Source organism: Sciurus carolinensis, chromosome 1 (genome assembly GCF_902686445.1).
Source record: "Sciurus carolinensis chromosome 1, mSciCar1.2, whole genome shotgun sequence".
NCBI classification, from domain to species: domain Eukaryota; kingdom Metazoa; phylum Chordata; class Mammalia; order Rodentia; family Sciuridae; genus Sciurus; species Sciurus carolinensis.
The window spans coordinates 167,124,989-167,358,310 of NC_062213.1; the positions used below are offsets into that span (position 1 = coordinate 167,124,989).

The 233,322-nt window shown below is 42.5% G+C and overlaps 4 protein-coding genes, 1 non-coding gene and 4 pseudogenes across 9 annotated transcripts; 5 read left to right on the forward strand and 4 right to left on the reverse strand.

Moving 5' to 3' along the window:
• Positions 1–11,472: 11,472 nt before the first annotated feature.
• On the forward strand, positions 11,473–52,351 carry Slc1a7 (solute carrier family 1 member 7). Its single transcript, XM_047551768.1, has 11 exons — positions 11,473–11,607; positions 17,928–18,007; positions 33,370–33,585; positions 41,893–41,935; positions 44,136–44,358; positions 47,231–47,330; positions 48,011–48,244; positions 49,554–49,748; positions 50,368–50,502; positions 50,987–51,089; positions 51,580–52,351. The coding sequence occupies exons 1-11, from the start codon at positions 11,473–11,475 to the stop codon at positions 51,796–51,798; spliced, it is 1,683 nt and encodes a 560-aa protein (XP_047407724.1). The 3' UTR covers positions 51,799–52,351.
• Positions 41,333–75,218, reverse strand: Podn (podocan). Of its 4 annotated transcripts, none has more exons than XM_047551739.1 (11): positions 75,061–75,218; positions 68,219–68,535; positions 66,821–66,914; positions 65,408–65,472; positions 64,096–64,205; positions 63,333–63,489; positions 62,872–62,987; positions 61,696–62,353; positions 58,428–58,576; positions 57,178–57,394; positions 41,333–41,911 (listed from the first exon to the last, which is right to left on the reverse strand). In XM_047551739.1, the coding sequence occupies exons 2-10, from the start codon at positions 68,528–68,530 to the stop codon at positions 57,205–57,207; spliced, it is 1,851 nt and encodes a 616-aa protein (XP_047407695.1). In that variant the 5' UTR covers positions 68,531–68,535; positions 75,061–75,218; the 3' UTR covers positions 41,333–41,911; positions 57,178–57,204. The 4 variants fall into 4 exon arrangements, with proteins under 4 accessions (XP_047407695.1, XP_047407687.1, XP_047407714.1 ...); XM_047551731.1 differs by lacking the exon at positions 41,333–41,911 and adding an exon at positions 54,175–55,043; XM_047551758.1 differs by lacking the exons at positions 41,333–41,911; positions 75,061–75,218 and adding exons at positions 54,175–55,043; positions 74,542–74,562.
• A 7,989-nt stretch (positions 75,219–83,207) lies between these two features.
• Positions 83,208–213,701, reverse strand: Scp2 (sterol carrier protein 2). Of its 2 annotated transcripts, XM_047539372.1 has the most exons (16): positions 213,520–213,701; positions 200,224–200,281; positions 196,837–196,908; positions 188,315–188,446; positions 185,700–185,764; positions 168,549–168,675; positions 152,369–152,432; positions 146,258–146,344; positions 144,952–145,102; positions 141,868–142,015; positions 137,632–137,739; positions 117,125–117,278; positions 106,394–106,496; positions 96,309–96,438; positions 87,202–87,281; positions 83,208–84,231 (listed from the first exon to the last, which is right to left on the reverse strand). In XM_047539372.1, exons 1-16 carry the CDS (start codon positions 213,586–213,588, stop codon positions 84,136–84,138), a joined length of 1,644 nt encoding a protein of 547 aa, XP_047395328.1. In that variant the 5' UTR covers positions 213,589–213,701; the 3' UTR covers positions 83,208–84,135. The 2 variants fall into 2 exon arrangements, with proteins under 2 accessions (XP_047395328.1, XP_047395329.1); XM_047539373.1 differs by lacking the exons at positions 83,208–84,231; positions 87,202–87,281; positions 96,309–96,438; positions 106,394–106,496; positions 117,125–117,278 and adding an exon at positions 122,868–123,038.
• LOC124976552 (elongation factor 1-alpha 1-like) lies at positions 121,611–122,997 on the reverse strand (annotated as a pseudogene).
• Positions 148,858–150,349, forward strand: LOC124976541 (cell division cycle protein 20 homolog; annotated as a pseudogene).
• Positions 158,747–159,784, forward strand: LOC124976586 (etoposide-induced protein 2.4 homolog; annotated as a pseudogene).
• Positions 160,772–162,548, reverse strand: LOC124976563 (aldo-keto reductase family 1 member B10-like). The gene has a single exon (XM_047539382.1). It carries the CDS (start codon positions 162,476–162,478, stop codon positions 161,423–161,425), a length of 1,056 nt encoding a protein of 351 aa, XP_047395338.1. The 5' UTR covers positions 162,479–162,548; the 3' UTR covers positions 160,772–161,422.
• On the forward strand, positions 187,690–187,795 carry LOC124968180 (U6 spliceosomal RNA). Its single transcript, XR_007105644.1, has one exon. It is a non-coding gene; the product is annotated as a U6 spliceosomal RNA (small nuclear RNA).
• On the forward strand, positions 210,460–211,415 carry LOC124976574 (60S ribosomal protein L5-like; annotated as a pseudogene).
• Positions 213,702–233,322: the final 19,621 nt, after the last annotated feature.

Here is a 233,322-nt window from a genome sequence, read left to right on the forward strand (position 1 = left end):
TTAAGTGTTCTCAGGACAATACCATCCTCTTGGAGTTGTTGTATAGATTGGATGTAATCAGGTACTTCAAGGAGCTGGTGGAGAATAGGTACTGAATGAGGAACTTTTCTCTTGGTGTGTTGGTGAGACCAAGGTCAACCTCCTCCTCTCTGGGGGAGGTTATTTCTCTCAGCGTGTGCTTGTCTCCTCTCCGAGCCCAAGAGTTACTCAACATCAACCAGGAAGGAGGGGAGGCAGTTCTCAGGAGGTGGGGGCGATGTCTGGACTGGGAGAAGGTCTCACCCCTTTTATACAATTCCATTTATGTAATATGATCAGAAAAGACAAGTCTACATATAGAGAAAGCACATTCGTGTTTGCTTGGGATCATAGGTGGAAATGGAATTGATTAAAAATGGGCATGAGATGTCTTTGGGGGATGATAGACATGTTCTAAAATTGGATTGTTGTGATGATCACACAATTCAGTGAACTTACTAAAAACTATTGAATTATGCACTTAAAATGAGTGAATTGTCTGGCATGAAAAAAGGGCCTCAATACAATGTTTTTTTAATTAAAAAGATAATTAGAAAACCCATGTTGGAAAGTTAAGAAACATACATGTCTACATATAATGTATAAAAGCAACAAAAAATATCATGGTCAAGTTTTGTTTATTCTAACTATGCAACATTGTTAAATGTTTGCAGCTATTTAATGTAACTTGCCAAATGAAAAGAGAAAAATAATTTGATAAAGTTCAACACGAAAAAAAGCAAAAATCACCAACCGTGGTGGTACATGCCTATAATCCCAGTGACTTAGGAGGCTGAGGCAGAAGGATTGCAAGTCAAAGCCAGTCTCAGAAACTTAGTGAGGCCCTGTCTCAAAATAAAATATAAAAAAGGGCTGGGGATGTGGCTCAGTGGTTAAGTGCCCCTGGATTCAATCCCTAGTACAAAAAAGAAAAAAAGAAAAAAAAATCCAAAAATCTTTCTGATGATCTAGGACTAAAAGAGAATTTCCTTAATCTGATAAAGGGTATCTACAAAAAAGAAGACCCGTAACAATAACAATGCTAATGGTAAAAGCTGAAGACATTTCTCTTAAGATCAGAACCAAGACATGAATGACAGGAGTCCTGATTATTTCATTCATCTTTGTACTGCAGGCTTTAGACAGGGCAGAAAAATCAATCGCTCAATAATAAATGAATATAAGTGAAAGAATTAAAGTGGGAGAAGCATAGTTATCATTATTTGATGGTGATAAATTCATCTACATAGAAAAGTCCAAAGTATAAGAGAATTTAGTAAGTCAACAGGATTCAAAATCAGGGTGCAAAAATCAATTTTATTCCTCTATACTAGCAATAACCAGAAACTACTATAAAACAGGATACTTATAATAACATAAACAAACAAGGTAGATAAGAATAGATCTTTTAAAAGACAGTCAATACTTTTATGGATAAAAATGAGAAACTATGTAAACAAGATCTAAATATGGAAAGATGTACCATATTTATGAATTGGAAGATTCAATTTTATAAAGATGTCTAACCTCTTAAACTGATCAATTTCATGAGATTACATATTACATAAAAATCACAATTTTTCTGAATCTTTACAAGTGTTTTTCTTAAAATTTTTTTTAGCTTTTATTGAAGACCAATATATTTCTGAAAAAAGATGGAGGGACTTGTCCTATGAAAGCTTTAACAATTACCATAAACTTATCCTAATCAAGACAGAATGACATCAGCAAAGGTAGAGACCAACCTGTGGTAACCTAGAAATAGATCTGAACATGTGCAGAACTTGATTTTATTTCAGAGGGGCCTTTGAGTTCAAGATGAAAGCATAGATTTTTCGAAATATGGTATTGGGACCTTAGTTCACCTTAAAGAAAACATAATATTAGACTCCTATGTTAATCTTTAACCAGGTTAGCCAAAGACCTATCTGAGAAAAGTAAAAGCAGACAATTCTTAGAAATTCACATAGAATAGTAACTTCATTCAGGTTGGGCAAGTGTTTTGGTTTTTGTTGCTTTGCTTTTTCCTTGCTGGGGATCAACCCAGGGCTTCTAGTAAGCTAGATAAGCAATCCAGCACTGTTCTACACCTCGGTACTGTTTTGTTTTGTTTTGTTTTGTTAGTTGTAGATGGACACAATAACTTTATTTTATTATTTACTTATTTTTATGTGGTGCTGAAGATGGAACCCAGGGCCGCACACATGCTAGACAAGCACTCTACCACTGAGCCACAACCCCAGCCCCCAGTACTGGTTTTTAAAACAAGACTCAGAGATAAATCATAAAGAAAAAGATTGATGCATTCACTTTACATTAAAAGTTATAACTTCTATTTATCTAAAGATATCATAAACTAACACATGAAAACACACAAGTGTAAATTATTGAGTTAATACTCAGATTACATAAAGAATATCTCCAAATTCCTAAGACAAACAACCAAATTAAAAACGAGCAAAGAAATGAATAGCAATTTCGTCAATGATGAGGCACAGATGGTTCACAAATATATTAAAATATATTCAATCTTAGTAATCAGGAAAATGTAAATTTAAACTGCAGTGGGATACCATTTCACATGTACCAGATTGACCAGAGTTAATAATTAATCCATACCAAATGTTGGTGAGTATGTGGAGCCATGGGATTTCATGCATTGTGAATGAATATATCAACTGGTAAAGCTAATTTGGAAAACAGCTGGATCTACCTAGTAAAGCTGAACATCTGCATAACCCATGACCTAGCAATTTAATTGCTATGTATATAACCTAGAGAGTCTTGCACATATACATAAGTATTCAAGAGTGTTTAGAGCAGCATTGTTCATTATAGTAAAAAATCATAAGAAAACAATTGTTTATCAGCAGATGATCAATAATATTCCGTTCATTTCATAAAAGGCTATGTAACGGAAAAAATATGGGATTAGGTAGAAACAGCTCCGTTACCCCTGAAACTTTATTTGAGCTTTATTCTGTGGTTTATGGAGTAAAAAAAAAGAGGATTATTATTTATTTTTCCAGAAATAAAATTATGATATTGAGTATTTATTTATTTATTTATTTGGTACTGGGGATAAAATCCATGGTGTTTTACCACTGAGCTATATCCCCAGTCCTTTTTATTTTTTATTTTGAGACAGGATCTTGCAAAGTTTGCTCAGCCTGGTATCGAACTTGAGAGTCCTCATGTCTCAGCTTCCCAAGTAGCTGGGACTACAGGCATGCCCTACAAGCCCAGTAAGTTGCTTTTTAAAGAAAAACCTCCTTCAAAGTTTCCACCCACGGGGATGGGGAGATAGCTCAGTTGGTAGAGTGCTTGCTGTGCAAGCACAACGCCCTGGAATCGATCCCCAGCACCGCCCCCCAAAAAAAAAAAAAAAAAAAAAAAGTTTCCATCAATGACCCTCAGGGGTTGTACTGATCCCCTCCCTCCCTATGCTGCGAATCCTTTCATTAGATGAACAGTCCGTGGTTGTGCTAATCTCTGGGCTGTGTGTCTGAGGAAGCCCAGGAGGGGAATTTCGGTTGTTGCTCCCAGGAGCCCTTTTCTTGCCCTGTGAAGGTTCAGGCATTACCTGGAGATTCTCCATGATCGCTGCCATCCCTTTTTAGCCAGGTTCTGACTCGGGTTCCACCAGCTAGCAGTCAGCACGTTGTTTTCGAAGGTCCAACCTTTGGGCTCTGTGAGGGGAAACCATCCAAACACAGGCACACATGCAGTGTGTGGAGGAACTTGTGCGTTGTGGCCTTTCCTGGTGGCGTGTCCTCTGCAGGATTTTCCTTGGCACTGCCCAGATGAGAGTTTTGTGGTCACTATTCTTCCCTGGACCTGGGAGTAAGTAGGCATGGTGAGAGGGGGTGTGTGGAAAAGGTCATGGAGGGCCTACCGCCCAGTGCTCTCCTCCCTTTGCCTTGTCCCAACAATTGTTTAACCCCTTCTGCTGTGTGCCCCCAAGATGTTGTGTGCCTTGTGTTTGTTCCCTGGAAACATCACCCACCAAGGTTCTGTTCTATTCTTAACCTTTTCTGACTATCATACTCCACATTATTGTAGCATTGGGCATTAGAAAGAGCAACATGGGGCTGGGTACAGTGGCACAGACCTATAATTCCAGCAACTCAGGAGGCTGAGGCAGGAGTTCAAGGCCAGCCGCAGCAACTTGGGGGGACCTGGTCTCAAAATAAATAAATAAATAAAAAGGTCAATCCCTAGTACTACAAAAATAAAATAAAATAAAGGGCTGGGGATGTAGCTCAGAGGTAGAGCACCCTTGAGTTGTAGCCCCAGTACTTCAAAAAAAAAAAGGGGGGGGGGAGGAATAGTGACATGAGACTAGGCATATGGCTCACAGGTACAGCATTTGCCTAGCCTGTGTAAGATCCTGGGTTTGATCCCAAGCAACACATAAAACAGAGAGAGTTGGTAGGAATGAGGAAAGGTGAAAGAACTTTCAATAAATTCGCCAAAGCTTTCTTGACTGGGGTCTCCCTGTTTCACAACCATTTATTAAGCAGTAGTACATGCCAAGCTCTGTATTATTTTTATGTAAGATTCTATTGAAACTTCCTTAAACCCTGTGAGTTGGGTATAGGTAATGTTCTCATTTCGGAGACAAGGTAAGTTAGACTCAGAGCAGTGAGGCATAAAGGTCACCCAGCTAGTTAACGGCAGGACTGGGGCTTCCATCCAGATCTGTCTGAGACCAGAGCCCATGCTCTTGACCACCACGCACCCTGAACTTGCAGTCTCACCAAAGCTTCATGAAGTAAGGAGTTGACTTTGAGCAGAGGTAGCTGAAGCTCAAGGAGGTCAAATGACATCCCGAAATTGTTCTGCAGTATCAAAATGAGACCCTTAATTTTTGTCTTCTCCTGATTGCCTCACCCTCTGCCCAGAGCCTTGGGTGCTCTGACCCATTCTCATCTTTACTTTTTCCAGAAATCTATGCTGAATCCATTACCTGTTCAATTCCTTAATATGATTCCTTAACATATGTGATCATATGTCTTTCACCAGTCACTGGCCACTGTGGCCCTGCAGATAGCTGTCCTGTGGCCCTCAGCCTACCTCTGTATTCAGCAACCACCAACCTCAGCACCTTCAAAGAAAATGAGCATCTGGCAACAGAGTAGGTGGCAAGGGCCTTGGCCCCGGCTGCACCGGGTTTGCCTGTTGACTGCCTTGCTAAGTGGGAGGGAGAGGCTTATTCCACACCATAAGGGAGCTCGGGGCTGCAGGAACGGTTCTTTCAGCCCTGCTCCCATGTTTGGCAGTACTGAACAGGGAGGGGAAGACCTTCTGTTCCTCTTCTGGCAGCTACTCCCCAGGTCCTTACCCTCTAGGGACCTCAGACAATGAACCGGAATGGCTCCAGGGTTCCCTGAGGGCTTCAGGCCTGGTTACTGAACCTGGCTCCCTAATCTGGTTGGTGGCTGTGTCTCCCAAACAAGTGAGAAGCAGTGGACTGAGAAGGGGTGAGAGATCACCTGGACCAAAATCTGCTTGGTGCCCACTGTGGTGGACCTCAGGTACCTGCCACCTCGAAGGGGAAGGCAGACATCAAGAAGACAGAGCAATAAGACACCTTCAGCTTTGGACCCCAAGTGATGGAGCAGGTTTACAGAGAAAGAGAAGAAAGTTAAGGTTTAATGAAACAGGACCCGAGTGACTAGGACAAGGCACTGGGCATCCTGCTGTCTTCCTGGTGCACCCACTTTCCTAATTGCTGCCACGCACATCCGCTTAGTGGAAGCAGCAATCTATAACAACGGAACCCGGCCCCCTGCCCTCCTGGCCACAGATCAACGGTCTAAGCTGAGCCAATCAGAACGATTCCCTGAGGATTGTGGAACTGTAGTGAAACAGCTGCTGGTGGCCACATTCTCTCCAGGTGGTCCCCAGCAGCAGTGGAAATGAATCCATTAGACAGAGAATAACTCGACTGTCATCATCAAAAGTAAGCTCTTTGAGAGCAGGGATTGTTGTCCATTTCTATTTATAGATGCCTCTTGATGAACTATTAACCTCCCCATAATTCCTTTTCCTTTTTTCTTTCTTTTTTTTTTTTTTGGTACTGGACCTATTTTGTTCTTTCCTTACTATCAGTAAGCCAACGATAGAAAGTACTGGTTACATTCTAATAAATCATCATAAGTTGAAAATATCAGAGGTTGGAAATGCACATAATATCTCACAGTGTGCAATGCCCCTCGGGTATAGAATTCTGGTCAGTTGGTGTTTTAGTTAGCTTGTCCATCATTGTGAACAAAATACCCAACAAGAACAACATAGAGGAGGGAAAGTTTATTTGGGGCTCCTGGTTTCAGAGGTCTCAGTCCTTGGACGGCTGACTCCATTGCTCTGGGCCCAAGGTGAAGCAGCACATCTTGGGACAAGGGCTCAGCAGAGGAAAACTGCTCAGCTCATGGCAGGATTGGAAAGCAGAGAGAGGGGGAGAGGGAGCAAGGAAGGGGCCACAAGGAAGATGAAGCCTTCCAGGGCATGCCCCAGTGACCTACCTCCACACCCCACCTGCCTACAGTTACCACCCCCGTCAGTCCATTCAAACCAGTATGGACTGATTAGGTTACAGCTCTCACAATCCAGTCATTTCACTTCTGAATATTCCTGCATTAACACGGGAGATTTTGTGGGACACCTTATATCTAAACTAGAACAGTTGGGAAGGCATGGGAGTTCAGCAAAACTCAAATCAGGTTCAAGGTAAGCATGTCAGTCTACGACCACGTAAGCAGAGGCCCTGACAGCTCTCCTCAAAACAGAACTTGCTTTGGACACAGAAAGGAGAAAATGGCATTCTAAGAAACACACCCCTAAACAAGGAAACTGTGTCCTTTCTTACATCACTTCCGTGCACAGCCAAGCACTTACACTGAAAACCATGGCATAGAAGGAAAGGGCAGATGATAGAATGTGTATGTATCAAGAAGTGAAATAAAAACAGTGGTTACTTTGCACAGCATTTCCACTATTCCAGTAAAAATAAAATAGTACATGTGTGTTAGCTCTTGGTCACTGTGATGAAAATACCTGATACAAACAACTTGGAGAAGGAAAGGTTTATCTTGGCTCATGGTTTCAGAGGCTTCAGTCCATGGTTGGCCGGCTCCATTGCTTTGGGCCTAAAGTAAGGCAGAACATCATGGCAGCAGGGTGTGGTGGAGGAAAGCTGCTAAGCTCATGGCAGCCAGGAGAGAGAGAGAGAGAGAGAGAGAGAGAGAGAGAGAGAGAGAGGCAGATAAATCCCTCCAGGGCAGACCTCCAATGACCTACTTCCTCCAACTAGGTTCCACTTCCCAGTAGACCATTCAAATTGTAAATCCATCAAATGGGTTGATCCATTGATGAAGTCAGAGTCCTCATGATCCAATCATTTCCTAAAAGCCCAACCTCTGTACATTGCTGCATTGGGAACCATGTTTTCAGCAGATGAGACTCTGGGGGACTTCCCAGGTGCAAACCATAACAACATGTATGAGCTACGAAATACAAAGTTGTGTAGTTTTGGTGATTTCACATATGAATCAAATGCTCTTATATTTGCAATTAAAACTGACATTGATAACATAAGAGATGAACAGCAAAATTCATGCTAATAATTTAAAATATTCATTTTGTTTACTTAAAAGTGACATTAAATAGCAAATTTTTTAATGGTTTTTTTTTTTTTTTTAGTTTTTGATGGGCCTTTTTAAAAAATTCATTTATTTATATGTGGTGCTCAGAATCGAACCCAGTGCCTCACACATGTGAGGCAAGTGCTCTACCTCTGAGTCACAACCCCAGCCCCTAAATAGCAAATTTTTTAAAACCATGATAAGTTAAGGAGCTACAGTAGAAAGGAAAAAAAGCTATATGTTTTAAGGTCTTTAATGCACTTTTTCCTGCTTTGTATACAAAGACACCCTGGGCTGTGCACATGTCCATTTGGTACTGGGGCCCACAAGTTATATAGTCAGCCCTGCTTATAAATTCCCTTTTTACCTATTCCAGCTTGGTTTAATTTCCTGTAACTTACTAACAAGAGTCCTAACTAATTTGAAAACTTAATTTGAACTTGCTGGGGGTTTCAAGTTTACACTTTGCTCCAACTAACATACTCAAGTGGGAGGAAGTATGACGTGATGTCAAGAATATGGGCTTTTATAGATGCAGGAAAAGGTTCAGAGAGGCTCACTAACTTGGGAAAAGTAACACAGCTTCCAGAAGGAGCTAAGATTTGAATTTAGCTCAGTGCCACTATAGAAAGTTCAGTAGAACTTTCTACAACCATAGAAATGTTCTGTAACTGCACTACATAGTATGGTGACCACTACTAGTTACAGTGTCGATCGAGCCCTTGAATTGTGACTAGTGCAACTGAGGAAGTGAATTTTAAACTTTCTAGACTTTTACTTAATTTAAATTGAGGTAGATCTCACAGATCTAGAACCTGTGCCCTGAGTCCTAGAACCCTGACACTGGACGGATCCGGTGAACGCTTGTGCAGCTGACTCCACGTGGTTCCCCTGGCTCGCCATGTGTGGGGGTGGAAGTGTTCCATGCTCAGACAGCCTGGCCTGTGGTGAGTGCTCAGCACACAGAAGCTGAGTGGTTCCTCGGGTGCTCGGGCCCGACTTCCATAAGCGACACATCTAGACTGGAGGGACTGGGAGGGGAAAGAGAAGGCAACTTGTGAGCCTGCCACGAAAGTCACTTTCTTCATCCTCTGAGGCCAACCTGGGAAAGGGCCAGCCCTCCGCAGGGTCAGATCAGCCCCGGGACAGTCAGGCTTGCAACAATCCATGCCCGGCTGGACTCACTGCCCTCGGAGCCTTCCCGGCAGGGCCCAGCCTCTTGTGAGCTGGGAGACGTGTTGTGGAGATGAAGGCGCCTCTGGTATGTCTCTGGAAAACAGCCAGCAAACCCTGAGCTGTCACCACCACAAACCCAGCTGGGAGCTCACACGGCTCAGCCTAAACACTGTGACGCACGGTGGCAGGGATGAGACCCCTGGGCCGGCTGGCCACTCCAGCCCCCTGGGCTCTGCTCTCACAGTCCGGCCAGGGCCCCTTCGTCTCATCAGCCTTTGACCAGCATCCCCTAACCTGCCGCAGGCTCACTGAGGTCTCCCACTAAATGACCCCTTTCTGGGAAGACTTTATGCACCCTCTTCCCCAGACAGAGGTGCCCTCCTCTACAGACCCTGGGGAATCATCAATCGTTAGTCATTAGCAGACCAGGCGCCCTGCACAGGGTGGCAGGCGGGGAGCCCCAGCTTCTTGCTGGGCAACTGCTTCTATGGTTTGTGACTGAGCCTTCCTTTTTTCATTTTTTGGGGGGGTCTCACTTTTGACAGCACTGCTTATCTTTTCTGTCCATACATTTACATGACCGTGGCTCAAGTATACTGCTGCCCATCAGTGCTGACTGCTCTGAAGGACAGCCCCTTGCTCCCGGGGGTGTCCCCAAACACCCAATTACCCATACACCCTCCAGCTCTGGGGATTCTCCACTGAGGGGTTTTCAAATGACATGGTGACAAACATAGGCTGATTTTATTCTCATTGATTATTATTCTGATGTCAGAGCTACTTAAAAAGGACCTGGGGCTAATCCCTGGATGGTGACTGTGGAAAGGCCTGCTAGTGGAGAGAAGAATGGGGTGTGGATTCAGGTAGTCAGGGAAGGCTTCAAGGAAGGGTGCGTCTGACCTGTGACTTTAGTGACAGTGAAGGGCATTCTAGGCAGAGGGAATAGCATGGGCAACGTGGGAAAGGAGGCGGCCTTGGAGGAACTTGCAGGAGATTGGGGTCTCTCTGACGTGAATCCACCCTCCCTGACTTCTCTCCCCAACTGCAAACAGCAGGGACTTCAGAAGGTTGGTCTACCAGACTGAAGCTCCTCAGGAGGCATGCGGCCATTTCCTGCATTCTCCAAAGGGCAAAACTGAGCCCAAAGAGGGCGAGGCCACAGGTAGATGGAGATGGGCAGAGTCCTAGTGTCTCCTTCCAGTCGGAGCTCTGCCTGTGGCTTGGGGGCCTATACCCCAGCCTCCTCTGTCCTTCCACCTGCAGTCTGAGTGCTGTGCACTGCATCCTCTGCCTCTACCTTGTCAGCAGGAGGCAGCCCCTGCTTACACCCCACACCCCAAGCCTGTCGCTTCCCCACCTCCACAGGCCGAACCCCAGCTGGCACCTGACCGCCCCTAATGGGATTGCAGATTCCTGATGAAATAGATCAGGGTTAATTCCTCTGGTTTTAAAGGACAAGACAGGCCACCAGCAACTGTACAAAGAAAACCTTTCTCCAGAGCGCTGTGTGATAATGATCCTAACAGCCCTGGCCCCTGTCCAGCATGCTGGAGTTCACCACTGCTTTCCCCAAAACTCTCTGGATAGAATTTTGTACCAGCCCTAAGGAAGTGGATGCTATTAGCACCTCTCTGAGTGAGATGAAATGCCTCATCCAGGGTTAATAGCTAGTAAGTAGCAGAACTGGGCCTTGAATACAGATCTCCTAGGCTCTGTCATCTTTAAAAATAACAGGCGTGGAGAGAGCCCACGGTGGGGGACAGCATTAGGCTTAAGGGCCCTGAGCAGGTGCATCCTCCTTTGGCTTTGCAGTGGGTGGTGGCCTGGCTCAGAGTTGAAGTCAGGTCCCTTGAACTCAAAGTTACATTACCCACAGTACTGAGTGCCTGTGATCCCATCTGCCTGTTCATGGGTGAAAACTGAATTCCATTCTGCCATGTGCTAGCTCGGTGATGGTGGCCAGGGAACTGTGGCTCCTGGAGTCCCATCTCCTTTTCAATGACATGAAGGTGGAGATCTGAGGGTAACTGGGATGAGTTCCCCTTAGTGTATGTAAAGCAACGAGAACAGGCCTGGTTCCTGGTGCTCCCTGGCTCCTCACCCACCTCTGGTTCTTCATGTGTAAAATGGTAGTTCTTTTTCCTTGGGGTTGGTGTCAGGATTAAATATGCTATTGTAAGTAGACTTCTAGAATGACACCTGGTGCCCAGTAGATATCTGATTAATGCTGGCGATTACTGGTATTGTATCACCTTGCTTTCGGTTCCTTCTGGGATGAAATGTGAGTAAAAATCAAACCAAACAAGCCGATGTTCCTCTTCTTCCTCCTCCCATCGCTTTGCTGTTCAGGAAGAGCTCTCAGCTTTGAGGCTGAACTCCCACACCACGTGACCTGCTCTAATTTCCCAGGCCCTAATCTGCTCCCTTGGTCCTAATGATGCAGCTGGTAATAGGATTGTGGCTTCCCTTTGGGGCGGCCACCCAGGCCATGGCCGTGGGGCCAGCAACTGGTGCTTAGCAACTCCGACCACCTGCGTGCTGAGGAGCCCGTGTGCAGCCCAGGCCCTGTGCCCCTGCCTGGTTCACATGCATGGAATGGTGCTGTGCCCTGTGCCAGAAGGACCAGCTCACCATGGTGCTGGGTGCCATCCTGGCACGAGGGAGAGACGTGTGCAGGAGGAACGGACTGCTCATCCTGTCTGTGCTGTCTGTCATCGTGGGCTGCCTCCTCGGCTTCTTCCTGAGGACCCAGCGCCTCTCACCACAGGTCAGCCACCCAGAGCACCTCAGGGTCCCCAGTAGGAGGGGTGTGCAGACCTGAGGGATCTGCGGCTCCCTGTGACATGATAGCCAGTGAGTCACTCTGCCTGTCTGCTCCCAGTGTTCTCTGTAACATGGCTGGGATAAATGCCTGGCAGGACCAGAGCAAGGCATGAATAAAATGTCTGAGGAGAGATAAGAAATGTGGCACAGCCAGGTGAGTAGGGGCAAGGACTCCCTGTTGGGGTGACTGGAAGGCTAAGTGCTTGGGTGGAGGACACAGCTCCTACAGGCAGCCCAGTGACTAGAGGCCCAAGAAGGATTTTGTAGGCAGCAGCAACAGTCAGAGCCAGGCACGGGCTGTGGAAGATTTCAGGTGGGTGGCTGCTGGAATGTAGAGGGGAGGCAGGGCTGGCGGACTCAAAGGCTCTGTCACTAGACCAGGACTCGGGCGAGCATGAGAAGCCCATGGACAGAAAAGTGGAGTGGTCAGACCTGAGTTTGGAGAGATCCCTGGGTCCCGTGTGGAGGACAGAGTGGTAGTGGGGCAGGCAGGGGCCATGGGGGTAACTAGGGGTGAGACCTGATATTCAGATGAAAGGGGCAGATATGAGAACTGTTCCCAACAGAGGATCTTCAGGGTGCGGTGACTGACTGGAGGTGGACTTGGGAAACAGAAGCAAGGCAGGCCAAGGATTGCCAACCTGGATAACTATCATGGCAAAGATGCCGTGCCTGGTCCCTTCCTCTCTCAGACCCTATCTCCTGTGGGAGACGGGAGGATACCCACACGGTGTTAGAGAAGAAATCACAGTGAGGTAGACTGAGTACTATTGTGACGTGTCAAGACTTCCTGAGGGGACAGATAGGACCCAACTCCAAATACAACAAAGACAGCTGGGGATTTATAGCCAACCAGTAAAGGGAGGGGCCTGGGATGGGAAATTGCTAAGAGGAGACATCAAAGGTGGGGGAGTCTACCTGAAGGCAGGCCAGGTGATCAGTACCCAGAATTGGGGGCAAAGAATTTTAAGGGTGAGGGATTCTTACTAAGCCGTCTTACCAGGATTTTTGTCAAAACTGTGCTATGCAAGTTGAAGAAAAGACCCATGGACAAGGCCTCAGTGAATAGAGGGTCCTGAGGGCGCTGTCTACGGTTTGGTCAAAGAGAGAGTATGGTCAAGGGTCTCCTGAAAGAGTTCTGATAAAATTCCTCTTCCTGCAACTCACTGATATCTAATGCTATCTCTACAACTGGGGAGCCAGGCATCAGATTTTATGCCCCCTTCTCCAGGGACTGGGTCATTGTCACTAGAACGACCCAGTCAACCTCAAGAAGTTACTTAAGGAAAGCCATGCAGTCTGGAGATAAAAGAACCTGAACTTTATCTCTGCTAATAAATACTTGGGCAAAGTCCTCTCCTCTCTGTCCTGATTCTCTATCTGTAAATGGAGTGGGGAGCCATCTGTGTCTTCTAGAATTGAATTATTGTGAGGAGTGAACAGGATTCACCAGCATCCAGCATATAATAAGGGCCCCTCTCTCCTCTACCCGTCAAAGTCCTGCCTACATCAGGAACCACCCCATATTCTGTATCTTCTAAAAAGTCTTCTAGACTGTCTCCAGCTGCAGTACAGTCTCATCCTGGGATCATACCTTGTAGCCTTGTCCTCTGCAGGACAGCTGCTGGTTGCCTGCTCAGAGCTGTGGGTGTCTATTTCCCCCTTCAGACTATAAATAACTACACAACTCATGGGTTCTCTTGAATCAAACTGTGAGCCATGAGCAGTGTTAGGCACAGGGAGTTGAGGTTTTCTCAGTGTTAAACCAGCGACGGCACAATCTGCAATCTGCTCTCCTTGATTTTTCCCAGCAACAAATACATATTTTCTGAAGGAAGATCGTTTGGTGAAAACAAATTGGAATGCCTATTACTAAAAGCCAAACCCATCTGGGGCCTCCTATGCCAGAGCTGCCTTCCCCATCTGTTTGGACATGCAAATGTGTTCCGGTCTGTATTAACCTGCCAGATAAACTGAAGGAAGGATGTGGAGTCTTAGAACAATTATTTGGCAGGAATTAGCTTTCTTAGCATCTTACTTTGAAATCCAGGATTTCTCTGTTTGATCTCTTTGCCTGTGACTCAGAAACTAAACCAGTCTAATTTTATAAGCTTATGCAACAGGCAAAAATCATAAACAATTTGGAACATGGTAGAATGTTCTACTTGTGAAAAGAAACTTACAAAATTATATGATCTTCTCTCTGGGTATGACTAGCTCATTAAAAATTACAGACCTTTTTTGAGACTTCCAGTTAAACCAGTTAATGAGAAATTATAATTACATCCATTTTCTTCTCCTTCCTGGAAATCCACTAAAATTATAATAATGGAATTTATAGGGGATATGAACCATCCAAAACAAAGGGGATATAAAAGGAGATAGCTGGGAAAGGAGGCAGAGAGACTGCATCAAATTAGGTGATGTGGGAAGAAGATGGAGTTGAAGGATCTCATTTAGTAAAGCACAGAAAGCTAACATCTTAATGTCTACAGAAGTGGAGACCCAGTAGCTGTCCCACAGAACACAAGTGCTCTGAATTTGGAAGTGCACGGTATGTTCTAGGCCCAGGTGAGGCATGGAGGTGAAAGTAGGGACATTGTCTGGGACTTTGTGAACAGAGTAGTGAGAGACCAAAGGCCCACCAGTTCATGGTGGTCAGAGGACTCCCCATCCTCTCGACTCTGGTTCCCTGTCAGTCTACGGAACCAGATAAACTTGATTTAGGGACATCAGACCCACCCACACGTGTGGGGGGAAAAAGGACAGTGGTGAGACACAGGCTTTAAACTAATTAGCAGACACCTGCACTCTGGTGTGGAGTCCCCAGCAAGGTTTCAAGATCTCTGTCCACAGTCTCCTTCCACAAAGGTAGGAAGAGAACTCACTGCAGCCTCAGGGCAAAGATCTCCAAATCCTGCTAGAAAAGTTTCCTCTACCATTCTATACCCACCCCAAGTAAAAAAGCCAGGTGGCACCCATTACCCTGTCCCTGGGGGGCTGATCAGTTGACCACACCCACTCACACACACCAGAGTTCAGTGTTTTACTGTTAATATGAGCAGAAAGCCAAAGTCACCAGAAACTTAAGAAATGCTCCAAATGTAAAAGAAATTAAACAAAGAAAAAAAAATTATCTTTTCTCAAAAGAGAAGCAAAGATAATGCAGGGAGTAGAAGACAACTTATGAAATCTTTTCTTAAGATCTTTTGTGACCTGAGAGAAGATATAGCTACCATAAAACAGAACAGAAGGTGGGGGCTGGGAGTGTGGCTCCACGGTAGAGTGTATCCTAGCACACAACACCCTGGGTTCAAACCCCTCACACCACAAAAACCAACAGGCAGAAAGCAGAACAGGATGCTAACAGGAAGGAACAATCCAGCAAAGGATAAGAAAGAACTTTTGGAAATCAAAAACAGAAGAACCAAGATAAAAATGTCAATAGTTGGGGCGCAGTTGTAGAAATCTCCCAGAAAGTAAAACAAAAAGATGAAAATAGAAAAAGAAAGTAGAAGAAAAGTGGAGTGCCCAACTATCTAATGTCAGTTTTAAAGAGAGTTAACAGAAAAAAAAAAAATTGGAGGAGAGAAAAAATTTGCAGAGAATACTGGAGAGTTTCTCAATGTCAAGTAAACATAGCAAAAGAAAGAAAAAGAAGAAAAAATTCCATCATATCCTATGGCACATCACCATGAAATTACTGAAAAGTGAAGATAAACAGATAGTCCTTAAGCAGTTCCAAGGGAATGAAAACAGGTCTCCTGTAAGGAACAGGATGTAAGAATGGCTTTGAACATCTTAAGCAACACTGGAAGTTAAAGACAAAGGAGAAATGCCCTCAAAATTGAGAGGGGAAATTGTTTTCAACTGAGAACCTTATCAATGACTAGACTGCTTGTAAGAACTCAGACACTTCCTCCCACACTTTCTCAAGAAGCTACCCAAGGAGATGTTCCATCAAAACAAGAAAAGAAAACAAGGGACCCAGGAGACAGGAATCCTATGCAGGACGAAGTCCCAGAATGGCGGGCAGAAGAGGCCTATGATAGTTGCTGGGTCTAGAAAGCAGGCTGTCCAAACTGGAACAGGAAGATGGAGAGCTGTCAGAGGGGAAGCGGAAACTGAGGCACCTGCATATGTAGAAAGTGCTATTAGACATTTTAATAGACAAGTTCAAACATCTGGAAGAAATTAATGAGTGGTTCATGGAAGACAAAGCAAATGAAAAATCAGTCAATTATGAACTTCAGGGGGAAAAAAAGGCGTCCAGAGGAGAAGGCCAGGCTGGAACACGTTACCTGACTCAGCTGTGAACCTATTTGATGATCAAAATTTTGTAAACCTCAACTACTGATTCACCCCAAAATTGACATACATATGTATAATGGTGAAATGTGAAGAGGAACAGGCAGGAAGGGGTGGAGTCCTCATCGATCATGGCAGGGAAGTTAATAGAAGACAAAGCTGGTAACATAAGAAATAGTATTGCAACCACATTATCTAGAAATAGTCATACTAGGGGAAACAGAGAAGTTAAAGGAATTCCTCCTGGGAAGTTGAGGGGTGGAGATAGGGGAGGAAGGGGCTACCTTTTAATCATTAGAACACTATTCAATTTACAGAAAAAAAATGTATATATGGATTACAATTAATTTAGAATATATAGATGTGACGAGTATACTTCTTTAAAAAGCCAATTTTTTGCTCGGCACAGTGGTGCACACCAGTAATCCCAGAGGCTCCAGGGGCTGCAGCAGGAGGATTGCAAGTTCAAAGCCAGCCTCAGCAACTTAGCAAGGCACCAAGCAACTCAGTGAGACCCTGTCTTTAAATAAAAATACAAAATAGGGCAGGGGATGTGGCTCAGTGGTTGAGTGCCCTTGAGTTCAATTCCCAGTACCCAAAAATAAAAATAAAATAAATAAAAATAAAATTTTTTTAGAAGCCAATTTTTCTGGTGTGTTGGAAATAGTAGAAGGAAACTAGGAAGCCTGACTCTCTGTCCTGTTCTGTCACTCCATGAATAAGTCACCTCCCTCTCTTGGTTCAGTTTTCTCTTCTACAGAATGAGTGGGCTGGATGAGATCTTTAAAGCCCCTCAGAGCAGCAAAATTCTATGATTTGGGACTTTTAAAAGCATCAGACCATTAACAGATCATTATGTTTGGCACTGATGTTTTAGAAATCGTTGCAAGCATAAAAATGTAGCTTGGATGGTGTTTGAAAGTCCAATTGTCTGCCTCACCCACAGCCTCACCCCCTGGAGAAAGGGGCCCCAAGCCAGGGTTGCCAGAAATAGCAAAAGTGAATTAAATTTAAACCTGAGAAATAGCACACCCAGCTATGTTAGATTTTTAGAGAAATAATAAATCATATTTTAGAACAAATAAAGAATGGATTATTATTATCTCAAAGTCAAATTTAACTGGGCTTGGTGGTCCCTTCTGCATCTGCTTTAAGGATCGGCTCCTGTGACTTGCCATCAGGAGCCACAGGGCAAGGATTTGGGATCCTGGAAAGATCTGAGGATAGGCAGCTGATGAAGGGGCAGATGTGAGAACTCTGCCCAGTGGGGACCTTTGATGCTGATTGGTGTCTCACCATCCAGTCAGGTCCTCTCTCAGCATATAGAAGGAAAGGCTCGAGAAAGGACCCAGGACAAGTGGAGAAACTTTCTCTCAAGAAGGCAGTGGTCTGCTTATAAGTCATCATTCTGGTAAACTAAGCTGGGGGCTTGGGAAGGAACCATTCCTAATTCATCTTAAGTCCCCAGCGTGATCCCCAACACAGTGTGAGTTGCAGGAACAATGCTGGCCCTTCCCTCTTGCCACCTACCTACCATCTGCTATTGGAGATGGATTCGACACCATGGTTCAGATAGGCAGGTGAATGGAGCTGATGGGGAGAGCTGTTATTTACTGGGAGTATCGAATACTTTCTCATCCAGGCTCTGCGCTAAGTGCTCATACACATTCTCTCATTTGAGCCTCCCAATAACCCTTTGAGATAGTATCATCCTCGTGTTACAGGGGGAAACTCAGGTATGGTCACTTGCTTAATGCCACACTGCTGGTTTGAAGGTTTTGGGGACTGGAACCCCAAATTGGTTGGTTCCAAAACCTGCTCTTTCTCCCTGGACTCCACAGCCCATGTGCCAGACAGGAGGGCGGAGATGTAATAGTGCTTTGCAGATGGCAAAGAACTGAGTGACTGAGGAATCTGTGCTACCTGCTATAACTCCAGCTCTTGCTGTGTTTTCAGGAAATTAGTTACTTCCAGTTCCCTGGAGAGCTTTTGATGAGGATGTTGAAGATGCTGATCCTACCACTGGTCGTCTCCAGGTGAGAAGCAGGTGGGGAGGGGGCGGAAGCCCTGTCACCTGAGGACAGCTCCTGGCTCCCCTACTGTTAGGAGGTGAGTCAGCTCCTTGGCCCTCTCCTTGTAAGGTGGAGATGATGCTCCCAAGCCAGCGGCTCCTCAGTGGTACCTTGTGCTCCCTACTGGGAGGCTCTTACAGACAGCATTCAGGTCTCTGAAATGCCTCCTTAAGGACTCCTCTGACTCCTCATCCTGCTCTGGTATTGTCTCCTCTTTATGCATCCTTGGAGTCATTCACAGAATTAGTGAATTTGTCAAGGTCTTCAGTGATCTCCATGTTGCTAAGTCCAAAGGACAGTTTCAGTTCCGGTTCTGCATGACCCCTCCACCAGTAGTTCATATTGTTGGCTGCTCTTACCCTCCTGGAATACTCTGCCAGTGGCCTTCCCCTCACCTGGCTTCTGCCCCTTCATTTCTCTCCCTTGGCTCAGTTTCTGCTTGTTGTAGCCGCTCAGGCCTTTCCTGCTCTAACCTGGGGCTTTAATACCCCTCCCATGACCCAGCGCTCTTAGGTGTAGGAAGGTGAGCTCCACACTTATTAACCAGCTACCCATTTGACATCTCCACGTGGATGTTTCACAAGCATTTTAAGTTTAGTGTCATCAACTTGAAAGATTTTGCCCATCAAACTGGTGCCTTCTGTTTTTTGTAAACAAAGCTCCCTGTGCCCAGGCCCTCGGCTCACCCCTTTCCTCACCCCACAATCAGGCAGCAGCACCTGGAGCACAGCTCATCCCTCCCCACGGGTCCAGGACTCTCTCTTCCTTGTCCTGACTCCACGGTAATCTCACGTCAGTTCCTGTCCACACCCCGCACCTGCCCCATCCGTTCTTCACCCCATGGCAGAATGAACATGTGGAAAGCAGGATGGGTTCTGCCGTTCATTTACCTCAGTAGCTTCCATGGCATTTAAAATAAACCCCCAAATCATTTACCTAGTCTAGGAAGCCCCCCACGGCCTGCCGCAGCCTACCCACCCCACTTTCATGTCACATTCACTCCAGTCCCGAGGGCCTTGGTCCCCTAGGCAGACCAGACCCTTCCCCGGATCAGAATCTCCATACCTACTGTCCCTTTTGCCTGGAACATGCTTTCCAGTGTCTTACACCTCTTCTGCCTCCTCTTTCTATAGATCTCAACTCACATGTCACCCCCTTAGAAAGGCCCTCCCTGCCCGTCCTCTGCCCACGGCCTTCTCTCCCTTGCTCTGCGCTGTTCTTCCTCCCCACGGCGCTTACTGTGTTGCCATTCTGTACATGTTTATTGTCTATTTTCCACTGGATGGTAAAGTTGGCATTCAGTTCTGGGTTGTCAGCCTGGGTATGTGCCTGGCACATAGTATGTACTCATTAATACCTGTCTAATGAACTAATGAATGGACAATCATTCACCGTGTTTCTCGCGTACCTGTCCCTGTGGTGGGTGCTGCGGATATAGAGATGACCAGGTACTTGTCTGACCTCAAGGAACTCGCGGGCTGTGGGGGAGACTGGTGAGGAAATGAAAGGAGGGAGCCCAGGACTCCCACCAGGCTGTGTTGCACCCCTTTGCTGTGGACAGTCTTGCTGCTTGGACATTTTGTCCTACTCAGAACAGACACCCCAAAGACAGAGCGTGGACTCTGGAGTCACACTGGATTTCCTGTCCCTTCTCTGCCTTTTGATAGCTGTGTGCCCTGGTGCAAGTCGCTTAGCTTAAGGGGGCAAAAGCCTGTTCAGTGATCTGGGGTGAAGCACCCACCCTGGGCTCCTGGGCTCCCCTGGACGAAGGGCGGGTCCAGCTCCCCCAAGCCCTGGCCCTCATGCCTGGTCCTACTCCGCCGGGCTGGAGTGCTTGCTCTTGGCTGGAGCAGGAACGTGGTATTAACTTGAGAAAAGCCAGTGTATTCATACATTTCATTTGTTTATTATACAGTTTGGGCTGGTGCAGAGCAACCGTGTCACTGAAAAATGGAAGTGCTCTAACATTTTCCAACCAAGGGAGAATTAGACCTTCGTGGGGGAAGAATGACGCATTTCTGGGCCCCAAACCTTCCATTCCTGAACCCTCCTTCCTTGGTTCTCAAATGGGTCTATAACCCATCATTCCTCCACTATTGTTTTCCTGAATCTTATTCCTGCTGGCCCAGGGCCGGGTGTCCCTGCTCTTAAGGAACACCCACTCTTGTGTGGCTGCCACTCAGGACATGACAAATCTTCAGAGCCCCTTTGACGAATTTGAGTCAGGCCTCAGTCCAGGCTTACTGCACCAGAAATGCTAAGGGGCCCAAGCAGGGATGTGTTTTTAAAGCCCCACAAGTATTATGATGGTTAAAAAAAAAAAAACAACAACAAAGAACAGATGGTCTTGGGGTCCGTCCTCTGGCTGGGTAGCTAGAGTCCAGCATAAAAGCTGCTTCTCTTCCACCCCAGGCTCTTCACACTGTGCCCCAAGAGTCAGGGGCTTTCTGGGTGTAATGGTCACAGGCAGCGCAAGTGTTCACATTCAGGCCATTTCCTTCTGGTTCCAATAAGCAGCACATGTGGGCTCAAAGCCTGGCACCCATGTCTGCTCCCATCTCATCTCAGAAGAGCCTCTGCCTCCTCCTGCACCAAGCCCTGGAGACAGATTGCCACCTCATCTGTTCCTAAGCTTTTGTGTCTGCACACCATCACTCATGCTGAGCCCCTGCCTCCAATGCCTCTCTTCTCTTTATTTAGTTCTAAGTCTCACTCTGTGTTTATGACCTACTTACTAGGTCAAGTTTCTGTCTGCAATCCTCCCACTCAGCTCCTCATTTGTTGGTAACCACTGATGACAGCCTGTGTCCACCTCTGACGATACTTGTACCCCTGGATGTGTCCAATGTTATTAGGTAAATGCATCTGTGGTCATAGTTGATGGACCTCATTATGGGGTACAGGCATCATTTTGGGGTAATGGCATCTATTTGAGTAAACAAATTAGCATTCCCACCTGGAGTCACCACTCTTCTTGCTGAACAAGGAGTGGCCCTGCTGAGGGCGAGGCCCAGTTGGCATGAACCCCCATAATAGGGTGGTGTGTGACGCTGGGGGGAGATCAGGTTCTCCCACCTTGGTCTCACACTGACCTTCTTTTGGTGGTCAACATGACCAGCAGATATAAAAAGATGACGAGATGTGAAGAGCAGTGGCAGTAACCATGAGGTTGATAGGAGGGATGGTTCTGCCTTGGAGGACCTCGCCACCTGGCAGGGAGACTTTCACAGAGACTCTTTGTTCCAGAGAAGGGAAGGGAGGTCCCCAGTGAGTGAGGCGGGGCCCACAGGGCTGGGCTGGACCTCAGCCCAGTCACTCTTCCTGTAATCCACCATCTTCTAACTCTTGGGCCTCTTTCTAGAATCCATTCCAACCCAGTCCCTAGCCTGAGCCCCTCGGGTATGCTACAATCCAGCAAGATGCCACCTATGCCTGGTCAGCCATGGCTGTGTAAGCCACAGTGAGGGAGGGGACCAGACAAGACAGGCAGGGCGCCAAGGACCTACAGGAGGTCCAGGACAAGAACAGGAGCTTTGTTTTTGTCGCTAGATGTGCCAACTTAACCAAGTCTCTGAGCACCTGAGCCTCAGTGTCGTCTGTAAAATAGGAGGGACACCTACCTCGCATATGAGAAGGCAACATACCTGAAGACCCAGCATAGCTCTGATGGTGTTATGATGCTACAGTTTTGTTTTCCTAATTCATTAAAGCTTCTCCAAGGCCCAGGTGATACATGAAACCCTGCACCTCTGTTTCTGCTCTCAGCAGGCAGCCCCCTTGGGTGACCCCTTTCTTCTTCGTGGGGTTTGGCACCTATAGCTTACCTGACACCTCCCCTGGGAAGTACCCTCAACTGAGCCCCACATGGTGCTCCCTCGACTCTAATGCAGACCTGCATGTAGCACCTGTGTCACATATACCATGTGCCGGGTGGCCTTTTGCAGAGGCATGGACTTCTCTGTCACCATGATGCACTCACCTGTTGCCCAGGCCACTCCCCCAAAGCCTCCTCCTCTTCCATGAACTCAGTGCTCACTGTATCTAGCTTTTTGCCCTCACACTCCTACAACCCAGCAGCTTCCCCTTTCCCCAGTCACGTGGACATTGCTCGCTCAGGTTCATGAAGTTAGTAACCTCCCTGGGGGTTGGAAGAGGGCACAGTTAGCATCACAGGCCATCAGCCTTCTCCCCGCTGCCTGCCCCCACCCCCCACAGTTATCTATGGCTACATAATATTACCGCAGATTTACTGATGTAAACGAACCTCGTTCATTATCTAGGGGGTTTTGTGGGTCGGAAGCCCACACCCCTCCTCAGTCTCTCACAGGGTCTCAGCCAGGGTGTCAGCTGGACTTTGCTCTCATCTGGAGGCCCTGCCATGGAAGAACCCACTTCCAAACTCCTTGAGGTTGCAGGCAGAGTCATTGCCATGTGGCTTCTTACTGGCTGCCAGTTGGAGGTCACTCTGAGTTCCCAGAGGCCACCTGCGGTTCCCTGACTGCTGGTTCCCTGCACAGGCGGCTCACAGCATGGTGCTGCACTTCCTCAGGCCAGGAGGCTCTCCCTCTGCAGTCTTCTTAGGCCGCGTCTTACATGATAAGATCATATGAGTGACATCCATCATAGCCTATTAGAAGCAAGTCACAGACCGGCCCACACTCGGGAAGAGGACTATACTGGGCATGAGCTCTTTGAGGTCTCCTTGTGGCCTATCTACCTCTTTCTCTCCCTTCACCTTCCTTCTCTCTAATTCTGCCCCAGACAAGCCAGAAATCCTGCCTTTGTCTTCCAAAGTCACTTCTCCTCATGCTCTGTCCCTGGGACATGAGTTTGGGTTGAGGGGAGGCTGCTGCTCTGCTTCTAGTCCAAGTGACTTATGGAGAAATTTCTGAACAGGCCCAGCTGCCTTACCATAGAAAGAACTTTGAAAACTACACTTTATCTCTTTCATCCGATTTCTCATTATCTAGCCTAGGGGTTAGGAGGTGTCTAATAAGTGTTTATTAAATGAATTAAGAGCAGTTGGAGCAGAGTTCAGGGACAGTTTCCTGTCCACATTTGAATCCATGTGAGATGGTTAGGAGTCATCTTTTAAAGATGGTTTTTGTACATTTAAAGATGTGTTTGTGCTTTAAAAAATTATACAAACAAATTACAAACATTTTGGATAACGGAGAAGAAAATCATCCTATCATTCCACAATGCAAATTCTGCTACTTGTATTATTATTATTATTATTATTATTATTATTAATTTAAAAGTTTCTTATTCTTAGAGGCGAATTCACAGATCCAGGGTGTCCTTTTAGTGCCCAGGAGCTAAGAGAAGTAAAGTGGCCGTACTGCCACCCTGCGGCTCTGGTTCCTTCTGCGCAGCGTCACTGTGGATCACAGATCCTACAGGGCTGTGGAGTCTGCACACAGCTCCTCTCAGATGCACCTCCCTGCTCAGACAACAGGGACGCCTGCTCTTCAGTCCTTGATCACACCCACGTGCTCCATCATTGCTTATCAAAGTAGGCCCAGACACGCCCTTTCCACCCTGTGGGTTCACTCTGAGGGCCTTTATGCCAACAGGCGGGTCTTGGGTGCTCTGGTGTACCGCAACACTCACTTCAAATCACCGGGAGCAGGGACTGGGCCTGAAATCTTTTCTCTCAGAGGGCCCCTGAGTCTCCTGTACATTGGTGCACCTTTCCATTGCTCTGCAGATCTCCCATCAAACCACACAATGGTCTCCCTTCTCCTAGACATTGTGTGCCTTCTCACCTTACATCTGCCATTCGAGATTCTTCTCAAAATGAAACCGGCTGCAAGAGAACTCGCTGTCTCTACCTCTGAGCATAGAAACCTTGGACAAAATTTAGAAAATTCTGCATCATATGACACTGCCTCAGAACAGTCTGCTGGATAGGACCTGTCACAGTGCCATGGGATCCTCTCCCGAGGGGGTGCTTAGATGGGTACCAAGTGGTTTTCCCCTCTGGTTTCTTTGCTGACTGACCCCGTGTTCACCACACCTTCTGCATCTAGAAAAGTCCAGCCTTTGGGACCGAGGAGCCTTCTTTTCCCAGTCTCTTCCAGTAAGGACACTTCCCACTGCCTAAATTCCTTTTGTTTTTAATTTATAGATTAATTTTCTTCCCAAATATCGATAATTTTCTGTTCCTTTAAGTTCTTGGAGAATAGCTTACTGTTAACTTCCACAAAAATAAATCTGCCTCCTGCTTTTTTTGGTTTTCATTCAACATGTCATAAGACTTTCCACACTGCACCCTTGCCTTAGGAATCCTATTTTGCTCTTCCACTCGGGGCTGGAGCAGAGTTTGCAAAGCCCCAAAGCACTTTTCCCCTCACTAGATACTTGGGGTGCTGCTGGAGAGACTGCTGAGGCATCACTGCACCCCAGGCCTCTGGAGTTACCTTAGGTTCTGTTATTTACAACACTTTCAGCTTCTACCATAAAACAAACATAATATCATCTGCAAATTTACAAGACAGGACTTAGCAGGTGGTGTGTGTGTGTGTGTGTGTGTGTGTGTGTGTGTGTTCGTTCCATTATGATCCCTCTGGGGCCGGAGACTGTGTCTAACCTTTAGAATTCAACTGAGCCTTGTTTTCACACGTCCCCAAACAAGAGTGACACAAGGAACCAGGGGCAGCTAAACCAGCATCTGGATCCAGCCAGCGCCTCCAATTCTCCACTTGCTTTTTGCCAAACCCTCCTCTCCCTCATTCTTCAATTTCTTAAACCAGCATCATTCAAGCAAAACTCAATCCATGTGTTTGTGATTCACCAAGGCTGAGCATGGCAGTGTTTTGTAAGCTCCACATCACAGCAAAGAAATCCAAGAGTGTATGTGTGGGTTTGTGTGGGGATCTGTGGTATGTGTCTGTACACGCTGCACACGTGTGTATGTGTGTTCCTGTGTGTATGCGTTGTTTTTCTTCCTCTTTCTTGTAGAATTTTAAAACCGATTTGTCTTAGAGTCAGGAAATCATGTTTGGCCAAAGAATCTCCCCACTCCCTTCTCCCCCTTGCTGAGGAACTCTAGTTTGGCAGAAAACTCCCAAACACCCACGTTCTGACTTCTTGGAGATGGTCCTGGGCCAAGCAGCCGCTGAAGTCTGGTCTGGAAGCCAGGGTACAGGGGCAGCTGCCCTGGGCTCCCCAGGACAGGCTGTGGGTGGGAGGGAAGCAGGAGGTGTGGGCAGCCAGGGGGCCAAATATGGTGTGGCCTGTGCTTCTGAACTCTGCCTTCAGTCATGAGCAGCCATTCCTAGCAGAGTTCTGTGGAGCCTTCCAATGGGAGCCCTAGGGAGCTGTCTTTGGCCCTCTTGCCCAGTCAGCTGAGAATCTTACTCATCAAAAGGGAAACATGGCCCAGCTGTGGGCTGTGGGTGGGTCAGACCTTTAGTCTGGTGACTCTGAAAATCTCCACCAGTTCCAGATGCCCGTGCCCTTTCCCCCTTCCAATTAGAGACCTTCTCTTCCTCCGAGGATCCATTCACAGTCACCTCTGGGAAGCCTGGCCCGGCTCCCAGGTGAGCAGCCCCTGCTCTGGTCTCAGTCACAGCTACCACCCAGGGTTTTGTATTGTCCTGCTACTGGTCTCACCAGCCAATGGATGGAACTCCCAAAGACCACAAACCCACCTCATTCATTTCTAGGATCCCAAGGCACCCAGAGCAAGAGCTCATCATGGCTGGGGTGGGAACATGTACCAGGGTCTGGGGAAATGGGTGGGATTTTGAAAAAGCTCCTGCTGCCCTCTGTGGAGAACCACTGCTTCCAGGAGAACCACATTCACGCAGGCCCTGCCTGAGCAGGTGGGGCAAACACCAGGTGCCCACTGGTGAAGGGAAGGGCAGAGACCTGTGTTCCCAGGTGCATGGGCCTGGCCTTCCCTTCCCTTCCCTTGGGAGTGGCTTCCCTAACCATGGCCTGGTGGTGACCAACCTGATAGGTAGGCCTCGGAAATTCCTACTCATGGAGGACAACAATGTGGTGGTCGTCCTTAGAGACACTGGCCCCTGCACCTGATGTTCTTTGCCACATGGGAGAGAAAGGGGTAGGAGGACAGCTCACACAGTGGGGAACTGGACCTGACCCTTCATGGCAGGAGATGGCTGAGAATGATGGTGATCAGACGTGAGCTGTGTGAGGGCTGCAGCTGTGGGCCCAGCTTATGATTAGCTACAAGTTGTCAGTAGCACAAGTCCCCCTGGAGCTCCCTCTGGGTGCCTGGGGGCCTGGGAAGAAGGGCGTTTCAGAGGGCAGCAAGGACGCCAGGGCAACAGTGCCCACTGCCCACTCTGAACCACCTTCCCTCCCTGGAATCACTAGTGGAGCCTGAGAAGAATGGGCTGTGTGGCTGCGGAGGGCTGGCGGGGCCCAGTGGGGCGCTCTCTTGGCTGGAGGTGATTTCATCTTGGCACCAGGAGGGACTTTTTAATAAACCTAACCAGCCCACAGTGGCAGCGCTGACTCTGGAGGTAGTGAGCCCTTTGTTCTCTGAGGTGCATATGCAGAGATGGTAGAGAAATTTCTGCCTTCTGGAGAGGTGTGCCAGGACCAAATTTTAGCAAGCTAGAGCCAGGGCATCCTGCCTCAGGTCTTCGAAGGATTTGGCTTGGGTGTGGGCTATGGCAGAACCATCTGGGAAGTGTAAGTCCGTGCTAACGTGGCACTTGCTGTCAGCCACTGGGCCTGTCATCTGCTCAAGGGAAAGAAGTAACCCAAGATGCTTGGAAGGGCTGAGGGGACCCTTCTTGTCCAGAAACACCCTTCCTCCGTCCCAGATGCTTCCTTGCCTTTTGGGTGGACTCTCTACAGCAGAGTGCCAGAGGCCAGTGTGGGGAAGCCTCTGTGACTAGGCCAGCTGAGGTCAGAACCCAGGGACTTGGTCCAGGGGCTCCTCCCTGTCCCTCAGGTCTCCCAGAGGCAAGATGTTGGGCCTGGATGTGCTGGCAGACCAGGGCACCTGTGTACTCACTGTGGCTTTAGCAAGTTGTTTGCGTTCCTCCAGTGACTGGGACTTCAGTCCTTCTCAAAGCGGCTCCTTCCAAGGCAGGACGACTCTGCTGGACAGTTATTCCTGGTGCTGAGCCAAGGTCTCCAAGGCTCCCCCACCATTCCCAGTGTCCCCAGTCTGCTGCGCTCTGGGTTCCATGGTGCTACTCCTAACAGGTCTCCTCTGTCATCTCCCATGTGTCCCAGCCACTCTCTGTGGGACATAGTACCCTCCCCTGTCTCTTTCCCAAAGGGTCTCAATCTCCGAGCAGGCCCATGGCATCCTCGATGGGTCCCCAGGCTTCTGGCCCCACAGGCTGAGAGCCTATCAACCCTTTGGTGGCTCCACATGCCAGGTGACTCACAGGCTGGCAGCAAACAAAACCCCGCCATCCCCTATTCGTGGCCGCTCTTGTGGCTCAGGCTCCACCTCCCCCTCCCGTTTGTGTTCTCCAGGCTGTTGAAGCCGAGTCCAGCCCAGCATGTCTGTGTTCAGTTGCATCGTGTCAGAATTGGCCTGTGGTCCCAGCCTGCTGGGGTCCCTCATCTGACACATGCACTACTCCTCCCAGCTTCCTGTGCTCTATAAATCTGATCCACATGCTGTCAGCAGCCTTGGACAAGCCATTGATAAAAATGACCAGAAAGACAAGTCTGAAAGTGGAGCCTTCCACTAGAGGCCATGTCAACTGCCTGCAATAGTCATTCACCTTCTATCCCTTTAACAACTCCCCATCTGTTTCTGGAAGTCCTGGTGCCAACTACCTCAATGTCACACAGACTCAGTGCCAGGGCATTGCCTAAACTTGACGAGGGGATCACACCTGGCTCAGATGACTAGTTCTCAGGGAACCTATGATGGATGCTCATAGTCACCAGAGTTCACAAGGCGTCCTCTTAACAGTTTGGTCCCAAATGTACCCTGGTTTAACATCACCCATATCAGCACACCTTCACCTAGGCTTATGCCAGGCCTGGGATTCTGAGGCCCTCAAACTAAACCAGACCCAGCCCTGCCTTGGAGTGCTCCCAGTCTATGGGCCAGACAGTCACAAAACAGTGACAACGCAGGGAACACAAACAATTGAAATATATTGTGTATTTGCTTATGTACCAAGCACTTCTAAACCAGGATTGGCTCTCATGAGAAATCATCATCATTCCATTAATCCTCCGCTGGAAAGGAGGCAGGCAGAGGCTCTGGAACTTGCCCAAGGGCTCTGGCTAGTAAGGCACGCCCAGGAGCTTCCCAGCCTAGGCCTTCAGAGGAAAGCGGTGCTGCAACCTGGGAGGTGAGCAACAGGAGAGGACGGGAAGGGAAGAGATTCCTGAGACAAACAGGAAGCACAGGGGGCCTGGAGAAGTGACCGAGATTGTGGCAGTCTGGGAAGGCCTCCCTGAGAAAGTGACGTCTAAACTGAACTTGGAAAAGGCCCTTGGAAATGTCTGGGCTGGGCAAATGGGGGCAGCACTCCTGTTACTAGCCCTTGTGCAGATGGCTAAGCTGCCCCGCGCTGCCAACCTGGGGGTTGGTGTGAGAACCAGGTGAGGTCAGCAAGCAGACCTTTGCTCCCTCCACCAGGAGCCCAGAAGCCACTGCCTCCCTTCCCCCAGCCCCTGCAAGTGAAACAGTTACCAGATTGAAAAGGGCTGGGCCCTGGGAGCCTTGCCAGCTCCCCGCTACTCAGCAAGTCAGTGTCTCTCATCACCACAATCTCTTGATCCCCAATCCCTGGGCTCTGAGCGATAGCCAGATGGCTTAGGAAGGAGTTGCAGGCCTCTAGGCTCCTGGAGCTTTTCTCTCGGGCCCTCATGGACCCCAGGGGCTCCCAGAAACTCCCAGCCAAGTTTGGAGAGGGATAAAAAAAAGGTTACCTATTGTCACCCCGATCCCTGCCTTACACACCATAAATCACAGAGCCAGGAGGAACATTTGAGGTCATCCTCATGGAACCTCCCACTCTGTCTGGGTCTAGCATACCAAGGTGGTCATCAAGGCTCCACTTGAACATTTCCCAAGATGGGGAGCTCCCCACCACAAATACTGGGGCTACAGCCGTGGGTAGGTCAAGAACTCTGATAATTGAACTATAAAGGCTGGATCGCATTAGAGTCATGTCAGTCCAAACCAGAACACCCTTTGGCCCGCTAGGGGATAAACCAGATCGGTACTACCAAGAAGTCCTATGGGAGAGAGGAAACCTCCCAGGGTTCTAAACCTGAAATCCCTGTTCCAGTTTTGACTCTAGAACTTACCAGCCTGCTCAATCTGCCTTCACCTCCTGGAGCTCTGTTTTCCTTATCTGTGACTCAGACCCGGGCATCCAGTATGACGGACATTAGGCAGAAGCAGCTATTGAGCAATTGCAATGCCGTGAGTGCACCTGAGGAACTGAATTCTATATTGTTTTAAATTAATTTTAATTAAAATATAAAACCTGAGCAATGTAAACTTTTTAAAATTTTGATTATACTTTGAAATGGGAATATTTGGGTTAAAGTGTTATTAAAATTAATTTTGCAAAAAAATGCATTTCACCTGTTCCTTTTTACTTTTTTCAACATGACTACTAGAACATTTTAAATGACAACTTTGGCTGGCATTATGACTCTATATGGCAGCACTGATTTAGCAAGTTATTTAAGGATTGAATGAGGTAGATGTTCAGGGTTTGGAGAACGGCAAATCTTGAGGCAAACTGTGGCTTATGCCTCTGCCAGCTGCTCATGTGTTCTGCAGCACATAAAAGATGCTCATTCTAGAGATTCTAGAAAACATGGGGAAAGATGAAAAATGAAAAACAAAATGTCGAGTACCTGTGAGCTCGCCCCGCAAAGAAAACTGCCACTAACTTTTCATTCTAGAGTTTGTGTGTGTGCGTGTGTGTGCGCAGGTGTGTGTGTGCACATACCTTGAACAGAAGGCCTAATGTGCCCCCAACCACCACTGTGTCCCAGCTTGTAGGTTCTTAGAAAAGTCACTCCAACAGATAGATGGCTCTAAAAAATCTTGGCCCTCGGGGAGCCTAGCTCTGGGAGAAACCTCCTAAAGGTCAAACTGCAGAACTTCCCCCCTCCTTTCTCTGTCACTGTGATTTCCAGGAGGGCACAGGGGATCCACATCCTCCTTGTACATCCCCCTGCTCTTGGCTGCTGCTGTTGCCTGCGGTCACCCTGGCACCCCCTGCACCTGCCTGGGGAGCAGCCTGCTGGGTCAGCTCTTGCCAGCATCCCACTCACTTGGTCCCATTTCTGCTCCCTCTCCCTTCAGCCAATAGGAAAGCCCTTCCCATTTGTGGGGAGAGGGAGGGTGGTCCCAGAGCAGACCTACTTAGACCCCAGGGAATGGAATTCCCTCTCCACCAGCCCTCTCTCTCCTTTCCAGAGGAACTGGTGACCCCCGAGGCTGGGGGTGGAGGTCCCGTTCCGCCTACAGCTGCACTTCCTCCCACATTTGCTTGTCTCTGTGTTGGCACCATCCCTGTGGTAGGCCTCGTTTTCCTCCGGGGCTTTTTATCCCCTTCTGAAGTCTGGTTTTCATCTGTACCCCTCTACTGCACAATCCCTCAAACATGTCTCTACATGTCTGCCCAGGCAGTAGGAGAGGGGTCACTTGCCTCGGGGGCTTCCTTCAGGGCTATAACTCAGTTGGTAAAGTGTTTTGCCACTTTGCATTAAATTAGGGACATCTTCTCAATGATACCATCCACTGTAAAGGCCGCTTAGATCCCTGGCACACAGACTTGCTGTACCTTTTTATCTAAGATACAAGGTCTTTACAGGGACCATTCCTGTGACCCTCCTGGTATACTTTCCTCTGATATTCTCAAATCTGAGTCTTTAGTTCTCCTCCTCAAACATCCAGCAAATTCTGCTGGCTGAATTATGCTGAAGTGCTGCCAGGCCCTTGCTCCCCGCGTGCACCACCTTAGTGGAGCTCAGTGCCCCTGGTCTGACATTCAAGGTCATCCACTCCTGTCCCATCACCATACTTCAAATATGACCTGAACTCTGACCACACTGAACAGCACAGTGGCCCCACACTTTCAGCATCTCTGTTGCCTTTGTTACCCCACAGCCCTGGCACGTCTGCCCCATCTCCAAATCGAACTCATCTTCTATGAACCAACTCAAATCCCGCCTCCTCCGAGAAGCCCTTTCTGACCACCTAGCTGGAGTTAACCCTCATCCCCTAGAGAGATAGATAACCCTTGTCTCTTTCCTTGCCATACTGATGTATCTACCTTGTGACCCAGATCCTTGTTTGTCTCCATCCCTACTCACTGCCAGAGTAGAAGCTCCTGAGGTCACAGACAGGTGCTGATTCCTCTCTGGGGGCACAGGGCAAGACACAGAATGAATGAGAGGACAGGTCTGGAGTTGGGGCCTGAGTTCTGGTCCAGCTGGGCTGGTCCTTCTCTCAAAGTCATGGCTTCCCTGAAGCCTGAGGTGGCTCACTTGACTGTGGAGTTCTGTTGGGAGAGAGGACTGCTTGGTTTGGGGTCAGTGTGCTGGCTCTGGCCGGGGGGAATCTCTTGGATAATGATTACAGCAGTCGGGCTCCTCCAGCTACACAATCCCATTACGAGCCCTTCAGGATTTACGTCTGAGCCCCACCCTAAGCCCATCACTAACATATGGCATCCTGGTAGGGGAAGACGACAGTAGTTCTGAACATTGACTCATTCATTCAATCACTCATTCATTCACTCCTTCATTCAGCAACAAGCTACTAGTCCAGGCTGGGGCTGGCTCTGTGGACCCGGCATTGAGTCAGAGCCCAGCCTGGCCTGGGAGGTGCTTCCAGAAAACAGTGAGTAACTTAGTGAGGTGGGGACTGTGGGAGCCCAGATAAGGGGTCCCATTCAGCAGGATGATCAGGAAAGGCTTCCTGGAAAAGGGACCCTTACCCTCTTTTTTTTTTTTTTCCTGAACTTTTTTCAGTTTATGCTTGTTTGAACATTTAAACAGTTTATTGACTACAAAGAATAGCCTAGAAAGATCTTATAATTAAGGAACCTAATAACTACTTTTTTTCCTCCACAGATTTCACTGGTGCATTATAGTTGCACGTAATGGTGGGATTTCTTGTTCCATATTAGTATGTGCACCCTCCCTGTGTCTTCATATGGCAGGCCAGCCGTGTGGCAGTGAGCAGGACAGCAGGGCTCAGGCCAGGGAATGGGCCTGCTGCCCTAGCTTGGCCTGGCACTGGATGCTGCTGTGTGTAGTCTGATAAGAAGAGCGTGGATGGATGGGAGGGATTATCTGCTCTTGTTTACATGATTAAAACCAGACAAATACTTCCTTTATCTGAGAGAATGAAAAGGCTTTGGGGAAAAATCCTTTTGGCAGCAAAACAAAGCACAAGCATTTCCTTAATTAATCTCTTGCCCTCCCCGGCCCCACCCGCTCTCCACACCCCTGTACCAGCCACAGTCTCTTTGGGTCTGACCTCTACTAGTGGACACAGGGGTTAGATGGGGGTGGCCAGTGATGGGGAAGATCTGAGAGGTGAGAGTTCTGCAAGGCCCCTCCGCACAGCCTCCCACGAGGGAGAGCAGGCCTAGGCACGAACCCACGGTGGCCCAGGCCAGCTCCTTTCTGGGAGAGGCACCGTTCTTGTTCCCATTTTGGAGATGGGACTCCTGAGGCTCCAGCACAGAAGCGTGACTTGATTCCCAGAGGTTATGTAACCAGTTGACAGAACTGTAGCTAGGCGCAGGTCACCAACTTCTTGCCAGTGCTGAAACTGGCTTCCTCACTCATTGATTCATTCAGCAAAGCTGCAGAAAGCACCCACTTAGACTTGGCCTGTGCTGGGCACTGGGGTCTCACAGAGTAATCAGACCTGTCCCTCTCATATCACTCAATCTAGAGACAGACAGAGACAGGTAAACAGGGTCATGACAGAGGAGGCTGGGGGTTAGGGGAGCCCCAAAATGGGCTCCTAACTGTGGTGAAGAGGCAGGTAGCTTAAAAAGACTTTGCTGAAGAGGTGACGCTGAGCCTGGACTTACTTGCTGGGTAGGAGTTAAGCCAGAGAAGCTTCTGGGAAGAAGGGAACCACCCAGAGGAAACGGCACTATCAAAGGTGTGAACTGCTGGGCTGGTGACCGTGGGTGTCGAGGGGAGAGCAGAGTGGAAAGAGGTTAACAGGAGCCACAGGACTGGATTACTGAGAGGAGGGTGCCCTGGAGCATGGTGGATGGGAGTGGAGTGCTGGGCACATCCAGGAGGGGGCTGGAGTGGCACACCCGTGTGCCTGCCAGAGGGTGTGTGCCCTCCAGACCTGACCCACCTCTTCTTCCCAGCTTGATGTCTGGCCTCGCCTCCTTGGATGCCAAGACCTCCAGCCGCCTGGGCATCCTCACCGTGGCATACTACCTCTGGACCACCTTCCTGGCCGTCGTCGTGGGCATCATCATGGTCTCCATCATCCACCCAGGTGGTGCAGCCCAGAAGGAGATGACAGAGCAGAGTGGAAAGCCGGTCATGAGCTCAGCGGATGCCTTGCTGGACCTCATCCGGTAACTTGCTACCGACGCCCTGCTTGGGAGGGCACCCCTAGCCAGGGGTGCCCCACATGGCCTCCAGAGGGCAGGACAGGGCAAAGGCTAGGGGCTGCTGGGAGCTGCTCTGATTACATGTGGTAACAAGAGGCAGGCATGGGGGTCCTACAGAGACCCTGAAGTCAATGAGGAGCATGCCCCTGTCTCCCAGCCCAGGGCTTCCATCGAGGCTCACGTGCTACCTGCCCCATCAGTCCAGAAGCAGAGGCAGGATGGGCCTGCTCCCATGCCTGCTCTTCCGCCAGAGCAGGGTCAGCGAGCACTTGCTGATTCCACCAGCAGTGTGGGCACCCAGCCTGTGAGGTTGAAGGCCTGCAGATATGGCTCTTCTTCTTTTCTAACAACAACAAAAAAGGTTCCCTTTTCACAGATGAAGACATGCAGCTCAAAGAGGTGATGTGACTTTTCCAGGGGTATCCAGCAGGTAGGCAGTAGGACCAGGATTTTACCCAGGCCTGTCTAACTCCCAAGATGGTGCTCTTGGCCACCTTTATGGTGCCATACATCTCTGCTGACCATGTTCCATGGACCTGAGCCCTTGTCCTCAGGAAAGCACTGCACGCTCAGCCATAGAACCACCAGGGACTCCACCCCCCAGACTCCCTGCAGGGAGCCCCTCTCCTGTCCCTCACTAGGACTGGCTCTGTGCTAGGCCTGGACAAGGACACTCAGCCTCTGCTCTGCCTTCTAGGGAAGACCCAGAAATACGCTGAGACTATATGGAGCATGAGTGCTGTAATGGGGTAGGAGCTAAGAAAAGTCTAAAGAAAGGGAAGGGGAGGTGGTGGAGGGTGGGGAGGTGCGCAGATCCCGAGCTGGAAGGGAGTGGTGTGGGAGGGAGCGCCCACAGCCATCCAGGCTGACTGCAGCATTGGCATGAAGAGGGATGCTGGGGAATTGGGTGGGGGTGACCTGAAGGTCCTCCTAAAGGCCACAGGAAACAGGATTTAAACAGAGGAGTGACATGATCCAATTCAGAAGGTTCTGGCTGAAAGAGTGGTTCTGGGTGGGAGAGGGGTAGGGTGGGAGAAGGCAGTTCTGGGACTGGCCAGGGAGGTGGCCGTGGGATGGGGACTGTGCCATAGCTCAGTGGGTAGCATCAGCAGGGGGAGGAGCAATGGAGGTGAGAGTGGAGGAGGTGGGTGGTGCTGAATGGAGGTTTCTGGCCTGATGATCCAAGTGGACAGCAGTGTGGTTACCAAGCCACAGGAAGGTGCCAGTGCAGGGACAGATCTCCCAGGGTGGATGTCAGTCAGTGGTTGCCCAGTGGATCTCAATCTTGTGGGAGAAAGTGAGCTCGAGATGGAGGTTTGGAAAGTAGCAGGGTAGAGGCAGTGGGTAGTCCTGATAGTGAGGTCTCTCCCAGGACAGTGTGAGTGTGGACAGAGGACTAGACAGCACCTGAAGAAGCACACACAACTGGGAATGGCCTGGTGGGCTTCACCTGCTACCTGTTAAGCTTGCTCTGTGAAGTTCTCCTAGTCCTTCTCACTTTCCAGTCAATTTCGAATATAAGGACTCCAGGCCTGTCTGATATTAAAACCCCAGGCTTATTCCATTTAAAACTAACCCTGTCCTAGCCTTGTGGATCTGATTCAAGCTTGGGAAGCTGCAGGGGAAGAGGGTGGTTGGTGTTTCTCTTCCTCTGCCTGCTCCTCTGCTGCCAGCACTGGGGTTGGAGCAGCAGGGAGAGAGGAGAGAGAGTGGGTCTTCACCGGGATGAGTGAGCTGTGCTGCGGCTCCCTGGTGGAGCTTCTTCAGGGGTATTTTTGTGGGTTCATTTGATCGCCAACCAGGGTGATGTTTCTTCCATCTGGCTGCTTAAAGCACCCTCCTCAGGCCAGATCTCTGGTTATCCTGTCTTCTGGGGTCACTTCACCCCTCTGAGTGATGCTCTTGGTCAGAGTCCCTTTTGTAAGAGTCATATCTGACCCATGGGAAAGAATATATATTCTTGTTAGAAGTGCAGGTCTTTCCCAGGGCCTTTGGATATGAGTCAGGCACCAGCCCCTACATTCCTCAAACCCTAGGGGACATGAGCCAAGGTCTCTGAGTAGTTCTCCTGGCTTAAGTTCAGGGAGAAGCATTCCTCTACTCCCCCATGGGAATAGATGCCTAGCACAGCATCTCTCCCTCTCTCTAAAAAAACTCTCACCATCTGTGTCAGTCAGTTACTGCTGTGTAACAAACCACCTAAGATTTTTGGGTTTTAAATGACCACCAGGAGTCTAGAGTCAGCTGGGAGGATCTGTTGATTCGAACTGAGTTCAGTCATGGTCTGCAGGAGGCCACTGGGCCCACTGTGGAATGGATGACCTTGGCAGAGATGGCTCAGCTGGGCTGTGTATGGCCTTTACTCTGGCAGGCCAGTCCGGCTTCATTCAGGGTGACAACAGGATTCCAGGAGATTGTCTGAGCATCTTTTCATGCTGAAGGTAGAGAAACAAGAGAGGAAATTGAAACTTGTGAGTGTTTTCAAGCTTCTGCCTTTGGCAAGTTCATTAACATCCTCTTGGCCCAAGAAAATCACATGGCCAAGCCCAGACTCAGAGTGGGAGAGGTGGCTCTCCCTTCCCTCCCCTCACTCTGGCCACACTGTTTTTCCATGTCAAGTGTTCCTCTGTCTTGGTACCATTGCTACCTCTCTGAATGGCCCTAACTGGGGAGAGCATGTGGCTCCTTCCCTCACTACTCCATTTATGCCTCTGCTCAGTGTCACCCTCAGAAGGTCCTCACAGGGTCTTGGTCTGTCTGTCTGTCTCTCTCTCTCTCTCTCTCTCTCTCTCTCCCCTCTTCTCTTTTACTTTGCTTTTTGACACAACCTTCATTACCTCAGACATTATCACATCCATGAATTTCTTTATTTCTTCTTCTGTGGCCCCCACTGGAATACATAGTTATGTGCCCCTTGTGGCCAGATCTTTACAAATCCATTCCCTGCTCTGTCCCTGAAGCCTGGAACAGCACATGGTACAGAGCAGGTACTCGGTGTCTGCTGAATGAATACGTGGGACACAGAGTCTTCAGTGGAGTTGGGGTCCAAAGCCCCAGGAGGAGCCGGAACTGCCTAGGAAAAGTACACTGTGTGCCAGGTGCAGAGGCCCAGGATGAGCCTGGGTGCACGTCACACTGGAGGTTGTGGAGAGAATGGAACAGAAGTGGGGGCAGGAGGTGATCAGGTGTTCTGGCAGCCAAGGCAAGAATTTTGAGAAGCCTCATTTCTGAGATCCATCATTTCTAGGATTTGGTGCCTATGACTCATCATTTCTTGGAGTCTGTGATTCCAAACAACTTTTCCACAGGGTAGAAGGAACGGTGGGTGCTGGAGGAGCCCTGCCCTCCCCTGCACAGCCTCCTCTGCTCAGGGGCTTCAGGGCTTTGGATCACACACACATGGCAAAGTCAAATGTTCCAGAGCTGCTTCTCATGTGGTGAAAACTGAGCCTTCTGCTTTGAGGCCTTTGCAAAACTGGGTGGTTGGGCATCACAGTTACCACTTCTTGGTCAGAGAGTGGGGCTTCAGGGAGGGGTCACATGCTTCCAGGGGTGGGGAACCTGAGAGACATGTGGTCATCGCAGCGTTGCCAGCAATAAGCCACTGTGTGACCATGACCAGGCCAGGCCCTCTCTCCACAGTTCAATTTCCCAGTGATTCTCAAGATGCTCTAGCTTTGTGATTCTACCACCAAGGCTCACGGGCCAGTGAAAAAGCTGCAGGGAATGAGTCGAAGCTTTTGGAAGCAGATTCTAGAAAAGCAGGGCAGCCTGGCCTCCTGGACCTTGCATGCTTCTAGCGGGGGTTGGACTTAGAAAGGGAAGCTAGGGCTGGAAGGCATGTCAGTGGTGAGAGCTTGCCTAGCATGCCTGAGGCCCTGGGTTTGATCCCCAGCACAGCAAAATAAATAGATAAAAAGGGAGGGAGGAGAAGCTACTGAGGTTGGGAAGGATGAGCTGGAGAAGGGTGGAGTGGACAGAATTTGGCGCAGGGATCCCCAGGGGACCAGTGTGATCACTTATACCAAAGCAGTCCACCTTTACTAAGAACCTGCTCTGAGCAAAGGAGCTGGGGGTGGGGCGGTAAGTACAAGGCCCTGCAACAGGACCGTCCCCCATCTACAGATGAGAAGGCTGTGAGGGATGCTGCTCTCATCCTCTGAGAGGATGTGAAGACAAGGGGGACGCTGGCAGTGAGGGGAACTGGGGTCTCCTTACCTTTGCTCTGGACCAGAGCAGGTGCCTGCAAATGTTGATGACTGAACAAGAAAATGTGTGACTGGGACAGGGAACTGGGATCTGGAGGCAGATATGACAAATGAAAAGCCAGAAAGAGGCAGGGGCTGACTACGCAGGGGAAAAGAAGCCACGCAGCTCACCTCCAGGGGTGCAAAGATTTGTGTCCATGTCTCAAGATGATTCCAGAGGAATGCAACAGGGCTGTGTCCCTGGATGACCCGCCAAGACATGAATTCATTTGCCAGGGCTCCAAGTGGGGGCTCCAGAAAACTGACGTCTGAGCCCAGTGCAGCCTCACAGAAAAAACCCACGCAGAGCGCTCATCAGAGCCGCCCCGTCTCCTTCTTTCTTTTTCTTTTTTTTCTTCCCCCTCCCCCCGCTTCTTCTTCTTCTTCTTCTTCTTCTTCTTTTTTCTTTTTTCCAATCTTATTAAAACACCACAGAGGTTGAGTAATGACTTGGCTCTATTGCTCCTAGTCACCATCTCAGGGACTGGATAAAGCTCTTGGAGCTGTTTGAAAAGAAATAATCCCCACCTTTGAGGCCTGAGTTAGAGACATGTGACAGGGGGCTAGTTTGGAACTGTCACAGTGAGAACTTAAATAGTAAGTGAGGAGGAAAGCCTAGAGATGGACCTTGGCCCTGCCCACAGAAATGCACAGGGAGTGTGTGGGTATTTGTAAGCATGGCTGTCGTCTCTGGGCACATTGTAGCTGCTGCCAGGAGCACAGGCCCCACAGGGCAATCAGGAAGGATTCCCACGGATGTTCAAAGTCAAAAGAAAATGTCCATTTTCCCAAATAATAATCCCAAACAAAACTGTTGATTAAATCTGCAGGGTAAGTTCACTAGTGTTGTATGAGCAAACATGTCAGTCAGGAGCTGCTCTGGCTGCTAGTTAAGAGAAACCTGCAACAGCGGAGGTTGGGTGATTGATTCCTAGGAGCGGGTGGGGCCTTGCATTTTCTCCTCAATGAGAGGTTCAGAGGTGCAACTCCCAGGCATCAGGACCTCACTCCTGGTCACCTGTGTGCACTGCCATGCTTAACACCTGGCTTTCATCATCAGTGCGTCTCATTCGACATTGTGCCAATGTTAAAGGAAGTCACAGATACTAGGTATCACGTATATACTAGGTACAAATTCCATCTGGTTTCTCCTGATCTTTCAAATGTTCTTTCGTTCCTGCTCAAGCTAAAGCAGACTTCCCTTCAAATTTCATTAGAAAACAACCTCTCATTAAGTCACTTGAAGCTCCTGGAACAGTACCTGGGAGAGATTTTCAAACTATTTAACAATCAGTACAAATGGACATTGGCTGGTCGCAGATGCCACGGCAGGTGGACCATGCACCCGACAGGCTGTACATGCGTGCTCCTGGCACTAATGCAGGCGCTGTGCTTCCTGTCTGCTTGATGGCAAAAGGTTTTGCAGATTGCTACCATTCTGGTGGCAGAGATCTGCTTATCACTCATGGGGAAAAAAAAAATACTCAAATCCAGCTCCTGGCCTTTACTTCTTCTCTCCCTTGTGACAAAGCTGCCATTCCTGGGGAGGGGTAAATGATGGTTGGGTCACAACATACCCGTGACCAGGCTTCTGCCTTGCTTGCTCCTTCTGACCCTCTTCCTCCTGCCGTGTGAACACTGAACCTGAGTCTTGGCAGCAGTGAAAAAATTAGTTTCTGCCTCCAGCCACAGCTGCTGGGGAGTAGGGTTAAGAAAGAGTGTGCACTCACGTCCACCTAACTCCATGCATGTGTGCTGAGTCTTGAAAGAGAAGAGACTTGCCAAGAGTGAGTGGGAGGGCGATCCAGGAGGAGAGCCGTGTGAGTGTGTTGCACCTGGCCTGTTCCAGCGTGTGCAAGCTGGAACAAGAATCCTAGTTAGTGCCTCTGATTTCAAATCGAATCCTGGAAGAGGATAAGGATATAAACTTCTTTTAAGACTCTGGACAAGAGTTGCTAAATTGCTTTGGGAAAAGCCATCACCAGATCCACCTGAGGGTGCCCATCTCCCCGGCGTGTGAACTTCATTTTAAAAAAGACTTGGTCACTTTCATGGGTGGAAATGACATTCATTCATCGATGAAGCCAAACAATTTTAAAAGTGTTTTTGCCCATGGGGCATCTCTTTTGGGAAGTGAATTGCCTGGGTCTATCTTCCAATCATTTGTCTGTTGAGATATTACTATTTTTGTGGTCCTTTTGTTTGTTTTTGCGGCAAATAGTTGCTGAGTGCCTGATTTGTGCCAGGCCTTCTTCCAGACCCTGGGGACACCAAAGGGATCAAAACAGAGGTCTCTGCCCTCCAGGGAGCTGGTATTCTGGTGAGAGGAGACAGATTGGGAACACGGAAACAGGGCAAGATTTGTGAACTTTTTATATGACGCTTGGTCATTTAGTCTTCCTAGTTTGTCATTTGCTTTATCATTTCATTTGTATTGTAATCTGTCTTATAAAGCTTCTTAATTTTTTAGCTTTCCATTTTGGCAAAAAAAGACTGTGAAAAGATCCCATACCCCCATCCCTGATGTTAGTTAGCATCTTACCTAAAAATGATCCTTTTATCAAAACTAAGAAATTAAATGAGTGCAACACCATTAACGAAATTACAGATCTCATTTGGATTTCACCAGCTTCCATTAATGTCACTTTTTTCTGTTCCAGGATGCAATCCAGGATGCCATAGTGCACTTAGGCATCCTTAGGAATTTCATGTTTTTAATGTAGTAACATTGATTTTTTTTCTTAATTGCTCATTTTGTTTTTAAGAGCCCTTCCATATACTAAGAGATGATAAAATATTAACCTTTGTTTCCTCTACCTATTTATTAGTACTGGGGATTGAACACAGCAGTGTCCTACCTCTGAGTGATAGCCCCAATCCTTTTTTATTTCATATTGAGATGAAGTCTCACTAAATTGCCCAGGCCAGCCTCGAACCTGAGATCCTCCTACCTCAGCCTCCCAAGTAGCTGGGATTATAGTGATGCACCACTGTACCTGGTTTATGGTTTTTTTTTTTTTCCAATTATGTATGTCTTGAAACCATCTGTAATTTATTTTGGTGGAAAGTTAAACAAGGATATAATGTTGATTTTCCCCAACTGTTGGCCAGCTATCCAGCAATCCATGATGAGTCCTCCCATTCCTCACTGACTTGTGATGTGAAATGTGAGAGGTCCTGGGTTCTATTTCTGGGTTGAGGTTCTGCTGTGTTGGTCCTTCCACTGGTGGCTGTCAGTGTCACAATGTTTTGACAGTTACTTCTTTACAGCATGTTTTATAGCTGGTAGGACAAGACCGCCTTCACTTTCAGCTTTATAATAAAACATTCATAAAAACACAGCCCGCTCTTTGTTTCTATGAGTTCCATATCCACGACTCAACTGACAGCAGGTCAAATATATTTGAGGGAAAACTGTATCCCCTTGTCACCATTCCCTAGACAACACAGCAACTATTTACACCACATTTACGTCATATTAAGTATTGTAGGTAATCTAGAGATGCTTTGCACAGGAGGATGGTGTAGGTTATATGCAAATACTACAAAGGAACTTGACCAATCCCTAACCCAGGCATGACTGTGATGATCCCACATAGGTGCCAAGTCCCATGTTGGGCCCTAAAGATAAGATGTGAACAATGAAGACTTGCCTTCAAGGAGAGGCAGACAGAGTTAGAGCAGAGGTGACCACCACACAGGAGGGCCATGCGTCTGCCTGGGCAGTCTGACAGGGCAGGGCAGAGGAAGTGGTGTGGTTGACTGGAGCAGGAGTTGGTCAGACAGAGAAGCAGGTAGGCCATTCCAGGGGGAGGGAACAGCATGACTGAAGTCCTGGAAAAGTGCACCTCAGGTTGCTGTGGGTGATGCAGGGGGGCCACGTGGGGAGGAGACTGTAGGGGAAGGGATGGCTGGTGGAGGGTCCAGCTGCCAAGGGAGGTTTGAGATGACTCCAAGGGTCTGACTCCCAAGGGCTCTCCTGTCCTGGGCTCTGGAATTCTTCAATTGCTGACTCTCTTCCCAGGAACATGTTTCCAGCCAACCTGGTGGAAGCCACATTCAAACAGGTAAGCAACTGGGTCCTTGGGTGATGGAGGGGAAGGGCCTGCCAGCCTCCTGGGCTCCTGAGGAGGTCAGATGCCAGAGGGGAGGTGGGAGACCTAGGTCCTCAGAGCCTCCATGTCCTCGTCCTGTGAAGAACAATTACCGGGTGGAGGGAAGCCATGGTTGAGTGCCTCCGAGGCCCTCAGCGCACATGGAGGCTCACACACCACCTCCTCATCCTCATAGGAACCCACACTGAGGTAAGCCCCATTTTCTGGGTGAGAAGACTGAGGCTGTGAAGGATTTGATGATTTGCCCAAGGTTATACCACCAGTAAATGAAAAGCTGATAGAAAAACTCAGGCCCAGCTGACTGCTAAGTCTGTCTTTTCTTTCTTTCTTTTAAAAAATTTTTAAAAAATAATCCTCTTCCCCCTAATAAGAATGTTCATAATGTTCACTATAGACAATTAGGAAAATATTAAAATATATAAAGTAAAAAATAAAAAGTCATCTCTGGTTGCAGCTGGTTGGTTGACTCACCCAGCAAGTGTGTCCTGGCAGTAGAGGTAGCAGACAGTGCGTTTCTAGTCTTTTAACATATATATATATATATATATATATTTTTTTTTTTAATAAAATAAGGATTGTAGTACATGCATGGTTTGTATCTTGCTCCCCGCACCCCCTTTCATCATATCTTGAGCCTTTTCTCTGGCTTTTAACTGCTTCTTAAAAGCACAAGTAGTGGGCAGGGGAGATATCTCAGTTGGTAGAATGCTTGCCTCGCAAGCACAAGGTCCTGAGTTCGATCCCCACTACTGCAAAGAAAAAAAAAAAAAAAAAAAGTGGTGATATAGGAGCCATGGTAAGGATTGTCATTTATTGACCAAGTCTCCTTTCTGTGGTCCTCTAAGGTTGTTTTCAAATTTTTGCCTCTTTTCAAAATTGTGCTAAACTTCTTTGCACCTCCATCTTTGTCTGCACTTTCAACAGTTCTTTTTTCCTTTTGAATGTCAGCTGGTTGGTCCATTCAACCCAGCAGGAGTGTCCTGAGCCCCTTCCTGGCACTGGGCCCTGTGTTGGGCTAGGGACCCAAAGGAGATGGCTGAGGGTTAGGAAGGGAGCTCCAAAATGAGGAGCCTGGATAAGTCACTCGTCCGGGCACCTCATCTTGGGTCTTTGTCTTCAAAATTAGCCAGATGGTGCAGGGCTTTGACTCCAGCTGTGATGGGAAATTATTGAAGGTAACAGAGAAAGAGAAATAGCATATCACTCTACCTTATACCTGCCTGGAATAATCTTTTTCTTTTAGCAAACTCCTACTCATCCTTCAAGACCTCAACCAAAAAATCCCTTCTTTGTAAAGCAGTCTGACTCCTCCAGGCAGAGCTAGTCACTCACTCTCCAATACTCTCAGAGCAGAAATTTTATTTGGTTCATTTTTGTATCTCTGGCACCCAGCTCAGAGTGTTCAGTCTTGGAATGCTGTTTTCGCTGCTGTTGAGGGTAGCAGTAATGCGTTCACAGGCCTTGCCATTGTGCCAGAACTGCTGTAGACACTGGATATATGTGCGTGTGTATAGTTGCATTTAATCCAGCAAGGTAGATACTATTATGATCCCATTTTATAGATGAGGAAAAATGAAGCTCAGAGACCTAGGACTCATGTATTTCCTGCCTGGTTCATTCCTGCCCCCCAGAAGGATTGCCTTATTGATACTGTGATGTTCAAGAGGGTGAGGGCTCCCCTGTTTGCTTCCCAGTTCCTGGAGCCTGAGGGGGAGAGGTCCAGGAATTCTCTAGGGCCAGAGGAGGACCAGAGGCAGGCTGTCTCAGAGGGAAGCCCCCACTTCTGCCAGATGGAAAGCAGGCTGACTGGTACATAGGTGGTTGGCTACGGTGGCTGGAAGGGGACAGGCAGGTGAGTGGAGACTTTTCCAGTAGATGACAGAGAGTTAGACAAGGAACCAGGTGGGATTCCGATGCAGATCAGAAGAGGCCTGCAGGCTGGAGGCTGGCACACTGGGTAGTGACTGAGTGAAGGAATCAGTTTTCTTCTGGATAAAGTATTGATAATAATCCCTGCCCTGCCCACCTCACAAGGCTACCGTCAACGGGATAGGATATGAGGGGATGCACAGGTGCTTTTGGCATGTTCTTGTTGTGTTGATATTGTAACATTGGGCCCTGACTCCTTCCTGGCTGGCATGTCACCCACCAGTACCGCACCAAGACCACTCCGGTTATCAAGTCCCCCAAGGTGGCCCCAGAGGAGGCTCCTCCTCGGCGGATCCTCATCTATGGGGTCCAGGAAGAGAATGGCTCTCGTGTGCAGAACTTCGCCCTGGACCTGACCCCGGCACCCGAGGTGGTTTACAAGTCAGAGCCAGGCACCAGTGATGGCATGAATGTGTTGGGCATCGTCATCTTCTCTGCCACCATGGGTATGTCTCCTGGCATCCCGCCATCCAGTCATCTGAGTAACCTGGAGCCCCCCCAGTCTTCCAGGTTCTTCCCCCCTTTCCTAGTCAACAGAGTGGCTGAGCCCCCTTTCCCTCTCTGAGGGTGTGTCCAGCCCCCCACCCGCAGCGGGAGCCAGGTGGTCCTCGCTCAGAATCCCCACCCCTGAGCACTGATTTTCTTCCAGGGGCACTGGCTCGCCTTCTCTTTTTCTTCCCCTGTCTCAACCAGCAGCCTGTCCCTGAGGTCTGGAAAGGATGGGGAGGGGGCCACTGTTTACCTCCAGTTCTATCACCCCCACCACAGGGCTTCTCACTGGTCAACCCTCTTTTCAGAGCCATTTTTCACCTGTGCCATTTCTTAGACCCCACGACGTCCTTTCTGACCACACCTTTCCTCTGACTACTCTCACTGGGACCCCAAGGTCCCCGATCACAGGTGATTTACCATGAAGCCATAAAGCTCAAGGCTCAGGTGTCCTCGTTTGTAGGGGACCCTTCCAAGGCCTATACCTTTTAAATTTCTTTTTCTTAAAGAGGGTCCCCAAACTGTCTCCACAAAGCCCATGGCTGGGCCTCTACCTGTGGTGCCCTACTACACCATTTTCCCTTCTTGGGAACAACTCCCAACCTCTCAGCACTGGCCTGCGCTGTGGGGCCCGGGCTGGTGGTCTGCTCTGGCATCCCCACAGGGTTTTCTTCTCAAGTAACAAGATGCATTATCCTCCTGGCTGCTCATGCAAGACATCTGGGCTCACTTTCTCACTCACCCCTACCTCAGCTCCACATTCAAATCCTGTCAGGTCTGCCTCCAGATTCTCCCTCCATTCATGTATCTCCCTCTCCCACCACCACCACCCTGGTTCAAGGTCACCTGGTTCCTGCAAATGCTGCCTAAAGAGTCCCCCCCATATTCCTCTTGTCCCCTCTGTTGTGTCTTCCTCAGAGGGTCACAAAGCTGGACGTGCTGTGCACTTAGAAAGAAGCCAAGCCAGCAGCAGAGTTCCATATGACCTGGCCTGTTGGGCTTGGTCAAACTGTAGAGAGATGAGTGACAGATGACCAGATGGACAGATGATGACAGACAAGGTTCTGATCATTTGGGCCAAAACATCAGGCACATGAAGGGGCCAGGACAGGCTGGTGAGCATGGGACAGGCTGGTGCCTTAAGCACCCTTCAGCATGCCTGGCAGTCAGTCCCTGGTCCTGGACATTTTTCCCTTCCCCACCTGCAGTCTCTTAGGGATGGGGACATGGAAGAAGGACATCTATTAGCAGAGCCAAAGAAACCCTTGAGACTCCAGTCACCTGGTGATTACTGAGCAAGTGTAACTGTCCACGTGTGAATGTTTGTATGTGTACCAAGTCGGTGTGAACCAGCATTAGTGTGTGCCCGCCTCTGTGCCCACATCTGCTGGTGCCCATGTCCGACGGTGATAGTATTCAGTGATAATATTCAGCTGCTCTGAACGGGGCTTTCTTTGACTCCTCAACCGAGCCTCCTTTCTCTGACTCTCCCCCGTGCTGGGATGCAGCTGGTGCAGAGATCTCCTCGGCCTTCCTGCAGAGGGGCCCCACTGCCACCCCCAGATCCCTGCGCACTAGCTCCTATCGAGTCAGAGTCTTTGGATGCCCCCAGAGAAATCCAGGTGGAGGCTGGGAGGGGCAGGAGTAGCCTGGGGAGGGGTGGAGCTGACAGAGGGAACCTGGGTCCACATCAGCCACACTGTGACAGGCCAGATAGGCAGGGCTAGGCCCAGTGTCACCTCCAACTCTGGCCTCGCCTGCCCAACCAGACAGGGCCCCCTTTTTACCTCATCACCTCAGGGCAACTTCTCTGTGGGCTGCAGGGAAAGAACACTTCTTCAGAGTCCCACAGGCCAGGATATGAATCCCCACCCTCTCTGTCCCCCACTGACTGAGCCAGTCACTGAGCTTCTCTGAGCAAGTGACATGGGCTTCATGAGGGCAGCCTCGGAGTGTGCTCTGTGGCCCATTTTGGTCTCACCAGGAGAACAGTCATGCAGCCACCCTTTCAAGAATGGCACGGTGGTGCCCAGTGTCACGGACCTGACCCCACAGCACAGTCTGCACCTGTGCCATTTCCAAGTGTGCTGTGCACACTGAAGGGAAACCCAGAATACCACAGGGATACCAGGGCCTCAGGGATGACTTTAGCATCAGTAGCACGCGGTAGTTTTTGTTGTATATCCACTGTGTGCCAGCCGAGAAGCAGTTCTCACCCCCAAGGAGAAAAAGCAGACAAATGGGGGAAAATGTTATCAGTTGTAATAAGCAACAGAAAGAACTCAGCAAGAAATGAGAGAAGAAGAAATTGGGAGTTGGCCCAGGGGTGTGGGGAGGGGCTTCCTGGCCACAGGGGGAACTCATTCTTCAGAAAGGGATGGTCAAAGGCCCTGAGGCAATGCAGACTTCCACATATTCTAGAAGCCTGAAGACCAGCCAGGCCAGGGAACAGTGAAGAAGGGAAGAGCAGGGCCAGCTGAGGAGGACGGTCAGATGTGGCGTACGAGCTGTGGGAACTTCCTTATGGTCCAAATGAGGGGACAGGGACATCAAGGGTGTGTGGCAGGAGCGTTTCGGTCATGAGGGGATGACATCTGCCATGTGGAGAACAGGTTAGAGGGGAGTGAGACAGGAGAGCCCTGTTGGGTCCAGTCATGGAGGCCAAGGGGAGAAGAGGGTTGGGGGAGTGCTGGCTGGTCAAAGGATGCTGGGGAGGCGTCAGGGCTGGGACGTGTGTGTGTGTGTGTGTGTGTGTGTGTGTGTGTGTGTGTGTGCGTGCGTGCCACTGACATGCCTGGCACACCTGTGATATGCTGTGTGTCCCCACAGGCATCATGCTGGGTCGCATGGGTGACAGCGGGGCCCCCCTGGTCAGCTTTTGCCAGTGCCTCAATGAATCTGTCATGAAGATTGTGGCAGTGGCCGTGTGGTAAGCCTCCTTCAGGGAGGGTCCTCTTCAACCTCCTGCCGCCAACCCACTCCAGTCCGGGGCAGATGGAGGGTCACCACGGTCCATCCCATCCTGTGTTCTCTTAGGAGCACAGTGGAAAGCTACACGGGAGGCTCAGCCTCCAGAGGTAACCATGTTGGCCTGGACCCTCAGCTCTGACAAGGCCTGGCTCCAGCCCTGGGCTTGCTGCTTCTAGCCTGGCAGGAGGAGAGCTAAAAGCTCAGCCTGGCTCTGCTGCTTTCCTTGCCTCAGTTTCCCCACGCCATGGAGCCCCCTTAGCTCAGCTTTTAGAGAAGAACACACTGGAAGTGAGAACCAGCTGCCAGTCCTTGGTTCAGAATTCAGACATGAGGAATCCTGTAGTCAGAGGGGAAACACAGAGGCCTGCCCACCATTCCCCCAAAGGGCTGAAACGGGGGCTCCTGAGTCAGGGATACCCCTCAGAGGCATGGGCAGGGGAAGGCAGTGGGGCAAGAGCTCGCCCAGGATGAGGGTGGTTGAGGGAAAGGGCACTAGGGATGCCATGTGCCGGACCCTAGGCTGGGTCTCATTCAGTCATCTTGTAAGCCCCAGCAGGCTCAGAGGTCAGGTCACATGGTGACAGGGTACCTGGGCCGGGATGGGCCTGCCTGCCTGATCCCAGGGCTGCCCACCCCCAGGTACTTCCCCTTTGGTATTGTGTTCCTCATCGCCGGCAAGATCCTGGAGATGGACGACCCCAAGGCGGTTAGAAAGAAGCTGGGCTTCTACGCCATCACCGTGGTGTGCGGGCTCGTGGTCCACGGCCTCTTCATCCTGCCCCTGCTCTACTTCCTCATCACCAGGAAGAACCCCATCGTCTTCATCCGCGGTGTCCTCCAGGCCCTGCTCATTGCACTGGCCACCTCCTCCAGGTAGCCACACGGGATGAGCCGGGCAGGGGAGGGTGGATGGAATACCGCTCTGTCCATCTGTCCAGCCATCATTTGTCCACAGTCACAGAACCATAGAAAGTGCTAGTATGGCCCACTTCACAAACCTGGGGATGGCAATGGTGCTACGGTAACAAGACCTAGTTTAGAGATTTCAGTTTCGCAGTCTACAAGAAGCTCCATCCAAATCACTCTTGCCCCTTTCCACTGTCCCTAAGACTCGCTCAATCCAAATGGGGGTTGCTTCCACCCCTCAGGGAGAGAGAGCTGTGGATTCTGAAGAAAATCACCACTGCCCTCCCCAGTCTGGTTCTTCTGCTGGAGTCAGGCCCCGCACTGTCCTAGGGGCTGTGTCCATCTACTGTTGCTGGGATGTCCTGGCTGGATGTCCTGTTTCAACCTTGGCAGTGTGGCTAGGCAGTGGGACTTGAATCATGGTTCCCTTGCACACCGGCTGGTGATGGTGGGCTGTCAGTTCACATCCTGGGCCTCAGCATCCTCACACTCAGACTGGGATCATTTGAGCCTCTCCCTCCCAGGGTTGCTGTGAAGCCTGAGATAATCCACTGGGGGCTGATGAGTGCAGGGGACCTCAGGGAGATAGAGCTGTGCAACCCAGGCGACCGGGCAAGGCGTTGGAAGGTGGTGGCCACTGCTGACCTCTTACTCTGTAGCCAGAGGCATGGGACCCAAGCCCATTGTCCTGCCCCAAAGGCGTCACTCTGTCCTGGAGCCCTGGACCCCTTCTCTTCCCTGGACCTCAGTTTCGCAGTCTACAAGAAGCCCACAGGCCTCTTTCCCTGGTAGACAAACAACCCCACCCCTGGAAGAAGCACCTCCTACAGACCCAGTGCCAAGCACTCTTCTAGGCCCCAAGTGACTTGATCTTCCCAATAGCTCTGTGATCTGGGTATTGTGTGGAAGAGGGAAACCAAGGCACCAGGTTGAGGGACTTGCCAGGGCCCCTGGCAGGAGGCTGGACTCTAAGCCAGGCAGTCTGGGGCAGAGCCTGTGTGGTTCGCCACTTCAGATACCATAGGCCCAGCAGTGTGGCATTGTGCCAGCCCTCCTCCCCAGAGCCCTGAGAAGAAGCAAGAGGATGGTGGGTGTCCTGCTGTGGTCACTCCCCTCCTGTCCCAAGGAGGCCCCACACGCGTGCCTGCACACTCCTGCCAGGGTACCTGTTCTCCCCTCTAATGGGGTGGCTGCCTGGGGCAGGGTGGCTTCTTGTCATTGGCCCCAACCATCCTGGAGGAGGGCAGTGGGCAGACTCTGGCCCCTCTGCCTGTAGCTCAGCCACACTGCCCATCACCTTCAAGTGCCTGCTGGAGAACAACCACATTGACCGGCGCATCGCCCGCTTTGTGCTGCCCGTGGGCGCCACCATCAACATGGACGGCACCGCGCTCTACGAGGCTGTGGCTGCCATCTTCATCGCTCAGGTCAACAACTATGAGCTGGACTTCGGCCAGATCATCACCATCAGGTGCGTCCTGAAACCCACACCTTGGAAGGCTCTCTGAGGCCAGCAAGGGTGATGGGCTCCCACCAAGCCACACAGCAAACCAGCTGTGTGGGTCTGGGGGTGAGCTGTCTCTGGGACTCAGAGTGCCTGAGTGTGGCAGGGAAGAGGGCCTGGGTCTAGACAGGAGGGAGGGGCGACACTGCAGGTGGGCCAGGGGCGGGACTGAGCACTGGTGTGGCTGGAGCCAAGGGCAGGCACTGGGTGGGGCAGGCCACAGGAGAGGCCTTGCAGCCCAACCCCAGCTCAGTGTCACCCTGGAGACCAGACCCCAGAGCGAGGCTGGGCAGAACTGTGCTGGTGGAAGATCAGAACCCCCGGGTATCTCTGGAACCTACAGAACCTGTGCAGGGCCACACCGTGGGTTCCACAGCTGCCTCAGCTTCTCCTGGGGTCAGAGATGCAGGCCCATGGGTCACAGGATATGAGAGCACCCTGATGTGGCATTCCTAGCAACCTGGCCCCACATGGCTGTCCCAGAGGCGCCATCCTTCTGGCCTCCTTCTTGGGGCCAGGGACCACACATGCGCCCCCCCACCCCCACCTACTGCTCCTCCTCTTCCTCTCCCCACTCCCCCTGCAGTATCACAGCGACTGCAGCTAGCATCGGGGCAGCTGGCATCCCCCAGGCTGGGCTTGTCACCATGGTCATCGTGCTCACCTCTGTAGGACTGCCCACCGATGACATCAACCTCATCATCGCTGTGGACTGGGCTCTGTGAGTTCACCGTCCCAACCCCAGTCCCACCCCTTGGTAAGGGCAGCAGGCAGCAGGGTAGGGAGCCAAGTCCCTTCCCCAGAGCAGAAGGCCAGGGAGCTGCCATGCATAGCACAGTAGGAGTGCCTCACTCGTCCTACAGGCCTGGCTGCCTAATTTCGGGAGAGGGGGCAGAGTTCAAAAATGAAACCAGGAGGCTCCTTGTTCAAAAATTGCAAAGAATTTCAAGAGAGTCACTGCAGAGCGTTAAACTAAGCCAGGCCCGGCTAAGCCCAGGGTCCTGTGCAACACACAGCCTCGTGCCCAGGAACCACCCTGCATCAACTCACTTCAGTGCCCACAAGGAGCGGGCTTGGGTGCTCTGAACTGCCTCCTGGTTACTTCCTGTGCTGCTGCCAGAGGCCTTACACCTTTGAGTTCAACATGGCCCTTCTCCAGCTCTCCTTAAGATGCCCACCACTCACCACCCTCCTTGGTTTCCCAGGGACCGTTTCCGCACCATGATTAATGTGCTGGGTGATGCACTGGCTGCAGGGATCATGGCCCACATCTGCCGGAAGGACTTTGCTCGGGATTCAGGCACCGAGGTGAGAACAGAGACCACCAGCAGGGTGGAGCTAGGAGGGGCGGGCAGGGCACCAGACCTTCCAGCTGGGCAGCCTTCCATCAATCCCTCCACGTCTCTGGATCTCGGTCTCCTTGTCTGTTACAGAGGGTGACTAATTCCTCTAACATTTATTTATTGAGCACCTGCCAGGACCAGCACTGATCTAGACAGAAGAGAAACAGTGGGAACAGAATATAACAACCCCTGCCCTAGGATACTCACACCCTGGTGTAGGATGGGGCTGTTCCACTCAATGACTCCGGCGACTATGGGTCTGTGTGGGGTCACAGGGTCTTCAGGGATCCCCCTCCTATGTGTGCTACAGGCAGCTTGGGAACTGGTGTCCAGTGACCTACTTGGACACCCATTGTGTCTATAGAAAAATCCCCATCATGGTCCTTAGCCCCGTGTCTGCACTGTTCCACACCCTCAGTCCCCCTGTTGCTACCAGGTCCCTTTCCCTTCCCCAGAAACTGCCGCCCTGTGAGACCAAGCCGGTGAGCCTCCAGGAGATTGTGGCAACCCAGCAGAACGGCTGTGTGAAGAGCGTGGCCGAGGCCTCTGAGCTGACGCTAGGCCCTGCCTGCCCCCACCATATCCCTGTACAGGTGGAGCAGGATGAGGAGCTGGCCACCACCAGTCTGGACCACTGCACCATTGAGATCAGTGAGCTTGAGACCAATGTCTGAGCCTGCAGGGCTGCCGGGACCAGGCAAGGCCCCGGGGCCAGGAGCCAGGGGAGGAACTTAACGCACAGCTCACAGGGGTCACGCTCTCACATTCTTCCCACACCGAGGGACTGGAATAGCTCTGCTGGTGGAAAATGGGCTACCAGAGAGGGAAAGGCACATATGGGAACCCCAACCAGACAGCAAAGGCCTGCAGAGCCCAAGCCCTAGCTGTGACCACTTCTGCCATGTGAGCCTACAAGAGCACCAGGCAGGGATGATTGTCCCCACCTTCTGGGTGACAGGTTTGAGACTTTGAGAGCTGAAAACACTTACTCAAGATCTCAAGCAAGCAATGTCAGCACCAGGAAGCTAACTCAAGTCTTTCAGGGCTTGGCCACTCCCTCTTGGAGGACAGGATGGCCCTCTTCCAACTTATGAAGACAAAATAACAATGTCCTGGTTTCTGCCCCAGCTGTGTCCAGGTCCAGGCCAGTCCCCTACCCCACCCTAGAGCATGTGGCCTCAGTTAATCAGCTCTCCTCAAGGGCGGGCCCAACTCAGAGCCAGACCCACCGCCTTCCAGGGGCCACAGCCTGCCCTGTCCCTGCCCATCAGTCTCACAAAGCTCATCTCATGCGGAGACATATGTCTTCAGTAGGGTTGGAAGCCCTCACGGGCACATTCAGGCCAGCCTCTCAGGGGATGGGTGAGTCAGGCCAGGCCCCAGGGAGGGAAGTTCTGCCTGGGGTGCTTGGATCAATGGCACCCAGGGTCAGAACTCCCCAAAGGCCTTTGTGGCAAAGTGGAGTCAGAGTCCTTATCCCTTTCTGTGTTTGTAAATTCAGGATAACTAAATAAAGGTGTTTTGTTTTTCAAGTCTTACAGACTTAGAGAACACACTGAGCAGCACTTCTTTGCTGGGCTAACACAGGCTGTCAGAATGCAGACAAGCCTGTCTTGGTGGCCATGGTGAAGACAGGCCTGTCTGAACTATCACATGCAAAAAACAGTGCAAATCAGCTGCCCAGGGGCCCATCTCAACAGGCATCTGTGGCAGGGCCTCGTTCCGGGGGCTACAGTGCACAGATGTCTCTGCCCTGACCACAGGCAGGGCCCTGATATCCGTCCCCATAAAAGGGACAAATTTCCTCAGCCAGTCTTGCTCCCTTTGCTGCATGCTTTGCCTTAGAGAGGGGACATGCTGCAGGACACTTCTAGATACCTCTCTCATTCTCCTGTTGCAGGGTGGTTCCAGGAGACCTGAAGGGCACACAAAAGGGCCCTGGCCACATAGTCTGTTCTAGATGTGTGACAGGGATAAGATACAGCTCTGGGGTCTGCAAAGGTCTTACACCATGATGCCCATAAAGACACTGGGATCTGGGAAGGGGACAAGCTTGACCTTGACCTGGAGAGTTCAGAGGGCACCTGCTCCCACCCCAACTCCTGAACCACCTCCATTCTTCTCCCAGGATCCCAGTCGGAGGAGGAAGGGCCTCTACCCCAGGACCCCTCCCACTGCAGAGCTGGGGGCTTAGGGCCCACCAGGAGCCACCCTCCTTTGTTAGGGCCTAGCCACCAAGGAAAATTCAGGTGTCAAGTTGTTGGTCACTCCTACCTTTATGTGGACAGGGTTATTTGCATCTTGTCACATTCCTAAGACCCTTTGAGCAATGGAATCTGTCCCTCCCGGCTCCACAAGGCAGGAGTCCACTCTTCAGCAGGCTTGACAGAATTCTTCTTACACACCCTTAGAAGCATGAGGTCGCTACTTCCTGAGCATCAAAGTCCACTGTGTGGGGAGCTCTGCTCTCAGAGGTTTTCTTTATCTGCAGCTCCCCACCCTGGGCCTACCTCTGCCCCCATGGGAGGGCATGTCTATTACCTTTTGCCTGGGAAGGTCTGCAAAGACCAGGCCAAGTCAGGTTGATTCCCCCTTCTAGGCGTGCCTTGACTGACCCCATCAGTCAGTATAAAGGCAACCCTCCAGGTGAGCCCTGAGTAGCAGGTCCTTTGCTTGATGTTCAGCTCCTGGGAATGCAGAGTGAACAGTGTGGCTCTACCTGCTGATTCCCACCCAGCTGAGGGCCCACACACACCTCTCCAGGCCTATTTACTTACCCCCAAGCCTCATCTCTCTGGCTCTCTGCCTGTGTGACTCCTTTGGGAATCCCAAGACCTGAACTTTGCCCTGATTCCTGCTGTTCTGGCCAGGGTGCTGAGGAGCATGTATAGGCTGCCCATCCATGCGGATGCCAGTCCAGTACATAGCTGGAAGCACACACAGATGCAGACATGGCTGCAAGGACAGGGATAATACTTTTATATTAGATTTTCTGTAACAAGAAAAATCAACTTTGAGATTTTTATCACTTTTTTCCTTAAAAAAAAAAAACAAAAAAACAAAAAAAACACTAAAAGCACCCAGAACTTCCCTGCAGGCCCAAAGATCAAGAGTGTCTCAGAGGCACAGCTGGGCCTTTTCCCCCCGACCTTGCCTCCCTCCTGCCCCAAAGCTCCCTCAGTGGGGCTTGTCTGTCAGAAAGTGCCTGCGGCCTGACAGGGCAAGGCAGGACAGGGCTCTCAGCAGGGTGATTGACCTAGCACCTCGGGGCAGGGGCAGAGTCATGGCAGAAGTCCAAAAGGCTCCTGTCCCCAAGGGGAGGAAAAGGAACAAAAGCCAGTTTTCATGAGTTCCAGAAAGTAGAAGTACCCCACCACAGAGCAAGGAGATAAGCTGTGTCTTCTCCAGGGGACTGACGGACAGAGGACGAGGCAGATGGCAAGCTGTTCTGGCCAGTTCTGGCTGGGGGCAAGAGCTGTCAGTGCATGGGCCATGGGGGGCTGTTCACATGTGACATGTATATTTGTGTGTGTGTGTGTGTGTGTGCATGTGTGTGTGTGTGTAAACAGGAGGGAGTGGGCTCCCACGTGGGCCAGCTCCTTCCTGAGTCCGCATGACTCAGGGAGCAGGCATGGCAGCAGCGGCGGGCCTGGGACAGAGAGCGCGATGGTTTGGAGGGTGATGTGCAGCAGCTGGCTTTGTGTGTGGCCGAGCCGTGTGTGTGGGTGTGACGTGGTGTCTGCACGTGTCGGGGTGTGAGGCACACTGCAGGAAGGGGCAGGGATATGAAACTGTTCAGCCTGTAGCGTGGGGGATGCCCCCGTGGCTCAGCACTGGGCGTGTCCATGGGAACGTGGCAGAGTCGGGGCTCACAGGGCACAGGCATGTGCTGCAGAAGGGAGTCCGGTGGTCCATCGTCCTGCAGAACATGTAGGAGAGGTCAGGGGCCAGCCCAGGACAACCAGCCTGGGAGAGGGGGACTAGAGGTTAGATGCTCCTGCTTGAGGGGACTCTGGGAAGGTCAGCCTCCTATGAGTGGGGAGAGCAAGTCACCCCTGGAAGCCTGGAGCCAGAGGGAGCTGTCCATGCCAATGTGGGCAGGAGAGACTTTGGGTCCCACTGGTCATTCCCTAGGATTTTCCCCAGGGTCCTCTTGAAATGACCTGACTATGGCCAAAGGGAGCAGATTCTCTCTCTTACCTTAAGATTCCACAGTCCTCCTTATGAGGACCAGAGAGTCCTCACTGAATGGCCAGTCACCCCTGTTGCCAATCACTGGCTCTACATGAAGACAATGCTTCCGGAGAAGGGTTTCCACCTCCATACCTGGCCCCAAGAGTAGGGCCAGGGACTCTGGAGCAAGGGCTCTGGGCCTGCACCTTCACATTCAGATAGCCCTGCCAGTCCCGCTTCCCTCTATCAGCAGCGACCCACCCCTTTCCCACTCCCTCTGTCATCTACCCAGGGCTGCTGCCATCCATCAACAGCCCTGCATGCTCCTCTCTGCCCCAGGCCCTGCCTTACTGTGACCCAGTAGCCCCCTCCCAAGGCCAGACCCTGGTCCTGTGACCTCCGCATCACTCATTCCCAAATCTTAACTAACCTCTGATGTCTCCTCTGACTACCTGCCTCTCCTTCCAGGCACCCACTGTCGCCGTGCCCAGGCTCCAACACCCCCCTTGGTGTCTATGCATTATAACTCCTGCCATCTCCACCTCCTTCCCTACCTGGCCTGGCCCTCAGGACCCATGACTTCAGTCATCCTCTTATTAATACACTCTCCTTCCTTGTTCCTTGCCCTCCTGGTCCCACCCCCTTGGCCAAAACTCGGTCATGGATGATCCAACTCTCCATCTTCTCCACACCCTGTGGTCAGCTAAGCACCCTGCTGCATGGAGAAGGCGGAAGGTTGAACCCCTCCACTGCATATGCAGCTGCTGCTCTCAGCCTGCCCGTGACTGCAGCCACCTGGGAAGCATGGCCTCCTAGGGTTCACGGTGCCCTCACAGCCACTCTTCTCAGCACCACACCCCTCACCCTCAGCCACACCAGCTCCATCCCCAAAGGAACAGCAAGTGAAACGAGCCCTTCCTGAGCTCACGCACACCCCACTACTGCCCCACATCTCTTCACACCAGATATCTTGAGAGTGTCTACACTCCTAGATCCACTCCCGTTTTACCCTGTAGTCACTTGCCACAAAGTCACAGATGACTCCATGTGGACAAGTCCAGTGGCTCCCTCAGCCTCTCAGCAGTACTGGCATGGCAGGGTCCCCCACTTCTGGAGAAGCCTGTGTCTGTATGAATCATGCATGTACATGTGTGTCCACATGCAAGGGCCTATGTGCATGGGTCACACAGGTACACATGTGTGAATGTGATTATTACATGGTCTGTGCCTCTGAATGTGTCATGGAATACGCATGTGTGTCTGTGTGCATGTGTATGGCATGCATGTTCTGTGTGTGCTTTGTGAATGTGTGCACATGTTTAAACATGGGTGTTTCCACTGGTATATGTATGCTTGCACAGGCATGCATTTGTGTGCATGTGCGTGGGTGCAGGTGCCTGGGTTACGTGCATGTACAAACCCCACCCCCACCCCTGTGCCTGCTGGTCTGTGGTTCCCACCTCCTTCCCTGATCCTCCATGTCAGCCTCCTCTGCATGTGGGCCCCTTACTTGCCCACCCTGGGCAAGGTCCCAGCCACCTGCAATTTCAGTGCCTATCTCAAAGTTGAAAATGCCTGGATCCCCATCTCTAGCCTAGACTTCACTCCTGAGCCTCAGGCCCTGTGTCCAGTTCACTCCTGGGTGGCTGCCATCATACCACCTATCACTCTGGACTTAGAATCCCCTGGCACTGGCTGGCCTCCATGGGCTTGATGTCATACCCCAACCTCTCACCCAGGTCTGCTGCATCCCTATCTGCAAAATGAGCACATAGGTTTGCAAAACAAAGGGATCAAACAGAGGACAGAGAATGAAGAATGGACAAAGACAGTCTAGACTGGGTAGGAACTGGAAAGCAAAGTGAGGAGAGGCCACCTACCTAGTCCAGATCTGTGTCATTCTGTCACTATCTCCTGTCCTCTTCCTCCTCTTCCTCCTCCTCCTCCTCCTCTTCCTCTTCCTCTTCCTTATCCAAGTGGCCACGACTCTTGGAAACATCACCAAACTCAAAGTTGCCTTCAATATCCAAGACCTGCAGGTGCTTCAGCCTCCGGAAAGCACTTTCCACCACAGAGCCCACGGCCAGCTTGTTAAACCTGGTAAGTCATTCGTGCAGGGGTCAGTATAGGAGCCCAGCTCTGGGATCCCTCCCTACTATCTACCATGGAAGATAAAAGAGGAGGGAATGGGTCCGCTAGAAGATGACACATCAAGTTGAAAAGGCCTGAGGTGGGGAAGTATCAGTTGTTCAGGGCAGCAAGTGTACGGGGGCAGGGAATGGCACTGGGCTGGTCATCCATAAAGTAAGAATTCTCCCTCTGCACACATGCTCACTACCATTTTGGGAGTGGCAGACCTGGGAATGCCTCTCTGCCCACCCTCCTGCACTAAGCCCAAAGCCTGGGCTGGCACACGGGCAAAGCCATGGCTGAACTGAACCAGGGCCACACTCGGGCCATGGGAAGCCGAGGCTCTGATCTCAGGTGCCCTCTACTCTCTGCACCTCAGCCCCACTGTAGAAGCCTAAGCACAAGTCACCCCCTAATGTCACCAAGCTCTGGGCCTTCTGCTCTACCTCTGCTCTTTCCAATCTGATTGGAGGGTTGGGATTGGGTATGGGAGGTGGTGGGAAGAACTACACTGGCCCTGGATGGAAGTGCCCGTGTCGTCCAGGAGCTGGGCCCTCTGAATCCCTCCAAACCCTGGACCAACATCCCTAGAGCCCAGAGAGGACCTGGATGTCCACGAAGTGGCTCTGAGGCCCAGGACCAGTCTGGCTGACTGTGGATAGAGCAGTCACCTGTGCTCTCTGGACCTTAATTTTTTCTGCAATAAATCAGGAAGATGCTGTTAACATCAGTAACATACATGTGCATTGGCTTTTAAAGTTTCCGAAGTCCGTTTATGAAGCACATCAGGCCTGGCCAGGACTGTCACCACCCTTCGGGGCTGAGACAGCAGAGACTCATGCGGTTCTGTGATGTATCCAGGGTCCCACGGACAGGCAGCAGTGGAACCTGGCTCTGCACACTGATCTCTTTCTATGAGCTGCTCCCATGTGTCTCAATTGTCTGGCTGGAGCTGGGTAGGTGCCAAGGGGTGTATGCAGGGGCAAGGGGGACTTCCTACCTGAGAAAGATCCCCTTGAGGTTGGGTGTGGAGTCGAAGGCATTGGCAGGCACGGTGCTAATCTTATTGTTCTGCAGGTACAGGTACTCAAGCGACTTGGGGAGCCCCTCAGGGATTTCTGTGAGCTGATTCCCAGCAATATCCAGCAGCTGCAGAGGTGACCATGGGAGTCAGGGATTCCCACCTGTGCAAAGCACTTAGCTTACAAAACTCCCACCAAATCTCCAGCCTATCTAAATCTAATGATAACCCTGTTAAGGAGAGGAGTCAATAATTATCTCCATTTTCCAGGTAGGGAAACAGGTTCAGAGAGGTTAGGGGATCTATCTAAGGGCACATAGCCTGTAAGAGGCTGGAACCTGTTGTGCCTGACTCCAAACCCTTGCTCTAATTAATATAGGCTCTACCTAGCCCCTCTGCCTTCACACATGAAGTCATAGCCAAGATGTTTGGGTGTCACAGTCCTTACTTCTTAACACACTTGTCACTCACATCAGACTGAAGACCTATAGGATAGGTAGGGGCCAGGGGTCCTCCAGTCTTTGAATTTTGCCCCACTGGCCCTGGATGGCAAATGGGTGGGGCTGCTCATTTGTGGACATCAGGGGCCACATGTACTGGGATCCAGAGCAAGGGTATGAGGCCTGCAGTGATCCTGGTACAACAGCCAGGCCTCAGGTTGGTCAGATTCAGAGTTATCAAGTGCCAGGGGCCCACAGCCAGGGAGGCAGGAATGGATTTGCCCGGAAGAAGAACATACCTGCAGTGGGCAGGAGGCTGGCATGTGCTGTTGTGGCCACCCTCACTGCCCCTCAGGTTGTCATGCACCTTCACCAGACCCGCACACTGTGAGGCCACAGGACAGGACCCCATGACCTCCAAGCTTCCTCCCTCACCCTGAGGCCAACCTCAGGGTCAAAAAATGGGGCCATAAATCCAGACAGCTAGGCATGTTGGCATCAGGATTCCAGGGGAGCATGAGCTGCATGTACTTTAGGGTGCTTCGGTCACCTCCCCCACCCTCAGGGCCCCTGCTTTCCACTGTTCCCAAAGAACTCGGTAATCTCTGCATGTCTCCACTTCAGCCACTTCCTCATGCATCCCAAACATCCTGTGCCCACAGGTTCAGGGGACATGGACTCCACTGAGACACTGTGTCCACCTTCAGGAAGCCAGACCAGCTGTGGAGATGGACCCAAACTCTGAGAAGGACAACCCAGTGGAATTGGCTGTGATAGGGAGTCCAGGGGAGGACTGACCCAGCTTCAGGCCAGGGAGAGCTCTCCAGGGTGGGCTCTGAGGCAGCAGGAGCAGCTGCCTGAGAAAGATCACAGCGTGAGGAAAAGTCCTCTGCCCACCAGACATCCCTGGCTGAGCTCCCCCGGGCCCAGTGAGGCAGCTGACCTGCCATGGGTGATAGAGGGGAAGGGGGCTTCCTAGAGGGGCAATGTTCTAGTTGAGTCTTAGGTGTGTGCTCCAGATAGACAGTAATGGCCCTCCATCTGTCTTATCCCCCATAGGTCCCCAGTTCTGGAACTCTGTCTGGCACATAGTAGGGGCTACATCTAGGCAGGTGGAATGGATGAATGACTGAGTAGCCATCACCAGTGAGCAGCGAGGAGAAGGTACTTCTAGCAGAGGAGCAAATGTGCACTGGGAACAGGAGCAGAGCAGGTCCTGAAGACCATGAGTCTGTCCTGGACCCCCACATGGTCATGGGGAGCTATGTAAGGGCAGGAGTATGAGAGGGCATGTTTTCTTCTATACCCTTGAGTACTGAAGTGATGAGCTCTTGGGGAGCTGGGGCCCGGGCAAAGGGTAGGGTGGTCTGGCCTGGAGTGTGGGCAGTAGGGTTGGAGAGAAGAGGACAGACGGGGATAGTGGTAGCACAGCAGAGTGAGGTGCTGGTAGGCAGCCAGTAGGGCAGAAGGGGATGCCAAGGGCAGCTTCCAGGTTTCCCTGGATGGATGCCATCCTGTCCGTTAACTGAGTTGGAAAATGCAGCAGGAGGAATGGATTATGGAGGAGAAGACACAGGCTCTGGCTCCTCAAGAGCAAGCTCCTAAGGGACAGTCAAGAGGAGTGGCACACATGGCTAGATCCTAGTGTCTGGCACTCAGCAGGGCATTCTGGGTGAGGTGAGACCCCAGCTGACCTGCAAGATCAGCTGACTGACACACCCCACCCTGCTCTGCCTCAGGGCTCCCCCAACCTCTCCCTTGCACCCTGTTCAGACAGCAAGTCCTGTGGAGTTGGATAGATCATCTAGTCATCCCTCCACAGGCAGTGACCACAAGCCCACGCCTGCTGCTTATCTGAGATGGAAGGGCAGGCAAGGCAAGCAAACAGAGGACCTGAGGACCCCAGGGACCAGGCTTATAAAGAAAAACAAAATGAAAGAAGGCCTCCCAGGGAGATGGGCAACTGAGCAGAGCCCTGAGAAAGGAGCAGACAATGTCTTGGGGAGAAGGGACAGCAATGTAGAGGTCCTGAGCCTCCAGGGCAAGGTCTGGTTGTGAATGGGCTCTGGTAGGGTAGCAGGGGGACTGTGGCCAGTTCAGGGGGGAAACCACCCAGCATTTCAGCAGCACCTCCCTGGGTCTGCAGTAAATTTTCATTTTTGCCTATATTTGCTAAGTTGGGAGGTTTCACCTGTTACACAAAGAAGCCCGTTCACGTACCCAGACATCCCCGTCTCTGACCATATGGCCACAGCAGCCATGCCCACTGGCCATCCCAGAATGCCTTGGGCAGACTCCCCTACCCCTAGCACTATGCACTGTGGTGAGGTGAGCCCACAACATGGGCTATACCCTCCCAACCCAAGCCCAGCCTTCTCCAAGAACCCACTGCTGTACCTGCAGAGGGTGAGCTGGACTTTCCCAAGTTACCTCAACTGCCTCCATGTGGTCCTGTGGGCCTCCCTCCTGCAGGCATGAGCTCCTACTTCCACAGCCCTTAAACCTTTAACTAACTACCTGTGGTGAGCCTGACCTGGACATCCCAGACAGACACTTCTACACTCTGCTCAAAGTGGGCTGGGCTGACCCAGGCATGCTAGTCATGTCCTCTGCATGGCCACTTCCCTGTTAAGACCCAGCCTCAGCCTACCTTTTCTCCCCAACAGGTACTCAAAGGTAAATGAGCTCAGTCTGGCTATACCAGAGGATCCTCCCTCATGGCCCAGCCCTCGCCATATCCCACAGACAAATGGGTTCAGGGCAGCCATACCAGTAGCACCCCACAGGCATGGCCCAGCCCTCCTTACCTGCAGATGGGCAAGGTCCACCCAAGCACGGGGGCCTAGGGCGCGGCTGCGTAGTCGGTTGCCAGTGAGGTAGAGCTCCCGCAGTTGGGCCATTCCTGCCAGTGCCCCGCGTGCCAGGGCAGCCAGCTCATTGCGCTTGACCTTCAGCACGTGTACGTTGCGGGGCAGGCCGGGTGGCAGTGTGTGCAGGCGATTGCCCGACAGGTCAAGTGAGCGCAGGAGGCGCAGCTTGCGGAAGGCGTCGCGGTGCATCTGCGGGCTGGTGATGCGGTTGTAGCTGAGGTTGAGCTCCTCCAGGAAGTAGGTGGTAGCAAAGTCTTCGCGCCCGATGCCGGTGATCTGGTTGTGCAGGATCATGAGGGTGCGCACGCGGCGGGGCAGGCCGCTGGGCACACGTTCCAGGGCGTTGTTATACAGGTGCACGGTGTGCAGTCGCTTGAGGCCCTGGAACGCCAGCGGGTGGATACCGTCCGCCTGCAGCTGGTTGCTGTGCAGCAGCAGGTACTCAAGGCTGCGGATGGGGGTCAGCACGTCGGCGTCCACACTCCGGATAACGTTCTTTTCCAGGTGCAACAGGACCAGGCTCCGTGGCAGTCCGGCAGGGACCCGTGTCAAGTTGTTGCTGGACAGATCCAGGTACTCCAGGCTGGAGAGCTTCCTGGGGGAGGGAGGAAATTAGAACGCTTGGCAGGAACCCACATCTGCTTGGTCCCACTGTTATTCCCAAGAGAGGTGTTTGTGGGGGGGAGGGGTGCAGTCTCTAATTCACCTCAGTGTAGGAGGGATCTGGGCAAGGTTTTTATTACACGAGAGCTTATTTGAAGACCACTGTCAAACTTTATGTTAGCTTTTTGTGGCTACCCCGGGTCCCCAGAAATGAAAATGTATTTGCCTTCAACAATAATGTTCAGGTATGTATTTGGTACCAATAAGCCAGTCTCCTCCAACATTTCCTGAATCCCTGCCACCTTGGCAGCCCTTACCTATACATATCAACTATTCTTGGGGACAGCATTGTTAACAGAGGCACCAGCCTTACAGATCCTTCCTTCTCCAGGGGAAGTGGCCAGGGGAGATGGGCAAGGGATACATGACAGTGCCTGGCTAGGGTTGGGCCCCGGGAGGAGCTTGCTGGGTGCCACAGTGATGCTGAGGATGTGTGAGAGGGGGACCCACCAGAAGGTCTCATTGTCCAGGCCCTCATCAGTCAGGTAGTTGTTCTGCAGATACAGCTCTCGCAGGTTGCTCAGCTCGCTGAAGGCCCCAGGGGGGATCTTCTCCAGCTTGTTGTTCTAGCGGGTGGAAAGGTAGGGAGGGAAGCATAAGGGAGATGCAAGGGGCTGGAGCAGGGCCTCAGGATGCGGTGTGGAGAGGGGCTTTGAGGTGCCACCAGGAGGAGACTCAGATCTGGAGCAGCTGGGTGTGTGCTGACAGCCCCATGCACAACCTGCACCAAAGGTCAGGTGCCCAGGTATCTCCCTGCTTTCCCACAGTGCCCTGTGATCGTTGTGTGCCCACAGACCATAACCTCACTTGGCAGTGCTATACCACATGGGCCAGCCCTTCTGTAGGTTCCTGCTCTCATACCCCAGCTGTGGGGTCTGCTCTTCCCCCTCCCTGCTTTCTCCCCTCCTCACCTTGAGGTGCAGCTTATACAGGGCAGGTGGCAGGTGCTTAGGCACATGGCGTAGGAAGTTGCTGGACAGGATGAGGATCTCGACATTGCTGGAACCATTGAACATGCTGTCCGGTAGCCCCGCATCCGCTAGCTTGTTGTTGTGCAGATACACAGACCTAGGGGTCAAGGCACAGTCTTCACCCTGCCTGAGGGGACCCCTAAGCCAACTTCCCAGTGAGGCTTCAAACTTTGCTAAGGCTGGGAGCAGGGTCCAGAGAGCTCTCCTCCCATCTTAACCCAAGGATGCAGTTAAAGAGCCTCAAAACTCACTACACAATTATGCACCAGGGACCAGAAGGGTCAGCACCCCACTAGAAGTTGCCTCATAAGTTAGTGGCAGAAGTATGGCTTCCTGACCCCCAGCCCAGGCATCTACATACCTATGCTGGGGATATTTGCTCCTCCTAAAGCAGCTCCAGTACAGGGCCATTCTGCCTGCTGGAAGGGACTGCCCTCCACCCTGTCCCCACCATTCCCACACACAGTGTTCTCTGCCTCACTTCCTGGACCACATCTTCCTCATCCTTTAGGTCCATCCTTTTGGATCCTGAGTTCCTCCAGCCCTTGGGTGTCCCTCCACCACAGCCCTGAGCTTGGGTCTTGATGCCCCACTACCCAGCAAGTCCCTCTCAGGGTCCTGTCTGTGCCTCACACAGGAGGAACAGCTCTACCTCAGCCCTTCCTTTCGCACCTTGCCAAGTCTAGAACCATCACCCTCTGACCTCAAATTTGGCTTCTGGCCAAAGGTGAGCCCATAGATCTTAGTGAGATAGTTGGCAGCAAAGTCCACGCTGATCAGGGCATTCGGCAGGAATCGAGGAGCCAATGTCAGCTAAAAAGGGAAGAGTCAGTTGGAAAGACCAATGGAGGGCAGAGGCTGGCTCTGGGCCCCTTCAAAAGCCTCTGCAACCAGCATCATCTTTCTAAAGTGGAGACCTCTACCCCTCCCCAACAGAGCAAAACCAAAGTATCTCTGGCTCCCCAGTCCTCAGCTTGGCAGTCAAGTCTCTGCCTGTCTGACAGCAGTTTCCAGTCTGTCCCCACACTGTCCTCCTGGGCTCATCCTAGGTGGATGGAGAGGTAGAGGTGGGCAAGATTTTGAAGGTGACCCTGGCTGCCCTGAGGAGAAAGGGGAGGCAAATGAGGCAGAGGAACATCCAGTGAGAGGTGGTGGGCTGGTGCCTGAGCGAGGTTCAGGACCTGCGGAGGGTTGGACGTGGGTGAGGGATGCCCAGGCTCTAGAAGCCTCCTGATCTGTGGTCGCAGCAGTGGTGCTGTAGGGTTGGAGATGACCTTCACCCAAATGAAAAGATGGAGGATTAATTTTGGGGCTGTGGGCAAGAAACAGTAGTTCCACTTCCTCTAGACACCTAGGGAAGATGTCAAAGATGTGGGTGGACCTTTGAGTCTCAAGCCCCAGGAATGGAAAGGGCTGGAGACTGCCACTGGACATGGCCAGAATGCAGATAGAAGTCAGATCTTCTATCTGACTAGGAACAGATGCCTCCAGAGTGTTCAGAGAGAAGGGGCTAGAATAGTGCCTGGTGGGTACAACAAATATTTTGAGCTTAGCTCATGTTGACCCTTTGTTTCTTCTGTTTTGAAATGGGGTCCCACTCTGTTCCTCAGGCTAGTCTTGAACTCCTGGACTCAAGTGACACTCACATCCCACTTCCTGAGTGCTGGTACCATAGGTTCACACCACTGGACCAGTTGCTGACTCTTCTTCTGCAGCGTCCTCCTCAGGGCCTGTAACTGGAGTCTGACTACCCTTTATTGCCTCACTCAATTACCATCTCCTCCAGGAAGCCCTCCAGGCACCCCTGCAGTGGGTCTCTTCTACACTCCTAGAGGCCTTGGTTTGTCTTCATTATTTGATAGTCTGATGCCCTGGGTGGGGTCTGTCTCCCTCCCCACCTCCAGGGTCATGTCTGAGCAGCCAGCCAGAAGGTAGCCTGGTAGAAGTTCATGGAACTTAGCAGAAGACAGCACCGGGAGGGCAGGGCAGTACACGCCACCCTCCGAGGCCCTCACCTTGTTGTTGGCCAGGTACAGGTAGTTGAGGTTGGTCAGATGTTCAAATGCCTCCTCCGGGAGCCCTTCAAAGGACAGGTCAGAGCCCTGGATGAAGGAGACGCTGCAGGGGAGCACGGGAGCCACCCCACCCTCAGCCCCAACCCCCACTTGCCTGGACAGGGAGACAGGCCCCTTGGGTCCCTTCCCAGTCAGTCCCAATAGGAGCCCCAGTCCGCTTTCTTTCTCCTTGCTCACGTGGTCCAAGCATAGGAGCACGCAGTTAAGTGTCTGCTGAGGGACACAGCCTGACCCTTTCAGCCATGAAGGAGTGTTCCCCTTGGGATGGCCACAGGTGTCAAAGCCTCTCTTCATACCCAGCCCCATCCACAGGTGGCAGGACAAGCTGGGACAGCCCCATGTAGGGCAATCCTGCCACTTCTGGGTCCTCCAGCCACCTGGCTTGCCTCTGCTCCTCTGACAGACGTCATGTCACTGGGAGCCCCGCCCCGCCAGGCCCTCTCCAGCCCTGAGGCCAGGCTCCAACACTCAGTTCCGAGCTCCAGGACCCCCAGATGCTGGGACTTGCCCAAGTTTTTAATGAGAGGGAACAGTTACATAAACCGTGGAGCGTCCCTCCATGGAATACCCTGCTGGTGTAACAAGCCAGCCAGCGAGAGCCGCAGCAACATGGGGAACCCCGCCAGGCCAACTGCTGGGGGTGAAGCGGGGCCGAGTATCTCATCTGAAGCAGGAGTTCAGCGATGAATTTAAAACCACTAGGGGAAAAAATGACTGGATTGTGAGATGGCTGTACAACTGCCTGCGCTTACTAGAACCCATCAAATTGTAGCTTTAAGTTGGGTTCATCTTATGGTATATAAATCACCCCTCAATAAAGCTGTTTTAAAATTGGAAAGAAATATACCAAAACATTGATCATGATTAATTTCAAAGTGGCAGAACTGCGTGTGGGGGTTTTTTCTTTCCTTTTTTTTTTTTTTTTTTTTTTTGGTCAGTCTTATTTATGCAAGACATCCATTTTTATTTTCTAAGTTTTCGATCCTAATCACATGTTGTTTCTGTCATCAGAAAAAAATACAGTGTGAGGCTGGACAGCTCTCTGTTTTGTTTTTGACTGCTCTTTGATTCTAAGGCCCCTGTAAATGGAAGAGTCTATGACAAGGTCTTGGGAAGCTTGGCTGCTCTGAAGCCCCACTCCTGACCCATGTCCCAGGTCCCAGACTTTTGGGCAACATCAGGGAGCCCCTGGAACATGTGGAGCCCATCCCTACACAGCCCCACTACCAACCCAGCCCAGCCCTACTCCCCCACACTCAGGATCTGCAGGGCCAAGCTTTCCCCATGGACACTTGGCACCATTTAGGACCCTGAGTCCCCACCTGGTATCCCATGGCTCTGGTGACCCCTCACCTCGGGAAGTCAGGCGGTTGTTCTGGAGGTTCAGAGTCTCCAGTCGCTGGAGGCGAGAGAGCTCCTCAGGGTAGATTTTCTCCAGTTGATTGTTCTAGAAGAAGGGGTTGAGGAGGCAGGATCAGCCTGGAGGGGCCCTGCCTGGGGCTCCTGTGCCTATTCTTTGTCCCAGTCCTGGGAGCCAGTTCCTCTCTTGGGCACCTGTCTTGGCAGACAGAACCTGGGTGCTGGCTCATATGGGCACTAGGGGCAGAGAATGTGTGAGTCCTTTAAGGTACCCACAGGTTTGGGTAGGGATGTACCTGAGTGGTTGAGCATGTGCCTAGCATGCATTAAGACTCCAATTCCAAGTCCGGGGTCAGGGGGCAGGGGGAAGGAGCCCACATGCAGACATCTACAGGCAGTTGTTCATGCTTGGTGGGCTGTCTGTCCTCTAGACTTGCCCCCTGGGTATTTCCACTGGGTAACAGGCATCCATAGCTGTTCCCCAAGCAACCAACTTTGCTTCTCTTTCCAAGCCCCGTGGTCCCCACTCCTCTTAGAACACTCATTATGGTGATTTACCACATCCCCAGCCTCCCTAAGTTGAACTGGGGCTGCTTTAGGAGGCTGCTCTGGGGCCACAGTGGGAGTCCTTTTTGTTTGATTTCTCTGTTTAGGTCTCTGCCTTGCCCATGGATTGTGAGTGCCTAAGGGCAGGGCGTGTCCAAGTCCTCTGTGCCCAGCACCCCACACAGGACCAGAGGTGTAGAGCAGGAACCCAGGATATAGTCTATATGTGAATGAGTAAGTGAACCTATGTTAAGAGTTGTCCTCAACTTGTTCCTTCCTCTCACTGACCACCCTGACCCAGACCCCACAGCTGCCACCAGGGTGGTGTGACCATGGGGTGGGTCATTTTCCCTCTCTGGACCTGATCTCCTCTGGAAGTGGGTATGACAGCCCCCATTCCAGAATTACTGGGCCACAAAGACCATTCCAGATGAATCTGAGTCTCCCCAGTGGGGAAGGCCAGGCCCACTTCTCAAGGTTCCAAAATCAGCCAGCACACCTGCAGAGACAAGGTCTCTTGTGTTCTGCACCCCTGAGTACTCCAGTTGGGTCTACTTGGCTCTGATCTCTTGGCCCTGTGATGGTGACTGCATTGCTCTGTGCAGAGGGTCAGTCGCTAGGCAGGCTCATGTCATTGTGAGACCCTGACTCTGTGCACTGGGCCTCAGCTAGACTCCTCAGCAAATAAGCAGGCTGTACCATCTCAGTGCTCTGTGGTCAGGACATCAGGAGGGTGTCACATGAGTGGGCCAGGACTCTACAAGTCTAATCTGCCTTGTACCCTGAATCTGGGGATGGGGAGTCAATGGAGGGCCTCCCTGGTGATCACTGGCACATCAGCCTCACCTGCAGGGACAGATGGTTGGTGTGCTCAGGCAGGTCCCCGGGGAACTCACGCAGGTCGATGCCACCACAGTCCACAACACCCTCCTGGGAACAGGCACAGTCTCGGGGACAGTCAACAGTGGCCGGGCCAGGCCCTGGCTCCTCGGGGCTCAGGACCAGCACAGGTTCCTCCTCCACAAATTCATTCTCCTCAGGACTCAGACTGTGGGTGCTGCTTCGGTCAAACATCGGGGCCCTCACTGCGAGCACAGGTCCCAGATGCAGCTGTGGTGGCAACAGCAGCAGGAGCAGCAGCGCCCTGCTCCGGGCCATGGTGCCTGTGGGAGGGGCTGAGTCAGGCTTTCCTTGGTGCCAGAGCTGACTTTACCTGTCAGATACACTGGGCACAAGGCTTGGGCCCTCAAAAGACATGACACGATGGGTCCTGCTTTGGTACAAGGCAGGTCCCACTCTGGTCCCCATTCTTGGCACCCCACTGTTCTGCTGCCCTTCCCTCCCTACCCAGCCTCCATCAGGGCTGCCCTCCAGAGGGGTGGGGTGATGAAGTCTTGTCCTCAGGTAGGTCTGCAAAAACTTCCACGATCCTCAGCAGGTTGGGTCCTGAGGAATCTGTATCCCCATCTCACAGAAAAGATGAAGCAGGATCTGAACTTTGCTGAGCTCCTGCTGCCCTGGCACAAGTAGTGTGTGTAACCACCATCCACCTTCCAGCAGTCACAAGCCATGGTGAGCCAGCATGAGTAACTGCATCCTAGAGCTTCAGCTAGCCATTCAGGATCTTTGGGACTTGACCCTGCCTCTCCCGCAACCATCCCAGTGACAAAGGACTATGTGGTGTTTTCCCCTCCAGGCCTTTATACATGCTGTGCCTTCTGCCCAGAATGCCCTGCCCCTCTCAGGCAATCAGTAACTTCTTTTCCAAGAACCAACTCTGATGCCATGATGAGGGGGAGATTCCAAGATGGTCCAGGGCTTAGCACTAGTTGACTTGGGTTGTGTCTTTGTCATCTGTGGGGCTGTGAGCAACTCCCAGTGTCTGGTGTAGGCCAAGCACAAAGCCTGGCACAGAGGAGGCCTCAGTGACCGGAGCTGCTGCTGCCCTGTGATCTCCCACATCCCATTCCTGGTGTTCACCTGCTCAGCTGCCCTCACTAGAGCCTGATGGGTTACACAGCTATTGCCATATCCAGGAGGCCACTCCCCAGCACGGTCCCCTATTGCAGCAAGGGGGGTGGTGCAGATTGAGGAAGATGCTGGGATGCCACTGTCCCAGCAGCCCCTGGCCTGGGCTTGGCTCAGGTCTGGGTTGCTGAGTCCTCCTTAAAAGAACCCACTTAGACAACGTCTCTGGGATGTGGTAAGTTGTGTCAGGTCGTAGACAGGAACACGGACCCCAGTCTGAGTCCCACTTGCACCACTTAGTGGCTTGGACCTCACTGAGCTGCCACTTCCTCACTGTACCACACAGATATACATCTGAACTCAGGCTTCTATGAGGTGTCAGTAAAATAACAGAGACCTGGCACCTGCCACATAATGAGGAGCTGCCATTGCTATGTACTGAGTGGCACAGTGACCTGCCTCAATAAATGGGAAGGGGGTATGGGCACAAATGTCTAGGCCTCAGCACATCCAAGCCAAGATCTGGGTCCCAAGTCTGCTTAGGTCACATGGACCTGTGAGTCAAGGAGACCAGCTGCCCCCACCTCTTCTCTCTCCTCATAGCTCTTCCCTCCTGGACCTCATCCTCCTAGGGACCCCTTTATGCAGCCACCCCAGTCTGGAGCATGGTAGCCACAAGCATATGGTCTCAGTGAGACTCTCCCATCACAACATCAGGGTTATTAGGGTCTGACTAGACACCCGGCCTGTTTGGGAAACAGAGAGCTTGTCATTCATACAAGTGACAAAGTGGGCTCTGCAATCACACAACCATGGCTGTGATCTCAGCTCTGGTCTTTACCTGCTGTGTGACTTCAGGCAAGTTTTGAAACAGTCTAAACCTTAGCTTCTCATTTGTCTTTGAATGATAACAGAAGGGCCATTATGGGGAGACTGAGAGGGAGGCACGCACTGCACACAGTAAGTGCTCAATAAACATTAGCTCTTCCTACCACTACTCATATGCTTCACAGTGTGGTTCACTCCCAGCCACACCACTGCCCACTCCAGAATCCCCTGCTCCTCCATTTCCTCATCTAGACCTCACCTGGGCTTTGTGCTCCAGACAAGTCCACCTTCTCTCAGAGACACTGCAGACACTCTAGCCACCTACGAAATCCAGCCCTGGGGTCGCTCAGGATTTCAGATACAGCTTTGCATTCCTCATTGGCTCAGCCAATTCTCCAAGGTGAGGTTTGTCTGCACCCAGCCTGGCACTGGACACTGGGGACACAGGTGAGGTAGATAAGGTCCCTGCCCTCCTTCTGGAGGGAGCAGTGCACCCCAGTTACCAATAACTACTTCCCATCTGGACTGGGGTGACAGCGTGAAGGGGTCCCTCGGAGGACAGACCCTTGAAGAAAAAAGTGTGAGGAGAGAGAAGCGGGGTGGCAGCCAGGCCTCCTTCACCCGTAGGTCCACATGGCTAGGCCGAGTTGGGTCCCAGTTCCTGGCAGGCAGAGAACAAGGGAGCCCAGCATGCACACAGCTCCTGGACTCCAGAGATCAGCAGGCAGCAGTGAGCGACACCTTCCCGGTGCCATGCTCACCCTGCCACCCCTCTGCTGCCCCACTGCCCTCACCACATGCCCGTCTGCAGACTGCCATTCCCTGGCACAATGTAAACCCTACAGCTGGCTCCACAGCCTTCAGCCCAGCAGCTGTCAGCGCTAGACTGAGGCAAGCCTCCCCTCTTTGCTGTCTGACACCACTACAGACAGGGTCCCTCCCTGAGAGTGGGGTGTGGGTCCAAGCCTGGGCCCCAAATTCAGAGCAGGAGGCCAGGGACAAAGGATCTAGGGGAAGGTGCTCAGGTGCCACATATCTTGTACACTCACTGGGCAGGCTGGTCTTTCTCCCTCACCTTCAGTTTGTATCTAAAAAATCTGTGAATTACATCTACACAAATATTTAATTTGTATTAACATTCTGAACCATACTGAAAATGTTTCCATCACCTCACAGATCAGGGAGCTGAGGTCCATGGTGGTCGGTCATTGTAACAGCTGTTAAGTGGCTGAACTGAGCTCCCTGCCCAGGTCTTCGGGGCTGTCCTGTGCTGCTCTGCCTGGAACAAGCCCAGCTGGGTGCAGCCTCCTCCCCTTAAGAGGCTCACACTGTCTACTATGGTAGCCACTTGCCACACGTGACACTTGAAATATGGCTAGTCTAAACTGAGATGTGCTGTAGGTGTAAAATGTAGTATACTTCAAATGTGTTGCAAAAGAGAATGTAATCAATATAATATATATAAGTTCACATTTATTTTTATACTGATTACAGGATAATACTTTGGACATAGTAAACAAAATTGTTTGCCTATTTCATTTTACTTTTTTAATGTGGCTTCTAGAAAATTTTGCATTGCATCCGTGGCTTGTATTTCTATTAGATAGTGCTGGTCTAGAGCATTATGTGTAAACTGAGTCTGAAAATCCCAGTGTCAACAGAGGCCTGATGGAGGGAAGCTTAAGAGATCACAGGGGCCCAGGGGAAGCCTAATCTTGCCAGATATGGCTTCCTGGAAGTGAGGCCTGGTCTAGTCATTCTGCAGGATGAACATCAGGCCAATGGAAAATAATGCGAAGGAGGGGTCAGTGTGTGTGACCTGTGTGAGGCCTGGAGCAAGGGAGGCCATGCTGTGAACTAGATCTACAAAGCTCACTATGTCTGGTGACAAGTGGGGACTGGGAGTGATATGAGTGGAGACAGTGGACACATGTCTAGGCCAGGTAAGGCCAGAAAGTGTGAGCCTTATCTCTGGAAGATGGGCTGCAGGAGAACAGGGGTGTGACAGGCAGGCTAGGGGTGACCTGTGAGGCTGTGGATGGCACACGGGAGAGATAATGAGCCTGCCCTGGGCAGAGAGGAGGTGCTGGGCTTCAGGGATGGAGAGGTGGGACTGGATTCCAGGGAGAGGTAGGAAGAACAGTCATGGCTTGAAGAGTGGTGGCCCCAGTGGCACCTCCCAAGTCCTCCAGCTTTCCAAGCCACACTGAGGACCACAGAAGCCTGGGCAGTCCAGCTCTACCACCTGATTTGCCGTGTGAGGTTGGGCACATCACTGACCCATCTGAGTTTCAATTTTCCCATTTGCTCTTCTAAGAATGTTGAGCAAGATGAGCCCCAAGGCTCCTTCTGGGTGCCTGGCCACATGGGAAGAGCAGTGGAGAAGCAGACCCCTGGTCTCTAGGAGCATAAAGTCTACCCGGGGAGGGACATCTCAAACCCTAAGAGCAGCGGAGCAGCTTCATCTATGGCAATCTCTTCCTCAGGTGGGACACAGTCCCACAGAGGGACACAGTCCACAACCTGCCTGCTGGCTGAGCCTGGAGGTCTCACTTCACTGCTGTGAGCTCTGTTTACAAGCCGAGGAAACAGAGAGGGAGCTACTCATTAGGATTAAAGGGAAGGAGGGCCCTGCCTGATGCTGCACCAAGTAGGTCTGCCTTACACAGGGTTACTAGTATTGAGGAAGTAACTGACATGTGCTGCCAACCAGACTCAAGGTCAGAAGTGGGGGGTGGGCTTAAGGCAGAATTAGAAAAAAAGAGGGAAAGACCAGGGGGCAGATCCTGGGCCCCCAGCACCACCTTCTTCCTCCACTCAAGGTAAACGTTCACTCTTCACTGATCACCTGCTCTGTGCTGAGCCACAGACAGCAACATCTTACTGATGCTGACGGAAATCCCAGGACTAAAAGTCCACCTTCTTAGTTTGCAGGTACAGAACTCAAACACAATGGGGATCCCACTACTGCCCATCCCCAGAAATCTCCTCCTCTGATGCCCCTGCTCTGGGGGACCTCTTTTGCTCCCTCAACTGGGTTAGGTGCTCTCTGGTGCTCTCAAATCACTCTGCCAGGTGGTCCTTTGAAGCTCAGCAAAGCCTCCTCTGAATCCCCAGACATGGAGTGGCTACTCAGGAAATGTTCATTGAATGAATGAATTTGCGAAGGGCAGAATTGGAAAAGATTTGCAATATTATCTGGTCTGACTCCTTAGTTTATAGATTAGTATGTTAAAAACAAGACCAGGGCTAAAATTTGTCTTGAAGGTTGAGTAGGAGTTCTCCAAGCAATCAAAGGGAAAGGCACTCCCAGCAGATGAAAGGGCATGAGCAAAGGCACTGAGTGGGGATGGGGGAAGAGGGAGGTGTGTTTAAGGAGGATAAACATGGAATGGAAGCTGGGGCTGGGGGCATAGGTTTCCAAAAGCATCAGACACTGTGCAAAAGTTTTGGTAATAGGGAGCCATCAAGGGTTCCAAACAGATGGTGGTCAGTGCTCTTACATATGACTCCACCAGGCCTAAAGTCTCCACAATTAGCAACTCCCTCCCTTCCCAAGATTCAGGCTGAAGGGACAAAGTATGCAAGATCTATGAAAACAGTCATGTGAATCTGACAGTTCTTAACTTGCACTCTAAGCTAGAAGTAGACTGGACCTTGACCCCAGCAGTGGCCATAAGTGGGCAGGAATACCCAGACCAGTCACAGGTCCTTGCCAGGCAGCCCACAGAGTGGGCTAAGTGGTGGGCTCTTCTACCTTGGAATGCTGTGAGCCCGGGGATCTGGTTGGGCCCCTCCTGACCGGCCTTGACTTTCCAGAAGCAGAGCACAACTTCATCTTTCCTAACTGGCCCCAAACCAAAGGGCAAATGCTCAGGTCGGGTATACTTATCCCTATGCACTTTTAGACTACTGACCATCAGCAGTCGGCGCCACGTGCACCCGCCAGGCGCTGGCCCCTGCTGCAGTGCCTCCTTCTCTCCAACAGTATAGGCTGCGGCTGCCTCCCAATCGCAGCCCCGAACGCTGCCAGAAGCACGCCGCCGCCGCCGCCACCTCCTTTTCCACCTGACGGCGCGTCAGGTATTCCAACGCCACGCTCTCAGGCCAGTTGTACTTCGGGGACCCACAACCTGGGGCTTCTGCTGCATTCGCAGTACGGTGCGGACCTCGCTCCTTGCCTTCCCCTCTCCCTGCCCCTACCTCTGTCCGGCTGTCCCAGCTAGGAATCAGCCGCCTAGACAGAACGGGTCTAGGACTCCAGCTGAGAGCTTTGGCTCCACTAATGCGCGGCGCCGGGCAGGCACAGCACAGGGGCCCGGAGCTGAGCCCCACGGTAGCACCCCACGGAAGGCGCGCGGGGTGCGCCTCACCTGTCGATGTGCCCTAGAGGCATATCTCTGCCTCTTTCTGGGCCTCAGTTTCTCTGTAATAAGGCTGGAAGCTGGAGTCCCTGGGAACCTGATGAATATCGTGAGGAGATGCGGAGATACTCTGGGCCCGGGTTTTCAATACAGGGATCCATACCTCCCCTCCAGTTCCACCTGCCCCCACATTCCCTGTCGCCCGCCTGCGTCCTTCCACTACCCCCCTCCGCCCCATCCGCTCACAGATTCTTTCCAGATGTGCGCAGCAGGAGGGGCCTGGGGTCTAGGACTAGCCTGGCCAGAGGAGAGAAAAGGCCCCTCCTTGCCCAGGTCGGGATCGCTCAGGAGTAGCAACGGAGAGAAAGATCTCCGGCCATGCCCTGGGTGCAGGCTCCGACCGGGGCGCGATGCGGCGGCTCCGCCCCAGGCAGCTGTTGAGTAGTCCGGAGAAGGCAGGGAAGTCAGAGTCTGCTGCCCAATCTCGACCCCCCGGCCCTTGGCCCGCCCGCCGCCGGCGTCTGGTACCTGCTGCGCCCCGCGCGGTGCCGCGCCCCGCCGGCTGAACACGCTCTCCCGAGTCTCCGCTGCGCTCCGCGGGCGCGGACTCCTTCCATTCAAGTCGAGCCGTGCGCTCCGCGACGCAAGTTTTGTTGTGGGTTTTCTCCTCCCCGCCTCTCCCCCGCCCCCTCCCCGCGTGCATCTGCTGGACGCCGGCCTCCTCCGGACACAGGCGTAGGGTCCCCCCGGGCGCGGGAGGGGAGGGCCTGCACCCTCCGGCGCTGCGCTTGGCAGGGCCCTTCTTCCCGGGGAGACAGAGCCGCCTCACGGTCCCCTCCGCCCCGGCGGGCCGTCGCACCACGCCCCCCCAGACCGGGAAGGCGGGGTGTCTAGCCCGCAACGCTTCCTCGTTCCCAGCCTTCCACGGTGGAACTCGACCCTCTTTAGGCCCCCGCACCTGAAAGTAGGGCCGGGAAGAGGGTTTCTTCCACTCAGTGGTTCCGAACGCAGCTTCTTGCTCATGACGGAGGATTCTGCGACCACTCCAGCTTGACTACCTTTTCATTCCCTCTCCTACCCTGGGGTCTCGGGGCCGTGGCTAACCCTGCAGGCTCCTTCCCAGAAAAGTTCCCAGCCCTCTACACCACCCTCCGCCCCCACCCCCCAAAGGCCCTGGGCCCACAATCTGGTGAACCTTGATGGTAAATTGGGCGGGAATAGGGTGCCGGCAGATCCCGGTCGCAGGAAGACAAGGGGGCGGGCGGTGTACAGTGAGCCCTCACGGCACCACATTGCTCCCAGGAGCTGAAAACGTTTCCAAGTAAAGGAGCATTAACTACTAGCAGCTGAAGCAACACCGTAGGAGCCAGGGGCTTCGGTGGTGGAAGGCAGTGGGGCTGGTTGGGGTGGTACTTGGCACCTCTGCTGTGGAACAAGCCTCTCCCTCATACCTACTCTGGCCTGCGGGCAGGACACCCATAGCTGCCTCACTGGGCACTTGGGTAAATAAACCAAACGTGGGACCATTTATTCACCTAAATTGCCTAGGCCCTGAAGGAATGAATGGCTCATGTAAAGATGCTCCAGACCTTTCACTCCTGCTGCTGCCCACAAGGGCATCCTGTTAATATATGCCACGCGCATTACATGGATTACTCCGTCCTTCACAACCTTGCAAAGACCGCTGTCTCCCGCATCCTACAAGGAAGGAGATGACCTCCCAAAGGACGAATGACTGAGAAAAATGACCATTAACTGGTAGACTGGGGAACAGCCCAAGTCTACCCCTCTTCACTGCCCTGTCCATGGTGGAAACAGGCAGATGTGAGTAGGCAAGAATAGAGGCGGGACTTGAACCCACAGCTGTTTCCATTACACAAATAACTCAAGAACTTAGCAGAATGGGAAAAGGAAATATTTAGCCTTCTTTGGCCTCAAATTCCAGTCATCTCTGGGTTCAAACTTATGAGTTGATATGATTCACAGGACTGGACTGGGGCCAAAAGAGAGAGAGATACATCTGGTGTCTTCTGAACAATGAGCCTAGATTCATGTGCAGCTAAAAGAACAGGAGTCTATTGACTTGAATATCCTAGAACTAAAATTTAGGACAATGAGAGCCAGGATATAATGAGTGCCCACAGCTTCTGTCTTAAATCTTAAGTATCCTGTCATCCCAACCCAGGGGAAGGTATCTCTACATTTATAATTGCCAGGGCCGGGTGTTTGAGGGTCAACCCCGTGGCACATCACTCATTGTTCTCCACTGCCCTCACTGAAAAAGGCTCTGCCAAGATAGTGCCCATGCATGCTTCGTGGCTGTCTGGTGCTGTGGACACAGTTACATCATTTGTCCGAAGCACTGACCCTTTGAGGGTCTCTAACGGGAACATGGAGACAATCCTGGTGCTCCAGAAACAAGTCCTCTAGCTTTTAGAAGGGTTGTAAAGATCCCAGTGGCTCAGGAGGCTGAGGTGAGAGGATGGCAAGTTTAAAGCCAGCCTCAGCAACTGAGCAAGACCCTCGAAAATTAAAAATAATAATAATAATAAAAGGACTGGGGATGTGGCTCAGTGGCTAAGCGCCCCTGGGTTCAATCCCTGGTCCAAAAAAAAGGGGGGGGGAGTGTGGGGTTGTAAAGACAGCTGAGTTTGAAATTTAGGTTTCTTGAATCTACCTGCCGCTTCAACTCCTTCATGCTGACCCCCAATTTCAGGTCCTGTTTGATATTACAGTAGTACATAGTATCATGCAAGCCTTGAATGTAGACCTGGGTTCAAATGAAAATAAAAATAGTACCTACACCTCACAGAATGTCTACATTAAATGGGAAGTTGCAAGTATGGAATTCTGTACAGCACCTGGTGCATGGTAAATGCTCCATAAATGGCAGCTATAATTATTACAGAACTATCATCCACACCTAACCAATATCCAGGAGACATTAAAATAGACATGTCAAATGGTAAGGATTTAAAAGTTCGCCACTACCCAGGACAAGTGCCTTCTAACAAAACAGAAACAAAGAACACTCAGAAGGGAGGAAAGACAGACACCATAGAGACAGCTGGGGCTAAAGAACAGGAAGGTTCTCAAGGGGAGAAAAGGGGAGAAAAGGAGCATTGAGCTGTTATACTTCATCATCAGAGAAGAAAATTACTTGTCTCACCTCCAGCTGAGGGCCCAAGACCTTTCCTTATTAATACTGAGCTATGACAGTGGCTTCATCAAATCACATGGTGTCGTTTGGGCTGCAGGGATTCCATCTGATGAATCTTGATAAAAGACTCACCAAGGAACAAGCAGAGAATGATGGAAAAGCCACAGGTAAAGTCTCTGGACTCTGACAATATCTATTCAAACTCTTCATTATTGGACTTTTCTTGACATATTTTTTAACTGCCTTCTAATGGATTATGAGCCCTCCAAGGCAAGAACCTCATTTCCTATAATGTGAGGTCTCCTTTCTAGCCCTAAAAAACATCTACCTGTCACAATGATGTTGGTAGGTAGATCACGATATCCCCTAAGATGTCCACACCTTAATCCTAGAACCTGTGCATGTGTTATATGACACCAAGGATTTAGGAGCTGTAATTAAGACTACAGATCCCCCTCTCCAGTGCTAAGGATCAAACCCAGTACCTCACACATGCTAGGCAAGCGCTGAACCACTGAGCTACAGCCCAATCCAAGGTTATGGGTCTGAATATAGGGAGTTTGTCATGGATTTTCCAGATTTGCCTAGTCTAATCATGTGAGCTATTAAAAACAGGCATGTCTCTGGCTGGAGGTAGGAGAGATGAGGAAAGGGAGGTCAGAGAAATTTGAAATGTGAGACAGACTTGACTAGCTTTAATGAAGGGGCCATGAGCCAGGGAATGAGACGGCTCTAGAAGCTGCAACACTCTCAGGCTGCCTGCAAGGCTGCAGGGACTTCAGTCCTATGGAGTGTGGTACTGAGTTCTGCCCAAATCCCAAATAAGCACAGGAGCAGGTTTCCCTCCAGAGCCCCGGATGGAAGCCCAGGGTAGCAATATCTCCACTTCAGCCTTGAGAAAGAGCCAGAACACAGAAACCAGTTGAACACAACTAGACTTCTAAGCATGGTGCTATTATTGCCCCTTATTTTAGGAAGCATGCTCAGGGAGGATTCGAAACCTGCTTCAGTGGCCTGGCTAGTGAGTACTTGGGACCGGGGACAAACTTTGGTCTTCAGATTCCAACTCCAGTGAGCATGGTCTTCAATGCCACAGCTAGGGTTCTGTGGCTTGAAGATTATAATACCTTAGGTCAAATAAAAACTGACTACAAAAAATGTCAAAAACAAGCCAAAGACACACACACACACACACACACACACACACACACACACACGCACACACACCAAAAAACAGAAAAACACCTCAAGCCTCTTTCACACTATGAAAATGTAAAAGCTTTTTAAATATTTATTTTGAATCTTCACTTTCCTCCAAAGTAAATTATGAACAAGTCAGGGTATAAACAAGTAAAAAAAAAAAAAAGATATCAAGTCTTCTTTCTGGCACATAGGAGAAAAAAATATTTTGATAAAGCAAAAGGAGAAATCCTCAAGTGGCTGTCAATGAAATTGCACTTGCTCCCACTCAGATGATCTTTCAGCCACTAATAAGGTCCATCTCTTGAAACGAAAGGCTCCCAGTTTTGCAGTGGGGTTTAGGAACACCTCTGATTGGAGTTCTCAGTCTACTCATGACTGATTTTTATTGTTTGGAAGTTCAACTGATTTTCAGTCTGAAATTTCTCTATTTTTTTCCCCTTTCCTTCTAAGAACTCAGCAAAAAAAAGTTCCTCCCCCTCTTTTGGTCTTTCCATCTCTCAAATATTTGTGAACTGATATCACACCCCGCCCTTGGGTATCATTTTGCCAACCTTAAGCCTTCTTTCAGTCTGCCTAAATCAACCATTCTCTTAAACTATGTGTCTTCATGCCCAAAACCCTTTCCCATTTATTTCTGTCCTAATGTCTACTCTTGAACAGATAGTGGTCTGCACAGTACAGAAGGTACCATGTTCCAAAAGGCAAATTACACAATAACTTGCAGAGGAAAACTTAAGTGTTGTTGGGTAGTTGGTTAGAAAACTAGCACTAACGGTTTCTCTGCCTGCAATTTAAATAAATAGCAGACTATCATCGATTTCAACCAAGTCTACATAAAAGTTTATGGCCACAGATATAGCAATTAAAAGGTCAAGTGCTTACTACATGCTGCTGAAAACAGTATTGTGACTATTTACAAAGTATTTAAATGGCTAGTAATATAATACGCTAAATGGACATCACTTTTTGAAGTTAAGTTTTGATTTTTAAAAAAAAAAAAAAAACATTTCTTCAAGAACTCTGGCTAAAATGCCATACCAGATTAAAGTTACAGCCAAATGGAATCAGACTCCACATTTCTTAAAGGCCAGAAATCTGGCCCAATATTCTCTGCTCTTACCAAGAACTAAAGAACTGTTTGTTTGCAGCAGTCTCCAGATAGATCTAATGTTGGCCCTTTCCAGAAGATTTTGTAACTCTCTATTGAGAAAAACTCTAAAATTTGGCCAGAGTTGGCTGTTGTTTCTGATAGCATGTAAATCTTTCAGGCCCCTCATGAGCCACTTAGTACAAATTCCTAATTCATGTCAGTGTAGTCTCTAAACAACCTCAACCCCATACAGTAATTTACCAGGAGGTACTATCTGGCCAGTTACTTTTCCTTTCTAGTCAATAACATCGAGCAACTTTGTGTTCAAAAAGCAATCATGGTATAGGCATCTATAACTATAATTTTTGGCCCAAATGAAAACCTTCTGAAAGTCATACCAAATACTTCTATACCCATTCACTTAAATGGCTATTAAATTTCAGTGATTCTTGAGAAAAATGTAAGGATGCAGATAGTCAACAAAAGTAAATTATCCTCCATTCCGAAGCTAAACCATTATCTGATTCCAAAGGATTATTTCAGAATGTTTCAATGAATTTCTTGGAGTGAAAAAAAAATGTCTTAAATAACAGTAAGCATCGTTCACTGAGTACCTACTGTGTGCTTAACATTTTACAGCTACAGTTGCTAATCCTTACAACCACAAGGCTGGCACTATTATTCCATCTTTTACAGGGAGAAACAGGCTTAGAGTCCTTACTTATTATTAACTCACAGTCCCAAAGCTATTTAAGAGCTACAGCTAGGACCAAAACCCACATCCAATGGGCCCCAAAGTTTCCCCACTATCCAAGGCTGCTCTAAATGTATTACTTTCTAAAACCAATAAAGTTTCAGAAGATAAAGCTGCTGCTAGCTGCGGGCTTTAATTTCCTGGTTTTTTTTTTTTTTTTCTTAAGGTTGTCACTTTATATTGAAGAAAACAGAAGGATATTTATATGTGACTGAACCTTTTCGTAGGCATTTTACAATCTATAAAGGATTTTAATGATCCCTAACCCTCCATTTGTTTGAGAAACAGCTATTGACCTTATTGGGTGGACACTGCATTAACACAGAAGTGAATAATGGTTTCTACATCCAAGGTGTTTATGGTCTACTGAGACACATTCACCCCCAAATTAATGGTCCCCCTTTTGCAGAGGAAGAAACTAAATGCTGGTGAGGCCTGAATGTTTTGTCCTAACTTGGCTTCAGGATGCAGAGACAGGACCCGTTACCAGGTTCTGCCAGCTCTACCTCTGCCTACTTTTTCACATCTATCTCCAATACTGACTGATGCCCTAGTGCAGGACACCATCTTCTTACATGTGGACATCCTTTCAGCCCCATATGTTCCCCACACAGCAGCTACGGGGTAGCTGGAGACATCTCTGTCCCCTACTTTCAGTTCACTGCTCTGGTGGCCATCGGTTCTGCTCACAAATATTCCAACTCCATCCTTTCTTTCTGGCACACGGTAGGGTTTAGAAATTAAATAGGGTACATGATTCTCTTTGAACAATGAAATGGAAGCAAAAGTAATATGCATCACTTCTGGGTGGGAAGCCTTAAGAGCACTTTTCTCTTCCTCTGCCAAAATGGCCATGATGTTCTAAATAGTGGTTACTCTGTTAGCCTGGGTTACAGACTGAGGATATGATAGTGAGGTGGCCACACAGCATTAAAAATAAACATGTAAAAGCTGCATCTTCAACCACTCCCAACTGCACTAAAATGAAATACAAAAGTCTTATCATAATGAACAAATTCCAATATAACTTAGCTTCTACACACCTTCAGATCTCACCTTGTGCCTGTCCTTCTTGCTTGTAAATATGGCCCCTTGAAATTTTAGGAATAAGCCAAGCTCCTTTTCACCCTTTAATGCAATGTCCTTGGTATGGTTTGCTTCTTCCTAACCTTCAGAGCTCAGCTTAAAAATGACTTCCTCAGAGATGTCTCCCTTCATTACATTATTAAAGAAACCTTCACTGTGATTCTCCATCATTACACCCTGATCACATGCTGCACAGCATTTCAGTATGTAATAATTACTCTCTTTTTGACTGCAAGCATCATGAGGGAAGAACTCACCACTAACTCCAGTGCCCAGCACTCTACCTTCTATAAAGTACCCTATCTACAACAGGCAGGCAATAAAAACTTGTTAAATGAATGAAAAAACAAAACAGACTCCAAAAATATGATAGAACATTACGGACAACCTGTCACAGGAGGAAGTGGTGATAGTAATGGTAAGGATGGAAAAGGAACTCATGTTTACTAAAGAACTACTAGGTACTGGCACTGCTTTAGGGACAGATTAGGCAACACAACTAGTAATAACTTTGACGCTGACCTCTAAACCATAACACTAGGGAAAAAAGAAAACTGGTAGTATATTTTCTCACTAAGTACCTGCTATACACATAAATTTCATTCATATACAAATACATTCCCATCCCAAGAACCAGATTTTGTTTTTAACAGGCTCATCCTAAAGCCTATTTCAGGCATCTCTCGTTTTCAGGGACCAGTGAGGGCAGAATGATACAGCAAATTCAAACTACTGATTTATCATTTCATTGGAGCCTCTTTCTTGAAGTCATTTTCTTCTCAGAGGAAGAAGTCACTATGATCAGGAAGTAGGTTCTGAATTTATTCTGTGGGCCTTGGGATCAACTTGTGTTGGCTTCATTTATCCTCTGGCCCTATCACCAAATACTATTCTGCTCATCACAGAGCATACAAAGCTGAATGGTCTCAGGATCTGATCTATAGCCTCACTATACCAGCAAGGGCTCCAAACATCTAAAACAAATCAACAACCTGAGTTTTTACTTCTGACCACTTTTAGCTAAAGTAATAAAAGAAAGGTGGGCCAGCAAAACTCCTGAACAGCTCTGCTATGCTCTGTGTAGACTCAGGATTATCATAGTAGAAGGAACCTCAGGGACCATTTACTTAAATCCCTTCCTTGAACAGTTTAGAAAATAGGTCGGCAGCTGTTTAACTTAAGAGAAGCAAGTCTCCTGACCCTGGTCTGGTGCTCTTCCCACGAACCCACAATGACTCCCTAACCAAGAACTGGTCATTGTGTCAAAGTACCCAGCAAGCACTGTCCAGAAACATTCAGCTCGTAAACCCCCAAGGTTTCTCTTTATACTCCATCACTTAGAAAACCCTGAGCAGAAAGAACTTACACAGTGAAACAAAGGAGATCAGCAAGAATTACTTTAATTTTCTATTAAACATTCTTCCAAAAGCATTATATTTACTCCATATCTAAGATATAAGAAATAACATAAGAATTAGAAAAACCAGGAAGATAAATGCAGATAATTAACCAAACATGAAAAAGGAAAATTATGATAAAAAGCTGAGAACTTTATAAACTTAAAAATATGAGATAATAATTTGAAAACTGCATCTAAAATTAAACTTTTTTCAATTATTTTTAGCAACAGTATTTTATGACTCTAATACCCTGATTTTTCAAGAAAGAAACCCATTTACAAATATTTTTACTTTAAAAATAGGCCTATGTTCAGCTATAAATCCCTCTCCCCCCTCCGCAAGCTCTGATTATATCACTTTATTTGGGAAGAAAAAAAACATTTCTGATGGCATGAAATGCAAAAGTTTACAAGTTTTGTTTTGTTTTTAAATCCCAGTACAGAATTTTAATTATTAGTAAGAAAATGATACAGGTCATTAAGTGCACAACACTAATTACTGGTCAGCTACCGCTATTCTGTTTCTTCCCTAGTTCTCCCAAGAAAAACTTACACTGAATCTTTAGCAGAATAATCCTTAAATATACTTTTAAGCAAAATGAGAGCTTTTGTTTACATAGTTTTTAGATTTTACTGTTCCTAATTTTATTCTGAAACTAATTTACCCCAAATCATAATTACCATATTAACTTTGTCATGCACAGTTGTATGCAATTCCAAACAGCAGTAGGACCCCATCAGGCTCTGTTTACCAAGCACTTAAGAAAAACACAATTGGTCACACCCATTTAACAAATCTGTCTCATGCTATTTGCCAATGTGTAGTTTCAGTCTAAGTTCTGACAATGAAATATGTGGATATATATCTATATATCTCATCTTGATTTTCCAAAGTTACCAAAGGGAATTCTTCACAGCTTAGCTTTGCCTGGTTGAAGCTGAAGATTTTGTAATTTCATCGCCAGGCCCATATTGCCAGTAATTTTCAGTTTGCCTTGAAAGAAGGCCTGTAAGATGAAAAAATACTTATTACTTGGTGGTTTTTGTTTTGAGATTGCTAATGTTTCTAGACTATCCATCCTGAGATCTTTTATCCACATCATGTAACTTTACCCAAAATACAACCTTTGGTTTTTTGGAATAGACATAGAACCAGAATACTCAGATAGAAGAATGTGTGAAGGTCATGCTTTACATAGAGAGAGGGCTGGTAGGAACATTGTCCCCAGACATATTGTTTTCAAAATGGAGTCTTGTCTATACCTACCTTACTCAAAGGTGGTACTTTTTCTCAATATTAGGTAAAGAAGATTCATACTAGATAAATTTCATTTAAAAACATTACATACGGGTTGGAAATACAAACTGAAATTTTCAATACTGTTGGGGAAAAAAAAGCACACTCAAAACACATTTGGAGGGCTGGAGTTGTGGTTCAGCACTCAACTTGCCCAGCATTTGTGAGGCACTGGGTTCGATCCTCAGCGCCACATATAAATAAATAAAATAAAGGTATTATGTCCATCTACACCTAAAAATATTTCTTAAAAACACATTTGGAAACTCTTGGGATTCAATACCACATAGATGAAATGCCACCAACTGTTCTGCTGCTTGTTCTCCCGATAAAGGATGGATTCTCCATCCTCAAAGAGGACAGGCTGCCTGCTGATAGGTGCTCAAATTACTCTCTGGCTCAGTGAGAAGGATCAGACCACTCTGAAGGGTGGGGCCACGATCTGTTTCATTTAACAAGGCCTGGGATTAGATCACACAACGTTTGCAAAATTTACCGTGCAATAAAATCCTGGGAAAACTCATGAGAAATAGCAAAATTGGGACTGCAGCATGATTTCCCTGACATGATCTCAGTCTTTCAACCCAATTCCTGAAGTAAGGAAGAGCTAGATGAGAAAAGTTTCTGATAATCTTAGCTTTTACACAAGTACATTAAAAAGAGAAGACCTTTGCTGTGTTTCTCTATACCTCCTGGTAAGGGTGACTAATTCCTTTTTTTTTTTTTGTCCTCTCCTCCTCTGTCTGGACAAACTAAATATTTCCCTTTTTATATGGCACAAAGCCTTCTGTCTGATGACTTAAAGGTCAGTTCTCTCAGACACAATATATTTAACATATGTCATTTAGAAATATGGACCAGTAGTAGTATGTCATCTTCCCTTTTTCTAAGTTAAAAAATAAAATGACTTTTTTTTTTTTTAAACTAATAGAGAAAACATGAATCTCTCCCTTTAGAGAACCCAAACATAAGGATCACTTTAATCTGGCCCCTAGGTGCTCTTCATGTGTGCTTTTAGGCTGGAGAGCACATTGCTTTGTTTCAACTGTAGCCAAACACTGAAAGTAGAATTTCCATTGCATTTAATGATTTCCAGTCAAATCCTCTACTGAGCATAAGGGAAGGCCATTAGCACATTAATAGAAATGTCTGCCATTTTAATCTTTAATTCCATTGGGTGCTAACAGGTGCTGAATGAAAATAAACTAACACCTTGTCCCCCCAAATAGGCAGGACACAGACAAACTGAGGAAATGAAGGCAGCAGATGTGTGAAGTCTGAGCACCCTGCCAAGGCTGTGGACAGCATGCCCTGGGACTGGGAGCAGCGGCTGGGAAGGAGGATGACAGCCAGCTCCTGTACTGGTGGCCTCCGTTTCGTCCAGGTTTCTGGAGCAAGCTCTGTGGGTGGAAATGTCAAAGCCAATGGGGTGGATTCAGCTGAAACAGCACAAAGGCACATCTCTCAATCATGGCATCAATAATATGCTCAGTTGCTTAGAAAAGGCATTTAAAAAGGAATACAAGTGGGAGTCAGAATTGGTTGTATGAGCCAATCTTACGAATTACCAGGGAACAACAGGAACAAGACCTGAAACAAAGAAAGCTCAGGCAATAAAAAAAATTAAGTTACGATAAAAAAAAAGCCTTAGTTTTTTGTTGTTGTTATTTGTCAGTGTATCAAGTTGACAGAAAGTTCAGCTTGTCCAGTCTGTTCAATATTGTGCCACCTGAGTATAAAGAGACCATACATCATTTGGGGACCAGGAAGATTCAAACAAGTTATAAATACATTTTAGACAAAATTTAACCCAACAATTGTTTATAAAAGTATCAGGCATTGTGAAGTTCTAGAAACATAAAGACCAATAAGATGTAATTTGTCCTTTGAAACTCACAGTCTAATGGGAAGGGACAGGCACATAATGACTAATACATCATGGTAAGTGCTAAGCTAGCAGCCCAATAAGTGGTTCAGAAGAGGGACTGCTACCCCTCCCCAACAACCTGTAAACAAATCCTTGGAGATAACACCTGAGCTAATTTCAAAAGACAAGGAGGCCATTAGGGAAGGACAGTTCAGAGAAAAGAAGAACATGGGCAAAGACACAAAATGTAGAAGATCCTGTCAGTTCCCAACACGCCCTCCCTTCCCTGGGAACGCTGTTCCTCTCCACTGTGCACTGTGACTCCCCACTGTCATCCTGGGGGCCCACTCTGTATTGTTTCCTCTGTGAGGCTTCCCCTGATGGCCTAGAACACAAGGCTGCTCCTTCTTCCACCCTCTCCAGTGACCTCAAGCCAGGTGTGGCACCTTGGATTTTGGTCACAGTTGTTCTTTTACAGACCTGTCTTGTTACAAACTGTGACTGCCCTAAGTATGGGAACTATCTCCTACTCTTCCAGCACACAGGACAGGGTGTCTGGCACACAGCTCACTCCATACGTGTCTATCATTTTTTTTTTTTTTATTTATTTTTTTTACGTTTACATAGGGTAATGATGTTTATTATATTTTCCCCTCCCCCCCCCCCACCCCTCGTGTCTATCATTTTTTAGATGAACATTTCAGAAAACACTGAGTTTTGTGTGTTTGACCACTTTGCAGTTTAGGCAGGAGGTTAAGTGGGAAGGGCTAAAAGATCCACTTAGTAGCAGGACATAAACTCCATCAAACTCACCGACTGAGGATTCATTTTACCACTCATTAAAGCCAGTAAGTCTGAGTCGGCCATGGTGATTGTGCAGTCAGCCTTCTTATCTAAAACAGAGACGTGAAGGAGAAGAGAAAAGGTTCAGTTTCACATACACATTTTAATCAAGAGCCACTAACTGCAACAGAATCATACCAGTCTGAAGCAGCATGGGGAAATAAATGGGCAAACACCTACACTTCTATGGCAGACTAGTAAGATGTGCATAAACCATAAGCAACCTCCATATCTAACAAAGGGAATTAATTAAGTAAATTATGGTATAGTCATACAATGGGATATAATGCAGGCATTATAAGGGATGATGTGGATCCAGACTTACTGACCTGAAAAAGTTTTCAAGCTATATGACACATGACTTTATTATATAAGCCAGTTACAAAATGAACTAATCCCATTTCTGCTTAAAAACAGTATCCAAATATATTAGGATAGAAAAAAACATCTGTTAACTTAGACAGCAATATATTAGGATAGTTACTGTGGACAGACCTAGGGTGACCCACATGACCCCTGCCTCTTGTCTAATGCCTTTGTGTAATCCCCTTCTCTCCAGTTTGAGTAGGACCTGTGACTTGCTTCTAGATAAAAGAATATGGTAACTGTGAGGGAATGGCAGTCCTGTAATTTTTCCTATGTTATATAAGCCTCCATCTTGCTAGCAGACTCACTAGTGCTTCCTGCTGGCTTTGAATAAACTAGCTGTCACCAATTACCTTTCCACAGAGAGGGTCATTCTTCCTCAGGAGCTGGGGGAACTCTGGTTTGGAGTCAATAAAATACTAACGCTGCCATTCTCACAGCCATAGGAAATGCCAATAAATGGGGTGACCCTGGATGCCAACCTTCCCCAGTTAGGCCTCCAGATGAGGGCCTGGCCCTGACCAACACCTTGATCGCACAGTGTTGTGTGACCCTATGCGGGGACCCAGTGAGGCTGTCCTCAGCCTCCTTACCCATGGACATCTACAATTAATGTGCATATTATTTTGAGCTTCTAATTTTGTGATAATTTATTATGCAGTAAAAGTAAATGAATATAGTTATCTAGATCCAGGGTTAACAAATGTGTTCCGTAAAGAATCAGATACTACATATTTTAGGCTTTGTGGGTCACCAAGTCTCTATCACAACTACTCAACTCTGACTGTGTAGTGCAAAAGTATTACAAATAATCCACAAACAAATGTGTGCTGGGTTCCAATAAAACTATTTTCAAAACAGGTGGCAGACAGAGGGGGAGAAGATTGCAATTCATATATATCTGACAAACCACTTGTATTCAGAAAACAGAAAGAACTCCTACCACTCAGTTAGAAAAGCTTAAATAATCCAGTACAAAAATGGGCCAATGATTTGCAGGCAAATGGATGAAATTGGAGAATATCATGCTAAGTGAGATAAGCCAATCTCAAAAATCCAAAAGACGAATGATCTCACTGATAAGCGGATGATGACACATAATTGGGGGTGGGAGGGGGGCAAGAATGGAGGAAGGAGGGACTGTATAGAGGGGAAAGAGAGGTGGGAGGGGTGGGGGGAAGGGAAAAATAACAGAATGAATCAAACATCATTACCCTATATAAATGTATGATTATGCAAATGGTATGTTGTTACTCCATGTACAAACAGAAACATGTATCCCATTTGTTTACAATAAAAATAAATTAAAAAAAAAACACAGAAAATCTAATTAAAAAAAAAAATGGGCCAATGAGCTGTGCATAGTGGTGTACACCTATAATCCCAGTGGCTCGGGAGGCTAAGGCAAGAGGATCTCGAGTTCAAGGTTAGCTTCAGCAACTTAGTAAGGCACTTAGCAACTCAATGAGACCATGTCCCTAAATAAAATATAAAAAAGGGCTGGGGATGTGGCTCAGTGGTTGAGCACCCCTGGGTTCGATTATCAGTACCCCAAAAAGGTGGGGGGGCCAATGACAATAGGCATAGTGTTAAATAGGCTCTCCAAGTAATATATATATGGCACACCCAGTGCTAGTAAGAATGCAGACCAACTAAAAAGTCAATCCAATACTAGAGGTGCAAGTACTTTGGAAAACAGTCTGGAAGTTTCATATAAAGCTACACATAAACAAACCACATGAACTAGCTATCCTACTCTTAGGTATTTACCAAAAACCTAAACACACAAAAACCCATATGTGAATGTTTATGTGGTTTTATTTGTAATTGCCCAAAGATGGAAAAAACCCAAATGTGCTTCAGCTGGTGAAGAGATAGAGTACTCAGCAAAAAAGAGAAACTACTGATGATGTACATGCAACAGTGCATAAATTTCAGTGAGAGAAGTAGGCTTCAAAAGTTATGCCTTTATCATCCAATCTGTGTGACAGGAAAGGCAAAACTACAGGGACAGAAACCAAATTAGTCCTGGCCAGCGCCTGAGGGCAGGAGGAGGGGGCTGACTACAAAGGGACATGAGGACACTTTCTGGGGGTGGTGGTGGAAATATTCTATATCTTGAATTTCGGTAGTGGTTACACAACTATGCATTTGTCTCAATTCATAGAATTGTCCAACTAAAGTTGATTTTATTCTATAAAAATTATGCCTCAATGAACATGATTTTTTTAAAAAAACCTGTCAGTATCAAGTACTGTCAAAAATATGGAACTGAAACTCTCATATAAAGTGGAAGGGAATATAAAATAGTGCATTGACCTTAAAAACCTGGTTGACCACCTTGAGCCTAATAACCTATCATTTTCACCCCTGTATTTATGCCCATTGGAAATGAGAACAGATTCATTAAAAGACAAAAGAATGTTCAGAACAGTTTTATGAATAAGCCTCCAATATGGGAACTATATAAAGAAACAACCATACAATAAATAAATTCTAGGGCATTCATAGTAAAAATAAGCTATTGCTACATGCAACCATAATACTGAAATCTTACACTGCCTAGTGAAAGAAGGCAGACTTAAAAATGAGTACATATTTATGGCTTCATTTATATGAATTTCCAAAATAAATAAAATCAATCTGTGGTGAAGGATTCAGAATAGGGGATGACAGGGGATGGATGGTGATGGGCAGGGCCTGGGCGAGGCTTCTGGAATGCTGGCAACATCCTTCCTCCATCCTGACCTGGGAGGTGTATGCATCTGCAAACACTCATCAAGTGTACACTTCAGATTTATGCCTTTTACCACAGGCTAGAATTTAATAAAAATATTACCAAAACAAAGAAGAAAAAAAAGAAACAGGTGGTGGGCTAGATCTGGTCCAAAGGCATATTCACCAATTCCTGGGCTACATGGTAGACTTCTGGAGTACTTTTTGCATTTTATTACTTTATTTTTTTTCTAATTTTTTCATGTCAGGTGTACATTGCTTAAATAATACAACATTTTAAAATGTGAATTTTAGTACCATCAAAGTAAAATGACAGACAAAAAACAAGGACTAATATCTCATTACTAAATTGGCCATGTTTACCTTGGGCTAATACAAGGTGTCAAATGCAAAATGAAAAATTCACTAAGAAACCAGTTTCTTCAGCAGTCAATATTTTAGGCAACCAACCAACATAACAATAGTGCCCTAACACCTGACTCCCCTCATTAAGGATTAGTTCAAATTAAAGTAGACCACCTCCCAAAACCAAGTTATTTTCTATTCTACTTTATATTCACCATACTTTCTGAAACCACCTTACTTATTACACATGTGTTTTCTGCCTGTATTTGTCCAGGAGAATGAAAACATCAAGGGGGCAGGGCCTCATCAGTTTTGTTCACTGCCATATCCCCAGGCTACTGAAGTATGCCTCCCATATAGAGAGTAATTGATAAATGGTTCAGATAACTTGTGCCTTAATAAAAGAGACAGAGGTAAACTATTAAAGCACAACATGCCCATACTATTAAATAACTAGCAAGAGAGAGAAAAAATGTTTTCATTATATGTCTAACTCAGGGAGAGGTCCTAAAAGACTGAAATTCAAAGGTCATTCTGCCTTAGCTACCAATGAAATTTTCTCTTATTATAGGGGGAAGAAGGTTTGAAGCCTTAAAAATGAAGGAATTTACAGTCTAGAAAATCAGTTCTATTGCAGATATATATCAAACAGAAGGAAGAAAAAAGCTAACAAACTGAGATAGTTGGGCCTGGTTCTAATATTCCAAGAAAGGACTCTTAGTCACTGAAGGGTGACCTGGGGTGCGGGTGAAATCTGTTGTTGCTATAATACTGACATTTACAGTGCTCTCACTATGTTAAGCAGTTCACATACCTGGCCTCATCTGATCTTAATAACAATCCTAAGAGTCATAGAAGTCAAAAAACTTGCCCAAGATCACACACCAGATTTCCTGTTGCCAAAGCTCATACTCCTGTGTTCTACTGCTTACTCTGGTTATAGGAAGGATGCAAGCCCTCCTGTTATAGTTCAGATCTGGAATGTCTCCCAAACTCTTATGTGGAAAACATAATCCCCAATGCAGCAAAGTTCAGAGGTGGGGTTTTTAGGCAATGATTGGTCATGAGGGCTCTGGGATTAATCGATCCATCAATGCTGGATGGACTACTGTGAGGTGAGCCCTAGTTGGAGAAGGTAGGTCACTGGTGTGTGCCCTAGAAGGGTTTATCTTCTCCCAGTCCCTCTGCCACCCCTCTTCCTCATTTCCTGGTTGCCATGAGGTGAGCAGCTTTCCTGGGCCATGTCTTCCACCATTATATGCCACCTCACCCCAGGCCTAAAGAAATGGAGCCAGTTGGCCATGGATTGAATCCTCTGAAGCCATAAGCCAAAATACATCCTCTTCTAAGTTTGTTCTTGCCAGATATTTTGGACAGTGACAAAAAGTTGACTAACAGAATTCTTCAACTTAGTTTTGACTGGTCCTTCACCAATTCATTAGCATCTGACAAATCCCACATGTTTTCCCAGTTCTCCAAGTCCTTTTGGGCTTAGCTGACAAGTCTCAGAATTCAAACTAATCAGTATTTAACACATGAATGGGATGGAAGCACAGATTTATCAAGCACTTACAAAACTAGGTGCTTTACCTATTTTATTTAATCCCCACACAGTTTTTACAGGTAGAAATTATTTTCACCCATTTTCTAAATGAGACAACTGGGCTCAGGGAAGATATGTACTTTGTAAGGGACAGAGCCAAGACCTAAACTAAACCAAGGCCAGAATGTCTCCAAAGGCTCAGAAGACCTTGGGGCTTTCTCTGTCATGTTGTCCATAAAAGGATAAGGTTGAGAACTCAAGTGCTAGGAAGGCAGAATAAAGAAATGCAAGAGTACTATGTCATGTTAGATAAATCAAAGTTGGCTTCTTGGAGATACGCCATGTGAATCATTTCAGTAGAGATGAGGGAAGGGCAGAACTGGTGGAGAAGATAATAACAGGTACCCAGGAAGCAAGAAAAGATTATGGAACATGCACAAAATCTACAAGTCCTTAATATAATCATTACCAAGCTCTTTCAGTACAAGCAAATGAAATACATTTAAATTAGTTTTACTTCACTAACAAGAAGTAAACCTCCTAGCCCTATGTACACGCCAGAAGAATTAGCAATTCTCCTTAAGATGCCGTTCAAACTAGGACAAGTTAGTGATGCTTTAACATGGCTAATGTCTAACAAATGGTCATTTGTTGGTGAATGTAAAAGGAGCTGGCAATTTCCTGAGGTCACTTTTACTGGTTAAGTCCATATTTTAACACCACTACTGACTGCCAATAGTGTCAGTTTCAGTAGAAATTACCCTGCCCCAAGGTAAGATCTCTTCAGCACCTAATATGGGGAGAGCACATAAGAAAAGTCTCTGCAGGGAACAAGGCTTTTCTGAAATCATTCCACAAGCAAATTACCTTTCATGACAAATGACCAACCAAAAACTTCAAAACAGAAGAAAGAAGAAAAATTTCAAAATCACCTTTAACATCTGTTGGGAAATATCAGAATATAATTCTATGCAACTACTAACTTTAGTCCCACACACACAAAAAAAGCCCCTCTTATAGTTCCCAAAGCTCTTTCTATTTCTAAAAGCTAAAATTCAAATTAAGCTTTAGCTTTTCTTCCTACACTTTAGAGGGGCAGCTCACAGAATGCATAGAGTCTTTTTCTGTCTGCCCATTTTGGGGGAAAACAAAAAAGACTGTGTAAGTCAGGAATCTTCACACAAAGTCACACTGCCCGCACCAGATGGAGGCCTTTATCCCTGCTCAGCTTTTCCTTCTCTATCCTCTCACTGATTCCTTATCAACCGTGCACATAAAATGCTCTTAACTTTTTCTACTGCTTCCAAGCTCTACACTCAATTTCAGAAGCTCTGTCAACCTGCTCTCCCCTTGAAGTGCCCCTGAATATGTAAGCATCCTTGCAAAGAAAGAAGTATCCATCCCACCTTACTAAGGCTAACCCTCCTTCCACTTGCACCTGTGCCCCTGATTTTAGGGAGGTCTCCTGCAGGACCTCCCTAAATAATGTATCAATAATGAAGCACTATCATCTGTGAAAGACCCCTTTCTTCTGCACAGCCTCCAGGTCCCATCAGCTTCACCTCAAATAACCCAGCGTCAACCCTCCAGCAACACTTCTCTGCTCACTGCCACAGTATGCTGCTCACTTAGTGGTGACATCCATTCTAACTGCTCTCTCTGCTTCTGATCACTCACTTTCCAGTTCATCAAGTCCAAAGCACCAGCTTCATCCTCTAAAACACAGCTCTTTCACTTTTTTCTATATAAAAAACTTCAATGGATTGACTATACATCAAATAACTTTCAAAGTTCCTATTATGACCCTTTATACCCTTCAAAAAGCTGGTCCCAATCTGTCACATTTCTAAATTACACTAAATCCTCTCCAACAAGAGAAATTTAATAGTGTGATATAGTTACCACTGAGTAAGGCGCCTTCATGCATTCATTAAGTTATTTGAACATACTGATTGTTGAAGGCCTACCACGTTTTAGGTATTTTCCAGGCATTAGAAAGGTAGCAGTGAACCTAACAGACAAAAAGCTCTGCCTTCAGGGATTACAGTTCACATGGGAGAAATGAACAATAAACAAATAAGTAAAAAAGTATTATATAGGGCTGGGGAGATAGCTCAGCTGGTAGAGTGCTTGCCTTGCAAGCACAAGGCCCTGAGTTCGATCCCCAGTACCACAAAAAAAAAAAAAAAAAAAAAAAAAAATTATATAGCATATCATAAGAGTGACAAATACTATGGAAAAAAATAAGTCCAAAAATCACAATAGGGAATGGCAATAGGGTATGATTTTTAAAAGGGTAGTTAAGGAAGGGCCCCTTGGACAAAGATCCAAAGGAAATTGCCTAAAGAGCCAAGATGATACCTGGGGGAAAAAAACTCCAAGCAGAGGGAACAGAGAGTAGAAATACCCCCACCAACTGAGAACACCCATTCATGGAATAGCAAGTAGGCCAGTGTTACTGAAGTAAAGTGAGGGAGAATATACCAAGACCGAAAAACTGGGGCCAGATCATGGGGTGCCATTGTAGGAACTCTGTGTTTACTTGGAATGAGTTGAAGGCCATTATATGGTTTTAAGCAGAGGAGGGTAAAAACTGGACTTGAGTTTTAAAATGATCACTCTTGCTAGCATGTGCAGAACCTCTGGGGGCTAAGGATAGAAGCCTGGAGCTAAAATAGGGGACAGCTAGACCAGGTGGTAGGAGTAGAAAACCGGATTTGCTGCTGGGTTAGACTGTGGAGTGTGAGAGAGACTGGGAGTCAAGGATGACTTAAAGCTTTTGGACTAAGGAACCAGTAGAACACATGAGTACAGTGGGAGGAGCATACATGGCAGGAGAAGGACCAGGGGTTCAGTTTCATACCTGTTAACTTTGACATATCTTCTAGGTATTGCTATAGTTTGAATGTTTCCTCTAAAAATTTCATGGCCATTATAACAGCATTAAGAGGCGAAGCCTTCAAGAGGTGATTAGGCCAAGAAGGCTCTGACCTCATGAACAGAGTAATGCCATTATTGCAGGACTGGGCTCCTGAAAAAAGGGTTCAGTCCCACCTTTCCCCTCCCTTCCCCTCTTTCTGTCTGATGCACACTCACTTGACCTTCTACTGTATTAGGATGCAGTAAGAAAAGTTCTCACCAGATGCATCTGCTCATTATTGGACCTCCTGTCTCCAAAACCATAAGCTAAATAAATTTCCAATGTTCATAAGTTACCCAGACAGTGATATTCTGTTATAGTAGCAGAAAACGCCCTAAGTCAGGTGTCCTAGAAAACTTGTCAATTAAGCAGCTGGATAAACCCCTTGGAGTTCAGTGGCTGGGTCCACGCTAAACACATACATCTGGGAATCATCAGCATAGATTGTTTTTAAGCATGAAACTAGATGAGATCCCCAGGGAGTGAATGAAATAGAACTGAGCCTTGTGACACTCATGAACTTGAGAGACAAGGAGAATTTAGCAAAGGGAGAACAGGAAGGAGCAACCTGGAAGAGGAAGACCTGGAATTATAACATCACGAGGGTGGGAAATTAACCACTGAATTTAGCAAGGTGGTAGCTATTGGTGACTTTGGCAAGGATAGATTTAGGATACTGATCAGGACAAAAGCTGACTGGAATGAATTCAAGAAGGATTTGGACAAGAAGAAGTGGAAATAGCAAGGAAAGTCATTCTTCCAAGGCCATATAACCACGCACTCACTGGACCATGTTCTTAATAGGCTAATTAAAAGAATACTCTTAACCCTTACATCAACACTATGCCCATCTACAAATTAGAAAATCAAGGCTCAGAGAAGTGACATAACTGGTCCAAGGTCAGAATCTGAAAGTGGCAGGGCCAGGTCCCCAATCCAAGATTATTTAATTCCAAAGCCTACAACTGGCAGCTCTGTGGTTGAGCAATCTTGAGAAGAGGCAGCTTTGATCTACTCCTGTACCCAAGATTCAATGGTTCTTTAATGAGGTCCTGTAACTCTAAAGCCAGCACTTTTGGGGTATAACAAAGTAGACTCCAGTTTTCCCAGCTGACCACCTTTGTGAACCAGTCATTGCCCCATAAACCAAGTCACCGCTGCACTGACCTGAGTTGGGAAGCACCGATCCTTTGCCATTCTTCACATCTACCACCCAGGTGGCTTCTTTACCACCCGGACCATCCTTCACCTTGAAGGCAAAAATACCACCAATTTTCTTCACAAACTGTTCTCCATCCTGGAAGTAAAAATAACACTGGGAGTTACATTAAGTTCCTTTCTCTGGCTTTCTCCCCAAGCAAATTAATGTTTAAACAGGTACAACATATGAGCAACTGTGCCATCGGGCAGTCCCCAAGCTCCCTCAGGATCTTTTACCCAGAAATCAGAAAGGCAACCAGGCAACAATCCCCATATTTCCCAAGTCCTCTGTTAAAAATGGCTCTTCAGACACAACTGGGGGAAGGGAAAGGAAGATGGTGTGCCAGCATTTTCGGCTGAAACACCCTTCATTTTACTCAATAATTTGAGTGCAATTCACTCTGGTCTCTTAAAATGTAGGCATCCCCATCCCCTTTCTTCAGGTTAATGCTTTTATATCTAATTTTGGTTCCCTACAATCAGACTTAAAGCGAGACCAAAGATTTTTGGGTGGGATAATTTATTTCCTATATTAGTATAAATAATTATATAAGTAATATACCATTCATCACTTATTTTTTGATCTTGGGGAACAAAGCTGGTCTAAACATAAAAACGTAACTTCAGACCAACCCCTCTGCAGATGGGTTTCCTTTCTCCCCTCCATTCCCAGTCTGCTTCAACTTTCCTTCCTGAATCATTTATTAAGTCAGAAATTGTTCCAGGCACCAAGGATATAAAAGCCAGGAAGTCAGAAAAGTAAATGCTGGCAATCCTTCATGACCACATGACAACACACAGGGATAAGGGAAACACAGGGACTGCAGAAGCAGCTGGCAGGATGAGCAATGAAAGGATGACCACAACCTCTTACTCCAGCTTTTAAAAAACAAAAGCAGCACAATAATCTTATTGAAAGTACTTTTCTTTAGAGAATAAACACATTTCATTATGAAAGAATTATAAAATATTGATAAGCAAAAAGAATAAAATACAAACCATAATTTTATCAAAGAAAATCACAGTTGGCATAAATTTCATTTTTTCTCTGTATGTACATTTTTAAAAAGGGATCATGCTATCTTGTACTCTTTTCTGTTTAATTATTCTCATTACTGTGTCACCAAATACCCTGCCATATAATCTTAGCTTATTTATTTATTTATTTATTTATTTGAAAGGGGTCTCACTACATTGACTAGGCTGGCTCTGAACTCCTGGACTCAAGTGATCCTCCTGTCTCAGTCTTTTGAGCTGCTCAGACTACAGGTACACCCCACCCAGCCCAGCTTCCACACAATTTTAAATGGCCACATATAAAACTATAAAAGGACACTTTATTTGACCAGTATCCTTTTGCTTGTTAGTTAGAATTTGCTAATTCTAACTTCTGGTCTTATTACAATGCTATGAATAATATTCTTATATCTCAACATTTTTAATAGCCTCTCATTTATGGGTAAATTCCTAGAATTAAACTCTGCTAACTCTGAATCTGGGAATCATTGCAGGTTTAAGTTCCTGCTTTTCCATGTACTTCTATAACCCTGGACAAGTTATTAAACCAAACCTCTCTGCATCTCAGTTTTCTTATGTGTTAAATGGAAATAAAACAGTAACTACCTGCATAGAGTTGTATGAGAATTAAATCATATTAATACCCACAAAGCACAGAACAACTGCTCGATGGATGTTAGCATTTTTTGTTGCTATTTTATTCTATGATCTATTTGCTAATCCTATGCTACTATTAAGATGTATAATGCATTTTACTCTTAGGCACAGAAAATCACCATCTTCCAAATATTCTTGGCTATTCTTAGATTTGGGGGAATATTTTTTGCTTCATGTGTACTTCATAATCATTTAGTTAGTTCTTCTCCACAAATGCAGTTGAATTTAGATGCCATTACATAGAACATATGGATCTGTTTGGGACAGAAGTAATCTTTACAATATTTAGTGACCCCACCCACGAACATGGTATATCTTCATGTTTCTTTAATGTCCCTTAGAGAACATTTTTCCCCATGTAAGTTCCGCTACCCCTAGCCCCCACCCTCCAGTGCTGGAGTTTGAACTCAGGACCTAACACGTGCTACGCAAATGTTCCACCACTGAGCTATATTCCTATTCCCTCAGAGGCTTTTCAGCATTTCTTGCTAAGTTTATTCTTAGGTATTTATAGTACTCTTATTAGTAATATATTTTATGGCTGAGTTACTACAAATACATAGGAAATCTAGTAAATATTTTACATTTATTTTTGAACTGGTTACCTTTTAAGTTCTCTTATTTCTACTAGCTTTTATTTCCCACCTTCTTTATTTAAGACTTAAAATTTACCCTTTTAAAGTAAAAAATTCAGTTTTTTTAGCATATTCAAAGAAGTACAACCAATATAACTAATTTTAGAACATTCTCATTAACCCCAAAAGAAATCTGAACCCTTTCACAGTCACTCCCTGTTCTTCCCACCACCCCTGGAAATCATGAATCTACTTTCTGTCTTCATAGATTGGCTTATTCTGGACATTGCACATACGTAGAACCATACAATGTGGGTTTGTCTGTCTGTTTTGGTTCTTTTTTGTACTGGGGATCAAACCCACAGGTGCTTTACTACTGAACTACATTCCTCGTCCTTTTTATTTTTTATTTTAAGACAGGGTCTCACTAAGTTACTGAGGCTGGTCTCGAACTTGTGATCCTCCTGCCTCAGTCTATCGAGCTGCTGGGATTACAGCTGAGTGCCACCATGCCCAATGTGCTGTCTTTTGTGACTGGCTTCTTTCACTTAGTATAACATTTTTAAGGTCTGTGCATGTTGAAGTATATATCAATCAGTATTTACTCCTTTCTATGGTCAGATAATATTCCACTATATAGATATAGCTTATTTTGTTTGTTCATCCATTGATGGTTGTTTTTACTTTTTAAAATGATAACCCTGCAGTGGATTATATGTACAATCCTTGCAAAAGATTTTTGTGTGTACATAAATTGTAATTTCTCTTAGGTAGATATAGAAGAATTGCTGGGCCATAAGGTAATGTCTAACTCTTTTAGGAACTACCAAAATATTTCTAAAGTAGCTACACCATGTAATAATCCCACCAGCAATGAATGAGGAGTTCTAATTTCTCCATATCCACATTATTAATTGTTATCTTTTTTTAGTCATCCTACTGGGTGTGTCAATCTTTTTCTTATATATACGTATTACCCCTAAGCCTACCTGAAATCAACCATGGGTCTTAGGACAAAGCAGCTGTCTTAAAAACATACAGTCCAGGCCTACTTATCTCAAAAGCCATGGAGGCATCTTTCACATGTGAGTATTCTGAAATTAACCACCAATATTTTCTAGTCAAACCAAAAAACCAAAAATCAGTCAAGTTTTTAAGTAAAAAAAAAAATTACTTTATTTTGGTTTCCCTTAACGGAGTTCACTCAAACTGTTTTAAATGAATTTTAATAACTGGGGAGGGAGACTTCAAAGTTTTTAAGTACTTTTATATTTCTATTTCTTTAACCTTCAGAAAGTCCAATAAGTGCTGGGTAGACATTAATATTAACTCATTAAGTAGAAAAGGCAATTGAGGCTCATAAAGGTTAAGAACCCTTCAGACTACCCTTTGTACTGCTGCCAAGCAATCCATCTAACATAACCTAACTCTAATGTTACCTATCAACACTTTAAGGCTTGAATTTCATACATGGCCTCCCCTAGCCAACAGGGTGAGGTCTGTCTTTATATCATTAAGGAATCTTCATGAGCTGAGGGATATTTGTCTGTTTTATCTCCATTCACCTTCTCTCCCTCACTGACTTTACGATCTAACAATACTGATCATTTTCAACGTAAGTGCCAAGTTCTCTTATGCTTCCATGCCCTCACCTTACTCATGCCCCTTGTCCCATGATGCTCAACTCTTACTCTTTTTTACTTTTTAAATATTTTTTAGTTGTCAATGGACCTTTCTTCTATGTGGTGCTGCGGACCAAACCCAGCGCCTCCCACATGCTAGGCAGGCAGGCACTCTTCCACTGAGCCACAGCCACAGCCCCTCAACTCCTATTCTTCTTCCCCACCCTGACCTCATCATTCAAGTCTCAGATCACATGCTAATTCTTCTGGGAAGGCTTCTTTGTCTCCACTAGACATTCTGATGGCCCTCTGCACATGCACCTAAGCAGTCATTTTTTTCCTTGAAAAAAATTTTCCATGTCTCTCTTTTCACTAAACAATGTTCCCTGAGGGGCAGGAACACATGGTTAATAAGTAGTGAAACCTGAATTCAATCACAGGTTGGTTTAGTCCCACATTCGTTCCTTTTTCCATCTGACCACACTGTACCACAACTGTAGGTTATATCAGTAATTCCAAACATGAGCCTATGACAGAAGAGCAATAGTTGCTACCATAACAGGAATTAGAAGAAAGTTCAAAGTCTTCTCCACATTCCCTAGAGTCTTCTCTCACTGTGGAGATGACCTCAGAGAAGGAATTAATAATGTTAGTGTGGTGTGTTAGGACACCCAAAAGCCAGATTTCCTCTGGGGCCAGTGGCCCTTGAATGACTATTTCTAGGTGCATTCATGCTATCTGCTTGCACAATGGCTAGGAATACATCTATGAGCAGACACCGACAAGTTAGAGCAGGAAACATTGGTAAACATTTAGAAATTCCACCTGCATGCTCAAAGAGAAATTCCTGCAATCTTCTACTTACCCTCCCACCTCCTTAAGACAGATGTAGATTAATTTGTACTTGGTATTACTTCTGAGAACAAACTGACTCTTAGAAAATCACATCCCCTAGTCAATAAAACATTTTCATTTGAAGTGGGAATGAGAATATGGAAGGAAATGAAGCAGGAGAAGAGAGAGTTAAAGGGAAAAAGAAAACAAGTTGTGAAACTGGAGATCATTAGTACTATGAAAGTTCTGCCTCCTTATGGGAAGAAAAGTAGTTCTTTCTGAGTAGGCAAAAGGTCAAGGAGTAGGTCCTGTTGTAAACTTAATAGGGACAAAAAATTAAGACAGAATTCAAAGAAGGGCAATGGAGTATTGCTAACAAAGACAAAAGTGGAAATAAAATCTCTTGCCAGGCAGCCTTTGCTAATGCAGAAAATGCATGAATTGACAAAAGATTCAAGACTTTCACTTTCCAGTGCTGCAAACACGGAGGAAACTGACAATCGTGGGAAGGAGAAAAGAAACCAGGGGACAAGGTCTGTGGGGGTGAGTTCATGGAAGAGAAAGGAATTAAAATGGGAGCAAGAGGCATACATTCGCAAAGCTAAAAGCATACTGCAAAATAAAAACAGCACTGCTTTGTTAATCCCAATAATGAAGTATTCAGTGATTGATCTATGGCCATACCTCAGACCCCATACTAGGTGATCTCTAAACTACTCCTTTTATTTGATTTTTAAATAGACTACGGTTAAAAAAAAAAAAAAGAAAAGAAAAAGAAAAGGAAAAAGAAAATCAGGCTCAGCCCTCATAGCCCTCATTTCACAGTGGACAATTAAAGAAATTCAAAACACAATAATGAAATTTTTTTTCCCTAGTAGGTTGGCAAAGATTTTTTTTTTTTAAACCAGTCAACACAGTATCAGAGAAAGTATGAAGAAAAACAGTTACTCTCCTGAATTGTTAGTAAGACCATCAACAAGTACCCTCTTTCTGGTGGGGATTTTGGCAAACTATTAAAATGCAAAATGTATATATCTAACTACCCAATAATTCTGTCCTTTAATTATTAAACTAAGTTGACTCTGGCATAAATACCCAAAGACAAGTGCAAAAGAAAATTTATTATAGCAGTGTTTTACTTTCAAAATTTAAACACAACCTGATATTAATCATAGAAAGCAAGTTAAATAAATTATGACACATATGTGCAGCACATACTATGTACTGAAATGGATAGTAAGGATTTATATTTATGGCCAAGAAAGAGCAAGAGAGAAGAGCAGGCTACAAAGTCCCATGGAGGTAGAACCCCACAAGGCGACCATGTGAACTTTCTGCAGTTCCTGGGCCAGTGCCACCCTCCAGGAGCTGTCAGCTCTGGCTCTGCTCCACCTCAGGAAGCCTGTTGATCATTATGAAGATTCTGGAAATACTGGGCCCTTTCACAAGACACAGCTGCCTCCCACCCACAGTGTAATCACCTTAGATGCTATGCCCTGCAATAGAGAATTATGAAATGCAGTGTTTGCGTCTCTGTGTTTCTAACTGGAGTGAAATACACAGCTTAAAAGTTTTGACTCAATGGGAAGCAAGGTTGGTTCAACATCTGGAAATCAATAAATGTAATTCATTACATCAACAGACTTAAAGTTAAGAATCATATGATCATTTCAATAGATACAGAAAAAGCACTTGATAAAATACAGCACCCCTTCATGCTCAAAACATTAGAAAAACTAGGAATAGCAAGAACATACCTCAACACTATAAAGCTATCTATGCTAAGTTCAAGGTCAACATCATTCTAAATGGAGTAAAACTGAAATCATTCACTCTAAAAACTGGAACAAGACAGGGGTACCCTCTTTTACCACTTCTATTCAACACCATCCCTGAAACTCCAGCCAGAGCAATTAGATAGACCAATGAAATATACGAATAGGAAAAGAAAAATTCAAACTATCACTATTTGCTGATGACATGATTCTATATTTAGAGGATCCAAAAAATTCCACTAGAAAACTTCTAGAACTAAGAAAGGAATTCAGCAAAGTAGCAGGATATAAAATCGATACTCATAAATCTAATGCATTTCTACTCATAAGTGATGAATCCTCTGAAAGAGAAACTATGAAAACTACCCCATTCACATCAGCTTCAAAAAAAATAAAATAAAATACTTGGAACTCAATCTAACAAAAGAGGTGAAAGACCTCTACAATGAGAACTACAGAACACTAAAGAAAGAAATGAAAGAAAACCTTATAAGATGGAAAGATCTCCCATGTTCTTGGATAGGCACAATTAATATTGTCAAAATGGATGTACTACAAAAAGTGCTATACAAATTTAATGCAATTCCAATTAAAATCCCAATGACATACCTCATAGACATAGAGAAAGCAATCATGAAATTCATTTGGAAAAATAAGAGACCCAGAATAGCCAAAGCAATCCTTAGCAGAAAGAGTGAAGCAGGAAGTATCACAATACTAAACCTTCAACTACACTACAGAGCAATAGTAACAAAAACAGCATGGTATTGGCACCAATATAGGCAGGTGGACCAATGGTACAGAAGAGAAGACACAGAGACAAACCCACATAAATACAGTTATCTCATACTAGACAAAGGTACCAAAAACATACAATGGAGAAAAGATAGCCTCTTCAACAAATGGTACAGGGAAAACTGAAAATCCATATGTAGCAAAATGAAATTAAACTCCTATCTCTCACCCTGCACAAAGCTCAACTCAAAATGGATCAAGGACCTAGGAATTAGACCAGAGGCCCTGAACCAAATAGAAGTAAAAGTAGACCAAATGTTTATCATGTCAGCTTAGGACCAGACTTCCTTAACAAGACTCCCAAAGTGCAAGAAATAAAATCAAGAATCAATAAATGAGATGGATTCAAACTAAAAAGCTTCTTCTCAGCAAAGGAAACAATAATGTGAAGAGAAAGCCTATAGAATAGAAAAAATTTTTACCACACAAACTTCAGATAAAGCACTAATCTCCAGAATTTATAAAGAACTTAAAAAACTTGACACTAAAAATATAAATAACCCAATAAATGGGCTAAGGAACTGAACGAACACTGCACAGAAGAAGATATACAATCGATCAACAAATATATGAAAAAAATGTCAACATCTCTAGTAATTAGAGAAATGCAAATCAAAAAACTACCCTAAGATTTCATCTCACTTCAATTAGAATGGCTATTATCAAGAATACAAGCAACAACAGGTGTTGGTGAGGATGTGGGGAAAAAGGTACACTCAAACATTGCTGGCGGGATTGCAAATTAGTGCAGCCACTCTGGAAAGCAGTATGGAGATTCCTAAGAAAACTTGGAATGGACCCACCATTTGACCCAGCTATCCCACTCCTTGGCCTATACCCAAAGGACTTAAAATCAGCATACTACAGTGACACAGCCACATCAATGTTCATAGCAGCTCAATTCACAATTGCTAGATTGTGGAACCAACCAAGATGCCCTTCAATTGATGAATGGATAAAGAAACTGTGGTATATATACACAATGGAATATTACTCAGCCATAAAGAAGAATGGAATTATGGCACTTGCAGGTAAATGAATGGAGTTGGAGAATATCATGCTAAGCAAGATAAGCCAATCTCAAAAAGCCAAAGGTCGAATGTTTTCTCTGATAAGTGGATGCTGATGCATGACAGGGGTGCAGAGAAGGGTAAGGGAAGAATGGAGGAACTTCGGATTGTGTAGAGGGAAATTAGAGGGGGCAGAGGCAAGGGATAGGAAAGATGGTGGAATGAGACAGACATCATTACCCTATGTACATGTATGATTACACAAATGGTGTGACTCTATATCGTGTACAACCAGAGAAATGAAAAATTATACTCCATTTGTGTATAATGAATCAAAATGCATTCTGCTGTCATGTATAACTAAATAGAACAAACAATAAAAAATAAAAAAGTTTTGAATCCTTGGGGCTGGGGTTGTGGCTCAGTGGTAGAGCACTTGCCTAGCATGTGTGAGGCACTGGATTTGATTCTCAGCACCACATATAAAAATAAGTGAATAAAATAAAGGTCTATCAACATCTAAAAACAATTTTTAAAAATGTTTTGAATCCTTTTACTTCAGCTCTCCTTGATCTTCACATCAGATGTGTAATTTGAATTGTGATAGTATCTCTAACTGCACCTTACGTGATCTCAAGACTAAAATCAATAATGAAATCCTAAGATTTTAAGATTTTAATTCTAAGTTCAAAACAATGAAATAAATATTTAATTCTGGGCTGGGGATATAGCTCAGTTGGTAGAATGCTTGCCTTGCAAGCATAAGGCCCTGGGTTCGATCCCCAGCACCGCAAAAAAAAAAAAAAAAAAAAAAAAAATTTAATTCTGTCAGCAGAGAGTAATCTTACTGTTAGGTTGCTTCTATATGATTACTATCAAGAACTAATTATACAAAAATATCTGCATATATGGTATAATTTAAAAAACCAACATATTTTGTATGATCCTCATTATATAAAATTGTTAAGTTTACGTTCAGAGAGAGATGTCTGAATGAATGTTCACCATTGTTAACACTTCAGTGAACTCTGAGTAGTAGAATGGGGGCAGTTAAAATTTTTATTTTGTGTGTTTCTGTACAGTTTTTAAAAAATCAGTATCATTTTTTATATAAAAAAAAAGTTAAAAATTACTTTGAAAAAGTAAAGCCACTACTTGGGAGGCTGAGGCAGGAGAATCACAAGTTCAACGCCTGCCTGGTTAACCTGCAAGACCCTGTCTCAAAATAAAAAGGGCCAGAGATGTAGCTTAGTGGTAGAGTGCTTGCCCAGCATGCACAAGGTCTTATGTTCAACTTCCAGTACAGAAAAATAGAGAAATCAAATACAAATGATTCCTTTTAAAAAAGAATTTTGATGTCATATACATTTAAAGGCTCATTTAAATATTATTTAAAATATTATTCTTTGGAATGATTCTAAGTAAAATCTTTTTAATTCAGAAGGAAATTACACCAAAATAAATGAGAACACCCTTTACACACACTCTTTGTCCAGAACTGAATCTCTCTATGACAAAAGACTAAGAAAAGAGTGATAATTTTAAACAGTATTTATTCTAGTTCTTTTTAACTCCACCTGGAGATCTGTACATTCCTGAAATACATTCTTATTAGAATTACAAGGAAGCCTTAATTAAACTCTCAGAAATCTAAAACATACTCTATACTTAACAACATGACATAAATTCTCAACTTGTGCCACCACTTGAAACCCGTGTGTACTTCCCAACCTCAGAGTCACTGGTAATATTTGACACAGGTCTCACCTCTTCAAGCTTCTTCTCAATCTCCTTAAAGACGAGATCTGCCTTAAATCCATCACCCGCAGCACTGGTGGGAGCAGCCTCGATCTGATGTGTTCTAAGAGAACTGGGAGAAAGGTTCAATTTCAATTCTTGGGTACTAGGGTTTTCAACATTTATACAATAGTAATTTTCAAAAACTCCTAGAGATATTGCAACTCTTATCTAAAATTTTCAAAAAGCATATAAAACAATCCTTTTTCCTACTTTTTCACCAAATACTAATCACTCATTAGATGCTAGACATTGTGCTTGAAAATACAGTAGACCAAAGAAGCTCCCCCATGAAACATATTAGCAGAGAAGAGAGACAATTGGCAAGAAAAAAAAAAAAAAATATATATATATATATATATAGTTACTATGAAGAAAATAAAGCAGGTTAAGGGGATACAGAGAGATACTACAGTCTTAAAACACAAATCTGACTGCCATTTGAAAAAGGGACAAGGGAGTACATTCAAGGTCAAGGAGATTGACCAAGTAGCTTCTGCAACAGTCCAAGAGAAAGACAATCAGAACAGGGTTCTAAAAAGTGGAAAGTAAGCAGGCTGGACTTGAGATTTGTTTTTAACCTGTAATACAAGAGTTAAACAACCATCTGTCCACTGGTTGGTTGATACTTAGGAAACAAACTACAGAAATATGGTCTGATGTGGCACAAGGAACACAGCCCTTATACAGCTACAGAGGCACAGGCTGAATCCAAGGGCCTCCTCCATTCACAAGTGATATGATTTTGAGTAAGCTACTTCACTGCAGTGCACACTGGGAGAGAGGGAGCAGGTAGAATGTGCCAAAGACTGCAGGATTAAAAGGGATCACCTAGCAGAGTCCGTGGCCCATGGTGAACAACAAGAACCGTAACTACTGTTGATTCAAAGCCTAAGTGTTAGGTATGGACAGAAACCCCAGCAGTTTGAGGAAGAAGAGGGCAGCGTGGGCTGCCAGGTAATTCCTCTCACATACTGCAGCAGACTGGAATGCAGGAAGGAAATGTCTGAAGGAGAGGAGCACAGCAGCTACTCAATCAATAGCCCTTCTTTCTTTCTCCCTTTTTACCCCCTCCCTATACAACTCCCAGTCCATTTTTCCTTTCCCTATTTCTATGATTTCATAAACATTTAGGGACTTTCTGCTACATTCCAGGTGTACTGGGGATATAAGGCTGAAGCTATCAGAACCAGTCCCTGTCCTCACTGAGTTTATATTCTTCCACTGGAGGAAAAAAAAAAAAAAAGAAAGAAAAGCAGCGTATTCCCCAAACAATTGCAAATTATAGCACATATTTGGATGCAAAGAAAAAGAGGAACTTACTTTATGTAGGACAGTCAAAAAAGGGCTCTCTGAGCAAGTGATTTCAAGCTACTACTCTATTAGAGGAAGAAAGGGAGTTAGCTATTCAAAAAGGGAAATTGCCAAGATCCTGAGGGAGAAAAGAGCTTGGTATGTTAACAGAAAGTAAAAAAGACCAGCATCATGAGAACACAATGAGTAAGGGAAAATGACATGAAATGAAATCGGAGAATTGGGCAGAGACCAGATTATACAGACAGGCCAAAGTAGGGAATCTGGAAAGCCACAGAAATGTTAACGGGAGAGAAATAGTTTGTATTCTTACAACAATGTACAGAAGGATTTGGGGAAAGGGGACAAAAACCAAAGTAAGGAGATTTATTATGAGGCTGCTGGAGTAGTCTTGGTAGGTGACGAGTAGAGATGGAGAGGAAGAAGTAGAGTCAAAATAGAATCCATAGGTTTTGTTGCTCGTGATGAGGGAGATGGAAAGAGGCAAGGGAAGGGCAGGAAGATTCAGGAGTGTGAGTGTAACTGGGGACAATGGAGCCATTTACTGAGATAAGGAAGAATATTGACAGTAGAGGAGTTCAACTTCTGTTTCAGGCACAGTCAGTATGGAAGACCAGAAGGCAGTTAGATGAGAGTTTGGGGCTCAGATAAGAGGATTAGGTTAGAGATAAAAATGAAGCAATCATCAGCATAATACAAGTATTTAAATCCCCAGGAATGGACCATAAGGGAATTATTGAGAAAGAGCCCAGGACAATGCCCTTCAGAACTCCACTATTTGGAGTCTTGGACAGAAGGAGAGGCAGCAGCCAGTGACGACTCAAGCAGAAATCCTGCAAAGCATGGCATCACAGGAGCACAGAGGGGGAGGGAGTCCAGCAGGGAAGAGTAAACAATGTCAAACACTGCCAAAGGTCAAGCACCCACCAGATTTGGTAGCAGGTGCAGCACACATGACCTTGACAAAGGCTGCTTCAAGTGGCAGAGGGTGGTGGTCAATTTCAGTGGACTGAAGGGGGAATTTGAAGGAAACAGGACAGTGCGGCTCTTTCAAGACATTCCCTTTAGGGGAACAGAGAAATGGAACAGTCTTTAGAGGGGAACATGGTACTAAGGAAGGTTATTTCCTTGTTTTGAGGTGGGATAGAAACAGAATCTATGACTAATCTCTTTAAGAAATGTAGTATTCCTTTCTGGACATGCTTTTAAAAATCTTTTCTATTCTTTTTTTTTGTGTTAAAATACTTATAAGATTTACCTTTTTTTTTTTTTTGCACTACTGGAATGGAATTCAGCCTTATGCATGCTAAGCCCTCAATCTATCACTGAGCTACATTCCCAGACCTTTTCAAAGTTTTATTTTGAGACAGGTTCTCACTAAGTTGCCCAGACTGGCCTTAAAATTGTGATCTTCCTGCCTTAGCTTCCTGTAGTCCCAGCGCAGTTCAGTGGTATTAAATGTATTCATGATGTTGTGCAACAGTCACCAACATCCACTTCTATAACTCTTTTCATCTTGTAAAATTGAAACTCTGTATCCATTAAGTAGTAACTACCTATTTCCTCCTCCCTGCTATCCCAGGCAAATACCATTCTGTTTTCTATCTCCATGATTGTGACCACATATAAGTACCTCAAATAAGTGAAATCATACAGCATTTGTCTTTTTGTGACTAGCTTCCATCACTTCATGTCTAAAAGGTTTATTCATGATGTAGCATATGTCTGAATTTCAAGGAATGTTTGTTCTGGTTTTAAGATTGACTTATCAGAGCATGTATGCCTGATGATGATAATAAATCAGGGGAAAGGAGGTGGAAGGAGAGAAATCTTAAGAAGGTGACAGGGGACGGGATCTAAGTTAAGGAGGTTGAAGGGAAGAAAGAGGATCAGATAGGTGCAATTCCAGATAGGTCTATCAGTCTAGTGATCAACGATGAGGGAGTTTGGGATTAAACACTGCCATATTCTCAATAAAGCAATCAGCAGAGTGGGAATGAAAGGGTGGCCATGGAAAATCGAAGCAGTTGAAAAGTGAGACTACTAGGGGCATCACACTAACAGGAACCAGGAATGGAACTGGAGCAGCAGAGCAGGCAGACTTCAGGGCCGTGGCTTTGCTTCTGGATCTGAACTTCTCCTTCTTAGCAAACTCTACTTCTCCCTTCAAGACCTGGCCCAGGAAACTCCTTGTCTGTGAAGTCCTACTAAAGATCCATTTCAAAAGCAGATGCCACATTAAAAACAAAAACAAACAAACAAACAAATGAAAAAAACCCAAAAGCAACAAACAACACACTTAGCATCACCAGTTCCCAGCATATGAAGTCTGAAAGAGTGATCCAAAACCAGGGGGCAATACTTAGTTTTCCTCCCCAAGCCAATTCCATTTAATCAATGGTTGAATTTTCAACCTTTACCTACCACTGTGTACTTCTCCAAACTTGCCACATCATAACTGAATATGATAAAATAAGAATTGATATTAGTAGCAGTGTACAATGTGTATTGATTTGGTACGTGGTAGTGTCCAGACATGTTCCCAAAGGTCACAGATAATCTCTTTATCGTGTTTGTTTTGAAAAGCTCATCAAGTTACTGATTAACCAACTTTTCATCCAGATTAGGAAAAAGTTAATATGTGAATTGTTATCAATATTTTCCTTACAGTTTATTTGATATGTGCCCTGCTCAAAGGAAACTGAAGATATTCACTGAAATTCAGAAAGAGAATATTCACATTCAAGTTTATTCTCATTATTTCTTTCTGTTTGTCTGTATCTTTTTTGATACGGGGTCTTGCTATGTTATCCAGGCTAGCCTCAAGCTCCCAGGCTCAAGTGATCCTCCCATCTCAGCCTCCTCAGTGCTGGGCCACCAGACCCAGCTTCTCATGCAATTTCTTTATATATAAAGTTCTTTTAGTAAAACTAAATGCTGATTGGTTTATATATAAATTTCTTGGAATAAATCTAGAATATGAAATGTTGGAAGGGACCCTGAAAAGAAACCAGCAGAATATCCTATTTGATGGATGACTTCTCTCTAGATTGCTGAAAAATTTCATTGTAAGACCCATACAGGCTTCACCTAAACAATGTCAAAGACTGGGAACACAATAGTCTACAACACAGGTACTTTGACCTGAGACAGACAATGGCTAGAACCTTGATTCCTATCACTCAAGGTTTTCTTTAAATAAACTGTTTTAACTCTGATTATCAATCTCACCTACCAACAGGGTATTTAATACCCACCATGCAGGGTTTTTATGAGGATTAAACAAAGATGTACAGCTGGGGATATAGCTTAGCTTGTATATGGTTCCTGGGTTTGGTCCCCAACACTGAGGAAAAAAAGTAAAACTGAATGTGAGGCACCCATCATGCATGGTCTGGCACATACCAGACCAGAGTTTAGGACTCTCACTCCAGGAACAGTGTTCACACTAGTAATCCCAGCTACTCAGGAGGCTGAGGTGAGAGGATTTCAAAGTTCAGGCCAATCTGGGCAACTGAGCTATACAATATATTTCTGTGTATTCTCTAAATTGCTGAATGTACATTTAGAATAGGTAAATTGTGTGGCATGTGAATTGTTGTTTAATTTTTTAAAAGTGGTTGCTGTTATTTTTAGTGCATGAGAATAAAAAATCCTACATTTTAAATTTCCATTGCAAAATCTAGAGTTAACCCTAATCAATTTGTTCTGATTAGAGATGGTTATGCAATGTGCCTAAAGCACTAGGAAGTAAAGTTCATTCTCAATTGGCAACGCCCCTTGACCTCAGAGAAGGCAATGGTCCCATCACAATAGAAATATAGTCCCAAGAGCTGGGAGTTGGAAGACAAAGAAACCCTTAAGGATAAATGGGAGGTGCTTTCCAGCAAACCACTGGCTTCAACAAGTTGGATATGTTTCCCACTGTGTACAAAAAAATCCAAGTTTATTTTTTCAGTCCCTGGGTGATAGCTATAATTTAATAACTAAAACCATTTTTGATCATTCAATTGGTGATATGTCTAGAGACAGAAAAAAAGAAAGGAAAAAGCACTGGAAAATGAAAAACCAACTCTAATGTGTGGCAGTTTTTTTTTTTTTTTTCTGATTCCCTAAAATAGATACTTTCAATTATTTTCTAAATGAGGAAAAGGTTAACATGCCCAAAACAGGCAATGTGACTGAAAGTCAATAGGGTGCTCTCTCCACTGATCAATATTGTCTCTCTGTTAACAAAAAAAAAATCTGCCTCCAGTCTATTAAAAAAAAAAAAAAATCTAAAAAGATGTCATATACAGGTGGTATTTAAGTAGTGTTATAAATTTCTTATTCTAACTGCTAACAAACTGATGGCTACATGAGTAATGAGACAGATATAAATCACATTCAGTTATTGCATACATTCCTTAAATACCTATTTTAAACAAGGCATGTTGTGTGTCCCCTGTGTCTGCTGGAAAGGTCTGGAAATAGCAACAATGAGCCCATTGCTATCAGCCACACTGTGGTTTCCAAACACCATTCATTCTCCACTAAAAGGAACCAGGCCTCCTTGGGGGAATGACTGGTCCCAGGGCTGGGGCATGCAAAGTACAGATGAACCTGGAGTATTTTCTTGAGCCGGATAGTACTAAAAAGAATCACAGGGACAAGAGTCAGCTTGAAGAGTTTGATGCTATGAATGCTCTGGTCAAATCAGAGGCATTCAGAGCATCAAAATGATACTAGTAGATTATAATGCATTGAATAAAATAAGAATTCATGAGTTCAGCTGGGCATGGTGGCACATGCCTGACATCCCAGCAGCTCAGGAGCCTACAACCAGAGGATCACAAGTTTGAGGCAACAAGTTCCATGACTCAAAATAAAAAATAAAAAGGGCTGGGGATATAGCTCAGTGGCATAGTGCTTGCCTAACATACACGAAGCCCTGGGTTCAATCTCCAGTACTAAAAAAGAAGAAAAAAAGAGTGAGTTCAGCCACATGCAGTAGCGCGTGTCCATAATCTCAGCGACTTGGGAGGCTGAAGCAGGAGAATCTCAAGTTCAAATCCAGCCTAAGAAATCCAGCAAGACCCTGTCTCTAATAAAATATTAAAAAAAGGGCTGAGGATGTGGCTCGGTGGTTAAGTGCCCCTGGGTTCAATCCCTGGTATCAAAAAAATAAAAAAAGAGTGAGTTCATACAGTATATATAAATAAATTTTAAAAACAGGAGAGTAGGAAAGGAGGGAAAGCTCTTCACTCTTCCTTACAGAAGAATGCCAGTTAATAAAAATGATGAAGTGAGAAAATCATCAATGGATGATAAAATGAATGGATAATGGGTGAAAGTTTGATAAGGAACAGGGTTATTTATATAAATCAAAACATTCCACCACAACTTAACTTATTACCTTCAAAGGAAAAACCAGCAGCAGCTTTCAGAGGAAAACACGGTAGATATCACCTTAATCAAGTGATCAAAGCTAACATTTCCAATATGGGACCAGCAACAATGTCATGTGCCTCAGGACATGAAGTACTTGAGCACACCACATAGCTTCGGTGGTATTCCTGCAAAAAATGTATAACCTGAGTCTAATTATGGGGAAATAACTGATGCCGGCAAACTGAGGAATGTTCTACTCTTAAAGAATGCACCTACTAAACTCAGGGGCACTCAACTACTGAGTCACGACTCCAGTCTTTTTTTATATTTTACCTAGAGACAAGGTCTCACTGAGTGACTTAGGGCCTTGCTAAATTGCTGAGACTGGTTTTGAACATGCCATCCTCCTGCCTCAGCTTCCCAAGCTGCTGGGATTACAGGTATGCATCACCACACCCAGTTACTTGTAACTTTGAACTTCTCACATCATTTAGGACTTTCAAATAGCACCTATTGGGTTAAACTTTTAAACTTACTTAGTCTTTCATTTTTATTTTTATTTTTTCAAAGCTGGGAACCCAAGTCCTCATGCATTCTAGCCAACCACTCTGTCAACTGAGCTACATTTTTAAAAAATAAGAAAAATCTAAACATGCCTCAACCGAGGAATAGATAAACAAACTGTGGTCAATCCATGTAATGGAATACTGTTGAGGAACAAGTGATCAATATATACAATAAAGTAGATGAAATCTCATCTCAAATGCATTATGCTAGCAGGATGCAGTGGTGCACACCTGTAATCCCACCCACTTGGGAGGCTGAGGCAGGAAGATTGAAAGTTATAAAAAAAAATAAAAAAGGACTGGGTGTGTAGCTCAGGGGTAGAGCTGCCCTGAGTATCCCTAGTACCTCTCCCCCCACACACAAGAGCATTATGTTAAGTGAAAGAAGACAGACTCAAAGGCTTGTTTATTTCATCCACATAATATTCATGAAAAGGGAAAACTAAAGGAGCAGAAAATAGACCAGCGGTTGCCTGGAGGGAGAGAATAAGGTGGAGGCTGGTTACAGAGGTACACAGGAGTTCAGTGCGGTGGGGGCAGTGATAGAATTGTTCTATATCTTGATTATGGTGGTAGTGGCAGTTATATAACTGACCATACAGGACATGCATGTCAAAACTTACAGAAACATGGTAACATGGTGAATTTTACTGTATGTAAATTATACCTTAATTTATAAAAAGGAACACATAACAAAGTTGAGTTTTAGAAATGGGTTTCATTGAATGAATTAGGTTCTATTTGACCTAGTACAGAATAATGCAAACTTAAATCTGTATCATAAAATCTCCCTACTTAGATAAAAAGGATGTTACAATATAAAAATCAATAATCACATTCAAAACTGGTCCAATTTTTTAAAAATTTAACTATAAATCAAATGCAGTTGTCATAGCTCTTAAATATGGCCTCAGCCAGGTGAGGTGGCACACACCTGTAATCCCACTACTGGGAGGCCGAAGCAGAGCAAGTTTGAAGCCGGCCTGGGCAACTCAGCAATACCTGTCTCAAAAATAAAATATAAAAATGGATGGGGATGTAGCTCAGTAGTACAGCACTTGCCTAGGCTGAGCAAAAGCTCTGGGTTCAATCTGTAGTACTGAGGGAAAAAAAAACAAAACCAAAAAAAACTCTCCTCTTCCTTTTCAAGGCACTTGTTGCAGCATTAAACATTTCTTTTTCACACTATTGCAACATCTGCCAAAGCATTCCTGGCCTCTAATCTCTCCTCCATCCAACTCAAAGTAATGCCAGACTCTGCTACTGAATAATCACATAGCCTTATGATAAAACCCATATTCTATGAGATAAATTCCAAACTCCTCAGCGTGTTCTGAAAGCGAGTTGTAGTGTTACTGTTTCCTACACAGAACTGACTCTGTCCCTTTACTCAAACCCACACAAAATTATCTACCCTCCACCCACGCAGCAGTACTTGCCAAACTTTCAAATCTCTGTATTTATGTACAAGCCTGGACTGCCCTTCCCCTACCCTTCTTCTGGGCAATCCCTTGTCATCCAAGTTTAAAAATTTACCTTCTTCAGAGTAATTTCTTCCTCTGAGCTTTAACAGCATTTTGAAAAGAGTATTTTACCCTCCCCATATACCTAGTGGACCATACTTGAGGGACCTATCAAAGTTAGCTAAATGAGTATGCAAATCAGATTATGTGCAATGAGTAGCTTATAAGTACTTTGTTTAAAACCAAACCATAACCATATTTTAACTATATTTTTAATAGCAGAGTTAAGAATTTCCCAATTTTGCCTTTAAGTATAAATTATGTTCTGTCACTAAAATTACCAAATAATATGTTATGTCTCAAGCCAATTTCTTTTCAATCATTAGTATATCATCTGGATTTTTTTTTTCAGGTTTTTGCTTTCCTGAAACTATCACCCCTGGGTTATATGAAAAATTCTTTCTCATAAAAACTATGAGAAGTTCACATTTAAAAGAGAATCTATTGTCCAGGGTTCATAACTTTCTTCTCTTGAGAAAATTAGAGTGCTACACTAATTATGCTGACTATGGGAGCTTTTTCTAGTTTGCCTTTTTACTAAGGGTTTTCAACTCCTAATATGAACTGGAGGGACTTCCAGAGTCAATACAGAAACAGTGAGCAGATTTAGGAGCAAACATTAAGATTCAATGCTTTTTATTTAATTCAATAAACATTTACTCACTGTGAGAGATTCTAGGAGTGGGAGAAGTCACAATCTTAGGTCTCAAGTATTTCACAGTTAATAAAACAAGATAGATTACAATATAACCAAACCAAATTGGAACAGGACCCAAGAGGCACAAAGAGCTGTAGATATTTAAAAGGTGATGATACTTGAAATGGGTCTTAAAAGAAAGAATTTTTACAACAGAAATGATACTCTGGGTAGAGGAAGAAGAGTGAGAAGAGAGAAGAGGAGGAGAGACCCAACAGCTTATAAAGAATAATAAAGGATTCTGTGTGTCTCATACCCTTTGTAGAGCAAAAGGTGTGAATGAATAATTAGATAATTACCAAAAATTTCAGGAGAAAAGATAATTAAGTGCTAAAAGTTAAGGTATGGTTAAAGGGAATAAGGAGGGAAAATAAGGACAAGAACCTTTGATTTCATTCAGATCAGCCTTGCCTGTCATCAGGAGCGAGGGAAGAAACTAGATTATGAGGTATTGCAGCACACTGCAGTGGCAAAGATGCCTCTATGTAGGCTTATCATGAAAGAATAATTACATCAATGAGAAAAATCCATTTTTTAGAGTAGGGAAGACCTGACTATGTTTGCTGACAGAGGGAAAGGAGCCAAGGTGAGCAGAAAGGTGGAAAGATTCAAACGAGGTATACATAATATTTGAAACAAAATTATAGAAAGTGGTGGGAAATAAAAGCACACAAAGAGGAAAGTTGGGTCTTCGAAAGGAAGGGTGACTTTTTTCCTCTTGGAAGAGTGAGCCCTTCTTGGGTGACAAGAAAGTTGAGGGACCCTAGAGGGAGGGCACAAAGGTGTCTGGGGCCTTGGGGAGTGCTGGGGTTTGAAGGAAAGGAAGAAAGCAGGAGGCCGAAAGGATGTCAGCAGCAGCGAGGGCCTGGCGATTCAGAAACACATTTGCAAAGATTTAATCGCACAGGGCTGGGTGGATTTCTCTCTCCAGCTCAGAAGCCTGGGAGGCCAGGAGAGAAAGCCAACCGTGGAAGGAAACCAAAGTGACTCGCCTAAATGCCACCTCCAGGACTTCTGTGTAGTACTCCTGTCTTCCCAGTCTCCTCTTGATCCAAATTTCCCTAAAGCTGGTGAAGTTTAAAACCTAATAGTTTCAAGGCAGTTACCAAGGCAATGTAATGAGATTACTTTTCCCTGAATACTAAAACAATAAAATTAGGACTTTTACCTGGAATGTGTCAACTGTAAAAAGTCAAAAGGATTAACAGACAAAACTCTGAATGCCACTTACCTGGCGGCTTCCGGAAAACCCATCTTGTAGAGTGTGACCACCACGGCTCCTCCGAGGCCTAAATTGTGCTGCAGAGCAACCTTTGCACCAGGAACTTGCCTCTTCCCGGCTTCCCCTCTCAGCTGCCAGCAGAGTTCGGCACACTGAGCCAGACCTAGCGAATCGAACACAGAGCGCGCAGAGCCCGGAGTTCAGACAGCAGCAACCACCGGCGCTCCAGAGCCTGCAAAGCCGAGCGTCTAATAGTGACTTTGGATTAAAGCATTTGATCAAGTCGGGGCCACGTTTGCTGCAACAACTTTTCTTAAAGCCGGGAAGGTTTTGCAGCTAGTTCCCCCACCACAACGAGATAATCCCTTATTCAGGAAATATGCAATATATCTGAACAAATTCCCTCCACTCTTTAAACGTATTCAACCTGTCGTTTTCTGGCATGTTGTAAGCGAAAACACCAAATAAACAATTCGTCGGCCCAGAAAAAAAGGGTGCAAATTAACTAATTATGTCATTTAAAAAATATTTTTAGTTGTAGATGGACAAAATACCTTTATTTTTGTTTATTGAGTTTTTTTTTTTTTTTTTTTCATGTGGTGTTGGGGTCAAACCCAGTGCCTCATGTGTACTAGGCAAGTGCTCTACCACTGAGTCACAACCCCAGCCCCTAATTATGTCATTTTTTAAATTTTTCTTTTAATTTTTTACAGACTGCATTTTGATTCATTGTACACAAATGGGGTACATCATTTCGTTTCTATGGTTGTACACGATGTAGATTCATACCATTCGTGTAATCATACATGTACATAGGGTCATGTAATTATGTCATTTTTAATGTATCAAAAGAAAATATTTACCCAGGAGTTGGGAGTTCAGTAGAAAATGATCTAGGATTTGGACATTCACTTTCCCTAAGAAAATCTAACTGGTAAAGGGAATTTTTTCCTATTATTTTCCCCAAGTAGTTCCCAACAAATATGAATTGCTTTCCAGACCCAGTCCCAGCTGTCCGAAAGAAAAGCTATGGATTCATAAGAATAACATTCAGGCCTTTGGATAATAAATTCTAGAGCTGGAAGGAACTTAATGATGTAAACACTGAGAAAGATTAAGTAATCTGAATAGTCACAAAGCAGGCTAATTCCAGAGCTGAGATTAGAACCCATGTCTCAAGATTTAGATTTGTCCATCAGTCCATCTATTGAAAGAAGAGCTGAGTTAAGAATGTTCACTCAGGTAAAACTGGTTTCACCATTCTGGAGGCAGAGCTCTGCAGGCCTACCTAGTATCTCTTCCACCCACATCCTCAGTGACAACTGCTGGCTGACTCCTGAGCACCTGTGACAATTTCCTATACAATCCCCGACCTCCCCAAGAAATTTTAGTTGCCACTTTTTATTTCTAAGCAGTGCCCATATTCAAAGTATATCCCAAACACTTTTTTAAAGAGCTAACTCCACATCTTTAATGATTTTTTTTTCATGATGCTGGGGATTGTAGGCAAGTGCTCTACCACTGAACTCCATCCCCAGCCCTAGGGATTCTTTCAAATTGGGAGCATTTTGAAAATTAATGAAAAAGATCAAATTGAAATTATTCTATTACACTCAAACTTTGGAGCAATCAGTTGTACTAGAAATCTGCCTTATAAAAAGTCTAAACATTTAATGACTGTGCATAACAAAAAGTATTCAAATTGGTCTTATATATTCACAGGGTAGGGAAATACTGCTATTTGCCTTCACAAAAAATAACCTCACATGATTTACAACTACTTGAGAAAATACTCATCCTCACCATTGATGAGATCAAACAGAAACATACTACTTTAACGGATCGAATTGGTAAGGATAGATAAAAATGAGAAAAAACAAAGCTGAGGAAACTATGGTGAAAGACACTCAGAGAGTACTGGTCAATGTTTAAGCCAGCATAACCTTTTGGAGAGGAAACAGGTATAGGCACAGTTTGATATACAAAGTTATCAGTTCATCACTAGATAGTCTAAAAGTGAAATTATTAGTTAATGGTTATATAAATTATGAGCTATCCTATGTCAAAAGGAAAAGGCAAACTACTTTTCTTCTCTGCTCAACTTATTCACAGCATTTCTTTGATCAGATACATGGGAAAACTCTCCAGTGGACATTATATGGGCATCCCACAATTCAATTCACTTCTGAGATTATCTACCTGGAGATAGTAGCTACAAACCTGAGGTCCCACATTTCCCTCCATGGGTTTAATTAATTTGCTAGGATGGCTCACTGAACTCAGGAAACACATTTTGCCACTTCATTACAAAGAACAGAGATGAAGAGGTACAGAGGACAAGGGCGGAAGGACCTGAGCACAGGAGCTTCTGTGTGCAGCAACTGCATATGCTCACCAACCATGAAGCTCATCAAATCAAGTTGTCCAAAAGTTTTATTGAGCTTGATCTCTAGTCTCTACCTTTTTCCTGAAGGCCGATAGGTTGGTTTGATCCTCTGATTAGCTCCAGAAAAACTGCTTTTGCATAAACTCAGGTGTAATGGAAAGGGCTTATTATGAATAATGATAGATACTCCCACCAGTTAGGAAATACCAGAGGGTTTTAGAAACTTCATACAAGAACAAATACTATAATGAAAGATGTTCATCTCATGACCTCATCATGCAGAAAATTTTATAAGGGATGTAGAAACTGTGTGTGTCAAAACCAGACAAAAATATATTTCTTATTACACAGCATATGATAAAGTACTTTGTTCCCATTTAAAATGATGCTCACAAAGTTTTTTAACAATACAGAAAAATGAATCTTATTGGATCTATTCTCTTACCCATCAATCCAACAGATATTTAGGACTACCTAGTGTGTGCCAACACTGCAGAAATACCTATTATGATACAAACACTGGATCAGAAGATCCAGTAATAAACAAGATAAGACTGGTCCTTTCCCTAGTAAAATTGATGACCTGAGAAATAAAAATACTGGCATTTACAATATAGTCTGATAATGCCACCATAGGCATCAGCATATATGCTGCAAGAGAAGAGAAGAGGAATACGTAGCATAGCTTAGAAGGTCAAGGAATGATGTCCAAACAATAGAAATAGAAACTGAGGCCCTGTGAATACAGAAGAGTTACTGAGAGAGAAAAGGAGAAAACAATGCATCTAGAAGAGAGAGGAACATGTGTGAAGAAGAAACAAGGTCTGCTTAAGGAACAGAAAGTTAAGTGAATGAGGTCAGCAAAGAGAATGTTCAAAAGAGTCAAAATGGGAGGAAGGGGATGAAGAAAGGGAAAGTGGGGGAAGAGGGAAAGGAGAGAGAAACAGGGAGAGAAAGAGGTGGGAGGATGGAATGAATCCAATGGAAACACTTCCAGATTTTGTGATAATTTCAATCACACCTGACACTAACAAAGATATGGTAGACTAAGCAAATCTCTACTCATCATTTGCCCAACTCGAATGTGGCAAAGAAGGAAGAAGGGAGGGAGGGACTAAAGATCCATGTAAAATTTATTTTCTTATTCATTTGCTTTTGACAAATGCTGAGTGTAAGCGGGGGAACATACTGTTTATATGAGCTTGTGGATATCTAGTTTCAAACTAAACAGGATTCTTGTATTACTAGAATCTCTGTGAAGAGAAGTCAACAACTGGTCTTAGGAATTCACTTGCCAAGAAAGTGTGAAAAACATTTGGGAAAGCATAAACTATTTCAGCGAATTTTTAAAATTTTTCTTTCCTTGGATAATTTCTGGCATTGAATTGAAAATCATTTTTCCCTCTGCATGGGTAATAAAACCATCAAACATGAACATAATATGCTTATAAATAAATTATGGACAAGCATAGGAATGTGTATTCTGTCAAAGTAGTACATTCAATCAGTAATATCCTCCTTGTAGTCTCTTATGAAAGGGAAAATTTTTTTACCATTATCTTTCTGGAAATTTTTCCTAACAAGTTATTGCTCAATATTTTTATATAAAAATAATTGGGCTAGTACTCAGCTACAGATAAGAGTATTTGTTTCTAAAAATAAACTATTCAAACATGTATCAAACACTCTTCTAAGTGTTGAAAATATAAAGAATTTATAGCATAAGATAAAATACTATCAAAGATAACTAGTAAGTGCTATGGAAAACAACAGAATAGAAATAACTATAAGGGATAGTTTTGTTTTTTTTTCTCATTAAACTTTTGTTTTAATGGGTCTCAAAATTCTGTGACAGATTTTTGGTCAAGTTGTTTCCATTAAAAAGTAATGATTTTAAAAACGAATAACTTAAAACTGACACACACACACACACACACAAAACAAATGGTCCACAAAACATTCTCCTTTCTTTCTGAATGTTTTACAATGCATTGTTATCATTAACCAGTCTTTTACTATTAAACTTAAATGGCCAATTGAGACAAACAGTTCTGAGACCGCTCTTCCACCATTGATTAAGACTGGGGTGGCAAGTGTTAGGGGTAATATTCATTTAGCCTTCTGAGCTTTCTGGGCAGACTTGGTGACCTTGCCAGCTCCAGCAGCCTTCTGGTCCACTGCTTTGATGACACCCACAGCAACTGTCTGCCTTATATCACGAACAGCAAAACGACCCAGAGGAGGAGAGTCAGAGAAGCTCTCAGCACACATGGGCTTCCTGGAACCATGTCAACGATGGCAATATCATCAGACTTCAAGAATTTAGGACCATCTTCCAGCTTCTTACCAGAACGGCAATCAATCTTTTCTTTCAGCTCAGCAAACTTGCAAGCAATGTGAGCTGTGTGACAATCCAGTACAGGGGCATAGCCAGCATTGATTTGGCCTGGATGGTTCAGGATAATCACCTGAGCAGTGAAATCAGCTGCTTCCATTGGTGGGTCATTTTTGCTGTCACCAACAACATTGCCATGACGAACATCTTTGACAGACAGGTTCTTGACATTGAAGCCCACATTATCTCCATGAAGAGCTTTACTCAGAGCTTCATGGTGCATTTCAACAGACTTTACTTCAGTTGTGACATTGACTGGAGCAAAGGTGACCACCATGCCAGGCTTGAGAACTCCAGTCTGCACTCGGCCCACAGGGACAGTACCAATACCACCAATTCTGTAGACATCCTGGAGGGGCAGACGCAAAGGCTTGTCAGTTGGACAAGTTGGTGGTAGGATGCAATCTAAAGTTTTGAGCAGTGTGTTCCACTGGCACTGCCATCTTTACAGGTGACTTTCCATCCCTTGAACTAAGGCATATTAGCACTTGGCTCCAACAAGTTGTCACCACTCCAACCAGAAATTGGCACAAATGCTACTGTGTCAGGGTTGTAGCCAATTTTCTTAATGTAGGTACTGACTTCCGTAACGATTTCCTCGTATCTCTTCTGATTGTAGGGTGGCTCAGTGGAATCCATTTTGTTAACACCAACAATTAGTTGTTTCACACCCAGTGTGTAAGCCAGAAGGGCGTGCTCACGGGTCTGCCCATTCTTGGAGATACCAGCTTCAAATTCACCAACACCAGCAGCAACAATCAGGACAGCACAGTCAGTCTGAGATGTGCCTGTAATCATGGTTTTGATGAAGTCTCTGTGTCCTGGGGCATCAGTGATAGTCACAAAATACTTGCTGGTCTCAAATTTCCACAGGGAGATGTCAATGGTGATACCACACTCACACTCAGCTTTCAGTTTATCCAAGACCCAGGCATACTTGAATGAGCCCTTTCCCATTTCAGCAGCTTCCTTCTCAAATTTTTCAATGGTTCTTTTGTTGATCCCACCACATTTGTAGGTCAGATGACCAGTAGTAGTAGACTTGCCCAAATCTACGTGCCCAATGATGACAATGTTGATATGAGTCTTTTCCTTTCCCATTTTGGCTTTGATTTAGCAGTGGTTTTCAGGACACCTGTGTTCTGGTGGCAAACCCGTTGCAAAAAAGAAGGGATAGTATTTTGAGAAATTATCTAAAATCTTTTCTTCCTCCTGTTTCCTTCAACTCATGACCCTTCCTATACCAGCCAAAGCCTAGTGTGGTGGCACACATCTATAATCCCAGCTACTCTGGAAGCTGAGGCAGGAGGATCCAAGTTGGAGGCCGGTCTGGGAAACGTTGCTTGAACGTGGTGTCGATTTCATCATTGTATAAATATCACAGACTGTACTTACACAAACCTAAATGGCATAGCCTATTGCACACCTAGTTTAGATAGTATATATCAACACATAAGCAAACTATTGTTGACCAAAACATCATTATGTAGCTCATGACTGTAAAGTTCTTTTACTATGAGTGAAACAGTACAATATACTTGAAGACAAACTATGATTAGATGTATACAATAAAGTCAGGTATGGTAGCACATGCTTATAATCCCAGCTACTCCGGAGTCTGAAGCAGGAGGATCACTCAAGCCCAGAAGTTAGAAACCAGCCTAGGAAACAGTGAGACACCATCTCAAAAACAAAAAAGAAAAGAGAAAAACAAACAAAAATGATGTATACAAGGAGCTATAAAGCAACAACACAAACAACAAAACAAAGTTATACCTATTATCAACCACCAAATGAGGTGAAATAGTCATGAAAAATAACTCAACAAAAAAAAGATAAAAAAGGGAAAAGGAAACAAAAAATAGCTGGGACAACTAGAACACAAACAGAAAGACAGACTCAAGCCTAACCAAATGATTATTCACATCAAATATAAACAGTCTAATCACCCAATTAAAGGCAGAAATTATCAGAGTAGAGAAAAAGCAAGAACCAATTAAATGCTGCCAATGACCTCTAAATATGAAGACACAAATAGAGTAAAAGCAAAAGTATAGAAAAAGAAATACTATATTAGCACTATTTAATTATTAACATTATTAATTATTATTACTAATTATTATTAGCATTATTTAAAATTTGAAAGTTAGATTGACTGTATTAAATCAGCCAAAATAGATTTCAGATTCCATAACAATAAAAAACTTGATGTTTTTAAAAAGAGACTAGAAACTGGGCATGATGTGCATGCCTGTAATCCAGTGGCTTGGGGGGCTGAGGCAGGAGGATCTCAAGTTCAAGGCCAGCCTCAGCAACTTAGTGAGACCCTAAGCAACTTAGCAAAACTATTTCAAAATAAATAAATAAATAAAAAGGGTTGGGATATGGCTCAGTGATTAAGCATCCCTGGGTTCAATCCCCAGTACCAAAAAAAAAAAAAAAAAAAAAAAGAAAAAAAAAGAAAAAGGTACTAGAATTAGTGAATATAACAAGGCTATAGGATACAAGATCAATATACAAAACTTAATTCTATTTCTATATACAATTATATTTATACATGTTATTGTAGCTTTTTTAGCTAAGGATAACCTAAATTAATGGAGAAACAATCTTTGTTGATAGGTCAGAAGACACTGATTTTAAGATGTCAGTTCTTCCCAAATTAATCTACACATTTAACTTAATCCCAATCAAAAGACGAGAAGATTTTTTATTGTTGAGATCAACAAGCTGATTCTAAAACATCTATGGAAATGCAAAAGGCCTAGACAAACAATTCTTAAAATGAAGAATAAAGCTGGAGGGCTATGACTACTTGATTTCAAGAATTATTATACAGCTACAAAAATCCAAACAGTAAGGTATCAGTGTAAAGACAGACAAATGGATTGACTAAACACAAAATTAAGTCCAGAAAGAAGGCCCATACAGTTATGGACAAAAGGTTTTTAACAAAGGTACAAAGGCAATAGCGTAGACAAAGTATACCCTTTTCAAGAAATGGTGACGAAACAACTGGAAATCCATATGCAAAAATGAACTTGGATCCATAACCTGTGACACACACAAAAATTAACTCAAAATGGATCGTAAACCAAAATGTAAAACTTAAATATAAGACAAAGAAGAAAACAAAGGAAAAGATCTTTGTGATCTTGGGTTAGACAAAGATTTCTTAGATACACCACCATGTTGATCAAAACATGATATCCCAAAGTTTGACACTTTGGCATGCTGAGTATTTTTCAGCTGAAAAACACTGAAGGGCTTCAGAAAAAACAAAAGTCTCTCTGACTTCCTTTCATCCTCCTATCTCCTACCCCTTCTTCTCCCCACAAAGCAAACAACAAAACCTGGAAAGGGCACCCCCTTGATCTATCTCCTCTAAAAGTAAGTCATAAGACCTCCATGTGACAGTTGTCCTGCCCTAAACCCAAAGATAAGGAATGCTACATAGAGACCACAAAGAATCAGAATAGGGCTGCGGCTGTGGCTCGGTGATAGAGCGCTTGCCTGGCGTGTGTGTGGGGGGCACTGGGTTCGATTCTCAGCACCACATATAAAGAAAGGAATAACATAAAGGTCCATCAACAACTAAAAAAATATATATATTAAAAAAAAAAAAAAGAATCAAACCAGGCCTTGCTGGGTTCTCCTTCAGGTTTTACCATAACATCATACCCTTTTTGTTCAATCATGTTTCACCATGATTATCCACTTCTTTCATCAGACTTAACATAAAAGCATAGTTTTCCCCTATCTTTGGGTCTTCATTTCTGAAGGCTCCATTATATAAAACTTTGTTAAATAATATGCTTTTCTCTTGTTAATCTGTCTTTTGGTATAGTCAGCAATAACCCTTACAATGGGTGAGGAAAAGACATTACTTTTTTCCTCCATAACCAGAAGTATATCCTACAAAAGAACAAATAAATAAATATGTATAAATTTGTATAAAATTCAATTTATAAAATTCAAATGGAATTTTATACAAATTTAAAACTACATGGGCTGGGGTTGTAGCTCAGTGGTAGAACATTTGCCTAGCACACGTGAGGCACTGGGTTTGATCCTAAGCACCACATTAAAAAAAGTACACAAAATTCACATAACACAAAACTACTGCTCTTCACAGGACAGTACTAGGAATGAGAAGAAAAAAGCCACAGACTGGGAGAAAAATCATTGTAAAGCAAATGTCTGATAAAGAACTTGTATACAGAATATGTTTTTTAAAAAAACTCTCAGAATCAACAAAAAGAAAAACCCAACATAAAAAAATGGACAAGAAATTTGAATAGATACTTCTACCAAAAATGGAATACAGACAGCAATTAAGTACATGAAATAATGCTCAACATCATTAGTCATTAGAAAAATGTTAAAAATCACTAGCAGAGGGAGGGGTTATAGTTCAGTGGTAGAGCGCCTGTCTAGCACGTGTGAGGCACTGGGTTCAATCCTCAACACCGTGTTTTAAAAAAATAAATAAAATAAAGGGATTGGGTCCATCTACAACTAAGAAATATTTTTAAAAATCACTAGGAGAATTTGAAAAAATATTTGTCATCTTTAGCAATTGCGGAAATGCAAATCAAAACTACTCTAAGATTTCATCTCACTCCAGTCAGAATGTCATGTCGAGCACGTGGGAGAAAAGGTACACTCATAGATTGCTGGTGGAACTGCAGATTGGTGCAACCACTTTGGAAAGCAGTGTGGAGATTCCTAAGAAAACTTGGAATGGAACCACCATTTGACCCAGTTATACCACTCCTCAGGTTATACCCAAAGGACTTAAAATCAGCATACTACAGTGACACAGCCACAGGACTTAAAATCAGCATACTACAGTGACACAGCCATATCAATGTTTATAGCAGCTCAATTCACAATAGCTAAACTATGGAATCAAGCTAGATGCCCTTCAACAGATGAATGGATAAAGAAAATGTGGTACGTATACACAATGGAATATTACTCATCCTTAAAGAAGAATGAAATTATGGCATTTGCAGGTAAATGGATAGAGCTGGAGAATATCATGCTAAGTGAAATAATCCAATCCCAAAAAACCAAAGGCCAAATATTTTCTCTGATAAATGGATGCTGATCCATATGGCAGGGAGGGGAGGAAAGAATGAAGGAATTTTGGATTGTGCAGAGGGGAGTGAGGGGAGGGGTGGGGGTTAGGAGATGAGAAGGACAGTGGAATGAGACAGACATTATTACCCTATATACATGTATGATTACATTACCGGTGCAACTCTGCACCATGTACAGCCAGAGGAAGGAGAAGTTGTGCTCCATTGAATCAAAATGCATCCCACTGTCATTTATAACTAATTAGAACAATTTTTTTAAAACTCACTAGGAAATGCTACTATACATTGATCAGAATAGCTAAAATTAAAAGGACCAGCCATATCAAGAGTTGACAGCTGGGGAGATAGCTCAGCTGGTAGAGTGCTTGCCTTGCAAGCACAAAGGCCCTGAGTTCGATCCCCAGTACCGCAAAAAATTTAAAAAAAAAATAAAAAGAAAATGCGTGTTAAAAAAAAAAAAAAGAGTTGACAAAGATCTGGGGGAACTGGAACTCTCTTGCACTACTGGTGGGAAAGTAAAATGGAACAACCTTCAAAACTTTGGAAAACAGTTTGATGGTTTCTTAAGAGGTAGCATATGATCCAGTCACTCCATTTCCAGGTATTTACTCAAGAGAAAACATAAAATATGTTCATACAAAGACTTATACATTAATGTTCCCAGTAGCTTTGCTTCTAATATCTAAAAATTGAAATCAACTCAAATGTCTATCAACATTAAATTGTGGTATATCCATACAATGGAATACTAATTAGCAATAAAAAGAATGAACTAGCTGGATGTGGTGGCACATGACTATAGTCCCAGATACTCTGGAGACTGAGACAGGAGGATTACAACTTTGAGGCCAGTTTGGGCAATTTAGCAAGACTCAGTCTCAAAATTAAAATAACCAGCTATCCCACTCCTCAGCCTACACCCAAAGGACTTAAAATCAGCATACTACAGAGATACAGCCACATCAATGTTCATAGCTGCTCAATTCGCAATAGCCAGGTTGTGGATCCAACCTAGAAGTCCTTCAATTGATGAATGGATAAAGAAACTGTGGTATATATATACAATGGAATATTACTCAGCTATAAAGAATAATAAAATTATGGCATTTGCAGGTAAATGGATGAAATTGGAGAATATCATGCTACATGAGATAAGCCAATCTCAAAAATCCAAAAGACAAATGACCTTTCTGATAAGCGGATGATGACACATAATGGGGAGTGGGAGGGGGGCAAGAATGGAGGAAGGAGGGACTGTATAGAGGGAAAAGAGGGGTGGGAGGGGTAGGAGGGAAGGAAAAAATAACAGAATGAATCAAACATCATTACCCTATGTAAATGTATGATTACGCAAATGGTATGCTGTTACTCCATGTACAAACAGAAACAACATGTATCCCATTGTTCACAATAAAAATAAATTTAAAAAAAATTAAAATAAAATTCCAAATATTCAATACAAAAGGGGGAAAATGAAATATTGATACACATGGTAACACTGATGAATCTCAGGCGCAAAGTACATATTAAAGCAAAAAAGTACATGATATTAAAATTCCACTTATATAAAACTTTAAAAACTGCCAACTAATTCACACTGACAGAAGATCAGTGGTTACTTCTGAATGAGGGTTGGAGAGCAGTGGGAGGGAGGCATTACAAAGAGTAGTTCAAGAAGACATTTAGGGTTGATTGATATGTTCACCATCATGACTATGGTGACAGTTTCACAGGGGTGACAGCTTCACAGGGGTATACATATGTCAAAATTATTAAGTTGTATAGTTTAAATATATACAATTAATTATATGTTGATTATACCTCAATAAAGCTTCTAAAATAATAAATAATCCTCTTTCTCTCTCTCTCTTCCTCTTACCTAGCAGAAATAATAAGAGCCAGGGCCTGCTTCGAGGCATTTCTAGCTAGAAATAGGTTATCAAGATAAATGCTTTCAGCTGGGTGTGATGGCATACCCCTGTAATCCCAGCAGCTGGGGAAGCTGAGGCAGGAGAATTGCCAATTCAAAGCCAGCCTCAGCAAAAGTGAGACGCTGAGCAACTCAGTGAGACCCTGTCTCTAAATAAAATACAGAGTAGAGCTGGGGATGTGGCTCAGTGGTCGAGTGCCCCTGAGTTCGATCCCCAGTAACCGACCCCCCACAACCAAAAAAAAAAAAAGAAAAAGAACATGAGAATTAAAGACATGAAGAGTACTTAAAACAATACCCAACCCTTAGCAGTGTTTGCTGTCATTAATGAGAAAATAACCGTGTAGAAAAGGAATTAAATCTGTTTGGTAAAAGCAGAGTCCAGTTTAATTTAAGCACTCTTTCTTTTTGTATCTCTTTCCTTGAAACCCAACTAAGTTATAAATGCTTAAAAAAAAAGTGCAGGTGTGCAGTGGATATTTAATAAATCTTCACTCTTGCCGTCCCCCGTTTCCTTTTTCTTCTCTTCATAGCTCTGGTTCGTGCTTCTCCTAAAGCACTTATACTCTGTCATGTATTGTATTAGTTTGTGTTATGCAGACTACTTTGCATTATCTGCCTCTTGTATACTTCTTGAGGGCAAGTTATTTATGTATCCTAACACTAAGTCTTCAAACCTGACTATGCATGAGAAGCTTTTGGGGAACTTTAAGCATATATAAATTGTTAGGACCAACCCATACCTAAGAATCAGAATTTCTAAGGGTAAAGTAGCAATATATTTTGTTAAAAATTCTAGGAGATTCTGAATTGGTCTACCAGTAAACCCTATATTTAAGAGTCAATGAGTTTCTAGTACATAATGACTAGGAGGGTATACAACAAGCAATTGCTGAACTCACATGGACTGAACAATGGAAGATCAGGACCTAAAACTAGGCTGAGGCCATGCTAGATAGTTCTAAATGGAAAAAAAAAAAGTTCTAAATGCCAGGCCAAATTGGTACAAAAGGCCAAACTAAAAAACCAACTCCCAGTTTCAAAATAACAATCCCTTGTCAGGAATTTTATGTCTAAGGCACCTCCATGTCTTTTGAGCATACTGAAGACACTAAAAAACAGAGATGACTAAGAATAAACTAAAGCCAAGTTACACTTACTTATTTTACACAAGTGTTCAATAAGTACTGAGCAATATATGGAAAAACTCTGTAAAGACTAGAATACAGAGGCTGGGGTTGCAGCTCAATGGCAGAGCGTTAGCCTCGCATGCATGAGGCACTCGGTTTGATCCTCAGCACCACATAAATAAATATAATAAAGGTACTGTGTCCATCTATGACTAAAATATTTTTAAGAAAATTGAAAAAGACTAGAATACAATATACCATTATTTGGACTCTATTTTTTTTTTGTTATATGACTAATACAAAATAAACAAGTCAAAAAAGCTCAAATGAAAAATCTAAAAGGAATTTATGTTTTTAAACTGAAGATAAACAAAAGACACAATTCAAATGTTCGAACCATCTTTTATTATAGTATGGGTACTGTTATGACAGCTAGAAATTTTTTTTCACACAGATCAGAGCAAGTCAAATTCAGAAAGCATACCTTGGGCCTTTAATTTAAAAGTTAAAATATTGAGTTCTCACCGTATTTGAAAATTAAAATAACTGAGTTCTCACCAAAGTAGCACTTTCTGAACATTAAACTAACACCACTGGCAGAAGAGAACCCTCAAGGCCCAGCCTTACCGTGGTTTTTGGAAGCACTTACTTGATCATTTTCTGATTATCTCAGACTTCTACTACAGCTTGTTATCCAAGTAACCAGGGAAAAAATATTTAAACTACTCAGCTGTCATTCTGATATATTTTCCAGGAGTCTGAATTCTTTCTTGGACCACATTATAGCTAGTGGCAATGTGTCAAATTTACTTGAAATATATCCAAATCCACAATATGTAGCAAGCAAACATTTACTCTTCAATAATTCCTTGTCCCTGTTCAGACTACTGCTTATGTCATCAAGATTTTTAAGTTTTCTCATCCAAATGCTACATCATCAATAAACGCTATACCTCAAAGATTAATGACAGGAGGAAAAATTGACCAACAGTGTAGACCCAAATAATGGAAAGGGTTCTAAAAAGATACTACATAAGATATTTTTGTTTCCCTCCAAAGTATTTTAAAACTGAACACATTTTCTCTTTTGGGGGTGTTTTAGGTATGCTTTTTAATACTACAGGGAAAGAAATGAATGCTTGCCAGAATTGTTAACATTTGATAAGAAGACCCAATGTTGATAAAATTAAAGAAAAAGAAGCACTTTCATACTTTGCTGTTGGGAATATACATTGGTACAATCATTTTTAAAGAAAATATGGCAAAAAAATAAGAAAGAAAGAAAGAAAATATGGCAATCTCTACCAATTTTAAAATACATATTTCCCTTTGACACAGTGAGTCCACTGTTTGGAATTTATCTTATGGGTATATTTGTTAAAGTATAGAAAGATATAAGGATATTTATTTCAGTAAAAAACTGGGCATAACCTATATGTCTATTAATAAGTGAATGACTAAGTAAATTTCTTAAAATGAGAATGCTATGTAGACATTAAAAGAATAGACTGTCAGGTGCAGTGGCATGCACCTACAATTCCAGCGGCTTGGAAGCTGAGGCAGGAGGACTGAGAGTTCAAAGCCAGCCTCAGCAAAAGTGAGGTGCTCAGCAACTCAGACAGACCCTGCTTCTAAATAAAATACAAATATGGCTGAGGATGTGGCTCAGTGGTCAGTGGTTGAGTGTTCCTGAGTTTAATCCCCGGTACCCAAAAAAAAAAAGAGAAAGAGAAAAAATAAAGATTATCTTTAAGTGATAATATAGAAAGATTTTTAAGATACAAATGATAAAGAACAGTCTGCAATGTGATATACACACAAATTACAGAAAGATCATATTAACATATATATATATTTTCAAATAACAATTTTTGAAAAATACAATATTAACAGAGATTAACTAAGGGTAAATAGGAAAAGAAAGACTGTTGCATGTTAAAAATTTGTCACCCAACTATGATATTAAAAAGCACAAAAGGGCTGGGGATATAACTCAGTGGTAGAGCACTTGCCTAGCAAGTATGAGGCCCTGGGTTCAATCCTCAGTATCACATGAGAGCGAGCCTGCATGCGCACACACACACAAAGTAAAAGAACACTTTGTAGAACTATTTGGCAGTTTCTTATAAAATTAAACATACATATGTCCTGTGATCTAGCAATTCCACTCTGAATTATTAATCCAAGAGAAATGAAAACTCGTCCACAAATAGACTTGTCCAAAAACATTCACAGTAGTTTTATTTTATAACATCCCCAAACAGAAAACATTCAAATATTTATTAACAGGAGAATGGATAAACAAACTGGCATATATCAACAGCGGAATACTATGTGGCAAGAAAAAATAAGAATGTACTAATATGAGAAAAACTTGAACTTTACATTCTGCTGAGTGAAAGAAGTCAGACACAAAAGATTCCATTTATATGAAATTAAAGGGTCAGCAAACATAATCTAGTGACAGAAGTAAAAAAGTCTTAGCCTGTGGTGGTGGAGAGTAGGGAGAAGTATTTGAGGGAAGCCAGGGGACTGCCTGAATAGATGGATGGAGCTTTCTGGGGTGATGAAAATGTGCTTTATCTTCTTTTGGCTGGTAGTTTTAGCTGGATGTATACAATTATCATAGCAAATTATCTTTTTAAAGTATGTAATTCAATGTTTTTTAGTGTTCAGAGATAAGTGCAACTATCGTCACAATCTATTTTAGAATATTTTCATCACCTCAGAAAGAAATTAAAAACCCTTTACTATCATCTTCCTGTGTCCCCAAGTCCTAAGCAATCACTAATCTACTGTGTCTCTATGGATTTGCCTATTCAGGACATTTCATTAAAATGGAATCATATAATATTTGGCCTTTTGTGACCAAGTTCTTTTACTAACAGAATGTTTTTAAGGTTCACCTATGTTGTAGCATGAGTTACTACTTCACTCCTTTTCTAGCTGAAGAATATTCCATAGTGTGTACATACCACATTTTGTTTTTCCATTCATCAGCTGTTGACAGACATTTGGGTTGTTTCCACTTTTTAGGTATTATGAATATTGCTACTAGCAAACACATATGCACAACTTTTTGTGAGATCTTATATCTTTTTACATGAAAAAATTTAATAAAGAATACGGATATTGGGCTGGGGAGATAGCTCAGTTGGTAGAGTGCTTGCCTTACAAGCACAAGGCCTTGGGTTCAATCCCCAGCACCACCAAAAAAAAAAGAATACAGATATTAAAAATCATATTGCTACTCTACAGTATGATTTCTGAATGTTTCAATGGATGGTAGAACAAAAATATCTCAGAATGGCAGACAAGTGTTCTTATAATAAAAACATGTTTCAGGGGAGAAAAGTTTTATGCCAATAAAATGACGACCTGAATGTGGTATTCGTCTCCCAGTGAAACAGAGGTTTCCTGTGTGAGGAAGAACGCTGTCTGAAGGAGAATTTAAGTGCCTTCTCACACACATTTGGTGACTCCATGGCCTATGACCATGCCCCAGGAATGTTTATCATTCTCCTGACTTCTCTTATACCCATGAGTAACAAAATCAACATTGAAGTATGACCTAATTCTCTTTCTGAGGGATAACAGAAACAGTTTAGCTTGTTTACCAAAGACAGAAAATAGTTTCAAAATAATGTCTGTGTAGCATTTAGCACAATATTTACATGAAGATATGATGCCTTGAAATTGTCATACTAGAAAGAAAACTTATTCTTTACAAAATAAAGAACATTTTTCCTAAATAATTATTAGTTATTTTTCATACTATGGTCCATATAAGAGTTTTATTACTGGCAAAAACAAATAAAACAAAACAATGGTTAAGTGGATCCATTGTGACTTCCTTTTGTAGAGATGAGGGGAAGAGAACATTAGGAATTACTGTGTTCCTACTCTCTTTGGGGGGGGGGGGACTCTGCTATACATTTTACATGCACATATTTCCTCATTTAATCCACAGAAAAGCCTTATGTAGTAGGTACTATATTTATTCCCATTTTATAGAGATTAGCTAGTTATGAACTGAAAAGAATAAAAAAGCTAGATTCAGTTCAAGACTTCACTCACACAGAACACACCTACAATCCAGGTATAGACCTCCATATCCTCTCCATTCACAGCCACTATTCCTAAAAATCCATCTGCACTATTGCTGCCACTTCCTCACATCTAATTTTTTGATTCCCATGTGCTTCCATGCAAAACATTCCCTTTAAACTGTGTTAGGATTCACAATGACTTTGTAACAGCCAAATCCAAATTCAAAGGATGTTCCTCACTATCTCTCTTTCTGACCTCTTACTTCTCAAACACTCTGCTCCCTTGGTTAACTGGCCTTTTCCTTCTCATTATTCTTAAATGGTTTTTCTCCAACTACACTTTTAATTCTGATGTCCACCAAAAACTAGGGGTTTATCCTTGATCTCTATGCTGGATTTCTGTTCAATGCCAAAGTTCCCATTGGTTCTTTTCTATAATTTCTATTTATTAATATTCCCTATTTTGGTGAAATATTTTCATATTTTCCTTTAGTTCTTTATATACAGTCCCCTTGAGTTCTTTGGCTATACTTAAAATAGTTAAGATCTTGATTAGTGGGCTGGGGTTGTGGCTCAGTGGTAGTTGTCTCGCCTAGCATGCATGAGGCCCTGGGTTTGATCCTTAGCTACGCATGAAAATAAAATAAAGTATTTTAAAAAAATCAAACCTTTAAAAAAAAATCTTGATTAGTAAGTCCAATATTTTGATTTCCTCAGGGACAGTTTCTATTGACAGCTTTTTTCTTCTGTTATGGGCCATGCTTTATTGTTTCTTGAATATCTCGTGTTTTTATTTATTTCTTTTATTTATTTATTTATTTTTTTGCGGTGCTGGGGATCCAACCCAGGGCCTCGTGCTTGCAAGGCAAGCACTCTACCAACTGAGCTATCTCCCCAGCCCTTGTGGTTTTTTTTAAATGGACATTTTAAGTAATATATTATAGCTATTCTAAAATCAGATTCTCTCCCCTCCCCACAGTTATTGTTTTTAGTGACTTTTCCAAACTAATTCTTTAAAGTCTATATTTTTTTGTCACATATAACCACTGAATTTTCTTGCTGATTTAATACAGATTTCCTCAAATGCCTGGAACTAAGAGTCCCCTTGTCTTTGCTGGGACTCTGTGTCCATGTGTGTGTTGTGGTGCTGGGCCATGCACTCAACCACCTTAGCCTTTACTTCTGGCTTATGCAGAGCCCAAGGTGTAGGTTGAAGACCTTCCCAGGTCTTTCCTGAGCGTGCACACAGCCTTGTGTATGCACTTGGCCTTCTATATTCCCAAGACTATATTGGATCTTTTCAAGGTCTTTATGAATATTTCATCCCCCAACTGTTCCCTTCAAGTTTTTGGGTTTGTTTGTTGTTTGTCTCAATTGACACTGCAGGGAATTGCACTGTTAAACAGTCACTGCTGACTGGTTTTAACAAACGCTTCTGAAGAAAATATTCTTTATGCTGGGTGAGTGTTCAGTCAGGTAAAATACAGAGAAACTTTTCAAGTGGGAACTACCAGGAAACTGACAGGACAAATAATGACAATTCTCTAAGGATGGGGCTTTGAAAGAGCTTTAATTCCCCTGGGACTCCTTCAGGACTGGCTAGGCAGCTTAATTTATACCATAATTGCAAACTGTTGGTTTTCAAGGCTACCATGGAGCTGGGGAGAGGGGGCTGGTATTTTTAGTGGCATGTCCACTAAAACCTAGCAGTTTATCTTTGATTTTTGTGCTGATGAAAATGCCATGAAGCTTGCTGTTCTTACAGAGATTCAGTTCTTTGTTGTTTTAAATAAATATTCCCAAGGTTATAGAAATAAATCAGGCTAATTTCCAAACCTATTAACAAAAGTGATCAGGATAATTTTGTCAGAGTTGTTGGTACTTTTATAAAGGAGAGGATTTTCCAATGTTGTCATTTTGCCACTCCCAGTTAAAATACTCTCATTCCCCCCATTTCTAGATTTCTTTGAAAAATATCAGATTGTTTGAATCAGTGATAGTAATAGTATAGTTATAATACATAAGAAGTAAGCGTATGACAATAACAACATGAAGAATAGGAGTAAATGGAAATAAGCTGTTGAAAAAGTCTTACATTAGACACGAGATGGTTTAACACCACTTAAAGGTAGAGTGTGGTGAGTCAATAATGCATGCTACATATCTTTGAACTATAAAAAAATTTAAAGAAGTAATGCAATATAAAAGAGAAAATGAAATAATAAAAATTCCCAATTAATCTTTCAAATGGCATTTTAAAAAGAATCAAAGAAGAGATGAAACAAAAAGAAAACAAATAGCAAGATGGCACATCAGACTGCAACTCTGTGTTTGAAAACATATCCTTCTGTCTCTTTCATATATTTTTTCTACTAGGTTATGAGTTTACTAAATTCAAATGATAAATGGAAATAAATTCAGGTTATTTGCTATAATAAATGCATCGTTCATTCTAACTTCTCTAATTTGGAATCTGTAAGAATTTATAAAATTTTACTAAATTAATCAAATGATATACTAAGATAATATGGGGAAAAAATAACAGAATGAATCAAACAACATTACCCTAAGTAAATTTATGATTACACAAATGGTATGCCTTTACTCCATGTACAAACAGAGAAACAACATGTATCCCATTTGTTTACAATTAAAAAAAAAAAGATAATATGGGAAAAAACACAACACCAACCTATCTTCCAAAAATAAACCACATTTATGTTATTGCTAAGAGTTATTTTAGAAATTTCATTACATAAGTTTGTCATTTTACAATTAAGGAACTAAGAGTCAAAGTGATTAATTGCTAATTTATAAAAAACAATCACATGGCCAATCAGAAGTAGACCGATTGTAAAATACCTATTTCATAACTTCAAGTCCAGTTTACTCAAGAGAAAATAATTTCCATGCAATGCCAACCATGCACACAACATAAATAAATGTGCTCATTTGAACTGATTGTTATCTAGCAGGTCCAGTAAGATCTCTATTAGTTAAGTTCCACACCTATCTGAAAATAATCAAACTTTTAAAAATAGATACTGTTGGCCTGGGGTTGGGGCTCAGTGGTAGAGCACTTGCCTGGCATGTGTGAAAAACTGGGTTCAATTCTCAGCACCGCATATAAATAAATGAATAAAATAAAGGTCTATTGACATCTAAAAAATATTTAAAAAAAAATAAATAGATACTGTTGGGGCTGGAGTTGTGACTCAGAGGTAGAGTGCTTCCCTAGCATGGGTTAGGCACTAGGTTTGATCCTCAGCACCACATAAAAATAAATAAATAAAATTTAAAAAATAAATACTGTTGATTTAGAGTTTCAATTAGCTCAAATTTTCATCAATTAATCAATATTACAGAAGTATGCAGCAGTTAAAGAAATATCAAAAAGACTACAACTAAACAATCAAAGTTCAAGCCATCAAGCTCAGAGAAAACAAACTTACACTTGGATCAAGGAAAACCACATTTATGGCAAAAATAACAAAGATTATGAAATCTGTGTGCAGTATTACCTGTAGCTCCCAGTGGGTGACCCTTTGAAATCAATCCACCACTAGGATTTATGACCCACTTTCCTCCATAAGTGTTGTCTCCTCTATCAACCAGTGTTCCACCTTGCCCTATGGAAAGAAAAATTATATTCACAAATGCTAAAAATAACACTGGAGAAAATGGCATGGATTTTTCAATTTCCATATAGCCAAGAATTTCTTAGAGCTAACATGTCTTAATAACTTAACAACAATTTGATAGGAACACTTCTAAAAGTTAAGTAATAAATATTAAGCAATAAAGGCTTATCTTTTCAGAACATGACCTACATGAAACAAAGTTCCTACTAGTTCCTAAGAGCTCTCCGGCTTCCAAAATGGCTCCAACAAGAACCAGAAGAAAAGAGCTGAAATGGATACAATACTATATAATACTACAACTAAAATAATTATAACTTTAAATTTCATGTTTTCATTTCTCTCTGTTTTCAACTGTACTGTTGCATGCTAAACATTTTTAAAAGATGGGGAAAATAAGAAAAAAAAGAGCACTATTATGAAACTAAGGGAAATGGCCAAAAACATGGTTGAGTCACAAAAGTAATGTTGAAAAAAATTATTTCTTATTCTTGATGGCTTCAAAATTCCTGTCAATTTCCTGGTTACTGTTTCAGGTGATTAAGAAGCAAATCAAAGTGCATGCACTATATAAAATACTCTTCCAAATGATATTTCTAACAAAGTAATAAGAGATGGGAGCTCCAAAAGATGATAATAGCAGTGGTGGTACTATATGAAGTGACTAAAAATCTCCTTGGGGCATTCACTGTGTCAGGTCTTGCTCTAATTATTCTCCATATATATATCTTTACAATGTAATCCTACAATCCTTCATAGTACCTATGAAGTAGGTACTATTATTTTCATTTTCCAGATGAGGAAACCATGAAGGTAAGAACAACAGATGGAAAACAAAGGCATTTCTGTACTGGTAAATAAAATACACCAATCATAGAATTTAGATGACTAATACTTCAAAACTGCTTTTAAATCTAGATTATAGATTTTAAAAACCCATTGGGGCTGGGAGTGTAGCTCAAGATAGAGCAGTTGCCTAGCATGCTTAGGCACTTTCCTTCCATCTCCTGAAATGTTTCTGACTTAGAACTGCTGCAGGCCCCACTCATCATAGATATTCTACCTGCTATTGCTGCTTTTAAAACTGTTAATGTTGTTACTATACCAAGTCAGGGCAGACTAAACATCACCTAACCCCCAGAAATAAAAATTTTACTACTTGTTCTTTCAAAAATATATATATAAACCTGCAAAATAGTAAAAAATCATTAAAAGACTTGTAAAACACTTATCTTGAACTCAACAACTAAAAATGGATCAGAGAGGAAAGTACTGTAAATGTCCACTCTGACCTACCATGGAAGGGGGAAAAATGTGCACACTTAGGAAAATAATTATTATGACTATTATGTGACAAAAAGCAACCTGGGAACTAATGGACACAATAGTGACTGAAACAGACAAAAATACCTGCTGTCTTGGAGTTCAACTTATGGTAGCAGAGGAGTGAGGAAAAGAGAGACAATGTGTAAAATAATAATACATAGAGTGACCGTAAGTACCAAAAAGAGGCAAGAAAGGGAACTTAGAAAGTGCTGGGACTGGGATGAAGGGGGTGAGGCATTCATGGAGGGTTCAAAGACCTGAAGGTAGTGAGGGAACAAATCACAGAGTATCCAGAACAAAGGCCCTAAGGTAGGAGGGAGTCTAGAGCACTTGAAGGAGGTCAATAGAGCAGCAGGAGATAGAATCAGAGAGAAGTAGAAGAGGTTGGAGAGCTGGGAGTGAGAATGCAGGAGATCACATTTGGCTCATGCCTTGTGGTGAGATAAGAAACTATGGGGTTCTGAACACAGGACCAACACTGACCTGCTACACCAGCTTCAGTCTAGTGAAGAGACTAAGGAGACAACACAGATGCATGGGACGAGCTGGGAGACTACTATGATAATCTGAGTAAGAAACAATGCTGGTAGTGATAAAAAGTGATGAGATTTATTTTGAAGGGAAAGTCCACAGCCAACATGACTTGGAGATAGATTCAGTGGAGGCTATGAGAGAAAGAAAGAACTCAAGAATGATCCTTTAAAAAAAAAAAAAAAATTAAGGGCTGGGGAGATAGCTCAGTTGGTAGAGTGCTTGCCTCGCAAGCACAAGGCCCTAGGTTCAATCCCCAGCACTGCAAAAAAAAAAAAAAAAAAAAAAAAAAAAAAAAAAAAAAAAAAATTAAATACTAAAAGACAACCCTTAAAAAAAAAAGAATGATCCAAATTTCCAGTTTGGTTAATTGGAGGATAAGGAAGATTGAGGGAGGAGGAAGTTTGGGAATATCAAGAGTTCAATTCTGAACTTAGGTTTGAGATGCTTATGAGACATCAAAAAAAAAAAAAAAAAACCTTTAAAAATAGGTAGTTAGATATTAAAAATAGGTAGTTAGATACCTGAGTCTAGAGATGCAGGAGGGAGTCAGAGCTAATATATAAACTTGAAAGTCAGCATTATATACAGGACTTTTAACCCTGAGACTGGGTTCCAGTTCTGCTATGGCAGCCTATGTTTCCTACAGCCTTTTTCTCCCACTGAACACAACTGCATAGACTGGCTAAAATAACAAAAACAACTACCTGAGGACTCTGAAAAGTAAACGAAAGCAGGGAGGTTACAGGGGGGAAATCACTGCACCAGGGTGAGTTCCCAGCTATCTTCCACGAGACTCTTTCTTAACAGTCTTGCCAAGGGTGAGCAGGGTCCTGGAACAGCACTGTAGCAAGGGCAACCTTGGCTCACAAAGGGGAGTCAGTCAGTGAACCTATTGGTCACAAGGTTTCTCCATCTCATGTGAAATGATGGAATTTTAGCTGAAAGGAGACTATGAAGGTTAAATACACATACTATAACCCTTACAGCAATGGTTCTAACTGGGTTAGATTCTGCCACCAGGAGACATTTGGCAATGTCTAGAGATATCTTTGGTTGTTACAACTGTAGGGGGAGTTGCTACCGGCATTTAGTGGGTAAGAAGCCAATAAAACTACTGAATATCCTAAAATGCACAAGCCCTATCATCAGAATGAATAGTAGAGCTGAAATATCAACAGTAATAAGGTTGAAAAACCTTGCCCTATAGTAACTACAGGTAAAAACAAGAATGAAAGAAAAGAACATACAAAGAGATGTGGCCAAACAACCAATAAAGGAGAAGGGGAGAACCCAGGAGAAGAACAAAGGATCAAAAAAGCAGAAAAGACAAACAGAAAACAGATAATCAAATGGTCAATCTAAATTCCACTGTATCAATAATTATATTATATGCTGAAGATCTCAATTCAACACTGCACAAAAGAAATATAATACAAACAAAACCACATATGTACTTCATTAAATTTTAAAAATATGTTTTTCAAAAGACATTATTAATGAAACAAAAGGCAGGCCACAGACTAGGAGAAAATGTTCACAAGGTACATTTATCAGACAAATGATAGATCCAGTTTTTATTTTTATATCTATAGTTATGAAAACTTTTACAACACAATAAAAACAAATAATCAACAACCAAAGGGCAAATATTAGAACAAATACTTTATAAAATAAGCTATATGAATGATCAATAAGCATATGGAAAGATTTCAATATAATTAGTTATCAGAAATATGCAAATTAAAACTAAAATAAGATACTACTATATACTCTTATAGCATGGCTGAAATTTTTTAAACTGACCATATCAAATGCTGGCAAGGAAGTAAAACAACCAAAAGTCTAATATACTGTTGGTAGGAAAAGAAGACAAAACATATTAAAAATGAAAAAAAATCTTTTAGATTCTATCAACAAGTTTTTTCATTTTCCTTTGTGCAAGTATTTATTCATACACAATTAGAAATACTTGAAGTATATGTAATATTATATCATTTTCAAAATTTACCAGTAATTTGGATAACACAAATTATTGATTTGGATAATATAAATTATCTGTATACACTGTTATTTCCATGTTGGTATTATCTAAGATCACATGATCTAAAAAGTCCAGTACCAAAACTGCTTACATTCACTTTGCACAGTGCATTGAAGCCAATGTGGAAACAAAGAAAATTAGTGAATTATTTTGTTTGGTGAAAGTGAAGCTTTCTCAGTGAAAGTACCCAATTAATCTGCCTTCTTCAAAGATACTACCTTCTGGACAGAGTCCCAGTGCTTCATAAGTAAGGAGTTCATTCACAGAAAAGCAATCATGAAGTTCAATTACATCAATATCATTTGGTCTCAAGCCAGATTTCTCATAGCATTTTCTGGCAGCTTCTTTACTCATATCATAGCCAACCTAAAACCAAAATCATACATAAATAAATTAAAAGCAACAAACAGGGCCTTTTAGGCAAGGAACTTTAAGAGATTAATTATGTACCACACATGGTGGCATACACCTGTGATCCCAGCAACTTGGGAGACTGAAGCAAGAGAATTGCAAGTTCCAGGCCAGCCTCAGCAATTCAGGGAGGTCCTAAGCAAGTTAGCGATACCATGTCTCAAAATAAAAAAAATTTTTAAAGGGCTGGAAAAGTAGCTCAGTGGTAAAGCACCCCTGGCTTCAATCCCCAGTCCTTCCTCATCAAAGAAAAAGAGAGAGAGAGAGAGAGAGAGAGAGAGAGAGAGATATTAATTATAAATAATCTTGACACTCAGACTACCACACATATTGAAATCTCAGTTGATTCTATATTACACAAAAAGTTCAAATAACCCAGCTACTCAGGAGGATGAGGCAGGAGGATCATGAGTTTGAGGCCAGCCTGGGCAACATAGTGAGACTCTGTCTATAATAATAATAATAATTGTAATAATAATAATAATAATAACATCCACAAAGGATAAAGTACATATCAAATTTATACTATAAAGTACAAAACTTTAAGTAAGACATGAAAGGGACTTAGAATTATCAGATCACATTTTATTCTAAGTTATAAAAACTCTATCAAATTATAATTTTAGTTGTGGTAAATCAACTGAAGAGATTTGTCAACACATCATTAGGAGTAACAAACAGTGAAAAATATGAGGGAACTTCTGTATGAAAATACATGTTTTTTTTAGAAGATCATATAGTATTCAAATCATTATTCTAAACTCCATGCTCTTAACTCCTCTTTGGTCTCACACAATAAAAGAATATGCAAACTTGGGCTGGGGATATAGCTCAGTTGGTAGAGTGCTTGCCTTATAAGTACAAGGCCCTGGGTTCAATCCCTAGCACCACAAAAAAAAAGAAAGAAAGAAAATGCAAACTCAAATTTCTTCAAGAAGTAAAACTGGAATAATAGAAACAGTACCACAATCGGAAAACCTGAATATAATTTCCACCTCTACCACAACCTCACTTTGTGATCCTGGGCAAGTTATAAGGACATTTTCAATTTCACAGCATTGTTGTAAAATCATTTTGTATACTATAATTATCAAACAATTGTTTCTGTGGGGGAAGAGGGAGTTTTCAAATATTCAATTAACTCTAGGTCTGAATTCTCATCTTTTCTTACTTTATCCATATTGCACAAAATCTTTAATCATGATTTTTGAAATGCTAAGGGTTATGAAAGTTTCTCTGGAGCCAGACATGGTGGTACACACCTATAGTCTCAGATACTAGGGAGGTTGAGGCAAAAGTATCACTTGAGCCCAGGAGTTTAAGGACAGCTTGGGCAACACATTAAGATTACATTTCAAAGCTAAAGAGAGAGAGAGAGAAAAAGTAGTAGTAGTAGTAAGAGTAGTAGTAATAATAAAATAATAATAAGGTTGGGGATATAGCTCAGTGGGTAGAGTGCTTACCTCGCAAACACAAGGCCCTGGGTTCAATCCTCAGTAGTGCAAAAAAAAAAAAAATAATAATAATAATAATAATAATGGATCACAGGAAAATAGAAGGGAAATAAATGGAGGAGTAGGAAGGGATAAGAGGAAGGGATGAGGGGAGGACATGGAGAAGTACTGAGGTATAAAATCTATCAAATTTTGCTACATCCATGTATGAACATACTACAATGAATCCTACTTATATATATGATTAGAATTCACTAAAATAATAATAATAATAATAATAATAATAATAATAATAATAATAATAGAAAGGAGATCAATAAAGCAATTAGATGGGCAGGGAGGAGGAGTAGGAAAGGGAAAGTACTGGGGAAGGAGACTGATTAAATTATATTGTGTGCATGTACAACTATGGCATAATGAATCCCAAAATTTTGTATAATTATAATGCATTCATAAAAATATATTTTAAAAGACTACATTTCAGAAAAAAAGAAAAAGGAAGAAAGAAAGGAAGGAAAGAATCTCTAAAAACCTCCTTGTTTTCCCCTTAACTCTGTAAGACTGAAGTAGTTCTGGGCATATCTAGTCAACTCAAAACAAAAATAAACAGCATGTCTAGTTAATTAAAAGTTCTCATACTCATGGTTCCATCATAAGATGCATCTATTCTCATCGATTGTTTTCTATCAACAAATCCTTTCTTTTACCCCCTTTTCCTTTTAGTATTGGGGATTGAAATCAGGGCTCTCTACCCACTGAGCTACATTCTCAACCTCTTTTCTATTTTGAGGTAGGGTCTCACTAAATTTCCAGGTTGGACTTGAACTTGCAATCCCCCTGCCTCATCCTCCTTAGTAGTTAGAATTATAGGCACATGCCACCACAACCAACCTCTTAACGAATTCTTAAGAATGGGTTATAATAGCTGGGTGCTGTGGTGCACGCCTGTCATCCCACTGACTGGGGAGGCTGAGGCAGGAGAAAAGCAAGTTCAAGGCCAGCATCTGCAACTTAGTGAGACCCTATCTTAAAACAGAAAATAAAAAGGGCTGGGGGATGTAGCTCAGTGGTAGAGCACCCTGGGTTCAATTCCTAGTAACACACACACACACACACACACACACACACACAGAGAATGGATTATAATATTAAAATTTAAAATTTCTATTTTTTTTTTTTTGGTATGGTACTGGGGATTGAACCTAGGGTCTGGTCTAGCACATGCTGAAAACCACATCTCCTGTCCTTTTAAATTTTATTTTAAGACAAGATCTTGCTAAGCTGCCCAGGCTGGTCTCAAACTTGCAATTCTCCTTCCTTGGCCTTCTAGTTTTTTGTAAGTAAATAACTTCCAGAACTGATGACAATATAATGTCACCTCAAAATTTTAAATAGCATTTCCTCAATTGGATTAATAAAACAGAATCTCAGACATACCACTTTAATAACACTTCCTTCATCAAATGTACTTGGCAAATCGGTAACCATCTCCTGTGCCAAAATTTCCACAGCTTTGGATTGCAATCCATACTTCTGTACAAATTCTTCACTGGCCAGGATTGCTGCTGCAGCACCATCTGAAGTGGGACTAGGAGAAAGTAAAAGTAAGTAATTATTTATACCAGCACTACCTCAATCATTAATATTTCAGACTACACAAGAAGAAAGGTCAAGTATGTTTGCTGGCCAGTGCACCATCTTCTTTGTGATACTGACAGTTTAAAAAAATCACATGTGCTTCCAACTGAGGACTGAACTTCCAGCAAAACCTTAAATGTTGTCACTCACTGCTTGGTCTCTAGAGTCTCTACCAAAATGTTCTCTTTGCAAAGAATCCAGGATTTACCCCTGCAGTTAAATAAGGCAAATGTCTGGTGATTTACTGAGGAATGAGTCCAAAGTTTATTTCTATTATAGTACAATAAAGATTCTACTACAGGCCTAAGTAGTTCCAACATTGCCACCTTTCAAATAGCTCAGTACAGAAATCTTTTAAGAAACTGGGAAAGGAGAAAATAGGGGTAAGTCCATAGTTAAAGAACCTTGAGATCTCCTCAAGAATATACCTTTCCCTTAGAGCAAGCTGTGAAGCTAGGTGCAAACACAGGAAGCCCTCTGTGAGTCAATAGGACTTTCTAAATGGGAAGACCCTCAGATTGCAACAGAGAAAAGCTGACCCAACTTGTTCACCCACATCCCAGCCAGCAACTCCAGAGCAAAGCCAGGTATATACTAGGACACAGGCAAGAGCTATGCAGTACTCACTCAATCTTCTAGGAAACGGATCTCATCAGGAAATTTGCAAGTTGCAAATATTATCACTATTATAGCTAAGTTTTTTCTTTGTTTTACTTTTATTCTTAGCCACTATTACAGAGTAAAATTTCCTGAATTAGAAGTCTATAGCAGGAAAAACAAAATGTTCAAGGAAAAAACCTTTGGACTCCATTGGCCTCCTTAGCCACATTTTAATGAATAAATACAATTGAAACAACCAAAGTAGGCAGAAGTTAGGAGAGAAGGAAGAAGTAAAACACAGTTTTTCAAGATAGGAGACAATCTGTCTCTGGGCGGGAACAGGAAGTGAGAGTACTCTCGTGAAGAACCCAAAGTGGAAACACACTGGTAGGAATTCTATAAAAGCTACACCCAGATACACAGCCTAAGATTTAATCACAGAGAGATGAACAGGGAGGGGAACAGCTATATCTACTAATTAAATGTTAAAATATGTTTTTCTTACCAACATTGTAAGACAGTCAAAAACTCAAAAATACTTCGAGATGCCATCACTTCATCTAAACTGTATTCATCTTGGAATTGGGAATACCTAAATATAAAATAAGTAGTTACAAAATGTAAGGCAAAAACAAAAAATGTGAGGCAGCAATTACAATTTTTGTTGAATGTGGGAAGCCATCCTTATTTAGCAGAGTCAGACTAGGTTTAGCCTTGAGACACAGAGGCCTGGCTTCTAGGAACTGCCAGGAAGCATGTGGTGCTGCATGGGAGTGATTCCCTGTCTCCTTTTGGAATTTTCCCCCTAAAAGGATGACTCCCCTAACTCCACCCTATCCTGTCCATCATAGAAGAAGCTCCTCTGGGCCTTTGCCCCCTTTACCTGTATATTATAAATAAAGGAGAGTTGGGCAACTCCATGTTGTTGTAAGAGCCAGAGCTGGTATGGCCAGACCCATCACACCCCCTCTCAAAAAGTGTATTGGCTCTTGTGTGTTCACTGAGTAGATAAGTTTTTTGGGTAACAGATTAAAAAACCGCCAACATCCTCCACCGACAGTTAACCCTTTTCTCCTCCACACAGGATGTGATAGAGAGAACCCCCACAGTTGAAGTTGTCTGGGTCCAAAGTTAGAGAGAGGATAATAGGTGAATATTTTTTCACGGTCAAAAGATAGACTTTTATGAATAGCTTCAACCTTGAATAAGCAAGTCATTTGAGTTGAGCTTTATAAAAAAAAAAAATCCCCACTTCAAAATATCCAATAAAATCTCTGGACACAGAAGATTTGTGGGACTTCTTGGTTGAGAAACACCTGATGTGTCAGAGGGTAAAGTGCCCGTTCACCGAAGAGGGAGGACATGAATGTTCTGTATTGGAACCCTCTCAGACTGTACCCTATGTGCCTCTTTATTTGGCTGTTTCTTTTTTCTATCCTTCATAATAAAGATATAATTTTAAGTAGAATGCTTTCCTAAGTTCTATAAGTTATTCCAGAGAATTATCAAGCCTGACGAGGTCATAGGAACCCCCTGTATTTGTAACCAGTCAGTCAGCAGTATATAGATGGTCTGGCTACCACCTACAGCTGCTATCTGAGGTGAGGGTGGTCTCATGGAGGATGGAGACCTTAATTCATGGGGTCTGCATAAACCCTAAGTGGATCATACCAGATCCGAGTAGTGTCTACTCAGCTGGTGTTAGACCTGTTGGGGTTAAAACAAATTTCCACAATATTCACTGACAAATTATACAATGATGATTCCTTAAAAGCAAAATGCAATGACGTGCAATTCAACCATCTTTTGTAGTGACACTATACAAGTACATTTAATGAAGGCTAATGGAGCTCTTAAATAAATGTAAGTTCTCCAAGTTATAAAACTAAAAACTATAATAAATTTCTGATTCTTAAAAAATGTATTTCCTATGCCAGGCATCATGGCACATACCTGTCGTCCAGCTACTTGGGAGGCTAGGGCAGAAGAATTACAAGCTTTAGGCCAGCCTGGGCAACTTAGCAAGTCCCTCAAAATAAAATATTTTTTTTAAAGTCTAAGGATATAACTCAGTAGGAGAACTGTAACCTAGCATGTACAAGGCCCTGGGTTCAATCCCCAATTCTGCAAAATACACAAACAATTAAAAAACACATTAGCCTTCTCATGACTACAAAGAAAAAATTTACTTTTCTTCTCTTTGGCTCCTCTAACAATATAATCAGATGGTTTCAGAAGCCACCCTGGAGAAAACAGCAGCAAAAAGAAAAATTACAAAGGAGATTATAAAGCAAATGCCAACTGCTAGAGAAATTAACAAGCAATTCAAATTTTAGAAAATAAACCAGTGGCACATGACTATAATCCCAGCTACTCAGGAGGTTGATGCAGGAGGATCACAAGTTTGAGGCCTGCCTCAGCAATTTAATGACAACCTGTCTCAACTTTTTATTTCAAAAAGGGAACTGAGGATGTAGTTCAGTGATAAAGCACCCATGGGTTCAACATTCAGTAATATACATACCAAAAAAAATTTTTAGATGATAAAACCTGCATAACTTAAGTTTATATACTAGTGTCTATACTTTCACTTGCAGATGGAGTTAACACTAAAGCAATTCTCAAAAACCACCTTATTTGGGCCATATACTATGCTAGGCACCAGGGACATGGTTACAATTCCTACCCTCATGGAACTCAATATGATTCCATGGCAAAGAAATATACAATTCTAATATGTACAACAAATGTTATGATAGAAATGTTATATGGGGTGCTATGGGACAGACAGGCATTAATACATTAAATTCATATATTGAAGGTAAATAAGAAGTGGGGAAGAAAGATTTCCCAACAGAAGTAGCAGCACAGGCAAAGCCTTTCCAGGTGAAATGGTCCACTGGAACAAGGGCACAATGTGGAAGGGAATGTGGAAGCAAAGGGAAGAAGATGGGGTGGGAGAAATGAACAAGGATTAATCAGGAAGCCCAGTTTATGATGTTTACATTTTATATTGAAAATAGTGCGGTAGGGGATTGGAACCTGCTCCGGAACGCACGGGTTCACAGAGGACACCAGCTTCCGGGACCCCTTCCGGGCGCTCCCATGGCGCAGTTCGTGTTCGAGAGCGACCTGCACTCCCTGCTTCAGCTGGACACACCCATCCCCAATGCACCCCTCGCGCGTTGGCAGCGCAAAGCCAAAGAAGCAGCGGGGCCGGCCCCCTTGCCCATGCGGGCAGCCAACCGATCCCACAGCGCCGGCAGGACCCCAGGCCGAACTCCTGGCAAATCTAATTCCAAGGTTCAGACCACCCCTAGCAAACCTGGAGGTGACCGCTATATCCCTCATTGCAGTGCTTCCCAGATGGAAGTGGCTAGCTAGAAAGGAGAACCAGCCTGAAAACAGCCAGACGCCCACCAAAAAGGAGCATCAGAAAGCCTGGGCTTTGAACTTGAATGGTTTCAATATGGAGGAAGCCAAGATTCTTCGACTCAGTGGAAAACCACATAATGCCCCAGAAGGCTACCAGAACAGACTGAAAGTACTCTATAGCCAGAAGGCCACTCCTGGCTCCAGCCAGAAGACCTGCCATAACATTCCTTCCCTGCCCAGATCAGATCCTGGATGCTCCTGAAATCTGAAATGACTACTACCTAAACCTTGTGGATTGGAGCTCTGGAAACGTACTGGCTGTGGCACTGGACAACAGTGTATATTTGTGGAGTGCAAGTTCTGGTGACATTCTGCAGTTGTTGCAAATGGAGCAGCCTGGGCACTATGTATCCTCTGTGGCCTGGATTAAAGAAGGAAACTACCTGGCTGTGGGCACCCGCAGTGCTGAGGTGCAGGTATGGGATGTACAACAGCAGAAACGACTTCGAAACATGACCAGTCACTCTGCCCGAGTGAGGTCCCTAAGTTGGAATAGCTATATCCTGTCCAGTGGCTCACGCTCTGGCCACATCCACCATCATGATGTTCGGGTAGCAGGCCACCATGTGGCCACACTGAGTGACCACAGCCAGGAAGTGTGTGGGCTGCGCTGGGCCCCAGATGGACGACATTTGGCTAGTGGTGGCAACAACAACTTGGTCAATGTGTGGCATAGTGCTCCAGGAGAGGCTGGCTGGGTTCCCCTGCAAACATTCACCCAGCATCAAGGTGCTGTTAAGGCTGTAGCATGGTGTCCCTGGCAGTCCAATATTCTAGCGACAGGAGGGGGCACCAGTGACTGACACATTCGCATCTGGAATGTCTGCTCTGGAGCCTGTCTGAGTGCTGTGGATGCCCATTCGCAGGTGTGCTCCATCCTCTGGTCTCCCTACTATAAGGAGCTTATCTCAGGCCATGGCTTTGCCCAGAATAGCTGGTTATTTGGAAGTACCCAACCATGGCCAAGGTGGCTGAGCTCAAAGGTCACACAGCACAGGTCCTGAGTCTGACCATGAGTCCAGATGGGGCCACAGTGGCCTCAGCAGCAGCAGATGAAACCCTGCAGCTGTAGCGCTGCTTTGAGTTGGACCCTGCACGACGACGAGAACAGGAGAAGGCCAGTGCAGCTAAAAGCAGCCTCATCCACCAAGGCATCCGTTAATGACAAACCAAACCATCACCTCAGTTGTTTTTTTTTTTTTTTTTTTTCTAATAAAGTCACATCTCTCTTTAAAAAAAAAGAAAAGAAAATAGTGAGGAACTACTAAAAGATAGTTAATCTGAAGTTGTGACATGACCAGATCTGTATTTCTGCAAGAAAGCTGAGGTATGGAAAAGAGATGGTAAAAAGGCATTACCAAGAGCAAGTAAACCAGTAGAGACTGGGACAAATAATTAAGGGACAAATGATAAGGCCCACGGGCCCAGCAGCACATGCCTCAGCAGACTGAGGCAGGAGGATCACAAGTTCAAGGGCAGCCTCAGCGATTTAGTGAAGCCCTTTTTTTAAAGTAAAAAATAAAAAGAACTGGGTATATAGCTCAGTGGTAAAGCACCCGAGTTCAATCCCCAGTACTAAAAAGAAGAAAGAAAAAAGCAGGGGAATGGCCCAATGCTGCAAATTGGAAATGAAAGGGGGAGAGAAAGGATGAATTCAAAAGACAGCAAGCGGGGCAAAATCCCTAGGACTTCAAACCAATTACATAAGGGACATGGGAAAGGCAGATACGAGCATGACTTCTTGTTTTCTATCTTGGATGACTATGTGTATGTTGATGTCATTTGCTAAGATGGGGAACAGTAAAGGGAAAACAGGGTTGAGGGGAAATGATGAATTCTGTATGAACATACTGATTCGTAGGCACCTGTGGGACATCCGAGGCAACAACCAGGTGTGAAGCCTCAAGTGGAATGGGCTACTCCTAATCCTTATCACAGATTCTCACTGTATTCTTACAATTTGTGAGAAAATGCTTGAAAACAGTTTTCTTAATTCAATTTTACATAGGGCTATGTAACAGAGTATCTCTAATGACTGTCAGCAAGTCCAGAATTTTCACTGCTAGCCAAAAAAAAAAAAAAAAAAAAACTAATACAAGAAGTTACCATCTAAAATTTCTGAGGCAAATTTAAATGGTTCTTCTGGGCTGCTTCAAAGAATTTTAAATGATAAAAATACTATCCAGTAATAACATCTGCCAAGCTGGGTAAGTGGTCCATGCCTGTAACCCCAGCAACTCAGGAAACGGAGGCAGGAAGATTACAAGCTTTGAGGCCAGTCTCAGCAATTTAGCAAGACCCTCAGCAACTTAGTAAGACTCTATGTCATAAAAAAAATTGGGGGTGGAGGGACTGGAGATGTAGCTCAGCAGAAAAGATCCTCTAGGTTCAATTTCCAGTACCCAAAAAAAAAGAAAGTCAGAAAGTCTTTAAAGAAAGAAAAAGAAATAATGTCTGCCTATTCAACATAATATATACCAGAAGATAATAATAATATATAATAAATATGATAATTTTTAATATGTACCAGAAGATCTGTGGGAGCAAAAAACTCATATGGTATCACCAGAAACTAGAACAATGTCTTACACATAGTGGGCTACTGAACAAATTTGTTGAAAGAAATTCCTTAAGAGAATATATAAAAAGTGGATAAATAAGTGCCTGGTCAGGCAAGTAATTAGGCAAAAGAAACCCTGGAAGCTCTAATTCTTTGAGTAAAGTGAAGAGCTACTTTTTAAGCTTCAAACTGCAGTGCTATCATTTATTTCCTCAACATAGACACAATTCCTTACAGTTTCAGGAAATCATGAATTTGGTTCTCCAAATTCTAAAGACAAAGAAAAGCAATTCTAGACCATATTTATGGGCTTATACTGCTCATCCTAACTCTACTATTCAATAATAGCACAGTTCCACTGCACATTCAAGCACCCTACTAGATCCTATAGACACCAACATGAGACACATGGCTGCTCGAGGATCTTCATCATCAGGAAGACTCACAGATAACTAAATGTGATGTGTCATAACAGAGGTATTCAGAACAAGCTCACAAAAGAATCAATGAGATTAGGACTGAGATCTCTGAAATCTTACTTTTGCTTTTCAAGTATAAAGCTGCATATTACACAATAAAATAAACCAGCTTTTCAAAATCTCACATCTCTGAAATACTTACGGGTTATTAACTGAATGTTTATGATTTTTCCATCCAATTTTTGCAAAGTGTTCAGTTTTTGTTCCTGTGGAGAAAGCAAACATTTATTAATATGTTAATGTTTTCCTGCTGCTTATTAACAAGTGCCCCCATGGTACTTAATGTTCTGCTGACTATTTTCCATAGTTCTCCCTTGCATAGATATCAGTATTAAAAATTTGAACACTGACCTTCACATACACTTCTTTATAACTAAATATGGGTATGTTTAATTAATTGAAACAATAGGCATATAAGATAAAAATAGTTCAAACTGGTCTATTCTCCTTGGTATAATTAGGGTCCAATTTTAAAAATTAGAAAATTATAGTCTGCAGTCATAAGGGTCTAAGTCAGGAGAGCACTGCAGCAATCCTAGAGTCTTCCAGAAACCGTGATGGTTCTAGGGTCATTGCACTACAAGTCATGCCCTCCAGGACTAATAAATACCTCATCTTCTTCCCTTTCCTATAATAAGGCAGGAGGTTCTTTAGAAGAATCACATCCTGTGGGGAAAAAGGTACACTGACACATTGTTGGTGGGACTGCAAATTGGTGCAACCACTATGGAAAGTAGTATGGAGATTCCTAAGAAAACTTGGAATGGAACCACCATTTGATCCAGTTGTCCCACTCTTTGTTTTATACCCAAAGGACTTAAAATGAGCATACTATAGTGACGCAACCACATCAATGTTTATAGCAGCTCAATTCACAATAGCTAAGCTATAGAACCAACCTACTTGCCCTGAAACAGATGAATGGAAAAATAAAATGTGATACATATACACAATGGAATATTACTCGTCCTTAAAGAAGAATGAAATTATGGCATTTGCCAGTAAATGGACAGAGCTAGGGAATATCATGCTAAGCAAAATAAGCCAGTTCCAAAGAATCAAAGGTCAAATGTTCTCTCTGATATGTAGATGCTAATTCATGATAAGGTAGGGTGGGGGCCTAGGGAAGAACAGAGGTACTTTGGATTAGATAGAGGAGAGCGAAGGGAAGGGAAGGGGTACGGAGGTAGGAAGTAGAGTAGAATGAATCAGACATTATTACCCTATGTGCATATATGATTGCACAATCGGTATAACTCTGCACCAGGTACAACCAGAAGAATGAGAAGTGATCCTTCACTTATGTATGATGTATCAAAATGCATTCAACTATCATGTATAACTGATTAGAACAAATAAAAAAGAATAAAAAGAATCACGTCCTGACAAGAATTTGTAGAGACATGCTTGCAGCTGTTTGGGGAGGAGGCCGGACGGGCGCCTCCTCTCCCGCCCTTAGGCGCGCACGCGGCCCGGCTGCTCTTGCACCACTGCCTCAGCAACCTCGCACTTGAGGCGTTGGACCGAGCACGCAGGAGCGTGGGCCAAAGTGAAACTCCTGGAAGTTGCGGGAGCGGGAGGAGCCTTTGCAGGCTGCGCGCCCTCAGGCCGGCAGGGCCAGGGTCCCGCACCCAGGAGCCCTGGTGCCCATGGCCCTGAGCAAAGGGCTGCAGCTGCTGGCGCGCCTGGAGGCCACAGGCAAGACCAGCGTGTTGCTGGAGGCGAGCTCCCACTGCGACTGCCTGCTCTTCGAGGCCCGGATGGTGGCCACGCTGGGCGGAGCTGGTATTGGCACCAAGGTTTCTACTTGGGGAGAGAGGCAAGCAAGGAAGCAAGCAAGGAAGCATCAGTAAAGAAAAATAAAGAAGTTGTGCATTCCCAGTCCGCCTCTGATTCTTTCCCGAGGTCTCCTTGCTGCAGGTGGCAACAAGAATTATGTATGCTTTTTAATTTCTTTAATAGAAAATGTGAAAATATGTAACAGTGTCAAGAAAACAAGAGCAACGATACCAGTGAGATAAAACTTGCAAAAATTTACCTCTTTTACAAAGACAAAATGGGGTAAAATAGGCTTTGAATTCTCCTTTGGAGCTGGAAAGACCAACAAAATAAAAAGTCCATTGATCAGAGTTGATGTCATGAATGGAACTGGCACAGTAAAGTAGAATGTCCCCATTCCTATTTTATCTCTATATTCTCTGTCAAGGAAGAAGATTTTTCAGGCCAGTAATGACATACATATAATTGAGCACAATTTATACCAATACTAATAAAAAGAGAAAAAGGTAGATTCCACATTGGTGAACTAATAGCAATAAGAGTGGTGATATAGAGGCTGACATGAGTTCAATTAAAAACAAGACAAATCATATTAATATCTTTCTGTGATTGAATTGACTGCTAGATGAAAGGAAAGTCTCTGACTAACAAGGCAATTAACTAAGTTCTTCAAGACATCTTTTTCCACAAGATAAGAAAATACCATAGTGTGGATTTTGTTTTATTTTTATTTTTATTTTTGGTGTTGTTTTAAAAATGAATGTTCTTTTCTCAAACAAGTTTAGATGGGGTTAAACAAATATATTTCTTTACTAAGATATTTAGAGTCCTCACCAATGTATGTGCATTGCGACTCTCCAAAGGAGGATTAAAGTAGGAAGCATTTCCCAACCTATCTGACCCATGTCATTGAGCATGTTAGGAGCTTAATGCCCCATGAAACACTCATTGGGAAACAACAGCATTAATTAATGCCTAAATTTAAAGAAAAGCACTAATCTCTAATTGTTCTGATTAATATTTCTGAAACTCAATTAGAAAAATTGAAGGAATGCTCACCAAACCTGAAGCCTGAAGGGAATGCTATAATCACGAAAGGCTTATCAGTGGAATGGAACAGAATATAATTAAACGCCCAGTTTAAATGCCTCACCCCACCCCACCCCACCCCCAAAAAAAACCTGGGAAAAGGAACAACTATGAGACAGACTCTGAGCTTCTGTTCAACTACAAGTTCAATGTGATTTAACAATTTGATGGACTACCAGAAAAGCTTTCATATGGTCACAGTACGCAAATTAGACAGGTGATGGGTCATGAAACAAATCTAATAGAGATAGAGAAGAGAAGCCATTAAGCAGAGTTAGGCTGGCTTCAGATATTTGAAAGGTTTCAGAAGACAAAAACAGGAAGGAGCATGGGTACAAACAACAGGGTGAGAGATTTAGGTTAAACATGAAAAGAGCACCATGAGCACTGAGGGCTGGTATAAGGCCCCCAGTTCAACCCCAGCATGACCAAAAAAAAAAAAAAAAAGCACTGTAATAAATTACCAGGGTTGTTGATGCATACCTATAATCTCAGTTATCTTGGAGGAGGGAGGAGGGGAGGGAAGGAAGAGGAGAAAGGAGGGAGAAAGGAAAAGGAAGAAGAAAGAGGAGGAGGAGAAGGGGAAGAAAGAAAAGAGGAAGAAGAAAAGAAGCCGTGTAACAACTGGAATCACCCCCCAAAATGGAATTAGTAGCCCCAGTTGGTTGACAATGTCCTTGTTATAGAAAGTACAGATATTTTATTCTCTTTCTTGGAAGATTTACAAGCAATTCATGCAGGAATCGGTTAGAAGAGAGCCTGATGAATCTATATAAAAACAGTGGGCATAATATCCAACCCAAGAGATATTCAGTAAGTGCTGGTATCTTTTCATTCTTTTTCTTACTATGGGATGGGATCCAATTAATCTATAAAATACCACATCCCCTTGAAAAATATTCTGCTAGTTACTTATATATTTCCTAAGCCTAAAAGTTAACCTAGGGCTTGTTAACTACTGATTTAGAACTGCCAATTAAGAGTTTTGGCTGTTCAAAGAGTAAATCTAGTATAAAAAGATTTCAATCTCCTTAAATCAAATTATGAAGCCACAAAAATGTGCACATTCTAACAACTTAAACCACAAATTGTCTTATGTATTCATTCAGAGTACACATTCACAAACAGCAACTTCAAATGACAACTTAAATACTATGAAATTCTACAATTCATTTAGAAATCTCTTGAAAAACAACATTTCAACGAAAATAATAAATTTTTTTCATTTCAGATTTTAGTGTCAAAAAATTTCCAACTAGTCCGAGTAATATAAAACTTGAGAAAACATGTAATCTTAAAACCATATCAGCAACAGGATTTCCAAGTGCCCAAGGACAATGGAAGCTGCCTAAATATTTCTATATATATATTGTTCCAAAACAATATAGAATCACAAGGAAAAACAAGATAGCACAAAATCATACAATCAGCATAACCAGAAAACAGAAGATGCCAAAATTTCAAACTATCTGTAAGTTAGAAAAAAAGAAAAAGGAAAAGACCAAATCCCAGACAACAATTTTATACTTTACGGGAAGGGAACAAAAGTAGCCAAAAGAAAACCTACAAAGGAGCAAAGAGGTGAGCTGGTAGCAGCCTATTGTTGCTCCACAGTGTCCAGCAGGAAAAGAAAGACTCCTTCCCCAAGTAAGAATAGGCTGAGAAACTGTTCCTCCTTGAAATATAAATAAATTTTTTAACTATAAAAGATTATTTTTCAGACTTCTATATAAATTGATTTGAAAATCTAAAGGAAATGGGTAGTTTCTAGACTGCCAAAATTGATTCCATTAGTAACAGAATATTTAAACATAAAAGAAATAGAGGAAATCGCCAAGCAACTACTCAGCAAAAAAGAACCAGGCCCACATAGTTTCATAGGAAATTCTATGAAACCTACAAAGGTCATATGGTCCCAATGCTCCATAAACTGTTTTAGAGCATTAAAAGTAAGAAGAAAAAAAAAAAAGTCAACTTCCTATTAAGCAAGTATGAAACTTGATGAAGACCTAACAAAAAGGCTGGGATTCTGGCTCAGTGGTAGAGCACGTGCCTAGCATGGGTGAGGCACGGGTTCAATTCTCAGTACCACATATAAAATAAATGAATAATAAAAAGGTCCATCACTAACAAAAAAAAAAAAATTAAAGACCTAACAAAAAAATTATAAACCAATATCACTTATAATTATTGAACTGAAAATTGAAATTACTATATAAAATAAGAGAAACAAAATCTAACTCTGCATTTTGGATTTTAGAGTATTTCAGATTTTGGATTTTTGGATTAGGAATGGCTCAAACTGTATATAGCATTGTCCTGAAGTCAGGATCTTACTTAAAGGGAAAACATTAAAATCAGGAATAGAACAAGGATGCCTACTATTTCCACTACTATTTAACATGTACTATGTATGGTATTGGCTAATGCAGTTATAAATAAGAAAGCAATTAGAAACATTACACTTACTAAAGATGCAGTAAAACTAACTCTTTTTGCAGGTGATATAATACAGTTGCTTAGCTGGAAACCCCTGTAAATAAAATCAATAATAAAACTAACCCAAAAATTTAATGATACAGCAAATCAAAATTAATACACAGAAGTCTATATACAATTTACATACACACAGCTAGTAAGTAATTTAGAGGACATAACAACAAAGAAAAACCCATTTGCAATAGCAAGAAAAACAAATAAAGGAATTAAAGAAGTCATTTAAAATAAATTTAACATGAAATAAAACATTTAAATGTAAGGAAAACCTTAAAATTTTTTAGGGCAACTTAACATCATAAATACATCAGTCCTCTCTAAATAAGTTCATTTATTTCCTTTCTGGTTTTTGTTTTTGTTGTGCTAGAAATTGAACCCAGGGTCATATGCATGCCAGAAGGGCCTCATGTGAAGCTCTACCACTGAGTTTTATCCTCATCCCCTAATTTTTTTTCTTCTTTCTTTTTTACTTTTTTTTTTTTTAATGTTTTTAGTTTTGGTACCAGGGATTGAACCCAGGGTCACTTAATCACTGAGCCACATCCCCAACCCTTTTATTTTTTATTTTGAGACAGGGTCTCACTAAGTTTCTAAGACTGGCTTTGGACTTGCAATGCTTCATTCTTAGCCTCCTGAGCCACTGGGATTACAGGCATGTGCCACCATGCCCAGCTCCCCTGAATTCCTATGGAATTCTTATGTCAAAGTCCTGTTCCTAATTGCTATTGGGAGATGGAGCTTTGAGGGGTGCAATGGACTGAAGTCTATATCTCCACAAAATTCCTATGTTGAGGGACTGGGGTTGTGGCCCAGTGGTACAGCGCTCATCTCGCATGTGTGAGGCACTGAGTTCAATCCTCAGCACCACATAAAAATAAATAAATAAAATAAAGGTATTGTGTCCATCTACAACTAAAAAAAATAATAAAAAAAAAAAAAAATTTGTGGACTTCCCAGCGGCCCGTGCGGCCCGGACATGCCCAGTGCGGGCACAGCGGCCCCGGCCCTGGGAGCGCCCGGGCAGAGCGGGCAGCCAGGCACAGAGGGGTCGAGACGGCCCGCGGTGGCTAGGGAGCTGCTGGTAGGTCCTTCATGATGAGAGATTTTGGGGTGCTTTTCTCTCTTCTGTGTAGTTGACAGTCTGGGTGGTGAGAAGATGGCTGACAGTGTCAAAACCTTTCTCCAGGACCTTGGCAGGGGAATCAAAGACTCCATCTGAGGTATTTGTACCATCTCAAAGCTAGATGCTCGAATCCAGCAGAAGAGAGAGGAACAACATCGAAGAAGGGCAAGTAGTGTCCTGGCGCAGAGGAGAGCCCAGAGTATAGAGCGGAAGCAAGACAGTGAGCCACGTATTGTTAGTAGAATTTTCCAGTGCCGTGCTTGGAATGGTGGGGTGTTCTGGTTCAGTCTCCTCCTGTTTTATCGTGTGTTTATTCCTGTGCTTCAGTCAGTAACAGCCCGAATTACTGGTGATCCATCACTACATGGAGATGTTTGGTCATGGCTGGAATTCTTCCTCACATCAATTTTCAGTGCTCTTTGGGTGCTTCCCCTGTTGGTGCTTAGCAAAGCTGTGAATGCCATTTGGTTTCAAGATATTGCTGACCTAGCATCTGAGGTATCAGGGAGGAAGCCTCATCCATTCCCTAGTGTCAGCATGATAATTGCAGACATGCTCTTCAACCTTTTGCAGCAGGCTCTTTTTCTTATCCAGGGGATATTTATGAGTCTCTTTCCCATCCATCTTGTTGGTCAGCTGGTCAGTTTGCTGCATATGTGTCTTCTCTACTCATTATACTGCTTTGAATATCGTTGGTTCAATAAAGGAATTGAAATGCACCAGCGGCTGTCAAACATAGAAAGGAATTGGCCTTACTACTTTGGATTTGGTTTGCCCTTGGCTTTCCTCACAGCAATGCAGTCCTCATACATTATCAGTGGCTGCCTCTTCTTTATCCTCTTTCCTTTATTCATCATCAGTGCTAATGAAACAAAGACCCCTTGAAAAGCATAACTTTTCCAGTTGCGCCTGTTCTCCTTGGTGGTATCCTTAAGCAACAGACTCTTCCACAAGACGGTCTACCTGCAGTCTGCCCTGAGCAGCTCAACCTCTGCAGAGAAGTTCCCTTCACCACATCCATCTCCTGCCAAACTGAAGGCTACTGCAGGCCACTGAGTTGCCTGCCATCTAAAGGGGATGTGTGGATTGGAAGGAGGCTGTGGAAGCTCTTCTCTTTGTCCTACCCTGGCTAGAGAAGGCAGGACCCACTCTGCCAAGGGCCCTCTGTGTATTCCCTTCTCTTTGAGGAATTGGAATTTTTGTCTCTGGTGCATGTAAGGCAGAATCTTTCTGACACCAGTATGGATTTTTAATACCACCGTGAGTCTGAAAGGACCACAGGTTTTTCTGCAGTTATTTTCTAGCATTTACCAGCCCCTGTGCCTGGACTGATTTGAATACTTTGTTTTTCTCCCTGTGCCAGTTACCCTCCCACCTCTCCTTCCTGCCTTCTAGCACCCTTGGATGAATGGGTTTTGTAATTCTAACTGTTGTATTTTGTAGATTTGTTATTTTTGTTGTTTTTCTGTGAAGCACATACTTAGGATGTGGGAGGTAAAGGAATATCTCAATTGCTCCTTGTTTATTCCCTTTATAGCCATCACTGTCTTGTTTCTTGTATCTCAGGTTAGGTTTTGGTCTCTCTTGCTCTACTGCAAAAATGTAAAAGAAAAAGGAGAAAAAAAGAAAAAAAAAAAAAAAAGAGCCTGAAGAGATGGGACAGAATGAAAGACCTCACAGCCAGGTTGACTGGGTTTTGAGAAGTCATTTTTTTTTCTACCCCTTGAAGGGGAAAAAGCTTTTTTCACTGGTACATTTAAAGCTCCCCAGCTATGGGGAGATACCAGTTCTGGACAAGTGCCACTGTAACACAGAATTGTCAGAGAAACTGAACTTTTCAACTCTGGAGGGTGGAAATTTACTCTTGGTCACTGCCAGGTCTGACTGGTATTTCAAAGGAATATTGGGTGCTGCAAATAGGAACTAAAGGGGTAAACTTATTAAACCCATTAAACCTGTGATCATTGATGTTTTCCTGTCATTTTAAGAGACTAAATATGGGCTGGGAGGGTAGTGGTCAAAATACTTGTATAATTTTAAAATGTCACAATTAAATGTGAGCTGGTTTCCCACAAAGTGTGTAATGACTGAATTTGCAAATCATGACACCGAGATATGTATTCATCAAACACAAGACTTAGTATTGGATAATCTGGTTATAGTTTTTAGAGATTAGCCCTGAAGACTGTCCCCTGAGAAAATTTGGGTTATATAATTATAATTTTGTGTGTATATCTTTTTTTTTTTCACTTTCATTTTTTTATTCTTTTTATTTGTGCATCCTCAATGTTAGCAGAGACAGGTTGTTTAACAAACATTCGTTCAGATCAAACAAGTGGAAGAAATAGTCATTTGCTCATCTGAGTCATACTTCCATAAGTATGACTCAGTGATAAGTCTTCTCCTGGTTCAACATATGGATCTAAATAAAACTTTGCCTTGGGGAACAGAGGAGGGGAAGGAAAGGAAGGTTCTGGGAAGGGGATTGAGCAACTAATGTTGCATGCTTGTACAATTAGAGCATAACAAATCATATTTTGTACAATTATAATGAACCGACAATTTTTTTTTTTTAAACTTTGCCTTGATTCTGACAAGGTCAGACACAGTATGATTTCACTAAACTTGACTACGGTAGACCCCTAGAGAGCAAGTTCCACTTCAGCGAAGAGAAAGAATCCACCAAGTGTCTCCTGAGGAGATGGATCTTCAGTAATCGGCATTGAAGGGGTAATCTGGCAAATGAGCCTGGTCAGTCAGGTTACAGATCCTCCAGTTTCTACTGAAGCTGAGAATGGTTGCCATCTCCTCATCACTCAATTTGAAGTCAAAGACCTGAAAGTTCTCCATGATGTGTTCTGGTGTCACAGACTTGGGGATCACCACCACATTCCTCTGGATCTGGAACCGGATCAGGACCTGGCCTGGGAATTTTTTGTGCCTCACAGCAATCTCCTTAATCTTGGGTTCCTCCAGTAGTAAAGGGTCTTCTGGTTTGGCCCAAGGTCTATCTGGAGAGCCCAGGGGGCTGTAGGCAGTGACAATGATGCCCTTGGAGTGGCAGTACTGGATCAGTTTTTCCTGGGTAAGGTAGGGGTGACACTCGATCTGATTAGTCACTGGTTTATATTTGAGTCCAGGTTTGTTCAAGATCCTTTCAATCTGGAAGTGGTTGAAGTTGGAGACTCCAAGAGCTTTCACCAACCCCTCATCCACCAGTTCCTCCATGACCTCCCAGGCATCCAAGAATGTTGCTTTACTGATGAGGTTGTTGCCTTTATCATCTTTTGGGAATAAATTCTTCCCAGGCTGAAATCCCTGGGGCCCGTGAATGAGATAGACATCCAGATAGTCCAGTTTCAGGTCCTTGAGGGTCTTCCGACAGGCCTCCTTCACAAGGTTCCTTTCAAAGAAGGTGCACCACAACTTGCTCACAATAAAGAGGTCCTCCCACTTCACTACCTTCTCTTGGATCTTCTCTCTGATGGCTTCTCCCACCTCATTCTCGTTCTGATAGACGTAGGCACAGTCTATGTGGAGATATCCTGCATCAATGGCCACCTTCACAGCTTCTTTGACTTTGTTTGGGGGAGACTTCCAGGTGCCCAGGCCCAAAATGGGCATCTTGGCTTTGGTGCTGAGTTCCACAAACATGGCCATGTCTGTGCAGAAAATCTTGTGTGTATATCTTATGAAAGACTTTGGGTTATTTGTTCTAAAGTCTATATGTATATCTTGTGTATTCATGAAGGGAGGAAGGTTCATCTAGATTTCAGTGTACTGAACATGGCATTCATTTGTCAAGGGAAGAGAATCAGACATTTGGTTAATAGAAACCTTCATGTATACAACAAAATAAGGAATTAAAAATTGTTGCTGGGAATTGTAAAAAAAAAAAAAAAATTCGTATGTTGAAACCTAATCCCCAAGGTAACAGTAATAGAAAGTAGGATCTCTGAAGGTAATCAATCATGAGGACAGAGCCCTCATGAATGGGATTGGTGGTCTTATAAAAGGGGCCCCAGAGCTTTTTCCCCTTTCTTATAAAAGGACATAATGCCTTCTATGAACCAGTAAGTGGACCCTCACCAGACAAAGAATTTGCCAGTGCCTTGATCTTCGGCTTCCTGCCCTCCAAAGTTGTGAGGAATAAAATCCTGTTGTAGAAGCCACCCAGTCTATGGTAATTTTTGTTATGGCAGCCTAAGCTGACTGATATATGAAGTCGCACTGAACAAAAGTATAAAATATATGAGTAACTTTGGAACCAGAAAGTAGGCTTTAAGGAAACTACTAGTGAAAGCCCAAAGGCCTAGAAGAGAATATTAGTGGTACCTCTGAGGTCCTTTGAAGATACTGCAGGAGAGGGCTTATAAGAAGATAAAGAATCTGACTAGAAACTAGATGAAGGAAGATTCTTCTTATAACAGCCCAAAAATTTTTATAATACTATTGCCAGCAGAAATGTGCAAAATTAGAAAATAAGCAAAATATTGAAGTTGCCACCTGATTTTTTTATTGCAGCTTATAGTATAATTCTGTATCTCTATATTGAGGACAACTGTTAAACAAAAAGGACCTAGAAAGTGATAGTTCTGAAAATTCTCAGCCTCTTTAGGTGGTAAAAGATGCTAAAATTAAGAAATGGACTTTCAGCAACAATCGAATTCATGACACTGCGAGGAAAACACTGCCTGAGATGAAGCTCAGGTTATGTCAAATCTTTGGTTAAGATCTCAGAAAGATCAAATGGAATACCTCAGTATATAGTTGAGACTGACAAAAAGCAATGTTTTACAAATCCTCTCAAAGGGCCACTAAAGACTGTTGACCCTCAACCATTTCAGAAGAGGTTCATAGTGGAAAAGAACTCATCACAATGAGATTTGTGGGGGTGGCTAATGCAATGACTCAAGATGATTCACAAGAAACCCACAAAGTTCATAAGACAAAAATAAACTATAGATATCAGCTTAGGACCCAACTTCCTTAACAAGAGTCCTAAAGTGCAAGAAATAAAATTAGGAATCAATAAACGGGATGAATTCAAACTAAAAAGCTTCTTCTCAGCAAAGGAAACAATCAATAACGTGGAGAGAGAGCCCACAGAGTGGGAGAAAAATCTTTACCACATGTACCTCAGCTAGAGCACTAGTCTCCAGGATATATAAAGAACTCAAAAAACTTAACACCAAAAAAAAAACAAACAACCCAATCAATAAATGGGCTAAGAAACTAAACAGACACCTCACAGAAGAAGAAATACAATCGATCAACAAACATGAAAAAATGTTCATCATCTCTAGCAATTAGGGAAATGTAAATCAAAACTACTCTAAGATTTCATCTCACCCCAATCAGAATGGCAATTATCAAGAACACAAGCAATAATAAGTATTGGTGAGGATGTGAGGAAAAAGGTACACTCATATATTGCTGGTGGGACTGCAGATTGGTGCAACCACTTTGGAAAACAGTGTGGAGATTCCTCAGAAAACTTGGAATGGACCCACCATTTGACCCAGTTATACCTCTCCTTGGCCTATACCCAAAGGACTTAAAATCAGCATAGTACAGTGACACAGCCACATCAATGTTTATAGCAGCTCAATTCACAATAGCTAAACTATGGACCCAAGCTAGATGCCCTTCAACAGATGAATAGATAAAGAAAATGTGGTACATATACAAATGGAATATTACTCATCCTTAAAGAAGAATGAAATTATGGCATTTGCAGGTAAATGGATAGAGCTGGAGGATGTCATGCTAAGTGAAATAATCCAATCCCAAAAAACCAAAGGCCAAATGTTTCTCTGATCAGTAAATGCTGATCCATACTTGGGGGGTGGGTAGGGAAGAATGAAGGAACTTTGGATTATGCAGAGGGGAGTGAGGGGAGGGATGGGGCAGTGGGGATGGGAAGGATGGTAGAATGAGACAGACATTATTACCTTATATAGATGTATGATTACACTACTGGTGTGACTCATCATCACATATAGCCAGAGAAATGAGAAGCTATGCTCCATTTGTGTACAATGTGTCAAAATGCATTTTGTTGTCATGTGTAACCAATTAGAACAAATAAATAAATAATAAAAAATAAACTACAGAGTAGAATCTTGGATGCTGACATTATTTTTTTAACCTAGGTGGTGATGTAGGTCACAAGTTAATAACTTTATGAGAATTCACCTGAATTTTACACTCTGGTTTGGTGTATACAGTTGTTTTGCTTACTTCTCTGTATTGAGTTATAATACACAACAATACAAAGTTTAGATTAAAATAAATGCTTGATTCAACCCAGTAAATTTTGATTCCATGCTTTCCCCATGGGTTACAATCCATGTTTGAAAAATTCTAACCTAACCAGGGGCAGAGATGCATGCCTTTAATTCCCAGTGACTTGGGAAGCTGAGGCAGGAGGATTGCAACTTTGAGACCGGCCTGGGTACTTAGTGAGATCCTGTCTCTAAATGTAATACTGGGGACGTAATTCAATAGTAGAGTACCCCTGGGTTCCATTCCCAGTACCAAAAAAAAAAAATCTGACCTAAGATAAGAGCTATGGTAATGAAAGGGATTGGATGAAAGAAGATAGTTGGATAGTTCAGAGGTAGAATTTCTAGGACATAGTAAGAAACTGGAGTGGAAGAATGGGAGAAAAAGGTGTCAAAGTTGTTTCTGCTTTGAGCATCTGAGTAAATGGAACTGCCACGTACTAAAATGAGAAAGACTAGGGAAGGAGAAAATGGAAGGTGATAGGAGAACACAATTAAGAGTCTGTATTTGAACATGTTAAACTGGAGATGCCTGATGGAGACACAAGCAGAGAAGCCAAGATGCCAACTGGATATACCAGAGGCCACCATTGACCATACTAAATTTGCCATCTTCTCCCCATAAGCACTTTAACTTGTTTTACTTTCTTCACAGGACTAACAACTCTCTGAAATTGTCTTAGATTTGTCATGCTATTGTTTCTCCCCTATTATAATTAGATTTTAAGTAAAAATCTAACATTTTATCTGCTTATTTATTGCTTGTGAATTAATGCACTAACATCCCTAATTCTTTGTCCCTCCTAAATGTCCTTTGTGGTCTGATTTTGCAGTTTCCCACTGATGTAGGCCAGATGAGGAATTCTCAGGGAGCAGGTTTATTTAAGCTGCAGTGGTCCAGAGGGACTGATGCCTAAAAATCTCTGGCCCCAGAGTTTGGAAATTGAGATTTATACCCAGTGGGGGTTGGGTTTTACATAACAGTGGATGGTTGCACAGCAGGTACTCTTTGTCCCATATTCTTAGGCTAGAGGGAGGTTTTCACAAGTTTTTACCAAGGAGTCTGTTACACCATTTGCTTGAAAACCTGGCATTTACAAGAAAAGGAAACTTCAAACCACATTGAGCTCTCTGCAGAAATCCTGTGAAATCCTGTTGACACTCTTTGTAAAATCTTGCTGATAAAAAGTTTAATTATGGTACGGGTCCCTGGAGAAGCTTATATGTTACAGTAATGGTTGGGGGTGGCTTTGAGGAGGGGATACCTAGAGGCTGCTTCACCACAACAAAAGAAGTGGAGTATATTTCTCTGTCCCTTGGCTCTAAGTTTGCCATGTGATTTGCTTTAGTCAAAAGTTTAAGTTTCAAAGCAATTTCATGTTTCAGATTCTTCTCAAATACTTCTGCTATTACCATGAAAAGGACATACCAGAGCTGGCCCTCTGGTCCCAAGAGGAAGATGAGAGATATCTGACCCAGCCAAACAGAACTAGTGCAGAGTCTCCATCCAACCTATAGTCACCTGCGCAAACATAGCCAAGAAGAGCTGAACCCCCTTAGATTAGCTGATTCTCTCAGTCAACCTACGAACTTACGATCTATAAGAATAAATATCTGCTAATTAAAATTACAAGTTTGGGGGTAGTTTATTACAAAGCAATGACTGACATACTGCTATATTCCAGTGTCTATGCCAGTATAGGTGCCTATAACAAGAACTCAGTAATGTCTGAAAAAAGTTAGTCAATTAAAAAAGCAACAAAAATAGAATAACTAGAGGTAAGGAAAAAAAAAACAGAATGAGGTATTATAGAGATCAAGAGAAGAAAATGTTTCAATGTTTTAATAAAGAAGTGGTCAATAGTTATTCCACTCCTTGGCATATACCCAGAGGACTTAAAACAGCATACTATAGTGACACGACCATATCAATGTGTATAGCAGCACAATTCACAATAGCTAAGCTATGGAACCAGCCTAGGTGCCCAGATGAATAGATAAAGAAAATGTGGGACATATACACAATGGATTATTACTCAGCCATGAAGAACAATGAAATTATGGCATTTGCTGGGAAATGGATGGAACCAGAAACTATCATGCTAAGTGATAGCCAGTCCCAAAAAACCAAAGACCAAATGTTTTCTCTGATATGCGGATACTGACTCACAATAAATGCGGGGTGGGCGTGTAGGGTTCACCCAATTGGACAGGGGGGAGAGGGGGATGGGAATGGGAAAGACAGTAGAATGAACCAGACAAAATTTTCCTATGCTCATATATGAATACATGACCAGTGAAACTCCACATCATGTATAACCACAAAAATGGGAGGTTAAACTCCATGTATGTATGATAGGGCAAAATACATTCTATTATCATGTATAACTAAAAAGGACAAATAAAAATATTTTTAAAAAAGAAGTAATCAAAAGGGACTAATGGGGTTCAGTGATCTATTAAACTAGGAGTGAAAAATTTATACTGGATATGGCAAAGATGGTGATCACTGGTGGTGAGAAAGGAGGGAAACCATATTAGAAGCCTGAATGAGTTTAAAATGATAAAAAATAGTTATGAAACAGAAAATATCCAAAACTCAAAACTGGCAGTGCTTCTTTATATGTCCCACCATTCTTCCTCAAAGATTTGTTTCCGGGCTTGGGATATAGCTCAGTTCATAGAGTGCTTGCCTTACAAGCACAAGGCCCTGGGTTCAACCTCCAGCACCGCAAAAAAAAAAAAAAAAAAGATTTATTTCCTTTCTGACTACTTGATGCTGGCTAATGAGCCTAGGATATTTTTCCTGCATAGAATAAGAGTGCTGACCTTTCAAACACAGTCACTGGTTTTCTTATCTCATGGTATACTACAAGGTAGTGGTTCAGTCACACAACGGAAAAAAAATCACCCTATCTGCACTAACCTGTGTTTTACCCATCTGGAAATCACTGACCATCAATCAAAGAACTGGATATTAGCTACAAAATCAAAATCAGCTTAGAAATTTTAATCTCATAAAACACCATGGAATATGAAGTGATGACAGACTACTGATAGATTCAAATAAGTATAAAATTTGGCTATATAAATCTATTATCAAGACCAAGTGTTAAGTCTTGTTATCATATTCAGAGCTGGTAATCCTCAATTTATCATCAATGATTAAAAGAGACAAAAATTTGTGCTATTTTTCCTATTTCAATTTCCTGCTATGTAGTATTCTAGGTGTACGTCCCATATGATGTCCTGTATATACTTTCAGTACAGGGACTATTTCCTCAGCCCAGTTCAAATCTAGTTTGTATCTTATATATCCTAATATCCTCCACATTCCTTAATAAATACATAACTAGTAATGAAAATTAAGTTTTTGTTGTTTTTGTGGTGCTGGGGATTGAACCCAGGGCTTCAACTATTGAACAAGAGATCCACTGATAAGCCTCAAACTTAGGATTCTCCTGCCTCCATCTCCTGGGTAGCTGGGATTACAGGTGTGAACCACTATGCCTGTCACCTTAAAGTTAGTTTGTTTTTTTTTAACATACCATATTTTTCCATGTGTTCTTTTCCAGCAGAACCAAACATCTGAGGAGCAATTGGTTGGGCAGAAATTCCATACTTATTGACCAAGACTTCAAAATGTTTATCAACTGGATTGGTCCTATCTGAAAACTAAGATAGAGGTAAAAACAAAATTTAATAAATAATAACATAGTAAGTATCTCTTTTAACTATTACACTATTTGAAAGACATTTGCTTATTCTAAAAGCATAGTAAACCAAAAATGGTCAATGTAAATAAATTCACCAGTAAATCCTTTGCAGGAAAACATGAGAAGAAGAAAAATATTCAAACAATCAAAGAGGTATTAATTATTTAAAAAATACTGATCAAGCAACCAATATGTGGAAATAACTGTTCAAAGTTCAGGGGATTAGAGGAGTGGACACATCAACTAAAGATTCTGCTCATCTGGCAATTTACATTTGGGGGAAAGAAGGGAAGAAGGTGACATAGACAAGAATAAATTGAAATGTAAATAATAATGCTATGAAGAAGAATATATCTGAGGAAAGGGATAAAGACTGAAGGTAGGAAGTGCTATTTTATAGACAATGGTCGGGGAGTTCTCCTTAATATGACATTTAAGCAGGGATGAAATGAAGTGGGGATTAAGTCATTTAGGTAATCTTGGGAAAGGAACATTCTAGGCAAATGGAATAGCAAGAAAAAAGACAGTAAGGCAGGAGCACAATTAGGTGTTTCAGAAAAGGAGTTAATCAGGGTAAGGATAAGTGATGCACAGAAAGTGTAACCACATCTGTTTTCATGGTTCTAGAAGAGAAGATCAGAGTTCCCTACTGCAGACATTCCACAGAGGGAGGCTAACTATTCTGTCAACTTACCTGTTACTCTACCATACATGCCAACCCCATGCTAGCACACAGCCCCACATAGCAAGCAAACATTCTGTGAATAATTGTTAAATAAATAAAGATAACTTTTTGGTTCACAAGGGTTTCTGAAGGGGATACTACATTCTACTTGACTAAGAAAAAAATAGGCTTAAAGAAAGAAAATAAATAAGTAAATAATTTTAGTAAGCTATCATTAACAACCTAACAATCCAAAAGGTCAAGAAAACTGAATTGATAAATGGATCTTGTGGAATCTCTGAGCATAGAAATCTTAAAAAATAAGAATATATAATTAAGTGTTTAGGTGGCAATAGGAGATTTTTTTTTCCTGGTAAAAGAAATAAAAAGTAAACATATCAAAAACACACAGAAAAATGATTTTGTAAAGATTATAAAAAGGGAATTGCAATTAATATATGACTTCTGTTTATATGGCTACAATGGACTAACAGAAACCATGTTTGCCCTTCTGTCTATCTATTTATTTATTTACTTACTTTTGATGCTGGGGATTGAACCCAGAAGCACTTTACCACTGAACTACAGTCCAGTCTTTTTTATTTTATTTTATTTTTTTTGAGAAAGGTCTCTCACTAAGTTGCTGAGGCTGGCCTCAAAGTTGTGATCCTCCTGCCTTGATCTGAGTTGTCCTTTTATCTTAAACAACTAAAACCCTGGGCCAAATATACCACACACTGTTGCTAAACAACGAACAACATAAAGTATAGACCAGGGATCTCTGAGAGAAGAAATATAAATTAAGGTGAACATGATTATTGTCCTGAGATCACTACCTAGAAAGAGTAGGGGAAAAAAACAGAGTCCAGCAGTCTTGTTGAGTTGAAGAAACAGTTCGGAGATATAAACAGACATATTATTTAAAGGCAGTCTGTGGATAAATTAAAACTATATGTAAACCTTAAAGCAATTACTAAAAGCAAAGCAAAACATCAGAGATACAGTAAATACGCATATAAAATAAATAAAATAATTATAAAATTCTCAGCTGAAAAGAAGAAAAAAGGAACAAAGAAAAAGGGATAAAAGAAAGCAAATAATAAGACAGGGGATTAAAAATCAATGATGTTGTGGGGTTCATCCCTGGAATGCAAGGATGGTTTAACATCTATAAATCAATAAACATAATCCATCATGTCAATAGACTTAAGGATAAGAATCATATGGTTATTTCAATTGATGCAGAAAAAGTGTTCAACAAAATACAACACCCCTTCATGCTCAAAACACTAGAAAAAATAGGGATAGTAGGAACATATCTGAACATTGTAAAGGCTATTTATGCTAAGTCCATGGCCAACATCATTCTTTTTTTTGGGGGGGGGGGGGGTGCTGGTGCTAGGGATCAAACCCAGGGCCTTGTGCTTACAAGGCAAGCACTGTACTGACTGAGCTATCTCCCCAGCCCCGCCAACATCATTCTTAATGGAGAAAAACTGAAACCATTCCCTTTAAAAACGAGAACAAGACAGGGATGTCCTCTTTCACCACTTCTATTAAACACTGTCCTCGAAACTCTAGCCAGAGCAATTAGGCAGACTAAAGAAATTAAAGGGATATGAATAGGAAAAGAGGAACTTAAGCTGTCACTATTTGTTGATGACATGATTCTATATTTAGAGGATGCAAAAACCTCCTCCAGAAAACTTCTAGACCTCATCAATGAATTCAGCAAAATAGCAGGCTATAAAATCAACACGCATAAATCTAAAGCATTTTTATACGCAAGCAATGAAACATCTGAAAGGGAAATGAGGAAAACAACTCCATTTGCAATAGCCTCAAAAAAAATAAAATACTTGGGAATCAATCTAACCAAAGACGTAAAAGATCTCTACAATGAAAACTACAAAACATTGAAGAAAGAAATTGAGGAAGGCCGTAGAAGATAGAAAGATCTCCCATGTTCTTGGATAGGCAGAATTATATTGTCAAAATGGCCATACTACCAAAAGTGCTATACAGATTCAATGCAATTCCAATTAAATTCCAATGATGTACCTTACAGAAATAGAGCAAGCAATCATGAAATTCATCTGGAAGAATAAGAAACCCAGAATAGCTAAAGCAATCCTTAGCAGGAAGAATGAAACAGGGGGTATCACAATACCAGAACTTCAACTATACTACAAAGCAATAGTAACAAAAACAGCATGGTATTGGCACCAAAATAGACAGGTAGATAAATGGCACAGAATAGAGGACATGGACACAAACCCAAATAAATATAATTTTCTCATACCAGACAAAGGTGTCAAAAATATGCAATGGAGAAAAGATAGCCTCTTCAACAAATGGTGCTGGGAAAACTGGAAAACCATATGCAACAGAATGAAACTAAACCCCTCTCTCTCTCACCCTGCACAAAAATCAACTCACAATGGATCAAGGACCTTGAAATCAAACCAGACACCCTGCATCTTATAGAAGAAAAAAGTAGGTCCAAATCTTCACCTTGTTGGTTTAGGATCAGACTTCCTTAACAGGACTCCCATAGCACAAGAAATAAAAGCAAGAATCAATAACTGGGAGAGATTCAAACTAAATAGCTTTCTCTCAGCAAAGGAAACTATCAGCAATGCGAAGAGAGAGGCTACAGAGTGGGAGAAAATCATTGCCACTCATACTTCAGATAGAGCACTAATTTCCAGAATATATAAAGAACTCAAAAAATTCTACACCAAGAATACAAATAATCCAATCAACAAATGGGCTAAGGATATGAACACACACTTCACAGAAGAAGATCTACAAGCAATCAACAAACATATGAAAAAATGTCCACCATCTTTAGTAATAAGAGAAATGCAAATCAAAACTACACTAAGATTCCATCTCACCCCAATTAGAATGGCGATTATCAAAAATACAAGCAACAATAGGTGTTGGAGAGGATGTGGGGGAAAACACTCATACACTGCTGGTGGGGCTGCAAATTAGTGCAGCCGCTCTGGAAAGCAATGTGGAGATTCCTTAGAAAACTTGGAATGGACCCACCATTTGATCCAGCTATCCCACTCTTCAGCCTATACCCAAAGGACTTAAAATCAGCATACTACAGAGATACAGCCACATCAATGTTCACAGCTGCTCAATTCACAATAGCCAGACTGTGGAACCAACCTAGATGTCCTTCAATTGATGAATGGATAAAGAAACTGTGGTATATATATACAATGGAATATTACTCAGCTATAAAGAATAATAAAAATCATGGCATTTGCAGGCAAATGGATAAAATTGGAGAATATCATGCTACATGAGATAGAAAAAAAAAAACACCAAAGGACGAATGATCTCGCCGATAAGCGGATGATGACACATAAGGGGGGGTGGGAGGGGGGTAAGACTGGAGGAAGGAGGGACTGTATAGAGGGAAAAGAGGGGTGGGAGGGGTGGGGGGAAGGAAAAAATAACAGAATGAATCAAACATCATTACCCTATGTAATGTATGATTATGCAAATGGTATGCTGTTACTCTGTACAAACAGAAACAACATGTATCCCATTTGTTTACAATAAAAATAAATTTTAAAAAAATTATGAAGCTTTACTAAAGAAAAGGCAAAAAAAAGTGGGGAGAAATAACAAAGATGAAAGAAGCATTATCATGAAAATGAAAAGTCTCCTGAATTAGTGTTGCATCTTGTTTTTTATGATGCATTCAGTTTTTATCTCTAATAATTTGGAAGTGATTTTCACTTCATTTGCAAAATATGATAGTTTTACTCCTTCCCTTTCTTTGTGTATATCTTTCTTTCTCTTCTCAGATAGTTTTGTCAGAATTTTTAGAACCAAGATAAATAAGGGAAATAATATGTTCTTGTCTTATTCCTGTTTTATAGAGGAATAATTCACACTTCTCCATTAAGTGTAATATTGACTTTTGGTTTTCAACAGTTGCCTTTTGTCATGTTAAAGAGACAATCTTTTATTGCTTTCAGGAAGAATTTCAATGAAGAATCCCCTTTGGGTCTTTATGGAAATAATTATATGAATTTTTACAATTTTTTCAATAATATTATTGGGAAAATTATTATGCTGACTCGTGAGCTTTGGTGGCAAGAAAACTAGAAATGGTTAAAGCATATGTTCCTTTTAAAATTACATTATATTCTGATTGCTAAAAAAAAAAAAAAAAAAAAAAAAAATCAATGATGTTGCCAAGTGTAGTGGCTCATACCATAATCCCAGCAGCTCAGGAGGCTGAGGCAGGAGGACTGCAAGTTCAAAGCCAGCCTCAGCAACTTAGCAAGGCCCTAAGCAATTTAGCAACATCCTATCTCAAAATAAAAAATAAAAAGGTTTGGGATGTGGCTGTGGCCCTGTAGTTAAGCACCCCTGGGTTCTCTGGTACCAAAAGGGGCAGAAAAAAAAAAAAAATCAATGATGTCCTAGTAAATGTTTACTAACAGGCTCACTGGGAGAAAGGAGGAAGAGCCCTAACTGGTAACATATGATGATTTTATGGTGTATATACTCCCACTATAGATAATTCTGAATCAACAGATGTGAATGAAAGCAAAGATGGTAGATGTGTATAGTAAGATCTTGCACACTGGTACAAACCAGTAGGCACAAGTTTTAGCTAACTACTCATTGAAACCCAACCATGTTGATAACTATATGAAACTGAAAAGATATAAAAAGTCAACTTAACCGGCACAGATTATTCAAAATATGCAAAGAATGCCTAACACTTAACAAAAAGAAATAAATTGCCATGTGTGGTGGCACACATCTGTAATCCCTGTGGCTCAGGAGGCTGAGGCAGGAGGATCAAAAGTTCAAAGTCAGCCTCAGCAATTTAGTGAGGCCATAGCAACTCAGCAAGGCCCTGTCTCTAAAGAAAATACTTAAAAGAGGACTGGGAATGTGATGGTTAAGTGCCCCTGGGTTCAATCCCTGGTACAAAAAAAAAAAAAAAGAAGAAGAAGAAGAAAGAAAGAAGGAAAAAAGAGAGAGGGAGAGAGAGAGAGAGAAGAGAGGGAAAATGATAAAACTCAATTGAAACATAGGCTAAACACCTTAATAGACACCTCATGAGAGAAGATACAGATGACAATTATATGAAAAGACACTTAACTTCATATGTCATCAGAGAAACACAAATTAAAACAAGACACACTACACACCTGTTAGAATAGCCAAAATCCAAAAGACTAATACCAAACTCTGATGAAGATTTGATACAACAAATATTCTCATTCTTTGCTGGTGGGAATCCAAAATGATACAGCCACTTTGAAAGACAGTTTAGCAGTTTTTTCCACAACAAACATACTCTTACCATACCATCCAACAATTACATTCCTTGTTTTTACCCAAAGGAACATGTCCACAAAAAACCTACATGCAGCTTTACTCATAGATGCCAAAATCTGAAAGCAACCAAGATGCCCTTCAGTAGGTGATAGACAGATAAAAGATGATACATCCAAACAACAGAATACTATGCAATACTGAAAGAAAATAAGGTGGGGTATAGCTCAGTGGTAGAGTGCTTGCCTAGCATGCATGAGGCCTTGGACTAAATCCCCAGTACCACAAGAAAAGGAGAGATAGAGAAGAAAGAGAAGATGGAAGAGAAAGATAGGGAGGGAAGTGGGAAGGAAGGATGAAATGAGCTACCAGGCCATGAAAAGACATAGAGGAATCTTAAATGCATATTACTAAGCAAAAGCCAATCTGAAAAAGTTACATACTGTATGATTCCACACATATAACATTCTGGAAAAAGGTAAATTTATGGAGATCGTACAAGTATCAGTGATTACCAGGAAGAGGAAGAATACATAGGTTAGCACAGAGCATTTTTAGGGCAGAGAGACTACTATGTACATACTATAATTTGGATACATGTGAGTGTACATTTGTCAAACCCATAGGCCATACAACACCAAGGGTAAGCTATGGACTTTGGGTGATGACATATCAATGTAGGTTCATACACTCTAACAAATATATTACTCTGGGGAAGGATGTTGCTAATATGAAATGCAAGATATGGCAGAGGTAGGATATCTAGGTAGAGAAGATTATTATATCCTGATGATTTTTCTGTAAACCTAAAACTGCTTAAAAAAAATCAAGACTTTTTAATAACTGGTGGGAAAAGCGAAATAAAAGGGTAAGAGAGAAAATGTAAAACATACTTAGCAAGAACTAGATTACAACACAACAGTAAGTGGGCAAAAAAATTGAACAACTACTAAATTCACCAAAGACCAAAGAAGATAAACGGATTGCAAATAAACACAAGACACCATTAAATATTAGGAAAATGCAAATTAAATTCACAATAAAATGCACTATACACCCATTGGCATGAAGAATATTAAAAAAGAATGATCATTACAAGAAAACTACAGACCAATATCTCTGAAGAATATAGAGAAAAAAAAAATCCTCAATAAAATACTAGCAAATTGAAAGCAGCAACATATAGAAAGGATGAAACCCCACACTAAGTGGAATTTATCCTAGGAGTGAAAGATTCATTTAACATCTGTAAATCAAGTAATGTAATACTCCATATCAACAGAATAGAGGACAAACACCACACAATCATCTCAATAGACACAGAAAAGCACTTAATAATCAAAAAAACCACTTACATTACAAGGACTAAATAAAATATAATAAGATAAAAACAAGAAGCAGGAAAAGGTAACTTCTTCAACCTAATAAAAGGCATCTACCAAAATTCCACAGGCAGGACTGGGAATGTGGTTCAGTGGTAAAGCACTTGCCTACCATGTACAAGGCCCTGGGTTCAATACTCAGCATGGCAAAAAAAAAAAAAAAAAAAAAAAAAAAAGTTTTAATTCACAGGGAATATGTTTAATGATAAAAAGATTTATAAGATCTTATAAGGTCAGAAACAAGACAAGAATTTCTGTTCTTACCACTTCTACCCAACTGGAAGTTCTATCAATAGTAATTAGGAAAAAAAAAAAAAAAAGTAAAATAAAAAATATCCAGATTGTCACAATGAAATTGGAGCCCTACTTCACCACCTTATTAAAAAAAAATAATAACTCAGAAGGAACAAAGATCTAACTGTAACAGCTAAAACTACAAGACTCTTAGAAGAAGACATGAATAAATTTGTATGACCTTGTCAAAGGATTATCTTAGCTATGACACCGAAAGCACAGCAATAACAACTAAAAGATAATCAGGAGGCTGAAGCAGGAGGATCACAAGTACAGTCAGCCTGGGCAACTTACACCTTGTCTCAAAATTTAAATAAATCAACGACCGGAATGTAGCTCAGTGGTAGAATGCCCCTGGGTTCAATCCCCAGTACCACCTAACAATAACAATAAATATTAATAATATAAATTGAACTTCAAAAAAATTAAAAATCTCTGGCATCAAAGGACAACATTGAGAAAGTGAAAAAATACAACTCAATGAATAGGGAGAATATTTGCAAATTATCTTATAAGGAGTTTGCACCTAGAATGTATAAAGAACTTTTACAACTCAATAAAAACATATACCCTAATTTTAAAATGGACAAAAAATTTGAATAGCCATTTCTCTAAAGAAGATAAACATTGATCACTGAGAACACACAAAGATGCTCAACATCAGTCAATTAGGGAAATATAAATCAAAACCACAAGGAGATACCACTTTACACCTCTAGAGAGCTATAATCAAAGACAAACAAGTCAGGCACAGTGGTACACACCTGTAATCTCAGTGACTCAGGAGGATCGTAAGTTCAAGGCCAGCCTCAACAACTTAGTGAGGGCCTAAGCAACTTTAGTGAGATATTGTCTCAAAATAAAAAGGGCTGGGGATGTGACGCAGTGGTTAAGCACCCCTGAGTTCAATCCTAGTACCAAAAAAAAAAAAAAGACAAATAACAGGTGTTGGCAAGATGTGGCAAAATTGGAGCCCCTATTACTGTGGACTGAGTTGTGTCTCTCCCAATTTCATACAGGGATGCCCTATCCTCACTGTGACTGTATTTGGACATAGAGCTTTTAGGAAGTAAAGTTTAATGGGGTAATAAATTTGGGGTCTTAAGTCATAGGCTCAACAGTTTTCAAGAAGAGAAGAAAAATATCTCTAAGAAAACTGAGCACCCAGTAAAAGCCAAATGAAGACACAGCAAGAAGGCAACTATCTGTAAGCTGACTGCAAGTCATTCCTCACAAAGAAATGAATCAGCTGGCACTTTGGTCTTAGAATTCCCCAGTCTTCAGAGCTGTAAAAAATAAACTTCTGGTGTTTAAGCCACTTAGTCTATAGTGTCTTATTATGGCAATCGATGCAAATTAATAACAGCTTGGTAATTTACTGGATTTTTAAATGAAGAGTTATAATTTGACCAGCAATTTCACTCCTAGATGTATACCCAAGAGAACTGAAAACCTATCTCCATAAACAAAATCTTATTATGAATATACATAGCAGCACTATTCTCAAAAGTTAAAAAGTGGAAGCAACTTAAGTGTGTATCAACTGATAAATGAATAAACAAACAGGTATAAACTGACAATGGAATATTATTCAGTAATAAAAAAAGAACATAGTACTGATACATACTACAACACAGATGAGCCCTGAAAACTAAGAAAAGGAGCCAGACACAAAAGATCATCATACATGGTATATGATTCCATTTAAGTGTAATATCTAGAATAGGCAACTCCATGAAGACAGAAGAGATTAGCAGTTGCCTAAAGCAGGGTTAGGAGTGGGCAAGAAAGGGGAAGGACTGCTAATATATATATATAGTTTCTTTTAAGGATGTCAAAAAAGTTCTAGAATTAAATTGTAATACATATTTCAACTAATAAATTTGCAAAGATTAAAAACTGTGCATCTTTGAGGAGGGTATGGAGGAAAAACAACACATATACTTTCATATACTCCCAGTGAAAACTTGAAGTCCTATAATCTTTCTGGTAATAAGAATCAAAAGTCTTAAAAATGTGTATACCTTTGACTCAGTCATTCTACTTTCAGGAATATATCCTAGAAATAACTAATAATGTGCACAAAAATATATGTATAAATGTGTCCATGTGTTCTGTTTTTTTTGTTTTGATGCAGCATGGGGGATTGAACCCAGGGGCACTCTAACACTGAGTTACTTCCCTACCCCTTTTATATTTTTATTTTTTGTTTTTTTGGTATTGAGGACTGACCCCAGAGGTGCTTTACAGTGAGCTAAATCCCAGCCTTTTTCATTTATTTATTTGTTTTTTTAAATTTTGAGACAGGATTTCCCTAAGTTGCCCTGGCTAGGGTGTAGCTTAGCTAACATGCTTGAGGGCCTAGGTTTGATCCCCAGACAAGAATGAAAGAAAAGAAGAGAACAAAAAAGAAAAGAAAGGAAAGGAAAGAAGGAAGGAGGGAAAAAAAAAAAAAACAGCAGTTAAGTGAAAATCTGGGCCATTTAAATATAAAGTAAAAGATTAATCATAGGAATTATGGTTACAAACAAAATATTCTAAACTTTGTTAATGTAAAAACAGACAACTAACAAATATAAGGAGTTTGGAGAAGAATAGAAGAATCTTAAATGTGCTAATTTTGATATGTAATCAATATAAAAATTGAGACATTTTACATTCTTTTCTCAAACTAAGTGAGATCCTCTGTGTATTATATTCTTACAACACATCTCAACTTGGATGAAAATTTTTATCAGAAGTATTTGATCTATATTTTGATTTTATGAAATCTGTAGTTGTAAAAGGAGACTCATAGTCCCAAGTTATCCCAAACATATTTTAAAATTTGCTAATAACTGAGTATTAATGTAAATTAATAAAATTGAAAATTTAGTCCCTCAGTAACCACATTTTGAGAGGTTGATTAGTAGAGTATTCAAGATGGCAGATTAGAGGAAGGCTGCATTTCTAGTTGCTCTGTGTGTGGCTCAGGATTCAAGCAGCAGGAGTTCTGCTTCTCAGTGAGATGGATGAAAAGGGGAATTCACTGAAATTCAGTATCAGAGGCTCTTCAGAAATTTGGGTGCACTGAACAAAGAACAAGAAAGAGCAGATTGCTGCCAAGCTGGTTGCAGCAGCAGTAGCAGCACTGCTTCACCACAGAGGGGAGGGACAGCACAGAGACACATATGGCATGGAAAAACATAGAACAGAAAAGCAGTTGGAACTTAGTTGATCCAGAGGCTGAACAGTGAACTGGTGTTTGAAGGGTGCTGTCTTTTCTCAACTGGCAAGCAGAGGGCTGAAGCAGGGAACCATCTTGAGGAGGCCATGCTTCAGCTTGCTCCTACAGGAGCCCAGGAGATCATAGCAATATCGCCATACTGTCCTACCACGTAGTGCCTACCATGTGGTCTATGGTGTACCTGGCAGAACATGATTGAAACAGGCCAGAGAAGATTATATCCAGGGGATTCAAGTCAGAGGTACAGAGAGGAGTGCACCTGCTTTCCCTTTGAGTCTGACAGCTCACATGACTTGCTGAAGAGGATCAGGATACTGGAGAGGTGAGTGTGGTTACAGTCAGGGAATGAATGAGCCTGGGAAGGCTGCATTAGTGGGCAGCAGAGTGTATGAGTCCTGTGGCTCCCCCACTCTTAGAATTCTCAGGAGGATCCTGAAATCCAGACTCCCAGCAGAAATCAACATCTGCCTGGCTCTTGGGGTACACTAATCTAATCTCTCCGGAGCAGATACAGCCCAGCAAAGTCCCAAAGACCTGAAGAGACCTAATTCCCAGTCACCAGAACTCTCCACTTAGAACTATGTAGCAGCCCCACTTGGGAGTACATTGATCTGGTCTGTCCAGACAAAACTCTAACTGAAAGTACTTCTCATTCTGTTCCATCTTAGACAGGGAGAAGGGAAACTAGAAAACTATTTTAACAAGCTTCAATTTTAGGTCACTCCAGCTGGCAGTTCAGTGAGCAACACAGAAAGAGCAAGAATCTAAAACACCCCACCCCTTGTTCTAAGGGGTACATAGTCCAAGAAATAGGAAAGACAGTCAGACAAAGGCAGTGATCATTCCTCCTTAGTTTTGACCACCTTAGTGGAGACAATTCCTTCATTTTTCATTACAAATCTGTTTTTCTCTTTGTGTGTGTGTGTGTGTTCTTGCTGTGCTGATTGGTTCATGAATATAAGTATGTGTGTGTGTTTCTTTTTTCTCATTTTTTGCATGTTTTATAATTGCTATTTTTGTTTTCTTTTTTTGCTTTTTATTTTTTGTTTTTCTTATTTCTCTTTCTCTCCTTCTCCCTCTAATAGCCACATTCTCCTGTTCTCTTTCTCTCTCCACTTTGTTCCTTTTATTTTGCTCTTCCATCTTTATAACCATCACTTCCTACATCTCTTTGGATTTCTGTCTCTTCACACTTTGAATACTTAAACTTTATTTTACCTTCATATCACATTTTATTTTATCTTAACAGACTGTATTTTTTACCATCTTTTAGAACTATTTGGTTTATATAATTCCTGTTCCCACCATTCATATTATTGCAGTTAGTGCTACAGATGGAACAGTTGGTTGACACCTGCTGTTTACTGTCAAATCTAATTCATGGCTATTTATTTTATTTTATTTTTATTTTTTGCTGTTGGCAATTGCTGGCACCACCATTCCTGGTTTTGTGGTAGTCAGTGCTATAGATGTTATAGTAGGCACCAGGTATTTGTTTTAATGCTGTATATTGTTTGCTTCTGTTGTTGCTAATGTTTGTTTTTCCCTTTTCTGTGACATACTGGGAATCTACCAGGACACTACAAGTTCAAAGGATAGAGATTCTGTTGCTGAGCTAAACCTAGGAAAGAGATAGTTCATCTTGCTCCATACACAAACTAACCACACTCAAGTTTCTTTGTTTCTGGGGTTTTGTTTGTTTGTTTGTTTGTTTGTTGTGTTTTGTTTTGCAATGACAGGGATCAAACACAGGGCCTCACACACGCCAGGTACTCTACCACTGAGGCACAGCCCCAGTCCCCACACTCAAACTTCAATGGTACTTTAATACAAAGAATGGAAGAAACAAAACCCCAAACTAAGTCAAGCCCCAATTAGTAATGGCAAGGATGGGGGTTCTCAGGTCTACTCAAGGACAGCCATTCCCACAGCAAAAAAAGAGAGATTAACACAAAGACTATGGACACCACACCTCCAAGAGACCTTAATCTAGATCACCCCCCATGCCTCTTTAGAATATATGAGAAGAGCAATCACAGAGGGTATGCCCCACATACCATTCTGTATAAAATACAACTATCAGATTGACAAGAAGGACCCCACTCTTTTGAGACCTACAGGGAAAGTGGAATCCTCAAGCTCTAACACAATAGACACTGTATCAAACACATTCATCACCACCAAAGAGCTAACGGGAAAACTATACTACTAAACCCATTTGGAAATATATTGAAAAATTAACAACAACCTGATATCCCAGAACACTTTGCTGTGTCATAAAAAGGCCCCCACATAAGAATGGAAGAGAAAACATCTGAACAGATGCATAAATCCAACACAGGAATACATAAAATATGAAAAAACAAGATAATATAATACCTCATAAGTCACCAGCAACCAACTCCAAAGATATTAAAGTGAATGAAATACCATACAAAGAATTCAAAAGAATGATCATGAAAATTATGAATGAATTCAAGAGAACACAGAAAACAATTCAATAAATTAAGGAAGTCAGTATAGTATATAAATGAGAACTTCAATATGAAGATAGAGATGATGAAGAAGAAATAAATACTGAAAATGAAAGACACAACAAGTCATATAGGATGTTCAATTGAAAGTTTCTCTAAATAGCCCAGGCTAAATAAAGAAGAATCTCTGAGTTTCAAGATAAAGAGGTCAGTTTTGAACATTCAAACACTATTGAAGAAAAAATAAGTAACTATAACCACAATATACAAGAACTCTGGGATATTAAGAGACCAAATTTAAAAATCATTAGAATCAAAAATGGTTGTGAGAGGCAGGTTAAAGTCATAAATAACCTCTTTCAGAAAATAAAAACAAAAATTTCCAAAGCTTGAGAATGAGATGGACATTCAGATACAGGATACATTCAGAACCTCAAATAGACAAGATCACAAAAACAACCTCCCCAAGACACATTATAATTAAAATGCCAAACGTATAAAACAAGGGTATAATTTTTAAAGCCTCAAGAGAAAAACATCAGGTCAGATTTAAAGGCAAGTCAATCAGAATTATTTCCAATTTCTTGGCATGAATTCTAAAGTCCACGTGGGCTTGGAATAATGTGTTCCAAGTCCCAAAAGAAAATAATTGTAAATCTAGGTTACTGTATCCAACAAAACTAGCAAAAGAATAAATTAAAATGTTCCAAGATAAGCAGAAACTAATGACTATTAAGCCAGCACTACAGAAAATACTTTCTGAAATACTACACACAGAAGGGAAAAAACAAAAACAAAAAAACCTCAGAGCTCACAAAGGAACAAATCTCATTTGAAGAGTAGCTAAGCAAATGAGAAACAGGGCCAAATTAAGCATTAGAAATAAATCAAGATGGCAGAAATTAATAAACATCTCTATAATAATATTGAATACAAATGGTCTCAATTCTCCAGTTAAAAGACATAGAATGGATTTAAAAACCAGATCTAACTATATGCTGTTTGCAGGAGACTTGCCTTATAGGCAAAGACAGACGCAGGTTGGAGGTTGAAGACTGAAAGTGAAAGTATGGAAATTGATGTAATATGCAAATGGAGCCCCCAAAGCAAACTTCAAGCCAAAATTAATCAGAAGAGACAAAAAAGACCACTTCATACTAGTAAAGGGATCAATTCAACAAGAAGATATAACAATGGTAAATATTGTTATTGTTACAAAAAATACTGTTACAAAAAACACAAGACTCATGTAGGCCCTAATACAACAATTCTTGTTGATTTCAACACATCCGTGTCAATGATAGATAAGTCACCCAGACAGACTCAGTAAAAGACTCGTTAGACCTAAAAAATATATAAATCAAATTAATTTAACAGGCATCTATAGAATATTTCATCCAACAGCCAAATTCACTTTCTTCTAGCTGCTCATGGATCCTTCTCTAAAACAGAAAATATCTTAGGCCACAAAACAACTCTTAGCAAATTAAATATATATTGTATATATAATAGTTGTATATATTATATACAAGTGCCAATATATATATGTATATTTGTTGCATCAACACCACAAAAAAAACCCTATAGGAACTATACAAACTCATGGAGATTGTACAATACACTTTCAAATGATGGATGAGGGAAGAAATCAGGGGAAAAATTTAAAAATTCTTAGACTCAAACAAGAATAGTGATATAATATACCAGAACCTCTGAATTCTATGAAGGCAGTTCTAAAAGGAAAGTTTATAGAAATGAGTACTTACCTATTAAAACCAGAAAGACCCAAAATAAACAACCTAATGATGCATCTTGAGGTCCTTGAAAAACAAGACCAATTCCAGGTACAGTGGCACATGCCTATAATCCAGGTGACTTGGGAGACTAAGGCAAGATGATCTCAAGTTCAAGATCAGCCTCAGCAACTTAGCAAGGCCCTAAACAACTCAGTGAGACCCTGTCTAAAAATAAAAATATAAAAAGGGTTGGGAATGTAGCTCAGTGGTAAAGTGCCCCAAGGTTCAAAGCACACTACCAATAAATAAATAAATAAATAAATAAATAAATAAATAAATAAAATTCCAAAGCCAGTAAAAGGAAGGAAACAATTAAGATCAGGATTAAAATCAATGAAATAGAAAATAAATAATACAAATGATCAATGAGACAAAGAGTTGGAGCTTTGAAAAGATGAATAAGATTGATAAACCCTTAGCCAAACTAACCAAAAGAAAGAAAAAAAAAGACCCAAATTCATAAAATTAGAGGTGAAAAAGGAGAAATCACCACAGACATCAGAGAAATACAGAAGATCAAAGGTACTACTTTGAAAACTTATAGTTCAGTAAATTGGAAAACCCAGAAGAAATGGATATACTTCTAGATACATATGACCTCTCAAAATTGAATCAAGAGGACACAGAAAACCTAAACAGATCAATAACTAGCATGAGCTAAATAAAAAATAAATAAAAAGCCTTCCAACAAATAAAAGCCCAGGACCGAAGAGATTCTCAGCTGAATTCTACCAGAACTTTAAAGAAGAACTAATACCAATGTTATTCAAATTATTCCATGAAATAGAAAGGGGTGGAACTTTAACTTTCCAAATTGATTCTATGAAACCACTATCATCCTGATACCAAAATGAGATAAGAACACATCAAGGAAAGAAAGCAACAGATCAAAATCCCTGATGAACTTAGATGCAAAAATCCCTAATAAAATATTAGCAAATCATATTCAACAATATTAAGATTATATATACTGACCAAGTTTGTTTTATTCCATAGTGCAAAGATAGTTTAACATATGCAAATAAATAAATGTAATTCACCACATCAATAGAATTAGAGACAAAAATCACCTAGTCTTCTCAATAATTGCAGAGAAAACTCAAATTTTTTTCAAAAGAAAACTCAAAACTTTTTTTTTTTTTTTTTTGCAGTGCTGGGGATTGAACCCAGGGCCTTGTGCTTGCAAGGCAAGCACTCTACCAACTGGCTATCTCCCCAGCCCCACACTTTTCTTTTTTTTTTTTTTTGGCACTGGGGATTGAACTCAGAGATGTTTAAGCATGGAGTCCTATCTCCGGCACTTTATTATTATTTTTTTTTTTTTTCATTTTGAGATAGGGTCTCACTAAATTGCTCAGGGCCTCACTAAATTGCTGAGGCTGGCCTGAAACCTATGAATCTCCTGTCTCAGTCTCAGCCTCCCAAGTCACTGGGATTACAAGCATGTGCCACTAAACCCAGTCAGAAGTCCCATGTTTTATTACCTCTTTCCAATTTGTTGAATGGAATTCATCTGTTGAATGAATGACTTTCAATTAAATGGATACACCAACCTCAAATTCAATAATTTGACCCCTTTGAACACCAGTTTCATCATTGCTTAAAAAAGAGCTTGAACTAGATAACTTAAGATTCTTCACTGTTCTAAAATACCAAGATTTATGTGTACATATATGGTATCATCTTTCAGCTTTTGGGTTGTATCACTTATTAAATAACTATGAAAAAATATGTTTTATATTTCTTACTAAGAGACTATATATGATAGATGGGCAAAGTTTTCTCATAAAAACAAAGTTTTCTCAAAATAACAAGTGAGACTCACTTTTGTTTCAAGACCTCCCTTACACATCTTCTCAAAGCCAAGAGCCAAGGCACAATCTGCCATACCTTAAAGAAAAATGTAATTATTTTGAAAATTCAATTTCCAGATACCCAACAAAATAACATTAAATATAACAATTTATAAAAAATGCAAAAACATATAATTCCACAAAATTCTTAATAAGTGAAAAATTACATAGAAAATTCTTACATGCTTCTAGATAAGAAGAAAAATTACTCAAAAAGAAATTCTAATTCTTCCCCTTGTGTCTCAATATGCTAATAAAAATTCTGATCAGCAGGCATGGTGGTGCACACTCGTAATGCAGATACTCAGGAACCTAAGGCAAGAGGATCACAAGTTCCAAGCCAGCTGGGCAACCTAGAGAGACTCTGCCATAAGATAAACATAAAAGTTAGGGATGTAGTTCAGCAGTAGAGCACTTGACTAGCATGTGCAAGGATGTGAGTTCTATCCCAGCATCACACACAAAAGAAAGAAAATAATTGATTAATGTGGAAATACGTTTCAATGAAAAACAAATAAAAAAAACTAATCCTGAATTTTTCAAAGGTGTTAAATTGAAATTTTAATTAAAAATTTAAAAGACTCAAAATCAAAATCTTAAAAGAATTGTCTTTTGAGGGAGGGGACATCTAAAAATAATGTTAAAGTTCAACTGAAAAGCAAAACATGACAAAATTGCCAAATTTTTTCTTTAAAAAATAGAAGGTAAAGCCAGAGAGCATACCTATAATCCCAGTTACTCAAGGAGGCTGAGGCAAGAGCATTGCAAATTTGAGGTAAGCCTCCTGAGTAACAGGGATTACAGGCATGTGTAACCACACCTGACTTTGTGTATGATTTGTGTGTGTGTGTGTGTGTGTGTGTGTGTGTGTGTCCATCCATATGTTCTCAGTTCTCATGGATACACATCATATTCTACATTTCCAAATATTCTAGTCTTTTATTAAGCTCTCTATTCTGTTCCACCAACTCGATCGTTGATTATGCTCTACTACTCGGTGTTTTAATTCGTGGAGTTTTTAATCTTACTGTTTGATAAAACTAGTGTCTCTTGTTCCCCTTCCTTGTTATTTTTCTTTCTTTTGCTTTACATTTATTTATTTATTCATTCTTTTTTTCTTTCTTTCTTGGCAGTACTGGGGCTTGAATCCAGAGCCTCACACATGCCTCTCACACACCAAGCAAGTGCTCTGCCACTGAGCTATGTCCCCAGCCCTTCTTATTTTGAGAAAGGGCCTCTGTAAGTTGTGTACAAATTTTGAAATTTTTTATAGCAATGTTATCCATAACAGCAAAAAAAATACAGAAACAACAATGTCCACTAACTGATAAAGTAATAGATAAAATATGGTATAACCATATAAAAGAATATTATTTGGCCATAAAAAAGGAATGAAATGCTGACATATTCTATAACATGAATTAAAACATTATGCTATGTGAAAGAAGCCACAAAAGGCCATGTATTATATGATTCTGTTCATATAAAAGTTCAGAATAGGTTCATCAACAGAGATAAAGTGGAATAGTGTTTGCAAGAGGCTGAGGGGAAAGGGAAATGAGGAAATGAGGAATAAATGCTAATGGGTACAGGGTTTCTTTCATTTATTTTTCTCTGTTCTAAGGACTGAACCCAGGCCCTTGCACATGCAAGACAAGCACTTTAACTTGTCCCCAACCCTTTTTATTTTTTATTTTGAGACAGGGTCTTGCCAAATTGCCCAAGCTTGCCTCCAATTTTCAATCCTCCTCTCATCTTCCCAAGTACCTGGGATTACAAATGTACAGCACTACACCCATCTCAGGCATTTTTTTGAGTGATAATGTTCTAAAATTAGATAGTGATGATGGTTGCACAATTCTATGAATAGAATAAAAAACACTGAATTGTATGATTCAAAGGGTGAATTTTATGGTATGCAAATAATATCTTAATAAAGCTTTTTTAAAGAAATACATTACAGTGCTCACTTTGGCAGCACATATATTAAAATTGGAATGATACAGAGAAGATTAGCATGGCCCCTGCGCAAAGATGACATGCAAATTCTGAAGCATTCCATATTTTTTAACACAAAATTTAATGGTCTGTTAATTAAAGGATAGCATTTCTAAGATATTTTAAATATTAGGTCAGTTGGTGGTTTTCAATAGGTAGGTAGATAGGTTTTAAAACTATATGAATATGGAAAAATGACTTAGTACCAGTGTTTGTAACATGTGTTGTAAGTTTTGATCTCTTGATAATTATTTTTGTCTCTACATAAAAATTCGAATTATTTGGATAATTGAATTTTTGCTCTTTAGAAGTCTTACAATGGAGCTAAGACTCTGTTTTGAGGGAACTCTATTCATTATATATACCAGTCATCTGTTTTGTCCTAATAGTTTTAACTTAGATTTATTGCAGTTAAGCCATAAATGTCAAATGTGTAAACTTGTTTTGATTAAAGAATTTTTCCATCAAAAAAAGAAATATATTATAAAGCAAGTATAATATGGAGAAATGATTATAATATGGAGAAATAATTAACTGTGCAATAATCTCACACTTATTCAAGTACACTAGACAAATAAGCACTTCTTACCTCCCTGAATCAGTTGCCGTGCCATAAACAAAGCGGTTGAACCAGTGGAACAGTTATTGTTGACATTGATTATAGGAATTCCAGTCAGTCCCAAACTGTGATAGATAGCCCTCTGCCCACAGGTAGAATCACCTATACAGAAAAACAAATTAAATTTTTAATACCTACAATACAGAAATCATGGAGCTGCAATATAACATAATACACTGCCTTGTGTTCTTTCAGTATTATGCCTTTTCCTAGCATACAATGTGGGCAGCACGTATACATTATTGACATCTGTTAAAGTTGAATTGTGAGGTGTTCTCCAAAAGCTTATGAAAGTGGTAAAATGATTGGGTTACGAAGAATCTTAACCTATCCTATGTGTTAATCCACTGGATAGTAACTGTAGGCAGGTAGGGAATGGCTGGAGGAGGTGGGTCCTTGGGGGCATGTTTGGGGTATATATTTTGTCCTTTTTGAGTGGAGTGTGTGCACACTCGCTCTCTACCTCTGACTCTCTCTCCCCCTGACTCTCTCTCCCCCTCTCTCCCCAACCTGCTTCTTGGTGGCCATGTCCAGCCCTGATTTCCTCTGCCACATTATTCAACCATGATGTTCTGCCTCACCTCAAGCCCCAAGGAATGGAGATAACTATCTATGGGCTGAGACTTCTGAAACCATGCCGCTCAAATAAACTTTTTATCCTCTAATTGTTCTTGTCAGATCTTTTGGTCACAGTAGTGAAATATCTGCCTTAAATAACATGTTATTCAGAAACAGTTATAGCATTAAGCATCATATACTCTTCAAAAATGAAAAATTGTCAAAACAAAGAGCATGTGTACACTTTCTTTATACAATACAAAAGAGGGAAAATAGAGAAATGACTAGATAGTAGTTGACAATTTAATCTGAGTAGGGGTATGTAACAAAGAAAGAAATATTTCAAGAATACTTGACTATCAGATATAATTTTGCTCTTTTAGTGCTGGGGATTGAACTCAGGGCCTCATACATATTAGGCAAGCACTCTAACACAGAGCTATATTCTCAGTGCTCATTATTATTTTATTTTGAGGCAGGGTCTCACTAAGTTGCCCAAGGTGAACTCCAATTATCCTTCCTTGGCCTCCTGAGTAGCTGGAATTACAGGCATGCACCACCACACCTAGCTTTGCATATAAATTTTTAAAACGATACCAACTGATTGAAGGTCGTTATTTTTAACATTTCATATATATATACACTCCACAACTTAAACCAGGTGTGGCAGCATATACCTCTAGTCACAACTACTTGGAAATCTGAGACAAGAGGATTATTTGATCCCATGAGTTTAAGACCAGACCAGCCTGGGCAATACAGTGAGACCCGGTCTCAAAAAACTTTCACAACTTCAAAAGTCTGAAAGAACCTATGTACAAGGGCATTCCAAAAAAAATGTGATCCATATTGAACACACATGTGACTTCTTCTCCCAAGTGACATAACTACCAAGGCAGAAATGCTGGAGCAATAAGATGAGAACATCTGAAAGTAGACTCTCCAGGAATCTTCACAGAAACAGCAAGGTTCAAGAACGTCCTTTTCAGAACATACATTTTGTACTCCTTTGAACCAGTAAGTTTCCCTCCCAGGATTCCCTTGTGTCTTGAGATCTCAAGGATATAAACAACAGGCACCAAAATTTATCTGCAGTGATATTTTCTATTAATATTTACAGTATTTTCATAACAACTAGAAATTTGAAGTTACCTTAAATGTCAAGAACAAGGTATCATTACTATCATTAAATAAGCTTCAGTAGATCTCCAAGACTATAGCCCATGTAATCATTAAAAATGCTGTGGAAGATCTGGAAGAATAAGAAACCCAGAATAGCTAAAGCAATCCTTAGCAGGAAGAATAAAACAGGGGGTATTGCAATACCAGAACTTCAACTATACTACAAAGCAATAGTAACAAAAACGGCATGGTTGCTCCTCCGGTGGCGGGCTCCTTTCACAGCCAGCTTCTCCGAGCAGGCTGCCCAGTGGGGGCCTTTCTGCACAAAGCCAGCTCTGGGTCCCAGAGCCAGCGGCGAGCTCCAGCCTGCAGGCAGCTGCAGGGACCAGGGCAGGGCAGCCAGGGACTTCCCCAAGCAGCCCTGCTCCCTCCGACAGCAGGCTCCTTCCACGGGGCGATCCAGAATGGTGGACTAGAGGGTGACTGCATCTCCTATCGCTCCAGAACCCAGGATTCGAGAGGGGGAGGCATTGAGAGACTCGGACTAACATAGAGCCACGGGGTGAGTCTCCCCCACTAGGTGAAGCTCGGCAGGTCTGGACAGGGGCAGCTTCTCAGAGCAGGGCAGGGCAGCTGGAGTCTTCCCCAGGCAGGCCTGCTCCCTCTGGCGGCGAGCTCCTTCCACAGCCAGTTTCTCGGAGCAGGCCGCCCAGTGAGAGCCTTTCTGCACAGAGCCAGCTCCAAGTCCAGGAGCCAGCAGTGAGCTCCAGCCCGCAGGCAGCCTCTGGAACCAGGGCAGGGCAGCCAGGGACTTCCCCAAGCAGCCCTGCTCCCTCCAGCAGCAGGCTCCTTCCACAGCCAGCTTCTCAGAACAGACAGCCCAGTGAGAGCCTTTCCGCACAGAGCCAGCTGCAAGCCCTGGAACCAGTAGCAGGCTAGGGGCAGCTTTCTTCAGAAGCACTGCATTATCAAGTTCCTCCAAGACTTCAGGCTACTGAAGGCTGGGGGGTGATATACTGGAAATCTACAGGGACACTATAAGCCAATAGAGGAAATCTGCAATATCTCAGAGTCCCACTGATATCTGACCAATATGAGAAAACAAGGGAAGAAAATGTCCCAAACAAACCTAGATACTATCAATAAAACCCAATGACAGCACAGCAGAAGAAATGTCAGAAAGGGAGTTCAGAAAGTACATAATTAAAACAATCAGGGAAGCAAACGAGATGAAGGAGCAAATGCAGGCATTGAAGGAGGAGATAAAAGAGCAAATGCAGGCATTAAATGATCGCACCAACAGTTAAAAGAGCAAATACGGGAAGCAAGAGATCATTTCAATAAAGAGTTAGAGATACTGAAAAAAAAAACAAACAGAAATCCTTGAAATGAAGGAAACAATAAACCAAGTTAAAAACTCCATAGAAAACATAACCAATAGGATAGAACACCTGGAAGACAGAACCTCAGACATTGAAGACAAAATATTTAACCTTGAAAACAAAGTTGAACAAACAGAGAACATGGTAAGAAATCATGAACAGCATCTACAAGAATTATGGGATATCATGAAAAGGCCAAATTTAAGAATTATTGGGATTGAGGAAGGCTTAGAGAAACAAACCAAAGGAATGAACAATCTATTCAATGAAATAAAATCAGAAAATTTCCCAAATATAAAGAATGAAATGGAAAACCAAGTACAAGAGGCTTATAGGACTCCAAATATACAAAATTACAACAGACCCACACCAAGGCACCTTATTATGAAAGTACCTAACATACAAAATAAAGACAGAATTTTAAAGGCCGTGAGAGAAAAGAATCAAATTACATTCAGGGGAAAACCAATAAGAATATCAGCAGATTTTTCAATCCAGACCCTAAAAGCTAGAAGGGCCTGGAACAACATTTACCAAGCCCTGAAAGAAAACGGATGCCAACCAAGAATCTTATACCCAGCAAAACTTACTTTCAGATTTGACAACGAAATAAGATCCTTCCATGATAAACAAAAGCTAAAGGAATTTACAAAAGAAAGCCAGCATTACAGAACATTCTCAGCAAAATATTCCATGAGGAAGAGATAAAAAACAACAATGCAAATCAGCAACGGGAGGAACTAGCCTAAAGGAATAGCCAAATAAAGGAGAAACCAAATCATGTCAAAAAACAAAAATGAGTCAAATGACTGGGAATACAAATAATATCACAATAATAACCCTGAATGTTAATGGCCTGAACTCATCAATCAAAAGACATGGAGTGGCAGGTTGGATTAAAAAGAAAAATCCAACAATATGCTGCCTGCAAGAGACTCATCTCATAGAAAGAGATACCTATAGACTAAAGGTGAAAGGATGGGAAAAAACATACCATGCACATGGACACAGCAAAAAAGCTGGAGTATCCATCCTCATATCAGATAATGTGGACTTCAAGCCAAAACTAGTCAGACGGGATAAAGAAGGACATTACATACTGCTTAAGGGAAGCATAAATCAGCAAGACATAACAATCATAAATATCTATGCTCCGAACATTGGCTCATCCGTGTACATCAAACAAATCCTTCTTAATTCCAGAAATCAAATAGACCACAGCACAATAATACTAGGCGATTTTAACACACCTCTCTCACCATTGGATAGTTCTTCCAAACAAAAATTGAATAAAGAAACCATAGATCTCAATAACACAATCAACAATTTAGACTTAACGGACACATATAGAATATACCATCCAACAAAGAACGAATATACTTTCTTCTCAGCAGCACATGGATCCGTCTCTAAAATAGACCATATTTTATGCCACAAAGCTACTGTCAGCAAATACAAGAAGATAGAGATACTACCTTGTATTCTATCGGATCATAATGGATTGAAATTAGAAATAAATGACAGAATAAAAAACAGAAACTTATCCAATATCTGGAGATTAAATAATACACTATTATATGATGAAGGGATAACAGAAGACATCAGGAGGGAAATAAAAAAATTCTTAGAAGTAAACGAGAACAAAGACACATCATATCAAAATCTCTGGGACACTATGAAAGCAGTACTTAGAGGAAGATTTATTTCATGGGGCGCATTCAACAAAAGAAGAAGAAATCAACAAATAAACGACTTAACACTACAGCTCAAAGCCCTAGAAAAAGAAGAGCAGACCAACACCAAAAGTAGTAGAAGACAGGAAATACCATGTACAAACAGAGAAATAACATGTATCCCATTTGTTTACAATAAAATAATAAAAAAAAAGAAGACAGGAAATAGTTAAAATCAGAGCCAAAATCAATGAAATTGAAACAAAAGAAACAATCAGAAAAATTAATAATTGGTTCTTTGAAAAAATAAACAAAATTGATAAACCCTTAGCCACACTAACAAAGAGAAAGAGGGAGAAAACTCAAATTACTAAAATTTGGAATGAACAAGGAAATATCACAACAGACACGAGTGAAATACAAAACATAATTAGAAGCTATTTTGAAAATCTATATTCCAACAAAACAAAACCTTGAAGACATCAACAAGTTTCTAGAGACATATGAATTACCTAAACTGAACGAGGAGAATATACACAACTTAAATAAATCAATTTCAAGCAATGAAATAGAAGAGGTCATCAAAAGCCTACCAACAAAGAAAAGTCCGGGTTCTCAGCCGAGTTCTACAAAACCTTTAAAGAAGAGCTCATTCCAATACTCCTCAAAGTATTCCATGAAATAGAAGAGGAGGGAACCCTCCCAAACTCATTCTAGGAAGCCAATATCACCCTGATACCTAAACCAGACAGCGACACATCGAGGAAAGAAAATTTCAGACCAATATCCTTAATGAACATTGACGCAAAAATTCTCAACAAAATTTTAGCAAATAAACTTTTGGTAAACTTTTGGTACCAAAATAGACAGGTAGATCAATGGTACAGAATAGAGGACACAGACACAAACCCAAATAAATACAATTTTCTCATACTAGACAAAGGGGCCAAAAATATGCAATGGAGAAAAGATAGCCTCTTCAACAAATGGTGCTGGGAAAACTAGAAAACCATATGCAACAGAATGAAATTAAACCTCTATCTCTCACCCTGCACAAAAATCAACTCACAATGGATCAAGGACCTTGAAATCAGACCAGAGACCCTGCATCTTATAGAAGAAAAAGTAGGTCCAAATCTTCAACTTGTTGGCTTAGGATCAGATTTCCTTAACAGGACTCCCATAGCACAAGAAATAAAAGCAAGAATCAACAACTGGGATAGATTCAAACTAAAAAGCTTTCTCTCAGCAAAGGAAACTATCAGCAATGTGAAGAGAGAGCCTACAGAGTGGGAGAATATCTTTGCCACTCATACTTCAGATAGAGCACTAATTTCCAGAATATATAAAGAACTCAAAAAACTCTACACAAAGAATACAAATAATCCAATCAACAAATGGGCTAAGGAAATGAAAAGACACTTCACAGAAGAAGATGTATAAGCAATCAACAGATATATGAAAAAATGTTCAACATCTCTAGTAATAAGTGAAATGCAAATCAAAACTACACTAAGATTCCATCTCACCCCAATTAGAATGGCGATTATCAAGAATACAAGCAACAATAGGTGTTGGAGAGGATGTGGGGAGAAAGGTACACTCATACATTGCTGGTGGGGCTGCAAATTAGTGCAGCCACTCTGGAAAGCAGTGTGGAGATTCCTTAGAAAACCTGGAATGGACCCACCATTTGACCCAGCTATCCCACTCCTTGGCCTATACCCAAAGGATTTAAAATCAGCATATTACAGAGATACAGCCATATCAATGTTCATAGCTGCTCAGTTCACAATAGCCAGATTGTGGAACCAACCTAGATGTCCTTCAATTGATGAATGGATAAAGAAACTGTGGTATATATATATACAATGGAATATTACTCAGCTATAAAGAAAAATAAAATTATGGCATTTGCAGGCAAATGGATGAAATTGGAGAATATCACGCTAAGTGAGATAAGCCAATCTCAAAAAACCAAAGGATGAATGATCTCGCCGATAAGCGGATGATGACACATATTGGGGGGTGGGAGGGGGGCAAAACTGGAGGAAGGAGGGACTGTATAGAGGGAAAAGAGGGGTGGGAGGGGTGGGGGGGAAGGAAAAAATAATAGAATGAATCAAACATCATTACCCTATGTAAATGTATGATTAGGCAAATGGTATGCTGTTACTCCATGTACAAACAGAAACAACATGTATCCCATTTGTTTACAATAAAAATAAATTAGAATTTTTAAAAATGCTGTGGAAGTAAGGGGAAGATACTCGTCAAAGGGCACAAGCTTTCAGTTATAAGATGAACAAGTTCTAGGGATCTAATGTACAGCATGGGTGGTGATGGATAAGCTAATTTGATTATGATAATCAGTATACAATGTACACAGATATCAGATCATTATTTTATACACCTTAAATATATTTAATATTTGCTTAACAATTAAATACTTTTTAAAAAATACAGAACATCCTAAATATCCATTAAAAGTGGATGGATTAGCTGGGCATGGTGGTGCACACCTGTGATCCCAGTGGCTCCGGAGGCTGAGGCAGGAGGATTACAAGTTTAAGGTCAGCCTCAACAACATAGCAAGATCCTAAGAAATTGAATGAGACCTGTCTCTAAATAAAAACATAAAAAGGGCTGGGATGTAGCTTAGTGGTAAAGCACCCCCCACAAAAAATTGGATGGATTAGATAAAATATGATTCATTTATTTAATAAAACATTATTAATTTATATACATTTACTTAAAACATATACATTTATTTAATTCTATTTAAAAAAAGAACAACAAAGCTCTTTATGATATGAATTTAAACCACTAAACAAACTAAAAAACAGGATACAAAATAATATTTATCCTACCACATGGGTAACAAAAATAAGGGGAAAGGGAAATTACATATGCACACATGTTCATATATGTTCATATATGCAAGAATTATATCTGAAAAGATACATTAGTAACTGGGAAGAAAGATACATTGTATGAGGGAAGAAAATTACAAAACAGGTAGACAGAGTAAAAGTGAGACTTTCCACTACATAACCACTATGTAACCTTTTTTATTTTTTAATCAAGTGAATACTTATTCCAAAAAATAATAAGCTTAACTGAAAAATATCAATGATGGTAGAAGACTTAAAGACATGGGAAATGTTCAACACAATAAATGAGAAATGCAGATTACAAAAAAGAATGTACAGTAGGACCTTATTTTCTTTAAGAGAACTCCTATGTGCACATGTATGCACCCACACGTACTCACTAAAGGATGTACACCAATAAGTCACTGGAGATAGGCTCTGATAACAAGATTACAGCTGACTTGTTTCATCCTATGCTTTTTCTTGGTTCCTTTTTTTTAATAATTAGTATATATCATTTTCCTAATCAGAAAAATTTTGTTAGACACAAAAAAGTCAATAAATAGAAATTTTAAGACAACAAAGAGTAAAATTTATCTTCTGAACACTAACAGATGAAGATACCTTTACATGGTAGAACTATGGATAATTCTTCTCTTTAAAGATCAAAATTTTTTTTTTTAATTCATTTCCCATTTTGGCAGCATAATAATCATACCAAAAAAAAATTACACTAGGCTGACACATAAAGGAAACCTCTAAATGATGGGAAAAGGATTCTGAATTCTGCATTTTGAGACTTATAACTCATAAAAGCCTCTATCGTTTAGGTAGTTGCTACCAGATCTAGGTGAGTAATCTTCAGGACGCGGCTTACCACCTACCATAAACGTAGCCAACACACGCCTGCTCAACTGCTGAGTAAGGGATCTGTGCATCAGCTAACGCCTTCTGGCCTATAAAAACAAAAGGGTTGTGTCAAAGGTACTTGAAATATTTGCTTTGAGTAAGTAAAAATTAAGTTCAGAGTTTCCTCAGGGTAAATTTACCTCTATATAATCTATGCTCAATTCAAATAAAATCCTTCTCAAATCATCTCAGCTTTCTCCTTTTAGAAGTAATCATTTCCTCTTGGCTACAGCATTACTTTTCCAAATCTTCTTTTTTGATACTTAACGCTATGTCCTAACTGCACACCTAACTACAAATATATTAAATCCTAGGAATTTAAAGCACTGTGATGGCCAGGTTCTTATCTTATTCATCTCTATGGCTCCATCACACATGTAGAGGGCAAAAGGAAGCACAGTGTCACTACTGGGGTTGGGGTTGGCAGGGAGAAATGACATGATCATTCCTCTTACAAAACCAGGATCAAGAAGTGGTCTTGGGGCTGGTGAGATAGCTCAGTTGGTAGAGTGCTTGCCTTGTAAGCACAAGGCCCTGGGCTCAATCCCAGCACCAAAAAAAAAAAAAAAAAAAAAAAAAAAAAAGAGGTACTCTTGTCTATAAAGCAAGAAAGGAGATTTAATACTATCCATAGAGGGTCGAAATGACCCCAAGTAAAATTAAGTATATAAACTGAAAAAAAGACTGAAAGGCTGGGACACGTGAAGCCCTGGGTTCAGTCTTCAGCACTGTGACAAGGCAAACCAAAAAGAGAGGCTGCAGAGTGTGAGCTAAATACCCATCTACCACAGTGAGATGCAGATATCTAAAACCAACTACTCAGAAACTTCAGTAAGCATTTATGTACATAGATAAGCAACAGAAAAGCTAAAGCCTAAATGGTTTCTTTGTTGGTGGTGGTGGTGGTTTTTTTTTTTTTTTTTAAGTTTCCCCTTGGGAATAGGCCTAGGAATTTTAAGCCATTCTGTACTTTTTTTTTTTTTTTAAACCATAGGAGTGTATTACTTCAGTTTGTTTTTTTGCTTTAATTTTTTTGTAGTTGTACATGGACAGAATGCCTTTATTTTGTTTATTTTTATGTGATGCTAAGGATAGAACCCAGTGCCCCACATGTGTGAGGCAAGTGCTCTGCCACTGAGCTACAGTCCCAGCCCTCAGATTTTTTTTAATTTAAGAAGATATATAATTGCTTATGGGAGTGATTTGGTCATAAAATAAGTTATCTTTTCCTGCTCAGAGTATAAGAAAAAAAAAGTGAAGAAAGAAAAAACTCTTATTTATAATGTTAGTGAGATTGTATTAAGAAGAGTATTCTCATATGCCCACCACTGAGACTCTGAGTATGAACAGTCTGAAAAATACTTTGACAAGGATCTTTAAAATAGTCACATTAATTATTCCAATAATTCAACTTGTAGACTCTGTCCTAAAAAATAATCAATGATGATGAAAAAAATGTATTATTTCATCACATATTATGTACTAAACAATATTGTTTGTATAATATGTGTAGTACAATCACTCTGAAATATCAAAAAGTTAGGAACCTAAATGTCCAACAAAAATTATGGCATAAGTACAAATAAAATATTGTACAAAAATTAAACTTTTGTCAAAAAATTTTAAATAACAGGGAAATGCTAATGATAAAATAAGTTTTAGGATCTAGGATACAGAGAATGCTTGTTCTAGTTTATGAAATAAAGTATAGCCCAATTCTAGAATTGAAAACAAAGACACTTAAGATCATGTTTTTTAAAAATTAGGATACAAAACTACAATTAAAATATGATCCCATAGAGTCATAAGAAAAAATACTAAGATAAAATACATCAAGATGTTAATGGTGGCTAGCTAGGTCTGGGTCACAAAATTTCATTTTCATTTTTATGTAATTCTATAGTCCAATAAATCACTGCTCTTATCATCATTGGGAAAGAACGAGTTATAAAATGGTACTTTTAGGATTCAGCCTGTACTCTCCCCCCTCTTTGTTGAAACTTTCTTAAGTTTTCAGATTAAAATAATTATTAAATAAAAATGTCAAAAAGCTGAGAAATAAAGGGAGCACAGACATTAATTATCTAAAATGGTTTCAAAGAGTTCCATGGTGTTACTAATATTCAAATATGGGTCACCTGTATTGCAAAAGGATTCCCAACCATTCTCTGCGGAGAAGGAGGATGAATAATGGAAGTGACAGGACACAATGCCTCTGGTTGTGTTCCTTTCTATGCACCTAAGGTATCACTACAGTAACTCTTTTTGGTTTGCCTAGCAATGAGCTAGCAGGAACTGGGGTAAGGGAGGTTCCCTAGGGCAGGAACCACACTTAACACTAGCATCTAAGTTTAGACTATGTTTCTTCTTCCCTCCCTCTCTTCACTTCTTTCCATTTATTCACTTATTTAAACCATGCAACAAAGCTCTCATGTATGTCCTCTTTAAAGAGAGATAAAGAAGCTGAGTGAGGTGGCAAATGCTTGTAAGCCCAGTGGCCTGGGAGACTGAGGCAGGAGGATGACGAGTTCAAAGCCAGCCTCAGCAATTTAGTGAGGTCCTGAGCAACTCAGTGAGACCCTAAATAAAATACAGAAAAGGGCAAAAGGGTTGAGGATGTGGCTCAGTGGTTAAGTGTCCCTGAGTTCAATCATTGGTACCAAAAAAAGATAGAGAGGGAGAGAGAAAACAAGAAAGAAAACAATCAAAGGGGAATCTCTGCTGGAACTCAGACCCAAAATTCAGGCAGCTGCAATCTGGTCCAACCTTGTCTCTGAAGAATGCCAAATACATTCTTCTGTGTATCCTTCTCTCTTGAGTTTCAGTTCACAAGTATTCACCCAAGTCCTTTGCTTGCTAGCACTAACGCTAGAATATATAAGAACAAAGTGCACTCCCTCATTTAGTCATGCAGTACCCTAGTAACAGAATAATTCTCAAGGTTGACTCAGTAAAGTGAAGAAAGAAAAATCACTGTATCAGTGCTTAAAACATTTTGACTGTGATTATCCCTTTTCCAGAAAAGGAAGACATTAATTTTTATAAATCCAAAGAAGAACAGATATTAGAATCTAGTTATCCATTTTTAATAACTCTACCTTTCTTTCCCACAGATCCATTTACCATTCCAACATACAGCTGGATAAGACATAAAACTATAAGCCACTGTCTGTTCTGGCTGTATATCGATTAAGAAGAGCCAAGGTCCTTTCCCTTTCCCTTTCTCTTTTTTAGTGAACCACTAGGCAATGTGCCACATAATTTTTTCCCCTTTAGTGCTTGCCAGGCTGCTGCCCCCACGCAATAAAGACAGACCACACAATAAACTACGAATGTTCAAAGATCTAAATTTTCTCTATTACCTGCTTCTTTTGCCAAGTCAGGATAATCTCTTGAATTCTCAACTCCAGGCTTCACAAACTAGAATGTAGAAGATAATAAATAGAAACAAGTACAATTACAATTTTTTTCACAATAGAACATCACAGATATTCGTTTCACTATTTATTCAAACAAAAATATATTAAGAACCTGCCATGTTTCTCAACTGTTGATATAAATAACATAGAGTTCTTGCCCTCCGCAAACTTCCAGTCTAATGTAAAACAGGCAATACACTACAGTGTCGTAAGCACAAAATGATTTGGGAGAGATATCCACCTAGCTTAAGAGAGAGAAGGAAGTGAGACAAAATGGCACAATTTTTTTATCTGTGGAAAAAAATTAAATTAAATATAATTTAATTATATAATTAATTATAACAGATATTCAAGCACAACAAAGAAAATAGAAAGTGATAAGGACAAAAAAGTAATTTAGGGGGCGGGGATGTAGCTCAGTTGGTAGAGTGCTTGCCTTGCAAGCACAAGGCCCTGGGTTCAAAAAAAAAAAAGTAATTTAGGATCAAATGATAATAACTAATATTTATGTGGCATGTACACATAATATGCATTATGCTAAACATTTCATATGTAATGACTTGTTTAATCCTCACAACTTTGCAATTAAGAAAACAAAGGAACAGAGAGATTAAGCAATTTGTGCAAGGGGACTCGGTTAAAAAGTAGTGGAAGAGAACCATCAGTCTGAGTCTACAGTCCACTCATGAAGGACCTTATATGCCCTGTTATGAGATCATGCCCTGTTATGAAGTCCTGAAGAATATGATTTTTTTAAGAGAATGGACTAAAACAACAATGATATGCCACCTACTAGAAGAACAGCAAAACCCCAAAACAATGTCATCAAATGTGGCAAGAATGTGAAGCAATAAGGACCCTCAACCATTGTTTGGTGGAGTTGCAAAATGGCACAGTCCCTCTGGAAGACAGCTTGGCAGTTTCCTGTAAAATTAAACAAACTCATATATGATTCAACAATCACATCTTGGCTTTTACTCAAAGGAGTTGAAAAGTTATATTCACTGAAAAATCTACATATAGATGTTTAGCACCTTATTCGTAGTTGCCAAATCTTGGAAATAACCAAGATGTCCTTCAGTAGGTGAATGGATTTAGTACATCAAAACAATGATAAAGGAGCTATAAAGCCATAAAAGGACATGAAGAAATGTTCAATGTATACTAAGTGAAAGAAGCCAATCTGAAAAGACTGCCTACTGTATGATTCCAAGTAAATGAATTCTAGGAAAAAAGGTAAAATTATGAAATCAATAAAAAGATCAGGAGTTGCCAAGAGTTGGGAAGGACAGGAAAGGTGAATAGGTGGAGCACCAGGGCTTTTTAGGGCAATGAAACTACTCTGTAAGATACCATAATGATGGAGATAAGTCATTATAGCACTAAGAGTGAGCCCTAATGTAAACCATGATCTTTGGGTGATAATGATGTGTCAATTTAAGTTCACAGATTGTTACAAATGTACCACTGTGGTGTGGGTTGTTGATAGTGGAGGAGGCTGTATGTGCATTAGGTAGGGGAGACAGGATATGAGAAATCTCTGCATTTTGTGCTCAATTTTGCAGTGAACCTAAAACTGCTCTGAAAAGTAAAATCTCAGATAAAAAGTCTTACATTTTAGATCATTCTGCATGCAAAGTAGAGAAATGAATGAAAGGAGCAAGGCTAGAGGCAGTGAGGTCAATTGGCATAATTCTGAAACAGTCCAAGTGAGAACTGACCAAGACAGCAGCAGAAAGGATGGAAAGAAGTAGATGAACATGGAAACACAAAAGAAATAAAATCTACTGAACTTAGTGACTGATTAGATAAGGTGAAATGGTTTGCTGATCAGTGAGCATGTTAAAAGAAATGTCTTCCAGGGGTCGTGGCTCAGTGGTAAAGAGTTTGCCTGGCACATGTGAGGCAATGGGTTCAATTCTCAGCACCACATAAATAAATAAATAAATAAACAAACAAAGGTATTGTGTCCATCTACAACTAAAAAAAAAAATTTTTAAATAAATGGCTTCCATACATTCTTTTGACTGCAAAACCCACAATAAGATACACTTCACAATTAAGTATACACATAAAACCATACATGAAGTCTGGGGTGGTGGCTCAGTGGTAGAGAGCTTGCCTAGCATGTGTGAGGCACTGGGTTCGAGCCTCAGCACCACATAAAAACAAATAAATAAAAGTATCATGTTCACCTACAGCTAAAAAATACTTTAAAAACATATGATTGGGCTGCAGAGATAGCTCAGTTGGTAGAGTGCTCACCTCGCAAGCACAAGGCCCTGGGTTCAATCCCCAGCACCACAAAAAAAAAAAAAAAAAAAAAACATGATTGAAGAAAAAATTTCATAAAATACTTATTCTGGTTATTAGCATAAGTATTGTTAGATAAAATATTTGGTATTTTATTTCAATATTTCTTTTAATGCTAAAGACAACCTTCTATGTTGATTTTAGTATACAAAACAAAATTTGAAATACCAGATACTTGACAGTTTGAAATATTAGATACTTGATTTAAATGCCACACTAGAACTGGGATCATCGTAGAGGAGGCGGCTCAGCACAGCGCTGGGACTCGGAGCAACCACTGGGGCTCCAGGTGGCTGCCTGAGGAGGAGCTGCGTGGTGAGCTGTTTAGACTCAGAGTAATCGCTTCTGAACACTGGGGGGTTGCCCGGAGAAAGAGGAGAAGCGCGGCGGGTAGCTTGGTCTAGGAGTGACTGCATCAGAGCTACAGGCGGTTGCCAGAGGAGGAGCTGCATCGCGAGCTGTTTGGACTCAGAACAACCGCTTCTGAACACCCGGGGGGTTGCCCGGAGGAAGAGGAGAAGCTCGGCGGGTCGCTTGGTCTAGGAGTGACTGCTTCAGAGCCACAGGCAGTTGCTAGAGGAGGAGTTGCGTGGCGAGCTGTTTGAACTCAGAACGACCGTTCCTGAACACCGGGGGGTTGCCCGGAGGAAGAGGAGAAGTGCAGCGGGTCGCTTGGTCTAGGAGTGACTGCATCAGAGCCACAGGCGGTTGCCAGAGGAGGAGGCGAGTGGTGAGTTGATTGGACTAAAAGCGACCGCTCCTGAACACCGGTGGCCTGCCTGGAGGAGGAGCGCGGTGGGTCACTTGGTCTCGGAGCCACCGCTCCTGAACACCCGGGGGGCTACCCCGAGGGGGAGGAGGAGGAACAGAGCGGGTCACTTGGGCTTGGAGTGACTGCCTAGGGCTACAGGAGGTTGGCGGGAGGAGGAAGTGAGTTGCTTGGACTCCTAGTGACTGCGTCGGAAACCGGGCTGCTGTCCGGTGGAGGAGGTGTGTGGCGGGTCTCTGGGTATCGGAGCTATTGTACAGGGCTCCAGGTGGTGGCTCAGAGGAGGGGCCGCATAGCCAGGCGATTAGGTGCAGAGTAGGGTCCCAGGAGCTAGGTGGCTTCTTGCTGGAAGAGCCGCACAGAGACATGCCTAGAGGTGGAGCGAAGTTTCCAGGACTGCGGGCAGATTATCTGGGAGAGGCAGCCTAAGGAGACTCGCCTGCGAAGGGTGAGGCTCCCAGGCCCAGGAGGTAGGTCCGGGCCCCTGGGAACATTTCAGAGGAAGACAGCCCAGCCCAGGCGGTAGTTGTAGATTGAGGGGAACCTCTAGGAGGGCAACTGACCAGCAAGACGTTCCCACCGAGTGAGTCTTCCCTACCGGCAGAGGTTTTCCCACAGGGACAGTAAAACCAGAAACACAGGCACAAACAGGACTTGCCTCAGCCCGCAGCCTAGTTCCCCGTTGGATGACCATTGGTCAACAAGTGGAGACACCTCTGACCACTGGCAGGGAATATACGCCACCTGAGGGTCACCACCCTAGAGAGGCAGCTTCTTTGTGGAGCTCCGCATTATCAACTTCCTCCAAGACTTCAGGCTACTGAAGGATAAGAGGGGATATACTAGCAATCTTCAGGGACATTATAAGTCGATAGAGGAAAACTGCAATATCTTAATGACCCACTGATTCCTGAACAATATGAGAAAACAAGGGAAGAAAATGCCCCAAACAAATCTAGATGTTACATCAATAGAATCCAACGACAGCATGGCAGAAGAAATGACAGAAAGGGAGTTCAGAATGTACATAATTAAAATGATTAGGGAAGCAAACGATGAGATGAAAGAGCAAATGCAGGCACTGAATGATGAGATGAAAGAGCAAATGCAGGCACTGAATGATCGCACCAATCAACAGTTAACAGAGTAAATTCAGGAAGCAAAAGATCATTTCAATAAAGAGTTAGAGATATTGAAAAAAAAACAAACAGAAATCCTTGAAATGAAGGAAACAATAAACCAAATTAAGAACTCCATAAAAAGCATAACCAATAGGACAGAACACCTGGAAGACAGAACTTCAGATATTGAAGACAAAATATTGAACCTCGAAAACAAAGTTGAACAAACAGAGAAGATGGTAAGAAATCATGAACAGAATCTGCAAGAACTATGGGATATCATGAAAAGGCCAAATTTAAGAATTATTGGGATTGAGGAAGGCTTAGAGAAACAAACCAAAGGAATGAACAATCTATTCAATGAAATAATATCAGAAAATTTCCCAAATATGAAGAATGAAATGGAAAATCAAGTCCAAGAGGCTTATAGGACTCCAAATACACAAAATTACAACAGACCCACACCAAGGCACATTATAATGAAAATACCTAACATACAAAATAAAGATAGAATTTTAAAGGCTGTGAGAGAAAAGAACCAAATTACATTCAGGGGGAAACCAATACGGATATCAGTAGATTTTTCAATCCAGACCCTAAAAGCTAGAAGGGCCTGGAACAACATTTTTCAAGCTCTGAAAGAAAATGGATGCCAGCCAAGAATCTTATACCCAGCAAAGCTTACCTTCAAATTTGACGATGAAATAAAATCTTTCCATGATAAATAAAAGCTAAAAGAATTTACAAAAAGAAAGCCAGCGTTACAGAACATTCTCGGCAAAATATTTCATGAGGAAGAAATAAAAAACAAAGAAGCAAATCAGCAAAGGGAGGAATTATCCTAAAGGAACTGTCAAATAAAGGAGGAACCAAGATGTGTCAAAAAATAAATAAATAAATAAATAAAATTTTAAATATGAACCAAATGACCGGGAATACAAATCATATCTCAATAATAACCCTGAATGTTAATGGCCTGAATTCATCAATCAAAAGACATAGACTGGCAGATTGGATTAAAGAGAAAGATCCAACAATATGTTGCCTGCAAGAGACTCACCTCATAGACAGAGATACCCATAACTAAAGGTGAAAGGATGGGGAAAAACATACCATGCACATGGACTCAGCAAAAAAGCTGGAGTATCCATCCTCATTTCAGATAATGTGGACTTCAAGCCAATGTCAGTCAGAAGGGATAAGGAAGGACATTTCATACTGCTTAAGGGAAGCATAAATCAGCAAGATATAACAATCATAAACATCTATGCCCCAAACAGTGGCTTATCCATGTATGTTAAACAAATCCTTCTCAATTTTAGAAACCAAACAGACCATAACACCTAATAATACTAGGTGATTTTAACACGCCTCTCTCACCACTGGACAGATCTTCCATACAAAAATTGAACAAAGAAACCATAGATCTCAATAACAATCAATAATTTAGACTTAACAGACATTTATAGAATATACCATCCAACCAAGAGCAAATACACTTTCTTCTCAGCAGCACATGGATCCTTCTCTAAAATAGACCATATATTATGCCACAAAGCTAATGTCAGCAAATACAAGAAGATAGAGACACTACCTTGTATTCTATCAGATCATAATGGATTAAAGTTAGAAATAAATGAAAGAGTAAAAAACAGAAACTACTCCAACACCTGGAGATTAAACAATATGCTATTATATGATGAATGGATAACAGAAGATATTAGGAAGGAAATTAAAAAATTCTTAGAGGTAAACAAGAACAAAAAAACATCATATCAAAATCTCTGGGACACTATGAAAGCTTAGAGGAAGATTTATTTCATGGAGCGCATTTAATAAAAGAAGTAAAACTCAACAAATAAACGACCTAACACTACAGCTCAAAGCCCTAGAAAAAGAAGAACAGACCAACACCAAAAGTAGTAGAAGACAGGAAATAGTCAAACTCAGAGCTGAAATCAACGAAATTGAAACAAAAGAAACAATACAAAAAATTGACAAAATAAATAGTTGGTTCTTCGAAAAAATAAACAAAATTGATAAACCTTTAGCCACACTAACAAAGAGAAGACGAGAGAAAACACAAATCACTAAAATTCGGAATGAACAAGGAAATATCACAACAGACACGACTGAAATACAAAACATAATTAGAAGCTATTTTGAAAATCTATACTCCAACAAAATAGAAAATTTCAAAGACATCAACAGGTTTCTAGAGACATATGAATTGCCTAAACTAAACGAGGAGGACATACACAATTTAAATAGACCAATTTCAAGTAATGAAATAGAAGAAGTCATCAAAAGCCTACCAACAAAGAAAGTCCAGGACCAGATGGGTTCTCAGCCGAGTTCTACAAAACTTTTAAAGAAGAGCTCATTCCAATACTTCTCAAAGTATTCCATAAAATAGAAGAGGAGGGAACTCTCCCAAACTCATTCTATGAAGCCAATATTACCCTGATACCTAAACCAGACAGACACACATCGAGGAAAATTTCAGACCAATATCCTAATGAACATCGACGCAAAAATTCTCAACAAAATTTTAGCAAATCACATACAAAAACATATTAAAAAGATAGTGCACCATGATCAAGTGGATTTCATCCCAGGGATGCAAGGTTGGTTCAACATCAGGAAATCAATAAATGTAATTCACCATATCAATAGACTTAAAGTCAAGAATCACATGATTATTTCGATAGATGCAGAAAAAGCATTTGATAAAATACAGCACCCCTTCATGCTCAAAACACTAGAAAAAATAGGGATAGTGGGAACATTCCTTAACATTGTAAAGGCCATCTACGCTAAGCCCATGGCTAATATTATTCTAAATGGTGAAAAACTGAAAGCATTCCCTCTAAAAACTGGAACAAGGCAGGGATGCCCTCTTTCACCACTTCTTTTCAATATCGTCCTTGAAACTCTAGCCAGAGCAATTAGACAGACCAAAGAAATTAAAGGGATACGAATAGGAAAAGAAGAACTCAAACTATCCCTATTTGCTGATGATATGATTGTATACTTAGAGGAACCAGGAAATTCCACCAGAAAACTGTTAGATCTCATAAGTGAATTCAGTAAAGTAGTGGGATATAAGATCAATGCACATAAATCTAAGGCATTTCTATACATAAGCGATGAATCTTCAGAAAGAGAAATTAGGAAAACTACCCCATTCACAATAGCTTCGAAAAAAATAAAATACTTGGGAATCAATCTCACAAAAGAGGTGAAAGACCTCTACAATGAGAACTACAGAACACTAAAGAAAGAAATTCAAGAAAACCTCAGAAGATGGAAAGATCTCCCATGTTCTTGGATAGGAAGAATTAATATTGTCAAAATGGCCATACTACCAAAAGTGCTATACAGATTTAATGCAATTCCAATTAAAATCCCAATGATATACTTTACAGAAATAGAGCAAGCAATTATGAAATTCATCTGGAAGAATAAAAAACCCAGAATAGCTAAAGCAGTCCTTGGCAGAAAGAGTGAAGCAGGGGGTATCGCAATACCAGATCTTCAACTCTACTACAAAGCAATAGTAACAAAAACGGCATGGTATTGGTACCAAAATAGAAAGGTGGATCAATGGTACAGAATAGAGGACACGGACACAAACCCAAATAAATACAATTTTCTCATACTAGACAAAGGGGCCAAAAATATGCAATGGAGAAAAGATAGCCTCTTCAACAAATGGTGCTGGGAGAATTGGAAATCCATATGCAACAGAATGAAACTAAACCCATATCTCTCACCATGCACGAAACTAAACTCAAAATGGATTAAGGATCTCTGAATCAGACCAGAGACCTTGCATCTTATAGAAGAAAAAGTAGGTCCAGAGCTTCAACATGTCGGCTTAGGACCAGTCTTCCTCAACAGGACTCCCATAGCACAAGAAATAAAAGCAAGAATCAATAACTGGGATAGATTCAAACTAAAAAGCTTTCTCTCAGCAAAGGAAACTATCAGCAATGCGAAGAAAGAGCCTACAGAGTGGGAGAAAATCTTTGCCAATCATACTTCAGATAGAGCGCTAATCTCCAGAATCTATAAAGAACTCAAAAAGGGCTGGGGAGATAGCTCAGCTGGTAGAGTGCTTGCCTTGCAAGCACAAGGCCCTGAGTTCGATCCCCAGTACCGCCAAAAAAAAAAAAAAAAAAAAAGAACTCAAAAAACTCTACACCAAGAATGCAAGTAATCCAATCGACAAATGGGCTAAGGAAATGAATAGACACTTGACAGAAGAAGATCTACAAGCAATCAACAAACATATGGAAAAATGTTCAACATCTCTAGTAATAAGAGAAATGCAAATCAAAACCACCCTAAGATTCCATCTCACCCCAATTAGAATGGCGATTATCAAGAATAACAAGCAACAACAGGTGTTGGTGAGGATGTGGGGAGAAAGGTACACTCATACATTGCTGGTGGGGCTGCAAATTAGTGCAGCCACTCTGGAAAGCAGTGTGGAGACTCCTTAGAAAACTTGGAATGGAACCACCATTTGACCCAGCTATCCCACTCCTTGGCCTATACCCAAAGGACTTAAAATCAGCATACTACAGAGATACAGCCACATCAATGTTCATAGCTGCTCAGTTCACAATAGCCAGATTGTGGAACCAACCTAGATGTCCTTCAATTGATGAATGGATAAAGAAAATGTGGTATATATATATACAATGGAATATTACTTTGCCATAAAGAATGATAAAATTATGGCATTTGCAGGCAAATGGATGAAACTGGAGAATATCATGCTAAGTGAGATAAGCCAATCTCAAAAAACCAAAGGAAGAATATCGCTAATAAGTGGATGAGGACACATAATGGGGGGTGGGAAGAGTTAGTGTTAGGGTTACAGTTAGGTTTAGGGAGGGGGGCAAGAATGGAGGAAGGAAGGACTGTATAGAGGGAAAAGAGGGGTGGGAGGGGTGGGGGGAAGGGAAAAAAATAACAGAATGAATCAAACATTACCCTATGTAAATTTATGAGTACACAAATGGTATGCCTTTACGCCATGTACAAATAGAGAAACAACATGTATCCCATTTGTGTACAATAATAAAAAAAATAAATAAATAATAAAAAAATAAAAATAAGGGGCTGGGGAGATAGCTCAGCTGGTAGAGTGCTTGCTCGCAAGCACAAGGCCCTGAGTTCGATCCCCAGTACCTCAAAAAAATAAATAAATAAATAAAATTAAAATTAAAATTAAAATAAAAAAATAAATGCCACACTAATTACACAGTGCCAAAATGTATCTGTTGAACTGAACCAAAACATTCAACATGTGTTCCTATCCCTAATCCATCCTAATTCTTCTCCATAGTTCTCGAATTAGGATTCCTTTATAATTCCCTAATACAGCATTCACCCGTTATAGCCAGATCATTTATACACAGTACCTTCCATAAAAGTACTATGCTAGTCCCTAACAAACAATATCCAGCAGTAATTATCATCAATCCAGTAAAGAACTATACTTTCAAATTTCTTACTGAAATAAAGGCAACTTTTAAGATTAGTCAAGCAAATAAACACATACTCTTCCCCTTTAAAACTAAAAGCAATACAAGCAATAATAAGTGTTGGCATGGATGTGGGGAAAAAGGCACACTCATACACTGCTGGTGGGATTGCAAATTGGTGCAGTCACTCTGGAAAGTAGTATGGAGATTTCTCAGAAAACTTGGAATGGACCCACCATTTGACCCAGCTATCCCACTCCTCAGTTTATACCCAAAGGACTTAAAATCAGCATACTACAGTGATGCAGCCACATCAATGTTCATAGCTGCTCAATTCACAATAGCTAGATTGTGGAACCAACCTAGATGCCCTTCAATTGACGAATGGATGAAGAAACAGTGGTAGCTTTTTCCCCTGTATCGCTGTTGGGCCTGCAGGTCTGTGTGAAGTCACGGACCCCAGCCTCTGTTCTGCAGCATGGGGTTTGTTAAAGTTGTCAAGAATAAGGCCTACTTTAAGAGATACCAAGTGAAATTTAGAAGAAGATGAGAGGGCAAAACTGATTACTATGCTCAGAAATGCTTGGTGATCCAGGACAAAAATAAATACAACACACCCAAATACAGGCTGATAGTTCATGTAACTAACAGAGATATCATTTGACAGATTGCTTATGCCCTTATAGAAGGGGATATGATAGTCTGTGCAGCATATATGCACCAAATATGGTGTGAAAGTTGGCCTAACAAATTATGCTGCAGCATATCGTACTGGTCTGCTGCTGGCCCACAGTCTTCTCAATAGGTTTGGTATGGACAAGATCTATGAAGGCCAAGCGGAGATAACTGGAGATAACATTGAATACAATGTGGAAAGCATTGGCGGTCAACTTGGTGCCTTCACCTGCTATTGGGATGTAGGCTTTGCTAGAACTACAACTGGCAATAAAGTTTTTGGGGCCCTGAAGGGAGCTGTGGATGGAGTCTTGTCTATCCCTCGTAGTACCAAACAATTCCCTGGTTATGATTCTGAAAGCAAGGAGTTCAATGCAGAAGTACATCCGAAGCACATCATGGGTCAGAACATCGCAGATGATATGGTTATCTAAAGGAAGAAGATGAAGAGGCTTACAAGAAACAATTCTCTCAGTATATAAAGAACAATGTTACCCATGACATGATGGAGGAGATGTATATGAAAGCTCATTCTGCTATACGAGAGAATCCAGTCTATGAGCAAAAGCCCAAGAGAGAAGTTAAAAAGAAGAGGTGGAACCATCCTAAAATGTCCCTTGCCCACTAGAAAGATCGGGTAGCTGAAAAGAAGGCAAGCTTCCTCACAGCTCAGGAATGGGCTGCTGAAAGCTAAACCAAACAGCAGTTTTTCTATGAAGTTTTTTCAGATAAAGATAATAAACTTATTGAACAAGCAAAAAAAAAAAAAAGAAAAGAAAGAAACAGTGGGATATATACACAATGGAAGAATAAAATTATGGCATTTGCTGGGAAATGGATGAAGTTGGAAAATATCATACTAAGTGATATAGGACAAGCCCAAAAAGCCAAAGGCCAAATGTTTTCTCTGATAAGTAGATAACAATATATAAAGAGGTGGGGCAGCAGGGGGAAGAGAAGAATGAAGGAACTTTGTATGGTGTAGAGGAAAATGGGGTGGGAGAAAGAAAGATGGTAGACAGTATTACCCTATGTATATTTATGATTACATGAATAGTGTGATCTACATTGTGTACAACCATAGAAATGAAAAGTTGTACCCCATTTGTGTACAATGAATCAAAATGCAGTTTGTAAAACTAAAAAAAAAAATTTAATAAAAAAAATGCAGGTAACAAGCAAGAGAAAAAAACAGAAAAAAAACTAAAAGCAAATTTAGATAGAAACTACCAATGTCCTTTAATAGTTGATTAGATAAAATGTGATGTTTAGCAAAGATTCTTCCTCCCATCCCCAAACCCTTGCAGTACTGTTAACATCTCCCCCCACCTCCACCTCCCAACTTGAGAAAAAATACAACTCCTACTTTTGTGAGAAACTGTGCTTTTCTATACAGGTCATATAATCAGAAATTCAATAACCAATGGAAAATACCGAAAAATGGAACATACTGTAAAAAGTGTTACTGTTCAACTCTCCCATGAAACAAAAGTATGATCTCCAAGCTTCTGATTTATAAAATAGAAGTATACTTTTCTATTCACGTTTTGATTGAACTGCATGCTCTCAGCCCACTAAGATTTAAAAAAAAAAATTTAGTCCTGTTTTCACAGAAAAAGAACTCTTCTCTGGAACTCTTTCAGCAAGTAAATCCATTTAATATTGTTCAACTAACCTCCATTTAGGGTCTTCAGGCATTGCTGGGAGGGGCACAGCAATGAATAAATAAGACATGGTACCCGCAGCAGCTTACATAAGGAGAATACCGGCATATAAGGAGAGAATTTTAGTACAACATAGTAAGTGCTAACTAAAATAGAAATAAGTACAAGCCACTGTGGGAAAGCCAGGAGGCTCAGAGGTTTCCTGGAGAAAAGATCTGAACTGATCCTTTAAGGCCTGGTGGCCCACCCCTGTAATTCCAGCTACTCGGGAAGCTGAGCCAGGAGGAGCACAAATTCCAAGAACACCTGGGCTATTTGTCTCAAAATAAAATGAAAAGAGGTGGAAATGTAGCTCAGTGGTAGAGCACCCCTGGGTTCAATCCCCAATACCAAAAAAGAATGCCTTCTATGCAGGGGCAATAGTGCATGCCTATCTATAAACCCAATGATTAAGGAGATTGAAGCAGGATCATCCCAAGTTCGAGGTCCACCTCAGCAACTTAGCAAGACTCTTGTCTCAAAATAAGAAATAAAAAGAGCTTAGTAGTAAAGCTCCCACGGGTTCAATCCCCAGTATGGGGGACAACAGAAGCATAAAAGAACAGAAACCATGGGCAATTTGGCATTACTCTAGCACGGAGGTGGCTGCAGAGGCGTCTGGCCTCCCGAGCACCAGGCAGACTCTTGAGATACAGAACCATCAGAGAATCCAGGAAACCTGCCACCTGCGCCAAGACGCTGAGTATCGCTAGTGTTTGCTTCCCATCCACATCTGGAGCTCGTTCTGAGATGGGTCCTAATCGAGTACTACCGGGAGGGCAGAGCTGGTGACATTCACGACCTGCTTCCCTTTGGGTGTGAGACAGCCGCTGCCCTGTCCACATACCTTGGGATTCCACTTATAATTAAAGAAGTGCGAGCCCTAGGTTAACGTGGGGGCTCCTTCACACACTGACAAGGGAGAAAAGAGAAGGGAGGAGGAAGGGGAAATAAATGGCCTAGGACCAATCCGAGGCACTATGACACGAAACACCAATATCACATCCCACTCAAGTGGCCTCTCTGATGTCCCATGCTCCAAGAAGTCGGAGTTGGAAGAAGCGTCCTCCGGCAGGAAGGAGCGGGGAAGAACCAGGCCCCGTTTCCCGTCGCCTTGAGGCTCCTGGCCTCGCAGGGACAAAGTCCGCCCCTTTGTTTACCTTGGTCATGCCAACCCCCACCACGAACACCCGGCGCTGGGGCGGAGACCTGCACGCGGGAGAAGGCATGGCTCGGCCAGCTCCAGGCTGACACAAGCTCAGCTGAAGCGGGTTCCGATCGACTGAAGCCGCCGCTGCACAGAGCGCACTCAAGGCCCGACCGGCGGGAGGCGGAGCCGGCCCGGAAGGAGGCGGGGCCGGCCGGCGGACTCGGCGCGTGCGCATGCGCGGTGGCGCGTGCCTTGCGGGGCGTTAGGTGATCCTCCCCCGCCAGAACCAAGCAAAGTCTCTGTAGCCTGACGCATGTCATCCCCAGCGCCCTGGGCCTGAGAAGGCGTGGAGTAGGGCCAGAGACAGGAGGGGTGGACCAAAAGGGCTCTCTACAAGCCTGAGATTCTCTTCAGTTCTTTTAATGAGGTTCTTTTTAATGTTCTCTACCGTGTTAGTGATGGTGGTGCAAGAGTCAATGCATGAGGTAAAACTTAACAGTATACACTCATCAAGGGAAGGACATCTTGTGCCTAGATGCATAATCTTCAGTCTCAAGTTATGCACCCTTCTTTTCTAAGCTGAAATTCTCAAATGTTGTTTTGCTAGAATAAAAGTAAGGATGCGTAGCAAGAGGCCCCAAGAGTGGCCGTGGTATAAAGTCCAGATTTAAAGTCCGTTTTCACATGGATTAAGTAAAAGTCCAGGATTAAGTAAAAGTCCAGACTTAAAGGTCGTTTTCACATACTTTGATCACACACAATACTATTAAATCTATTGCTAAACCTTAGCCACAGGAACGCCAATGTATTACTGTTTAAATGCACAAAGCAGAAAACATCAAAAACGAATAACTGGGTGTGGTGTTGCATACCTTTAATCGCAGCCACTTGGGAGGCTGAGGCAGGAGGATTGCAAGTTCAAGGTTAGCCTCCACTACTTAGTGAGGAGGCCCTAAGCAACTTATATATCTAATGTATAGCATGGGTGGCAATGGATAAACTAATTAATTTGATTATGGCAATCATTACACGATGTGTATACATATCAAATCATTTTATACACCTTAAATATATTCAATACTTATTTAACAAATACTTTTAAACTGCTATAAAAATATAGAACATCCTAAATGTTCATTGAAAGTGTATGGATTAATTGGGCATGGTGGTGCACACATGTAATCCCAGTGACTCAGGAGGCTGAGGCAGGAGGATCACAAGTCTGAGGTCAGCGTCAGAGATGTAGCTCAGTAGTAAAGTGCCCCCGGGTTCAATCCCTGGTACCAAAAACAAACAAACAAAGGAAGATAACCCCATGCTGGTAATGGGTGAAATGTCAGAAAATGACTTCATCCCAGAACATGTGCAGTTTACCAAGACAAAGCAGAATTAAAAACACCCTCTTAGATCATGTCTCTGTACTGTAGATTTTATCTGTACAAGTATGCCTAAGTTGGTAGAGTGCTTGTCTAGTATGGACAAGTCCCTGGGTTCATCCCAGCACCATATATATATGCCTTCTTGATTCAACTCTCAAATTGTACACAAGTGTCTTTTTATGATCTATTTAGTGTTCTACTTTTTGCATTCTTATTTTGGAGATTCTACTGTTTAAAACTTATCCCTGAGCATAGTGCTGAAGTTCTCTCTTGTGTTCCTAAGTGCAAGAAGGCTTAGATAACATGCCTTATAGAGAAAATCTATATGTTAGACAAACTTATTTCAGGCATTAATTGTAATGCTATTAGCCTTGCATTCAAGGTTAACAAATAAGCAGTATATAATAAGTAATTATGTCATATGTAGAACAAGGAAAATTTTATATTGATTGCTTGACAAAAATGTAACCTGAGGCTAGTAGAAAACTAACCCTGTATTTCCTCTAGGAGTAATGGTTTGGCATTCGATAAGTCAATGCGCACATCAACTTTATAGAACATAACTATTATGGAAAATAAGAACTGAAAGTCAGGTGCAGTTATGCAAGCCTGTAGACTCAGCTACTTGGGAAGCTGAAGTAGGAGGATTGTAAGTTTGAGGTCAACTTGGAATGGTACCACCATTTGATCCATTTATTCCACTCCTCGGCATGTACCCAAAGGACTTAAAATCAGCATACTATAGTGACATGACCACATCAATGTTTATAGAAGCTCAATTCACAATAGCTAAGCTATGGAATCAATCTAGGTGCCCCTCTACAGATGAATTGATAAAGAAAATATGATACATATACCCAATGGAATATTACTCATCCTTAAAGAAGAATGAAATTATGGCATTTGTCAGTAAATGGATGGAAGGAGACTATCATGCTAAGTGAAATATGCCAATCCCAAAAAAACCAAAGGCCAAATGTTTTCTCTGATATGCAGACGTTAATTCACAATAAGGGGGCACAGAATAGAGGTACTTTGGATTAGACAGAGGGGATTAAAGGGAGGGAAGGGGGATGGAGACTATCTTGTTAAGTAAAATAAGTCAATCCCAGTGGAGTGTGGTGGCACACACCTGTAATCCCAGCAGCTGGGGAGTATGAAGCATGAGGATCGTGCGTTCAAAGCCAGCCTCAGAAACTTAGCAAGGCCCTAAGCACCTTAGCGAGATGCTGTCTCTAAATAAAATACAAAAAGGCCTGGATATGTGGCTCAGTGGTTGAGTATCCCTGGGTTCAATCCCCAGTACCAAAATAATAATAATAATAATAATAAGAAGAAGAAGAAGAAGAAGAAGAAGAAGAAGAAGAAGAAAAGGAAGGAAGGAAGGAAGGAAGCCCAAAAAAACCAAAAGGCCGAATATTCTCTCTGCTATGGGGATGCTGACTCACAATAGACAGGGGAGTGGGTTCACCAGATTAGACAAGGGGGAGAGTAGGGGGAAGGGAGGGGAATGGGAATGGGAAAGACTGTAGAATTAATGGACATAACTTTCCTATGTTGATATATGAATACACAACCAGTGTAACTCCACATCATGTACAAACCCAAAAATGGGAAGTTATACTCCATGTATGTATGATATGTCAAAATACATTCTACTGTCATGTATAACCAAAAGGAAAAAATTAATTTTTTTTTAAAAAAGAAAGTTCGAGGCAAATCTCAGAAACTTAGCAAGATCCTGTCTCAAAATAAACAAGACTGGGGGTATAGTCAAGTAAGAAAGCACCCCTGGGTAAAATTTGCAGGAGAGAGAGAAAGAGAAAGAATACAAGGCAAAAAGGAAGGGAGGGAGGGAGGGAGGAAGGAACTTTTGGGGAAGCAGAGGCATCCTGAAACTGAACACTAAGTAGCCTTGTTAGGAACTGAGTGCCCTGTGTCTCTCAAGTTAAGGCTGACTGTCCTCAGGGATACGAAAGACAGTACCTTGTCTCTAGGAGGAGAATGGAAATAGTGAAGTTGTAGTTCACAAGTGGTTTCCATTATTTAAAAAGGCCTAATTAAGAAATTATATAGGCTGAGCATGGTGCACGCCTGTAATCCCAGTGACTTGGGAGACTGAGACAGGAAGATCACAAGTTCAAAGCCAGCCTCAACAACTTAGAGGCCCTAAGTAACTTAGCAAGACCCTGTCTCAAAGAAAAAAAATAAAATGACCTGGGGATGTAGCTCAGTGGTTAAGTGCCCTGGATTTAATCCCCAGTACCAAAAAAAAAAAAAAAAAAAAAAAAAAAAGAATTCTACATTAAAGAAATTTTACATTTATAGCCAGTCCATTACCCAGAATTAAAATCACCATAGCTTCAAAACATCCATATCCAGACATTACTATCTAGCAAATTAGATCCTTGAGGAATGAGAAAATGAGAATTTAGAAGAATTTAGAAAGGTTCTCCCAGTCATCCTCATTATGCCAGGTAAATAGCTACAGGCTATAGGACTAGATCAACTTAATACAATCTCCAGCTGATAGGGAAGGGATCAAGAATCTCCCCTTTCCTATTTATCCCTAGGGATACTTATTAAGGGTACATTTGTTTCTTGAAACCCTGGCTGTTAAAGACAGCGGTGTGATTGACAGGCTTACACAGCTATCAACCAAATAGAACAGGTCATCAGGTCCAGGGTAATTGTTATACAACAAACATCATCTATTCTGTTAGGGGTCGCTGGCTCAGTTGTGGCTCGCCAATAGCTCCCAGAAAAAATGCTCTGCAGATGAGATCTCACTCAAGAGACTTTATTTACGCCCACGATTCACATCCGCTCAGGGCGGAAAGGAAAAAAGAAGAAAGATGGCTTATGGCTTCTCCCAGATATTGGAATCTCCCGGGCTGGAAAGAACCAATCGCGGAGGAGAATTCTTGCAGGCTGACTGATGAACCAATAGCATGTTAGGACCTATCGTGGGAGGCAGGAAGATGGTGACAGCGTAAGCCGGAAATTCCTGTAAGGTAAGAGGCGGGCAGAGCGCAGATTGACAGGTGATGGGGAGGCCGGAAATTCCTGTAACAGAAGAGGCGGGCGGCTTTATACCTTACATATTCAATGGATATCAATTTCAAAATAAGAGTCCATAGAGGTAGAGCAGAGATAGTAAGATAATAAAAATTAATTGTTAATGCTGAAAATGTTAAGAAAGAACACTTCCCACCAGGTGTGATGGCACATACATATAATCCCAGCTTCTTAGGAGGCTGAAGCAGGAGGACACCAAGTTCCAGGTCAGCCTCTGCAAGTTAATGAGACCTTGAACAACTTGAACTTTTTAATTAAAAATTAAAAAGGGCTGGGGATGTAGCTTGGTGGTAAAGCACCCCTGGGTTTAACCCTTAGTACTAAAATATTAAAAAATAAAAAAGAACACTTATCTTTCCAATGTGGAGGGTTAGATAATTTTAAAATTTCCCTGTTACAAAATACCTAGAAAATGCTGGATAAAATGCAACAAACACGCTGGGGCTGTAGCTTAGTGGTAGAGCACTTGCCTAGCACGTATGAGGTACTGGGTTCAATCCTCAGCACCACATAAAAATAAATAAATAAAATAAAGTTTAAAACAGTGCTTTTTAAAAAATACAACAAACATTATTTAAAATGTAAGGAATATGGAGGAGGACAAGTTTTAGTTTTAATTTTATATCCATCTGGACAGTTTGAATGTTTTGACTTTGTGTATCCATTACTTGACTTTGCTATATCATGTCATTGTTTTAATTTTTATCATTGTGTTTTGTTTCCATTTGTATCATTTATTCTTGAATAAGCAATACTTAATATATGAATCAAGATTCAAAAAGTACAAAAGATCAGATCATAAAATTCTCCTGCCCATCCCTATCTCCAGTCTCCTACTTCCTCTCTCTTATCCCTTCAGTGCTATTTTATGTAAATACAATCAAATGTATGCACACATACCTAAGTAATGTCATTCCCTATATTACTTTAGTATGCATCTTGTTTTTCTCATATGCCAATGGATTTTGAAGATCAGTTCATATCCGTACCTAAAGAGATTTAAATGTTTTTATACAGCTGCATAGAATTTGATTTGGATGTTCCATAATTTATTTAACCAATCCCTTATTGATGGGCATTAATATTGTTTTTAGGGGCTGGGGTTGTGGCTCAGTGATAGAGCGCTTGCCTGGCATGTGTGAGGCACTGGGTTCAATTCTCAGCACCACATATAAATAAATAAATAAATAAAATAAAGATCCATTAACAACTTAAAACATTTAAAAAATTGTTTTTAGTCTATTGCTATTGTTAGGAAAAATTTAAAAATGCAAAAAATGCAGTACCAGATGTTAGGGGCAGTTGTGGCTCGCGAATAGCTCCCAGAAAAATGCTCGCAGACATGAGGTCTCACACAAGGGACTTTATTTATGTGGTCCACTCAGGGAGAAAAGAAGGGGTGAAAGAGAAAGATGGCCCATGGCTTCTCCCAGATATTGGAATCTCGAGGGCTGGGAGGAACCAATAGTGGAGGAGAATTCTTGCAGGCCAATAGCATGTTAGGACCTAATGTGAGAGGCAGCAAGATGGCGGCAGCGTAAGCCGGAAATTCCTGTAACATAAGAGGTGGGCAGAGCACAGATTGACAAGTGGTTGGGAGGCGGGAAATTCCTGTAACGGGAAAGGCGAGCGACTTTATACCTTATAGCTATTATAAATGAAATGCTGTAATGGGTAACCTACACCATACGTCATTTCTTTCCTGTGTTGGTATATCTGTAGGTTAAATTTCTAAAATTGGAATTCACAAGCCAAAGAGGTGGCGCATTTATAGATATACATGTTATGGTTTGGATATGAGGTGTCCCCCAGAAGCTCCTGTTAATGCAGGAATGTTCAGAGGTAAAATGAGTGGATTATGAGGATCATAATCTAATTAGTTTATCCTAGTTTGAATGGACTCACTGGGTGATAACTGTAGGCAGTTAGGGTGTGAGTGGAGGAGGTGGGTCACTGGAAGTGTGCCAGAGAGGAGCAGCTCTCCTCCACTGCCACCCTTCTGCCATGCTGTTTTGCCTAAAGCCAATGAAATCAGCCAACCATGGACTGAACCTCTGAAACTATGAGTCCAAATTAAACACTTCTTTCTCCAAGTTGGTCTCGTAGGGTGTTTTAGTCACAGCAACATAAAGCTGACTCTGTGTGTGTGTATGTGTGTGTGTGTGTGTGTGTGTGTGTGTGTCTGTGTCTGTGTACTTTGTTTTAATGGGTTCTTGCTATGTTGCCCAGGCTGGCCTTGAACTCCTGGACTCAAAAAATTCTCTTGCCTCAGCCTCCTGGCAGCTGAGTCTACAAGCACATGTGTTACTGGGTCCAGCAGAAACTGTGCATTTATAAATAGATATTTGCTAAATACTTTCCAATTAAAGACATTCCCTCCAGCAGTATGAGTGTATTCTGTATATATAGCTTTTATAATTAAAATAATAAGACATTTTAAAAATTAGATATAAGTTCAGAAGACATTCTAAGGGAGGATTTCTCCTTAAAACCAGTAATATTTAAAAAGTGTGTGGGGGGGTTATTTCCTATTGAAGCCAGAATTAAGGACAGGTAGTTAGTGTAGAAATAGGAAATCGGTCAATTCCAGGAAATGAAGCCATGAAGCCATCTGCCTCTGGAAGTTGGAGATTGTTCCTGGAAGAATGGAATGTCAAGGAGCTCCAGAGCCCATTGGTTACCAAATTTACCTGCCTTTATCAAGGACTGCAAGCATGGAACTGCTAATTAATGCGGGGGGGGGGGGCTTGCCTGCCTGAATCACCTTGGCCCCCCTGCCCCTGACTTCTCACTTAATACAAAACCAGGCCTAGTCACATAGGCAGGAAGGAGAGATAAGGGGGTAGAAAACTGGAGAACAAAAGAGACTTTAACCTATAAAAGATGTAGGGTTCTCTCACTTCTTGGGACTTTAGAACATCAGCCATGGCCCCCTTCTTCCTGCTGAGAGAAGTCTGTATTATTACCTTTAAATAAAACCTGCTTAATATGCTTGCCTTGGTGTGCTTCTCTAGTGTTCAATCTTCAACATTAGAAGGAGCAGAACTCATCACCGGTAAATGGTAGTATCACTATGGCCATAGAAACTTTGTCCCATTTCCTTTGCCCCTTTGCTAAGCTCCCTTGGAGTCCCAGAAATAATAATATTGTAGAAAAAGGGCAGAGCACCCATTTTATTTTTTAAATGAGGTACAAGGTTTCCTCTTAAGAGAATTTCCTCCAATTAGTGTATTAGTTTGCTGGGACTCTCATAACAAAATACCACAGACTGGATGGTTTAAACAACAGAAAGTTTGTTTTTCTCAATATTCTAAAGGCCAAAAATCCAAACTCAAGTTGTCAGCAGGATCTGCTTCTCATCCAAGGCTTCTCATAGGCTTATGGATGGCCATCTTCCCCTGTGTCTTCACACAATCTTCCCTTGTCACTCATCTCTCTCCAAACTCCCTCTTCTTGTAAGGACACTGGTCGTACTGGATAAGGGCCCACCCTCATACCTTCATTTGAACTTAATTACCTCTTTGGAGATCCAATCTCCAAATATCATGAGGTACTAGTGTAAGCTCACGGCCCACAAATGACGGAGGCAGGAGACAGGAAACAAACCTCGGATCAGCAAGCTTTCCTTTATTCTGCAGTGAAGTCCATCCATCAGGCATAGGAGGGCCCATTTTCTGGGTATGGCGATTCTCACCTCCACCCCCATTTACAGAAGGAGTCTAGGTTTTTATAGTTTCATTGGAGACTGTGGAAGTGCCGTTTTTACAGTCAGGGGCTAGTTGTGCAGGTTAGAACTTTAACTTAGGAGGGTAGTTGTATGAAGGTTGAAACTCATTATTATCTGGGGAGATAGGAGTCCAGATCCCAAGGGAGGAGTCCTCAAATCTTGCTGATTGTTTTACTTTCTCTGGGATCCATTGTTTCCCAGAGTTTCAGTATCTGCTATGCCCCCATTGTTAGGAGCAGTTGTGGCTCATGATAGCTCCCAGAAAAACGCTCCGCAGACACGAGGTCTCACACAAGGGACTTTGGTCTGCACAAGGGACTTTATTTTATGCAGACGATTCACGTCCGCTGGCGGGGGGGGGGGGGGGGGGGGGGGTTGGAGGAAAAAGAGAAAGATGGCTTGTGGCTTCTCCCAGATATTGGAATCTCTCCGGCTCGGAGGAACCAATAGCATGTTAGAACATAACGTGGGAGGCAGGAAGATTACGGCAGTGTAAGCCGGAAATTCCTGTAATGTAAGAGGCGGGAAGAATGCAGACAGGTGATGGGGAAGCCGGAAATTCCTGTAACAGGAGAGGCGGGCTGAACGCAGATTGACAGGTGGTTGGGAGGCCAGATTCCTTACACCCATTTAGGACTAATTTGTGATGGCAAAGGGCCCCAGCATTCAGTATTTGCCTCCTTCCTTCAAGATGCATTGGGGTTGGGAAGGGGTAAATGTTTGCTTTTGGTGGAGATGCTGGAGATGAACCCAGGAAGGGATGAAAGTTTGCTTTATCCCCTCAGGGCCCATAGTTATTGGGAAAGGGTGCACTGGGAGAGGTTTAATGTTTGGTCAATTTCCCTCCCTCCTCCCAAGCCTCGCTTCCCTCCATTTTTCTTGGGGAACTGTCTTATAGGAATATTATTTTCCATAATCCTTCAACTAGGGGTTAGAATTTCAACATATGAATTTGGGGGGACAGAATTTAGTTCATGACACTTAGCATTAACCTCTTTTACAAAGGAGAGGTGAAGTCTTGTACTTGTTCTCAAACCTTCTGTAAAAGTCTATCACCAACAGCCTCTTGTCTGTGATTCTTTAGGGAGTGAAAGAATTGTAGCTATGTCCAATAAGTTACCGAGAAGAGATATGGAAGGATGACCAAATGATCCATAATATGAATTAATTAATTGAAAGCAGGGACATAGCATCAAAATGACCAGGCATAATATAAACCCCAATTAATGTTTTATTTTTGGGGTGGTGGTGCTGGGGATCAAACCAGGGCCTTGCACATGCTGAGCACTCACTCTATCACTGAGCTATACCTCCAGTCAAAATTCCAATTAATATTGAAAGACACTTACACTTTCCCATTAGACTCTTTAAGGGAGTTAGATCCCAGTTTTATTTAAACCTTAAAGGAACAAACTGGGAGCCTAGCTCAGTAGCAGAGTGCCTAGCACATGAGAGGCCCTGGGTTCCATCCCCAGTACACACACACACACCACACACCAAAAAAAAAAAAAAGAAAAACCTTAATGGATATAGTGATGACCCCCAAAAGTTGGAAGATTTGAGTGACATCCAAATTAACTACTATTAATAATAATTCAACATTTATTATGAGCCAGGCATGGTGCTAAGTATTTAGAAGGCAAAACAGCATCAGTGGTTTAAGAATAGTATGGAGTCCTGGGATCAAATATAAATCAAGTTGGGCTGGGGTTGTAACTCAGTGGTAGAGCACTTGCCTGGCATGTGTGAGCTACTAGCTGGCCATCCTCAGGAAAGTTACTTACCCTTTTTGAGTCATGGCTTCCTTCCATTTGTAAATGAAGATGATAACAATATTTACCCTATGGCACTGGTTTGTCTGGTAAATGTAACCTGTAACTGTTGACAATGGAAATAATGAAGACAAATCTTCCAGCCCTTGACTGGAGCTGGTTTATTATCACTACTTTGCAGACAAAGAATGGTAGAGTTTAAGTGATTTGGTCAAAGACATATTATAAATAAGCAAGTAACAAGGAAAATAAACCCTTCAGCTTCATTTGCCTGTAGTTGATTTTAAAAAGCACTAATTTTGGAGGTCATGCTGCTGAGCAATATATGAGACTCCCACCAGCTTGGCTCAGATGAGGCCTCTGACTGGAGCTACCTAATGAGTGAAAAATGTTGCCTGTTTCTGTCTCCTCCAGTTCTCTGGTGAAAACTATTGTTTGCATCTTAATGATTAACTGCAAGATTAGCTCTTCTAGGAAAAGGAAAGCCAATGATACACATAGCAAAACTTACTAATCAGTAACTTTTGTTAGGATTTACAGAACCCAGGTCAGACATCTGATAGTCTTCAGATAACATGAAAATGTGAGCCAAGGACTTGCTAATATTGTTCTTTAATTAAAAGTGGAATCATGTTTAAACTTGCAGGAAAATAATGTGTTTGTTTAAATTTATTTTTTCAAGGGCCAGCCTAGGAAGTGAGGGTCAGTTATTAATCTCAAGGATGTTCCAGCAAAAAAAAAAAAAATATCCCCTCCAATGACAAATAGTTATGGAGCCTGGATGTGCAACTCGGCACATGGTCTTCCTGCCCATTGCCCCTCCTCTTCCTTCCCCTCCCTATAAAAGCCCTTTGTGTCCCTGAGTTCCCAAGATGGAGCTTTGAGGAAAACAGCCCCTCCACTATCTCAGGTCACCCCTTCAATAAAAACTCATTTCCTTCCCACCAGCTCATGTCTCCTGAGCATTGGCTTTTGAGCAGCAAAAGGCCAGACTTGAGCCTGATAACAAGCATCGGAGCCAAGGTTTGGGCCCAAGTTGACTGATAGCAAAACCCATGATTTTAACTCCTAGTAATAACTATGCCATCTCTTCCTGATCCTGATTATTCCCAGCATTGGTAAACCTGAAAAGACAAAAATCTCATGTTTGCCTCCAACCTCAACCTTCCTTTGTTTTCCCCTGGAGGTTTCAAAGCTTTCAGGTAAACAGGAACCCTAGAAGTTCATTTAAAATCCTAGGAATCCAGACCGGTGGCGCCACCTGTAATCCCAGAGGCTCAGGAGGCTGAGGCAGGAGGCTCTCAAGTTCCAAGCCAACCTCAACAACTTAGTAAGGCCCTAAGCAACTGAGTGAGAACCTACCTCTAAATAAAATATTAAAAATGGGCTGGGGATGTGGCTCAGTGGTAAAGTGCCCCTGTGTTCAATTCCTCCTAAAACCAAAAAAAAAAAAAAAAAAAGAAAAAAAAAAATCCTAGGAATTTCCAAATCTGTGTGCAGATTAGCCCTCCTGCCCCTAAAGTCTGTTCCAAGAAATCTTTTTCACCAAAAGACTCCCTCCCTTGGCCAAGGATGACTTACTGCAGACTGGAAACAGATGACTGTGGCTTAGTTTTCAAGGTCCTTTTCACCCACTTGGGGACCAACTGAGGACTCCAAGACTACTGATGGGCCCTTCCTCTCCCAGTCATTCCTCTTAGATCTTTCCTTCTTTCTTTCACCATCTAGATTACTGTAGCATTACAGTCTTCAAGAAGGAGAGTATGAGTCCTCCAACTTTGTCTTCCTTCTTTGGGACTGTTTGGTTATTCAAGGTCTTTTGAATCAGTTTATTGGTGTTGATGAAATAGTTTGTTGGAATTTTGAGTGAGATTGAATTAATTCTATGGATCAAATTGGAAAGAATTTACATGTTAGCAATATTGGGTCTTCGAATATGTGTTACTCAGTTCTTCATCATTGTGACCAAAATACCTGACAGGAACAATTTAGAGGAAGAAAATTTTATTGTGGCTCACAGTAAAGTTCAATCCATGGTCAGTCAGCTCCATTTTGGGGGGGTCCACGGTGAGGCAGAACACCACAGCCAAAGGGCAATAGTGGAGGAAAGCCGCTCATCTCATGGCAGTCAGGAAGTAGAGAGGGAAGGGTGAAGGAGCTGCAGGGGAGTTGAAGTTGAGACACACCCCCCACCCCGTGACCCACCTCCTCCAGTCACACCCCACCTGCACCCAGTCAGTCCATTCAAACTGGGATGGATTGATTAGGTTACAACTTTCACAATCCAGTCACCTCACTTCTAAACATTCTTTCAAACTTTCAAACATTCTCATTAACACAGGAGTTGTGGGAGGACACCTTATGTCCAAGTCATTACATTTCACTCCTGTCCCCCAAAAGCTCATGTCTGTCTCACAAGGCAAAATGCATTTAGTCCATCTACAAAAGTCCCCATAATCTCAACAGTTCTAGCACTGCCCAAAAGCCCAAGTCCAAAATCTCACCAGAGACTAAAGACAAACTCTTGCTGTGAGCCCCTGTAAAAATCCAAAGGAAGCTAGATATATTCAATGTACAGTGGCACACAGTAAACATTCCCATTTCAGAAGGGAGGAATAGGGCCATAGAAGAGAGAAACCCAGCCAGGCAAACAAGTCTCATAACTGTGTATCGAATCCAGGATACATGGTAGCAAGATGTGATCCCCAAAGACTTGGGCAGCCCCGCCTTTATTCCCTGCCCATTGCAGTGCCCATGGGTTTTCTTTTAGCCTGACTCTCTTCCAGCCAGCAGCTTTTCTTGGCAGACAGTCCAAGTTATCAGCATCTCTTCCTGGGATCTCCAATCCAACTTCAGGTTTATCTTCCCTGTTTCATACAGCACCTTTCCAGGGGCTTCCCCTGGGAATTGCTACATTTTTCTTGGCCTCCCGGGCCTTCCTTTGAATTCTCAGTGGAAGATACTCTATGACCCCAGTATCCTGCATTCCTGCAGAACCAGCATCACATGGATTGACACCAGGGTCTGCCACCAGCTCACACAATACCTGGGCCCCTGAAACCATGCCTGCTGCAAATACTGAGGGCCAGGAGACTAAGCATAGTAAAACAATGCCCTGGGCCCCCCTTTGCAGGCAGGGTGTCCCCATGATCTTTTCTCAAAGGAATTTTCCCTTCTATACCCCTGAGCCTGCAATGGGTGTGATCCTGCCAATACACAAAGTCTCAGGACACTGGAAAAATGTAGACAGATTCTTTGCCAGAATATAACATGAGTAGCCTCTAATCCAATGCCCAATATATCCTCATTCCCTTCTGAACTGTCTTTTCTGCCTGCATTCTGGTCTCTTGAGCTCCCACCAGAATTGCCCATTAAGCTCCATTTAAAACATCCTAAAACTTCTCCAGCCTGCATCTCCAAACTTTTCCAAACTCCTCCCATAAACCAGTTCTGAACCACATGATCAGATTAGTCATAGCAATGCCCCCACTTCTTGGTACCAATTTATTAGTCATTTTTTCATTGCTGTGACCAAAATAGCCAATAAGAACAATTTAGAAGAAAAATTTATTTTGGCTCACAGTTTCAGAGCCATGTTCAGCCAGACCCATTATTCGGGGCTCCAGATGAAGCAGAACACCAGGGTGGAAGGAAAGCTGCTCACCTTGTGGCAGCCATGAAGCAGAGAGAAAGGAAAGGGAAGATGAATCCCACCAGAGCACACCCACAGTTATCCACCTTCTCCAGGCACACCCCACATACCTACAGTTAGTACCCATTCCTAGGATGAACCGATTAGGTTATAGCTCTCACAGTGCTATTTTACTGTCACACATTCCTGTATTAACACAGGACCTTTGGGAGATGCCTCATATCCAAACATAACACCATCCATGAACATGGACTACTTCTCTTATTTAAAACTTCTTTGATATCTTTCATTAGTGTTTTGTAATTTCCCACATACAGATCCTGAACATATTTTGTTAGATTTACACCTAAGTGTTTATGTCGGTGATATTGCAAATGACTTTAAATAAGCTTTGTTTTTTAGAGAAGTTTTAGGATCAGCAAGTTTAAGCAAAAGGTGTAAAGGTTTCCCATATTCCACCTGTCTCCCCCACCAGCAACATTCGGTCCCAGTGTGGGATAGAATTCTACAATCTATAAACCCACATTGATACATATACAGTTTACATTAAGGTTCACTCTTGGTGTTATACATCTTATGGGTTTTGACAAATGTATAATGACATTTATCCACCAAAATGATATAATACAGAATAGTTTTGACGCCCTGAAATCTTGAGTGTTGTTCCAATCTATCCCTCCCTTCTTCCTAATCTAGGCAATCACCTATCAGTTTACTATCTCCATAGTTTTACCCTTTCCAGAATGTCATTTACTTGGAGTCATACAGCATATAGTCTTTTCAGATTGTCTTCTGCTATAGTTTGAATCTGGAATGTTTCTAAAGGCCTATGTAATAAAGGTTTCGTGCTATTGAGAGGTGGTGGAACCCTAGAGAGATGGCAACCTAGCACAGGGAGTTAGATTACTGAGGGTATGCCCTCAAATGGTATTGTGAAACCCTACTTCTCTCTCTCTGCTTTCTGGCTCCATGAGGGAAACAGTTTTCTTCCCTAAATGCTCCTGCCATGATGTACTGCCTCATAATAGGACCAAAACTAGTGGGGCCAACCAACCATGAACTGTCAGCCAAAATAAACCTTTCCTCTTTGAAAGTTGATTATCTTAGGGTTGAGGTTGTAGCTCAGTGGTAGAGCGCTTGCCTAGCATGCATGAGGCCCTGGGTTTGATCCTCAGCACCACATAAAAATAAAAGTATTGTGTCCACCTATAATTTTTTTAAAAAGTAAGTTGATTAGGGGCTGGGGAGACAGCTCAGTCGGTAGAGTGCTTGCCTTGTAAGCACAAGGCCCTGGGTTCGATCCCCAGCACCCCCCCAAAAAAAAAAAAAAACCCAAAAAAAAGTAAGTTGATTATCTCAGATATTTTGTCACAGCGACAGAAAACTGACTAACATAGTTTCTTTCACTTAGCAATAGGCATTTAAGTTTCCTCCATGTCCTCTCATGACTTGATAGCTTATTTCCTTTTAGCATTGTCTGGATGTACCACAGTTTACCCATCCATTCACAGAGTAAAGGACACCTTGTTTGCTTTCCTGTTTTCACAATTATGAATAAAGCTGCTCTAAATATCCATGTTTAGGTTTTGTATGGACACAATTTTCAACTCATTTGAACGAATGCCATGGAGCAGCTTTCTTGGATCATATGCTAAGAGTATGTTTAGATTTTTTAAGAAATTGCCAAAATGTTTTCCAAAGTGGCTGTACCATTTTTGTTCCCAGCAACAACAAATGACAGATCTTATTCCATATCCTTACTTGATTTGGTCAGTGTTTTGGATTTGGACCAGTCTAATAGGTGTATAATGTTATCTTTTTGTTTAATTTGCTATTTCCTAATTATATCTGATGTAGAACTAAATTTTATAAGCTTATTTACCATCTATGCATCTTTGTGGTGAGGTATCTCTTCAGATATTTTGCCCATTTTTTTTTCTTTTTGGAGACAGTGTCACTATGTTACCTGGGCTGTCCTCAACTTCCTAGGCTCCTGGGCCATCCTCCTACCTCCGCTTCCATTAACTGGAATTATAGGTGTGCATCACTACCCCAAGCTAACCTTTTAAATCCAGGGCTTCACACATGCTAGGCAGGTGTTAGACCATCGAGCAATACCTCTATCTTTCCCCTTTGTGCCCATTTTTAAATCAGGTTGTTCATTTTCTTGTTGTTGAATTTTAAGAGTTCTTTGCATGTTTTCAACAATAGTCCTTTATCAGTCATGTGTTTGGCAAATATTTCATCCAAATCTATGGCTTATCTTCTTATTCTCCTGATGATACTGATTTTTAAATTTCAAATCCCAATTGTTCATTGCCTGTGTATAGAAAAGCAGTTGGTGTTTTCGGTTTATTTGTTTGTTGGGTGTTTTGTTTGTTTGTTCGTTTGTTTTGTTTGTTTTGTTTTGTTTTGTTTTGCTTTGGTACAAGGAATTTAACTCAGGGGTGCTTTATCACTGAGCCACACACCCCCGTCCTTTTTATTTTTATGTTTTTAAATGTTGCGACAGAGTCTCTCTAAGTTGCTCAGGGTCTTGCTAAATTGCTGAGGCTGTCTTTGAACTTGTGATCCTGCTGCCTCAGCCTCCAGAGCCCCTAGAATTCAGGCATGTACCACAGTGCCCAGCCAAAGCAAGTGGTTTTTACTTATTGCCTTTATATTCTGCAATCTTGCTTTACTTATTTACAGAGGTTTGAGAGGTGGCTTTTGTTTTGTTCGTTTTGTTTTGTACTAGAGATTGAATCCAGGAGCACTCTACTACTGAGTATATCCCCAAACTTTTTTTAAAAATTTTTTTTATTGAAACAGGGTCTCACTAAGTTATACAGGCTGGCCTTGAACTTATGATCCTTCTGCCTCAGCCTCATGATTAGCTGGGATTATAAGAATGTGCCACTGCTCCTGGCATTATTTATTTAGTTCTAAGAGTGTTTTGGTAAATTATGAGGGATTTTTCAACACAAACAATTGTCAGGGAGAAAAAACTTTTCTACACTTTTATGTTCAGTCCCTGGGGCTTGTTAATTAAACAATTGATATATTAATAAGGGGAAAATAAAGCTTATTCATATGCATGTGAAAATACACCAAAGAAGGAACCCTTCAAATAGTTAAAGATTTATACACCAAATAGGAAAGATAAATTGGGGGAGAAAAGGCTTCTATGGAAAGAATAAATGAGCTTATACAAGGAACAAATGAGAGATACAATAATCATATCGGTTTATGCAGGTGTGAGCGGACTTTTTTTTTTACTTCTTCTTTATAGTCAAAATCTCCCCCTGAGAGGAGATTCATGGCAGTCTCACTCTCTGAAGTTCATGCTTTTGGTGAGGAGAGAAAGTCCAAGTTTTTATTCCCCTCCATCTATTGACTCTCAAACGTCTTTAGTTTAAAATGATCTTTATGTCCGTTCTTGGGGTCCAAGTAGGTCCCCACACAATCATGTCATCTGTGAATAAACACAGCTTTATGTCTTGCTTCCCAATCTGTATACCTTTCCATTCCCGTGTTTATCGTATTGCAGTAGCTAAGAGTTCAAGTATGATTGTTCGGTAGGAGTGGTGAGAAAGTTACAAAGATGACCTTAAATTTCCCTAAGCTTGACCCAACTTATTCCTAATTCTAGGCCCTGATCTCCCTTTTCTTAGACCATTTACTTTATTTTTTATTTTATTTTATTTTTTTGCAGTGCTGGGGATTGAACCCAGGGCCTTGTGTTTGCAAGGCAAGCACTCTACCAACTGAGCTATCTCCCCAGCCCGACCATTTACTTTAGAAAACTTGTCATTCTAAATTTTTTCTCTGCTCCTGGTTCATGAACATAAACTGCTAAGGCACTTCCTTAGTGTATGCAAAGCCCTGGGTTTGATCCCCAATATTGGAAAAAATAAAGGGATTACATCTATGTAAACCTTTCCCCAGCCTTTTGGTAGTTTTATGACTCAGGAAAATATCTTCTCAAACCCCCTTTTTTAAATGTGAGCTTTGAAGGAGATAACACAGGGCTGAGTGGTAGAGTTCTTTCCTAGCACTTGGGGGGCCCTGGGTCTAATCCCTAGTACTGCAATAAAAAATAATAAATATAAATAAATAATTAAATAAATGCAGGAGGTAGCATGCCAATCTCCCAATCTCTGGGAGGGTAGGAGTATCAAAGACACCAATTAGCAAACACACCATAATCACAGAGAAAAACTTTTGCAAACTCAGGATTTACCCCATGTGCTTGACACACCCCATTGATCGACCTCCCCCAGTGTCCTCCAGCACCTTTCCCACCGGCTCATTCTAGTCCTTGAATCCCTCCACTTTTCTTCAGCACAGTCAGAGATCCAGGCTTGGTCTGCTCCCTTATTGCTAGCAAGAGGCCAGAACAAAATCAATTTCTGCTTGCTCATCTTGTCCACTGGGAATTTTCTTGAGCAGGGGACATTCTTGCCTTATTCTTGATCTTAGGAAAAAAGTGACTCGTCTCTCATTACATCTGGAATTAGGTGTAGGGTTATTTGTAAATATCATCCAACAAGTCAAAGAAGCTTCCCTTCTGTTTCTAGTTTGCTAAGAGTCTATTTCATTTCTTTTTAAATTCGTGAATGGGAATTGGATTTTGTCAAATGCTTTTTCTTTTCTTTTTTATAACTTTAAATTTTTTATTATTTTTTACTGTGATAGAATACACATAATATAAAAATGATGTTTTATTGCCCCTTCTTCCCAACCCTGGCAACCATTCTATTTTCTGACTCTATGATTTTAACTTCTTTAACTACTTCATATGTGTAGAATTATGCAGTATTTCTTTTTGTGACTGACTTATTGCACTTAGCAAAATATCCTCAAGTGTATCATCCCTAAAGGAAAGGGGAACAGTAAAAAATCATGCTCCTGAATGCCCTGTTTCTGTTCCTCCCAAACCTGACCAAGTTGAGGGAATAATGAGAGCAAGCCAGAGCCGGAAAGTCCAGATACACTATGATGATACACTTTGAAGGACCCTGATTCTCTCTAATGCACACTGGGAACTAGGGCAAGTTAGTGTCATCTGCAGAAAGCTACTTTCTTGCATGTACATTGGGGCAGTTGCTCCTTGGTATGCTGCTCATACAAGCAAACTAATATTGATGATGTCCCTGCTTCTGCAGCCTAACAGATAAACGTCTCTCTGAATTGGGACAGGCACAGAACTGAGGGCACTGCAGAAAAGATAAGTGTCACTTGTCTGACCAGTCACCACTGAACAAAATGCCACAAGGAAGAGGAGGCCACGCTTGGTGAAGCACTTTGGGAGACGGAGGTACTATCTGGTACCACTCTTCTTGGCGCAGTCACTGAACTCTTGTTAGTTTCACCTAATAAATCAAACATCTCCTATACTGTCTCAGGGCACTTTTTTTTCACTTTCCCACAACCAACCCCTACAGCCCTGGCACTACTGGGCTGTGGCGGTTACATCAAGCTTCAATCATGTTGAACCATATGTCAGAATTTCTTTCAAGGTTGAATAATATTCCATTATATGTATATACCACATTTTCCTTGTCCACCCATCTGTATTGGACACTTGGGCTGCTTCTGCCTTTTAGCTATTGTGAGTAATGCTGCTATGAGCAAATATGTCTTTGAGATGCTGCTTTCAGTTCTTTGGTGTACGCCCAGCAGCACAACTGCTGCATCATATTTTTTAATTTTTTGAGGGCCAACCATCCTGTTTTCCACAGGGGCTGTACTATTTTACATTCCCACCACCAGTTTTCAGTTTCTTCACATTCTCTCAAATATGTTAGCTTTTTGCTATTAACCATACCACTGGGTGCAAGGGGACATCTCATTATAGTTTTGATTTGCATTTCTCTAATGATTAGTAATATTTGGTATCTTTTAATGTAGTCATTGGCCATTTGTATATCTTCTTGGGAGGAACGTCTATTCCAGTCCTTTGCCCATTTTTAAATATAATTGTTTATTTTTGTTGTTATTGTTGTTGTTGTTGAGTTTTAGGAGCTCCTCCAATATTCACGGGGTTTTGAGGGGTGGATTGAACCCAGGGATGCTTAACCACTGAGCTATATCCCTAGTCCTTTTTGTTTTTTTATTTTGAGACAGGACTCACTAAGTTACTGAGGTTGGCCTTAAACTTGCAATCCTCCTGCCTCAGCTTCCTAAGTCTCTGAGATTACAGATTGCACCACCATGCCCAGCT

What these genes read in the sequence shown, in the direction of transcription:
- Slc1a7 (XM_047551768.1), top strand. Translation starts at nt 11,473, where the DNA reads ATGGTGCTGGGTGCCATCCTGGCACGAGGGAGAGACGTGTGCAGGAGG. An exon ending in TGGAAGCCACATTCAAACAG is followed by an intron (nt 41,936 to 44,135) that starts GTAAGCAACTGG and finishes GTCACCCACCAG; the next exon opens with TACCGCACCAAGACCACTCC. An exon ending in GCACTGGCCACCTCCTCCAG is followed by an intron (nt 48,245 to 49,553) that starts GTAGCCACACGG and finishes CTCTGCCTGTAG; the next exon opens with CTCAGCCACACTGCCCATCA.
- Podn (XM_047551739.1), bottom strand. Translation starts at nt 68,530, where the DNA reads ATGGCCCGGAGCAGGGCGCTGCTGCTCCTGCTGCTGTTGCCACCACAG. An exon ending in TGTACCTGGCCAACAACAAG is followed by an intron (nt 64,206 to 65,407) that starts GTGAGGGCCTCG and finishes TTCCCTTTTTAG; the next exon opens with CTGACATTGGCTCCTCGATT. An exon ending in TGGACCTTGCCCATCTGCAG is followed by an intron (nt 58,577 to 61,695) that starts GTAAGGAGGGCT and finishes TCACCTCTGCAG; the next exon opens with CTGCTGGATATTGCTGGGAA.
- LOC124976563 (XM_047539382.1), bottom strand. Translation starts at nt 162,478, where the DNA reads ATGAACCTTCCTCCCTTCATGAATACACAAGATATACATATAGACTTT.
- Scp2 (XM_047539372.1), bottom strand. Translation starts at nt 213,588, where the DNA reads ATGCCTTCTCCCGCGTGCAGGTCTCCGCCCCAGCGCCGGGTGTTCGTG. An exon ending in TGACTTGGCAAAAGAAGCAG is followed by an intron (nt 196,909 to 200,223) that starts GTAATAGAGAAA and finishes TTGTTTTTATAG; the next exon opens with GCCAGAAGGCGTTAGCTGAT. An exon ending in GTGTGTTGGCTACGTTTATG is followed by an intron (nt 188,447 to 196,836) that starts GTAGGTGGTAAG and finishes TTTTCTGTATAG; the next exon opens with GTGATTCTACCTGTGGGCAG.